The following is a 272,993-nucleotide window of genomic DNA, read 5'->3' as shown; positions in this document are numbered from 1 at the left end:
TTGCCACATTTTTTTTTTTTTTTAAGTTGACCTTGTGATGTTTTGGCTTGGACCAAATTATAGTTAAATACTTTGCACTTAGCACTCCCCATGTGCTATGATGACTCATTACTTCTCTTCAAGTTCTTTTTAATTTTCCTCTGTTGTTAAATGGGCGACATCAGCCTGCTTCTACTTCCTGTAATCGGACAGAAAGTCCAAACCATCCCAAAAGTGTTTTCATACTCCAAACAAACCAAACCATGGTTCAGTCTGATTGAGACCACCACTTTTCATCAGACCTAATTTTGGTACTTTGGTCCGGACTGTGGTCTGAGGCACCTTTCGCACCTGCTATTTTGGTTCGGACCAAACTGAAAAGTCCAAAGGCCTGGACATAACCGGATAGGTGTGAAAGCATCCTTTAATGCTCATAAAATTGCTGCTGCAGTTACCAACCATTTTAGAAATGTCCTCCTCGGCTCTCTGTTGCTACGTGAAAAGATGCTAAGATGTAAGAACAAGACTTGATAAGGTTCTCCTGTAGGTGAAAGATCGAAAGAGGATTTCTTTTTGACAGAAGTTCAATCCTTTTTTTCGAAGCTAGGACGTGAACTTGCACTTCAACTTTGCAGTCAAAAAGGAGATGTCTCAGCAGGGAGAGAGGCATCTGAACAACAATGAATTTCCAGAACAAGACAGCCATAAAATAAATAAAAAGAACGCTAAATGAAAGACAACTTCTGGTGAATATCAGCCGCTCCGATGCACACACTCAAACTTGCAAGCACACCAAGGGAGAGAGATGAAGAGACAAGGGGAGATGGACGGATGCAGAACCAGAAAAAAAGCTAAATAAGTGATGAAATGGTCTGCTCTCAGAGAAGAAATGAAATGGAAAATGTGTACAGCAGCAGACTACACAGAAATACTGTCCCTTTTCATTTACAACCAAATGTCATTGACAGCTAATGCAGTTAGGTTAGCATAGAAGGGGTCAAACTTTTTGAACATTTTAAATCTACACGCACAATTTTCATTTCAGGTTTTTATTGGTTAGAAGACTAATCCAAGTGCCGTCTTTAAGTGATGGATTTTGACATTTGCTCCTGACTATTTGTCAGGATCAACCTTTTCTGAGGACACAACAGACACTTGAATTGCTATAACTGAATTGGTTACTTTATAGTGTTGAGGAGAAAATAACTACTTGCCTATAGTTGACCGAACTTACATGACAATAATTATTGTCAACTTAGGTTACCCTCTTCTTTCTCCTTTCACGAGATGAATTATATTTTATTGTGTATTATCCAGAACACTGAATAACACTAGACCTGATGAATATAGCTGTTTCCAGCATATAGTAAATTATGAATCACGAGCAGGAAAACTCACAACATTGTGTGTAATGTCAATGCACCTGCTGAAAAGAATGGAAAAAATACAGACAATTGCTGAAGGTCATGATAATGACATCACTTTTATGCTGCAGAGTATCCTCTGTATGGTTATATAACACTTCTGCGTTTTGCCATTTTCCTTTTTGTTGGGGAATACAATTGGTGCCTCGCAATGATTTTATTGTATGAAGCCCTCCATTTATGTACGTCTATTGTTGATAAATGGTTAGGTTGAATGGTAATGGTAAGTATACATGGCATCTGTGGTTTGGCTTGGAAAGACCATATCCGGGGTTCATTTTTTTAAATAAATGTGTTCATACTTTTAACCTTTTTAATAGCAAAAGGTTATGGTCTTTCTCAAACCTTAAAGTTATGAATCTATATATTTTCATACAATTAAAAATATTTGGATAGTCTTTGGCCATTCCTGCATCGATTTCCACAAACACGCACGCACACACACACACACGTTTGTGCATCAATCTTAGTAAAGACATTTATTGACATAATGCATTCCCTAGCCCCTCACCCAAAACTTAACCACCACAATTATGTGCCTAACCTTCACCCTGAAACCATGTATTAATCCACAAAAAGCCCTTTGAAGGTGTGGAAAAGTGAGGACCAGCCAACATGTCCTCACTTTGTCAAAACGTCCTCACTTCAATAGTTGTACAAGTACACACACACACACACACACACACACACACACACACACACACACACACACAATTAAACACTTTGATTTTCGTTTACTGCAAAGCAGCCACAGAAAACACAATTTGTTTGTCAAGGAGGTTCAAGATGATAGAGATCCTTCATAAAAAAAAGCATCTACAAAAGAAGACAACACCGTTTTTTTCACGAGCAGATTATTATTTTAATCTTTACAAGAGTGTAAGCCTCAGCCTCAGTGAGCTGTAAGATGAAAAACTGCAGATGACAGGCTCCACACACCCAACTCCTCAGGAAGGTAAACAACTTTACTGGGCCATGCACAGCATTAAATCTGACTCTGGATCCAATTATTATTGACTGACTTCTTTATTAAAACAACATGAGTTTGATTGCCAGATCAAACGAGAATAGAAACCACATGAGCCAAAGTATTTGCTGGAGGAGGTTTGGCTGTAATTTGTAATCATACTTGCCGTTACCATCAGTGACCACAGGTGTCGCCACATCAACCAGGACTGCAACATACTTGAAGGTCTGTGGTTTGTAAGTTAAACCTTACTCCAGTGTCCCTGTTTGTACCTTCACACATCAGAGCCTTACTTTACTGTTACTGATCATTTCCAGCTGTATCAAGAGCTGTGTTAAATTACTGCTGAAGTAAACTGAATCCTCCCTGCTGTTGCCACTTTTTTCAAAGAATTAGCAGAGCTGCTCAAGTTAACATGCCGAAAAGGCCAAAGTAAGACGCCAAACCCCAAAGGCGAGTGCCTTGATGAGTGTGTGTGTGTATTGTGAGTGTTTCAGAATGGCAATAAAAAGAGTTGATCTACTTGTAGCAACAAAAGAATGATCATTGTAATGAAAGAAACAACATTGTCTGACCTTTACAACAAAGCAGGTTACTTGCCGCCTTCTAAAATGATCAATATCCCTTTTTTTTTTTCTTTTTTTTTTAAACTCCAGTGGTTAAAGTGTGATATTGTTTAGGCAACTAAAGCTACACAGAATGATTATGCTCATAGCTTAACCCTTTAAGCCCTAGTAAACTATTATTCAAATATGGACATATATACTGGTATTTACACATCTGAACAAATCTCACAAGTGTCCCCTTTATTATTAAAAATATATATATATTTTTTATAATTTTGTATTGTGGTTGCAGAGATATATCCTTTTTGCAATTTTTGAGCAGAAACCTAAAAGATAGGTTTGTTTTTAAAGGGTTAAATTGGCAAATCAACAAACCAATTTTGACTTTTGGTAAATGATAAAAGGTGATCCATGCAGCTCAATAAGGAGGATCTGTTCCCTCACATTTCATCTTCATTCCTCTGTGGGCGCGCTTTTCCTGCTGCTCTATTTTCTCTTGTTACTTCCACTTTCCCATGCTGTCAAATCCCTCATTCATCCTGTTGACACAATGCATGCCCATTGATCGTTCTACCCCTGCTTTTGAGCCAATCAGTTCATCATCCTTTACTTCTATCATTCTGCCTTTTAGACCTCCTGATGTGCAGCGTGCCTCCTCCTTATCACCACTTGATCCGTCTGGTTTTCCTGGGCGCCTTAACAGAAGTTTCCTTAAGTGTTTGCCAATCACCCTTCTCCCAATCGGCCGATGCAGATGACCGCCCGCCTCTGAGTCTGGTTTTGTCTGAGGCTTCTTCCTGTTAAAAGGGAGTTTCTCCTTCCAGCTATTGCTTATGGGAATTGTACATTTTTTAGGTTCCCGTCTTAGGTGCCCTGACATGTCTTTCATTGTTATTCAGTGCTACATAAAAATAAATAAATAAATAAGCTTATTCCACTCCACCACCTCCAGCGTCTAAGCTCTGGGGTGGGGTGGGGGGGGGGGGGGGTCCTGTTCTATCTCCTACATCTTTTTAGGGAATCACTCTGTGAAGTGGCCTCTCATCAGTGGAGTCTAACCGCCAAAATGTATGTAAGTCAAACTGTCATTTAATGAATTGTTTTTCACTCCTAATGATCTCTCTACTGAACCACCTTGACGTCCATAACTCGGAACACCTTCATGCAGCTGCGCCTCTGCTCTTTTCAGTGGACAGCTGTAACTGCCTCAACAATAAGAAGTCTCTATTTAGGAAGGGTAAAAATATGATATATCAAGTTTTTGGGGAAGAAAAAAAACTAAAAATGTTCTGCTATATTTCTGGTGGTCTCAGAGTTAAAAAAAAAAAAAAAGAGCAGGCGATGTTTTTCTGCCTAAATACGTCATGTAATTAATAATAATAAAAAAAAGCTTTTAGATTGTCACAAATGCACAGTAAGAAGCCCAACATGATCTTATTGGGAGCTGATCCTCCTTGGTCCTCTAAAATTCAATCTCTAATATGACATCAGTTACCTAATCATGCCAATGTAATTCCACAGTAAGAATCATACAAGACTTAAAAGAACTTTCTGAAAAAAGAATAATTGTGAAGTGTAAGGAAAGGCAGCCTCATTACAGTAAAATACCTCTCAGTATTTCTCATCTCCTTTTTTGCTAATGAAAATTCCGCTGGACATATCTGTGAGAAAGAATCTCCTCTATTAATTTCATCCTGGTCCCTCTTTATTGGTCCACCCACAGAACCCAAATGAAATAACCCTGTCAGGTCTAATTCTGGCAAGACATTGCTCATCCAGCACAAAGGACACACCCATATGTTACCGAGGTGAATCTTATGAATAACCAGTCGGGATTTGTGCCTGACATTTCTGCAAAGCTTCACAGAACGAACCATAATCTGTATGCTTAACCCTTTAAAAACACACCTATTGTTTAGGTTTCTGCTCGAAAATTGCAAAAAGAGTATATCTCTGCAGCCACAATAAAAAATAATTAAAAAAAAACATTTTTAATAATAAAGGGAACACTTGAGATTTTTTCAGATGTGTTGATATCAGTATATATGTCCATATTTTAATAATAGTTTAGTCCCCGGCCCCCAAAAGATCTAGGGCTTGATCTGTCTGAATCCAGGGAATTTTCTAAAATATTGATAGAGGTTTGTCATCAAAAGGATCAGCATGGCTCCTAATAAGTTTGTCATGTTTTATGTGTCAGTGTCCAAGAGCAACAGCCCAAACATGTACATTATGAGCTATGCATATACCAGTTTTCCAGTCTGGTTTCGAGATCAGGGTTATTGTTTGTTTGCAGAGGTTGTGTGTGTTTATGGATCCTCTGGGGAGCATATGGGAGCTACATCTTCTAATCCTCAGAAGAATAGTTTACCGCAGTCACAACTAAAGATGGTTATGACTTTTTGTTGTAGTCTATATATCCCTATATCTCTTTGTGCTTCAGTTATGCTCTGCTTGCACGTGGATCTCTCTGCACTATGATGTCATAGATGGAGGTATGCAGATGAGGGGTCAGCTTTACTGAAATATCATGACACGATTAAAGTCACAGTTATCGGATCATTGTAGCCAGTAATATCCTCGTCCTCTCTCTTCCTAAATTGTCAAATTGGAATGAGGGCAATACTCATTATTGCTATGAAAGTTCCTTTTGTAAAGCCCTGGGGTGGGTATACATCTCCTCTAGGCAGCTCTCGTGTGTCGATGTAGCAGGACAGACAGGACGTAGTGTGAAAAATTGGGTCAGATCAGTGAGTGGAATAATGTTAGTCGAAAGTCTTCTTCTTTATAATATAAGTTGGAGGCTATTTGCAACTCCTTAATCAAAGTTTATTTAGGTGGAACTTATTTTGTCATATGAATGAATGACAATTTATTTGTTATGATAATAAAGGTAATTTGTAGCACTAGTGTCAGCCTATTTCTTATTCTGCATCTCTGATAATTCACTTCATCAGAAATGTCTATACTCGAATGGTAACTTGTGCCAAACCTACTGAGAATCAACATCCACCGTCGCAGCTCTTTCAAGGATCTTAGCTGCTTTTAGCTCATTGTTTTGCTTCACTGGTTTATGCTCAGTGTATAGCTGCCTCCCCAAAGGATCCCACCAACCTCCTCATATAAAACTGTGGACAGCTGTTTCCAGCAAATAGACAAACCGACAGTATCTGTCGTGTTGCACTACCTGCCCAGCATAAAATGGCAGAGAACAACCTTAAATACGTGGCTGGGGAAGTCAACCATCGATAGTATAGCAAGGCAGAGAGTTGTGAGCAAACTACAATTAAGAACTGAGTGATTGTTACATGTATATCTGTCCATGTTGGAAGTGTAAGAACAACATTCATCCTGACACATATACAACTCCAGTAATATTTTTGGTGGCTTTAGTTTTGGCAAAGAGGTTAAACCAATGTTGCTGTAACAAACAATGGAGTCCATACCTACAGTATATTATTTTTTAACTTGCAGTGACTTATTTTTATTATTGCAGGTAAGAGACATATCAGTGATTAATTGACCACTTTGGTGTAAAGACTTTGTAAATTCAAATGTTTTGTCTTAAGTTAACAGCCATGCTTATAATAAATAACTGATTAGCTCACAGTGGATTATGTAACCAACAATACCCACAATGTTTTCCAAATTCTGACTACAGAAGTTTGATTTTCTTGGATTCATTTAGAGCAGCGTTTGAAATGTGACGGCCTACTGGACTTGTCAGAATGTATTTTATCTAGAATGCAGACATCATAAAATTGGGACACAGTGTCTCTGTGTTTTTAATGTTTCAGAACCGCAGTCTGTCTGGCTCTCTCCATGGTGCTGAAACAGTTTAAACCCATGTGTCCCAATTCTTTCATAATAATGGGCAGTCTATCCAGTAACATATACTAATCTTTGAAGTATACCTTTTTTCCAGTTAGTTTACATAAAGATCAACATACACAGCAGTTTTAATGAGGTTCCATTGCATTATTTCCTCTCTGTAAAACTGAAACATAATCCAAACTTTATTAGTTCAATTCAATTAAATTTGATTTAAATAGCACCACATTACAACACGGATTATTTCAAGGCACTTAACGCAGCAAAGTCCTTACAACAGAATGTTACAACATTATACAGAGGAACCCAAAAATTCCCGTGTAAGCCAAGAGGAAAAGACTCCCCTTTAAGAGAGAAAAACCTCTGACAGAGGGAAGGAAAAACTCCCTTTTAACAAGAAGAAACCTCAGACAGAACCAGGCTCAGAGGTGGGTGGCCATCTGTCTTGACCGGTTGGAGTTAAGAGAGAGCTGAGAGAGAATAGGACATCAGAGATCCAACACATGAACTGTCGGTGGGGGCAGCTCTTGCAGTCCGGAAACAAGCAGCTCCATAGCCAGGGACATCTGCACCTTAGTTAGTACCACCTCTGTGACGGTTGCAATTATATTCAGCCTGGAGAACCCTAAATTTCCCACGTGCTACCAAACACCCAAACTTGAGCTTATTTTGTTCAATTTGTTAAAAACAGTCCTGTGTCCAAATGAGCAAGAAGTGATAACTCCAAAATTATTTTATTTGTGGAATTTGGTTTTGTTCTTCAGCTCATCATAGTTAACATTGTCTTAGTCTTTTTCTTACTTTTTTACAAATGTTTTATTGGCTAAATGGAACCTGTAAATTATTGAGTAAGACTGTCTTTTTTTTTTTTTTTAAACATTTGAATAAATTCACAAGTCAAACTTCATTTGAGTGGCACAGGGGTTCTGTTTCCCCAAGATAAAAAGGGTTTGAAAATTGTTAACTGAAATGAAAACCTACTATTCCCGTTTTACTTTTAATGCGCTCACAGATGCATTTCACCAGAATGAAAATGTGGATAATTGTCTGATAACTGGGAGTTATTTGCGTTGCTTCATGTTGCCTCGCTAAGTTATTAGATATTGCATAAGCAAGTTGAAGTGTATTTTTTAATGAGGAGAGCCACATGATAAGCCCCCTGGCTTTTTCTTCTCCGTGAGCACCCGCATTTGATATAAAGCACTTTGAACATATGACATATCCACATAGTGAGTTGAAACATTAGCAGAATGATTCAGTTGATAATGGCAGACGTGTTGCCTCATTATGCAGAAAGCATCAACATCAAGAATGCTTAGAAGAGGCTTTAAAGACATTTGTCGAACATTGTTGCAAGTACAGTGACGTTTCATTTCTAACTTTTCTCGACATTAAACTGGCAGCCAACATGAACTATTGCTCTGATTCATATGGTAAAGGAAAATTCTGTAGGAATACTTGTTGTGTGTATTGTTTCATTAAGACACAATTGTTTGAATATATACAATCTTGTCAATCAACAGTTTGCCTAAAGTGCAGCTTCATATGAAACTACTTCAAAAGTACGTATCAAGGTTTGGCTTTGTAATTCTGGAAATGTTGTTCAAACCAGGTTGAACTGACAGAGGCAAAAATGACAACTCTGGTGTAGATACCTTTGCAGCTGGCTACATTGTGACTCCTGCTTTCTCATGCTGTAGGTAGCATCACATGCAGAATCATATTCCCCCCTTTACAAAGAAGCAGGTGACATTCCCAACACCCCAAATTGCTGCAGCCGCAGTCTTTTACTAAACCTGGATTCTTTGCATTCCGCTCATGAGCAAAGTCCAGCTGAACTGCCACTTGCAACTTGATAAATCATTCAGAAATCATTCAGCACAGACACCAGTAGAGCTGCCATGCCTGCTACTTAGAGCACCCTGTTGGAATTTCTTGCTGCGAGTCAGATCTGCTAAAAACCATCCTGCTATGGATTTGCTCTTCCGACCAGCCTGTAAGCCTGTTTTCTCAGTCTGCAATCTGTTGTTGCCCTCATCCCCCCCCCCCATCAGCTCATTCGAAATTTTGGCTGGTGAGTTCTCTTTTAGCTGCTGGAAAATGGAGACAAGTGTGCATTTACAACCACTCCCTGTAGCATAATCTCTACCTGTAACAGGGAGGTCCTGAGGGAACAAAAACAATTCATGACTGAAGTGGTATAAATTAATTACATTCATCAAAGCTCTGATGTCCATTTACTCAGGCCAAGTGAGACTTCTTGTGGTCTGTGTAGGATTCTTCCATTTCCCACCAGAATAACGAGTCATTTTGACCTTTTGAGCTGAAAGAAAATTCCCTCCTAAACTTGTGAGCTTCAAGCAACAGAGAAACTGCTAGCCCCAGCCATGTGCTTATTTCTTAACCCCAACCATGTGCTTTTGCAAAATGTTACATTTTCCTGTAAATCGCATGGCTCAAAACATGCAGTAGATTTTATTAAAGCCTGGAGGTTGTACGAGAGACGTGGACCGTAGGACCTAAATAATGCCCCACAATAGGTTTTCATTCCAGGTGTAACTAAAAGACCAGTACCAGAAGACCCCATGGGTTCTAAAAAGCTCATACAATACAAGCAAATCCAATGAAAATAAGGTGGACTGCGACAAGAGTTTTTAAAACCAATAAACAGATTTTAAAATTACTCCCTTTCTTATCGACTCCCACCTAAAAACACACACATCGTCTGTGACTTGATAAAAAAATAAACTAAACAATCTTCCTCATTGGTGCACACAAGTACATTTTGATATATTTCAATAGAGAAAACAATTAAATTCACGTGAATTATTTCAAAGCTTCATTTAACTCTCGCTCGGTTTCATGCTGGCATACACTGTTTGATCAATTTGTATCAAATGTTTAATAAACACAATTTGTCATTTGGTGACAGGCAATTCCATTATAGGAGCTGTGTCTGTGATGTCTTAGCCATAATTTACCGAATTATTGAGCAAAATTTACAACAGAGAACCAAATAAGTGAAAGAAAGAAAACAGAGTTTTACTTGCTGATATTTTCAATATTATTCACCTTCGTTTACACTGGTGCTTGTTTTGGATGACAGAGTTGTCTTGTTTTGGTCTTGCATGTGTGTGATTTGTTCTTTGGTCTCTCGCAAATAGATCTTGATCTCAATGAGACTTGCTGCATAAACAGAGCTGAACACACAAATGAACTTAAGTGAATATGGTTTTGTTGTATCAAAGTGCTTCATGTAGAACCGCAGACTTACTTTGCCTGCAGCGGTCTTATGCCCTTAAACCAAATACTAGGGGGGTGACACCAAAACAGGCTTCACTCAGCTGGAAATGAGACAATACAACAGACAGTGGAGCTGGTTGGAGTTTTCTGAAATGGAAAATAAGCACAATTCACAATAGTGTGTTATGCACTGGGTTAGTAAATTACGGAATACTTCAAAACAGTCCAAACTGTAATTTAGGACATTTTGGACTGGAAATTATGAAAGATCAATGGAACCAACAAAGTACAACACTTTAAAATCTACATTAAAGTGACGCTTTTGTAATTAAGATCTCAATCAGACACACAAAAGGGTAATTAAAAGAATTACACTTATCAGAGGAGATAGTAATTAGGCTGCACCATACATGGCAGTAGCTAAAAGGTGTGTGAAAGAACTTAATCCTTCCTCTGTATGAGGTTGGCTCAAGGTTGGTCTTTTACTGGTGGCTGTGTCGAGGTGATTCACCCTGTGTCAGAAGAACACAGTTAACATCAAACCTTAACAAGGGAACAACACTGTTTACGGTTGCTCGGGCAACTGCTGGTTGCCAAGGTCAATGTTCGTGATACCACTGTCTGTATGCCTTTAAGGTCAGCAATGATGGCAGACAGGCAGCAACTGTCACCTTCATGAACAAAATAAGCAAAAATCAGGAAAATCTCTTTGTCCTGTTCTCATTTTAATATGAAAGAGCTATTTCGTCTAAAATCTTGTCCATAGTTTTTTTTTTTTTTTTTTTTTAGAATTAAAATTGTCTCCTCTGTACCACTGAGGTTGATATTAATTTTGACATAAGGTGAGGTCGACATACGTCCTTTATCACCAAGTCTGTTCCTAAATCTTTTGTCTTTTTTAATTGAGAGGGGGAGTCAGTGGTCAGCTAAGTGTCCCTCCTCATAGGCCAATTTATCAGTCCGGAAAAAAAAAAAAGAGAAAAAAACTTCTCATATCCATATCAAAGACCCCTCAAAATAACTATGTGACATGCATCTTCCTACCACCGGTGGGTTTTCCCAGCATGAAGGACGATAGTCGGCTGAAGTCGGGTTTCCAAGGTGTTTATTCCACCACGAACATACGTTGCATTCATACACACTTTCTGTGCCCTTTGTCGGTCTCGCAGCCACCCAGCTACTCCGTGTCCTCTCTCGTGTCTGGTGTCCTGCTACTCCCTTTTATCCAGCCAGAGAGGGACAATCAGGGATCAGTTTCAGCTGAGGCCAATTAAGCCTCTCCCAGGCACCGTTCCCTGAGCCACTCCCCCAATCAGCCCCTCCTGCAGCTGAGCCAAACCACGCCCCGCCACCACAAACCACAACCGCTGTTTAAACCTCTTTTTGCAGGAGCATAAATATGCCTCTTGATTAAAAGGATGGAAATATGCAACCTGCACCTTTATCCCTTCGGCTCCTCCTACATCCCAACACAAAGCAAACAGTACAACTGGTCCAACAGCAGCATAGACTGCCATGAGATTTCAAAATCCAGGCCTTCGTTAGCATTTCCACTGTGCCCCCTGCAGGTAAACAAGTAATGTTTAGGTTTGCTTATTCTTCATTATGAATTGATTGATTTTCAACTTTCATGGCCTTGAATCACAGAGAACAGACTGTATAGGAGATGAAGTTTCAATCCTTGCTAATCTACGGCAAGATACTGTGTAGACCAAGGGTGTCAAACATACGGCCCGCAGGCCGGATCCGGCCCGCCAGGGGGTCCAGCTCGGCCCGCCGGATGACTTTGCTAAGTGTGAAAATTACAGAAAGACATAAATTGCATTTCTATGAGAATATGGAGGTTTATGAGTACAAACGTTTTGTAATTTTTTTAATCGATCCAGTAATTGCTTCAAAAACAGCGTAAATGCGACGTCTGCTCCGGAGGCAGCAGCGTTCGCTGCTAGGGAATCTGCAGAGGAGAGCCCAGGCAGATAAACAGTGGGCTGATGTCTTGAGTTTTTGGTCTTTATGTTTCTAGTTTATTCTAGAAAGACCTTAAAATAGGGTTTATCATCCAACAACCTTCACCAATGATTTAAACATAGAGAAATATTGTCGTTATGTATGCGTTATTATGCTATGGTTTTACTGGTCTGGCCCACTTGAGATGAAAGTGGGCAGTATGTGGCCCCTTAACTAAAATGAGTTTGACACCCCTGGTGTAGACAGATCATTTTCTGTGTGATTACCTCGTTAAAGTCTTGCAAGTGTCTTACACGCCTCTATTTTGCCCTACAGAGGTCTGGAGTTTAAAAACTAAAAAATGTTGCTTGTTACCACTAATTTATTGAAGTAAGTCTGCTAACAACCTGACATTTGTGAATGCAATGTTTTGGTTCTTCATGGTTTAGAATTTTGATGCATGTTGTGTCATCCAGATTGCAATTTGCACAGTAACAGCAAAGAACAAACCAAACTGAATTATGATGCAGACAGTCTGATCATCGTTGATAATGCACCTACAGTACAGCTAGGGCCTGAAGTGCTTTTTTTCTCTCTATTAATTCATGTTTTTGAAACATTAGTTGTCCACGGATATGTTCAGAATTTTTCCAAGTCAGTTGTAAAACCCTTGAGGACTTGGTTTCAAATAACCTTCAGCATTAATTACCCAAATATGATTATATTTGACAATGTGCTGGAAATATGTGAAAGCCACCGTACCACTCCAGTCACAGGTTCAGTCAAATGCTGCTTAACACAGATTAATGCACAGATGCACGTGACATCATATATTCTCATTTAAACCAGTGATGAAAGCAAGGATGGAAAAAAAAAGAAGAAATACACAGATTGTCCATATAAAACAACCAAAACTGAAAGTATGACTCCATTGATAAAGAAATGTATTTAGAAAATAGGGCCTGAGGGCATTTCTATATGACCACATAATACATACATTGTGTACCTTCAGAAGGATTTATTTGCTGCAGTCATTTCCATCTGCCCACAATAGCCTGTGATCAGTTCCTGGTGTGACTCCAACTGGGGGCCAGGATTCACAGTAGAAAATTCCCTCTTTGTGTTAAAATCCTCCCACTGCAGCTTAGCAAGGCAACACAATCCCAGGGACCATAAATTAAAGATTGTATATCTGGAACACAACAACTTCCTTCGTCAATTGGATGTTCCCGTGACTTCAGCAGTTACACAAACTCTACTCCTCCGACCATTTTTACTTTGAACGGGACTGTGAAAAACATCAATACTGATGAAAGGAATGTGGAAATATTCAGAAATTGGAGTGCAAAGAAAACCACGATAATGACGTTGCAGTCAAATCATGTCTACAGATATCCTTGGATTTTGTATCCTAAATGTTACTCCACTACTGCTTATTATAAAGAGCCCAACTCAAATAATCCTCTACCATCACCATTTCACTAAATTCTTGTAAACCACTTATCTGAGTTACCCCCTATTAGAATACCAGTTTTACAGGAACTATATTTGGTTAAATTTACCGAACATTCCTTTACTAAGCTGTGTAACTAGAATCAACTTTTCTTTTCCCCTCATATGAAGCAGTTTGTTGACAATTCACCCTCCATAATGTGAAATACCAAACTGCAACAGCTTTTGTCACCCGAGGTTATCACCAGAATAAAGAGACAGGTTTTGAAATCGGCGCACGGGCCATGAATGTGATAACGTGGAATGACAGGTCAGGGAGTTTATTTATGCACCTCAATGCTATCAGCCTGGTTGGTGGCAGAGCGGGAAAAAGAAGCATCCTCCACAGACTTCAGACTGTTTTGAATATCCTTTTATAGATCTGATGTTTCTTTTTTTCCCCCTACTATAATTGCATGGTTATATTGTGGTAATATGTTTTGTTTATGGGGTGCATGAACAAAATCCCCCTTCATTGCAATCAGGCATAGAAATAACAGCTCATAATCTAGAAGGGTGGAATAAATTAGACAAAGATAAAATAATTAATTAGTCCAGGAATGCGCTGCAGACATACAAAATAAATCGATTAAAGTAGAGGGATTTTCTACTCTAATTGCTTTAAATGACAGGAGACATTGTTTGTCTTTCATTACCATAATGACACAAACAATTTTAATCTTTGAACACAACATTCAAATCTTTGCGTGCGTGTGTGCTTCAAAGCGTGTGGGTGTGCTGTGTATTGGGGGTGGCGGTTGTTGAAACAGAATCAGTGAAAGTAGTGAAACAGACGTGTATTTTAATTACATGAAAATATCACACATTATAAAAAGCCTAATGCTTTAGGATCTTAAATCATCGGCACGGTGACATTAGTATGTCGTTGTTAAATAATGTTAACTTGCCAGCCTATCTTTGTCATAATATTATTATTTTTCACAACTTTCTGTCACAGATGAATAAAAAGTTAGGCCAAGAAAGTTTCTTGCGTGTACTGGGGAAAGAGCACATAATTAGCTTAAATACAAACTAACAGCTGAGAAAGTTATTTTATTTTATGCATCTTTCTTTAAAGTGCATCTCTGATAAAAAATAAATAAAAATAAGTCTGACAACGCAAATGGCAGACTTCCTTGACTCAAAGGTAACTTCATCATGTATCTTTCATCTGAGGAAAGTACCCATGCGAGCCAAGTTTGCCAACTCCTAAGCGCGGATGAAAGCGACACAACACAGAACGATTGGGGAGTGTTGGCGCAAGGGGAGGAAGTGGGAGCCTCCCCCATTCTGAGATGTGGAGTGTCAGACACTAATGCCTCTGGATAAAAGCTCTACTCTAGGGTATTAACTCAAACATGGACGACTAATGCCACGGGATAAAACGTTCAGCCTCACTTACAGGGGCACAGGCACTCCCACAGGATCATAAGGCCTGGGCGGCAAGCATTAAATTACCACAGACTTGGCTGTGGCTGTGCCAAGGGATAAAGAGGAGGCAGAGGGGCACAGCTCGAACCAGTATCTACAGCCGAGAGACTTTAGATTTTAAGATGTGGAGTACTGGCTAGTTGCCAATACAAATATATAACTGAGGAAGGAATATGTTGAGTTTGTTACGTTGGTGAGCTCTGCAGCTTAATGTTTACTCAAATACCCAAACTAATCACCACGTAGGCGACATGAACCTACTATGACCAAGCACGTTTGCACACTTTGCTGATCTGTTTTGATTGCTTGTAACAGTTTTACTGTCGAACAATTCACCGGTTTCCTTCTCTTGCTAAACACTTTATTAGCTGTAACCAAAGGCTGTAGATAAGAGTAGACAAAGCTTTCGGGTCTGAAAAATTAATCCGATGTGGGAGTGCCTTAAATTGCAATACCACCAAGTGCCGCTAGAGGTTGGCTCCAAAAAGCCTCTGGCTCCGTAGACTCTCATTAAACTTTTCTCAAATGCAAAGTCAATAATTCAAGTTATTAGGGTTTCGTTTGTTAAAGTCGCTCCTTAGTAGTTTTCTGTCAGTCCATTTGAGAATAATCCCGTCATTAATTTGAAATGAATCATAAAAAAGTTTTTCGGGGCGTATCGGTTTGATTGACAGGCTTGTCTAGCTTGTCAGGTTTCCGCTAGAGGTGGATGGGGCGTAGCGTCCTCTGGTTTCCAATCAAATCGAGTCACCACTCGCTTCTCCCCAGCTCATCCAAGTATGGTCACACCTGGCTCCAAACTGCCTAGCAAGATGATGACTGGCGAAAAACAAACTCATAGCCTCATTTCGGCAGTCCACAAACCAATGGGTGATGTCACTGTTGGTCGCCGCTTGGCTGTAATCTTGTTTAGTAATGCATTTATCCAATCAGCCAATCACGTGGCACCAGTCCAATGAATAAACTAACTAATTAACTTTTTTTCCTGTTAGGGATTACAAATAAAAAGTAAAAAAAAAAGCTAAACCATTAATATGATCATTCAAATACATTTGTTTATAATTGAGATTTAAACAATCTCTGAATATTAGGTTTTTCATGCCAAACGAGTCGTCCAGTCAGTTTTATTTATAAATCCAATTTATAAGGTGACCAAAGTGTTGTACAACTTCAAACTGAATCAAAACAATTAGATAGACATGAAAGATTTGAGCCATTAAGAACAAATTAAGCAATAACAAAAAGGGCAAAGAAAAACAACATTAAGCCTAGACAACACGCAAGGATAAATATGAACAGTAATTAATACTGAAAAAAATAAAAAGTGAAATTCGGTTTAATCTGGAATACTGACGACTTGATCTGGAAGGGGAGGCTGTTCCACAGTTTCGGACCTGCCACTGACAAAGTCTCATTGGAGTAATTTGGTTTTTAAAAAGACTCATCCATCAATTGAAGACTCCAATTCAAAGTTTCTGAAAAAAATAATAATTTCACCAATCATCTTCTGCTGCCTTGTGGTGTAGCAGCTATGCACAAAACTAATGGGAGATGCTTTCACATCATTTCATAATTACTCTTGACTTGAGCCACCGAGCATCCTTATTAATATGATCAAGCTGCTCTGCTTTGTGTCTTGTTAGATAAACTCCCACAGCCATATCATGAAATAATTCATGATTTGTCTGCGCAACTGGCTCTGATTATACCAAAATCTGATAATATTTTAATAGAAGGAGACTTTTAACAGAAATCCCTGCTGCCTGTCTTGCGGCAATTTGACTGATTTCAAAATCTGATTGAGCTTTTTTTTTTTATTAATTATTGTTTAAAGTGTACAGTATTCATAAACCTGACTGATGGTTGTATTGTCTGCTATTGCTTTCTACCTTTCTCCATCTTTCTGTCTAACAACTTCCAAATCTAACTTTTAGGAGTTTGTTGTTCATTTAACTATCGCTTTTGGAGCTCCACTCTGGAATCAAAACAATTATAATAAATCAAGAAACGCATCCTTCCCAAAGCCAGATGATCCCACATGGGCTGGCAATAGAGAATGTTAAAGAGCTGAAAATAAATGCAAGGCTGATAAACTCCAAGTGTCATCCAGTATTATGAATTCGTTATTGCAGAAATGTCAGAAAGAGATTAAGCATGTGAGAACGGCTTATTTCTGCAGCTTATTTTGAAGAAACATCGTCTGGCATCGTTCTGTTTTTTTTTCTTTTTCCGAGCCCTCATTGCACTTTAACATCTTAAAGGAGCGCTTCAGTATTTTTGTCAAACTTATCTCCATGTCTTTAATGCTAGTGCAATAATCAGTACATGATTCAAAGGAGACCGGCTGCCCTGGTGATACTGAAAATAAAATATTTGTTGCCACTATAAGGCTGACAGTCTGGGATTGTGCTAAATCCCCTTGTCAACAAGAAAGTGATGCTGTTGCTGGGGTCAGTTCATTAATGTGCAAATCAGATCTATGCTTGTCTGACAAATGTACAATATATTAAATCCTGACGCAGAGGTGGATGCCTTGAAGGTATATGCATCGTCATCTTTGCACATTCGTAGCACAAACTAGCTCTGTGCATCTTGTATCTACTCTTTAGATCTTTAAAAGCAGCTTTGACAGTACAGATGGGGCACTCACAGTACAAAAGTGAAGCAAAAAAAAAAACAGAATAATGGCACTGCCATCTTGTGCTGGTGACAATATTTAGACCCAAAGTCTGTCTAGTGGATAGGCCAGCGGTATTGAAGTCCTGCCCATACACCTGTGTCTCCACAACTATATCACTGAATAGCTGTCACTTTTTACATCACATTGTTTTTATATAGTATGAAATAACAATTTAAAATCAAGCTTATCAGAAAAAAATAACTCTTGAACAAACATTGTGTTAAGAAGTACTTAATATGACAGAAACTGATAAGGGAAAAGTTTTTTTGGATGTGAACTTTGAATTTTTTTTGTTTGGCCTACGTCATGGAGGGGTTTATGACCTATACTGCGACCAGCCGCCAGGGGGGGGGGGGCGATCAATTTAATTGGGACTGGCTATCATGTCGTCCATCTTTATATACAGTTTATGACCACTGGCATTACCTGATTCTGACCTGGAAAACCTGGTTTCGAGCAAGCATGCGTGTTCCTGCATTATTGGGTAAAGTTATGGTAGAAATAACAGGGTCATACTTCTGCCATCCTTCGAATAAGAAAAAACATGCCTAGAACAAATCAGGTTTCCGGAACGAATTGGGTCATGACAATGACATGCACAGCGGGAGGAAGCAGAAATACGTCATCCATCTTTAGATAAATTCTATGGGTTAGACATACATCTCACATGATGATACAGCATGTATCTCTACATTTTTTAAGTTTACACTTAAACACCTTTTAGAACCATAGACTCCTTCAGGTTTTTTCTTAATTCTTTTGTTATCACATGAAAAACATGACAAATGGGAGGGTGTTAAGGAGATAGGAGAGAGGCTGCTGAACTGATCCCCAATTAATGGTTTAATGTGAATAAGGGAAGGTTTTACTGCACATTATGTCTATATCTATTATATATATTGTTTAAGAAGTCTACCATACCACATATCATGAAGCTCCCAATATATCTATACCAAGAGATCATCAAAACAATAAGCGCATTGTCTTATTATGCACTTGTCTCTTCTTTTCAATGCATCCTTCCCCAGATATAATGACCTAAATTAACTATTTGTAGAATAAATAATTGTGCGCCTTTCTTTAAGCCAGTTAATAATGTTCGGTTTGTTTGATAGAAATGGTGGAAAACTGAGAGATCTTGGATAAAATGAAATAATTATCACAGCACAATATTCTGTTTCATGACAAAATTACAAAAGCCAAGAGAAAATACTAAAAAGTAACTAAAAAGAGGAAAAACAAATATTTCCTCAGGTTATTATTTCATTAGATTTAAATGTCTTTTTTTTTTTTTGACACAACGGAGAAGAGAACCTGTTTTCTCTTTTGTGTACTCGGTACAAAAAACAATCTGACAGTAATTTATCTGTCCAAAGTCCATTTTCTGATCTGGATCTCGTCTGGATTTCTCATCTCCGCCTACCATCTTTCTTATACCAGTCTGTTCACAGGTGCAGTTAGTTTCAAAAATACTGTCTGCTCTGCTCTAAGAAAGGATTGAAAAGTTGGATTTAAAGACAGTCACACAGTTATCTTAAAAGAAAAAAAAGTCCTCTGTCACCATTACTCCAGGGACCTTTACATTGAATCCTGCCTGAAAGGTTCGGTTTCAGACCTTTCTTTATTTCCAGTGTACATGCTTGAACTTGGACTTCCACTAACATGCTATACATTTTCATTATTATGCTGACAACATGGTTATGTGTGCCTTTAAAACCTCAAGGCTCCAGCAGGCTGAGGAACTGCACCTCAGTTCAAAAGTAATAGCTGTCACACAGTTTTGTAACTATATGAAACCAAATCCTTTTTTTTGTTTGGAGAACCACCAACCCTGTTTAATTGATTCAGCACATGTATCTGTCTGAAGAGATAAAGCCTGTATCAAATAATGTAAGTGTAATCTTTGATGTTGTCCCATAAGGTTTCTTCCAACAGTGAAATATTCCTCGACTTTGTCTTTTTTTTTTTTTTTTTATCCACGACATAATCTGGAAAAGGTCATTGAACTTTTCTTTCATATGACTATAATTCCTGTTGCTGTCCCGGGGAATAGTCATACATGCTGCAGAAGCAGAGCAAAGATAGATACAACATTTCTGTAATTTGAACAGTGTGTGTGCTTGCGCGCATGCGTATGTGCGTGCTGTTTGGAGCCGCATGTGACCGTATTTGGAGGAGCCGGCATTGGATCTGACTCAATCTGTTTGGAAACCTGACGATACTACGTCCCACATACGGATAGTGAGAATCTAACTGCAGCACAGGCCTGTCAATCAAACTGACACAACCACAAAAACATGTTTTTTTTTAATCTTATTTTCTGATTAATGATGGGATTATTTTCAGACAGACCACTAGAACAAAAACAATAAAGAGGAGTGACTTAGCTAGCAAAACTATGATAACTTTGATAAAATTGGCCTCATTTTTCATACCCAGAAACTATATCCACTTTAATATAGAGTCAATGACAGTTCCCTTCTGAGGGTTTAGACTTGGTTTATAGTTTTAAGGTCAATATTGGGTTTAGGTGAGGATTAGGGTGAGGAGTTAGGGAATGCATGATGTCAATAGAAGTCCGCAAGATAACCATAACCATACAGCTGTGTGTGTGTGTGTGTGTGTGTGTGTGTGTGTGTGTGTGTGTGTGTGTGTGTGTGTGTACTTGTACAACTATTGAAGTGAGGATGTTTTGACAAAGTGAGGACATGTTGGCTGGTCCTCACTTTTCCACACCTTCAAAGGGCTTTTTGTGGATTAAAACATGGTTTTAGGGTGAAGGTTAGGCACATAATTGTGGTGGTTAAGGGTGAGAAAATCGAAGTGTTTCATTTGCCTGTGTGTGTGTGTGTGTGTGTGTGTGTGTGTGTGTGTGTGTGTGTGTGTGTGTGTGTGTGTGTGTGTGTGTGTGTGTGTGTGACACAAATCGAATTTGGTGCTGGCATGACTATGAAAATCTGGATTTAATTTGATGGAAATATACAGAATTACAACTTTATGGTTTCAGAAAGATCAAGACATTGTACTTTTGAAAAAATATGAACATGTTTCTAAAAATGTGATATTTTCTCACCAAACCACAGCGGGCACTCCAACCTTAGTCCCGGGAATCCTGTGGTACACAAAGCATTCAACCTACCCTCTTATCTACAGTAGATGTACATAAATGGAGGGCTTCCTGCACTAGAATCAGTGCTAGTTGTTACCAATTATATTTCACAAAATAAAGGGAATTGGCAAAACTCAGTAGTGGTATATAACCATACAGAGGATACTCTGTAGCTTAAAAGTGCTGTAATTATGATGACCTTGAGCAATTGTTGGTATTTTTTCCAGTCTTTTCAATTTCACCAATTGCATTGACATTTTACACAGTGTGTATTTTGTGAGTTTTACTGCTAGTGATTCATAATGTACTATGTTGCTGACAACATAGCTATATTCATCATCTAGTGATATTCAGTGTGATGGATATTGTGAGGCCATTTCAAAGAGTACAAATAGAATTAATCTACTGAAAGAAAGAAGAAGATGGTAACCTTGGTTGACAATCATTAATGTTACTTAAGTTAGGTCAACTGGGTTGATAAACAGTAGGTCTTTTCTGTTTGATGCTATACATTTACTTGACTAGTGGTGCTATGCGGTAACCATGATCCTGTGTCTAAGCAGAAAACATTTTAGAAGCATTTTTGAGTCTTCCACTTGGCGCACATCTGATGGAACAATAGACAATTGACAATACAGCTGTGTAACAAAACCAGCTCAATGGCTTCTGTGTCACAAGTGCTATATGGGCATAGCCACATGTCTTTAGGCTTCAAGTCCATTTTTCTATGTTGTCCGCACGTAACAACAGTCAATGTGTATTGAGTGCAGATCACCTGTATTTTTGGAAATGCTCAGAGCCCAACAATGTACCTGAACGCCTCCAATGCAGACATAGAGCATTCACTGCTGTTGTACTACGTGCTGTTAGATTTCCACTGAGAGCACACATCAGAGTGTGAACATCAAAGCTTTGTGCTCTTGTAAAACACTTGCAGTTTAAATTAACCGGAGGTCAGGAGGTTATCAAAGGCAGGAAAGGGATGGATTTTCAGTTCGGCAGATGGCGTACAAGATGGTATCATCTGTGTAGAAATAAACATTGCACTATTCATTTGAAAAATGTTATTTATTTATAGAGTATAAATACATTTTTGATTTAAAAAAAATATGATTTGTACTCTCACCATCCATCCAACCCCCTCTCTAAACATAGTAGCCCTAACCTCACAGCAGCATAACAACAAAATGTTACAATCAATAGTATTAAAAGCCTTGAAGAGCTCTATACAGGGCAGCATAATGCTGTTTTTGACCAAACGAGTTAACAATGTTAACTGTCAGTAGTTTATGCAGTCATTGTCCTATGTCTAGGTCTAAAAGGAAGCCGGATGAGGCTGAATTAAAAAGTTGACGAGTGATTGGAGTGTTTTCAAACAAACAGGGCATTTTAGATATAAGCTGATAGTTGTTAAGGTCACAAGTGTCACTTGACACTACTCTCATGAAGTGTTTTCCCTTGAAAGACTTAAACAATTGATAAAACCTGAACCAAAATGTGCACACATGATGCTGCAATAACAAGAGTGCTGTGACAGACAAAAAGACAGACAGGCTCGCAGACGTTCTTGACAAGAATTAATTTTCATAATCATTATGCCCAACAGAAGGTAGTTGTTTTACAAATTGACATATCTCTCCTGTCCAGCACCCTCACTGACAAGCTGTTTAAGGGAGCGTAATGGTACATGGTTTTAGATTACCACCACAATTTTTCATGCATGCTGCATTCTCACCTGTCTCAGTTGGAATTAGAGCTGAGAGGTTCTGCTGTGGAAAGCCAAAGCTCAAGCTAAAGTGATGCAGCATTCAGGCTGTGCACTTCTCACAGTCTATATATATATATATATAGGTCACCGGTCTGCCTGTCCTGCTACGCCCCTGGTCTCTGGTTTTGTAGCAGTGGCTCATTTCCCTGATCACCTCCCCGGACTATATGGACCCTGCCCCTGCAGTCATCTAGTGTCGGTCCATACTGCTAGATAATGCCAGTCATTGCCAGTCACTGTCCGTCGGTTCTGGTTCCTGTTCCGGTACTGCTCCCGCTCCCAGTACCGGTACCCTATTTCTGCTTACAGTCCATGCAATCAGTCAGTGCTCCCAATCTCGGCTGATTGTCAAAGCTAAGCAGGGTTGGGCCTGGATAGTACTTGGATGGGAGACCACCTGAGAGTACCAGGTGCTGCAGAGCCACCAGTCAGAGCTGCCTGGTCACTCCAGTACCAGAGTCTCTTGTCACTTGCTGTGGAGGACCTCGGGATTCCCCCAGCACAGCCTGGCCCCCAGTGAGAGTTGGTGGAGTTTCCCTCCTGACTCGGAATCAGACATTGACTTTAGGTACCGCCCTGTGTTGAACAATAAAGACTGTTTTTGAACTATATCCTGCCTGTCACCTGAGTCTGTGTGCCTGCGTTTGTGTCCAGAAACACCTCACCTCATAACAGAAAGGGGAGAGGAGGACACAGAACACATGGGAAAACAATAACAAACAGACAGGGGAATGACAGAAAACATGAGGGGAGGCGATCGGGGACAAAACAGAGGGAAACACACTAGGAGCAGACAGGAATCCTGACATTATCATTATTACCAGAAAAATCACAATACAAGTCAATACTTACATTAAGCTTTGTATTTTAAGGTACCATGACATGTTTCTGGTGTTTTTATCACTGACTCAAATTAGAAACTGTCTGCTACATGAAAGGTTTGCTTACTTACTACACTCTTCACTCTTACTGAAAACACCCTGCAAAAGTATAAACACAAAAAAAGGTAGGGAGACTCCTTATTAACTACATCAACTGGGTTTCACACAGGCATTTTGTTGCATTATAAACATTCATTACAAAATGTAATTATTTCCTTTTTTCTCATTTCCTCTGGTACTTTCTTTGTGATCATAATTTAATTCAGAAGGCATAAGATCACCAGTATGAAAATATACTGCTTTATTATGAGCTACCTTATCTCTCACTCTGAGAGAAACCTGCTCAAAGGACGATCCTCTGTGAAATTTCCTGAACAATGTGCAGTATTTTAAATAATAGCGGCTCACATACATACAGACATGAATATATAATGCAATTAAAATAATGTTTGATCACAGAAGCTTTACTCTATCCTTCCCAGAATACCACCGCTAGGAGTTGAAATGGTTGTGGTGAATGTTTGTGGTTCCTCTCACAGCATTGTCATTAGTTTGTACATGTGCTTTGTAACACTCAGTCCAGCGAGAACAGTAGGTAAAAGCTCAGGCTACTGATGACGGCCATTTCAGACATCAGCCACAGGGTGAGGTGGAGAGGGGGTGAATAATAACAAGACAGCAAATGGAAAGGCTTGTCTAGTGGCATTAAAGTGTCACTTGCACAATGTGAATCACCACATCACAGAGAGGGTCTTGATACAAAACCGTTTCAGGAAAGTTCCTACATCCCCGTGATGGGGCTCGACACCACAACTGACAGGTTATTGTTTTCGAGTGAACCATCCTGTACCCCAACAACTCCTGTGAATCAAACAGCGTTGAAGGTAAAACAAAGAAAATGACACATAAACTGAATAAACAAACACAGCGCTGCTTCAAGGGGATTCAAACATTTGTACAAAATACATATGTTGATGGCTGTTGCAGATTTCAGTCAGAGAGCGCAGTGAAGTGGAAAGATAATAACGTGAGCGTGACACAATGTGTTTCTCAAGTAGCATTAAAGTGTCACTTTTAGAATGTCAATCATGGTCATATCGCTGAGGGTCTTCGAGAGGCAACATCAGGATGGTTACATCATGGATGGTTTAACGCCACAGTTGCCATGCTGAGTTTTCAACATCATCTAATGTGTTTGTTGTCTTTGTAATTTCTTTCACCTCACTTGACCACCATTCTGTTACAATTATTCTTCAGTTACTGTTTGATTTTTAGCGTTCGCCTGAGAAACATAAAATAAAAAATTGCATCATGAAGTAATGAATTCATTATTTTTACTATTCGCACTGATAGGAATGATTGGGAATTATCTTGAAGGAGTCACATAAAATTAACATTAATGTAAAAACATACTGGCACAATTAGCCCTTCAAGCAAACATAAATGGGTAAATATAAATTTCACACATTGATGTTCAAGGAGAGATAAAAAAGAAAGAGGTTGCAAATTTATCATGAATGCTAAATATCTATTTAAACATTATGACTTCTATAGACTGTGAATTTTACAATTTTACAAATGTAGCCAAACCACCAGATCAGCTCCTCTTGATGCTTGTGGTGGCAGAAATTGTGGAATTATCCCCTACTGTTGTTAAAAAAAACAAAAACAAAAAAACCTGGACTCCTGTCGTGTGAGTTTGGCAGCTTCCTGAAGAGCACAGTCCTTCACTGGTGAAACCCTGTGGTGCGCTTTGCAGGGTCACCTTGCACTAATACCCTCCTCCTCCTCTGTCAAGCCAACAATACCTGATTTCAAAATCATTGCCGTGTTTAACCGTCATTTCAAAAGGAGAACTTAAAGAAGATGAGATCATTTTAAATCTCATCTCTCCTCCTGCTTTGTTTGCAGCTTTGTAACCTGGCAACAGCCTAATTGGACAAACCATAGGACCATGCATGAGTCTGGGTGATGTGTGCTTTCCACAAGTGAAGGCACATTTTCTCAATTGAGTTACATTCAAGTGGTTTATTTTATTTAAAAAAAATGTATTTTACACTGACAGAATAATCTAGTTTTGATTAGTCATTACGTGATGTTAAAGAAGCAACGGGCAGCTGCTGCAAGGTGACGGGTTGTGTAGTCTTGCCCCAATGACTCTATTCTAAAGAATCACTTTTAAATGACATTAACAAAACAAACTGGCAGGAAACATATTCTTGATATTTGTCACTTTTGCATACAGTCAATAGAACAAACGCATGTCATCACAGAGTGCATGAGCTCACACAATAAAGGAGAAAGAGAGAGAGCGATACGGCTGCCTGTGTACTCCAGTTTTTGCGGCTGTTAAGTTTTGTTTTGCAATGAAAAGGTTTTCAGTATTAATCGTAAAATTATTTTTTTTCACGCTCATCACTCATGTTTGGGAATACAGAAAAAAACAAAAGCAGTTGCATTGATTTATTTCGGAAAGCACCCATTACTCTTCATAAGAGACAGCGGTACCAATCCCACAATGCACTTCCTAAAGGATCTCATCATCTACCTCAAATGGACTTAAAGGAAAACGATTTAGTGTTGGACTTCAAATGACACATTTTTTTTTTATGGTTATAACTGAAGCTGCAGGTTTTACACTTGTCACCACTACTATAGGTAAAGTTATCCTGCATTTCTGAAAATGCAAGTCGACAGCATCTTACTTTAGATGATGTATTATTGCTTTGAAGTCTCCGAGCCAAAGCCAAGATAACTGAGCCCCCCCCCCCCCCTCCCCCCCACACACACACACCTGCCCCCGCATGCTCGACAAAGCTCCTCCCAACCAACAGAAGACACTCATGGCTTCACAAGCTGTGGGTTAGGGGTTAAGGTTAGAGTTAGGGCAACTCTATAATATGTATATAACATAATAATATTACAGGTATACCTGTAGTTTAAAGTGGTTGAGGATGAAAACAAAATACAGTTCCAATGTCTCTTTTGGATTCTAGCTCTATGAGATGTTTTTTGTCGTGTCACTTCCTTTGCTTTTGACCATATGCACCAGACACAGTGACCCAAATGCAATATCCCCTGTATATTTCTGCATTGTTGTTTTTGACACAGTATATTGCCGTTCATATTACAAACAACCGTAATGTCCACTGAGATATACTGCAGAACCTGACGCTTGTATAGATTGGAATACTGAAGCGGAACTGTTCTAAACAACAATGTCACAGATAATCTCAAATGGGTTTGACATTTAAGATTGATCTTTTTATCCTCTTGGAGCCAGCATCAAGAGAGGGTTGGCGCGACCAGTGTGACACAAGGGGGTGTACACACTGGAAACACCCAGTGGAGAACAATCCCTGGCAATCTAATACAAGTCAACACCCTACCTTGTCATGCGGAGCATAGCTACAAGTGAGTCATGACACAGAGACAGGTTCTCTCTCTCTGAAGGCCCCGGCGTTTATTCTCTCCCTAGCATAGCCATTTGGGTTACTGCATAAATCACCTCTAAGTCGCCTTAAGTCCAAATCCTCATGAGCTTTGAATGGCGTCTAGCACTAGGACTGTGGGATTGCTGAAAATTGAATTTTAGTTCTGCAGATTTACTTATTGTTGGGGGGTAATCATTCATGGATTTGGTTTGGTCTCAGTTGCTTTTTTATTTGCTGTAGAGATAGAGGGATTTTATATATGCATTCCATTAGAGGGTTATAATGGGCCACTGAAGGCAGGTTTCGCAAATTGGATGCGACTTGTATTATGCTTCAGAAGCATTTGAATTCATGCAATAAGCAGTAATGATGATCGTCAATGGTGGCCATTTGATTTGAATAATTCCAAGGGTCATTTGTTTATTCAGTACATTTACGGAATGAACCTTGAAGAATCGGGACTATTAGCAGTTATGTTTTCTGAAATGTGGTGAAATATAACATTAAAACAGTGTTTGGAAGTCACCTGATGATCCATTTATAACATAAAATCCTGATTTATCATATCATCTACGCACCTACGCAACAAAGCGTGCGCTGATGGCCTGCCGTTGCCTGCCCTACAGAACAGTGTCCTGAAAACAAATCGCTATTAGCATAATTATTCAGTGAAGTGTCATTCAGGAGACGTGGGGTATGTGATGGCAGAGATCGGCGCATTGGCTAGTGTGTGCCCATTGAAGAAGGCTTTAAATTGACTGGGGCAGGGCAGCCATCAATAATTCAATGGGCGTGCCAGCGCAAAGGTAAACAATGGCCGTAATTAGGGGAGGTCTGCACTGTGGACAGGGAGATTAATGAAAGGGCAGTCATTTCCACTGGTGCCCAGAGACAAGAGGTCTTTCACAGTAACGAAGGCGCTGCCAAACTAAGCACAGCCATACTGAGTGCCTGTGTGTGTGCAAATGTGAGAGTGTGTTTGTTCATCGTACCTGCGTGTGTGTGTGTGTGTGTGTGTGTGTGTGTGTGTGTGTGTGTGTGTGTGTGTGTGTGTGTGTGTGCATGTGTTTGTGTGTGTGTGCGTGTGTGTGTGTGTGTGTGTGTGTGTGTGTGTGTGTGTGTGTGTGTGTGTGTGTGTGTGTGTGTGTGTATGCATGCATGTGTTCTTTTGCCTTGTTTGTGCTTGGATAACATTGAAAGAAAAGACATCAAGACCTACTGCAATGTGTGTGTGTGTGTGTGTGTGTGTGTGTGTGTGTGTGTGTGTGTGTGTGTGTGTGTGTGTGTGTGTGTGTGTGTGTGTAAAGCAGTCTACATGAATATTTCCATCAATCAGGAGTTTTAGGGGACGATGCACACAAAGGTTAAGCATTCATTTCCATAAGTACCAAGAAAAGAATAAGAAAAGCCGTGCAGCGGTTCCAAATTAGTGTGAGTCTTTCAAGCACTGCAATCTTAGGGAGCTTGAAGTCACACAGGTCTGTATCACTGCAGTCAGATTTTAGCATAAAGTAGATATTCTAAATTCATCCATTGTAACACACTGGCAGACTTTGTTTAGGGCATAACACAATGTAAAAAAGATTGTCATTTTTCTGTTGTTTACATCCTTTGTTAGTAAGTACTCAAACAAGAGGCAAGACACACAGTGAATTCAGAACCAAAGACAGCGATGTGTGAAGAGCCTCTTCCTCAGTCACTATCTTGAACATCAGGACTGATGAATTTTTTTTAATATATTTTGTTTAAAGAAAATAAGCAATCAGTTTACATTTTAAAAACGATTTCGTATTTGTATTTTTTATTGTATTTTGAATATTACATTTTTATTCACATGCAACGCTCCATAGTCCAATTTTTTTGTGAAGCCAGTTGCACAAATTACCCCACATCATATTGTTATTGTTGTACTGACTAAAGTTTTTGTGTTTGTTCATTTTGTTTGTTTTTTGGGGGGATTTTGATGCTTATATTTACAGCAGAACATAATATACATAGGAGGTGATGTAATAACCTTGTGCCATAACAGCTTCATTTTATTCAATCAGCCTATTAAATGTTTTAATGGGAGGATATCAGCTGTCAGCTGTAAATAGTATAACCGTATACAGATGTGACAAAGAAAGTACATCCCATGGAAACTGTAGTCTATTTGGACAAGCAAACGTTTGATTCTTTTTTTTAAATACTGCATACTGTTGCGCTATACTTGAACACAAGTGCCAACAGTTAAAGGCAAAATACTTGAACAACACCACAAATACAGTTATTTATTTTTATATCATTTATTCAACAAAAATATCAATAGATGTAACATTTTTCTGTGGAAAAAAGGAAGTAAGTCTTTGGCTTCAGAAACTAGTAGCCACTTTTATCATTGTATATAATTGCACCAGTCTTTGACATCAGTTTACTGGATTTTTTTTTTGACCACTCTTCCATGCAAAATTCTTTGGGTTGCAAAATGTTGAGGGTTTTTTCTTCCATGTACTGCCTATTTCAAATACCACCACAACTATTCAGAATCATCCATTTCTTTGTTTTGAGCCTTTCCTTGATGGATTTGCTTGTGCTTTGGGTTTCTATCCTATTGAATGTTCCACTTCTGGTTTAGCTTTCAGACAGAAGGCCTCACTTTATCTTAAAGCACCCTTTGATATGATGCATTGTGCATCACATGAAGACCCGGAAAAGACAAAGATTTAAGGTTTTAAAAGAAAAATCGACACTTTCCATACAGTAAAAGGTCCTGTAATGTATGGTTTTCCCATCACCATGTGACTATGTCAATGTCTCAGACAATTTAGTTTGACTGACTTCAGTTAAATCGCCTGAGCGTCTGTGATGTTAATGTTTTATTTTCTCCGCCAATTAAAGTTGATTGGTTGGTCAAAAAGTCATCTGACTGTTTTTGTGACTTTGATTGACTCATTTCACTCTGCAGGGATTCAATCTCCTGTTCCCATTCCCCTGTATAATTCAAGAGGTGCTGTGCTTAACTGTTAAACAATCTTCAGTGCTGATGAACACGCAGCAAAAAATACAAAAGTAAACAGAATGGTGGAAGTACCTACAAAAACAATGTTCACGGTTAAAAATCTGTAGCCATCTCAGCAACTTTGCCCTCATAAAAAAAAAAAAAGTTTAATTCAAAAAGCTGCTTGTTCTTGTTTGCCCGGCTGATTCAGTCAGGAAGAACATCCTCTATATGACCTTGTCTCTTTTCACTAAGACTTTTATCAAACTAAACATGCCTGACCGAGCAATCGCTTCCAGCCACTCAGCTCAGTCCAGCTGAAAAGTGTGTCTTTTGGGAGAAAAAAAGGCATGCAGTGATGGGAAACAGCATTAATCATGGAACCAACAGAAATATTAAAGATGTTAAGTAAAGGGTATATGGAAAACACAAAAATTTGATAAAAGAATGCAGACAAAATAATGCCAAAAAGAATTGGGAATTTCATGGTCCACATGAAATTCTTATCTGAATATATGTTTGATTAGTTTTTTATGAATTCAGCTTTTGAACATGTTGATTATGCAGCCAGTTAAAAAGGAACCACGCAGGCAAGAAAGAAAGTTAAAATCTGTATATCTCTGTGTGTAATGGATTAAATAACATTACACTTTCAATGAAAGAAATGGAGACATTTGTATACCAGCATATTTGTTCAGATAGATGGAGAGTGCCAACAGAAAGTTTTAATTCTGACACCATCCCCCTCCTGTTCTTTCTCTTGATTGTGTAAGGATGCCGTTGATGTGTAACATACTTATTGTAAGGATGACCACCTGGCACTTTCATTACAGGCCATTTTCCATATTTTTTATTTATTTATCAACGTGATATTGAATATAAATGTTATTTTTCTCCATTCGTCAGTTTTTCTTGAAATCAAATTTTTCTGGGTTGCCACTTATTGCTTTTGATGGTCTGTTTTTTATGTTTACATTGCAGTGCCTTAGTATGCTGTAGGTTGACACACTTGAATAGATTCAAGGTTTTCTACCTTGAAAGAAAGCTCCCACTTCCTAATAAAAAAAGATCATTAATTTGAAGACTGACATCACCCATATGAATTGTTGTTGGTGCATATAATAAAATTAAGCCGCTGTCTCTAAGCATACGTCAATCCATAACATGTTGTATAAAATGTAGCAAGTTAGAATCTGTATATTATGTTCAATTTCTATGAAATACATTACATAGCTTACAATCCTTTCAAGTCAAACAACTCAAGTACAATGGTTCCATCTACTTCAGCACCATGGGCGACAAAACTAAGGAGCACTTATCAGTCGAATGCGAGCAAGTGCTCCTGCTGAAAGTGCTGTTGTGGGAGACAAGGAGTTTGCATCAACACTCTTAGAATAATTTCCATTTAACTTGCCAGATGTGTTGCTTAGTGCAGCCAGTGATTTAAATCCCCACATGGGCATGTGAGTATTGACATTTGGTGGGTTCGCCCATAAAACAATGAAAACACACAACAGAGGAAAAAGCTGCCGTTTGAGTAAAGATTCTGTCCAGAAAACACAAACTTGACGACTGACTTGATTACTTTGTAAGTACCTTTATTTATTTATTTATTTTTTTTCATTGTTCCTCAAGTAAAAGAACGATTTTGTGCACAAACTTGACACATTTGTGTGTCTGTGTGTGTAGACAGACACGCAAATTTGTATTTCCCTGTGTTCGGTTTGAGGAAAATGTATTTACTGAGATACACTGACCTTCACATAAGAGATTAGGATCTATATCCATGTGGCTTCTACTGAAGTTTCACCAGCTCCATGCTAATCCCATCAAACTCAGCTAAGTCACTGTGAGCCATGTGTCTCAGTACAAGGGTGTGTGCTTATGCAGCTGTCTGTGAGTGTGTGTCTGTCCAATGGCACTGATTTAAGCAGGATTTAAAACGTCAAATCTTAGCCTCTACAAAAACAATGCTTTGTGAGCTGCCACCTGACAAACACAGGAGGGAGGGTCTCAAATCTGCCGCCGCTACTCGCAAAAGATCTAATGCTTGAGCTACCAGCTGCAGGGACTGGAGGACAAAAACAGAGAGAGACCCATTAACAAAGCCACATCCATGTATATCCCATGATTCCTTCATGTCAGACCTGCCCTGGCTGCATTTCTTGTGCTCTCCTGCTGGCGATCATTCATCACACCGTCAGATACAGAGTGAGGGGGGGAGCGCGGCTCATGTAGCTCTGCTGCACGGCAGCTTCCTGGAACAGGAACGGGGGCCACTGCATAATCAGCTGGTTCTTTTATGCCCAAAAATACCTCATCTGTATCAACTTCATCGCAGCTGATTTATCTTATCTCCGCTGAATTGATTTACTGTGAATCACCGGGACTGTACCACAGACATAATCAGATTCATGTTTACAAAATAAGCGAGAGGACACAATGCCTGAAGTGAAACATTCAGTGGATTGCAGGAGTAATTCAGCAGAGTTAATGGGTGAACAGTCTGCCCACTGGAAGCATTTGTTCAAAATATTGCTTTGCATATTCCATAATCTCATATGTAGGTCAACTGCATTAGGACCATTTACATTTGGATTTGTGGTGTAACCAGTAATGCCATTGAAATGTTACAAGAAACAAAGCAATCTAAAAAAAATACATAATCCCTTATTGTAATAGTGTGGGAGTATGTATTTTACATACATGAGTCACTGCAGGTGGAAGCAGGATGTTTAATGGAATCCGTAGGGTCTAATTTAAAAATAATAAAACTGACTTTCAAGCAGAATTTGTCTTTGCAGCTGAATATCATATGAGGACAGAGCTCGGCATATTTGTGAGACCAGCCCAAGATGGTTTTGGTTTGGACAGGGCTTGTTTGTTTTGTTAGAAGCCATGTAGTTATTTCCAGCAATGCTGATCTGCCTGCACAGCCCTGCAAGAAAAGACATGTCACCGACACCGCTTTGGATCTTTCTCCTTTTTGTCAGCCTTTATAGCTTTTGAGCCAATGCATATTTTCAGCACTTTTACGCTGATGTGCTACTTTAAGAATAGGTTTGAGATGTATTTATATTATCAGTCTATCCCTGTGGCACCTTTATGAGTTTGTTGTTATGTTTTCTTTCGTGCTATTTTTTCAAGCTGCACCTCTGTCTTAAAGCTGTTCCTGCTAACGCAATGTGTCAGGCCTTATCCCCACACCCAGCAGGTTGTTGTTCTTCCTGATAGCTCACCAACAGGCATATTACCAACCCCGGTTGTTATTGTCATTGATGTACAGCCCCAAGACATTGCCTTCCTCTGTTCACAGTTCCTCTGAGTGTTATGTGTCATGTAATAAGAGTGTACACCTTTTGTCCAAGCTGGGTCTGCAGGGACCTTGAGGGTAAGGAGGGGGGGGGTGTTGGTGACGTGAGATTGAGGCGGCACGTCTGGTCGCTGTCCCTGGGAGACAAATGGGCCATGGTCACCCTGCGACGTCCCCAGACATCCCCAGATGTTCCTGGACCTCATGCGGCCAGAGCAGTTGACAGGCCCGAGAGACGCAGAGTCACAGCATGATTAATCACTGCACACGCTGTAGCAAGCAGCTTGGCTCCCGCTGGCTCCCTGCCGAACAACTGCCCACTGCACGGCAAAACATCGACTCGGCAAGGAAAAATATTGAGGAATCAGGAGATACTTTGCTTTGATGTGTCCAACAAAAGACAATACACCAGTAGGATGATCGGAGGTTTCTCAGAACAGGCAGAAAAATCAGGTCAACTAAAACAACCTCTGACATTAAAAAGGTTTAGTAAGTATTATATAACATCCAATAATTACAATTAACAATGTGCCACACAGTCAACCTAAAACAATTGTTGCTGAGTTACACATGTTCATCAAGTTACTTAACCCCCCTAAGAAAAGAGTAATGTTACATGTACCCCATCACTAAGTCTTCAATAAACATCCTTATATTTTCACTCAGTTATGTATTATATATATTCTGCAAAAAGTAAAATATTATAATAAGTTTTGTGCAATGTCTTATATCTTATATTGTAATATTAATAGCAGTCAAATCAAGTTTATTGATATAGCACGTTTAAAATCGATGTGGACCAAAGTGCTGTGTAAATGATAGTTACACAACAATAGCAAGTGAAATAACATAGTAAAGGCACAAATTATGTAATGCTAATATAAAGCAACATACAGCATTACAGCAAATATATAACTGGGATCAATTATATTGGTGGCTGAAAGAAGGGAAACAAACTTGCACCAGAGACATTCTGCTGCTGTTTGACAAAGAACATCTGGCCTTTGGACAAAGTCAGGCTAGCTATCCCTCATGTTGCCATGAATTCTACGAAGCGAAGCAAACTTCCTTTTGGTTGTAGCTTCATACTGACAGAAAGATGAGAGGACCAATATCACTCTCATGTCCATCTCTTGGCAAGAAAGCCCATAGGTGGATTACAGCTGTTGTTTTGTTCCCTTTCGTTTAGCTTTTTGCCTTTTTTCTATTCACCCATCGTCTTTTAAGTGTGTTTACTGTGTCTGCTTATTATTTGGCTTTGTTAGTACGCAGTGTTGAACGTTGTCCTATCCTACGAGGTCACCAAAGCAAAATTCTCAATTTTTGTTCTCAGATGAATGTGGTTGAATATCTGAATCAACACAATGTAAAATGTGCCCTTGTCTACAACAACATCTTTGCTCATATTATGAGGGGATATCTTCACTGTTGAAAATGTTTCTAGTTGCTGTACATTAATACAAAGATTTGTTTGTCTTTTTGCTGCATTGTGGAAAACAAAAGAGTACGTAGAGCTCACATCAGAGAGAGGACCGGGAGGAATAGTACCTCCTCCTTCAAATGGAAACATTGTGAAGTCCTTCAATTATTATGTTTGGAACTGCACAGATGTATCAACCATACTCTGTGGCTTGTGCATTTGATAGAATGTGACAATGCCACACAGACTTCCACAGTATGCCTTTTTTCTATTCACTAGATGCTTTTAGCTTTTCCACATCTCCTTCAAACATGTGTGGGTGGTTTAAGCTGTCATGCCATTTCAAAGGGCAGTTTGAGGTCACGGAAAAGTGAGCAGAACAGGATAGAAGCTTCAAAAGTGTGAGCACTCATGGACTGTCTGATACCACTCGCCTACTCTGTTGGACTTCAATTAGAGCCTTGGTAAGCTAATGAGTTTCTTCTGGCACATTGCCCTTTGCTTGTCAGGGGTCCTGGCATTTGCCAGGGTCCACTTACAAGGGGCAGCTGAAGACAAAATCTGTTGAGATATGAAAGGAATGGTTTCACTTGATGTGTACAACTATTTTACTTATTTCTGAGACACAATTTGACATTACTCTGTGCACTGCAAAACATCCCCTCATTAAGTCAACTTGATTACACTGAATCCTTAAGACAAGTCAAGTCACCAGTGATTTCTGTGAAGACACTAATGTAAGAGGTTCTTGGGGAATGCAATAAAGGGGAATGCAACCCTTAAGTGCATGGGCTGTTTTTCAGACACTGTTACATACCTTGGGTTGTTTGCGGCCCATCACTTACATATGGCAGATATTAAATTCATTATTATAAGACACTCAAAGGTCACTCACAGAACACAGAGTTCCGCAAAGGCCAGCAGTCCACTCTCTTCAGATATGCAAATTTCCAACTACAACCACTTTGCCGCGTCTGTCTCTTTACTGGCCCTCACTGTGTGCCTGTCATTCAGGGTGTGCATGGAAGCATGCTGCGGGCAGTCCGGTCCCAGCGGATAAGGTTGAATGGCTTTCCCAGTACACCTCTGGTGATCCATAATGACTGCTTGCTGTATTAAGTTTGAGAAGGTACATGTGTATCCCAGAGGATAACAGATAAAAGTGAATGTGGATTAGGGTACAGAGCCATCGTATTTCTACAATGGCCTGTTTTGTCACGATTGACGCTGCTGCTGTTTACTGGATTTTAAGATATCTAGCATATGATAGGCCACATAATGTGTCAATTATTTGGATCTAGTCCAAAATGTAATGGGCTCTTCCTTTGCCCATGCGTTAACCTTCCATGAAAATTTAGCTGGTAGGTTTTCTGTAACCCTGCTTACAAACAACCCATGCCGAAAACACAACCTCCTTGGCGAAGGTACCCATAACACACGTCTCCTGTTCCAGTTCTACTTTGAAATGATCTTATTCCTTATTGACACACTAAACTGAGTCCTTATCATCACTAGCCAATAGGTCTAGTAAGACAGAGTTTTCTTCAGGCTCATTTTGGGAATGTTAAACACCAGGATGGCAATACTGATGCTGCAAATTCATCATACAACTGGGATAATTTTCATTCCATGGAAACATGTAGACATCGGGCACCAGCAGGTTTCACTCAATGTATCAAAAGTCTTTCTCCTCAGCTGGCTGTCGAAGGCAATGACCAGTTCCCTGTGGTGTGTTGTCTTCCAGGATGGTCCTCTTGGCTTTGTGCCTTTACCTCCATTATTTATCTTTCCACTTTAATTCAATTGGGCTATTTTTCTGCCTTTTGGTTTAAATTAATACTGCAAGTCAGTCATCAAAGAGAAGCGACCTGTAGGCATATTAGGCTAATTTGCCATTGCATTTGTTTTTCCAGCTTCCCGAGAAACGAGTGCAACCATGGCAATAGTCAGCTCACATAAACTAACTAGTGTCCCATAATGAATAAGCAAATTGGTTCAGTCACCTGGCCAGTGGTCTGGATCTTGATCCCAGCACAGTCAGCCAAAATGGCCATTTCTGCTGGCTACTTTCTGTAATTACTTTTGATCAGACTCAAACTGTTTAGTCATCGTCTTTTGTATATAACTATATTTATCTAGGATGTCATGTCCAGAGAAAAAAAATCAGAATATGTCTATAATAACTTATCATAGATACACCTTTAAATTTGTCTTGCTTCTGGAGCAACGTTCCTTTTTTTAGTTCAAGATGCAATGAGTAATTTCTACAAAACTCTTTAAACAAGTGATTTTTCAATTCAAACCTGTTTATAAAGTATATTCTCTGGTGGCTAACTTTTCATTTGTTTCAAGGAAATAAAGTTTTTCAGGCTTAAAATGACTTTTTTTTTTTTTTTTTTTCCCCCTCAGTGGGCATAAATGATAGACACAAAGAAAACAGAGACTTTAAAACTAAGCAACATAATGGTGTAAAGTACCACCTAAGCATCCTTGTACTTGCAATGTGGTTGCATTTGCTTCGGTGAGAAAAACCCCAGAGGCGGCAGATATAATAGTCGTTTCAGTCATTATTTACATAACCCCTATTTTTATCAGCCTTTCTGTACATACAGTATTATCTGGAGGATGTTGAATACCTATACAATAAGTATTGTGAGATAATGTGTCATCTGACAAAACAAACAAGCCACAAAGAACATAACTGTGCCTATAATTGACAGTTCAGGGATGGCTCATTATCTCTTTATTTTCGTTGCGCAAGTGATGCAGAGGAGAGGAGTTGTTCTCTACCGAGTATTTCCATGACCATTTGTTCCGCTTACTCGAATCAGACACATTCAAATACGAATGCTTTCTGACAGTGCTTTCAATCTAACACTACTCTTTTCATCTTTACAGGTTGATTCTTTGGTTGGTGGAAACCTGGACGACCAATTTAAATGAAAACAGGGAGTGCTTTACCTTTTTATTCTTTTAACTAAGCATACATTTAATATTTAGTGCATTCCACACCAGGATTAGTCATAGACCAAGACAAAGGAAATATAGCACTGTAGTGCAGCTTTATCAAGTATTACATCAACCCCCTAAACCTTTTTCTTTGTGAACTTCTAGCATCAAAGCTGGGCCTGAAAGGACAGGATAATGATGCTCACATATGCTTTGTGGTTTTCTGTATGACTCCTTCCCTCATGTTATGCTCTGGTCAAATTAGACCAATCTAGAAGTTTTTGTTTTGTTTTGTTATGTATTTTTTCTTTGAAAGATGAATTTAATCTGACTGTTACAGGCTTCCATAACTTTGTCCACAATCAACATCTGAACAGGCAAAATAAATGATGATACTGTTCATTCATTATTTTACACCTGTGGTGTTCCCAGTCATATCATTAGAAATCAATGAATGACAATAGAGTTTGTGCATAAAATGTGCTTCAGGAATATATTTATCGGATGGACACACTTCCTCTCCCAGAACCCCACATGCATGTGTGTTTAAGTAAACACACACACACACACACACACACACACACACACACACACACACACACACACACACACACACACACACACACATTCCCTTTCTTTGTTTCCATGAGTAGGATATTTTTTCCCTACTTGGGAACCACACATGTTGATAACTCTCACAAGGAATTGCATCATTGTTTCAACAATTTATATCAATAATATATAGGACACGCATAGTGCATACTGTGCTGGCATGCAACATGTATTGTATGTATGTGCATGACAGCACACAATGTAACCATCAGTGATTGAAAGATTGTAGGGGTTTTAATTTATTTTTATTGTTGGTGAATCGGTTATTTCACTATTACTGTTCTTGTTTTCAGACATTCATTTAGAAATTTGATAAAATGTCATTTGAGTGTTTGTTATATTCTAAAGAAAATACAAAAAATAATACATTAAACTTCATTTACTCAAAAACAACTTTTATGAGCTGAGGTAAATGAAGCCTGCAGGCTATGAATAGAAAATAATAAAAGTTACATAAATAAATAATACAAGTTCAAAACTTATGATGAAAATATCTAACCTAACATCTGGTGATGAAACATGTATTATATAAACAGCTATAATGGAGATGGTCATTTTGGAACAGGAACAAGAAATGAACACAACACGATGTTCACGTTTTCCAGTTGAAAAAAGGTAAATGTGGAGCAAAAATATTTTGCTTACATTATAAAAAATAAAAAAAAGGCTAGATGACAAAGTGTACTCTGTCCTGTCAGGTCCCCATAGATATATATGTTTGATAAAAGGTCAATATGACCCAGAAACCGCTTGGATGAGTGACTGGAAGAAGTGGAGGTCATATTCAGTGAAAAAGTAAATGTGTTGGCGTGAAAGAGAGATTTAGCAAGAGACAAGGACATAAAGGGAGTTCTGGTGTCTGCATTCAAACAGTCCCGCAGCGATTCAAGACCTCAGACCAGAGCCGATCAACTCTTTTCAGATTGTGATAGCAGATTGTGTGTAAAATAATTTCTCTTTTCAATTGAGTAATTTAGGACAATATATTTGAGGAAGCTGAGAGCAACTCTGACATGGTGGCAGGATAACACCCTCACATGTTTAAAATCAACCAGAGGGCCAGATTACTATCATTTCTGTTTCAAAGAGACAGATGTTATCTGCAGTCGGAATAACACCACTTAAAGAAAACTGTATAAACCTTGAATGCTGGAAAACAGTGCCCAATTTACTATTATTTGAACAAGTTTATGATTCTATCCTCCTATTTATTTGACCACTTGAAGAGTCCATCTTTTTGTGGTAAATAAAACAGCATAATAGTAGCATGCATTTTATCACTTAACCTAGAAAGAACAGTTGTTGATCTGATAAAAAAAAAAAAAAAAAAAAGCACCGTATTCTTTTCAGTACACAAAGCAGAGATTTCTTCATTTTAATTTTTGAAAAAGAAATGGATTGAAAATTGCTACTTTTTGTTCTACAATTTATTACAATTACATTGCTGCAGCTATGGGTGTTTCTGTTGCTGGCGCCAATAATGCCCTAAAACAACAAGGCCGTATACTATACACAAAGGCCACAGATGCAGAAGTTAAGGGTGGATTGACGGATCAACAAAAATGTATTTTTCACTGGTAATTTAAAACAGTTTTGCAGGGCGGTGGACAGTTATGTCGTCCTGCTAATAGGTGTGTCATCAGTTTCAACATATATTTGTTTTGGGGGACTTGGAACAACATGATAGCTCAGTAGGCTTGTTGAAATTGAGATGTCTGTGTAAGCTCTGTCGGAGTTATAGTGAATTTCAGCAGTGTACTGTAGCGGTGTGTCATATCTCATCGAAGCACAGAGCTTTCTTGGCCAATGCTGCAGTCTTTGGTCTTGTAAACATTCATGGCAGCAGTTGTAGTCATAGCTGTAGCAATGGAACTACCCCCATAGCCAGTAACAAGAGATGTTTCAGCAACCACCCCACAGCCAGATATAGCTGTTACAGTCAGAGTTCTGCTCCTGCAAAAGCTATTTCCTGTCTTGTTTGTGCACAACCAGTAAAGGAAAATGTTTACAACCTTCATGTTTTTTGTAATTAATGTTGTGACTTATTATCAGTAAAGATGCCAATGTGCTTCTGCCTTATTTTTCAAGAATATTTTTTTGTTGAAAGCAGTCCCGTGGGTAATTAGTGTCTCACTAACTGTTAAGCAAGGCTTGCACACTAAACGATTGCTCTATTGCATTGCACTATTGGATAGTTACCATTGTTATTTATTGATCATGATGCATTAGTAAATATGAAATCCCCTATGAAACTAAAAAAAATGACTTCATCTTTTTTGCCTATTTTATGTATTTTTATGAAGCTGCTGCAAGTCTGTAGTTACTGACAGTTTCACCACAAGGTTCCTTAAATGAGCTACTATATTTTATAACTTATATTTGACAACTTTATAATTCTATCAAACACATTGTCACAGGTTGTTTTTTTTGATGAGCCAAAATTCTCCATATATAAAAAGGAAATATGCAATGAATCCATGTTTGAAGTCATGAGAGAATGTGACAAGTTGATAGTTGAAAGTAGTGCAATAACTGAGTTGTGGCATGGAACTAATAACACACTGAACAAAAGAAGAAAAAAATGCATGGAAAAACATTGAGAAAAAAATAGCTACTCTGGACTCTAGTTACCAGAATGTGATAAATGACAAATGTCAAAGTTTTTTTCCCCCCCACAACCTCCAGGCATCTTCGTACAGCAGTTATCACCCCCTTCCTTTTGACATGTCACTCACACACACTATGACATCTTTTCAGGGAGCTTGATCAATTTCACGGTAGTCTGCAGAGTTCCCAGTGTGGAAGTTAGTTTGAGAGGCTGTGATAGCATCGGGCGTCCCCTTCCTCACCCACGCTTGGTTTGTCTAATCGGCCCTCCAGCTGCATCCAGCTAGATGAAGGGAACCCTGTTGACTCCTAATCTGTGTCGCCCGTGATCCGTTCCCCACCTCAGCAGCACATGCGTCACTGGGTGCAGGGGAGAGAGGCGGGGTGTATCCGTTTGTTTTCTTCTTGTCATCGTGGAGGTTAATGGAAGCAGAGGCATGAACCGCTTGAGGAAACAGAAGACAGAATGTTTGGTTTCACTTGGTGCTCGCTCTCTCTTCTTCTGTCATCTCCCCCACCCTCCATGTTCTCTACTGTATTTCCATTGTCTTTGTCTTTTTTTTTTTTCCCCACACCTTGTTTAATTCCTGGGTTTACATTTTGTATGTCTTTACCTTTGTTTCTTTCTCCCACTGACAATAAAAAAAAAAAAATATAGAAAAGAAGTAAACAATTCATTTTTATTTTATGATTGCACAATGCAATTTATTTTGCAGCACATACGTGATGAATGATAAAACAGCTCCTTTTTAATGAGCAGAACTTTTTCATGTTTTGTGCAGCTGTGTAGCGTTTGAACATTGGGCAGCTATGAGTGTGCATGGTGGAGGTAGTGACTGTTATTTGAGAAGATCATATTTTGATCAATATTTCATAATCAGTTCCACTTAGGTGCACTAATTGACATAGCATGTTTCCGATGTTCCACAGCTCCGTTATAAAACGCTTGCAAGGTTGAGCTGAATTTTCCAGATTAATGACTTAATCATAAATTAAGCATAAGTATGTAGCATGTAAGGCATTAAAACATTTTGTAGCTTGCTTCATTTGCTTGACGCTTCTTCATCTGCATTCGGTTAACTCGTTGCCTTTGCTTTCCCATGTTTATTTCCTCATTACGTGCATCATTTCTAATCCTGTATTCTATTCTGCATCTGACACGCATTTAAATCCCCTATGGCACCATTTTCCACACTGTATAACACTTAACAGAGTCATTCTGGTCATTGTATTATTTATTTGATGAGAAAGTGTTGTACTATTACAACAAATCATGCCTGGCTATTAAAAGTTTGCAGGAGGGAACTTTGCAGAATAAGCTTTACAAGAGCTTCTGCTGGAGTCTGAAATGGAACAAGTCTGAAAAAGGTACCTTAATCCCTCTATTTCAACCTTTACATACCCATCACACACTTATTATTCAAAAGATGATTGGGCTAATTGGCAACTATAAACATTTCAAACATGCCAAATAAACTCATTTGATTTAATCTCAGGACGACCTGAGCGAGAAAATGCAACACAAAAAAAGCATGTTTTAGTCATTAAGATTTGTTTTGCATTCCAACCTTACCTTCAAAATATACCACTGAGGGAATTGAAAAAAAAACTTGGAAAAAATCCAACTGATACAGCAGACTTACCTTATCAAAGCTTTCAGTAATGCTGCACTGTTAATTAATCTCTTATTTCTGTATGGGATGGACTGCTAATTAAATCACAAATAATACAAATCTCCCTCAGCCAGTTCCCTGCTTGCCTTTGCAGGAGCCTGAAACTTCCGGCGTCTACAAACTTATCCACATCTGAGATCATTAAAGGTTATGACGAGCTCAACCTCTCCATCTCTCTTAGTCCTCTCTTTACATCTCTATCTATGTTTGTCTCCCTATATCTCCCTGATATCCTCCTTTTCTTCTGTGTTCTTTAAGCTGATGGGAAAAATGTCCCATAACAATGTTTAACAAGGCCAAGGGGGGCAGAGTCCTGTAAGTACATTCTCAAACAAACTGAAAATAGAAAATGTATTGCAGACAAAAAGGGTACAGTCTGAGCCCATGCAGCTACATGTGCCATCAGAGGAGGTAGAACGCAGCAGGGCGCCTGGGTCTTTGGATGACAGCACAGCAGTCAGTAGCTCAAAGGCCTCCACATGTATTTACAGATACATTCGCTCGTTCTCCAAAATGTGAAAAGATGAAGTAACTGGAAAAAAAAAAAGTTTAGTCCCTATAACATGCCAAAAAAAAAAAAAAAAAAGTGCATCCAGAGGATACTTATTTTGTTTTCTGGAAAGAAATAGGACACTGCACTCTCTTTCGGGCATTTGTAAAATTCAGAGCCTCCTTTTCACAGTTTTTACTGAAAGTGAAATGACTGAATTATTTCCTCTAAATTATTCTTCAGCCGTTCACACAGCACAATGTCAGTAACTGACAGTGGCATAGAATTGGTGTGCCAGTTTTCTAGCATGAGAAATTTACGAAATGAAGATTCACAGCTTAACAACAAAGAAAAAAAGACGGCGCGGCACAATGCTATCCCTGTCTCTCCCTCACTTTCTTTGCCATTTAAGAGTCTATCAAAACAGCAGTGTGTTGCACGACATGATATTTTTTTTTTAGTTTATCTCAGTCCACAGCGCATCAGTCAATTTATGTTACTGTCAAAGCTATATGTCATTTATCTTTGATGATCTGAAATTGGTTTGTTTGCACGATATGCGGTCAAATGATCCACACTTTGTTTGCTTTTTTAAGCTAGTGGGGAGATTTTTGATCTTTTAGAGAAAGAGTCTGAAGTTTGAGAGTTTTGGATTCAGAAAAACGCGTCACTTGGTGAATTAATGAAATGGATTTAGACAATAACGAAAGATAATCGTCTCATCTAAATGGCTTGATACTGTATATATTATATCAATGTGGATTTTTTTTCATCTTTGTACATAAAGACACACCATCATGATACAGTTGAAGGCAATTCATCTTGTAGCAAATTAACACAAAGGATGGTGTTTTGCTGATGGAAAAGTAAACGTGAAGTGTTTAATGAAATTCAAACTTTCCACATAAGCATCATTTGAAAAGTAAAAGATAATAAAGTATAGCATTGGTATGGTACAAATGTGTCATCACAGACTCCCTCCTGTTCTTGCCTTACAGAAATAAACGTGAATTTCCCATGTTTTTGACATGGGACACATGATCACATATATGACACATATTTACCATGTGTTACAACTTATGATAACATGGGGAAAATATGAGGACAAGTTTTCATATGGGAATCTACAAGGACTTCACACATAACAACACCATGGAAATGTTGCAAAACTACATATTTCTAATGGGCAAAACACATTCAATTCATGTGTGTTTTTTCAGTACTGGCTTGCTCAAGGTTCTCATGAAACTAAGTGAGATGTTGCTTATTCTTTTTTATTTACTGGGAGGACAACGTTGAATAAAAAAATATCCCTGCAGTGACAAAAGCATGAAGCCTGATGGGATCGTGATAAATGCAAAGTCAAAAAAACTGTAAATAAAAGACTTATAATGAACTCCACTTCATGAGACAAACACAAGAGCAAGAAAATCTGATATGCACAATGCAACCTTTTTTTTTGGTCCTCAGTTACATCCATCTAGACTAAACCCAAATTAGTATGATTATCATCTCCATCTACTTAATGATGATGTTTAATTAAATATCATCTCAAACGTTTAATTTTGTTTTCTATGTACTATAGCTAAATGTAGCGAAGAGAAACAAACAACTGTCAGCAATCAGGAAGGCTTTATAATATGTTGAGTGTTAAACACTCTATTTTAACAGTGCAGCAATTATTAGCATTGAAGAGATTTCTCGCTCCTTTTCAGCCGTCATAATCAGCAGTTGATGCGGTGGGGACCGGAGTTCTGACTTTAACAAAGCCTCCACTGTGAACTTTTAAAATAAGACACAAAAAGAATTGGAAATGTCATCCTGGCTTGCCGAGCATGAGTGAAAAAGGGTTTTGGTACAATAACATTATGCATGGAACAAACAACAAACACATATAGCCTGCAGGCTAATTTGCAGGCTTGACTTTTTTTTTTTTTTTTTAATAAAATTAAACAATAGTTTAAACTGGGACTTTTTACTTGTTCCCTCTGAATGTTGGCATTTTTCTAATTCCATAGCATCTCTACACCTTGTCTGGGAAATATTGCAGGAACATAAATGTCCAAAGTCCACAGTGAGTTTTAATGCTTTTTATACTTTATAGCCTTTTATGAACTGTCAAGTTTAATGCAAGTGTCTGCAGTGGCCATTTGGATTGTTGGTTTATATTATTCCGCATTATGCTGTGCGTAGCATAATTAATCATGGGAGGAATTGGAATGACTAAATGAAGGTCTATCGCTTCAGGCTAGTTTTGTCTAGATAGTTGCAATCAACATTTGCACAGAGGCCGGTGGACAGAAAATCAAACCAGTATGTGTTCTGCTTTCTGTCAGCTGTCAGATTTGAAAGCTGTGGTTGTGGCCCATTATTTTCTCTACATTCGTGTCAACATTTAGACATTCAGAAAATGAAATGCTTCACACTACATATCTTTTAGGGTATTATCTGCCTCAGGGTAAAGGCAAGCTGAGAGGCATCTAATGAAGTGACTGTGACTACAACATTATGTGGGCTAATTATGGCTCATACATTTCTCTAAGTTACTGTGAAGTGTTTTTATAGCTAATGAGTAAAGTGTTTCAGCCAGGACAAAATCAAATGAAATCATAGTTTAAGCAAGGATACAGGTCAAAGGAGTTCAGACATTGGTATAACTTTGTATCAATATGAATAAAAAACATTAAAAAAGATGAGTCAGTAGATTAAAATACATACAGTGAAGAAGCTGTGATTTTTTTTTTGACAAGAATAGCAGAGCAGACCAGCAGCCACTGTAGGCCCACAGTTTTTAATTAAGAAGTGAGTGAGTGTGCAGTGATTGCCTTTGTGATATGGGTGTTCAGAAACATAATTTCCTTTGAGAAGCTCCTCAAAGACTCGGGTAACTCTTGACTGGATTTTTGGCAAGGCTCTTTTTCAATAACTTCCCTTTTCCGCCCTTTTCAGATGTACTAAAACTGCAGTGACAGTAGCTCCTGTAGGCAAACTACAGGGTGACTTTTGAAGTGGGCCACTCTCTAAAAACAGTATTATTTGGTCTTAATTTGTCGTGGAGTTTCGCCTCAGGGGTGTGCTATATAGAGTACAAAAAGGAAATGAATCCCGAAAGTCCGTGTTAGATATTCTGTGCAACACAGAAACACGAGAAAAGAAGATGGGTGGGGAGAAGGACAGCAAGGGACAAAATCCATTTGTTGAAAGAGAGCAGAGCAGGATATCTGGGCAGGGAATCAATAGGATAAGAGGTTATTAGCTGAGAAATGTCACTTGTAACATTGATCATCATATCCATCGACTGCAGGACATGTAGACACACAGGGTCAAAGCAGGTTATCAGTCAGCACTGATGGGAAACTATACAGTGAGGAAGAGATGAAGAAGATGCAAGGTTTACATAAACTCATAAAAGTGTCTATACATGAGCAAATAGCAATGTGAATTGGAGGGGTTTTATTTATCTACTGAAATGCAACCGATTGAAGCAACATCAGTCAATAAAGAGATGGTACAGCTGGTTTTGTGTTAACTGCTAAATGCACTGATACCATGGTGTACAAATAATTAGAAGTCTACAGTATGTCATGCATTTTCATAGTTATAGTATATTGTATTCTTATAGTATACCTCCTTATGCTATAACATGAAACAACTGCCATTCAATTATAACTAAATTATACATATAACCGCATTGACTATGAAGCAACTGGTAGCCTGGTGCTCCAACATCAGAAGGCATCATCACAGCAGGAGATTGAGATGCTCCAACAGAATGGAAATATTATTGAGCAACAACTGAACCCAATGCAGGAGAGCAGTATACTGTATACATACACTGCATTTGCAGATCGGTATTTGTTAGAGGATCTCACCCACCGTCCTTCCTGTTTTATTTGGTGACGTTTTACTATTAAGCCTTTTTTTTTTTTTATTTGCCTTTTTGTTTTTCATACAGTATTGACTTGTTTGCTGATAATCTCATTGTTCTTGTTATATTTATATTTCTTAATTTCAGTGGGATCATATTTCCTTTTCCTGTTGCAGTCGCTCCGTTTTCAATTGCTGGAATCACTTTAACACATGCAAACCCTGCATTTAAATACAGCAATATGCACCTGTGAGAAATAAATGTGCAAACTTTTGGAAAAAACACACAATTTAGTACCCTTTATTTGAGATCTTAGTAAATCAGGCCGTAAATCTTCTATTTGTACATGCAAATTGTACCAGCAGTAAGTTGTGTTGATATTCAAATTGTTTAATTACAAATTGGTGTTTTGCCAATTAGCATCAGCAGAGATGATGAGCACAACGAAATTTACAAATTGAAGGTCTCTCATTGCCCGAACATGTCTTCTGTCCACAGTCAATCAGTGTTGGAGTTTGTCTGTCACAGCTGACAACCAAAACTTGTATAAGGTACCTGAACCTCCTGGCAAAGCTGTACGTGGCAGCCTGTAATCAAATTTCTAACTTAGGTATGCTGTGAGTGGTCTGTCCACATCCCTGCCTCCACATATGGTGAGAGGAAATCTATAACTCATCCCATAAATGGAACTGGCATGTAAATACAGTGTTGTGCATGAGTTTAGCACCCTCCTCCGGGTGTCTAGCTCATCCATTCAATCACAAGTAGGGGGAAGTGTACGGACAGAAAAAAGAGAAGGAAAGACAATGAGAACATGATGGGAAGAAAATGTTACAGGCACATTTAATTTATACGTTACTTAAATGAAAGAGTGTATTAGATAAATGAAAGAAGCATGGGAGATAATGATAACAGGAGACAAGAGGGGAGAGTAGAAAGAGATCATTGGAGAGTAGAAAGTTTACAGGAATTAATTTGCATTAGGCATGAAGGGAGAGTCCCAGTCTTGATAAATCTTGCTGAGGAGTTACCAAGAGAACAACGGCTTTACAAGTGATGGCGGAAGATAGCCGAAACAAAACTTGTATTCTGCAGACAATTACAAGTTTGCGCTCTCTTTTTCCCACACTCACATACACTAAAACAGAAAAAGACACAGTAAACTCCAAGAGGTCCTTCTCCAAGGCCCGGTCAATCCATCAGAGGCAGAAGTGTGCCATGGGACGGGGCAGTGCCAGTCACCTTGGACACGGGGTGTAGGCCGGTTTCACGGCACACTGGACATTAATGCTCCTCCCTCGCTAGAGGTCAATAACTCGGCACACTCAATCACATGCATGGGCATGTGCGCATGCACGCACACACAGATGCTCTCTGCACTGCCATGATCACACTCACCTTTACATTCAGAGGCAGGAGCAAAGGAGTGATATGGATGGCTGGAGAGGAAAAATCACCTTTTAATGGGCAGTGGTGAGTTTCTGTATACAGTCCACAATTTAATCACACCCCTGTAGAGTTGCATCTCATTGTAATCATGTCTATGGGTGTTGTTTCGCATGCAGTGCAGTGGCTTAGCCTTCGCTGTTGCTAAATATTGTGACCCACATTACTGCAGTGTAATCCATTCTTAGATTATGATGTGCAAAGCCAGCCAAGCGAGGTGCTTTAATCAAAGCAAGTCATCCATTTCCTGCACCATCCATCTGACACGCCAGCAAATCATGCTTCATCAATTTCCCACCAAAAACCGGCCAAGAAATGGAAAATATGAGTAAACGGGGCATTGGAGGAGGAGTCAAAAACAAGCTAGCGAGGGCAATGTTTGTGGTTTACAACTCAGAACAGCTCTTAAAGTTTGGCTGTCAGTGTGAAGAAAGACTGAAGTTGGAGGAAAAACAATATTCTTTATAATGAATGTAATATGAACCTATACTGAGATCTTCTTTGGTGATAATCACAGTGCAAAAACCACAAGGCAGCCTCCAGGGCTGAATAATGAACACTCAAGTGCTAAAAACTGCAATTCCTAAAATGGCGACTTGGGGCTGGCTTAAGGGGCAACCTACTGTTACTTCATCTATTGGTTAATGAAGTGCCGTTTTTAAGCCTCTGTCATCATCTTGTTATTTTTATAGCCAGAAGTGACCATATTTGGATGGAGTGGGCAGGAGTGAGTAGCAAACCACATACATCCACACATATACCGTTACTTGAGGCCTAATATCAGATTAATTATTGAACTATTGTTGGATCAGAAGGCGGAAATGTAGCGCATGATACCATAATGATTTGTGGAAAAAAGTGTATTGACTTTGTATTTCATGAGAGAAGTTTGCCCTTTTGTTGTTTAAATGCACACTCATTGGGTGATAACTCTAGAAGACACATTGTCTGTGGCCCCTGATCCTTACCGCTCTATTTCCTGTGTTTTATTGAACATCCAAGAGTTAATATCTTACTGACAATACAGAGAAATACATAGTGATTCGATTTTTGTCTCTTTTTTTTTATCTAACTTGTTCATTTACAGACTGTGTGTCAGGTGTTGTGTGCATGCATTTGAATAGGTGCTGTACAGACAAAGCCCCATTTCCCTTTAACCCCTGATGGACCCTATGTGTGCTTATTCTCATGCCTTGAGAAAATGCACTCCACAAAAAAACATGTCACACAACTCAGTTTTATATTAATGTATCAGATTCAGATCAGAACAAGGTTTGAGTTCTCTCACGGCAGTATCGTCAGTGATTGATTTCATTTGGCAGTTTTCTCAATCCTAGGTACTCCCACATGTGCATTTTTGATCAGAGAAGGCCAGAGAGCATATAAACATGTCTTTACTCTCAGTGGTATCTAACTGTGCACATACAGTGCGTTAGGTGTTATATGTTGAGACTTTTACCCTTTGTTGCATTTGCAAGGCTGTATAAGCAGGATAAATGAAAATAGCTTCAGTGAAAATTCTTCACAACTAATTATGGACTACCCACAGTGACAAGGACATTGCTTTTGGAGAAAAAAAATGCTCCTGAGATTCTCAAGTGTCATTTTTCAATCATGTGAGCTCCACAAACCTAATCCACGTTACCTGAATGACAGGAGAAGCTTGAGGTTTCTGCTACTTTAGTACTGAGTAATGGGTGTTAATAATTTGACAATTACTTGACAAAAACTTGAGGTTTTGAGTAGCAAGTGTAATAGTTCAATAGCAAGTCTGCAGCCGTGGTCAACTCAACCTATCCAGGTGGAAGAGAGTGTACCTGGCCTACAACGAGCTGCATACCATACTACACTATACTATACCCTACCCTAATCGACTCTATTTTACTCTACTCTGACTAACCATACCCTACCCTAGCTCTACTCTACCTAACCATACCTTACCCTACTCTAACTCTACTCTCCCTAACCATACCCTACCCTACTCTAACGCTATGCTACCTAACCATACCCTACCCTAGCTCTACTCTACCTAACCATACCTTACCCTACTCTAACTCTACTCTACCTAACCATACCCTACCCTACTCTACCTAACCATACCTTACTCTAATTCTACTCTACCTAACCATACCATATCATACCAAACCATACCATACCGTACCATACCATACCATACCATACCATACCATACCCTAACCTACTAAACTTTGTGTTAATGTAAGTGAAACTAAGTAGTGAGCAGATACTGTATTGTATGAATCTAAGGAAAACTAAGTGAAACATGCTGTTGATGTCGAGAGATTGGAGTAGCTCAAGAAATTTGGTTGGATGAAGTATATTTTATTGATTGATTAATAGAAGACTATTCATCCATAACTCATTATTTTTGCTATCGTCCTTGATTTAGAGTAATTCAGGCAATAGACATATAACAGGTAATCGGTTGTCATGTAGATTCCTATTCTTTACTGAGTCTGAAAGCCCCTGCAAAAAAAAAAAAAAAGTCCTTATAATATGTTTCCTTATGCAATGGGTGAGCTGACGCTTTCCAACTTGCAGACTTGATGGCATAATTGCACTTACTCAATATGCACCCCATGATCCTTCCTCCATCCTGTATTCAAGCAGCTACAAATCACCCCCATGCTTAACACATGAATCTCTGTGTGCTGGCTGAAGCCTGTTGAGTGTTTCATCTATAGCAGCAATACGTGCTCCCATCCAGTTTTCCAATAGTGACAAAAGCCTGTCCTTATTCTGTTGTTCTCTCCAATAAAAGGCAGTAATCCATAAGCCTGGTTGGCTGGCTCCAAGAAAGGTGCCATACTGAGACAGATTACCGTATATGGCGCGAACAGGATTGGCAAAGTTTGATGAGACGAGGGGAAGAAAATAATAAAAGAAAGGAATCTGCTATTGATCTTACCCCTTTCAGTGTTTTGCATGCTTGATTGTGTAGCATTTATACAAGAGCACTGTGGATGTGTCTGTTTTTTTTCCAAAGCAACAAAAACTAGGGTTAATTCATTACTTTTATTTATCAATTGAATTGCATTCAATAGTTTTTTTTAGAAGATACTTATTGTGCTAATAAAATTCCATAAAATGTTAGCAAATCCTTTGAATAAAGAGCAATAAATGCTGTTCAAAAAAGAGGACACCCACTGTGAAACATTTCTGCAAGATGTATTCGTCAAAAATCACTACTTGACAAGCTGCAACATGTCTGGGTATCACGTACTGAAGGACTTGATTCCACAAAATCATTTTCACAGCCTGGCTCAAGGCTGGACAAAGGAAGGGACAACACCCATGAGTTGGGACAAAAAAATAGGTTATTTTGGAAAACTGATCAAATGAAATTAACCTAAGTGCAAACAAAACAAAACCAAAAAAAGCGGAAGCCATAGGAAAAAAATGGATTGGCTGCCACCCCATTAGTGGCACCACACCAGGTGAGCTGAATCTCCACATTTGGCCAGATGCCTGCTGGGACAGAAGAGTGTGAAATTTTGCTTGTTTTCCACATGCTTGTGTTTTGTTTAGTGTTCCTCCGTAGTACCCTCCTCCGAGCTCCGCCCACTCACGCACCCGTCTTCAGAGATCCAGCTGGAGGTCATTCCACTAATCACCTCCAGCTGGATACAAATACCCCGGTCTCCCATCTGTTCTCTTCAGTCTGTCCGTTTACCTGCATGGTAGCACGTTCCGTACGGCAGTCTGTCTCATCATTGAAAGTTTCCGGTTCTGACTCCCGTTTTGTTTCCTGCATACCTGCCGTTCACTAGAACGAAGACGATTTCAGATGCCAGATCGTTCCACGGAGATCATCTGCTGCAATCTTGGCAATCCTGTGTCGAGCTTCGAGCGTCACACAGTCGACCCTGCCTTTCAGTCCAGTGTCGAGCCACGGGTATCACCTGTAGGAAGAAACCTTCCAGTTCGTTCCTCGGAGATCACCTGTTGAAGGTTTGGCCATCCTGTGTAGAGTTGCGGACGTCACACAGTCAATCAGCTGAGCTAGTGGAGAACCGCAGGATTCCCACCAAGCCATGCCGCTCGCTGTGGAGAAGCCTCGGGATTCCCCAGCGAAGCTCCGCCCACCCAGCTACGTCAGCCTGTCACTTGCTGAGGAGAACCATGGAATTCCCTCAGCGAAGCGACGCCCCGCTGCTCCTGCCTGCCTGTCCGTCCGTCCGTCAGCCTGCCAGCTACGTTTGCGGAGGAGCCAACTTCCGGCTCGGTTTTGGACTCAGACTTTTGGTGTGTTTTCCTGTTTGCTCTCATTGCCTGGGAGAAATAAATACCTGGTTCCAAAGAGACTTTGCTGTGTGTCTGCATTTGGGTCTGTTCATCTACACACCCCATAACAGGCAGAGTTGCATTTTCCCATACTAGTTTCTCAGATGTTGAAAGTATAGCAACGATTCAGTTGAATCACCTGTCAAATGAGCAGAAATGTGATGTAACAAAATTACTCTTCCATTTCCCTTGTCTTTTCTGTAATTTTCCAGTCCTTCAACAGATATGGCTTTTAAAGGTGCCAGACCCATTAAACATCATCTTTATCATGTTAAAAAGGTACCAGTTAAAAGTGGAATTATGAAAAAAGAGCAGAGCATCTTTTGCAACATGGCTAAGCCTCAAAAAGACATGGAAAACACCCTGCGGCTGGAGTCTGTGTGGATAAATCTGATGGTTCATCTATTTCATAACTGACATTTCCCAACAGTTCCCAACTCTTATTTTTTTGCCAGAGATGGATGGTATTTGCACACAGCCAAATATACAAGCAAATTAGACCTACATAACGATTATTGGATATCTCCATGATCTGAATGCGCCTCCAAAATCTCTGACTTTGTCACCCCAGACCATTACTTTATGGCTTTTGGCATGCGAAACACTCCAACCACTTTTGAAAGATTGGTGAACACAGTTTTGGCCAGTCGGACTAACTGTAATGCATATTTACATGATCCTGGAGGAGCAGATAAAGAGCGTTAAGCAAGTATTCCCTCAGTTTGCTAAAATATTGCTCATTGTACTCGGTGAAGCATGGATTTGAAAAAGCCACCATCGACTACAGTGGTGCTTTAAAGTTTGTGAACCCTTTAGGAATTTCTATATTTCTGCATAAACTGAAACAAAACCTTGTCAGATTTTCATGTCATAAATAAGTCATAAGTCATAAAAGCAGATCGAAAATAATTATATTGGAACATCCATCCATCCATTATCTATACCCACTTTATCCTGAATAGAGCCTATCCAAGCCGACTTTTGGGCAAAGGTCGACGTACACCCTGCACAGGTCGCATTCACACTTACGGGAAATTTAGAATCACCAATTAACCTAACATGCATGCTTTTGGGTGGTGGGAGGAAACTGCAGTTCCCTGAGAGAACCCACGCAGGCATGAGGAGAAAAAGCAATCTCTACACAGAAAGGCCCATGTTCAAACCACGGCTCAAACCAAGCCCCAGCCGAGGCTCGAAACCTGAACTTTCTTGCTGTGACACGACAGTGCTTACCACTGCACCACCATGCTGTTCCTCAAGTAAACAAATTTAACAAAACTATACATGGTCAGGACACGGCAGCATATTTTATGCTGTCACATCCATAAACCAAAAGATACTATTTGTAGCTTGAGTGTTTTATTTTTATACCGTAGGCATAGAGTTCCTAAAGGCCTTACTAGAAAGTGTGTGCTCATTCCTGTTTCTATACCCATGATGGATACGTCTTAAATTAGAAATCACCTGTGTTTTATTTTTTACTGTTCTATCAGCAGAAGGCACAGATGTTGTGAAGATCCACACACTACAGCTGGCTTTCAGCCCAGGTTCACCATACTGCTACTGCCCGGCTCTCAGCTTGCCTTCTAAGTCCACCCAGCAGGCAAGTAGGGTTCTGGCTGAGATCAAAAGACCACCCTAAATGCCAGTGGAAGTGTAATCCTACCCCTTTCACTTTCTATCTTCCAGCATTTGTAGACGATACCAGTGAAGATTTAACAAATGCAGTTTAAATTCACCTCCACTATCCTGAATGTCTGGGTCACAGAGACTCACTGCCATGAGAGGGATATGTGGATTCCAAGCATCTCAGGTGTAGCCATTTTGAAGAAACCGCAACATGCAAACTAAGTTACTTACTGTCTGTAAGAGATCCACATTTTCTTCTGCATTTTTGATCCTTTAGTTTCTTTTGAAGACCAACTGATGTATTTTTTTTTTTACTTGAGAGAGGTTGTCAGCCAGTGTTGATGTAATATTCTACTAATACCTTTATCTTGATAATTTCATAAGCAATCAAGTTTGCATTAACCACTAAGCCACTGGCTAAGAACAGCAATTCTTTCATCCCTTTGGTTTTGGCAAACATCACTCTCTTATTGATGCATTACATAAACAAGTTGTCACTCAAATCAGCAGTCATTGCTAATTAGATTCTCACTGGCTTAATCTAATGTGTGGGACGTTTTATGGACACTTTCATTTAAATTCTCATCTGAATTCTTAGAGGTGGTAAACCTTGAGGGAAAAAACACATTTAAAACTGATTATTGTACACTTGGAGGACGACAATCAATGAGAATAAAAGGAGCCAGGGTAACCAGAGCTTTTTTATTTTTTTTTTAGCTCTCTCAAAGGAGTCATACTAAGCTAATGTACACCTGTGTGGGGCACTCAGCAATGTGGAAAGATAAAAGTCTACCTCTGAGTTTTGCAGGGATTACCAGCAAAAAGATTAGCTAGATAATTGCCATGGAAACCTGGAGTGAATCTCTTTTTACATTCTTGTGCAGAAACACTCCACCCTTCTTGTTTGAACTTTATACTTTTTCACTTTTACCTGCAGGCCACGCAGGAACCTGCTCCTCTGTGCACCCAGGACTCAGCCAACACCAGGAATCAGGCTTTTTTTTTCTGCCTGCTCTTCACCTTTGGTTTACACTGCAGGAGCAGCTGAAGATGTTTAGGTTTCTAAATAAAAAGGTTTATTTTTTCTTAATACTGGATTTTTTTTTTTTGTCCTATACATACTGTACATATTAGGGAATATGTGTATGTCAGTAAAGGTCAGTCTCTATAGGAGGAGACAGAAAACACAACCCTGTATTTAGCCCACTGAAGATCTCCTGGAGAAAAGTATCTGTCAAGCAATTTAGTAAAAGCAGCGTTTGATGCATTCGATTTTCCACAGGCATCACCTAAGTTTGAAGGCCTCATTTTTACCAACAGCTTCTTTATTTATTTTTGGCAGCGAGGGAAGTCAGGTCAAGGTGTTCCATTAAATGGTAGCAATTTAGAAAAGTGGATTGAGCCTGGCTTTCTGATGGCCCACGTGGCGGGAAAGAGCCACAGGGAAAGTGGTTCAGACTGAGATTCTTACTCTGCAGGGGTCACCTTCGCCTCCACCTCATTGTAAGGAATGAATCCTGCCAAAAAAAAAAAAAAATCTTCTCTCAAGGGAACCGAGTTGCTTCATGCTATAAAATCAGGAATGCTTTGTTAAATAAATCATAACTAAACTTCCTTTCTATAGATTCCTGTATGTAGGTTATGAAATGTGTTGCAGCAGCAGCAATGATAGAAGTCCCGTTTCTCATATTATACATTCCAAGTATTGATTTCGAGGAAGATTCTTTATCATCAGTATAAGTAAAAGTTGCTCATGATGGCATGTGTGTTACAGTTTCTGTATAATTTTACTTTGTAAGTATGACAGAGATATGAGCAATGTTTTACCCAAAGAAAATAATATCAACTTTGGTGGTTTATTTCAGCATATCAAAGTATATAGAAGGAACAGAAGCACAATTTAAAAGAGGGGTGCTGCCAAACTTCTGCTGCCCAGTTTTGAGAAAAAAAAGAAGGATTTTGGGAGATCAGACTCTTGACTCTTTGACTTGTTTTGAGTGTTTCCCCCTTTCTCCTTTTAGGTGCCTTCTTTGAAGCAATTTTATAGATTTTATTTTCAGCTTTTATCTTTTTGTGCATTCCTTTTTTTTTTAATTTTGCGCATGATTAAGCTGAAATTTACCCGAGGGAAAAGAAAATACACTTTCTAAAAAAACACATTTTCTAACATGAAGACAACAACACTTAAAGGACGGAGAATGCGGGGCACTTTTGATATTAAAACTTTCTGTCACTGTCCCATTTTGTAGGAGCTCAAGAAAAAAAAAATGATAAGAAAAAAAGGACAGCAATCAGCAACTCCTAAGCAGCGTCTGTCATGGGGGGGTCAATATATTTAGTTCCCCGTGAAACTCAGGCAATTTTAGTGTGAACCTTAACCTTAATGCAGACAAACCTTTATTGTGTGGCAGCTACAATATGGCTGATCCTACTGTCCCTGGACAATTTCCCCAGTGAAATATAATTAGAGCATTTGGTGTTGTCCAGGATGACCTTTAAGAACTTGTCAGGACAGAGCCTGTGATTGTTTTATATCGAACCTTGCACCCACAGGCCGACACTTTGATGTTATAAAAAAAAAAGAGGCTTGGTTTGGAAATTATATTGATAGTCTCAGCCAGACTATTTACTTTTGTGATTTTAAAAGGTCAGACCTCCCCCATCCATCAGTGTAATATCCTTGATCTACAGAAGGCTATTAATTACTTTTGTACAGTTGGAATCCAGTGCTTTGTCCAGTTAATTGAGACCTGTCAATAGAGACTCAGTTAATCAGTGCCGTTCTGCACCACTGGAAGAGTAAAGATAGCTTTAATTGTATAAGTGGGATTATGAAGGTCCAGGTAATATTAAAATCAATAAAAGGAAAAAAAAACAAAAATAAAACCACCAGTAAAGCAAAATAGTCTGATGTCCAGCTTCTACGGGCTCACATTGCTCCTAAGAAAATCCATTTAGGGACCCTGGGACACATAATAATTCAAAACTGGGGGGATTATTTCCTGCTGCTGTTCTGGCTGAGATATACAGTCCTGCGGCCACGCATAGGTCAACATCGTTTTTTTAACTACCATCTTGGGAGAGGACTGAGGCCGGTGCAAAGCTTACAAGGCAGTCGTTTTTACCCCGCCAAGAAACGTTGGTCCCATTTACTGATAGCAGCTGCCAGTTTGAGGATACAGGCAAGAAAATATGCCTGAAAACACAGCGGGCAAGATATAAAATCGTATTCATTGCAGATACATCTTGTTTTGTGCTAAAATGCCTGGGGTAAATGAATACGGAATAATCACAGATTGGCCGGTTGAGTAATATCTCCATCACTGTATGGGCAGTGGATGAAGTTGGGCAGTTTATTGCTAGACTTTATATGCTCACAGACGGCGGCATTTGTAGTTAATCACATCTCAGAATTAATGCGGAGGTAGAGGTTTATGATAAATAGGATAACCATGAGGCCTGCATGCATAAATGTGGTTTAAGTATGTATTGGGTCCCAGGATAAATTGCAGCAGAGTAAATTAGGAGAGGTGCTGTGTCATGCGGAGAGGTTGCAGGCATACAGCCGCAGTGAATCCTCCCTCACGTTGGAAACACACCTGCAATCTATTTGATTTAACAGAGCCTGACAAAGTAAGAGAAGATGGGGGTGGGGGGTGAGGGGGGTGGGGGTCTTGGAGTTGGGAGACACTGCATATGGAAAGAGTGAAGGGGGTTGGTAGATAGGCAGAAAGATAAAGGGAGATTGAGTGAAAGAGAGTCCTCTTGGAAGATGGCCGACAGCTTTCTTGTACAGGAGAGGGGAAGTCACTGAAGCGGAGGAGACATTGTCCCCTTTCCTTCTCCTCCTGGAGCTGACACCTCTCCTCACAGAAAGGTCATCCTCCTTTTCCTACTTTCCCAACTAACTGACTATCACTCAGATATCTTCTTTAACACTGCCTGTCTCTGCCGGACTGTTTCAATTTCTCACTTCCATAGGCGCTGACAAAGACACACTCTCTTCCCCCATGACTTTAATAACAAATATCAAACTATTCAGATCAATAATGAGGAAGACTTATTTCTACATGATCCTGTGTGAAAATAATTTTTCAGCTCATTGGCAAATAACTACACTGGCCAACAATGGTTTTAAAGTGAGATTGATATAAATGAATGATCGAATTGTATTGGAAAATAAAATAATAGTAATAAAAATAAAATATTAAATCAAAGGAAACGATGTGTTGATTAGACATGACAAGTAGAGGTGGATAATCCAGATTATTTTAAGGAGTGAGGAATACATATTTACCAATGCAATGTTACATTAATTTAAATTAGGTTAAATTAGTCTGTAATCAATTGCAGGAAAGCATGAGTAATTTAGATTTCTAATGATACCAAGTGATTCTATTGTTTGTTTTAATGACGGTCAGTGTTATCCATCCATAAAAGTTTGCCATGTGGGATATGTCTTGGAGCTTCATAAAACTCCCCCAACTGTCCTTTGTGTAATATATGTGTAATAATCAATGTAAAGCCACATTTTGAGTGACATACAATTTTATTTTATTTTTTGGAACTTTACGTGCCAATATATTTATTTTAAACTACTGCCTTTTTGTTCATAAATAGAAATGAATGGACATTTGTGTTATTAGCAAAAGGTAATGGCAGAGGGATTTGAAAAACCATCTACAATATTTAAAAAGAACAAAGGTCCCACAATAAATCCTTGAGGCACCCTAGATGGTGTGGAAGCAGTGTTAGACTTGTAGTTATGTAACATATTTCTGGAAATTATTAAAATCCTTAAAACGATTTCCACTGCGTCTCTTATTCAGAATGTTATGTATTCCAGAGGGGCAATTCCTGAGGCAAACATAAAAAAAAAAAAAAAAAAAAGACATATCAACAGGAGTTTATATATAGATAGAGTTGAAGACAATACAGGATGTGTAAAAAGGAGTGTAATTTCCTCAGAAAATACTGAAACCTTTGGCACCATTGAACTCATGGTTTCAAACGGCAGTTTGTAACATTGTCTAGGTATTTGGTGTAGAACTTCCACTGGTTCCCCATGAATTATGGTCACAGTTCTTCCCACTCCATGTTTGGTGAAGACCACAAACATCTTCTTGATCTTGGTGACATTCAGCTCCAAACAACAACTGTCACAACTCACTGATGATGTACCTGTGATCTTGGGCAGAGCCTGAGAGCTGGCAAAGGAGGACAGTGTCTTCCACAAATTTCACCAGGGGTGGTTTAGATGGAGGCCTCTGCATGCAAAACTACACAACTCTGGCAAAGAGGCACTTGGAAAACACATGTACACATCACTACTGCAGATCAAAATCAGGAGATAAATTAGTTGACTTTGGAAATCATGATAAAAACCATATCTGTCACACAATCCACTCGGTAGCAGACAGAGCATCCTTTTCAGGCAGTGTCTGTCTAGCACATTTTGAGTGACACAAAAGCCAAAACAAACCCACACCAGCTTGTGGATGTTACTTGTAATGACAATTCAAATGGTATGCTTTTTAGCAGCTATTATTTACCATGGTTACCTCAATAGTTCAGTTAGCAAACTAAAATGTATTTGCACTAAACACAAAGCATAGTTGAAGTTATAGGGATGAGTTTAAGTTTTTAAGATAAATTATCTAGACACTATTCTATCTGTACGACCAGATTTCTTGGCAATCCATTTATTTGTTGTTGAGAAGTTTCAGCTCTGGATCAGAGTGGTGGATGGATTAAGAGAAGGACATTGCCATTACCCACTACCGTGCCTAAAAACCCGCTGGAAAATACACTGTGTCAAATAGCACCACTTTCCCACTACATTATTTTTGAATATTTTGGAAGCTTGTTTTCAAGTGTTGTTGGCTGAAAGCAAGGACCATTTCATTAAAACTGTCATGCTTTGCTACATTTAAATTATATTTTGCTTGGGGATTAAACTATTGTGGCTGAGAGAGTCTGTTGGTATGAATACTGACCAAAACACATGTCTTAAGGTCTCCAATTAGTATGCTTTCCATTATATTCTGACATATTAGTACTTGAATCTCATTCCATATGCCAAATAGTTACCCCTCGTCCAGAGTGTACAAGTGTGTTGCATACTGTGTGTGGGGACAGTGGGAAGTAGGAGGATATTTAAATGCATCTAATTGCTTTTTTTTTATAACTTAACTTACAACCTTTGGCTGAGACCATTTGTCATCGTGTTGTCCACAGATACACCCACCAGCTCAGGCGGTCCAAATGTTGGATCAGGCATGAGCAATCTGTTCATTCACTCATAAAATGCCTGTCCTTGCAGTCAAATCACCTTGGAATCTGATATTAAATCTGTGAAATTTGTCATTTTGTTTATGGTTAGGCAAGGGTCCAGGGCACTTTTAATGATAGCTTAGTAGGTCCCAATTAAATAATAAGGTTGAAAACATTTTGCATTGCGATTTAGTGAAGCTTGTTTTCCCCCTTCTCCTTCTTATTTAATTTTGGATGTTGAACACTCTCTTTTATTCAGCTAAGAAAACACTAGAGTCACCTTAAGGGCAGATCAACTGTGTGCAGTTCTTTACAGTCAGGAAATTCTTTGTTCAACATAAAAACCTTTTAATGTAGTTAAATGAAAAGATTTCCCACAAGTCACGGAGGGTGACTGAGTTACTTGTCAAGAGTACAGATTGTACAGAGAGAAATCAGAAGAGTGTTTCAAGGTGCAACCCAGACAAAAATGAATGTAATTGCTGGAAACACATGATATGGTATGATCAAATGAATGTATTACCTAAAATAAAGTAAATTATTGACTGATGTTTTGGACCAACAAGGTCAATAAATCCTTTACAGCAAATTAAAAATAATCATACTGTTATTTCATACATCCCAAGCAGCTATCAGTGCCTATGTACATTATTTTACTACGTATAAAAGTCTATTTGCAGAGCTTTGAAACCTGCCAGAATAATTTTTCTCAGCTTGATTTCATTTTGTTTGTCAAAGTTAAATAATGCTTGGACGGTAGCAGTCACAGATGTGCTGTTTCGAAAACCTCTGATATTTCATATTTGGGGGCAAGCTGATGCAACTTTGTCTTCATTAAATTACGTTTGTATAGTTCTCATTTGTTCTGGCAAATATACATTTTGTAGAAACTAAGAAGTAAACTAGGTTTATACTACAAGAGCGCTTTTGTTAAGGTTAGGAACATATTGGGATTTCAGTTAAAAGTGAAGACACTGAACCGAAAAAAGTATATTGTACTGTGGATTTTGGAAGGAAACCAAATTTAAAAAAGATGAGTTCGGTATGAATATTTTGTGACCTTGTACATTCATTCAAAACACTTCCTTATTATGTTGCTAAATTCCATTAATCTCAAACATACTTTCTGTTGCAAAAAATACATCTCTAAATGTAACTTCAAGGTGACAGTGTTACAATCTAAATAATTTTTAGTACTGTGGATGTTGCAAATAGGATCATGTATGTTTGGTTTCTTTCAAGCGGCAACTAGCAGTGACGTCACCCATTGGTTAGTGAATGGCCGTTATGAAGAATTTGGCCAGCGCCATCTTGCTATTTCCGAACGGTTTGGAGCCGGTAGTGACCATATTTGGCCGGGCTAGGGATCTCACTCGATCTGATTGGAAACCCGATGATAATATTTCCCGCTCACTGATAGCCGCAACCTGACTGCACCACAGGCCTGTCAATCAAACAAACACGCCCCCAAAACCAAACTTTTTGAAGCTTATTTTCTCACCAATGACGGGATTATTTTCAGCGGGACAGCCAGAACACTAATTTGGAAGAGCGAATTTAGCAAATGACATAAAGAACATTTTATTGACTGAGAATTTTATGTGAAGTTGAATGGCAGTCTATGGAGCCGGAGGCTTTTTGGAAACCTGGTGGTATTACAGCTTAAGGCATTACATTACATTACATTACATTTCATTTAGCTGACGCTTTTATCCAAAGCGACTTACAATAATTGCATTTCAACCATGAGGGTACAAAACCCAGAACAACAGGAATCAAGAAAATACAATTTCTTCAAGAAAGCCAAACTACAAAGTGCTATCAGTAAGTGTCATTTTAAGTGCTACTAAAGTTATACTGTTCACATCGGCCTTATTTTTCGAACCCGGAAGCTACGTCCATTTTATATACAGTCTATGGTTTCTTTGCATGTTACTGCATTAACCCTTAGCAAGTACTTCATAGTGGGGGATTAGTCACCAGGGCCATGTGATTTTAACATTTTACATTATTGTCATCATGATAAGTAAACTATTGCTGTTGGCTATATAAATATCAATGGTGTTTTTAATTTTTGTTCTGAGGTTCCAGGTTAGGTAAAAGTATTGTGCTTTGTCAATTAAAAAAAATAAATATATAAGTATCATAGTTTTTCAGCAGACCCAAAAGAACAACTCCCAAAATGCAAGCTTAAGGTTAGAAAAGCCACGCTGACAAAGAGAACACGGAGAGCATGCAGATGTAGAATGTGGGAATACAAGGTCCAAAACACAATCAAGAAACTAATCAGGAACAAAGAACATGCTGGAAAAACAAATGCGCTTGACACAAAGACAATCAGGTAAATGAGTAGCGGTGGACCAGGGGGATAGACCAGGTGTGGTTGTGGGTGGAAGATATTAATATTGAAGAGTCGATCAGTGGCAAGGAATTAGTCCTGAAGAGGACCAGCAGGTCAGGTGACTCAACTGCTGGGAAAGAAAAGTGTGAGCTAAGGTCTTAAATTAGACTTTGCGTTCTAATACTCATAATACTATACTATTTAGTATGGCAGAAACAAATTTAGTATGTACCAATACATATGTAGCCCGGGTAAAAAACATGCATAAATCAGAGTTTAATGAATATATTGATTTAATAAATCAATATATGTAATATATAGGTATGGTTAAACTACATATTTCATTTGTGTGATAAAATGTAAAGCTCATGGATAAGAATGTTAAAAGTGCATTGATGTATTTTTTTGTTTTGTCTCTTGATAAAAGCAGTTCATTTGACTGAGTGATTTTTGTCGAGAGAGGTGTATGCACTTACACGATTGTGCCGACGTGTGTGGCCATGCGGAGAGGGGTGAGCGAGCGAAGAGGACAGAGGGGTTAATGAGCAAAGCGGTGTCTTGGCATAGTGTTGACAAAGTGGTCAGGAAAAGTTTAATATTTCCTTAATGCTTGAATTATCAGCAAAGTAGTATGCCTGTTTGAGAAGTAGGAGTGAACTTTCACACAAAGTCAGATATCTGCTCGTCAATTCAGCGAGTAGTTAATTAGTAACATGGACGGACTGTAGTCTGGCTTCGTCTGGACTGCTTGTGACGTAGAAAGGAGAGAGGACCACCAGATAGTGCTCTGAGCTACCCGGGAATGCTCAGAGTTCCTCTGGCAATGCTGGATAACCACCCCGCTCCGTGAATATACCCCCCTGCATCATCCTGCTGTGGACTGAGGCCTGTGGACCGGTAAACCTTTCTGAAGGACTGCATTACTTCAGGATAAGGTACCCCCATGTCTCATTTGTTTAGGTTCGGTTGAGTGAAGCGACTGTGAAGTTTTTGGTCTTCACGAGCCCGAGCATCGAACGAGGCCTGCAACATTTTTAAAACATTTTTTAACTAGTTCATTTGCTGGCTTAGTTAGGTATTAGTACTAGTGTGTGCATATGTATTTGTGTATCACAGTCAGAGTGAAAAGTGTGAGGAAAGCAATCTATTAGGTTTAAAGCTGCATATTGTAACAAAAAGTGAAGAACACACTTATTTCCTTTTCTTATATTTGATTCATTTTGCCTTAAATTAAAGTGGGAAAATATCACATCTAATTTTAAAATTGTTTCTGGGGGTGGGGGTGGGGAAGGGGGTGTGCATTATTTTTAAATGTTAAAGGGTTGTACGCGCATTTAGTAGCCACATTGTGATATCAGTCTGTTAAGTTATATCTGTGAGGTACCAGGTTTCTTTACTGATCCAAGACTAATAATACTGAGATAATTATTTGTCCAAACAAAATTAAATTAAGTAAAGAACTCAGGACCCTATCTACAGATTTGGATGGTAGACAGGCTAAACATAGTAAGTACAAGGATGTCCTACTGTATCCAGTCATATTTTGCAGTATGTAGGCCAGCAGGCTTCTATGGCTGTTCTGACCCAGAATTTCCTGCGCAGCAAAAGATACATCACATCGATTGAGCTGCAGAGAGAGGTGGTGGCGCTAAAACTCAGCCTGGTTGCAACTGGCAAAACAAAAAAGAGAAAGATGCATTAAAAAGAAGTGTAACGTCAAGTGAAGAGTTTATTCAAAATCCCATCCTTTTTTCTTTCGCTTCAAATGTTTCACTACGGATTCCGACGGATGTGACCAAGAGGGGCAACGTTCAACGACGGTATATTACAACAAGGTAGTTTGTCCCAATTGTTTGCATACTGCATTCAACAGTACATACTTTGTAAGGATAGCTGCAGTGCGTACTGAAAGGAAAAAGAAAAAGTTAGAGTAAGAACATGGAAACAGAAGACAATCGATCTAAAAAGGTTAAATGAATGAAAAACAAAAACAAAAAGAAACGTCAGTAAAATGTGTTTCCAAGATCATAAGTATTTTGTATTTACAGGCTGCTGAATTTATGTTCATTTGTGTATGTGTTCATGTTTGGTTTGTGTTCATGATTGGTTTGTGTTCATGATTGCAGCTTTAGTAGATACTTGCATGGATGTTGCTTGTAAAAACCGCTTCTGTGAACTGGCTGTGTTTTTATTGAGACTGTTAAGAAAAATAGGATTTTACTCAATTCTTTGGGAGCCGGAGGAATTGTATTAGATTGTATTATGTTGTTCTAGTGTTGCTGTTATTATGTCTAGCCCCTGTTTGTGTGCACAGATATGCAGCATGCATATGTATTTGTGAAAATGTGTTGATGTGTTTGCCATGAATGCAGAAGCTTTTTTGGCCTGTCAACCTACACCTTTCCTTCTCCCTGTCATCTCTTCAGGCGTGCAGGCACTGGAGCGTGAAGGCGAGCACTGCTTCCCTCCTCATTGAGGATGCCAGTCGTCCCCTCTGGTGTCCTGCAGGCACAGCGGCAGCCGACAGACGCCAAAGAGATGGGACAGAGGAAGACATTGAACTTATAACAACAACGCCGGCAACAAATTCGAGACGTGAGAAGCACATCGGCCCATCGGACTCGCTCCGTCACTTACTTTAACAATATTAAGGGAGGGAGTTGTGTGTTTCTTTCTGCATGATAGAGAAAGATAGAGACAAAGAGAAAATATCCGAGACAATGACAAAAAAGGAAGGTGGGGACGGGGGAGTTTGGAGTTAGTGCCAGGATCCACAGAGGGAAAAGGGTTTCAGTATTTCTGTTTTCCTTTTTATCATAGCTACTACTTTCCCTTTAGAGATCTAGAATAACTAATAGATCGATCTCAGGCTCGTCTATGTTCTGTGATGATCCAGAACGGAGAATTCCCGCTGCAGTATGCACTTTGATAAGGAATCCAAAAGGCATAATGAAAAGATCAAAATTACCCTTACAGGTAAGACACTTGTGTATGAGGCAGTCCTGGCTTCTTTTTTTTTTTTTTTTTTTTTTTTTTTTTTTTTAATGATCCTGTGTTTCAGAGCTAATATTTTTAATTAAAACACTAGACATCCATAGTCGTTCTGAGACTGCACAGTGAAGCGATTGCAAAGTCCAAAGAAATGTATTTCTTTGTTCTTGCAGGACTCTAATTGAAATGGGGAGTCCCCACTATTTAAGCTTGACCCCGTCTCGACATCAAAAGCCCCTCTGATTGTCAGCTGAATTGATAGATTTGGACAACAGCATTATAACGTGCCACAGGCAGATTCATTTATTGCAACATCTTGAGGGCATATGCTGTATGTGCAGGTGAAGCAGTGCCTTAGAAAACAGCATAAGGACAAGGCTCGAACGTGATTACGAATCCTTCTCTTTCATTTCTACTCTCCTTCCTCGTCTTCATTCACTTTGCTTCTTTGTCTTTTAGCCAATGAGATAAAGTCACTTCCCTTCCCACCAACGACAGCCAAAGGCTAATCAGATGCATATATTATTTGGAGACACAGTATGCTTTCACTCCACCCCTCGTAGTCGGCTTTATCTCAAGAACACACAAACCCAGACAAAGATAAAAGCAAGGAGGGATTACATTTATTTCCCTACTGCCAGATTTCCAAGAGATATTTCCCAGTAGTTCTACTCCACATCCCACTTCTCCTCTCTCAGCTCTTGGAGGGATCAGTGCAACATGCCGACACAATGTTTCTGCAGCGTCTTTTGTTTTCTCACTTCCTGCTCTCGCGTCTCAATCCAAGAAGGAGCTTAGTGCTGTGGAGGAGCTGGGTTGTGTACCTGGCGCAGGACTTTAATCACTACAAAACACATTCAGCAGAGTCCATTTGTCTGAATCTAGTTCAATCAGTCTAGCAGTCACACCTTGACAAGGAAAGAGTGAAGCAAATTAAAACAGCCATTAAATGCAAGCTAAATTCTAGGTTCAACCAGGAACATGTAAAAAGTTTAAATCAAAGTTTAATCCCCAAAAATGTTTGCACAAATTTTAAGACCAGAGAATCTAGGTTTATATTGCAGTATGAATTGTATCAACTTTGAATGCTATGTTGCGATATTAGTCCTCGACTGGCACTTGATTTGATTAAAATTGTGAAGATAATGTGTGCGTACATTGTAACCTTGGTTCTTTGAGTGAAGAGATAGTCTCGAGACAATAGAGAACAGCAGTTTAGCGATGAAAAGATGAATTCTTAGAGAAAATAGAGTTGGTCTCAACTGAGTGAAAAATGTGTTTGTGCATTGAACAAATGTTCACAAAAGCTTACATCAACAATTACAATAACAAAACACGTTGAATTGCTATCATTACATGAAAGCAGACCATAGCATCTAATAAACTTAGTTTAGTTGTAGATCATCTAAAAAGTAATCTGGCATCTTTACATTTTTACTTCCCAATCTAAAATATATTTGACTTTATTTAATAACTATAGAGGAGTCTCACACCATTGTAGAACGGTAAACCAGAGTCAAAAACTAAAGCATCCAAGGCAGTTATGATGCTGAATAATACCACATTATACAATCACAAAAAAAATTCTGATTAATGCATGCCTTGGTGACAAAACCCTGCTATGTGTAATAGAAATGAATATCCATCATCTAATCCCCCTGCAGTTCAAAAGCACCCAGCACATGTTGTGTGCACGTCATCCTACATGAGGTGTGATGGGATCACAACTGTTTGAAAATGGTTGCTTTGTTTCAGATTATTGTGGTTTTTACTTTTTGTTTAAAAAACAAACAAAACAAAAAAAACCCACCTCATGCTAATTCTGTTGCTTTCTGTCTACTTAAGCAAGATCCAGCACAGTAAGGCCCTGTGGCTAAGTGTTTAACATTTTAATCATTTTAATATCCATCTGCCCTCACCTTCTGTTGTTTGGATATTTATAATATTCTCAGCCATACATCAGATATATACAGTATCCAACAAAATGTGCATCTTAAAGGTTCTCCCTCAATTAGTAGATAAATACGGGGGAAGGAGAGGGTTGTATCGTACGGTATTAGCATTCTGCATATAGTGTCACCCCTTGTACATCTGCTTGCTTCCCTCCTACTCTCTGTGCTCACGTGTACTCTGCTTTAATATAGCTGAATTCCCAATAAAGCTGCTCTCGTATTTATCTGTTTCTGTTGTCAGACAACAGGGCAAGTATGATATGGTGACTGAAACGCGGCCCATTAAGATGACATGTTAACAGGTGATCACATCCAAGCTTGTCATTGTCTGACAAAATCACCACGCTCATCATTTAAAGATATCATTTGACTAGTTTTAAGTGCAAAATGATCACTCAGAGAGAAAGTTTGAAGTTATGAGTTATCCTCTCACAACCAACCCTATCAACTGCCTGCCCACATACACAGCAGCTGCACACCACTGTTTGAATTCAGGTGGCTATGACATTTAGGTTGAAATTGTATATAGTCTGTAGATTGTGCATTTTTATTGCGTATCACAGACAATCTGGCAACTTAACTGGCATCAGATTCATTCATTCAAAAGCAGAAACAAAAAAATGCAGAAGGGCACCGGGAGATGGACTTAAAATGTCGGAAAAAACGGGAGAGTTGGCAGGTTTGAGTTTGACATCAGTCTGTAGCAGCTGACTAACCTGTAATACAAGTGTGAACCAATAAGTTCTAAGACTGCTCTTATTATGCGTGAACGAAGCACAGCACCGTATCATTCATGGATCAGGAGGAAAGTATTTCCCTAATAAGTAAGTGTTCAAAATTCCGTTGCCTGATCAAAATCAGTGCCCGAGTTATGCACGGTTTTGTGAGAGCTGGTCACTGTCCACAACTGAAAAACAGATGGGTGCAGACCACTGCTCACAAAAACATGTCCAACTCAGGTGCTGATTTTGATCAAGTGACGGAATTTGTAACACCTCCTCATTAGGGTTGTATTTAAGAACTTGTACCTCTTTTTGAAGAGATTTAAATTGCAACTGTCAAAACAAAAAGAAACTGTCTGTTTAGAAAGTTACACTGGGCATTATTATCTTGATTCAGTTTGGCTGCAGTCATCACAGGTTAGTCCTTAAGCGACCTTCAACACGTGCATTCTCTCTTCCCAGTGAATGTGTGGCCAGAGCACCAGTCTGTGTATATGTACTTTACCATGTTTGTCTTTCTATGAATGTATGTTTAGCATTTTTTCCCTTTTTTGTTTTGTTTTTCTGAGTTTTGCTCACAGGATTGCTCCCTGGGTGATTAATATTAATATTTACATTGGTGATGAAAGGATTGTTGTCCATGTAATTTCCATCTGCCCTTCAGGCGAGACAGCAAGCAGCCAACACGCTGGTTAATCCTCCCATCTCTCTGCTGAGTCCTGCTTGTTCAGGTGATGGCATTATTTCGGCCAGCTGACATGGCTTAAACTGTCTTCTTCCAAACACTACATAATAACCAGGTCATTCCAAGGTGAGCGGTGTGATTGTGGATCCTCTGGGGGGAGGATGCCACTGACCTCTGTGGCCCCATGCTGTCACTCAGAGCTCTACAGGCTCTATGCAGGGGGCGTGCTCTTATTTCTCGTCAAATCTCGAATGTGGTCAGCTGAAGTCACTTATTCACAATGTGCTTCATCAAGATTGACTTAATTGACAATGCCTGCTACCTAGATAAAGCTAATCTACACTGCAAAGCAAGACACAGTTTGAGATATATGACAAGCCTACCTAGGCCTGTAACATCAGACTCTTATTTTGTAAGTGTAAGGTCTGAGGATTGTTCTGGTTATGAGGCCAAATTGTGATTTTTGTCCGAACGGAAACCGACAGTGACGTCGCTCATTGGTTTGTGAACGGATGTTATGAAGCCTCACCTTCCAATTTTTTGCCGGCGCCGTCTTGCTCGTCCCGAGCAGTTTGGAGCCGGAAGTGACCATATTGGGACAAGCTGGGGAGGAGCAAGCAGTGGACCTGTCTCGAAACCCGGCGATGCTATATCCCGCCAACCGATAACCATAACCTGAATGCACCACAGGCCTGTCAATCAAAACGATAAGCCCTCAAAAACCCAGCATTTTCAGGCTTATTTTCTATTTCATGTAATCAATTTTTTGGTCAAGTAAATGTATTATATCCAGTTTCACAAATGTCTTTTTTCAGTCCGTTATCACTTCCTGTTTTATTTTGAATAAAAGGATGGATAGACATGCAATACATCGTCACAACCTGCAAAGACGATGGACCACACAAGCGTACAAAAAGCAAAAGTCAAGCTCACCACTCAAATGTCTAGGAGAGAAACAAACACAGAGTGAGACAAAAGTTGAAGACACAGATCAAAAGCATCTGGAGTAAGATACTGGCAGCCAGAGGAGAGATTTGTCACTAAACGGCCAATGAGCTTAGTTTAAATGCTAAACAAAGTTATTTTTACAAAGTGAATTATGGAGGTAGTTTTATGTCTTTTTAACGCAAGTATAAAAGACTAGATTTTCTGCACTGAAATCGAAGATCAAGTTTGTACACAAAATAAATACCCCTTACTATGTTGTTGGTTTTTGACTTCAGAATCATGCTCACAAAACCAACTTCTTTACTGTGTCACAAAAAGTTTTAATTGGGAAATCAGACCTCTTTGGTTGAGAGTCAAAAACTTTTCCTTGCAAGTTGAGTTGGACGTAATGACATGACATTGACCTGGCGGAAACATGCGTTTCTGGGTTTGACTTGGATCCACATCATAGCTATACACACTATTATACACTACACTGTGTTGAGTTACGTGGAGGTCAGTTGACATTATATTGCTCTGTTCTATTGAAACACTTTTTAATGTAGCAGCACTTTGGTTATATTTCATGCTGTCAATGTCATCATCATTTTGATCCCTTCAGCAGTATATAGTGGTATCTGTATGCTGTTCGTATTTCCTATGGTACATATAGTTCCCTATTGTTTCTGCCGCTGGATGAAGAGTGGCATGTCCGTATGTTGGTATGTCATTGTCAACTTCAACTACCTCGTTTGCAGAAAAGTCGTCTCATAGGATTTCTTTTACATAGTCATGTCTCTGGCAAAGTGTGTGTAATGTCAACCCACAGAGAGTGCTTAATGTCAAGATGAAAAGCCCTCTAGGTCATTCTTTAAAAAAAGAAATACACTTCATGACATTGACAACATGAAATATGAATAAGAGAAACCATTACATAATGAAAATCATGCTGCTACATTTAAAAGTATTTCAACAGAGAAGAGCAATAGAATGTCAACTGCCCTCCCTGAAGCTCAACACACAGTCCTCTCCTGTCGAGTGATTGCAGTGGGAGTGAAGTGTACAGTGTGTGGATCCAAGTCAAACCCACCAACAGAAACTCCTGTCTCCTCCACCACCGTATGCCTCAGCCATTACGTTCAACTCGCAAGCAAAAGTTTTTGACCTGCAACCAAGTGGCAACCAACCGTGAGTGGGGATTTTGGCTAGCGCCATTTTTCTATTCCCGAGCGGTTTGGAGCCGGAAGTGACCATATTTGAACAAGCTGGGGAGGATTTGACTTGATCTGATTAAAAACCTGTCGATACTACGTCCCGCCAGAGAATAGCCGTAACCTGACTGCACCACACACTTGTCAATCAAACAAACCCCCAAAACACGGCTTTTTGAAGCTGATTTTTTAATTAATGACGGGATTACTATTAGATGGACCACCAGAAAACTCATAAGGAGGAGCGACTTTAGCTAACAACACAGAGATAACTGATGGGGACATTTTATTGACTTAGCATTTTATGAGACCAGTTGAGTGGGAGTGTATGGAGCTGGAAGCTTTTTGGAGCCAACATCTAGTGGCGCTCGGTGGTATAACAGCTTAAGGCACTTCTGCATCAGCCTCATTTTTCATGAAACTACGTCCATTTTTATACACAGCCAATGCTTGCAACCAAAAGGAAAGTTTTGAAGTTGTGTGACACAAAATAATAATTAATTTCTCATGAGATAGGTGTTGGGATAAACAGCGTAATGAGCAGTGGCCTGGACAATGAAAATGAGTTAAGAAAACAGATGAGACAGTGAAGGGGGAAAAAACAAAAAAAAACAACATGATGCAGCAGTGAGATAAGACTTACAGGCCAGCACTGCACCTGGATCCACTGCCAGGTACAAACATTGTATTGGAATGGCATCTGAGAGGGGCGGAAAGACAAATACTGAGCCACACACAGTCATGTTGTCCGACACAGAGCCACATACATACAGTACACACAGTGTAAATGCTGATTTCCACTGGGTTCCCAAATGCTGGATATCAATTTAATTTTGTTTTTCTTTCCCAGGTCAGAACTATAACCACACTATGATTCTAGATATTTCTGGAAGGAAACCTATTTTCACTGTCCATTCTTGGTCCCCTCCCCATTTATTTCCTCTCTCCAAATGTTTTAACGTGGTCATGTGGGCGTCGGGGCTTTTGTTGCGCTCTGCTGACTGTTCAGATTATTGCTATCCATCATTTGTTTATATTCTCATTTAGGAAAGGAGGGCAATTCCATTATTGCATTATAATTTCCTGCAGAGGTTACAGAAGGCCGGAGCCAACTTAAGTTTTGCCCCCTCCACTCCCTCCCACCCTGCGCTGCAAGCTTCAACTCCCTCGCTCACGTGGCGTTGGCTGAAAGTCCTCCATGGAAGAAGAAGCTGCTATCTGTGAGCATTTCTTATTTCTTGCTCTGTAATGTCCACACCACTTAAAGCCTCACCTTTTAGACAAATACAAAGGATTCACGTTCTGATTAACTCCTTTTGAGTGATGCATGTGTTTACCTGTGTTTTCTTAACATTAATGATGCCATCTGTGAATTGTTTGACATGCAGCTGCTGCACAATACAATCTAGGTTAAACACCTCACACTGTATGTGCACTGCAGTATCCCAGAAGATAAGCACTTAACTCACACTAGCTCCTGGCCTTTCAGAGAGGCAAGTATTTTGCCAACTCATGACCCTGAGGAGTACTGTTGCAGAATCATGATGCTCCGCGTAGCCCAGATACTGAACAATAACATCATACACCTGTCACAACGTATTCCAGAGGTGGCTATATATGTCTTGTCAAGTTAACAGCACAACAAATGTGATGCTAAGAGGCCAGTTTCTTCTCAGATAAGCCGTGTGTCCTCGGGAATTCTGGCTTTGCTGTGCAGTCATCTTGTGTTAAGTCACCCTAACTGCAGCTTCAGGGGCTAACATGTTGGATAAACGACAAGGCCAGCCGGCCGGGAGGCAGAGCGGGGTCGTGACATTGTCTGAAGAGACCCCGTGGCCACATTAACACATTCACTGCAGGCGCTTCTCTTGTGTTCTCGAAACAGTGGGCTTTCAGGTGCTTCGACTCCTCTTCCCTTTTCACCGTCCTCTCACTAAGCAGCCTCTGGGGACAGGCTTCTGGGCAGCTCTTCTCTGGCCTGCAATAATAATGTTGATCCTGTAGGCTTTCAGCCAAAACCAGGGGAACTTTCTATACTTAGAAAGACCATCATAAGCATATCTGCAATAACATTATCAACGCAGCAGTAGAAAATAAGGCTGGGCAAAGATTTTAGGGGTTATTCAAGCTTAGTGGAGTAGTTAGCATCTGCTGTCTGATCTGTCTTAGGGCAATATCATATCAGAATAATGAGGACAGATATATTCCAGCTTTGGAGACTCTGCAAAGCTATTTTAGCATATCGTTGCCTTTAATTTATTCAGTGGCCACTGAGGACAATCCCATATCTCTATATCATAGTATGCCAAAGAGGAATTACTCATGTAAAAAGGGTATACAGGACCGTTATATAATGGACAACTACTTGAAGTAAATCTGTGCAAATAATTTTGAGACTAAGGGCCTGAAAGGAAATTTCAATAAATTAGTTTCAGAACATGTCATTTGTTAGAATGTGCAAGCAGTGATGGTATAGAGAAGATAAGCTGCACTTAAACAAAAAAAAAAAAGCAGGAAATAAAGGTGTAGAAATGAGAATGAAAGAAGTATTGAGAACCATCTGCAATTTAATCAAAGAATATTCCATAACCTTTAATAAAATATATATTTTTTATGGTTCTTTGCAAAGGCCATTCACAACATTTTACTCCAAAGGAATGGAACAGTGAGAAAAAATGCATTATCTTTGTAATTCAAGAAAAGGCAATTTGGCTCTTCTGGCAGAAATCTGCTGAGGAGAGAACAGCAATGCCAAGAAGGCTTTTCTCATAGCAGATCTGCTAAACAGACAAATACACAAGACTGTAAATTAAGAGAATAACATGGACAACCTGTAGTGATCCTATTATTATTTCATGATTATTCTGTTTTATTTTGCTTTTAATATTGAATATAAATAAAGACTAAAACAGACTGTTATGCTATGCCATTTCTGTTTCTCCTGAGGTCGCTATTTTGTCACCATTTCTTCCAGAAGAATAACAAAAATGCCTCTAACTGGCAAAATGGATTGGGATTAATCTATTTATGTATGCTGATATTTCATCTAAATGTCTATGGAAATTGTCAGTGTAACAGGTTGTCATTTGTCGTATTGATTGGTTGACAAACATCAAGAAGAAAGGTTTTATGTAATGAGCCTATCAGAGGGTAAACACAGAAGGGAAGAGAGCAGAATAGGAGGAATGCAATGGATGCAGAAACGCTGGCATGATGCAGATAAAGAGGGACTCTACTGCTGAGTCTGGGTAATGACTGATAACTCATCCCTTTAGTATTTTGGTGTAATTTCCCACTTGTTTTACGGTCAAAGCTGGACAAAGGAGAACATGAGCTGTAACTAAAAATTAAGTTTATTTTACTAAAACAGAACTTATAAACAAAACAAAACCAAACAGAGAGAGGACTGACTGATTGCCATTACTTACCTATTATATAGTGGAGCCAGACCAGGTGGCTGAATCACTATGATGGCCCCACTGCCTGCACCAGACTCTTGCATTGATAGGCCGGTCAAGAGGGTATTTACATTATACACCATGTTAATCCAAATGGATTTATTGCAACACCAAGCAAAGTGCATGCTTTGAGACTGTGAAAGAAAGGTGATACCACTGAGACCAGTCAACCTCACACCAGTTCAGTCTGATTAGCAGCCTTTTTTATGAAAGGTTAGGGTTGATCAATTTCCCAAAACTCAACAATTTGTCCCTTTGAAGGATATAACAGAACTCATGACATACCCCCAGTCAGATAACTGACCAGCAGTTAAGTTTCAGAGAGTTTAAAGGTAGCCAAACCTGTCCAGATAGCTATCATCTCTAACGAAAATAATTGCCACCCTAGCACTGGAATTCCACACACAGTGCACAAAGTCAGCATTGTATATTTGTTGGAACAGCACTGTTTTGGTCTCCCAGACAGTAACACAAGTAAGAGCAATGTGAACTGCATTATTTTTTATCTTATTTTTATGTTGCATTAATTTGCAACTAACTAACTAACTAACTAACTTAATTTCACTAAGGAAATAACACAAAGACAACAAGAGCAGTCAATACAAGTTGACAAGTTGTGTTAGGTGTTGTGTGAGTTGATGTTAATATGCTGTTGTTGTAGCCTTGTGTGTGTGTGTGTGTGTGTGTGTGTGTGTGTGTGTGTGTGTGTGTGTGTGTGTGTGTGTGTGTGTGTGTGTGTGTGATTGTTTACTAAGCAGCCAGTCTAAGTTCAAATTTACTGTGTAGATCTGAATACCAGTGTGAGTGTGCTTAAATTATGATTGTGGATAGGCAAAGAAAACAAAAGTAAAATAGCAGGATAGATGAGATCAAGTTTGTGCGAAATTAATGAGAGATGACCAAACCGAGTTAGGTTCTGTTGCAGAATTTTTGATAGAGGAGGATAGGTTTTCCATAGAGAAGTAATCTATTAGAAGGTTTTTCCAGTGTGTAATGTGTTGTGGTGTACTTTCATTTCCAGTTCATGAGGATAGTTTTATTGGCGATATTTAAGGATGCACATCATTATTTACATACATGGTATTTACATACAGTACCAGGGTGGATAGAAACCTGTATCTGTTGATATTATTATATAAGCTGCTATTTATGATGCCAGAAAAGCCTTAGACACAAAAATCATGTCACAAATATATCTGTCCTGACTGTCTTAACTTGACAAGTAGCAGTAGTATTTTTTTTTCTTTCCCAGAGTCCATACTTTATGTAGCCTAAGCTACAGATTTAAATCACAATAATTAAGGGAAAGGGCATTTTACATCTGACTGTACTTACTTAGTAGTTCACACAACTGTAAATCTACCACAATAAGTAGCTAAGAATAAGCAGAACATTTTCATTAGGTTTCATTAGAAGGTAGATAAAGATATTCATAAGACGTGCAGGTACTGCAGACACTGAAACACAAACTACCACTGAGGGAGTCTTCAGGCGTTTAGAACTGCACAGTACCCAACAGTGGGGACTGTATCAGTGCAGGGCAGCTCTCAGTGAGCTGTGTGTAACTGTATGAATTTTAAGCATGGCATTGTTGAAAGCGAGCCTGCGTGCTCAGCAAACCTCTCCTGAATAAATAAAGCTTAAAATAGAGGGAGGAAGACATGTGATGAAGGTCATGAGACAGATTCCATGATCTTGCAAGTTCACATTAGGCACCTACGCCTGCTGAGACACCAAGACAGCCCATTAAATAGAATTGAATATAAAGAAAGAAACAGTATTTCAGGGGCATAAGCCAAGGCTTTGGCAGGAGGGAACCGCATTTCACAGAGTGCTGTGCAACTTTGTCAGGTAAACGTGACTGTTAGGGACAAGCGAAGATTGATGGAATCTTTTTTCCCCTTGGCTCAGCAGTCTTTGATTTCCACAGCACAAGGGAGGAAGAAGGGGAGAGGGAATGGAGGAGGAATGATAGATAGGAATTTGTGTCATTTATATCCCTAGGTCAGTCAATCACACAACTGACTGAGAGAGAAAGAAAGCCACTGAGAAAGAAAGATGGTGAGACACGGTTAGTCTTAACATATATAAAATATCTGTGTGTGCAGCAGCCCCCTCTGAGGATTTTGCAGTAACAAGTGTATGGGTTCAAACATTTCTGTGAGCATGAGTGCAGTGATTCATACTGTCTCAATTAGCATCTGTGTGCTTTTGTCTGATGGAATGAAATAACTCTGTTCCAGTCCTTGAAGCATGACTGTGTAGTGTTTTTCAATTTCCACCTATTGCTGCCTTTGCCATCTAACATTTACTGGGAGGCAATGCATGAAGATGATTTGGGTTTACAACAGAAGTGCTTCTCCTTATAATTGCTTCTGCAGAGACATTGATTGATAAAAGCCTTCAAAGTCTCCAGGCCAGATTGAAGGACAGGGATACAGTGGCCATTGGAAACGTCCGTACTTTTCTGTTGGCTTTTAGGATGAGCTGGTGACCACTTTTTTGCTCTTGTGTACACTGTGTATGTAACCAACCAACTGATTAATTAAAGCTTTTGTGGTCATATGCTGGGCTTTCGGTCAGGTCATGAACTCCCACTACTGTCAGCCTTCCCTTTTGTCACACACACTATAGTATGATCTCATACCTGTTATTTTTTCACATCTAGAAACAAAAGCATTGATTGTTATCAGAATATTAAATTGCAGTTTGTGGAGAAAAATCAAAATTCAGCTTTATAACTCAAACAATAATGAATAATTATACTTTTTTGTAAAATGCAACAAATTAATATTGTGACATTTTACGTCTCATCCAGGACGGTGATGAGTCTGCATACAGACGGGAGGTTGAACAGCTGGTTCTCTGGTGCAGTCAAAACAACCTGGAGCTGAACCCGCTCAAGACTGTGGAGATGACAACGGACTTCAGGAAGAGGCCCCCAACACTGCCTCCCATCACCATCCTCAACAACACCATGTCTGCTGTGGAAACCTTTAGGTTTCTGGGATCCAAAATCTCCCAGGACCTGAAGTGGGAGTCCAACATCAACTCCATCAACAGGAAGGCCCAGCAGCATATGTACTTCCTGCGGCAGCTCAGGAAGCTCAACCAGCCCCAGGAGCTGCTGGTCCACTTCTACTCAGCCATAATCCAATCTGTTCTCTGCACCTCCATCACCGTCTGGTTTGGATCGGTCACCAAACAGGACCGGAACAAACTACAACGGACAGTCAGGACTGCAGAGAAAATCATCGGTTGGCGACCTGCCCTCCATTCAGGACTTATCCACATCCAGAGTCAGGAAACCGGCCGGTGGCATCTCTGCAGATCCATCCCACCCTGGACACCCTCTGTTCAGCTCCTCCCCTCTGGTAGGCGCTACAGAGCACTGTGTGCCAAGACCACCAGAAACAAGAACAGTTTTTATCCGCAGGCCGTCACTCTGCTCAACACTTAATATGTTAAATATCACTGGACTTTTTGCACTGCACCCAACCGCATCAGCACCATTTGCACGAGGTGCAATTGCACCATTGTTTAGGTGTATATATGCATATATATCTTTATATATTTCTTTCTTTGCTGTTTATATGTCTATTTATGTTGATATGTCTGTTTTTATTTTTTTTTCACACTCAGAGAGCAAGTTACAACCGGAGTCAAATTCCTTGTATGTGTAAACTTACCTGGCCAATAAAACTGATTCTGATTATCTAAGATACTGTTTTGGAAAAAACTAAATATTGAGATTTTGACTCTTTCCTTACAAAAAGAACATGAGTTTCCCATGTTTTCTACATGCATGACACATGTTCACCACATGTTACAACATGTGTGTGTGTGGGGGGGGTGGGAGGGTGGGGGTCATGTGGAAAGGTTTTCACATTGGAATCAACATGGGCTTCACACATTACACCATACAAATGTTTCTATCACATGGGTTTTTGCAGATGTCAAATTTATGTTATTTTCTGGAAGAGTTGTTTAATTAAGGAGTCATTAATTCAAAAAGGGTGATTATAACATGTTCCCATGTTTATTTAACTTCAACATGGCCTTTGATCTCTAGTCCTTGAAGCAAATACTGTGTATATATACGTAAATTGTAAAAAAAAAAAAAAAAACTATCTGCAGAAATCATGTGCTTCTATAGTTTTTTGTAATATCTTTTAATTAATTACAAAAAAAGCGAGTGTCTCAGTAATTAGCTAGAAAATGGTGCAGTCAGATTTTCTTTTTTTAAATCGTTTTGTTCTTTTTTCCATTTAGACCTCTTTTTTTATTTCCTGTTGCTGATGCTGCACTGTAGTCTTGGCAACCATTCTGAGTCTCTGCATCCCCCCCGACGCCTTTCCTCCCACAGTATTTCCCCCGCCATTTCAATTAACGTTTTCCTTCAAAATGATTTTCCCCATATTAACTCTCGAAGCGCCTTTAGCCCAAAATCAATTTGAGAAGAGTATCACTCAAATGTATTTTTAATCTCTCCTCTAGCCTTATTCTCTACCTCTTATCTTTAGCTCTGTCTCTCCCTCTCTGTGTTTATAAACCTGCCTGGCTGTCTCTGTTGAGTGACATGCCTTTCAATTTCTGATAGATTTGCTGTGCCTTCTGTCTCTTTTTTTCGCCTCTCTCCTCCCACACGCACAAATTTTGTGTTGTAAAAGCTGCAATTGTACATCTTACCACAGCGAGACATTCCTTCCACACTGTTACCCATCCAGCTCATTCACTGTGCAAACACAGGATATGTCTGCCACTCATTCAAGTAATCGTCCATTTCCTCTGTGGTTTGTTCACACAGATTTACAGTTGAAAAGGAGAACACTCCGGTTCATATTTATACAGGCAAACAATTACCACATCGCTCCACAACATTACACCTGTCATTTGTGTCTGCACAGCCAAATTCTATAGTTCCAAAGCCAGGCTAATTCAATGTAAGCCCATCAATTGGATCCTACCGAGGAGAAAAACCCACGAGCTATTCCTGCACGTGCTCATCCACAAGACACATTACTCATCTGAGTGTTCATCCATAGCATGTTGGCATCAAGCATTCCCCACAAGTGAGGAGTTTGTTCATATGCAAATGTGCCTCTTCTAATCCTCTATTATTCTGTATTTGCATGCTGTTCTGAAAATGCCTCAACCCCCCCACCTGCCTTTCATCATACAAAACAAAGGTGTTTACACGATTCAGTGCAGCAACTGCTGCAAGATATTTGAAGCACTGCAGAGATGCAAATTAGACACCAGTAAAAATTCTGTAGCCACTAATCCATTTTCTATGCATATTCACACTGCGCCATCTCTTTCATAAATCAGAATAAAATGTCAAGACATGATAAGGCCTTGGCAAGCTCATAGGATTGCCTTAAGTAGGACAAATGTCCATGACAAAAACATCAAGCCGTTAAATTAGCAAGTATGACAATAATGTTAGGACATGACATGAGCAAACACACACGTAATTTATTTTTAGAGTCACAATTCATTAGCTTTCACTCATCAGCATATTTATACATTTTAGGGTTTCATTCTTTAGTGACAGGCAGCTCTTCATATCTGTTTAAGTTCACCAAAACATCTGCAGCTTTTCTGCAAATTAAAGATACCCTGTTGAGTTTTTGATCAATACTCACACTATGGGGTGATGTTTTGATGAGGCTGTCCCTATTTTGTTTCTATCTGACACTCTCCTTGTACCGATATAAACATAACTGTGTTTACAATAAAACTCCTATTGATAAACCACATGCATTTCACGTGCAAAAACTCGGGATTACATATGACCATGTGATTGTGTTTTTGAAACATCTTCATGATGTGAAAACTCCTGCCACAAATTGTTCCCATGTTATCATATGTTGCAACATGTGGTAAACATGTGTCATACATGTGATCACATATGTCCCATGTGGAAAACTCGTCTTTTTTTCTGCAAGAGTACGCCACCGTGCACTTTCAAAGGTCCCATATCTACACTGCTCAAAAAAATAAAAGGAACACTTAAACAACACATCCTAGATCTCAATGAATGAAATATTCCAGTTGAAAATCTTTATTCATTACATAGTGGAATGTGTTGAGAACAAAATAACATAATAATGATCAATGGAAATCAAAATCATTATCTCATGGAGGTCTGGATTCAGAATCATACTGAAAATAAAAGTGGAAAAATCAGATCACAGGCTGATCCAACTTCTGTGGAAATTCCTCAAGACAAGTCAAAATGAGGCTCAGTAGTGTGTGTGGCCTCCACGTGCCTGTATGCACTCCCTACAACACCTGGGCATGCTCCTGATGAGACGACGGATGTTCTCCTGAGGGATCTCCTCCCAGACCTGGATCAAAGCATCAGTCCACTCCTGGACAGTCTGTGGTGCGACGTGGCGTCGGTGGATGGAACGAGACATGATGTCCCAGATGTGCTGGATTGGATTCAGGTCTGGGGAACGGGCAGGCCGGTCCGTAGCATCAATGCCTTCATCATGCAGGAACTGCTGACACACTCCAGCCACATGAGGCCGAGCATTGTCATGCATCAGAAGGAACCCAGGGCCCACTGCACCAGCATATGGTCTTACAATGGGTCTGAGGATCTCATCCCGGTACCTAATGGCAGTCAGGGTACCTCTGGCTAGCACATGGAGGGCTGTGCGGCCCTCCGAAGAAATGCCTCCCCAGACCGTCGCTGACCCACCGCCAAACCGGTCACGCTGGAGGATGTTGCAGGCAGCAGAACGTTCTCCACGGCGTCTCCAGACTCTGTCACGTCTGTCACATGTGCTCAGTGTGAACCTGCTCTCATCCGTGAAGAGCACAGGGCACCGATGGCGAAGCTGCCAATCTTGGTGTTCTCTGGCAAATGCCGATCGCCCCGCACGGTGTTGGGCTGTAAGCACAGGTCCCACTTGTGGACGTCGGGCCCTCGTACCACCCTCATGGAGTCTGTTTCTGACAGTTTGAGCAGAAACATGCACATCAGTGGCCTGCTGGAGGTGATTTTGTAGGGCTCTGGCAGCGCTCCTCCTGTTCCTCCTTGCACAAAGGAGCAGATAGCGGTCCTGCTGCTGGGTTGTTGTCCTCCTACGGCCCCCTCCACGTCTCCTGGTGGACCGGCCTGTCTCCTGGTATCTCCTCCGTGCTCTTGACACTGTGCTGACAGACACAGCAAACCTTCTTGCCACAGCGTGCATTGATGTGCCATCCTGGATGAGCTGCACTACCTGAGCAACTTCTGTGGGTTGTAGACACCTCATGCTACACCTCTAGTGGTGAGGGCACTGGCAACATGCAAAAGTGACCAAAAATCAGCCAGAAAGGACGAGGACAGAGAAATGGTCTGTGGTCACCACCTGCAGAACCGTTCCTTTATAGGGTTGTCTTGATAATTGCCTCATTTCCACCTGTTGTCTGTTCCATTTGCACAACAGCAGGTGAAATTGATTCACAATCAGTGTTGCTTCCTAACTGGACAGGCTGATTTCCCAGAAGTGTGATTGACTTGGAGTTACATTGTGTTCTTTAAGTGTTCCCTTTATTTTACAAATAAAAGGTTAGATAGTGAGCCATGCTAAGGGCGGCTATAAGCCTGAACTTGTGACATCGCAAACTCACAAACGTTGTTTACAGACACAGTTGCAGAATACTGCTTGTCTGTACTTATCTGTGGACTGAGAGTTTTGATACTTTAATAGTGCATGACACCTAGACCTACTTTACAATCAGAAAAGATACAGAAATTTGAATTCATACTGCGGACCTTTAAGTTATGTCAGGTTAAAGCAACGTGTCATTTTTTGTGAATTAAGCATTTTTAAACTACTTTCTTTAAACAACTGACTTCAACAGGAGTAATATAATTAAATATTATGTATCAACTACATTATTTGTTTCGGTGCTGCATTCATTGTGCTGTCCTTTATCACCAACCATGAATCGCAGAACTCCTAACATGGTAAAATATAATCATAATGAAATAAATTAATTCAACATAATTTGTCGTGCTGGAACCAGTCCATTTCTCCATTCATTTCAGTATCTGAGAAACTGAGGTGTCACCTGCATTGCAAATCTCACAAACAGCTGCACATCCTGTATTTCATCTCTGATGAAAATTGTGCGCATATGTGCAGCCTCAGATGGCTGGGCACACGAATCCATTCCTAATTAGCATAATGTGGTGATTGATTGGCCTACATTACTTCTCAATTCTACTGCTGACACATTTAATTTGATGATGCACTTAATGGTCCTCAATAACAGAGTAGTAACAGTTGTCCCAGTTATTACCACTGAATTGTCTTCTCTCTTATCACTGAAATAATAACTGTGACGAGAACCAGTGATTTTGCCCACAAGGACAAAAAACTGTTGCTATGTTTCTATTCTCCTCGTGTTCTTTTCAGCAGGTGCTGCTTTGCGTTCGGAGCAACAGCTTTCCATCAGACAGCTGAAAGGAGAATACTTGACAGAGAGAAAATATTCACTCCGTCGATTTGTCATCCCTCTTGTTCCACTCATCTGACTGGGAAGAGGAAAGGAAGGGGGTAACAAGGGGGATATCTTTGGAATATCTGTTTAACATCCTAATTGGAAATGACAAGCACAGTGGCGCGTTCAGCCCTGCAGGGGAGATCAAAGAGCTGGAGCTCCATGAGACACAGCAGTATGGATCGGAACCAAACCGATCCCGTCTCGCCTCGACTAATTAACACCTGGCTGCCACTAATTAGTTAAATCCACCAGTATTCCAGGAACAGCCACAACCACTGTATAAGATTTACAACCCGGCGTTGGCCCTCAGTCATATCCCTGGAGTCCCTACCTGTCTGTAGGAGCAAATGTAGGAACAGGTGTTCTCCTCCCGCTGCTTTACCACACAGAGCGGCAAGTAAAACTGAAGTTAGGTGTTTGGGATTGTCAGTCAAGTGTTTTGTATTGCTAATACGGTCCCTTAAGTGGTCCCAGTGGTGTTTTACTCAGCACATGACGTGTATGACAGCTCTAGTCAAAGATAATTGCTCTATTCTCCACATCTCCTCTTGTGAACAATAACTCCATCAAAACTGTGAACATATTCAACTTAAAGCCTCTAAAATGTACGTAGCACATGTGAACTATGAATTTGATATTTCGCACAAATGTAAACAACAAGAATCTATATTTTTGCCACTATGTTCAACATGATGTCACGCCAAAGCATGTAATAAACCCGTCAGTCAAGTAGAGGATGACTTGTTAAGAGGTTAGGTGTTGGAAAAGATCATGGTTTGGGTTAAAAGGGGCATGGACGCAATTTGGTTAAGATTAGGCATCAAAACTACTTGTTTTGAATAAGTCATTATACATAAGGTCAATGAGGGAGAGATCATAAGTAGTGAGTAACAATTTATTGAAGAAATGGTAGGTAAAGTAATTAATTTTGGCAATTACACTCATCAAAATGAGAGACAATGAGAAACCATTTCAGAGAGCGATGTCCCAAATAGACAGGAGATAAGACAGGACCGCCTGTATGCGGATTGCAATTATTGTATTTATGCAGCAACAAATCACAACAGAACACTTAAGAGAGGCCTCAACAATTTAACAATCTCCACATGAGCAAAGGTTGGAAGGAAAAGCCCACTTTTAACAGGAAAAAACCTTAGACAGAACCCAACTCAGAGGAGGATGGTCATTCGCCTCAACCAGTTGAGGTGAGGGAAGAGTGGAGTTGACTCATGGAAACTTCAGTTAAGGCTCCCAGAAAAAACAGACCAATGGGGTGGTGCTGGGGAGGGGAAGGTTTGTGCATCAGGTCTAAAGGCAGAATGACAGAATTACAAGGGTATATCAAGAACAGGGACTAGGCACTTATCGGCTCAAAAACGTGGGCAGAGAAATTAAGGGATATATCTTTCTTGTTAAACTTGCACATATGCTTTATTAACATAACTTAATGTATGTTAGGTAAGTTACCCTTGCTGGTCCAGGAAATCCAACCTACCCAATGGACCCAAGCCCACTTCTGAACCTCCAGGCCACAGCTCCCTCGTTCAGCCTCCGCAGTTGATTTGTGTCTATTGTCACTTTAATAAACCAGAAAGTTTCTTACCACAGTCTGCATTCAAAAAGATTTTCCCTTCTGTTAAGTTTGCACTGTTTATCCAATACAGCGTGATAAAAATGTTCAAGGACATATAGGCGGAATGAAGACTGCTGCAACAGAACAGCATGTTTGTTTTGATGCCTTGGCAACAGGAAAAACATATTATATTAGAAGGCCACTCAGAAATAATCATTCTGCCACTAAGTTCTTCGATACAGAAATAAACAAATTATAATTCAACATATACAGAAGAAGAGTGCTTCATCTGCTATGATGACCCACACATTACCCTACTTGAACTCAGGTAAAAAAAAAAAAAATACATATATACGTGTGTATGCAGCTATATCTGATTAGACTAGCAGTAGTTTTTTGCAAAAAGGAAACAGATTTCACCTGCCAAAAAAAACCCATCATATTACATCCAATGACCACAAATACATTTTGTCAGTTTCAACTTTGCCAGCTGGCTCCTCTCACCTTTTCCCATTTCAACACGCAATGATGTTTAAAGTTAGAGCCACTGTTTACCCAAGGGATGTAAACTGACTTGGCTTTCATTTTGCACATCCACAGAGGAAGACACTGTGAAAGGACTATTGTAAAACTGACGCTTCAGGTAATGAGCGAAAGGACAGTCATTCTGCTGTCTGATTGCAGACAGTAATTAAGACACTGATCCTGTAACTAAGCAGCGGAAGGTATCATGTGCTTGGAATACATCATATTTTCCTATCCCAGCAGTCTGTTTTCCCTTTTTTTTATTTCTCATGAGGGAGACATTTATACCAATATTGGAATGAAACACTTACCACAGGTTATCAGCTTTGAAAACAACTCTCTTTCCCCTGTGTCAAGGCAAGATTATGAATTTTGTCTGAGTCACTCTTTCAGTTCGTACATTTCATCAGTCCCTCCATCCCCAGTCAATCTGTTGAGCTGTTTGTTTCTCTATGTCTATCTTGTCAGACCCATCCTGCCGCTAATCCTCGTATTTCTTCCTCTGCCTTGTCTTCCTCCTCACTTTCTCGCTTCACTGCAGTGTCCAAGAAAACCTGGCCTGACCTTAGGGGCTACTTGCAGAGGCTCTTCTTCAACCGCAGTTCTGCATTGTAGTAAAGAGCTAATTTTCAACCAGTCCAATGTTTTTCATAGTTTCCCTGTCACCACTGCAGGGACAGAACTTCATGCATCAGGAATCAACTTAGTTGAGCATATTATACTATGATGTGATTCAACACAGTCATCTGTGGCAGCTGAAGGTGTCCAAGGGTTCAAACGAAGCAAAACGTATGGTTAATGATGACCAGAACTGAGTTGGAGATTCTGTTGAAGTGACAGCTAATCATATGTTTAATCTTGTTTGTTCATGGCATTATATTGTTTTCCTTTAAACTTTTGGATATAAAATGTCTTCACTGCATCTTTTTTATCCGAATAGATATTTGTGTGAATTTTGTCTGATTCATTTTTAAAATTATAAACACAAACATTTAGCCCCTAAAATTATGAGTACACTTGAATATTTGGGCCAAATTTAAAGAAATTCTGTCAAGATGTTCCTGAAATATCATATTCACGAGAAAGGGTAGACATGAGGTCACAGTGACCATTGACTCAGAAAATAAAATCATTTCATCTTTGGGACCAAGAGAATATTTGTGCCAAGGCTTAAGAAATTCCCTCAAGGCATTCCTGAGATATCATGTTCACAAGAATGGGTCAACATGAGGTCACAGTGACCTTTGACTTGAAATTCAAATCATGTTATCCTTGGGACCAAGACAGACCAAGAAGTGAACCTCTCCAGACAGAGATATCGCAATTACTAGAATGGGACGAGCATACAACCCCCAAAAATGTTGCCCAGCTACGCTTGTCGCTTGTACATAAAAGGATAATATTATTTACCTTGATAGTGGAAGATAATTCTTGTCAGAATCATGAATACCAATAGACTTTTGTCATCAATAAATAATTAACTGTTATGGTTGACACACAGCTGCATGGTGTTATTGCTTCAACAGGACTGGTGGTGTGTAGTAGCTCATTGTGAGATACTCTCAGCTCTGAATACTACTCCAAAGTGGCATTAAATTGAAACGGCATGCATTAAATGTGGGTTAAATGCTCTGAGTTCTGGCATCTGTCCAGAGATGGGGTACACTGCTTGCATGCAAGCAGTGCATGAATATGCATAGACACAAGGGCTTTCACGCTAAAAAATGTAAAGACCCCAAGCTGAAGCTGTATGATATCATCAGGGTTATTTGGCAGACTTTTGAAATCTCCCTCCACAGCTACAGTAAACACTGCAGGCTAAATTGATTTTCACAGGTTCAATAGTGCTTTTACGATGATTCAGCAGAACCCAATGTGCACAATTGTGGTGGGCTCCTTTAAAGTACAACGTTGGTATGAAAAATGAAGTCGTTTGAAAACTACTATCAAAAATTAAGCCAACCTTCTCATTAATATGTTATTATTGGAAGTTGATTATCTTATTTATTTGATGGGATACAGTAAAGCTCGACATATAGCCAGCAGAGCGAAGTAACACCATTGTATTATTAATGAGTGGACAACTTCAAACAGACTATCAAGTCAGAGACAGCAGGGGGTTGTATAATAATACAAATCAAGAGAATTCCAGAACAGTAGGTTATGCCAACAACAGAGCCTTCCATAAAAGGGTATTTTTATATTGTGGTTGTGGCAGCCACGAGAGGATATTATGGATGTGAATGTTTTGTGCTTCTGGTTTCAAGAGTCATCTCAGTAAATGTAGTGATACACGAATGGATACTCCATCTAAAGGCGAGAAATGGTAGTATCTACTCTTTCGTTGAGCTCTGTACACCCTTCAGTTAAAGTAATTGGAAAATCAAATACATTTGCAGTTCACTGCCACAACAAAAGCTTATTAATCAAGTCAGTCTCCCGGGAGTGTGATATATTAAGATATTATTTGCCTTGACTTCTGAAAACTTGTGTGCAAAACTTGGATGCCTTTTTTTTTTTAAATACATCACAGATCCAGAGCACTTTGTAAGTTAAGCTGTCCAAAAAAGAGTGTCTTTCTGTTTGATGATGGTGTTCAGTTTGAGCTTTGCAACTGCTTAAATGGTAAAGTGATGAATTCTACTTGTTACTCTCCAGAGGCATGATTCAGTTCTTTAGAAGTTAGCAGCCTTGATGCAAACAAGAGCTTTACCAAAAATAACATGCCACAAACTTTCAAAGATTTAGTTTTTCTGTGTGTTTTTCGATTGAAGTGAAGTCAAGTTAAGTCTATTTCCTGCACTGAGCTCATGCATTTTTAGAGAACCAAGATTTTTGATAGCTAGAAATAAGAGACGTGCACTCTAGAGCTTTGTTAGCATAGACAGATTCAGGACGATAGGGGAATTTGAATTTGTTTGTGCCCTTGAGGGTGACCACAAATAAGTAAGAGACTGAAAGGAGTGATCCGATGCACTCTATTGCTTTAGCTTTGACTTGTTTTTTTTTTTATATAATTTTTAACCACATGTCGATTTGTGAGGCCTAAGTATCAGAGGGAAAGATTTTAAACTAACAGCCTCAAAAGGGCCAGTGATCTGTTGGAGGGAAATATAGTTATAAAGATACTTATATTAAGAGCAAATCTAAATCCACCAATTCTCTCCGTTCAGAGCCGTGTACTAAACACAGTCATTGTACAAAGCTGATCCTCTGTATGCAGCAAGTTTTTGCGGTATAAGTGAATATGTGAACTCTGTCCGAGCTCTGCAAGAGGCTAAAGGTCAGGGGCTATGCAGCTTCCTTATGGTCTACTTTGATGATTTTCTCCCATCTGGCCATTAGACTCCCGCTAGCACAGTCTGTGCCCTGCAGAGTCCAATGCGCCTTGATAAATTTTACCCATTATGCAGATAAATTAGTGTCCTGTTACAGCTCTACACTCCACTATTTGGCTGAGGAAGATGTCTGTCATTACCCTGCATAAATGGCATTTTATAAGCCTATCTTCTCTTAACATGGGTAAAAAAAACAAACAAGTGTAGATGGAAATGAAATAGAACCAAGTAAATTAGTTTGACCCAAAGGATTGCATGTAGCAGAACACGACTTTAGATGTGACTACATGCACAGAGGAAATTAGTCTCAAAAGATTTTCTTATTGTACGTGTTCATTATCAGGCTCCTTTGCAGTACTGGAGTTCAGAGTTTCAGCTTCATTACTACTTCATTCAGGACTGCTGCGCTGTGTGTGACATGCATTCATTCATCTTCATAGTTTGCTTTTACCAAGCACATCTTTATTGCCCCGTTGAGAAAATTACGATTGTGTGATAGTTTCTATAGTGCTTGATAGAAATGAAACATACAGTAAACAGAGCATAAATAAAGATTTCCTGGTTTTAGTGGGGTGTTTTGCTGCTATTCAATATTCAGTATTTATCACATTATGTTTGTGAATTGCTCACACAGGGCTACAGTACACATTATTCCAATAGATATTATTCCTCCAGGAATGAGAAAACTATCAACAAATAAGCATGCTGGGCTGTTGCAGAAGCAAAACTGCATCCATAATGCTATTTCTTTTTGTCAGGCACAACACCACAGCTTTGCACTTGTGAATGTTTGCTAATTTTGTGGCTGCAAATCAATCTGCTTGGGAGAGCAGAGTGGCGTAGCTCAGGTTGTATTTATGCAGATGAATGGGGGCTTGATATCCATTCTGGCATGAAACTGCAAACACAAGGGAATGGAGCAGGTTTTTGTAGCTACCCCTAACCCCTAGCTAAGAGTAATATCTCATTCTAATGGGAGCTAAATTACACTGTCCTCCCGAGAACAACGACAAACACTGTCATTTCAGCAAGTACTCAAAAACAGCATATGTTTTGGTTGAAATAACAAAGCTCTCTTTTGGCTATATGATGGGAGCAAAGGACAAACATAAGTGTCATTGTTAAAGAATGACAGTGTCCATGTAGGGAAGAGGTCAGGGTGAATAGAAGGGTCAAAAAACCACTGGAATTTAATACGGGCATCTGTTTGTGGCTAACCCTAACCCCTAGCAAAACATAACGGCTCAAACTGCTAGAAAAATGACACCCTGAGAGAAAAAAAACAAAAGTCATTTCAGCAAGTATTAAAAAATAGCTCTCTTGAGTGCATAGTAATCATGACCGGAGCAAACCAGGTGGTGTTATAATAGAATGACAGTGTCCATATATGGAAGAGGTCAGGATGGATGGATAGGTCAACAAAATATTGGACTTTAAGACGAGAGATTTTGGTCTTTTCAACAGTTAACTTTTTATAACCTTTTATAACCTGACCCACATGTTTATTATTGAACAACTATGCTGTCAAAGGGCATTGTTTGTGCCTAATAATGCCATTAGGCATTATTTGTGCTAATAATACACTCATCAGCCCACTAGTGGGTACAATGTCAGTGCCACGTTTTGCCTCGCCTTGGCATGAAAACTAAGGTGCTTTAGGTTCAGACACTAAAACTACTTGTTTGCATTTAGGAAATGATCATGGTTAAATTGGGTTAAAAATGTGTCAAAATTTAGTTAGACCAAAACTCCTTTGTTAGCGTTAGGAAAAGATCCTGGTTTGGGTTTCAATAAGTAACGTATGTCACTGGGCACTTAACGTAAGTTTCCTAAGTTAATTATGTTATGTTATACAAGTAACGTACTTATGCTACTTAAAAGAAATCCATTTTGACTTGAACACAAGACTCCCAGGTGATATTTTTTCTGTCCAACCAGCTTTAACCTCCTGCCTACTTCAATCTTTGTACTTCATCACTAGGCCTCCTTAATGGGCAAGTCATACTTGCATACACTTTTCACACCTAAACAAGGCACAATGTGACACTGACACTGCATCCTAAAGTGGACTGATGGATGTAAAACATGCTTTGGCATGTTACTGGGCTGGCATAATCATGTGTCATACATGCAGACAATTCAACTCTCTTTCATTCAGATCTACCTGTAGACCACTTGGCTAAACTTGCAAATACTGATTCAGGTATATGCCTCTACAGTGTAGTTCTGGAAAAGGTCAAACCACACATCTTGGTGCAAAAGAGACACACAATGCCATGAATAAAAAAACATGTTTTTAATACAAGCACTAGATAGGTCTCATTAAATTCTCACAGTGAGGACCCAACTAAACTCTGAATAGTAACTTTAAAATATTCATCTGTCTCTTGGGGCTTCAGAGAATTCCGTCTTACACCAAGGTCAAACATTTATCAAAAACGCACATCTTACTCTATCATGTCGGGATTATGTCAGTTCCTCTCCTTTCCTATCCTCTTATATTCTGTGCCTCCAACCTTTATCGTTTTATTATCTGTAATGCAAGTCAAGTACCCTAAAGATAGCTTTCAACAAATAGATTGATTTTAAAGTGCTTTATAAAAACAGGAGATAAACAACAGTAGCACACATACTGCCAATGGATTTGTGTACTGGGCACTCAACCAATTCAAATGACTCTGACCCCTCTTGCCATTAGTTCTCTCATTTCTTCCTTCTTCTTCTTCTTCTCAGCAATGCTGCCTTTCCTCTTCCTTGACCCCTAACCAGCAGTCCATCTGAACACACTGATCTCTGAAAGATTAGACAGTTAAAGAAAGTGGACCCACAGTCCGAAACTGTACTTTGTTTCACAAAGAATTACATTATACGCCAGTAGTATCAATTGGACACACTGTTTCCATCTCCTCAGATGGTTAAGTCAAGGGGAGTTGAAAATGGATGAATGTGCTGAACAGCATGGTTCCAAATGGGATAAATTAACTGTTAATTATTTTTCTTGTCTGTAATGTACCTTTAATGTTCTGAACTGAGCATGAAGACTTTTATGTCTGCTGTTATGATTCAGATGTTACCATCTCTATTGTTATGTTTATGTAAATGTAAATGCATGGTTTTGCTATGGAACACTGATTCCACAGATGGGCTCAGTTAGTTAAAGGCACTTTGTGGCAACATGGAAAGATGAGACTAAATGTATCACCTGGGGACTTTTGTCATTTTTCACTATTCTTCTTTTTATGTTATCAAATAAAAAGGCTTTTGACAAATGTCCATCCTTCACTGAGAGATATTTTTACACTGAAAGACTGATGGTTTCTTTTTGCTGTGAATTAAAACTATATAGAGTCAATATAAAATAGACATAGACTCTGGCTCTGAAAAGTGAAGTCAATGCGGAAGTACAATACCACTGAGGGCCACTAGTGGCTGTCTTTGTAAAACTGTGTGTAATTATAGAGCGGAGGTGATGGGTGTGTGCCAGGACCACATCATCTGCAAACAGCAGAGAGGCGATCCTGTGACGCCCAAACAGGATCAGTGATAAAGGACAGCCCTGGTGGAGGCCAACACCCACTGGGAACATGTCTGACTTATTGCCGAGAATACAAACATAGCTCCTACTGCAGTGGTATAGAGACCAGATGGCCCGTTGGAACGGCTTTGGCACCCCATACTCCCATAGCACCCCCCTCAAAAGCCCCCAAGGGACCCGGTCGGAAACCTTCTCCAAATCCACAAAGCACATGTAGACTGGATGGGCAAACTCCCAGGACCCCTCCAGTAGTCTTGCGAGGTTGCCAGTACAGGTGGGCGTGCATAGTGTCTTCTGGTCCTCTGTCAGATGTACCTCAAACTCCTCCCCAAATATGGTCACCTCCAGTTCCAAAACAACAAGGTAGCGATGGCCAAAATGCCAGATTCCAGGCCTCAAAACAGCAGTTCACAAAACAGATGGGTGATGAAACAATACGCTGCCACTTGCTTACCATATATACATTTAATGCGCCTATTAAAAGACCCTTACCCAATTTATCATTGCACTGTCAGACTCACGGCAATAGTTATGTTCTTATTCCAAGCATTCTTCTTCCTTCCTTTTACCTACAATAACCTGCAGTGGAACATGACCTGCAACATTTCCATCTGAGATTTGGGGGGATGTTACGCTGGTAGCAGCTAATGTAGCCTCAAGCTGCTAGTCTACAGCTACAGTTCGCTGCCTTCTTTCTGACCTTACACCTCGAGATTGTTTTTGTTTTTTAAACTTGCAGTCTTCTTCTCCAACTGACACAGATTTAAGCGACATAACTTGAGGCAATTTATCAAATTTCACACAGCTCTTCACATATGAAGTTGTAGTCCTCAAGACCTGTAAACAGTAAACAACTTGGATTATATTTTATTTTTTTTAACTTCTACCTGAAGCTAAGTGAATATTGTCTCAAGACAAATACTAACACCTGTGCCTGTTTTTGGTTTTGTGTTCTTCATGTTACATTTGTGACATAATGATAGGCACAAACTCTGTTGGGGACCAACGTGATATAAATAAATATAAAAAAATTTATTAAGAAAGTAGTACCAACTAGACATGTAATTTAACCTTAGTCAGACATTTAATATGGCAACTACAACATATTATTGAGATTGGTATAAGGTTGAACAGTCATGTATCGTAAATTAAAAAAAAGGGTATTGCAGTTAAAGCCAAGGTCATCCATTCATCACTCCAATACTGACTACAAATTCATCCTGTATCACAATAAATTACAGTCATGATATACCAGGTTTATTACCAGGATGTGTTGTTTGTGAAGTATGTGTTCCCATTGTAATAATCAAAATTTCCTTCTGTTTTTTAGCTCCTGTAAAATTGCTCACTCCATGATTTATGGTATTTATCTACCATACATGACCCACACTGTTCTTTGATCTGCTTCACTTTGCTTTGTTATGGCGTATTGAAGACCGCGCTTCCCTTTCAATATTCCTACTAGTTGGAGGGTTATAGTACAGCCCTTCACTACATTTTCAAATAATGCAATAATGCATTGGTTATGTTTGTGTGTTCTGCCGTGGGAGGCTCTGCTTCCAGAAGAAGCACCGATTTAGACATACGGTGCATCCGGAAAGTATTCACAGCGCTGGAAGATGAGCCATCGCCCCAGTCTGAGGTCCAGAGCGCTCTGGAGCAGGTTTTCATCAAGGATGTCTCTGTACATTGCTGCATTCATCTTTCCCTCCATCCTGACTAGTCTCCCAGTTCCTGCCACTGAAAAACATCCCCACAGCATGATGCTGCCACCACCATGCTTCACTGTAAGGATGGTATTGGCCAGGTGATGAGCGGTGCCTGGTTTCCTCCAGACATGACGCTTGTCATTCAGGCCAAAGAGTTCAATCTTTGTTTCATCAGACCAGAGAATTTTGTTTCTCATGGTCTGACAGTCCTTCAGGTGCCTTTTGGTAAACTCCAGGTGGGCTGTCATGTGCCTTTTACTGAGGAGTGTCTTCCATCTGGCCACTCTAACATACAGGCTGCTTGGTGGAGTGCTGCAGAGATGGTTGTCCTTCTGGAAGGTTCTCCTCTCTTCACAGAGCAACGCTGGGACTCTGTCAGATTGACCATCTGGTTCTTGGTCACCTCCCTGACGAAGGCCCTTCTCCCCCGATCGCTCAGTTTGGCCGGGCGGCCAACTCTAGCAAGAGTCCTGATGGTTCCAAACTTCTTCCATTTACGGATGATGGAGGCCACTGTGGTCATTGGGACCTTCAATGCTGCAGAATTTTTTCTGTACCCTTCCCCAGATCTGTGCCTCGATACAATCCTGTCTCGGAGGTCTACAGACAATTCTTTGGACTTCATGGCTTGGTTTGTGCTCTGACATGCACTGTCAACTGTGGGACCTTATATAGACGGTGTGTGTCTTTCCAAATCATGTCCAATCAATTGAATTTACCACAGATGGACTCCAATCAAGTTGTAGAAACATCTCAAGGATGATCAGTGGAAACAGGATGCACCTGAGCTCAATTTTGAGTGTCCTGGCAAAGGCTGTAAATACTTATGTACATGTGATTTCTTTCGGGTTTTTTTTTTTAATTTTTAATAGATTTGCAAAAATGTAAAAAAAAAACAAAAACGTTTTTTATGTTATCATTATGGGGTATTGTGTGTACAATTTTGAGGAAAAAAATTGAATTGAATCCATTTTGGAATAAGGCTGTAACATAACAAAATGTGGAAAAAGCGAAGTGCTGTGAATACTTTTCGGATGCACTGTATATGAAAGTATGGCCAAGCACAGGTGATCAAATAACATGGTCCCTGTAAAATGCAGGCAATACTGAAAATCAAAAATGAAGAGAAATCTGTATTGTTTCTGTCTAGTTTATACTTTACAGTAAAAAAAAAAAAAAAAAAAAAAACAGGAAGAGGATAACACCACAAGTTGATTGAACAGATGATAACTCTTACTCCTCCAACACATATTAAAGGTAATAAACAATGTTTCCAGTGTCCATCCTGTCATACAGACAGTACATTAGAAAACACACCAAAACTGTGGGTTTTGATTACAAATTTTCCCATTTCACAGTGTGCCCCAAGCAGAGACAAACAGATGCTCACCAAGTGTGATTCCATTGTTATTATCTCAGTTTTTTGGGGATTTTCTTTTCTCACATTTCAGCACAAAGCACTGTGTGCACATCTATGAATCACACCTATTTCATGGCACTTCAAGAAGCCAGGTTGTCAAGCTCAATGTTGGCTTTGAAATCATCATCTCTTCTTTGCACATCTTCATTCATGAGCAAACCGTGCACAGCATCAACACCCTCTTCCGAAGAGCTGCCTCTACTGTCTTCCCTCCTAATATGTGACTCTGTAGCACAGGTGGGAGGCTGCTGATTAAGCTTGAGCTCATCACTCTGCCTTAAGGGTGCTACATTGCATCCCTACTTTGCTTGCATTACACTTGCTGTTCCAGGTGTCTGGTAGAAATAAACATCTGTCAGGTGAGAGCTTTAAGATTTTGTCCAGGAAACCTTGGTGACCTTGAATGTGCATCTTCAAATCTGTCTGTGTCTGAGGCCCAGCAGCCAGGCTTTGCTCAGCTCTGTCACAGGGAGGATGGACTATGCCTCTACTGAATCGTTTAACAGTGGTGGTAAAACCTTGCTTTAAGCTTCCCTGCTGACATCTAATAGTCAGCTGTTGCCCTCTGTGTTTCTATGAAAAGAAGAGCTACTAGAGTTTCAGTTACAAAATCTAGATGAGTCGTTATCTTAACATTTACCTTTGTGGGAGCTACAACATTTTTTAACATGTTATGTATTATTTTGTATATTAATATTAATCTACACTGACTTCAATTGCACTCCAAGGTTTGTCATATTAAACCTTCAGAAGCTGAGATGCTCATTAAATGTAGGATCATTTTAATTGTCTTTGCGTTGCATTTCATTAACTATTGAATGTGTTTGCTCTCTGACTATCCCTACGTTTTTGCTATGTTTAATAAATTCAAAACAGCAAGTGTTCACAGAACATCTGAATACATCTTTTCAGAACTACATCTATACTGGGAAACACCAAAAGGAAGACTGGATAAAGGTACAAGATCTAAAAGAAAGAGCAAGTGGAGCAAAATGTACAATCCATTTTTAAATGTTGATTGCTCACTTCAGGTCAAGGGGAAGACATGGTACAGTGTGTAAAAAGAAAATGCCAAAGGGAAGAAGGAAAGGGCTCTCTTTGGCCATCCACCACAGAGGGCAACAATTGCGGATGAATTTTACTCAAGCTGGATTCAAACAATGACAGGATACAGAGAAAGTCAGTGTAGGTTGTATGAGGACAAGCCCTTTAACATCCCCGAGGAGCACCGTTACTTACCGTGGATATAGGGCTAACAGTGCCATAGAAATCCTTGCCTGGTTTTAAGAGGGAGAGACAGCGAGAGAGTGAACGAACGGTTGCAAAAACCCAGAGAAACAACCTCTGACTATCTCAAACCAATGAATTCTCCACTCTCCTCCACCAGAGAGTTTTCAGCCCTATACCGCCCCCATCACGCCACTTTAAAGGTCACTGAGAATCAGACACTGCATACTTATCAAGCCTCCTGACCTGGCCAATCAACCACCAGCCACTGGCTTTTTCACACAGACTTAGATGAGGTGGGCTGTGTGCAATCAGCTGAAAGAGACTGACCCCTCAGCCATGTCAGACCTTTTTTTTTTTAACCTCCAGATAAGGTGTGCTTTTGCTAAGGAAAAACTGGTACCCTTCCAAAGCGTAGCAAATTGGTGTATTTTGATATGATGCTGATCACAGCATTTCAGTGTATATCCACCATGGTACAGTGTAATGCATTAGAAATTTGAAAATTTTCTTTATGCTTCAATTGTATTAATAACCAATGTTGAATTATAATTGTGTTAATAACTAGTGTTGCATTATAAATGAACAATCTATTCATTTATTTTCGAAACCAATGACTAACATGTATAATTAGCAATTAACATGGCTTATGTCATTAGCATTTAGCAAAAGTTTAGTTTTATGTCCAGTGTGTCACTTACCTGATGGTCACCTGACTACAGGCTTCAATGTTTGATGATTAAATACTGGATAATCTCCTGACGTTTGTGTTGATGTTACTCCAGAGGGTCTGTGATCACTGGAGGAGAAAAGTAAAAGATAGCAAGACCTGCATGTCCTGAAAACCGCTGTGATCTGGACTGTGAGCATGGCTGTCATGTTCCTCCAAGGCGGTGATGGCATGATGTGCGCATCTGAAGTGACAGCAAGCTGAAGCAAACAGATCTCCCATCTCTGTGGCACTGTGACGGTACTCCTTTGCCGTGGGTATTCAGTTCACCCCGAACAAGTCAGCTGCATTCGTCAAGTTTACTTCCTGATTGTTTGTGTGCCAGCGCTGTCTCTCCAAAGTTTGTAAAATCCACAGAAACTCTAAAATGCAGGTTGTCTGGCCACTGTCTCTGCATTTTCTAAGGTTTTACTCCACGCCTGTTCAGGATTCTGGTGACTCACTGCACGCCTCAGTTGAAGGATAGGCATAGTTGCAGGAATGTCACTGTCAATACAGGTACTGCAATTTTAAAGTCAATATTGACTGTGCTTTGTGCCGTCAAGCATCTTTCTGTCTTTGTGTCTCTGTGGTCCTAAGTGTGCTCCACTGCACCTAACGTACAACTTTACATCACTGCAAAAAAAAGGGGAAAAGTTAAAGGGATAGTTCAAATTGAAAGAGGTGGGGTTGTGTGAGGTGTATTACCTGCAGTAGATGGAGGTAGGCACATCCGTAGTTTGGTGATGCAGGCAGCTGAACTGGGACGGAAACTCAGTCATGAACTGCCTCTGGACAGGGTCAGGCAGAAAATATATTTTAGCCCCTAAATTAATCAGTATCAGTCTATTTAGTATATTTTTGCTGCTTCACCTTGCTGCCAGACTGTTCTTTCCAATAGAGTCATGAAGTCGTTAAATCACTCTTAAAATCCAAAAACTTTGACAAAAATGTTTTACACAATTTTACAACACAGAACATAGGAGCTGGTCTACCATTATGTTCTCATCCCAAGGCATCAAATACTGGTATTTTGCATTGGCATCTCATGTCAGTTGCCTAGGTGTAGACACCAAAACAACGTGGCTAGGTTTAGGAAATGATAATGGTTTGGATTCAACTATCTATGTAGACAAATTACACTACGTCGTATAAGTTACATTCATTTTGTAAATTCACTCACGAAGCACAAAATTGGCCCATGGAGACTTTTGCTTTCTCACAGACTCGGGCATCGTTCTCCTGACTTGCTTCTTCAGATCGGTTGGTTGTGGCACCGATGCCAAAGAGCACCTTGTGGTTTTTCTCTGCAATGGCAGCTGCTCTCAGAGAGCCCCAGTATTTGACACCTTAAGAATGAGAATGGGTTGGGTCAGTTTGGTGATGTAGGCAGCTGTATTGGGATGGAGGCTAGGCAATGCACTGCTTTGGATGTTGTGAACAAAAATAATGAAATAATCTGTATTAGTTTAAATAAACAATATGTATGGCATATTTTGGATGCTTTACCTTGCCTTCAGGCTGCTCTTTCTGACAGGGTTCTCAAGCCATTATGTCGTCCTCAGTCAAAGACTTTAACAAAAACCTTTTTACAATTTTACCATGCAGAACAGGAGAATTGCTGGTCTACCAACCTGGTCTCATCCCAGGGCATTAAATACTACCATTTTGTCAAAGCCTTGACTTGCTTCTTTCAATTGGTTGGTCATGGCACTGATGCCAAAGAGCACCTTGTGGTTATCTTTGCGACACTAGCTGCTTTGTGAAAATGCCAGTATTTAACACTCCAAGAATGAAAACGGGTTTGGTCTATCGCCACTTCAATGAATTAATTTGTTTGTCCAGCTTTAACATTTAGGCATCTTTAACACATTTTGTGAAACAAATGTCTTCTCTAACTAAAGTGTCTGTTTCACTCTCGTGTGCGTTCCTCACTGAGCTTAAGCATCATTGCCTCGACAGCTCAGATTATGTTTTGGTAAGTAGACCACAGATGAGCCTGCAGTACTTTCTCAGCTTGTTGGCAGGTTTCAAAAACACCAGTATATTGCACACAGGGGATGACAATCTGCTCACACATCATGAGGGTATTGTAACAACGTGATCACAGATCACAGTGTTTCTCACATCGTGGTTTCTTGTTCTTATGGTGATCGTTGTGGGTTGTGTTACTATTTTGAGGAAGCCCCAGTCAGTCTAACCACAGGCTGTCAAACCATGCTGGGTGATTTCGTCCCCTCTCTTTGGATGCTGTGATTGCAGTCCTTCAGGTGGTGAGAAGTCCATATTACACTCATCACTGTGAATTTTGTTTCAAATTTGAATGAGTGTTTAATGTAACTTGTCGGTTAAGTGCAGCCCAGAAGAAATTATATATTTTCTGGACATCTTACCATGACTGAAATGAATCTCCCCGGACACAATTCTGGCACAATGGGCTCAATAAATCCTTAAATTACAGCAAGGAATAGCGAAGAGAATGCTACCTGGCTAAATAAATAACTGAATCAACTGTAAGATGTTTAAAACCATTCTGAACTGCCAGAGCTGGAGTCTCTAAAAATCTCAGAGCTTGTAAAATCCTGCTGAAGTCACAGAAACAAGTGCAAAATGAAGTGATGAGACCATTTATTTTACCATCAGTGTTTACAGCGCCAGCTTTTATTGTAAGCTGTTACCCTTAAAAGTACCCTCGTCCTAGAGGTATTTGATTCACTTTCTGTCTGTGCTTATTTGCGAACCTAGAAACAAACATAGAGCACACTGCACAATTAACAATAAAAGAACATAACACCGGCTCCTACCACTCAGGATTTCCAGTCTTGCTCCTCCAGAAAGCAGATTAGGGACTCCTCAGGAAACATTGAATTGTACTATTATAACCGTGTTTACAGATTTAGTGCTGCTCATAACTATTAAACAAGTGTTAACATGTAAAATGTTAACACCTAACTGTCGGCTCAAATGCAAAATGTCAAGATAAACCAACCACCACAACTTCCATCTTTAGATGTTTTATTTCTGATATCATCATCAAAATTTTTACAAAACATTTTCTGACAATAATATACTCAAAGAAGAGCCATATTTTTGCGCTTGGACCAGGTCTCCACAAAAATGCTTTAGGTCTGAATACAGTAAAAAGAACAAAAATTCCAAATAAGAAAAAAACTAAAATTAACAACAAACCAACTACCAAAGAAAACAATGCAGCGCATATTTACACCCTACAGAAATCAATGCTCTCTGTAGGAAATGGATGAGAAGGAGACAGCGGGGATCCCGTGGTCTATGTGGAAAGCATTTAAGAGGCAGCAAAAAAACACAAAAACAAAAAATCGGGGAAGTGCTTGAGCCTGCAAGGAAACAAAGACTAATTTTGATATTGCTTTCTGTCAGGTTCCCTATGCTCGCTGCACTCTCAAGCCAACCGCAGGAGAAGAATGCAGCCATTTAAATAAAAACCTTCCTTTTTTTCGGTGCTCTCATTAAATCCAATTAGAGCCGTAAACGGGCTTTGTCAGACAAACGAAAATGTGTGTTTCCCCGACAGAGGTTAATGATTATGCCTTCCCTTTCTGTGTCCCCTCTGACATGAGCAATGGCAGAAAAACAGAGTCAGGACAATGCGGATCAGAGGTTAAAAACTTCCTGCTAATGTAAAACAGCATGGAACAATAACAATCAATGGGGACCGGGCTGGCCTGAACATCAGTAATGGTGACGTTGGTTCAGAGGAGGTAGAGGAGTAGGTGCTGCTATAGATACACACACACTCACACACACTCACACACACACACACACACAGGCCATCTGGGCACATGCAGGGTAGCTAACTCACTGGCATCGCTTCCATTCTTTTTGTTTTGCATGACAAAGTTATTAATTTTAACCATTTTTCAGTCTGTAAACATACACTAATGACACACTAACAACAACAAAAACTCAAATGAGAAAGTGGCAAATGAAGAGCATTAGCTTTTTTTTTTTTTTTTTTTTTCCTGCTTCGCCCACCTATCCATATGTGTATACGTGCTGACTGCAAAGAGTCACGACTGTGCGCTGTATAGGCATGCCCCAGCACTGCCTGCTGCCAAGACACAGATGTATGGCAGATGAAGAAAAGCTGCAAATCCACGTCTGGCTTGGAATTAATTCTTGAAATCTATTTATCAGGTAATGGATTAGAACCTACTGAACCGTCACAGATGGCCTTGGGTGAACTGGAATGGATAGGAGCGTCACAACCAGCAGTACTTTAATATCATTTATCAAGGCATGTGTGTCGCTTGTTTTTTTTTTTCTTCTTTTCTTTACTTTTCTATTTTATATGCATACATTTATGCGTGATTGTTTCTATTGTTAAAGACTGACAAGTCAAAGTGGGTTCTTGGTAATAGTGTAAATTATAATTGCTTTTCAAATAAAGTGTATCTTTTATATGAAAGCATGCATAATACATACAGTTCAGACAATGCAAGTATGCCTTTTGTTTCATCTGTGTGCCATATGGGACTCTACAGCATACTTATGTGTGTGATTTGTGTTGGGAGCTTGGCCAAAGCGGTTTGTGTCATTTCTTACAGTGGAAATAAAGCTGCCTGGGACATTCAGAAATATCTCAAAGATGTCATGGTAACAGAATATAATGTCCTCTCGCTTACCCATTTGGTCCTCTACATCCTTCCTATTATACAACATCTCTGTCTTCCCCCTTCTGGCCTCCTCGACTTTCCCTCTCCCCTTAGAGATGTGCGTTTAGCTCTTCCTCTGTGCATAAATACTGAAATATTCAAGTTTTTACTGCAATTCTTCAGACCTTTATTCACCCTACCCAAAGCTAAAAAAGAAAAAGAGGAGAATAAAAAAAAAAAAAGTAAGAAATGTTCCCAGTGGGGACTTGAGCCCAAATTCTAAGAGTGAATGGGGGGAGGGGGGGGAGCTTGGGGTGTACAAAACCATAAACAAATAAAGCAGCAGAGAAAATAAAGCCTGTTGGCGTTGCGGGGCGAGCGCAGACGGTCCTGGAGTTCAGCTCAAACATGCATCATTAGCATGCAGCGCTTGTGCTTCCAGCTCTCTGATGGCAAAAAAGAAACGGACAAAAGACGAAATAATTACTAGCAGCAGGATTCGAACATTCCGCTGAACACATCTGATTTTATCAGGGAGGTAGTCATGATTAATCAATCGTTTATTAGTAGCTGATTTAATTGTGAACATACAAAGATTTTATTAGCATTTTTCTAATTACACATGAAGGGCAAAGTAGCTTTGATCTTTGTGTTCGGACTGAATTGAACCATTATCACTGCTCTGAAACCTGACGTAATTACTACATTTGGAGTACTGGGCTTCAGCAGGGGACGATTAAAGGGAAAGTCTGTCCCTGGAGTGAGTGGAGCGCCCGACACAAGCCTCTTTCTCTCTCTCTGTTTAACAGCCTATAGTGCCGGGGAATTCTACTTTAGGTGAGACAAGGGCAGGGATGGATCAGCAAACAAGTTGCTTAAAAAAACAAACAATGTCCATGACACGTGCTGCTGGTTCTAGGGCACTCCAGACAGCAGATTTCTCCCGTTCTGTTTGTCTTCGGTTCAGCGCTCCCCCCTAACCGGGCATAGTTTCCCAAAATATCAGCATGCGGACAGAAATAGAACATCATTAAACAGGTTCACCCGAGTCACCAAGCGGCAGACGTGAAATTCAGGCCAAGGAGTTATCAGGGGTGATATAGAGCAAGGCAAGACAATACATGGATAGAATTGAGAGAGCTCCCATTATAAAGACATTGGTACAGCTGCTATTACAAAGTAAACTCCACCAGCACTATTAAGCAACCGTACTGAGCGAAACAACTGCTTTTTTATGCAATGTCCTGTACATGAAGGGGATTTTACCCTTCTTCGTCTTGATACCATGAAGACTTTTTGGGTCACTTGTTTTGGGTCTGGTTTTTGGTAAAACATTTAACAAAATAATGGCACATTAAAAAAGAACATCCTTCACAAGTTAAACTCTTGGTATAAAGAATAGCACACTTCTTCTCCCCGAGTAGACCTTGAAATGGTAGATAGTGTTGAAATTCTCAAACAAGAGGAGCAGATTGGGATGTAACTAACAATAAATCATGCGACCACCACCTGCGAGATGAGCTCCTAAAACATGTCAGAACAGAAAATATTGATCTCTGTGAGGTTCGGCGCTTGAAGTACATCGTGGTAACAGGGCTCCCAATCTTCCCCTCTTCATGTGATCAAGTAAAATTATTGGATTTGAGAGATGATCTCAGTAACATAATTGGTGTTTAATGATAGAATGGCAGAATAGTGACGGGAGCAGATAGAAAAATATTTATCACTGAAACACCAAGAGCGTAACAGTAGGAACCTCCTCACCGACTCGTCTTGGTAATATATTCCCACTGGAAAGTGAATAAGGCTCCTCTTCTGTTCACAAGCAGTTTGTGTTTCAGAAGAAGTGAAGTTCATACTTTTTTTTTTTTTTCCTCTTTAAAGACTCATTATTTACACGATAAATAAGTTCTATTTGATTTTGTCCTTTGATTAGTCCTATAGAATTTCTTGACATCATCTGTGAACACCTCAAAAACTGTCTCTTTTGTTTTCAAGCCAAAAAGACAAAATAAAACAAAAAACAAAAAAATAATTCCCTATTTATTCTCCTATTTTGAGGATACACCCACTTTCATGGGAAATTTTGGCCCCTCGCAGTTTCATCTGTGGATCAATCGGTTGCTCTGTGGGAGGACCCAGCATCTCCCTGGGGGATGACCACTGACATGTAGAAAACGACACCCGTTGCACTGCTTGGATTAAGCCGGAGATGATATTTGACAGGCTATCACAGCCTTATCTGAAGTCCTCAACAGCTCCATAAGTCAATGAGTAGCCGTGCTTGACACGGTGGCTGAAGGGTTACCGAGTGCAATAAAGTCCAGTACTGCAGGCACGCTTTCTGGAACAAAAAAAGGATATGTCAGGCAATATTCCCAGTACAGTCCGTGGGTTCATATGCAGGTCAAAGAGAAGTCAATGCGCTGGTTCAACATGCCCCCACTAGGCAGCGTCGCTCTCTGCGGTGGAGGGGAGGCAGGAGTACATGGCCTGAGCTTTGCCAACCCAGCAAGATGGTGCTCTTCAAATAGTCCAGTGTGATGAAAGTCAAACATCGACTCAACAATGTTTCAAATGACTGTTTGGGGCAGTGAGAGTGGTTTGACCTTCAGTAAAGTGGACCTCTTCAATAATATGTACAATGCTTTTCGTTCAGATGTACTTATTTTCACATAAATTCCCCATGATTGCCTTTTTAAAGCATAGTGAAGCATTTAGCTGGGATATGCTCATATACAGTGACTCGCTATTCTGCTGTGTAAAGGGCTCTGTATGTCTAATAAATCTATAACATACAATTTATGCTGCTGTGGTTGATGTTGTTAGCATCACTATAAGATCATGGATAACGACTGACCTAACAATGGGAGGATCGGGTGAGATACATCATTATGATCAATATCTCCTTAAAATTTCAGTTACACTAACTTGTATGTAATGCTTGATTACTTTGCGAATCTGTGAGGATAATCCAAGTTCATCTGACATCACCAGAGGATCTGGTGGGAATTGTGAGTGTAAACTGGCAGAGGCTAGTTTAGTAGAACAACTGACATTTAAAAAAAATCCTCTTCGCTAAAGTAGCTTATGTGCATTAAAGAAAAAAAACTATTAGTAAACTCTTTGGTTTAACATGCACATTTATGGAATTCAGAACGAGATACAACATCCAAAGAAACAAAAGAAACAGAATCGTTATGTAACTGTTTGTCTTCATGAAATAAGGATTAAAAAGTTGTGAGTAGAAATTGTAATAATAATCACAGTAAGAAGCCTCCTGCTCTTCACATGACGTCTACCTCCAACTCTTATATTTTTTTCTGTTCCTGCTCCCACTTCTTGTGATCGAGAACTCGTGTTTATTGCACTTTCCCTTTCACTCCTGACTCAGCGCACGCTGACTGCTCTTGCTGTGAACAGGTGCCCTATGATGCTGACATGTGATATGGCAAAGACCAGATTTGGAAACAAAGAAATACTTTTTTTTTTTTTTTTTTTTTCTGTCATATGCTGAATTGCCTCCCATGAGTCAGCAGTAAGGGGTTTTCTGAGGTGCTTTGGAAATAAAATCAAAATGATCAGCGAGGATGGCTCACCCTACTGTGTGCGAGACTGTGTGTATCAGATGCCAAATCCCTCCAGACGTAATTTGAAAATGTTGTCCTCTAGTTCATACTCATGTTTTAAAAACAAGGCCCGACTGAATAACCAGCTCGCCTGCCCCTTCATTTTAAAGTCGCTGTGAATCAGAGGCCCTCGCCCCACTTCGAACAACCAGGCCTGCTAGCGTCCAAATTTGAGTGTGCCCGTGCGCTCCAAAGTAGGAAACGGACCGCTGCTGGGACCCTCAGTTGGGGGTCTGAGGGGTGGCGGAGGAGAGCGAGGCCCTGGCACAGGGGCACCTATGCTGGCAGCGGAGGGCACGGCAGGCAGTGCCACTGTCTGTATAGTGCCCCTATCGCATGGTCCCAGATCCTCCAGGCCCTCCAGGCCCTGCGGGGGTCCCTCATAGCCCATGTTGAGCCGCAGGGGTTGATGGGCCTGGCAGTAGTCTACAATAGGCTGCTCATAGCGGTAGAAGGTCAGGGCACCCATCTGGTGGGGGACCTGTTTGGGTAGACAGAGAGCAAAGAGGAGCAGACAGACAGGGTGACGGAAGGGGGGGAAAGACACATGGGGAGGGTTGTACAAGGGTGGAAGAGACACAGGAAGGAGAAGAGGGAACAAAAGGAGAGAGATAAAATACATTAGACATATAGGTTTACAGCAAACTGCAGATATATCACAGTCCTTAAAGAAAAAACATAGACATTTCACATGTGCTGAAACTCATGTGATCACGTGTTTGTGCACATGTAAAATATGTATTTTTTTCCCAAGGGAAATGTGATGTTGGAAAATTGTAACGGTGTAATGTGTAAAGCCCATGTAGATTCCCATGTGAAAACTTTTGGATATATTTTCTCCACGTTACTATATGTGGTAACATGTGGTAAACGTGTCATACAACATGTGGCCAGTGTGGAAAACACAGGAACTCATTTGGTTTTTTTTGTGTGAGGGAGAACAGATTCTTTAAGAAACATTTATATCCTCACACATGAAAAAAGTGTTTTTTCCTGCTCATATGAGTAGAGTTAAGAAGTTTCTCTTGCAGTGAGTAAATGTACGAAATGATTGTGCAGCAAAATGTTGTCAAAAGTTAGGGAACAGTTAAGCTACCCCAATATTTTGCGTAGGAGATTTCTCCCGACAAATTTTCAATATTTAATGCAAATGTGCTAATAAATCGGTTTTACTGACCATTTTAGATGTTTTTGTTTTTATGGTATCAAATTTCAGGATATTAAAAAAATTACATTTGAAAAGCAGAGTTACAACATGTCTATCCAGAAAGAATGTCCTGATAGCCAGTACTAATACAACTTGCTAAGAGCTCTCCTTGGGACTATTTCGCTCCAATTGTTGTTGTTGTTGTTCACCAAGGTCCCTAAAAAAAAACAAGAGCAACAAACTAGCCCTCTGTATACTCCAGCTAGAACAGCCACAGCTGTTTTCTGAAACATTAATATGAATATTCATTACATACTTTCAAATGATGTTTCATTTTCCCATTGCAGTTAATTTTGTCATACCACATTTCATTGTGCCTTTGTGATTCCAAAGCTTACAGCTCAGTTAGTTTGGCAGCTCATTGCTGGTTCTGTAATCATCCTCACATGGTGACCACCTGAGCCTCCACTTACCCCAAAAAAAATGTAATAAAAAAAAAAAGAAGTCTGCTTGCAAAGATCCTTCGAAATGTGTGCTGCGAAGAACATATTGTTGAAGCTGGCTTCAACGGAGGATGTTTCTCACATCTGTAAAAAAGCACAGCACTTCTCCTGCCCATGACTTGTACTGTAAAGAAGGAGTGCATCTGCATGTATGGATGGGCGGGTGTGTTTGTACGAATGACACACAAACCGCAGATGCTTGACGTGCACAACCTTTGGTGCAAGTGTTGGAGCACATAAGCTGGCGCTCTCTCCGGCGCCATGTCACTTGTGTCAACAGCCAGGAGCACTCATCACATCTGGCCATGTGTCTGGTCTCGTGTTTCCTCCGCAGACATCCACACCGTGCCAAACAAACAGATGAGACTACCACGACACTCTGTCTCCCTAACTTTAAATCACACACTTATTCGCCAATTAAGTGATTCCTAACAGGCCTTGAAAACAGCACGGTGAAGACGGCAGCTGACCTGGATTAAACACCGCAGCCTGGCAGAGAGACAGATAATCAGATCCGCAAACGCAGGCGACAAGAGGCACACAACAACTGCAGGAGCGCACCGATATGACACCAACACGGAAAACATGAATAATACAACCCCTGACTCCTGAGGAGGCGTTGGAAGCGGAGCAAGTGTCACAACCGTACCGGCTTTCCTTGCACATCCTTGATGTGCTATTTTTAACGTTAGTCAGTGATCGGGACCAGATCTTGAGAATGAGATCTTAACCAGTGCTTGACAAAAATGTCATTTAGAGGAGAGACACTCTAAAATTTGAACCTTACTCCTCGTGAAATGTAGCCATGCATGCAGTATTGCTTTTAAGCACTAATACATGTATAGCTCTACTTCTAAAGGGTGTGATATCAGTCCCATCCGATGCATATGGATTCTATTTCATTTGTTCTTCTCGAAAGCAAACTCAAAACATCCGACTGGAAATGGTCTGGTGACCACATACATAGTAGGCAGACATTTCACACAAAAAAAAAATAGTCCCAAAGAGAATGCTTGGCAACAGACATTTCAGATGCAGGTACCTCGAAACAACTGGCACCTAAAATCAAAACCAACTGCTCGGTTATGCCAGATGACAGTGAGCTAATTTGGGCATACTGACCCTTTAACTGGAAGTGGAAGGGAAACAGGTATAAACAGAAAGCAACTGACAGTCTAATGGTCGTTCCAAAAAAACAAAGTCAATTTCACAATAAGAAGGTCATTTGTACAATCAGTTAAAAAACTGCGTCTCTCATATAATTGTGGCTAATTTTATTAAACTTGTCATATAAAGAAATTTTGATAACAGAAATCATATTTGAGGTAACAGAATTCAGGACAGGATGTTTTAAAAGACGACCGACTGTGTCAATGAAATGCAGATATATGCTGGAAGAGAAGGGGGAATAAAGTGTGTGTGTGTGTGTGTGTGTGTGTGTGTGTGTGTGTGTGTGTGTGTGTGTGTGTGTGTGTGTGTGTGTGTGTGTGTGTGTGTGTGTGTGTAAGCATATATTTCAAAGTCAAATGGAAACAGTCTGGGCGAATGCAACTTGGCAGTTCAGGAATTACCCTGAACTATGGGGCTAAGATAAAGCCACTCTGCGAGCATTAACACCAGCTCTGTTTTTTTTTTTTTTTTAAGTTTTATTTGTAGCCTTGAGCTGTACTGTAACACGTTTTTATGATGCAGCTTTAGATTTCAGCCACTGCACAAAGTTGTAGCTGTGGATTCACATTAGAAAAGTGTCGGAGTGCATGTTCATCTGGTCTGGAGATAATGTAGCATGGTATATTTTCACTAAACACCTTTCAGTCCCACACCCAGCCTTTCTTTCAACCACTTCTGTGCACCTACAGAAGCACCACCCTGCCAACTTTCTATAACTCCTTCTTCCTCAAATGTACTCCATTAAGCGAGGCTGACTCATTACATTATAGGCACTCAGTGGATTACTCCCCTCATTCCCCTTTCAGTTTAAACCCTTCACCAACCCCGTTACACCACCACCACCACCACCACCACCACCTCATCTCCCGTCACACACCTCAGTCCACCTCAGCTCTGCTTACTGCTCCCTGCCCATGGCCAATGAATTAATTAAGCAATATTAACTCCTAACCGTTTCAGTGGATTCTATCAAATTTTTAGGGCATAAATCTGGTCTTGTGCAGAATATGTGTGAGTGTGTGTGCGTATTTGTACATGGATGCCTGTCTGTGAGAATATTCAACAGAAAAAAGAGAAGCTAAAAAGACTAAATCAGTCAGACGTAGAGAGAAAAAGGCAACAGATGCAGTTAATATACAAGTTCGATGACAGACACAGAGCATGTTTCTACCTAAAGACAGCACTGGATTTGAAACATTCTTAAATATCAAACAGCCTCACTCTTGTTAAAGTCAAAGTCATTGCCCTACAATGCTCCTCACACCAGCCTCTGTAAACAAAAGGTGCTATTTCATTTCGCCGGCCATAGTTGTGAGATTTATCTCGCTCATTAGGAATGCTATCAGCTTTTCTTTGTGCCTCTCAGCATTAGGAAATTAGTAATTCCTCACACTCAGTCTGTTGACAGCCAAATATGTAAATGAATAACATCTGGTCAGACTTAGAAAAATACAAAGTAGACACTTCAGTTTACTTTCTAAATGTTCTCCAAATATGTGCTTTGGGTGGGACTAAATAGTGTAAAGATAAGGCTTAATCACCACCACTGTGGATAAGTTCAAGCTCTTTTTTTTTTCACAATTTGAAAACATCACAAAACCAATTCTTTGTGATACATCCTAATCATTTAACTTCTGATCCGGGCTCGTTTGACCCTTTATCCAATGTTGACATCCTTTTCTGCCTGATAGGTAAACAGCTATCATATGTTTTTGTATAAAGTTAAAAAAAAAAAACAGTTAGAGCCCTGTATGAAAACAAATCACATTAAATTACAACTGGAAAATGACAATTTATTAAATAATGAATTCGTCATTTCACTGTTGGTCCAAAATTTCTACAGAAATGGTACTTTTAATCTAAATTACATGCAGCAAAACATGAGTTTGTCAGGATAAATTATTAGTAGTTGGTGTTTTGTGTTGTGCCATATTAACCTGAAAAGCTTCTCACTCGTATGCCAGCTCATTCTATTCAGATTTCAGCATCTTAACGGTACACAACTGGGAAGTACAGCTTTTCTGAGAACAACAGTCGTGTATGCAGTTGGCAGTTTTGATACGTATCTTTTTTTTTTTGTTTGTTTTTGTACTAAATTGCTGTAAACCATGTTGTAGTTTCATGGTTTGATAAAAGGAAGCAGACTGCCTCACTCACTAGTCAGTAGCTTCTCGGCTTGTTGAGACCTAAGCACATAATTTAAATGTTCAACTCTGAATGGGTGCCCAATTATGTTCCTACTGAAGGGGCATAAAGACAGAGTAGATAAAGTATAACAATTTATGATGCTTAACAAATGTTTTTTTTTCTTTACTTTGCTACATATACTGCAGTATTACTTAAACAGAAAATAGCTATATTGGATATGGGACTGGTCCTGATCCCAGATTCTGGCTTTCCACACATGAACTGTGGTGCATTTGCAGCATGTTTCTGTATTTAGTTGTTTTCTACATTTGCAGCATGGTCCTGTATTTTACTGTGTTTTCAGTCTTTGCGTGTATTTGTGATGTATTTCAATGTGTTTTGTCATCATGTAGCATTTTATTTCTAAATTCTATTCTGCTTTCCATGTTTTTTCAGTTTGCCTATTTTGTTGATTTGCATGTGTTTTTTTTTAACTGCAGGGCCACCGTACAGCAAAGACACAGCGTGTAGGACAGGTCGCATCACCATGTGTCTGGTATAGCACAAAAGTACCAGGACATTTAAAAGGCAAAACAATCAGCCCGGCATTTATGAATAATGTATTTCAATTTAAGACAGAACCAGGCACTGGCAATTATCTTACTTATGAGAAGACATAGAAGGATGATGAAGGGTTTTGGTGCACAAAACATTTTTCATAATTTCTGTCCATCTATGGTGACATTTGGGTTACATCATGGACAGCTGGCATCCCATTGAACGGTCACGGTGAAATTGGAAATTATTTGAAGTTGCTTTGAAACCGCAATACACCATAGACCACTGCTACGAGGTTTGATGTCTCCATAGAAGGGGGGCAGATACTCTATGCTGAGATACTTAGTTGGTGGAGGTGCCCCCTTCATTGTATATTGTAGTCTGCAGCTTCTACCTGTCAGAAGGTATTGGCATAAAGAAAAAAAAACAAAAAAAAAACGTTCTCAATTCCCCATGGTGCACTGCTGGATGGATTTTTGCAACTTTGGATCTCCGCCACCATTACCTGCATGCGTTTCCACTGACAATGACTGGCACCCTGCCTCTCAGTAGATCTTTATCTCTGTAAGCCTAAGCCCACTGTAGGTTTCTATGTTACTTTTTCACAACAGCTCTAATTTGCTAGAGGAGTCATCAGTGAATTTAAAAAACAAAACAAAAAAAAGCCTCCAAATCCCATAAATTCATTTTTACAGCATTCCAGTGCCTCTTAGAAGTCTTGTTTCTTTTTGCATTCATGCTTTTATGAGCAGCTAAGGAGGCAGTAACAGTGCCACAGGCACACAATGCTAATGCCTCCCCGGGCTTTAGGAGCATTACAGTTCAAAAGTCTGCCGCTTTCCCAGTCAAACACTTTGATCCTCTCAAGTCACTGTATTGTGGCTCACAGAAGTATAACAAAGTGAAGAGGAGGTGCAAAAGACTCCCACTAAAATGTTTGCTTTGGCTTTACTTTTCTTATACCCTTTTATGTTTTTCATTTTTGTAAATCAATGAATTATTTTGGGAGTTGTTAGTTTTTGTGTCAATTTGAGTGAGGAATTATTTTTTTGTCCTCCTTTATGAATATTGCACAATATTCCCTGTAATGCTTTGTATTGTTGTTGCTTGTTTTTCTTGTTTTCATGTGTGCATCTGTCTCTATTTTGTTATTAAGTAAAAAGAAACAAGGCTCACAGTTTATTTTGGGGAATTACTGAAACAAACCACGGCCAAGTTACTGGAAATAGCAGTTTAACTACTCTTTTCTTTGTCTATTCCTTATCCCTCTTGTCCTCTTTGTAGAAGTCTAGAGATGTACTGTATTACCATGATTAATTTTGGTCCATTTATTTTAAAGCTGGCTGGGATGCATATTTGATGTAGAAGTTAAGTGTTTATACTGGAGCTGTTTCAGTGTAACCATGTCCTACAGTTCTGTTTTATTGCAGATGAGAATAATATTACATTTCCCCCATAACAACTGCTAAATGACTATGTGATCACAGAGTCATTGTTGTACATTGTTCACATGGTGAAGATTGGAATAATGAGTCAGTACAGTTATCATGTTTTACTACTCTCACCACATTGGCTCCAATCCAATTCTACTCTTACTGTTGGATGGCTGGCAGTAGTGGTAGTAGGGGCTATAGTTGCAATAGTAGTAGTGGTATGTATTAACATGAAAACAATATAACCCCCCCAAAAATAAAAACACTATTGTTCTGTGGCTTTGTCAGCACCTTATTCTCAGATTTCCACAGTTAAGCGGGGAAAAAAATTGTCAATTAACATTCTGAAAAACTGCAGCTTGCAAAATGTCATCGTGTTAATATGCAAGGTGTGTAAATCTGTGCATACAGCATGTGTGCATATGCATTAGCAGGTCTGCAGGTTCAGCTGTTTATTATGTTTTGAACAAAGTGACTGAAACAATAACCCAGCAGATTAACCCTAAAAGCCCTCTATTAATTTAAACAATAAACCATTATCACGTCACCTTGCAAGTGCAAGACCATGTGCGCTTGTGGCTGTGACTATGTGTCGCTGTGTGGGTGAGTGTTGCCTTTCAAATGTATGCTGCTCTTGCATGCGGGGGTAGTCGGCACAGATGTTGCTAGGCGGGCGTCAATGACATGGAGCCCACCAGTCAGGTTTTCAGCGGAGCAGTGTGCATGGACGTGTCTGAGGAGGTGTGAAGCTAAACACCATCAGTTTGTTTTCAGACAGCACATCCCGAGAGGAAGACTTCCCAGCTGCATGTGTAAGTATGTGTGTGTCTGCCTTTGTGTATAAGTGCAATATACTCCTGTGCACTGAGTAGTGCATATTAGTAGCGTTAACATCTGTGGTAATTAACTTAATGGAAGGACGCATGAAAAAAAAACCTCAATTATTTATTTATTATTTTTATATATATATATACACTTCTTTCTTACTTATGATAAACTATAGTTTGCTTAAACAGGATTGAATTAAGCTGCACGATGTAGGTAAGCAACGAGCACATCCTGTTGGTGATTTGTTGTTACATCATTTGTAAGTTGGCTTTTTACAGTTACATTCACTGTTCCAACACCCATACTACCATACTATTTAGTATGCCCGAAAAATATTTAGTATGTCCAAATACATAGTATGTGAAATGAAGTATGCCAAAAATACCAGGATTTTCTAAAACATCTGGTCGTATTTTGCAGGGGAGCATTCTTCTCTGTCTGTTCAGACCCATAATTCGTCGCAGCAAATGATTTGTCACATCGACTGAGGCGCCGAGACAGTTGGTGGCGCTAATGCTCTGTCCAATTTCAATTTTCGTAAGGAAGTAGGAGAAAAGGCAAAGGAAGTGTCCTCATTCCAAATTGCATTTTTTTTCCCTTTTACTTTAAATGTCGTGCTACAGATTGCAGATTCAAGTTGCATTTTTATGATGCAGTATGTCCCAATTGCAAGCACAGTGCATACAACAGCACATACTTTGAAAGGGTGACTGCAGTCCGTACTGAAAGTAAAGAGAAAAAAAAATTGAAAAGCAGCATGTCAAAAATACCAGGATGTCGGACTACACCTGGTCATACTTTGGCTGTTCTGACCTACAATCAGCAGCAGAAGATATATCACATCTACTGAGCAGTCGAAAGAGCTGGTGGCGCGAGTGCTCTGCCAGGTTGCAATTTGCAAAAGAAAGAAGATTAAGAAGATGCATTAAGAAGAAGTGTAACATTAAGTGTAGCACTCGTTCCAAATTGCATCCTCTTTGTTTTTACCTCAAATATCACGCTAAGGATCACAACGGCTATGACCAAGAGGATAAAAGTTCAAGGCGCATTTTCTATGAAATAAGTAACATTACTGGAGCTAGAAATGCTTTAACTGCTGTTCTACTGTCTATACGATCAACACCCATTGCCTGGGACTAAAGAGGCCCCCCAATACCATATATTAGCTTTAGAGTCATAAAGGGTCAGTGGACTTCAGAGGGAGAATATACAACCTTGACATTCCCTCGTGGAGCTGTGTGAGAAAATGAGCCCACATGTCCACATTTTAAACTAATTGATTCTCTAAACAAGCCGTTAGCCTCCTACTAATTCCTTAATGACTGGAGGTCTCTTTATGAGCAGTGACTCTTGATTACAGGTCTCCGACACCATACACACACACAGAGATAGACACGCTGACAAAAACATGCACAGCACCAATCAGAAAGCTGGTTTAGAGGGAGAAAAGTGAGGGAGAAAACTGGGAGAAAAACAGCAAAGGAGAGAGCGGGATTGCGGGCCCCTTCACGCACCGATGAGTGCCCACTGTCGGCTCATCACAGCCTCCTCCCACTCTACGGTATGTACAGTAACGGGGCTTCTGCAGACCACAGCAAATGGGCCATGAAATGTTACTTAATGCTCAACACGTTCCTCAGCCTGGTTTGCTTTCACCGACACACACACGCACACATCGAGCACAATACGCAATTTACAACAACTAATGAAGGCGGAGGGCTGAGTATCTCTGGAACAATGGAAATGAGACAGAAATATTGCATTGTACAGTCTGTGCTCACTTGTTATTTGTTTCAGTCTCACTCCTCTCAGCACAGCTTAGGGCTGCAACTACCGATTATCATCATTGTTAATCATTTTCTCGAATGTTCCTTTACCTTTTAAGATGACAAAAAAAATGGTTACAGCCTAGTGTGACTTGGTGACTTCAATAATAGCTGGTTTTGTTTGACCAACAGTAAAACACCCAAAGATATTTAATTTACAATCATATTAGAAAGATAATTATGTTTAAATGTTGTGACTATTCTCCAAAAAAATAAATACAGAAAAAAATCAATCACCAATCACACATAAGGAAGTGCTGGATGAAGATTGTTGTATTTAAAATGTAAATACATTATTGTCTACAAAGTATTTAGTATCTATACAAATAAATAATACATTAAATAGAGTTGATCGTTTGTTTGTTTGTTTCATTTAAATCATTGCTTCATTCTCATCACATCTGGAACCAAACGTATGCCCTTGGTTTTATCTTTAGCACAGATTGAGCATTATAATGAGTAGAGATTAAACATAGTAATGACTAGTGATCATCATTTTGATATGTATTTGTTGCCATCACTCAAGTGATTCAGTCATTAAATGCTTCAGTTCTAACTGAGTCTCAATATATGACCTATCCCTGACATTACATCTGGGTGGTAGAATATAATGTAACATATAGCAGGAACCTTGTGCAGCTGAACTGTTAGGATTTCTGTCTGACCCTAGTGTGTTTTACCTCTGTTTCCCCCGATCACCTCTCCTCATGTGTTTTGTCTTTCCCCTGTCTGTTATTGTTGTGCCCTGTCTTCCTGCAGTACCCGCCTCCGTTTTCCTTCCTCTGCCACGCACCTCTATGTAGGTGCGGCTGATCCGCAATTCAGTGATCACCACCACCTGGTATATATTCTCTGGCCATTCTCTCCTCCGTTGTCAGTCCGTGCGTTTACCTGCCTGGTATCTCGTCCTCGTAAGTCTGTTTGTTCATTCAGTGAGAAGTTCCGGTTCTGACTCCCTGTCTGTCTCCCACTTACCTGCCGTCCAGTGTCGAGCCTTGGGTTTCACCTGCATAAAGGAGACGTCCAGTATCGTTCCTCGGTGTTCATCTGCTGATATCTTAGAAATCCTGTGTCGGTCCTCAGGTTACCACACAGTCGACCCTGCCTCGCTATCCTGTGTCGGACTTCAGGATTTCCACACAGCGACCCAGCCTGCCCCCTTGTGTTGGACCTCGGGAATCCACACAAGTTGTTCCAGTCTGCTGTTCTTGTGTTGGACCTCGGGAATCCACACAAGTTATTCCAGTCTGCTGTTCTTGTGTCGGGCCTTGGGGAACCACACAGCGGATCTGCTCCTACTACATAAGACCTCTGTCTGTCTGTCTGCCTGCCTGGTGGCCGCGTTCACGGCCTTCCCTGATCCTGCCCGGACCAGAGCGGAGCGCGGGATGCGCCTCCGGCTCACGTGGCCGCACCAGCCGGCTTTCCTCCCGGTGAGAGTTCGGTCGAGTTTTCCCTCATCTCAGGAGGAGAGAGAAAGACTATCAAAGACTATTGGCGCCTCGCCACCTGTGAACTCGAACATTCTGTGTTGTATTCATTCATTGTCTCGATTCTGGGAGAATAAAGGTTCCTGGTTGGAGTATTCTGCTGTTGTGTATGCGTTTGGATCCGTTTATAATCACCAACTCGTAACAGAAACAATCTATGGCCTTTTATTTTTATGTTATCCATATACATGCAAATGATCAAAGTCAGGGCACACTGATGTTATTTCATGGCCTACAAACGGCCCTCGATTGCTTCCAGCTCCATTTATGCAGTAAATTTCCTGCATCCATTGAAGAGTGCCCAAATGCAAATTAAGAAGGCAGAATGACAGGTTGTGTCAAAGGAGAACAATTTGTAGTTTCATTTCTGCTGTCCTTAACCGAATTCAAAGTTCCCAAATCTCTTGGCTTGTGATGTCTTCCATTACGTGCTCCTTCCAGTCGCCGCGGCACTGGCAGCGAGTCTGAGTAATGAGCATGACCCAACATAAACGCTGTGTGGCCAACTTGGCTCTACACTGGGAGCGTCCGTCGCACTTTAATCAGGGATATTGGGGAGGAGTGTGCCTGGGAAGGCAGGCCGAGGCTTTTAAAGACCTGACTAATAAGACATGTCAAAGGGAGCTGGGCAGTAGCCAGAACTGATATGCAGACCTTCCCTCTCTGCCTCCCATGCTGCTCCACCACGCACAGCCTCCATAGCACTCGGACACAGATGGCCTTTTAACAAAGTTGGATAATCACTGACGCAAACAAACAACGCAAAGCATCTCAAAGCAGCATGTGGCCTTCATGGTTAATCATTTCCTCCCTTCCTTTCTTGGCTCTCCTCAGATTTTTTTACCCTTGTCTGGCTGTTTTAAAAGTTAAAATAAGGTCAAAAACTTGTTTTTTTCCCTTTAATTTTCTGAATAGTTCAACACACTTCGAGCTTTTCTAATCCACACATTCTGTTTCCGAATGAAACGTGTGAAGTTGGTTTTAATTATTGCTTGGCAAAATGCTCCCTCTCACTCACTCATCAGTCTCTGGACGATTGAATGAGTAAGAAGGCCTTGCAATGAGGCAGCTGCTTTGATTGAGTGGTATTTGATTAGAGAGAAAGATGGAAAGAAAATGAGAGAAAGCGACAGAGAGAGAAGAGGTATTAGGAAATGCACTGCATGCACACTTCTGACTGTTCTGTCATATAATACATATATCCCCCGTTTAAACACAAATGGTGTTAAATCATAATGCTATACATTGATGTAAGCTGGAGTATACTTGTAAAATGATTGACAGATGTGATTAGACTGTCAGATGCAGCACACACTGTAATGATACCTTGTATGCAGCTGCTAGAAACTGGAGAAAAGGTATTCATGCCCTGCACTTACAGCCTTTAAAGTATTATATTATATCATCTCCTTGAATTGTATTCTACATAACATTTCTTTGTAATATATATATATGAGCCAGAGCTAAATGTCTACATTTTAATTTCTTTAGCACATACATGGTTCTGAGGCAAAATCACAGCCATTAACTTAAATTAAAGCGATAACAATAACTTATTTGGTAGTAATTATGATAGATTGCTGAGGGTTGAATTAATGAGGAGGCGTATGTTTTCATCTGAAAAGGTAATTAGCCGTAGGTCTAAAGTAATCGTAGGAAAATCCAGGTCGTTACAGGCAGTCCCTGAGGGGACAGTTTTGCATACACTCGCGGCAGAGCAAATCTCTCAAGGGAAAACCTTTTTGGCGGAGAAACTTTGACCTGACAGTTCCTTTGAGGCTATTACATCTCCAGTCTGAATTTTAATGAGAAGCTGTGCAAACGGAACCGAGACACAGTCATTTGAAATTCTGAGAATTTGTGGCAAATGGCCTCTTTGATCACCTTCCCATTGTTTGATGAGAAGTGCAGTCTGGTGGCTGTTTCACCCCGCTTCATTTACTGTGATACAGGAAATGCCGTTCCATATCTAAGACTATTAATACGTCTATCTATATTTGTCACTATTTATCTACCGTATAGGCTTAATTGAAGTGTTATCATTAGAATAGAACGACACGGCTCGTATTGTGACCCATCAATCATTTCCCAGCGCGCCTTACATCTTCACTTCCCACCGTCTTCGTTTTCTTTTCTCCAACCTGACCTTCAGCAGTCAGTCTTACTCTGTGTTGTTGCTGCCTTGTACTTTTCTGTCAGTATATTGTAACTCTCGTTCTGTATTCCTGCTTTCTTGTAGCTGCTGTAACGGTTATATGTGACAATTATAGTTCCCTGCACTGTAATTCTACCGCTGGTACTTCTGCCCACACTGTAAAAGTGAGACCTGACACATGCCTGTCTGCCGAGGAGAAAGAGGAAGTGTGTTTTTAATTTTTTGTTTTGTTTTTCCTTATCTGAATTGGAGGTCCAAGAATAAATGGAGTCAGATGTATAAAGGCTTTAGAAGACATGACTTGGACCTGTTGCACTGTGACTCATCACCAAGCTTTTGGCTGAGAAGTCAGTCTGATGGTTTAACGAGAAAAAGACAAATACAAATATTCCTTTGTTAGTTCATTCAACTTTGTAATGCGCACTGGAAACAGAGCAAAATATGTTGCTGTGCTCAAGAGACAAGCAAATATAGAACGACAGAACCGGTGGCACCATAGTAAAAGCTTTAAAGCTGCCTGTTTAGAAAATGGTAATTAAAACCACCTGAATCCTCAAATCCCTGATAAATATTTCATTAGGTGGCTCTTGGTGATTGCTATTATAATGGTGCAACAATATTAAAATTGCCTATAGTGAAATTACTGCACCACACCCCATCCTCACTGCACCCCACCTGCTCAACCACTCAACTTCCCACGCACACAAACACATACAAAAACAAACAAACAGATGATCTCTGATCGCAGCATCATGTTTGGCACTATCTATTAACACAATCCTGCATGTACATACATGTACTAAACAGACATATACACACACCTACAGTGAGTAATGGTGCTTGTCACACTACTTGAACACAAACATCCATTCACATGAAGCTTCTGGTCGCTGTTACAAAATTAAACAATCACACTTTTTAGCACCATTTTGGTAATATTTCAATTTGAGTTCACGGATATTTACATGCACCTACAAACAAATATAAATAACAATGGACTAAAGAGGCACACACATACATGCTTTAAAGGCAAATACATGCGACATGTATGTTTTGGATGACTGAAGTTAGAAGTGAGGTATAAGAAACACCCAGGTTATGTGAAAACATTAAAAACATGTCCGAATCCATGCAGGACAAGCTCCTCAATAGAGTGCATTGGAAATGATGGGATCAATGTCGCACTAATGTACAATCTGTCAGTTTAAATTAAGAAAAGTCACATTTCTTGCTGTGTTCATCCTTAACCTCACATCACTTTTTTTAATATTAGAGTTCCCCTCTAAGTTCTAAACCATGAAATGAGTCTTGTACCACCGGAGGAGTTTTATGCAGGAGCACTGCAGGGTCTCAGAGCAACAGAGTTAACAGATGAGGTTACACAACTAGAATAGGGTGATCTGGGAGAGGAGAGAGGAGGTGGGGGGTGGGGGGAGGGATTCAAACCTGACAGAGTTTTTCAACAGCAAAATACCCCAGTCTGGTGCACTTTGGCCAGCAGTCTGTCCAAGCCTACAGCGATATGTTTCCATGCACCATCAGGCTTTCTGTCACTGTGTCTTGCCCTGCTCCTTTTCCTCTGAGTTCTTCTCTTACGTTTTTGTTTTGACTATTTCCCTCCTCTGGATCTGTCTACCTGCTTTTTCTCCTTTTTATTGGTCTTTCAGGGTGCACAAGTGAACCACACAGCTACAGTAAAATCCAGGAAAAGATTATGCAAAGCTTTAATGAGGAAGTAACCACTTCATTTGTATCTATTCTATTTGAAAGGAAAACTGATTGAAACCAAACCAAATGAGTTATTCTGAAAATATTATCTCTCTGTCAATGCTTTGATTTGCACATTAGAAATGGAAATCTAATAGTATTTTTAATCTATTATAGAAATCAAAAGACTTCTCATGTCATTTGTGGCATCACATCCATGTGCCACATGATCTCTTCTCCAATGCCTTTGAGTGCTAAAAATAAATGAATGAACTTAGTAAAGCTATCATGGCAATCAAAAAGATCTTCTGCTGGTGGACTATTAGTGGAGTTTCCCTGTTCTGTTAATGCTAATATCAAGCTCCCTGTAGCTGCTTCACGGAGCAACCTCATTTTCTTTTTTACACCACTATTTTTGATCAAATGTTTTAAGTACGGGTGTTATGAGAAGATTTACCGCCGCTTATTAGAGGTGAACCTCAACCTTCCAAGGCAGATATTAAAAAGCACGCTTTTAAGCAAACCAAAATTTGAAGTCGACAGCACTGTGTATTTTTTTTCATTAGGAGGTAAATGCTCGTCATGATTAAATTTTTTCGACTCAATTGACTAGCTGACTAATGAGCTGGTAGACTGCAGACACAACAGACATATTACTAAGAAACATCAGATACAAAAGTGGCTCCGTAGTGAGCAAACTTTGTCATATCTTTTGTGCTGGAAACAATGAGTGGTTGAGCTGCTGTTTGTGGGCATTTTACCACAATCCTAGCAGAGTAAAGTGTCAGTCCATTTTGCCGATGGTACCAAGTTTGTCAATACACAATCAGTCACTCATTTCAAAACAGATTCATATACTGTAGAGTCTGTTTTGGTACATTTCTGGCTTTACATTTCCTCCTCTGACCAACCATGACCCATAACCTTTCCTTAGTTCTACTCAAAATGACATTTCAATGACTGGCAGATCCTCCAAAGAAACAGAAACAAACCAAAGCAGGCGAGCTCGATTTTCATCCTGGCATGTACCTCAACAGAATTTGAAGCTGATGGATGTAAAATAAGTGGCTTGCTCTGCCCTGGTTACTAAACATTCTCCACATCTGTTTGTGCCTTTGAATCTGTGGGAACAGCATTTGCAACAGAGCAAGTGACAGAAATCTCTGACTGTAAAGAGTTTGTGGGTTCCCCCTGTCCTTCCTGGAGTCAGTTATCGTTCCGCCATGGCATCACAGATAAAGTCTTATCTTTATGGATGTTAGAAAAGTATAGAAATTCATTAATACAGCCAGATCTGTCTGATAGGGCGTGATCATGCTGTACTCAAATACTAATGCCCAGCTTCATACCCTATTGAAACTCATAATTCCAATTGAGTGGATTTGGGTGTCCTTGTCAGAACAGTTCGTTATCTCCCCCAATGAAAAATACATACAAATAAAAAAACAGTTTTCCAGTGTTTTCCATTTTTGTGTTGGAGCAGGGGTTGGTGCCTATTTCAGGGTAATTTGGTTTTTAGTTTCAAGCTCATTATTGTTCCTGTCCTAGTTTCAATTCTAGGGCTAGTTAACACAGAAGAAAAAAAAAAAATCTTTGTACAGGTAATTACAAAAACACCAAATTAGACTAAAATGCTGGATTATGATCGATGTCATTATTGCTATATCTTTTCCTTGCCCAATTTTCACTCATTTTATCTTACAATCTAATAGCACAACATGTCTTACTATATCTTTGTAAAGCTGAATGTGGCTACTTAAAATTATCTCATGTAAGTGGTACCATACTGTTTGTGTTCTGTATAATGACTGCATGCAAAAGAGGAGTCATTATATATTACTTTACATTGCTGTTGTTGTAAAGGGAGTTAACACGCTAAACATGGTAGCAGTTTTTGAGCTTTCTCCCTTAAGAGGTAGGTAATGGACAGAGTTGAGAGGACAGTGACGACATCACCAAAATTAACAATGACATCATGAATTAAAACGTGTAATTATAAGATTGGGCATCAGAAAATATGACCCCATATGAAATTGATGTAATTTGGATATTTAGGTACAAACATTTTTGATAAAGGAAATTCTGAAATAAGAAAAATAAATCTGTTTTTACGATAACAAATTATTAAATCAGCCAGTTCCTGTGTGCTGTATTTACAAGATGACAAAAAAAACGAACAATACTTTTGATACCGAAGGGTGTTTTTGTCTAATTATTGAGAGAATATAAGGACATTTTGTTTCCATTAAACATAAACACCATCCAAGACTGGTACGAGTAAGTTCTCCTGATTTGAGCAGTGTGCGAATGATGTGTTTCAGTTTGAACTGAGAAGTGTAATTTTGAACAGATAACTCATCAGTCTGGTGCTAAGAATGAATGCCACAGTGTATCTTGCGGTGGTAGCTTGCCAACATGGATTAAACACTGATCTACAGTAAATACAGCTTGACGTGAAACACAGGTCTACAGTGAGACGTTACAAAGGTCCATTGTGTGATGTGAAAGCTCCAAAGACAAATATGCTACAAAATATATCATCAGCTGTACATAATGTGTCAGACGCATCTCTGTGTTTGAATCAGCTCCTTATCAAATGCCAGATACTGGCTGTATTTGATGTGTAGCACGCTGGTGTACATGACATGTAGTCTACTGATGATGGTAAAAGAGTCCCATCATAGTTAAAAGCCTCAAAATGCTGCACATTGTGCTATATGGAGAAAACAAAAAAGAAACAAAGGATTGAGGACACTTCCTTCAGCTCTCTGATGCATGTTAGTGAAGACATGAAAGCAGCCTGACGGCTTTTGCCTTTTTACTGCGTTTTTTCCCGGGTAATTGTAGTTTCTTCCTTACTTTTAAAGCCCTGCCAGTCTGGCGGAGCTAAATGACAGCCTAGTGGTAACTGAATTACAGGGAGGAGAGGGAGCCAAGAATCACCTTCCTCTGACTTGCCTGCTAAGTGGTCTTATTGCGTGGTCATGTCCCAGGCATTAAGACAACCGTTTCCATGGCAATTTCTCCAGGGACACATCAAAAAGTTCTTGCAAGTGTTTGATGCAAACTTAACTCAATTAATGCTCCGTGTTTTAGTTTCCTGCCATCACAGAAGCCATGGATTATTTCACAGAAATCACCGCAGTGTTATACAATTCATGGAAACATGGGATACTTAATTATATCTTTCTTCTTCTTTTTTTACGTTTATCTTAATGGCAGGGAAACTGGAAAAAAAAAATAATATTCTAATACAATAAATGACAAAAACATTACCTTCATTTGAATGTCTTGGACAAATTGGTAAGAGGGATTTTACTGCCATCTTACTGTAATGATATCTGCCATTTGTGGCTGCAAAATGCTGTTTGAAATCAGAGCGTGGCACCCTGGAGTAGCTGTCATTATCACACTGTTATAGCATTGCAAGTGATGTAAATGCTCAGATTTCACTGTGCTTCTACAGTCAGGATTTGCTGCATTTAGTATGACGTATCAGGTCTTCATATTAGAATATCAGAATGCTAAATCATTCTCCTAACAGAGACAGTATAATTAAGTGTTAAAATAAAAGGCCAAACAATAAAATTCAATCAGTTGGATCATGGTTCGACAATGTTCATTTAGACTGGTTACTAAATATAAAGGAGTGGGATTGCATCGTACTGTAGTTATTGAACAAGATAAATCATAGCTTGTAACAAGTAGAAATATACCTATATAAATTCATAGGATTTCGTTCTTCAAAAGTAATGAATGTGCTTTGCAGAAAATGCTACGTTGCCATGTGATAACACGGCAAAAAGTCTGTTTTGACAAAAAAAAAGTGTATGAAACAGCATACATAATACAGATGAATTATTTAAGGGAATACATTGACATTCTAAATCCTTCTTTTATATGTTATTGCATTATTTTTCTCCACATTCTCAGATGTGGTAAGTATCTCCATATATATCGATCATATCAGCAGTGGACCAGTATTTAGTATCCTATATTTAATAAATGAAAACAACATCAGTCAAAAACACTGGCACCGCCAATTCCACCATTGGTTCGAGCAGGTTTTGGCTGCCGCTCTGTCTCCTTATACTCTTCCCTGGATGTTAAAATTTTCCCCCTAAAAACTGTGACAAAAAACTAGCAACATAGCCAGCCACAGAATACTGGCAAGTGTGTGATGGAAAACATTGACCAGCAAGTTCATCAAGCACACTTGGTTTATATTGTTGAGTCTGCTGTATTCATTTCTGTTTTCATTAATAACGTGTTCTGTCAGGTGGTTACAGAGTGAATTTAACCCTCCCGTTGTCCTAGGGTCAAAATGACCTGCAGCTGTGTTCAACCAAGTTCTATTTTATTTTTATATTTTTTGGGATCATTGGTGACAAGGAGGCTGTGAGGGTTTCTTTAAAGAAACCCTCACAGCCTCCTATACAAATAAAAATAAAACATATAAAAATAAAATAAAATAAATTAGTACTTGGTTGAACACAGCTTCGGGTCATTTTGACCTTAGGACAACGGGAGGGTTAAGTGTTGATCGAGGGCTGACCAAGTGAGGCTAACTATAATTGTAACTTGGTGTTAAAAGCCCTTTATTTTAATTAAGCTGATGAGAAATTGACATATCAAGTGTAAAAAACATTTAAAAACTAAAAGACAAAACTCAAACAGTAGGAATGAACCACAGCTACGACAGAGAGTAAAGCCAAGTATATAAAGAAAAACAAAACTGAAAACAAAGAATTAACTTCACCATAATTTATCTACACGACATCTTAGAGATGTCAAACTGCTGCTGGTGCTCGAAGAAAACTCAGGGGATTGCCAAAGTCATTATGGGTCATCATCTGGAGGCCATGTACAGTATGTATTAAGAAAATTTCCAATCAAATTCATCTAATAGTTGTTGAGATATTTCAGTGTGCACCAAAGCTTTGCATCAGCTGATAAAATGATATTGCCAGCCATAAAGCCATGCAGCCAACGTGGTTGAAAAGTGTGACAATAATGATTCACTTGGGAGCAAGGAAGAAGCATGTGCATAATTTATATTATACATCCAATGTATATACCAATCACAACATAAGAAGTTGCTGTTTGGGATCAACATATTATTATCACCCAGTGATGTGTTCCTTTTTTTGTGCCATCACTTGGGAGTTGTAAAGCTCAGATAAATGACGATAAATATATCAGTAACAGTTCCGCAATGCATCAAGGCTGCCTCAATGATAACTGTATTTTGAAACCACGCATAAGGTCGACTGATGACAGGGATCTGCATGCTTCTAAGTTTTAATTGGAGTACGGGGTTTGTTGCCATTCAATAACCTCCATTAAAATTCTGATATGAAGTCGAGGTTGGGGGGCTTCCCCCTGCTGACTGGTGCATAATTGATGACCTGATTGTAATAATGCTCCTCTCTCTCAAATGTCTCATAAGTTGATCTCCAATCATGGCGGGTTTAAGTTGAAAGGTTACACAGAGTCTATTTCTCATGAGGAAGATTGAAGATGAAACCGTCACAGCGATAGTGCCGTTTTTCTTCTTTGTTCTTTTGTTTGTGTGGCAAACTGTTCAATAAATGTGATGCAACTGAGCATGTGTTCCTGCCGTAAAATATGTTAAAATTATATAGCACAATGAAGAATATATTGCAGAAAATTTAAGTGAAACCACCTCCGTGTGGTCATATGAGGATGCAGAAGAAGAAGAAATCACGATTATGTGTTTTCCTTCCATCTCTTTGACAGACAGCTACTATAACATACAGTATCACTGAGCTTTGATGTGTCCTCAAGAAACCCTGTGCTGTACTTTTGTGCCACTCTGTCAGGCCACCCATTGGTCCCCGATGCTGTGACATGTCAACAATCACATTTGTCACATTTGTCTGTCATTTGGTTAGTGTTTATGTAAAACAGTTTGAGAGCAAAATGCACCTTAAAATGGCATGTTGTTTTAATTTGTGTTTGATTATGCAGCACGCATTTCACAAGGCTGAAGAAAATCAGGCAACATTATATTAGGAAAGTGAGAAAATTGCAGATTAGACAAGCATGCCAAAAGCAACCACTTTAAATTCAAACTAAAATGGATCATTTTCCCTTTTGCTTTCAGGTATCCTTGGTAATTTCCTCTATTTTGCTTGTGTTTAACCACTTACTGTAGGTGATAGCTGAAGAAGCATCTAAACATAAGTTCAATCATTTGTTTTTTAATTGGGAGCTTTATTGCATTTGCCCTTAAAGACCAACATTGTGACTAAAAATGGAAATGTGAGCAGTCCAGGAAAGCCCTTCCAAAACCAGTACCTGTGTTTTGAGATAAAGTAAAACCCCACTTGCTTTTCTGCTTCATTTAGCATGTAAAGGCATCCGAAAATATGAATAAAAATTAGGACAAACAGATGTGCGTGGGAGGAGGAGGAGATTGATATGCAGAGGAATACGTATAAATGAGAATGGAGATGGAGAGAAATAAAGGAGAGGGAAGGAGACAGGGGGGAGATAAATTGGGGAAAGGTAAAAAAGAGCAAAAGTGGGAGAAATCCGGGGAGAAGATGGGGAGGTGGGGGGGGAGAGGGGCACATGAGAATACAGTCATGCGCCTACTGAGCCGTGGCGCTCATGGCTGGGCTGTGGCACTCATTATTGATGTAGTAGAAAATTTGCGCTGACAGGAAACGAAGCTGCCAGCTGTACCCCCCCCCCCCCCCCCCCACACACACACACACACACACACACACACACCGCCATTATGACATTATCTCAGAAGTATGGCCGACAGTGGCAGTGTATCCGATCACCCCAGCTGCCCCCTGGCATGTCGAGAGGAGAGCTCTGTCCCACAGTGGACATGCACGCTTACACATGTATACACACACGGAGGCTATGAAACGGAAAATCATATAAACATTCATTCGCAGGCAGACACGTACAGTCACACACATCACACACAAATACACTGGATAAAACTCAGTCTAAACTGTACGAACAACGTACCAACAACAAGAGCATGTCACCGCCGAGCAAACAATATACTGAATTAGAAGAAATTGCCCCTGTAATACAGGGTGTGACATGAAGCTAAGTGTAATACTATTATTAAAATAGGGAGCTGAGGAAAGCAGAACTGGACATGCGGCGCAGAGCAAATTTGCTATGTCTAATGTGCTTAGTCTATAATGTTCCTCCAGTGTTCAATGGATATTGACTGTGGATTCCATGGTTGCAGCATTGTGTGAATACAGAGGAGAATAAGCCTGGGAATAGGACCCATAAAACCCGATGTGTCTGAGGACACGGCGCTCCATATACTTTGGTTATAACCTGCATATTCCACTGAAGACGTGTCCATCACGTGGCGTGTGCGCCGGAGATTTTGTTCCGTCCTCTGAACGGCTTCATATTCCACTGGCACAGACGCAGAGTGTTTTATCTGCTTGTTTTATCTTACTTCCTGATTTGGACATGCTTCTTTGATTTCTGTGCTTTTATCACGGGTAAACATTGTTAAACAGCTTCTTTTTTGTCAGTTTTGTCATTTCCTACATTGTGCTGGAGCCTAATAATTAATACAGCTTGCTGTGTTTTCATTGAAAACATGAATCCTCCTATTTTTGGAGTAAACTATTTCACATGCCATGTCTGTAGCAGGAGGAGAATGCATTTATTTTCCAAATTGAAAGGCCACGAGGGTAGACGGTGATGCAGTGATGTGTTTTATGATCTTGAGTTTGCTCATGGGTGTTTTATTTTGAAAATTGACTGGAATTTTATTTTAATTTCTCTGCACATTTCCTGCAGAGCTGATCTGTTCGGTTGAGATTGTTGTGGTCTCTGAGCGGCTTCCGTTAAAAAAAAAAAAAAAAAAAAAAAAAAATAGACTTTAAAATAATAGACCTCGCTTAGACACCAGTAGCCGCAACTTTTTTAATCTCTTGTAATTTCGGTCTCGTATAACCAGTCAACAGTCGTTTGACCATGTCCCTGATCTCTCCCCTACAGGTCTTAAACTGCTCAAATGAGTCACTTCTGTAACCGTCCAATGGGTCATATTAGAAGCCGCTGACAAATAACCCATATTGACATTAAGGTATTTCGAAAAAGAAGACCTTAACATGAAGTAGGCAGTGCATTTGCTCCATTGAACGCTTTTAGTCGCTTTCTGTCAATGATGACAGTGAATTCCATGGTAACAGCGTTGTGGAAACATGAAAGTGAAAAGGGGGAAAGGTAAGAAAGAATGAGCCTGTCATCCTGGCATACTGTGTGAGCATCCAAACAACCCCTGGCTCACTGTCAACATGCTGCCATGGTCTTTAACAGATAAAGCACACAAAAAAAAAAAAAAATCTATAAGCAATTTCACATGGATAGTCTTAGAAGGTGAGAGTGACTGACAAAAAGTAGGTTTATATACAGTACATTTTAATACTATATACTATATTGTCCGAGCAAGGAATGATATGCACATAATAACACCACCTTGGATCGAGGGACAGCATACCATTTGTACACCTTATGTTTTATGCACATACTAATGAGCTTTCTCATGCCGAGATAGTGGAGGTGATGTGTCTGTTTATGGGCCGGTCTCATTAAAACAGAAGGGGAAAGGACTTTTCTGGTATCTTGTGTTACAATCCCGGTACATCTTACAGGTACATCTGACATCCCGCTGAGGAGGAGCCACCCCAAAAATATTGCGCCACAACAGACAGAAATAGATTTGGACTCTGCCCGGCAACCAGCCGGCACTGCAGATCTTTGCACCAAGTGTACACCACGCTAGTGGGCAAATTCCTCTCAGGGGGGACAGACGGAGCAGGATGGACGTGAGTAAGACCTCCTCCGCACCAGCTTTCCACTTGAACTCTGAGCCACAGTGCCACACAGGTGAAAGATATTTTTCTGGATTATTCTTGACTTTTCTCAGGCTCATATCCAGTTTTCAATGGAACAACTAAAACAACAACAGTAATTGAAAAAAAAAAAGGTTTCCCTGCTTCTTGTAAATAAATTGGGGACAACAGCTTTCACCTCCCACTGCATTCCTTTTTTGTGGCTTTGAGTGCCACTGAGTCATCACCTAGGGAGATGAGGAAGCATTTTTCTCATTAAAATTTCTCACTACAGCTACATAGTCTTGTAGTGACTTGTCAAAATATCTTCAGTGCACTGCCCGGTGAGACCTGAGAGTTGTGCTTTTAAGTGCAAAATCTCGTCATCGCTGAACAAGTAAAAGTAGTCGCTGACCTCTGTAGTGTGAACCCCTGCGGTACGATACAAGGCTGTCAGCCTTGTGGCTTACACCATAGGAAACACAGAGACACGGACTGAAACACCCCCCATGCACGCACACACACATACACACAAATACACTTATGCGTCCCAATCATAAAAATGGCTGCAGGCTGTTAGAGGAAAGTTTACACACGTTTAGGATTTGTTGAAACTTTCATGAGCTTCCGTGTGTTTCTGAGTACAAAGTCCCACTTTTACATCATTTTTTTTTACTTTTATTGATGAAACTTGCATTAACATCGGCTGCCTACTTGACATGTTTACTCTTATTGTACCGGTTAATGGCTCTCTGGTGTTCTTTTATTCTGTGATAAATGCTATTTAAATCTGCACAGGTCCAAGTCTGTAATTAGAGACACTTACGTAACTGAGGAAAAGTTTAGCCACGGTCTAATGAGGTATTGTGGTTAATTTTTTAATGGTTGCTATCATTATAATCAGTTATGGCATTAATGCTGTGGAAAGCACACGTCTGTATGTTTATATTGAATAATTATTGTTAGAGATAAGAGCTACATCATTTATCACTGCCAACTTTTGTTTTTACAAGTTTTTTTTATTGATGCTATAGCACACCTCTATATGTTAACTACTGAAATACCTCAACAACTGATTTGCCACTAAATGTTGTCCATTCATGGTTCCTAGAGGACAAATCCTTATATCTGGTGATCTTCATTCTGTAGCATCACAAAAAGATCGACGTTTCACTTGTAAAATATCTGTCTGGATGGGCACATTTATATAGTGCCTAATTAAGCCTTATGACTTCTGATCATGAGGTTGGCATTTATGGTTTTCAGTTACACGTTTTGACACCTATTGAATGGATGAATTTAAGTTTGTTCACTTTGGTTTATGAGTCACATCAGCCTCGGCTGCACTTATGTGTTAAGTGCTATCTACCAAATGTTAGCATGCTGATGAGTGAAGTAATTTGGTGAACGTGGCAAACATGCTAAACATTGGCATGTTCGTATTTTCAGTGTGTGCATGCTCACGTGTAGCTCAAATCTCTATCGTACTTAAATGCTGCCACACAGAGCTGCTAGCATGGCTGTACACTCTTCTTCTTGCTCCAAAGTACTTTTCTGGAGAAAGTGTGCTGTAACCTCTAGTGGGGTTTTTCTCTAACTGGTATTTATATGAATCCAAACTCCATTTCTGCAAACTCTTCTTGTCCTCTTTCACTCTGTACATTTCATGTGCAGGATCAAACATGTACTGAATCCTAAAATCTTTTTTTTGTTGTTCTTAAGAGCAAAGACATGGGAAAGGCAGTTATATCCGCATAAACCAAATATGTGTTTTACCACAGGAAACCAATTGGCTTTATGTTTATGTATTTTTTTTTCAGTTTACCAGGATCATATTGATGAAGGCTTCATAGGGAAAACAAAAAAAAAACGTTGTCTAATTTCTAGTGCTGCATGGCTTTGGAATTACTTCTTAGTGTGCTTGCTCGAGGTAAATGTCACGTTACATGTACTTTTTTTTACGTGTAATGGAAAAAAAAAATAAGTGTGCGGATGGTCACATGTTTGTTCAGCAACTAGGTAATGCAACGTGCTCTCTCTCAGCCACGAGCATGAGTATTTACAGCGTGCCTGTAATGGGATCCAGCTTCAAAAAAAGGAGTCTACTGATCGGCGGGGCTCTGAGCTCTCTGGCATAAAGAAACATTTCTCACTTTTTCACCCTGCTGCCAAGGGATTTTCACATGGACTGGTTTTGACTCTCTCTCACCCCCACGTTGCACAAGAGTGCGTTCTGGAGGTCCAATGAATAAAAATGCCATGTCAACGAGGAAAGAAGAAAGAAAATCTCCACTCAGAGCTGTCAGTGATTTTCCTTTCTCGCCTTTACTATGGAAAGCCAGTAAAAAGTTCACCTTCCTTACATAAATTGGCTGGGAGATTTATTTCTCCCCTGACATTCTCTCTAGAGATGCCACCGGGAACCTGGGCATCTGCTCTTTGGAGAGGGATGACAGGGCTATTGTTGGGGGCGGCAGTAGGCGAGAGCTATTCTCTTGCCTCCGCCCTGTCGCTCCTTTTTTCTATTTCTCTTTCTGTCTCGTTCTATTTCGTTCTCCTTATGAAACCTGTCAAAAAGCGATGACAGCCACTTAAAAGGCAAAGGCCAAGGCTCACATCTGTGCATTTCACCTTATTAATTTCAATATCATTCCGCTTTATCAAATTCAAAAATCCCGTGAGACAATCCAGTTGAGTCATTGGTGTCAGGTAATAATGTGTATTATGACAGATGGCAAGTGTGGCACTCCCTCGGGTTTAAAGCTAATCTGAATAGTAATTCTCTCGCTCTATGTATCACCAGCTTCTTTATCTCTGGTCACCAAGATAAATTATATAAATATAAATCAAATACGAGAGGAAGGACCAAGAATATGTAGCAATGCTTCTATTAATGCTGCTGTTTCGGAATGCAGAGATAAGTGCCAGGCATTCACTGCCTCAGCGGCTATTGTATTTGGGAATCCAGCTGACCGGGTCAAACTGAGATTGTTACTCCTCCGGGGCAGCAGAGGCCTCTGGGAAGACGGCGAGGGCGTCAAGGCATCTGGGACCTGCGGCTAGACGTCATAGCGGCCAGATTAGGGGACTATGACAGGGCAGACCCCTAATCCATCATCTGGGAGATTACAGGAACATGACACAGCGCACCACCAAATCCCTTTAATCATCCACATGTTCCATTCTCAGCCAATGGTGCTGTTGGAAGAACAATAAGGGCTCAGGGGAGAGGAGCTGTCGCAGAATATTTCCTACCCGGGCCTTGCTGGCTTGCCTCATGACACTCACAAGCAGCTTAGGTTTCAGTAATATGGAAGAGCTACTCTGGATGGGGCCAAGTCAATTAAAACAGACCAGTGTTTTTATATGAGGGGATGTTAAAGAGACTGAGGATATAGGGATGAGCAGACGATGCTTGTGTTTGATGTCCCGTGGGCTCTCACAAATCCCTCTGTTGTGAGAAAGGGCAATTAGTCTGATGAAGCGGATATGTCATCTGAGTCAATCTTATTACATTCTGAGAAAACAGACTGTCTCAATCATTTTTCTTCAAGAAAATAAGATACGGTTTGTGTGTTACTTCAAAGCAGGGAAGTGTGTTCCCCGTGATGGAAAGGGAAACAGGAAAGCACATAGACAGAGGCGAGGAGAAAGATTAAATAAAACACGTTTTCAAACATGAATGAAACAATATTGTAGATACTTTAGGAAGCTAACGGAAAGTTTAAATACCTACAAGCTGTGATAACTGTCTCTCACAATCTTTGTTTATTGCAAAATGTGTAATTGTTGTGTGGATTCTGTTCCGTGGCAACAACGTTTGTTTACTGCACAGACTTTAGGCAGGTGGCCAATGTGGATGACGGTTCCACATTATGAAGAATACAACTTGAGTCTCATAAGTCTCGTAAATATGACAGAAGTTTGCATCCAGAGTCTTGGATGGATGGTGTCAGGATCTCCACCTGTCTCTGTTTGTCGTTCCCTCTGTTTTCCCCAATCACCCTTTTCCTCAAGGATAAGAGTCTCCGCCCCTGCATAGATTACAAAGGATCAAACCAGATCACCATTAAAAACAAATATCCGCTGCCCCTCATCAGCTCCGCCCTTTGAGACACTATATTTACCAAGTTGGACCTCCGTAATGCCTACTTCCTCGTCCGGATTCGTGAAGGGGACGAATGGAAGACCGGCTTTGACTACCTTGTCATGCCATTCGGATTAACCAATGCTCCTGCAGTGTTCCGGGCCCTGGTTAATGACATCCTCAGCAACTTCCTCAACCGATTTGTCTTAGTCTACCTCGACGATATCCTGATATACTCGTCTGGCTTCCAGGAACACCGCCACCATGTCTGTCAAGTCTTGCAACGCTTCCTGGAGAACCAACTGTTCGTAAAGGCTGAGAAGTGAAAATTCCACGTCTCGTCAGTTTATAGTAAGACGGCTGCCCCCCTCACCAGACTCACCTCCTCAAAGATAGCTTTCACATCGACTCCAGAAGCTGACCAGGCGTTCCGTTCCCTTAAGGAATGTTTTGCTTGGGACCAATTCTCATCCAACCCGACGACAGCCATCAGTTCATTGTGGAGGTGGACATCTCGGACATGGGGGTGGGGGGGGCGGAGCCGTCTCAATGCTCTAGTTCGGGCTTTAAGCTTCATCCCTGCGCTTTTCTCTCCTGCCGACTGTCGCCAGCTGAGAGGAACTATGATGTGGGAAACCGAGCGCTGCTGGCAATCAAACTAGCCTTGGAGGAGTGGAGACACTGGTTCGAGGGGTCGGTGCACCCTTTTGTCGTCTGGACAGACCACAAGAACCTGGAATACATTCACAGAGCCAAACGCCTCAACTCCGGCCGAGCCTGTTGGGTGTTGTTTTTCACCCGTTTCAATTACACCATCACCTACCGCCCTGGTCATAAGAACACTAAACCTGACGCCCTCTCGTCAGCTTGCTCCAGACGACGAAGACTCGTGCCCGATACCATAATCCCGCCCTACTGTGTGCTAGGGGCCCTCACCTGGAAGGTGGAATCCACTGTATGGGACACCGTGCGCATCCACCCGTCCGCTCCCTGGTGCTGCAGTGGGCCCAGTAGACGGGGAAAATCCGGTGATAAAGTCCAGAGCAATGTGGGACCATGGGCGATGGGGAACCGGTAGAGGTTGCAGGAGTCCAGCTGACCTGTGTCGGTCCACGGAGATCACGAGGTATCCAGCCCCCTGCTCAGCGTCGGTCCTCGGAGACCACCTGTCTGCTGGACTGCCGCCGCTGCGGTTCCGCCCGAACCCACGCTGCCCGGTGTGGAGAGCGGGGACGCGCCCTCAAGCCCACTTCGACTCGCCTGTCTCGGCCCCTGTGAGAATTACGGGGGACACCCTCACCTACCTACACGAGTCTCGTTGACTCTCTCCCTTTCCGGACTAGTTTGAGTACCTGCCCGGACTCAAGGAGGATCCCAAGTCGGGGGAGAGACAATTATTGGCTTCCAGCCATTCTGGACTATTTCTGTGTTTATGCACGTTTAGTTTTATTTCCCCCCTGCTGTTTTGGAAAATAAAACTTCCTGTTTTCAAGTTACCTGCTGTGTGTTTGCATTTGGGTCCGTTTACCAACACCACCCCATAACAGATGGTTTGAAACAACAATAAAACAATACCTGTGAACAGGAGATGTCGTTTCCAGTTTCCAACCACAAATCAAAACAGATTTTAAAACCACATTTACTGTTGCCAAGACGACAAAGGTTGCGTAACTTTAAGAAAAGTTTAACATGCAACATGGTTCAAGTAATCAACTTAATACAAACCATTAGCTTTCAATAACCCAAGCAGTTTTTGTGCATAAACATAAACAGTTGTGCTAACTTTAGCACCTCCGTTTAGGAGGGTAGGAAAAATGACCTAACCCTCACCTGGGTTGGAGGATATTTCTATCATTTGTGCTTTCCACTTTTCTTCAGAATTAAATTAAGAGCTGCTGAGCGTCTAAACATAGCCATACAAATCTTTCATAATGCTTTAGTTGTTGTAAACAGAAAATAATTGAAACACTTTGCTTTGTAAACAACATTCTCCCATTTTGTTGATAAAATCAACATAATACAGTGCATCTGGACAGTATTCACAGCGCTTTGCTTTTTCCACATTTTGTTGTTACAGCCTTATTCCAAAATGGATTAAATTCATGTTTGTACTCAAAATTCTACACACAATACCCCATAATAATGACATGAAAAAAGTTTTTTTTTTTTACATTTTTGCAAATCTATTAAATATAAAAGATAAAAATCACATGTACATAAGTATTCACAGCCTTTGCCATGACACTCAAAATTGAGCTCAGGTGCATCCTGTTTCCACTGATCATGCTTGAGATGTTTCTACAACTTTATTGGAGTCCATCTGTGGTGAATTCAGTTGATTGGACATTATTTGGAAAGACACACACTGTCTATATAAGGTCCCACAGTTGACAGTGCATGTCAGAGCACAAAGCCATGAAGTCCAAAGAATTGTCTGTAGACCTCCGAGACAGGATTGTATCGAGGCACAGATCTGGGGAAGGGTACAGAAAGATTTCTGCAGCATTGAAGGTCCCAATGAGCACAGTGGCCTCCATCATCCGTAAATGGAAGAAGTTTGGAACCACCAGGACTCTTCCTAGTGGGGATGTTTTTCAGCAGCAGGAACTGGGAGACTAGTCAGGATGGAGGGAAAGATGAATGCAGCAATGTACAGAGACATCCTTGATGAAAACCTGCTCCAGAGCGCTCTGGACCTCAGACTGGGGCAAAGGTTCATCTTCCAACAGGACAACGACCCTAAGCACACAGCCAAGATAACAAAGGAGTGGCTTCGGGACAACTCTGTGAATGTCCTTGAGTGGCCCAGCCAGAGCCCAGACTTGAACCCGATTGAACATCTCTGGAGAGATCTGAAAATGGCTGTGCACCGACGCTCCCCATCCAACTTGATGGAGCTTGAGAGGTCCTGCAAAGAAGAATGGGAGAAACTGCCCAGAAATAGGTGTGCCAAGCTTGTAGCATCATACTCAAAAAGACTTGAGGCTGTAATTGTTGCTAAAGGTGCTTCAACAAAGTATTGAGCAAAGGCTGTGGATACTTATGTACGTGTTATATTTTCATTCTTTACTTTTAATAGATTTGCAAAAATTTGAAACAAACTTTTTTCACTTTGTCATTATGGGATATTGTGTGTAGAATTTTGAGGGGGAAAACATATTTCATCCATTTTGGAATAAGGCTGTAACAAAAAAATGTGATTCTTTTTTTATATATGTTTCTGCCGGGCAAAACAAAAACAAATGAACGGGTCCCATTACCATTGCTGGAGGGAGTGTGGCTCAGCACTGAGCCATGACAACCTACCCTGTGCCTTGTCCATACATCCTGCCAGTCTATTTCATTGCAAAGACATTGAGTTGGAACTGGTTTAATGTCACTTTTCAGAAATTGGTGGCTACAGAGAAGTCCTCAAACAATGATAATTTTCATAGCCATGATCTATATTGGATACTTTGAATAACAAAGAGTACGCTGCGGCTACAAACCAAAAAAAGTAATACATACTGAATGAAAGTGAATTCTAATAAGTCCCATGGAAACCTTAAAGATCAATTTTTTGTTTTGTTTTCAATCATTAGTCATTCTTTTTAGTCTATGCAATTTTATTCATGTGTTACTTCAATTATATGTCTTCATACTCCTGAATACAAGCTAAGATAATAGAGGCAGGTATCTGTAGCTTGTCTTACTGATGCTTTTGTGCTATTTCTGAATGCGTACCTTGACCAGTAACGAACCCCACGCACAAACTTTCATATTTCTAGCTTATCTCTAATTCCACACTCCCACGATCCACTCGGGTCTGCTGCGAATTATATAAATAATTCATATGTGATGTTGTGAGGTATTAAACTGACATGTTCAGTGCAAGTTTAGCCAAATTAACAGTGAATATTTTAATAGCATTACTTGTACAGATGGGGTGATCGGAAAGGAGGCTCTTATCAGTGATTTTTATTTTTACCTTTACTAGGGAAAGAAAATAAATAAGTATTTTTTTTTTGTTGTATTAATTAAATTTGAATCAAAATTGTTTATTTCTGATACTAGTCTCAACATCCAGCATTACACAGCACATATGCTGATCATGAGAAAACGAAACACAAACTAGCTTTAAAGTTTTATACATGGTGTAACATGTCTTTGGAAACTCTAGGAACATTTGTTCTGGTATAAAACTTCTGCATATTTTGTGTTTGTGTTAAAAACACAAGTCATGCTTCTTTTTATTTCCTAGATTAAATACAAGTTTATGCAAACTGTGTGCTCTTGTGCTATTCATGCACAGAAAAAATGTTTTTTTTATCTTGTCTGAAAAAAATACAAGCAACATCACAATACAAAGGCTAGAGCATCAGTCAGCGAGCAGTCAGCTACACACACACACACACACACACACACACACACACACACACGCATTGTTCAATCAGACAAGTTTGAACCGGCTTCAAAGAGAATGCCTGTTTATGAATGGCCAAACACTTCTTTGAAGCTATGTTGCAGGAAAATAGCATGTTGACCTTTTACTGCTTTTTCTGAGTAATGGAAGGGAATCCTGTTTGAAGTAAATGCTCGATGTAATATCTACAAGGAGAAAGGAGAAACAGCACCGACAGAGTGCGGACCTGTTAGTGTTTTCATGTTGTGAGAATGACTGATGAGTTAAAAGATGTATTTTTTTTTCAACTAAATGTGGTTTTCATCAACCAGTGAAATCCATTGCTTGTCAAAATGTCATCAGACATGCTTAAAATATAAAATCAAAAGATTTATTCTTGGAAATATGACACCAACGTCCTGTTTTGAGAATAAATATGAGCTGTAACACAAAATTACAAAACTGATTACCAATTTCCAACATGAATCTTTTTGTTTTTGAAATTCTAATTGATAGATCTTGTGACGTCCCATTAACATAACATTTGCCAGAGGGAAATTTCCGTCTGTACTGGAGACGAACCATGTTTCTGTTGTCAACCTGTATACAAACCCATCAACCTCAAAATAAAATAGTTCTCAGAACTGTACAGCCACCGCTTTGAACTTTTCCATTCTTGACTCCCTGGCTGAGTCACTTGCTTATGATGGGTGAAATTTCCTGCTTCGAAAATCAGCTTGACACGGCAAATTACTTCAAACACATTCTAAAATGCAATAGTCTTGCATACATCTTTAATTAAGATGTTAGAAGAAAATCAAAGGAAGAAATGAAGTATCTATGTTCCTGGAGAATACTTCAGAGCTGACCTTTTGCTCTTTTTATGCTCGTGCCATGCAGACAAATTTGTGTCGCAATACATTCTTATGCTGCACTCCATTGCTTCTGATAATTTTATTGTTGTGAGATACAATTAAAACCATTCCAGCCAACTAATATCATATCCATGTACAATGGTTTGGCAGTTATTGTTTTTTTCACATTAGGTTTAGATATTTTTTTCAGCTGTGAAGCCAGAAGCACACTGTTAGAGTCTTTCAAAAAAAAAAAAAAAAAAACAACACAGCAAGTGTTTTGGTGTCCAGCAGCAAGTCAAACTGCCTTGATGTGTTTTCTTCGAACTGTCAATAGAAACCAAGACGTTGTTGCTGCTTTCATCAGCTGCAGACCAAAAAGGAGAAACCTACACTCTGCCTTACACCTCATACAGATGGATGATATTCTCTCAGCCATATAATTACCCAAATGACACATCAATGTTATGATGCATTATTGTTTCTCCAAGGTTTTGAGTCATATGGTACGATATGTGATATACTTATATCCGGTGGCAGCCAGTCAGATCAGCTGGAGGTGGTTTTCTTGTTTTATTTGAACTTCTATGACAAGTAATGGGCTTCATACAAAACAAAAATATACAGATAAGATTGAAGTGAAATGTCTATGCTTTGCCCCTTAAATTTCTCACTTCTCCCATGGAGTGTGCAAGAAAAAAAAAAAAAACTAAAACTACTAGTACTCCTACAGAATTTAAAATCTGTTCAGTCAGTTATGATAATACTGTGGTCACAAAATTAACTGTTGAGATCTTATAAAAAAAATGTGTCTATCATGGTGTGAAGGAAACAATGGCCAGAACTAATAAAATATGACTCAAGTTGTGATAGACTGGAACAACTCTTTAAAACCTGCTTGAAATGAAAGAATGAAATAAGCTATTTTGCTCCAATGTGGAGCCAACCACTACAAATTAAACGAAATTTCATTGGGTTGGGTTTCAGTCTGAGTAGATCAGAACAGAGTAGAAGTGAAATCAGATTGAATTTGGCTTGGTCATGGAGCACAAATGTTGCCACGGTTAGTGGGGGAGAGCAAAATCAGTGGCAGTGAAGCACCCTGACCTGCAGATAGAGCCATGCATGCGCGTCTGTGATAACAGCTGGGTCCGTCTGCCTCGTTCGGGGCAGCTGGAGTGACTCCGGCAGGCTTTGAAACACCAAAGCGTGACCCGATCACGACTCATCACCATTCACCACCACTATCCCCCGCTGCGTTTGTTCGAGACAGCGTGGTTGTATAGGTACGTGTAGGAGCGTGGATGTGTGAGAGTGAGACAGAGATGAGATACAGACTGAAGGAGAGAGAAAAGGAAAGTTAAGGAAGGATCAAAGATGTGCATGCATTGTCCTGATGGTAGGATCTTTTTGAGGCCACATGGTATATCCGGCCAAGACGATCTACTGCAGGAGAAGAATGTCAACGTACACATGAATACGGTTTGTATGCTGTATGTCATGGCCTGATGGTGGGTTAATAATAGGAGAATGGCGCATATGACCCCCACAGTGCCATGTGACAGGGGACAATCTGCACACCTGTGCTCTCATCTGCTCCACCGTGGGAGGACTAATATTAAGTCATTACTGCAGACGCTGCCAGCACATTCCGATATCACGCACATGGTTGCCAGGCTGAGTGCGCTGCCATTGGATCATGCCGGCTGGCGCTTTCATCAGTGCGGCCTCCTGAGCACACAATAAAGAAAAACAAAAGTGCTGTCGTGGGCACTTACAAAATGCACAGGCCCTTTAGGTAATGGAATAGCCACAGAACAGTTTAAGATGCTAAATCATTCCTTTAAGTTTTAGTCCCGTTTTTATACCACGAACAGTCGGGAGCCATGTAAGATGGATACATTTTCAAAAATACACCAGCAATGTCTCAAAGAAAAATACACAAGCAGCAGCTTATTACAGTCACTTGATTTTGACTGACTGACTCAACTTGCAACCGGATGCAATCAGGCTCTAACCGGATTTTTAAGACTGTTGCGAACCTGGGATCATTATGTGGTGAGCTATTAGAATAGCCCATGTCATCAACCATAGCTGTGAAGCCAATATCACCTACTTAGTGTAAATTAGGGGGGGAAATACTGCTATCAAGCAATGTGTTGTATGTTAGTGTACAAAACACTGCCCTGGAAGGCACACTCCACAAATGAAAAGAAGAAAAAAAAAAAAAAAATTCTGGAACACAGCGAGTACTATGTGTTGCCCCAAGGCTAACAATTTCAAGAGTCATGATGACACCATGATGCCATACCCCTTCTCTAGCACAGACTTCTCTACCGTAAGACAATCACATAAGGGTTTTTTAATGTTTCACTGGAGGAATTTTGTAACGCTGAAATGTTTTGAAAGGAAACAGTGAGACAGTTTTGTAAGCAATGAGAGATGAATAACATTTACAATGTAGTAAGTTAGTAAGGATACAGAGAAAAATCCATGCACGCACCCCTGAGATAAAATGATTCTGCTATTGCCCCCTTACCCCCTTCAGAGAGGTGTACCTTGAGTGTGCAATAATTGTGTTTCCTGTTTCCAAGAGTCAACCTCCAGCCATTCTGTTGGTTTATTCATGAGACGGACGGGGGGGTTGGAGGCAAGATGAAAGAGAGAACATGAGACACGAGATAGAGGAAGAATTCCTAATAGATTTGATAAAAAAAAAAAAAAAAAAGAAGTAAACACAATCTCCTGCAATTTCACTATCAATCAGGCCAGCATGTCTGTGGGAGAGGGGGCCTAATTACAGCCCAAATGAACATTGACTGTTTTCTAATGGAATTATTCAGACAGCCTGTGTTTGTATATGCCAGTCCCTCATTTGCTATTCCCATTCATTAAGACTGCACAAGGTGGTCTTTGGCAAATTATATATTTTTTTTTGCTCAGTTCAGAAGCCAGATCGTCCTAAAAGAGGACCCCCCCTGTCACCGCCCTCGTTTTCTGCCCCGATCTCTTGGCTGCCTTGGCAGGAGTAACTATTAGCAGCCTGATGAGTTAGGCAGAGGATTATGTCTCTGCGGCCGGCTGGTAACCATGCCGAAAGAAAAAGGAAACATTGCTAGATGAAGGGTTTTCATGATGCGGTACTCAAACAGGGCTGGGCTAACTGAGGGTAATGTGAGACAGTGGGGCATATTATTGAGGCTTATTTCCTCATTTTTGACGGGATTATTTTCAGATGGACAGCCAGAAAACTATTAAGAAGGAGCGACTTTAGTTAGCAAAACTGAGATAACTTGTGGAGAAATTTTATTGTCTGAGGATTTTATGAGACTAGTTGAATGGGACTCTGTGGAGCTGAATGCTTTTTGGAGCCAACCTCTAGTGACACTCGTTGGTATTGCACCTGAAGGCAGTTCCACATCAGCCTAATTTTTCAGAGCCGGAAGCTACGTCCACTTTTATATACAGTCTATGGTCTGAACGTCAACTACAATCTGAGGGCTTCTGTCACAGTCACTGTAAATTGTTCTAAGACACGAACCATTAGCAGAGAAGTAGAAATAGAGAGGAGATGGCATGCTGCGCACGTGGGCACAAATGAGACAAGGGCAAGACTGAAACACACACTCCTCAGGCCACTGATGCCGAGTACATGTATTGTGCATACAGTAACTTCACTCTACGAAATGACCTCCATTTGAGTTATTTGAGGAGCAGTGGTATAGTTCAAGGTGGCTCGAGGCCATGCTCCAGTAAGTCTTTTGGGAGCTGTGCTCTTCGAGCTGCAGCTCTGGGTCCTGAACGGTGCACACTCGGGCTGGAGAGACTTCGCGCAGCAGGGCGACACGGTATCCTCGTTTGGATTCGACGGGGCTTTGTGAAGCTTGATGAAAGTCATCATTAAAGTTGCATAATGCCTCTTGACTGCCAACGACAATAACTTATGACATCTGTCTTGGCGTTTCATGTTGGCTGTCACAAGCAGTTAAGAGCCAGTTCTTGCAGTAATCACTGCAAAGATGGATTGCCGGGGATTTTTGGAAGCCACACCTACATTGTTTGCTGTCATATGGCAGTACGATTTAAATATTATGAATAGAAAGGTTACAATGTCAGTTTAGCAAGACACTATTGATGGCAGAGTGTGCATGTATCAGTACAGGATTCTTTTTTTTTTTTTAATTTTCGGTGCATGCATACACATTTTTTTTCTGTATCTGGTTTGTTTATGTTTCTTTCTAATGAAATAAAGGGAAATAGTCAATTGAAAAGAAAGATAAAACAACATTGAAGACTTCACTACGTAATGGTGTAGAAATATAAATGGAACCAAACTTAACGGCAACATTGAGACGGTACAGACTGTTATTAACGTGACACCTTGAATCAATCCGTCTCCTCGGTTTAGTCTCAAATTAGGGAAGAAAGAGGCAGATAGTGAAGGATCAAAGGCTTGATTGTGGAGGGAAAACATATGCAAAAAGGACTTTGCTATGGGGAAAGGTAAATCTATTTATGGCGGCAATGTCTTGGGAAATAGGAGGAGAAGAGATTGTGGAGGAAAAAATGAAAAGGGGGAGACTTCAGGAAAGATTTCACCAATGTACAAGGCAAACAAACAAAACAAAGAACACAGAATGAAGTGAGAAACAAAGCTTCAAAGCTCACAGGTTGATTTTCAAAACAAATTTCATTAGCATACGGTGGACTGAAGGACATCGTAAAAAAATAAAAAACAGTAAAGTGGACCACGTGATGAAGCCAATTAGAGCAATAGCAGCGGTGGTAATACAATTACTTTATACTGTAATGAAAATGATAATTAAACAGAAGCCAGAGAATCATATAGCTATCAGTGAGAATATGCTGGGTTTAAAAGTATAGTTAACAGAATTCATATGCAGATAAAGCACACGAGAGGCACTTAGTTAAATCATTGACACGAGATGAAGAAAAGGCCTGTAGCTCATTGACTGAAATACAAATCATTCAGCCTCCCCTGGATATAATTAAGGACTGTCACATCCACGAAGACAAATGGTACATAGTGATGCTGTCAGGGTTATGGCCCAAGACGGTGGCATCTCAGAATCTGCAGCTTCTCGAGTCCCTTCGCTCTCCGTGTATTGGCTGTACAAGCCCTTATGTTGCATTTTAGTACCTTTCAGATGTGTCGCTTGTGTGTTGTTGTGGATATAGTAGAGCTGTCCTTCTCTGTTGGTTGCACATCCTCTTAACCCACATGGCTTGGTAAATTAGAGGGGTGTGTGAGAAGGTAAGTATGTCTGTATGCAATTTCACTATGTTGCACAGATAAGAAGCGGAACAATTGCAACTTTAGCATTTCCAATCTTGGAATCGAATGGCTCTTCTGTGAAGCACCTATGCGAGAAGTGACTCTCCAAGCATTTTGGCAGATGTCTTATTCAGAATCTATCAGCGAGTAATATCCCAGAGCAACTACTGTATATCTGATAACTGACGGTGCACAACCCCTCACTTCCTCCTCCATTTCCTGAGAGGAAACCTTCAGAGGGAGCCTTGCAGTGCTGATAAAACTCACACAGCCCTTTATTTGCCCAGTAAAAGATTGCCAGAGCAAAGAAGCATTGTACGAGCTGATGGCTTCTCTGGTACTGGAGCAGATGTAGGATTTATTTTGCTCACCTGCACAGCAGACTGGACACTGTTTTCACAAGCCAGGGTGAAAATAATGGGATCGGCTCCATCCCTGTGCCATATTTTCATAGTCAGCAACTCATGTTTTACACACCTCAGAGTGCCACAGCCAAGTGTAAAAAAAATGCAGAGGCACTCGCTGCAAAAACTAGTTACAGGAACATCTTTTGTGCGCCATGTTTCCGAACACGTGAAGCAGGGCGGACATTAAGAGATTCAATATGCATCCACTTGAATCGTCATCGCTGCCTGCTGCTGGTAACCATTCTTTGAGAGATAGGGTAAGGTCTCCTGCAGAATAGATGGCGAGCTGTCCGTGTGCACAGTGCACAGGAACCAATTTTAGATGAAAACCCACACAGGGCAAGGAGTTTTCTTCTTCTGTGCGCTACATTTCCCTTTGACATCTTAAAAGCCATTAGTTCAGCAATGCACACCAATGCTTTACACAATAGGACTTGGAACGCTGCCTTTCAGACGTTATATGGCGACAAACAGCAGAGCACTTGCATAGAGGGATGCAAAGAAAAAAAGAAAAAGCTGAAATACAGTAATTCTTAGTGGAGCAATTGAGGCAGGGTGGTGCAAGAGCGAAAAGAGCAGAGGTAAAAGAGAGAATCTTTAGAAACACAAAAGCCTTCGAGATCTGCCCAAGCCGGCCGAATCCATTAAGTTTTCATAAAAAAAGACTATAGCCAGGGCAATAAACTTCATGGAGTCAGTAAACCTTGACATGCCTCACTTTTTTTTTATGGTTTAACAAAGTATGTTTAACTACCCTCTAGATAATCTGTGGATTGGAACCTAAATAAAATATTATAAAACATCTTGAATGTATACACCTTTTTTTTCTACTTCCTGACCACATTAGACATTGTGAAAATCCTCTGCCATGCGTCACGATATACATCCGTAAGGATATACAGGTCGATGTTGATCTTTTTTTCTTGTTTTTTTAAATTGATTCCATATAAATTAACATTTATATAAAGGATTTCAGACCTTCGTCAACATTATCTCACCATATCTACCATTAAGGTCAGTCAAATGTTATGGGTTCCTTTGTCTGATCTCGAAAGGAGACACCTTATGAGTCACTCTGAAGTATCCTGCGTCATACTTAAAAACCCCTTCCCTTTTGAGGTTCTGTTCTTTCTGTTCCCAGATTTTGAGATTAATAATTTTCAGTTATCTCCCTCTCTTTCTTCTCTTTGTCTTTCTCCCTGTCTCTTTTTTGTCTGTATGTAAATGAGTGCCCCAGATTTGTTGTTCCATCTACTGATATCGGGTAAGTCATCACAACACATAGAAAACTAGACAATAAGCTTCTCTGCTAAGGTTTTCATTTGGTAAGCAGTGATGAAATACCCACTTTTTTTCATGACAGAACATACCAGAGCAGATTTAAACTGTTAGTTTCAGCCACCTGGACAGAAAAACGACATTAATTTCACGTGAAAAAACTCGTGACCACATGACACATGATTGTGCGCATGTGTAATTTGCTCATGGGACATGTGGTTTTGGAACATTTTCATGGTATCAAACATTTTTTCACATGTTTCCCCATGTGATCATATGTTGCAACACGTGTCAAACATGTAATCACATGTGGAAACATCAGAAACACGTGGGTTTTTTTTTTCTCTTTCTGTCAGGGTCTGAACCAGTTCATTATAACAATATTGACATCATTTATGAAGATGTTCTAAATCAATATAAGAATTTGTCTTTGACATTTTAAGTTCATTTTGAGACTAAAGAAACAATGACGATCATAAAAGTATACCTTTTTTGTTTGTTCCCTTAATTGTTCTTCATTTATTACAGACAATATCAATTTACCAATAGAAACACCATAAACGGGCCCAATTAGCCAGGAAGGCTCCATTTGGTTTTGTTAGCAGGGACCCAAAAACTAAATTAAAGTAAGTAAAATGGTTACGAGGTGAACATATTTAAAGATGCAGAGCAATAGCCTGTATGCAAAGGTAAAGGGCAGAATATAGAGCACAGACAAATAAAATAAAGATGCTGTGATTGTTGGTTACAAAACGTATTTAAATTCAAGGCACGCACAAATCAGCATTCTGCAACGTTTACCAGCATTGACCAGGCGGCATCGTTTGATCAGCACTTAATGACACTTAACGCAATCGCTTCAAGACAGCCCTGCTTATTAAGAGTGGAACAGATGTTTTACCAAAGTGATCTTGCAGTTTTAATTAGCCATTGATACTAAATGCATTAGCGCAAGCAAACAGTGCTGTGTGAAATATAGCCACGTGCCGCAGGAGCCGAACCCTGTGGAAAATGTGAGGAGGAGGCAGTGAATTAAAGTGTGGGGATGAGTAAAGGAAACCCATCAATGGTGGTTGTTAGGAGAGCAGAAATTGTGGGTTGCTGTCACAAACAGTGATTTGACCATATACTCGTTCTGTCATCCATGGGTTGAGTCGCCGTTAAGAAGATTCACGGCTAAATCTACGACGCAGAAACATCTGCTGGTTTATCTATGGAGTGGGCCCCATGCTGCGAGGCGGCGAACACTCCAGGAAGGAAACAATCACCATTTCTTTCCCCCACATGACGCTCCTTAATAGCACGATATTGCGCCGGCTGTTATTCATTCAAACAGGTGCGCTCATGAGCCCAGTTTGAAACTCAAGAGTACATATGGCTGCGGTAGGAAGAATAAAATACAGGTATCATTAACCGCGGGATCGCAGACCTATAGCTCAATAAAAAAAAACTATTTCAGAAGCCCGTGACACAGTGAGGTGCAATACACTCAAAACTATCAATTTGCAATAGAGAATTATTGACCGGTCTTATGCTTGACAGTGAGACTTTCTAACCACAACACATTCTGAGGGGATTTTCCCAATAGATGTCTGCTGAGGCTGTAACACTAGTCCATCTACAGCAGCACAGTCCAGCTCCCCTGAAAGCAATTCTCAATGCCATACACAATCCCATTCTCTGACTGATCCCCTTTTTCACCAGTACATGAGTGTGTTCATCACACACACACACACACACACACACACACACACACACACACACACACACACACACACACACACAACAAAGGGGGCACAGGGCTGATTGCCTTCTGTCCACCCCTGAAAGGCCGGCCACCTGGATCCTGCTCACCTTCAATGGGGTTCATTATGAGTGCCTGTGCACCCATCCAGCTGCTGCTTAACACCAAAGACATGGATCTGTCTTTCGGCCTCCACTTGCTGCCTCTCTTGTCCTCGCGCAGCACCTTAACATTTCACCTCGTGTTGGGCCTGTCATGCCACAAAAAGCCTCCCAGTGTTTTTTTTTTTTTTTTTTTTTCAGGCACTAACAGGCCTCTTGCCTCTTGTCTCTATTTCTGCTACCCTAGGCCACATCTTCAAGTAGCATCAATTCCTCCTCCTCTAAATATCTCGATCGTGGTGTCTGTAAATTATATATGGCTGAGCCGTTTTCCCCTTTAACTGTGACACAAATGAATCCCCTGTTAGAGATTACTGTGGCATGTAACAGCCCTTGAGAGGCCTGGTTTAGAGGGTTTAACAATGTTAAATGAGTGTGCCGGGATGGTTAGGAGATGCAGGGGGTCGATGGGAGGGGAAGAGGGACGTGCGTCCGGTCTGAGTTCTCGCGTTTGAATTTATGAAAGCGTGATGATGCATCATGAGCCTTTATAAACTCATAACCCCCCCGCCAAACACACACACACACACACACACACACACACACACACACACACACACACACACACACACACACACACACACACACACACACACACATCCCGGCTTGCACCACAGGCAGTAAAGGCAGAGCGACAGGGGGACGACAGTAAATGCAGCACAAACAGGCTCCTGGGCCAGTGGCTGTTGTCCATGTAAAAGCAGACATAATAGAAAGCTTTTAATAGGAAATGTCCCCACTTAAACTTTAATCCACCCAGGCATCGTATTAACCAGACCTGGTAATGACTGACACGGAGTAATGGAATGAAATCGCAGCATGAAACGGACAAAGGCCGCAAAGCCTCATCCCGTGAGTTCACTCAGTGGCTGATGCATCGGTCATTGTTGCTTAGTATCTTTTTTTTTTTCTTTTTTTCTCCCTCCCCTGCTTACAGGGATTTATAAATCTAAAACTTAACTGACAGAAGAGAAATGCAGATTTGAATTTGCATTTTCTCGTGGTGTAAACAGGCATACCTCTGCTCTCCTGCACAGTGGTACTCTTTTATTTATGTTATATTTTTATCGGTGTCTCTTGTTTTTATGCACACACACACACACACACACACACACACACACACACACACACACACACACACACACACACACACACACACACACACACACTCAAAGTGAGAGAGAAAGAGAGTCTTTTTCATAGTTTCTTTAAACAAATCCCTGGGACACCCTAAAATATTAAGGGTGTTTTCGCAGTCCTTTCTAAGAAAACCACACTCATTCACAGACTTCCCTACAGGAGGATAAGGCTGAAATAAATTAGCTTCCCACTGTAGTCACACTGTCACTTCCTTTAAAATAATACTAATCTTATTATTCATGAGTACACATTTATTTTTGTATCTTATTTAAGCTGAAGCCTCAAATGTGTCCAAACTGAAAAAAAAAAATGAAAAAAGAAGTCATACTTGATATCAAGTTCAATGGCTTACAAAAATAAAAGCAGCATGATCTAAAGAGTATGGGTCTGGAGACATGTAGCTTTTCACTTTTTTTTTTTATTGCCTAAACAGCTGGGGTGGATGCCGTGTAAAGCCCAAGTACAAGCCGGAATAATGGCAGGGAAAAACATTGCTGGAGTCTCGGTGTGTGTGCATGTATGAGTGTTTATCTCCACCAGAGTGGAGCTAAATGGAGACTGAAGCTTTGTGTGTGTGTGTGTGTGTGTGTGTGTGTGTGTGTGTGTGTGTATGTGTGAGAGTGTGTGTGTGCAGATGTGTGTGTTTGATGGGGACTGTGATTGTATTTTCCTTTCTCCTGTCCCCTCAGGAGGTGACATGGTTGGTATTGTAATTCCACTCTCATTTCCTACGTTGCAGCGGCAACTGCAGACTTGTCACTCAGGAGGAGCAGAGAATAGGCCTGTCAATCAGTCAAGGACCCATTACCCGAGCAGTGCCTGAAAAGGCTGCATTTGCCCTGCTCCTTGTTAGCATAACTAAATTTGAACACTTTGTCCATCCGAGCACCAAATGATTAGCGGGACAGGCTACTGCGAGGAAATAATTGGGACAAAAAAAGACGGTAGTACAGAGAGCCTAATGGGGAAAACATTGTAAAAAAAAAGGGTGCTATTAGATTACATTGTTTCTGTTGAAAGGCAACAGTGCAGAAAGAGGAATGTTAAACTATAGAGAAGTTTTAGAAAATGTAAAAACTCCATAAACACAAGACAGCACAGGTTTCCTGGAGGAGATTGTTACTACAATATATTACCTAGTGCTAAAATAATGGCAAAATGCAAATATGGAGAAGTGTAAAGTATAAGACGATAATGGATTGTCTGCAGCAGGCAGATACACAGCGGAAAGACAAATAATGCCAGAAGAGAGTGAAAAGCCAAAAAAAAAAAAAAAAAAAATGGATGGAAAGCCAGAGCGAGGTCGCTTTAAAAAAAAAAAAAAAAAAAAAGGAGAAGCAGGAAGAGAAATTCTAAGTAATCCAGGGTGACGTGAGCAGGGTGCGGTGCGTGACAGGTAGAGTGGGAGGTGGCAGGGTGCTCCTGCCCCACTGTGCGCCTTAAACAGAGCAGAGCTCTAACCAGAATCCCATCCATCACGCAGTCAGTCACAAGTGTGACATGACAGGCGAAACCGTTCCCTGTCAAGGCAGAAAAATATGAAAAGAGAGCATGGGGTGGGGAAGAGCCCAAAAACTAAAATAATAGAATAGGAGAAGAGAGAAATTATGATTGAAAGGAGTGGAGATGCTCAGAACAGGCAAAGATACAGGCAATCATTTCAGACTGGACAGAAATGTTTTGCACTGATTTAAGATGGGAATAGAGGAATATTAAACGTGATTTATTGCTTTAGAAGCAACCTGGATATTCCCGCAGTCCGCATACATAATAAAATACATAATTCTTCACTGTGTGTCATAAAATGAAAGATTAAAGCTCCCCTGATTTATATATAATATAAGCCACAGATTGTTTTTGAGCACTTTAGCTCATTGTTTCTGTTCCAATGGCACATTGTATGAATGGTTATACCCCATTGTACTCATCAACCATGTTTTTAGCAAATGAGCTCTAAAAAAATCTTTGCAAGCTACTTGACCTGCAAAAGCGAATTTAGCGACCAGCTGGGTTAAATTTCAGATATCAAAAGAACTAGATGTTTTTTTGGTTTTGTTATTGTTGTTTTTTGTTGGATACAGTATGGTGATCTCCAACAGTGTTGCTATTAACACAATTTATCCACCTCCACCTTTAAATATTGAAATGAATAGACGGAGCTGTTCTGAAATAAGATATGCATTTGTGGGATGAAGGCATAGCTGGCGAGCAAACGATAAGCCGGAGCAGGTTTGGTAACTCGCCATCAAGCCATGCTTACCGGAAAAATCCTGAGCAGAATAACGATGACAATTGGTATCACTCAACAATTCAGTAGTTCACGGTCTGTTTTCAGTAATTCTTCTCGAACATTTATTTTGTGTTTAGGCAAATATGTGAATTTCCATTACACAGACTTTAATCTGTTTGTGTTGCCTCCAAAATCTGCATTCTGCCTGAGCACCCATTATGTCCTGATTTAGTCACATATACCACTAAACCATAGAACAACGGCGGGTGTTTAGAATCCCTGACATAAACCCTTGTGGACCCTGGACAGAGCGATTCTTCAGCCTGGTGAGATGGTTTGAATTTCATCTTGTGTAAATCTTTTCCAGGCCAACAGTTTTCTTTAATCTCTCTCTTATGCAAAACAAAAACAAATCTCACTTTTTTTTTTTTGTCTTTCATCACTGCTAGACTGCATGTTGGAACAAAAGCACACCAGTGGAAAGTGTTTATTGCTCAAAAGGCCCCAGCAATTATGATTTCAGCTCTGCGATGAAGCACAAGACAAATGTTGCCTCTATGTGCGTTGGACTGAATGAGGCCACATGTGTTATAAAGTCCCAGTTTGTTTGTAGTGCTGTAAAGTACAAACAAGCCGCTGTTGAAAAGGGAGAGAGAAAAAAAAAAAAGCAGGAATCCAGTGTATATCTCTCAGGATTTTGGGGGGCTATAGTGCAAACTAGCCTTCTTGAGAAGAAGCCTCAGGAGCCATTACGGTGTAGAACTGCAAAACACTTAACCCTTTCATCGGCCGGATCTCATTCATCGCCTCCATCTGTTTTTGTATTCAGCTCCATCCCTGCTTCACTCCCTTCACATCATCTCTCTCTCTCTCGGGTTAGTCCCTCCTCTTTTTTCTCCTTTTGTATGCTCTTTTTCTGCTGTCTCTCCCTCTTTCATATTTTTCTTTCTTGCTCTCTTTGTCGTTGTGTCTCCGTCTTTCCATCTCTCCTTCTCCACTGTTCCTGGCGCTCAGAGCAGAGGGCTCCACCGGGGACCAGTTATCGATTGAACTGAGTCAGCTATGTCCACTTTAATTCATTAAACTCCCACTGTCAATGCCCATTGGGTAATTCCGATAATGTAAAGGGACGAGCCAGAGCCTAAACATGTTGGGGTTATGCATAGGTGTATATATAAGGACTAGACAGGGCCAATAATAGCATGTGTGTAAAAAAAAAAAAAAAAAAAAAAAAAAAAAAAAAAAAAAAAAAAAAAAAAAAAAAAAAAGCAAAGACACTCATTTTGTTTGATAAAATATTAAAATGTATAAATCAAAGCATAGTAGGGAGATCCAATAATATGTCCCTCTAACTTGAGGGGATAACAATAATTGGACTGAAGTTACATAATGTGCTAATATCCAATGTCTTATTTATGACTCCATATGCATGCATGACAATTCACACTTTTCTGTGAAAAGATGGAAATAAATGCTTCTTTTGCGTTTGAAGAGCACAACAAAATGCGGATTAGTTGAAAATGTGTAAATCATAATGCATAATTAATTAGGTATTTTTTGATGGACTTTGCACTTCAGCAAAGGCATCCAAAAATGTTTTTGAAGACGACACGTAGAAGGAGAAACAACAGCATAAGGAGCACAGCAAAGCTAATCAAGGCAGATTTATCTTCGGTCGGGACGTTGCTCTGTTTCATCTCTCCTTTGCTTTAAAGGGCGTGTGCTATCACAACCACTCCCGTCCCTCTCACGGGCTGCACTCCGCGCCGTGCGAAAAATAATCTCAAGCAAATAGAAACAGAGCTGCATGCATGCAATCACATTACACACTTGTCAGCTCAAAAGGTCAACATATTAGTTTAGAGCAACTTGAAAACTACATTTTAGTCAAGTCATATTACAATCGAACCGCCCATGTTCTTCCCCTGTTCAAAAACAACAAAAAAATAAATGACATAGAAATCTTTTTCTTTTTCTAGATGACATTTAATATATGTCCCGTTGGCTCTCATGCAGGGATGCTTCCCATACATTTTGACACAGGGACGCACGCTGCAGAGGGTGTGACAGCAGCAATCCAATGAGTACATCACAGCAAGCCAGCATCTCCACCACCACTTCCAGCCTTCCGATCGATAAGCAGAAGCATGCGCAGCGTGTGTGAACACCGTGTATGACTCTTGCTTCCATCTGCATTGGTCAATATAAGGCAGCATTCATCTGTCTGCATTACTCTCCACAGATGAGTTCCCCCTTGCCTGGAGTGCCACCTCTGGATGCAACACATTATGCTCCAGTCGATGGCTGATAGACAGTGAACACTAATATAAACCCGGCGCTGTGTTTCGCCGCCGCTCCCAAACCCTCGCTGTCGCTCGAAGCTTGACGTGCGAGAATGTGAAAGCTCTCTTGTATTCACATGGCCCACCCTCGCTGCACTTGTGTGGACAGTAATGGCATTACAATGTGGGCAAGGAGTTCACTGGTGGCTATCTCTGCCAGACACTTAATTTACCATTTATAGATTTACTTTTGAAGTAATTTAATATCTCAAACACATTCACTCGTGGGCCTTCATATCTTTATGAAATGTGGATGGTTTTTATATACCCAGCATCGCACTGTGTACACTAACATCCACACACACCTACAAATGATTTGTGCCTCTAGCTCCCTCCCTCTCTCTCTGTACTTTGTCCGCATGTGGCCGAAGATGTGTGAATGTGTGTGTTCGGCAGCCCTGGGGATGAAGCAGTGGTATTCAGCAACCCTTATTAAAATGCCAGTCTGGCCTAACAGAGTTAGGGAAGGCGCAGGCGGGCTGTCCTTGATTTTTCTCATCACTCTTCAGCACAAACACAAACACACACACACACACACACACACACACACACACACACACACACACACACACACACACACACACACACACACAGACACACACACACACTGCTCCCCCAATGTTCACGTCACAGGAGGCTGAGACCTGATGAACTCTGTTGTTTTCTCTGTCTGCCCCACTCCATCTCGCTCTTGCTCTCTTTGTCATTGTCTCTGTCTCGGCACAAAATAAGAAAGTGAAAAGCATAGCCCAGATTGGATGCAGTATATTTGTGATAGTCTGCTATGATTCTAACATACAATTTATATGATGAGTAATGCATTGAATATCAATCTACCATTTGCAGTGGTGTATGCAAATTATTACAGGTGCATTCAAACAACAGCTACAAACTTACATAAAGACAGTGGGGATTCACATTAACAGAGAGTATTCATATTTAGCGACTGGTTCCAAGAACAAATTACTGCTTTACTGCATTCTGATTAAATGGAACTCTTTAATTGTTAATTATTAATTTCCTCTGGAGTTTTAGTTCCAGCAAAGCACAATGATATTTTTGTACTTAAATATTGTTTATAAGTGTCAATAATGAAGGAGAAGGTTGAGATACAGCTGGCTAGAATCCCCAAAAAATGCATTCCTTCTCTCGTCCAGACAATGTACGAGTATCTGGGTAATATGCTTAGATCTGACACGCAATTTTCATTTAAGAAGATCAATAGAGGGTATCTAAAATATTTACTTCTGATTTAAATGTTGATTTTGTAAAAAGTGATCAAAACCAGAGACATGTAATAGCATAATGCAACATTCAATTAAATGTTACATTTAATAATGTTTTTTGCAATCGGGATCGAACTCTATCGTCCTCCACTGATGTAAAAACCTTTAAAAAAAAAAATCTATCCAATCTATTTTAATCTTAATTCAGTGTAAATCTTATGATGTATTATGAAGTGACCCAATTTTGTTCTGCAAATGCCTTGATGCTCTCAATGAGGCCAAAGAAGCAAACCAGAAAGGACAAACACAGAGATAGCGAGTAATAGTGCATGGGCAAACCCTGCACAGAGTCACCACACTCAAATCAGTCAAGTATTATGTAATCAGTGCCCGTACAAATAGTATTATATCAAGAAAATTGGATTCTGATCGAAACCAATTTAGTGATCTATTGGTGTTTTGAAGATTCTAAAAATAAAAGACTGAAGAGTTTAAACAATTTTCCAAGTTTATGTATGTTTGAGGAACAGTAGTGGGATGGTAGAACTATTAGACTGACATGTGACCAGTTTCTGAATGCATACATGAGTTAAATTGACATGAGACAGCACTCGATAGCGGCACTCTACCGAAACAGGAGTCATGTTTTCTTATGGAAAAGGTTTTCACAGTCTTGTATTTTGGTTCCCCCTGTGGACACAATGACTATTTGCTGGTGGGCCATCTCTGTGAGGAAGTCAGGGTTACTAACATTGTTTATTCTGTATATGAATCCTCAACAGCTGCCAAGATCAACTCATTTATTAGCATGTCCACAACTCAAACGTATTACTGAACTGTCTGTTGTCATCTAAAAAAAAAACCTGAACAGCCTCATTTGCATCTCATGAGGATTATATGTGCAATATGTACAACAGCCAGTGCAGTAAATGGAAATGGATGACTCACTTTTTCATAGGCAAACACAACATGGACACAATTGTACAAGTGCAGTCTACTTAATGATACACCGAATTAAGTACAAAATATTTTAACAAGTACAAAGCCTCAGTCAGCTCTTTCACACTTGTTCTGGATTCACTTCTGACACTCTATCTCTATCCGTCATTCACTTACACCGAGGAAGACAAGTACCTTTAAAGCACCAGATCCTCTCACCGGGAGCTCACCTTCATAGCCTAATGAACATCTTGAAATTCAATGAATTTTAATTTGCCGTTATATTAGGACAAGGGATAAAAGCGGGAGAATTTATTAGGAGGGAGATTGAAAAGAAAGAGGCCCCACTTCTTGATTTCCTGCATGTTCTACATGGAAAGAAAAAGAAAGAAAGAAAGGAAGAAAAAAAACAATTAGCTTTGAAGCTCTAATCTCTATCTTAATGGATGGAGAGGTACTTAAATGGGAGTCTTAGCTTATCTTCCTCACTCAGTTCTTCTCATGCCCTCTAATAAGTCCCTGTTTGCCAAGATATATGGTTCACATAAAACAAAGAGGGGAAAAAAAGAGAGAAAAACAATTGAAAAGTGAAAGGTTTTGGTGGTGCTAACGTTAGTTTTTATTTATTTTTTCCCTGCAGGATTATCTTCGAGAGGATGAATTGTAAGGAAAAAAACAAGGTCACGATATCTACCAAATACTGAATCTGACAGGCAGACGTTTGCTGTTACTTTGTTAAATTTCCCATACAAAACACAACTGTAATTAACATATCTTTTGATGATTTTGGCTCACTTGGGTATCTGTTTGCAAGAAATGCCACAGATGTTTGTGTTAATGTTAATGATATAGCTCCTGGAAAACCTAATTAATATAGAGGTTTTTTTTGTTTTTTTTTAAAGATTCTGTTTAAACCCAGACTTGTGGTGCACATGCACAACCACACACATCCCCCCTCGACTTTAAACACTCAGGGTGCAAGCACAGAGGTGCCCCAATGTGCACTTGTGCAGTGCTGCGTAGTTATAATTAACAGCTGCCCTAGTAATTTTACCCTGTAACGGTGCCCACCAGGCAGACTGCTCCAAAAGAGATGGAATCAAACCATGGGCTTGCTCAGGCCGGGTAGAATATATTATTAGAAAACACCCCATTTTACCTCTGTAGTGTGGCACATCTCAATGGATTCCTGCAAAGAATCGGTGGCATGTGGCACACGTGATTTTTACACAGAAGAGGAAATCAAGCCTCGTCTACAGAGAGGCCGGACGAGGTGGTCGTCTGACGACCGCTATAAAGCATGGCTTTGTCATTGGGAGTGTCAGCATGAATTGTCACCTGTGAGCTGCATCCTTCACCAGGAACTATCAGCCAGTAGATGTGAAACTGTTATCTGACCAACCCATTATCATGCTTTTGGTCAAAGTAATTTCTGTGTCATGTAAACACACAAGGTGCATTATGTTTGGGCACCAAAACCACTTGGTTAGGGTTTAGTAGTAAAACTTCATAACGTTACATATACCACGTAGGTTTCTTAGTGTACATTATGTAAGTTAAATATGTTAGGTTACTTAAAATAAATTCACGTTGACTTGTGCTTTGTTATGGACTTGCTCAATCAGACTATTGCTCAAAGCTTCACTTTTCTTAACTGTGATTATAGTCTGGAAACCCTGTTCACATTAATGTTCGCTCAGCCACTCTGAAGGACGAACCAATCAGTGGCCAGTGTTGGTGGTTAAGTACGATGACAAATAAGTTGAGCGTTCTTTTCTAAATGTAGTTGCAGCAGTGGTAGAGTAACGACACATACCAATTGGTTAAAGCTGCTTCGATCGTTTCAAATGTGACCTGAGGTCTACACCCAGTAGGACGCAACGGCCGCAAATGATTCCCTATGGAGCCTACCCAGACCCATATAAACTTAGTGAATTTGGGTCTGATAACACCAGGCTACTCGAACACCTGTTTCATAGGTAAAAGTCCTCGGTTTGTCCCATCCAACTACCCTCAACCTCCTCCTTACACAGATTTTACCCCTATTTGTACTTTGTCACATGACCTTGCTCAACTCTGATCGTCATGGTGCATAAGACAAGATGCACCACTTTTGTTTCTCTCTGATAGCTTTGACATTATTTGATGGGAATGAGAATGAGCTCTGCTGACATGTTCGCCATAAAAGCTTTATTTGGCAATCGTATATCAAATTTATGTTTGTTGAAGCTTTAAGTACACTAAACAACCAATGGGGCAGTAGTATATTGTGTTGGTCTGTAAAGTTGGCACATTAATCTGCATTCTGATATGCATTCTCTATAATCAGAATAATATTGTGAAAGAGCCGAAGCAATCACATAAATATGTGCCAAATACTAGCCTTTCCTTACACCTAATGGCAAAGGGATTTAAAAAAATAATAATAATAATATATATATATATATGTATTTGATGTAGTGTAGCCGCAGTTCAGTTCTCTGTACCTACCATGTTGTCAAAGTAAAAAATTCTGAAAAAGCTTAAAGCATGGATACTTTGGGACTTAAAGCAGGTGCACCTATTCGGATGCAAGTGCAATAAATTAAAACTTGAGTGGAATGTGAAGCCACAGCTGCACATGCACAGCTTCTTAGCATTCTTCATACTTTAGCTCTTAAAAAGTAAAAATGATTATTTTACAGAGAGTGAATTAAATGTGGACACTTTGATAGCATCTGCAGGTTCTATTAACTTCCATTATACTCAAAATTATCACTGGAGAATAACATTTTGGTGCATTTGTGGGAAAATAGCAGTGATGCTGGTTTTTGACACAGCGACAATTAGCTATAATTTCGTTCAGGGCTTGTCAGCTGATATCCCTGATACTGTTATTTTATTGTCGTACATTGTCAGTTATATGTGCTGCATATCAGTGAATGAACCCCACCAATACATCAAATTGAACTACTTCCACAGCAAAGTAAAGGAAGTAAATTGAACAAATAGTCAAATTGCACCAGGAGCTCTGGTATAAGTTAATCCTCAGGTTGTTTATAATATTCAAAATGTCAGAGAGATGGAAGAAGAAGAGAGAGGTTGGAAAAGAAAAAAAACTTGATATGGGGAGGGGATTATTTAGAAATGGGGTAATACGATTTATAGAGGCGGCTCTTTTACTTATTATCGAGGGTTAATTATACAGAAATAAAGTGGATATTTTTAAGTTGAAAGCAGGGGAGTATAAATCACATGAAACTATTTCATCACATGACATGGCATTTTACATTGCAATGAAGAAATGAATTGTAAATAACTGATAACTACTTATTGTATAATGGGATATGGAGAAACAATGCTCGGAACAATTAATGGCCCCTCGTGCTTTTAAAAACAATTATTTCTTTGAGCTGTCAGGTTTTTTTTGTTTTTTTCCAGCAGTAGAAATCCAGCACTGTTTCTGTGGCAACTCGATTTCAAAGCAGCAGCGCTGAATGCCAGACATCACTGGGTAAATGAAGGTTATGTAAGTCTGATGCCCAGAAATTATAGCAAATTGAAGACCAGTTGGCAGGAAACAGAAGAAAACGTTTGAAGCTGGTGAAAAAGCAAACGAGTCCAACGACAGAGAGCAAAAAAAACAAAGACGATGTGGCCCATTTAAATGTAGACGTTTTCAAATATGCATAAAGAAAAACACACTATTCGAACTAACTCTGCACCCAAATTTTATATATCTCAGTGGGGGTTGTGCCTAGATGACATCAAACTCCACTTATATCTCATCCTCCTCCTACACCTCATCCTGCTTCTCCTCCTCCCTCCTTCGGTAGGTGTGAGCTAGCCCTCCCACACATCACCCTTCCCCCCACACCCTCCCTCCCCCTCTTCCTTGCCCTTTTTTGCTCCTCACCCACGGGTAAACATTTCATCACTCCTCAAGGAGAGCCATAAAACCCTACTCCCCTACTCAGCGGATGATGCGGCAGGAATCCACCTGCATATACTTTTTTTTGCCTTTAAAGGGAAAGTCTGCATAAATTGGCACACATTTATGGGATGAATAAATATTTGTGAGCCTTCCATGTTTTTAAACCGGTTGTTCCCTGGAGCAAAAAAAAGAAAAGGAGTTAACAAAAGAGAAGGAAAGAGAGAGAAAAGGGAAATATTATGTGGTGTTCTTGTTGCCTAGATACAGGAAAAAAAAGATGGTCATCTCATCTTACTGTTATCTAATGCTTATATTGAAATGCATTTCACTGCAGACTACCCGCATGCAAACATTATACTGATCTGCTTTAGCTCTGTGATTATCTCCAGCCGTGATGGCTGAGAGCCGCCATTAAAGATGATATGACACTACATTTCTAAAAATATGGCTACAGTATATTTCTGTACCATTTTATCGAGATATTCATTGCTCATCAAAATGGAGTGTAAGATGTTTGTGCGGATTAACTCAACTTCCCCAAACAAATAATCCAATCCCCCCCGTCTCTCAATGGTGCACATTTAGAGTGTGAGTATTCTTGCACGCCGCTCTCACTCGTGTGTGAAGTCCTGATTTCTTGCTGCTGAGCCCAGAGGAGAAAGGAGCTCATTACGAACTCTGAAAGATTCACGAGCTATTACAGAACGACTCCAACTGTTCATTTACTTAGATGTGCTTTTATTTGTTTACTTCTGTATTAAAGCACGGATTAAGTGATTAAAACTAAACATAATGAAGGTTGTTGTTCCTCTCGGTTGGGGGAAGAGGACTGCTGTGTACCTCTGTATCGCGGCTTGTAAGGGAGTGGGATGTGAAGCCAGCACGACAGCTTTATGGCGGGAGTAAAGCTTTACTGAGAAAGGGAAATCATGTGCTAAACCGTTAAATTAGCATCTAAAGTGGCCGCTCTTAATTTCTCACTGTCAGACGCAAATGTCAACAGTGATGAGGCACGTTGAATCTCTCTGGAATTGACTTCTTACCTTGCTTACTTTTAATTTTAGATCATTTCTTTGAGTTCCTGTTAAACTGATCACAAGCATCTGTTGTGCAAGCGGGGACAAAATTACATTGTAATTTGCAAGTATAAAATTTGAGTTTTGATAAACTGCTTTTTGAGTGTCTGGAGGGATGTCCATTTTCATTTGCTGTAATTTCTTTTCAGTCATGTGTAAAGAAACCAACTTCTAGCAGGACTTGAGGGACACCTGATGAAGGACTCAGGCTGATTGGACACATACTGTCTGCTTGTATAAGTTATGAGGTTCAAACCACTGAGGAGAGATTTAGTTGTGAGGAAAATTGGAAAATCTTATAGAGTTTCTAACTATTTGCTTTGGGGCATATCTGTTTATTTTCATACCTTACTATCTTCATATTTTACAATTCACTGGGGTCGACAGTATGACATGTTAATGAAATAATAATGACAATAGAACGTTTCAGGAGAAGTAATTGTTGCACGTGTATGACATTGTAGTAGCCTTCTTTACTGCCTAATACAAGTCTTCCTGTGATTAAATAATTGTCTCATATTACATTGTAGAGCTGAGTCAAATCTTATTGACAGTGCAAAATAACCAGAAACCATTTAATAATTTATATCTCCAGTCTCAACCTATAAGCATAAAACAGCTAACATGCAAGTAGTGTTAAGTAATGTAGTGCATAAAGGTTTTTGGCCAAGATAAACTGACTAATTGAATCAAGCTTTGGTGAGGAATACTGCAAGGTGACTGCTTCTTTGCGGTGCTGACTATTTGTTCAGATGCTACACTTGTTTGTTAGCTCACCTGGATCCGAACCCAACCCATTCGAAGTTCTCATTAGATTGGTGTTAGGATTTCGAGCATAGCACACAACCAACTGATGCTGAGCAAATAAAAGCTAAATAAAGGGGGAAGGGGATTAAGGTGTCAATTTTGAGTCAGATTATTTATATATGATCACATATTTATTCATAGCACTTAAAAACAAATAATACAATTCTAAAATTAAATTTAGACACAGTAGGCAGCATGTCTAATGGAAAGAGTTGGACCAAAAATGGAGCCTGGAGGTACCCCGCAGGTCAGAGGGGCTGACTGAGAGGAGAGTAGTCACACATGCTGACAGAAAGGGACCATCAGATAGGATATACACAAACACAAACAAAGAAGACCCACAGATACAGATGCTGTACTCAACACGTAGATACAAATCTTGCTGATGCCTTTTTACTCATGAAAGACTGCAGTTGCTGAAAGACAACTTTCTTTAGTGCCTTGGACAAAAAAAGGCAAGGTGGAGATTGGTCTAAAATTTGATGGATCTTCAGGGTTCAAATTCGTCGTCTTTATAAGAAGATGCACTTTTGTATGTTTACGATACTCTGGAGCCAAACCACTAACCGGACAACTTTTTATTATATTTAAGATAGATGACCTTTGAGGTGGCCTGATCTGAGTTGCACTTTGTGGTTTTCAACTGACCTACCATTTTACCTTAGGGTGAAAGAGCGAACGGCTCATCCTGATCCAGAATAACCAAGAAAGTGGGCCAAATGAATGAGTCACAATTACAAGTTGTATGTGATATAACACGTTTTAACTTGAGTGTTCTTACCCTAATAATACTACAGATAGTGTACACAGTGCAGAAGGCATATTTGAACATATCGGGGCAGGGAGATTAATGACAGAATTAATAGCATTGAAAAGGACTCTTAGCCCATGGCAATTATTTCCAATTTAGTGTCAAAATAGTATTTGTTCCTTGCAGCTTTAAAAGTGTTCTGATATTGGGTTCAACATTCTGTTAAGTTGCATGGGACACGTGATGTCTGTCTTTAACTAGAGGTAAAATTGAAGTTTGAATGATGTTTAAAATAATTTCAAAGCACAACTGTCTGTGCCAATAACTAACATATGTAGGTACATACTGTAGGTCAAAGTCAAAACAGGGAGTCTGTAAACTGTGTCAAATCATTGTATAAAGTATTTATATATGATTTTCCTGCCAGGTTAGATGTCTTTCGACAACTTTGTGTTTACAGTACTACTAGTAGGAATAACGGCCATTCCTGCAAAACTCAGACAGAAGTTGTAATAAACAAAAATGGTATGGTGGATGTTGGAGTAAACAAAATCAGATTGGAAAAAGAAAGATGGAGAGGTTGGAAGATGGGTGGTGGGCAGAAGATGGAACGAGAGAGGAGGAAGAGTGGGTAGAGAGAAATGTTATAACTCAGACCCGCTCTCTGGGGTAAGGTCTCTAAATTACATTGAGATGTGGACAGCTTGTCAATGCTGAGGCCTGAGCCAGAACTCCACACACACTACACTATTTTTATAAGACTGTCAGCCCATCTATCCATCTATCCGTCCGCCCGTCCTTCTGTCCACCCGCCCGCCCGTCTGTCTGTCCATCCACCCGTCCGCCCGTTCATTCATGTATCTATCCATCCATCTTTTCCATCCATCCATCCATCCATGAATCAATCAATCAATCCATCCATCCATCCATCCATCCATCCATCCATCCATCCATCCATCCATCCATCCATAAAGCATGTGTGTGCTACCACAAAAAGCCTAACAGTCCATACATACAGCTAACACCCACAGACATCTACTGAAGCAGAAAATTGGATGGTCCATCCAAATTCCACACTGGCCATTTTCCCCTTTTTTTTTGAACTAAGTGTTCTTGCTGCATTAGCAAATGTCCTCCTGCCTCTCAACCTGCTAGTTACAATGACAAGTGGCTTGCATAAGAGTTGACAATGACATGTGTATGGTTCATCAAGCCGTCCCCTTAACAATTGATCATTTATAGTCATAGTCAAATCAAATGTATCAATTTGTCTTTAGGATTCCAGCTGGACTGTACAGAAACATTACAAAGACTGTATCTACTTGCAAAAATCGATTTCAAATGCAGCCCCCAGTGTATGGGTTCAATGAATGCCATTTTTCCCATTCAGGCAGCTTACATTAAATCAATAGGATGACCTCAGTGCAGACATTGTGTATCCACTGCAAATTAAAATTGATATTAGGTTTGGATCAGATATTGTTTATCAGCATTACTCAAGAGGATATTTAAAATGTATTGAAATGGCGTGGCTGCTATTATCCCCTGGCTCAATAAGTTTGTTTTGAAGTTGTGCATAAATAATAGAAAGGAGACAGTCCTGATGCTAGATCAGAAAATAAATTACTTATAAAAATAGTAAAATTATTACTGCAACTTCTTTTTTTTCTGTTCTTTTATCTCGTACCAAAAATTATCTTGAATTACCTGCGCAAATATGGACAGTAGCAGAAGAAAACATGTATAATCTGTTATTCGTGGTTGTAATTACTTTCATAATGTTGTTATAAATCAGATTAAATGGCGATCTGCTTTATGTAAAATGATGGATACATAATAATGCATACTTTTCCATTTGGAAACTAATTTCATGTGTTTTTTTTTTTTTATGTAACCTGCATCATAGTGTACACCTACAGCAGACAACTGTGTTTTCTGCCCTTTTGGTCTCTCTAAGGCTTCTGTCTTCACTTCCAGAGTATGTGAAATATCCATTATTCACTAATCATAGTTCTGGCGGAAAAAAAAGAAAAAAAAATCCTCCAAGTCAAATGTAGTAAGCTGAAGCAAATAATTGGAACACATAATTTAATACATGGATGATTCTGGTGCTGTGTTCAAAAAGACCACCAGGCCCTGCTGTTTTGCTGCAGGTATACATCTCTATTTGTTCAATAATTCAACCACCGAAATGCTTTATTTAGTAGACCCCCTGAGCTCCATCTAATTCTAATGTATGCCTTTGGAGCATGGAGACAGTATTTATAACGGCTAGAAAACTCCCCACATCCAGGATAGTGGTGGTGTTGGTGGATGGTGACTCACAACATCCACAAACCGATGTTTATGGAAAAGACAAAGTGAGAATTGATTAGCCGAGTTCACACATCTCTGCCAAAACACGCCAGCGGTATTCATCATTTCAAGCCTTAGTAGAGAAAAACGGTAGTGGGCTGCAGCCCTGCCGTTTCTTCCGAATCCAGCCATCAACCAGCTGAAAGACAGTCAATTAGCCTGGCACCCCCCCCTCTCAGCAGGCTCCTCGTTCCCTCAGTGTCCATCAATGAAGATAGCTGTCACTCACTGAGAGTGTCAATGAAGAAAAAAATCCCGAAGAATCCCATAATACCCCCGCTGTGGCTCAAGGCAGTGTGAATGATTGGAGATGTTGAATCAGAGCATCTGGTCTGAGGCCTGTTGGCTCTTTGCCTCACCCAGACGCCGCCGTTCCATTCCCGCCTGTCTGCTCCCGTGCTCATTTACAGTCAGCTTGTGTTGTTTTTATGTGATCCATTTTCTCCAGCCCTGCCACAGGCTTCCGCACGTCTATCTGCCTGGCGTCCAGCTCCCTCCGAGAGAAGGAATTGGAGACGGATACCTGCTGAGTTGAGCAAAGCTGTTCCATCAATGGCCTGATGCACCATAAAGGACCACAAAGGACATCCTGAACCTATAGCAGCCTCTCTGGGATCAGACCGTGTTGTTTTGACTAACAAGAATAGAAGGATAGAACATTTCAAAGTCTGAAAAGTTGGAAAGTGTCTTGCTTTGCACGGCTTTTCTTTGAAGAAGTTTTGAGCTTCAGGAGAACGTATGCAGCAGATGAGAAGCGTTTGATCCCTGCAAGGTGCAAACTAGGTTTAGTCATGTTCGACACTAATGGAAAAGAGTTTTGAAAGACTCTTTTAACTAACCTGAAAAATTAGAAATGTCTGTGCCTTTATAGAGGCACACTGGCAAAAAATAACAGACAGTAAGCAATGGCAGCTGAATGGACATGCTTGTTCTTTTCTAACAGTACCACTTCACAGCTATGAAGTATATCGTTGAACCTTCCTACCTCCGTGCTGCCCAGTTTAACCACTGTCTTCTATTTCTGGTAACTGAACTGCTCTAAAAGTGGCAATACTTTCTGAGTAAGTGACTTGGTCAGGAGGACACACACTAAGTAGTGTAGCTTCCTGGATTGGTGAGACTGTTTTTCATTCACTTCTGCCACCTACAGTTTCCCTGAACAGAAACAGTGTGTTGAATTGTATTGTGTTTGGAGTAAAACATCTCCAAATGATCTCAAACCTGGAATCTAAATTGTGTTCTATAACATAGAATTATTATATTTATATATAATCTAGCACAAGCATTGTATAAATATTGCACATATAGTAAATCTGAACACTATTTTTGTTTGTTTGTTGTTTCTGTTGCTGCTGAGCATTCATACATATATACTGTATATTTAGCCCCATTCAGTCTAATGAGTCAGTGTACACAGTTCTATGCCTATATTCTCCTAATATCTACCTTATGTATGTAATAGACTTAGCCCATCTTTTGAAAGATGCCCACATAAATGCTCAGATTGCTGAAAAGCTGAATAAGAGGAGTACACCGGAATGCGTTACAGTCTGTGCCCTTGCTTTGGACTTGTAACATCTCACTTTCTGGCCAGGTCTGTCCCAGACTTATTAATATTACATCGGCTCACCCAGTATTTGACAGGAAACAGAGCGGTGTTCACAGTGTAAGGTGGCCTCCCAATTTGTGTGAGTTATACTCTCATTGAAGTCATGTGACCACGCAAAGTGTCAGCAGTAGAAACACAATTCAATTCTGGCACTGTTGCAGAATATTTCAACAGGTAGACCGAGAGACTTAGAAAAAAAAAGTGATTTTTATGCACGTATGGAATGTTAGTATGCCAATACGCCGTTAGATCCAATTATAGCACTGTTCCCCTCTTCTCCCTCAACAACTCTTTTTAAAAGAAATAAAACCCAATTTTCTCAGCCCGACTTCCATCAAGCAATTTTCTGGAAAATACGCGGGGATTTGTTCAGCTTAGCCCCGACTGAACATGGTGGGTATTTTCAACAAGCACAGAGAGGAGGAGGGAGAAGAGGAGAAGGGAGGAATGTGGGACATGTCACTAATGATGGAGGGGGCAGCAACACACACACACACACACACACACACACACACACACACACACACACACACACACACACACACACACACACACACACACACACACACACACACACATATTCACCAGAACTCCTCCAAGTATTCGAGCCCCCATTCCCCAGGAGAGGGGCTTAGAACCTCCCGTACAGCTACACCGAAGACACCTGGGGAATAAGAGTCCATAACTGAGGTGAGGGGCATACTGACGCACTCCGTGCCCAGCAGATGATACTAACGGGGAGGGAAGGAGGAAGGAGAAGGAGGGTCATTCAAGATGTCTAAAATTTAAGGAGCCAGTTGGAAAAGAAAAGCTAGAAGGAAAGCATATTGCTGTTGTTCTGTAGGTTCCCCAGAGTAGAGTTTATTTATATTTCTCTGCCGAATCCAGAATTTATTTTAAAAAAACTGCATTATTCTTGAGTTTTTTTTGTATCGTTCACCATCTTTGAAAAAATGCTACTAAATTAGAATCCTCTTGGACTTTTTATTTAAAAAAAAAAAAGGGCATTTTGTTACATGGTACATGTCATTTACTCAATGGAAATAGGTGTAAATTGTATTTCTTTACAGCGAGGAGGAAAAACTTGAAATTTCTCACATGCTAACAGCAGCACCAAATTGACACAAGAATGCCCTGAAGTATGTGACGTACTTCGAAATTTGTAAGTGATGGATTACTGTGTAGCCGGTAGAAGTGCTTATCCCGCTGAAATCTCTCTCAAATTCAAATTTTTTTTAGACACTCGACTATGGTGACAAACTCAGTTTGTAATTCTAAGCCAGATGATCAGTTTGCAAATAAAGTCTGGATGTTTCAGGTTAGTAAATGATGCCAGCGTGTGGAATCTGCGAGCAGTGACCGTGTTGTTTCCTCCGGCAGGTGAAGAAAGGAGAGGCGCTCTTTCCACGAGCTCAATTTACCAGGAGGCTCGTTAGACGCACATCAAGTTTGAGCCTGTCATACCTGAGTGGTGTATACCTCTGCGGCGCTAGGGGCCCGGGGCCTACGCTGTTCATCTCACACCTTGCTAAGGGCCATGTGTGGTCATTATAGCCCACCAATGAGTCATACCCACGCTCCTGAATACAGGCTCAGCTGCCCTGGGTATCTCCATAACAACACTACAGCCGCCGCCACTGTTGTTGTTACTGGTATTATTCTCGTATTCTACCCCCCCTTCAAACACACCATACTGACTGACCAGTAAGCCTGCAGTAATGGTTGTTTATCTGGCAGCAAGATGGGTGAGATACACACATTCACATACCAAATATGGACTCTCTAATGGAAGATCCTCTCACGCTGTTTCTCCTCAGAGACTATATCTTTTTCATTCTGGTTCAATCCCATGCTCTCACTCCACATCTATTCTGTTCAGCTCCTCCAATCTCTCTCTGTCTCTCTGCCCTCTCTCTAGTATATCAGCTGGCGTCTGGGCCCCGGCTGGATTAGATCACCGTGGGTAAACCCATAGTGGTGTTCCATCAGGCCTGAGAATGGTGGGGCATTTCATCAAAAAACTCATTCCTCATATGAGAACTAATGCACTGCAGGCAAAGTCGTCATTGTGCCACTGCCAGGATATGTGGATTCAGCCGCTACTGGCCTCAGATAAAACCCCAGCAGCAAAATAAAAAGCACAACCCCATAAAGGAGGATATGTGTGTGGAGGGTCGGGGCCGTGGGGTGGGGTGGGGGTGGGGGAGTGTTATCGTCCTGCAGCCCCGGACCAATGGCGACTTTATCTGTTAGTGTGCAGGGGGCGGACAGCTACATTTCCACAATGTGTGTCGACATGCCCTGCTGTGTGAGGATGCATTTATATGAGTGTTTGTCAGTGTGCATGGCTGATAATGTCCAGGCATGTGTCCATATCAGCGCGTGTACATGCATTTTGTTGGTATTTTTGTCGGCTGCTGGTTGATGAGGTTACAGAACAGTGGCGTGTATTTCTCTACCTGCCCACTAGTCGGCAGCACCCAGCGGGCTCGCTCCACAAACTCAAAAACTCCAGCCACCTCCCTGTGGCTCTAATAATTACACTACCCATCAGGACGAAGAGGGAAGAGGAATACCAATGATTGAAGGGAGTGAGGACGACAAAGCCACCACAACAGCATGAACTCTCATTTAGCTGTGCGTGAACGAACCCTTGTCATGAGCAAGGAGCCGACTCCAAAGGATGAAACATCTCATAGCCAATGGAATGTAACAGCTCGTCCATACAAATACAATTACACACTATTCAGCTATGGGAGGTGGGCAAGGCAAAAGACCCCATGAAGAGAAAACTGGATGTCAAATTAAATTTGACAGACAGGACTATTTTTTTTTTAATCTCATTTACTCTGAACAGATTCCTCGTCCAAGCTCCTAAATTGACAATTGTGGCATGTCGCCAATTTTTGGCAGTCATAGATATGAACAGACATTGTACGCCGGGGCGACTGCGAGGATATATCCTGTCAGTCATTGCAGTTCAGACGGGAACTATTTTCTGTTTCAGGAGGGAAGAGCAGAGGAAACCAGAGGGGAACGATGAGGCAGCAATCATACAGAACGTCCATCTGCCTCTGCCAACTTCAAGCGCCAAGGTCTGCTGGGAGAGTGAAAGACTCAGCTGAAGTCTTCTTCGACAGGCCATTATCTGGACCAGATTCCCTAACCTTCAGGGCAGCCCATGCAGTGATAGCTCCATCCCGAGGGGAGATGGGGAGATAGACAGAAACTGAGACGTATAAAACTCAGAGAGAAATGAGAAATCTACATCCCCTCCTTGGCAGAGGCTATATAGAGTACAAGTCCTGTGTTTTCATTGATAAATGGCTGAGCAGAGAGTGAGTGGGCATTGTGCCTCACTCTATCATCCAAACAACAGTATCTCTCTTAGGGAGTCCTTCCGTTTCCAAACCACCCCTACTGGCTGTGGCTTTGGACAGATCTGCCAAGCCTTCTCGCCTGTAGCCGCCAAACACAGAATTATCCATTGCTTGCTTGCCCTCACCCTCATTTCCTTCCCTTCTTCCCCTTTCCTATATCTCTCCGTCCGTGGAATGAAGCCACTGACAGGCAGATGGGCAGATGGGGATCGACAGTGCTCCCCGGGCCGAAAGCTAATTGGGAGAGACTGGGAAAGGATTTGGAACCGCTGAATGGTCCTGACATGATGAGAAAATCAATGCACAGTTCCAGTGTATTTGCATCATGCTGAACTCAGAGACAACAGTCTAATGGTGTCTCTGCTGGGAGTCATTAAGAGTTTTGTTTCAACTCTGACCCCTTCGATGTGACAACCCAGCTCGAGACTGATTGAGTCGAGCGTGGCTGGCTATGTGGGACACAGAGAGGTGATACACCCAGTGTTTCTTATGACAGCCAAGTGCCTGCACTCACTACACTTTACAGTAAATTGACTAATTAGGCATCACTCCATCCCAACCATCACCAAAAAGAACATGAATATCACTAATGAATCAGTTGGACCATATGCACATGAAGCATGAACCACAGCCTCTTCTTCCTCTTCCACCCTCTTTTAATGCCTGTGTCACATTTAGAGATGTTAGGAGTTTATTCATGAATGTTCATTCATGTAGTTGAGTCAATACTATAAGTACATATAATATTTGCACTGTTCAACTATTTCAGTATTTTACCAGCAGTTTAGACAATCCCATTTAATCCGATCAGTTGACTCATATCACAGAGAAACAGGAAGTGATGAGGAGTTATTGTTATGAACAGTAAAATATGCTTAAAACACATCCATCTCCACCCAGCTTGTTCTTACAAGGGTGATACAGCAACAATATTGCAACAGTACTAAAGCTAGCACATGGTTGAACATAATGTTATACAGCACTGTCATTCTGAGCACAAGCAAACAGCTGTTCTTAAACTTATTTGCGTTGTTCCCATGTGGTTTAATCTTGCTTATACACTTTAGGGACAGCATGATGAACTGAAATGGCTGACTCGGCAGACATAGTAAAGTCCATATGAATGCAGAGGGCCGCAAGTCACTTAATTGGCATCAAGCGTTCATGTTTTCAATAATGTTTGCACAGTTTGAGTTAAAAGTGAGTGCATGTAAAATAATAATGAGTAAAAGAATGAGTATGGACAATTAAAGTCAATTTAATCAATGAAGTGATGTTCCTTCAAGTATAAATCCATATATGTTTTGATTTAAATAGAAACTGATCAACAAAGTTGCAACAGCGAAAGGACCACAATTGATTGATTTTGGAAATGGTAATGATTTGGCCTAATTTAACCCACGCTTGATTGTTGTGGGAAAGTATAATATGTAAAGTTTATTGGCGAATAATATCAGCGATTTCTGTATAAAAACAACTTGAATAACTATAAAATCGCACTTTTTCAAAATGTCCAGCCCAGCATTACGGAAAAACATGTACTACACCCACCAGTTCACTAGAGGGTAGTCTGTGTAACACCTGATGTCGCTTTTGTGTGAGAACGATACACACATCACCAGAGACAGATCATATGACGGAGGTCATCTAACGAACGTCATGCAACGGAGGTCATGACACAAAGTATGAGGTGGCAGTCAAGTCACAAGTTGTGTTACAAATGGCTAACACTCAATTCAGTGCGTTGACACCGCCAAGTACAGAAACATGCAGTGTACCACAAGTACCCGGATGAAGCACTCAATATGGTCGCCATCTTGGGTACATAGCAGAAAGGGAGAGACCACCGATGTAAAGAATTACGAGTCCTAACATGTAAGAGTACTCTGTCTAAGTGTGCTGAGGGAAGTACGCCATTTGAAACACAGCCATAGACTTTCATGCAGGAGGCTAAGATTTGTGTCTGGGAGAAGGCAACAGGTTTTCTTTAAAGCAATATAATTTGAATGCATAACCAAGTTTCTTTTTTTTTCCAAGCCCTCACCAAGTTTGCTTATTTGCACAATGTGTTCTTGTTGTCCTAAACTACATCGTTTTTGACATATCATGAGGCAAAGCCATGATGCTGTCCTCTAGTGGACCGGGAGGTGTATTACACAGTTTGGCGTGATACCACATTGGAATGTTAATGAAACTCTGCAGTCACAATAATAATATCTGGCTCATATGGGGATTAGTGTGCAGCTCATGAGCCTGATTTGTTCCGACCATCTTGTTTTCCACAATGACTCCACTTATAACTAGCTATGAGATGTCATTCATATCTGGGTTCATACCATTAACTTCACCATTATTCAATTGCCTCACATTTTGAAATGCTATTTACTATTGGAAATAAATAAATATATATGTTATCCAGAAAATGACTCTTGAAACCAAAATGCAATATATCAACATAGCACACGCTTCACTGACAGTGAAATTGACCTCTATCACAATAGATGCCCAAAAGTAAATACATCTTGAAAACAATGCAGGCTCCTGCAGGTCTGTTCGCGCCTTGGGAAGGAGGGCCAGAGGAGAATGGAGAGGTTGAATCTCTGCCCCGGACAAAAAAAAGGCCACCTGCAGCTTCTAAAATGAGAAATGGCGGAACATAACGTAAATGCAATGTCTCAGAATCTGTAAGCCTACAGGGGACTGTCTCTCCCTGCGTGGAACAAATTGGCCTCATCATTTTCCAACTGCGTGACAATAGAAAAGTAGCCTCTGATTTTGCTAGAAACTCCTTTTCTTCTTTCTACATCAGGTTCTGATTGTGCACAATCTAAAAACATCTCAACAATACGAGCCACAATACACCTTGTGTGGTGTTTAATGGGAGATCATAGCCAAATCAGTGTCATGACTTTGAGATTCTTCCCAATAGAAATGCCTCCCGGAAATGCTGACCTTACTTAGTACTGGTTGATGCAAATCACAAAAAGGGACCATATTTTCTTATTTACCTCAAGTGTTTGCTTGGATTACAGTTTGAAGATGTTGGGCTTATCTCCAGAGGTTCTTTTGAGATCTGCTTCTGAGATTTTGGTCACAACACAATCATAGTGGAAGTATATACTTTTTTTCTTCATTTGTTTTTACTGCACTGAAAAAATTACATTAGAAAAAACTGAATTTAACCTGTGTGCACATTAACAATGTCTAGTTTTCTCTGACTTATCAAAGAAACTCACTGTGAGGCATTTTCACTGGGACTACTTACTAAGAAGTCCCTCTGAAAATTAATGATAAGATGGAGTCTTTGTGGATTAAACAGATTTGTTAAATGCATTTTCTTAGAGCTTTGAGCTCCACAAAGACGCCTGAGTCCTCTCTATTGTATTCAGGTGCGGACATAAAACTCAGAGATGGATATCGCAAAAGCTAAGGATATAAAGGCACTGCAGTCTGCATGGTTAGATACCACTAAAGGTGAATGAGAAAACATGTTGTGATTTGGGTAAACCGACCCTTTACAGACACACTAAGTAATGATAACTTTGAGCACAGGATGTAGGGTGTTCCTTTTTTTTCCTGCAACACTTATTGAACCACTCAGATGGACTGAACCACTTCTGTGTGCCAGTATGCAGCAGCTTCTTATATCGGATCATGGCGCTGATATATTTCATCCTGGGGATTTCATGGGTAGCGCAGGAAACGTCCTAAACATGATGGGATGTTGTTATCTTTATAGATAGCCTTTGGATGTCAACCTGTGCACTCTTTGTTCTGTTGGACAGAGTGGGATCTCAAGAGTCTCTTTTTTCCAGCACTTAACAAACACTCTTGGCAAAACCCAGAGTGTCTGAGAATGTGAGAATGACAACTTGATTGTTTTGACTTTAGCCAAGATGTTAAACACAGATGTAAGACATTAGGGGTGCCGCGGTACAACAGACTATAAATTTACTCACTGCCAGTGTTTTATGTAGAACAAGCAGAGTGACGATCAAAAGGCGCAGCTTGATATGAGCAGAATTAAACAGCAGCGCAGAGGAAGAGATGAAAGATACAACATTGTTCCTGCAGCATGGACAGAACAAGCGTGCATCTCATTTATGTTCCGTGTAAGGCGGACACGTCCCTGTTTAAAGACCTTATCCTGTGCAACAGCTCAATGCATAGCAGGGTTTGGGGGTGGGGGGGATTCCTAGTTGTCATGGAAACATCCACTGTCCTGGTGACATTGCCCTCATTGTGACAGGTACTTCTTTTTTCAACGACTGGTGGAAATGAAAAACAGCCAATTGTCATTCTCTACCAGTCAGGCATTATATATGAACCCGAGCTCTCCCCTTCTGTATCCCTCCTCCATTCCCCTGCTTTTATTTGTTGCTCCCATCTTAGGAAGACAAACCTCCACGTCTATCCCCTGTTTGCTCAAAGAAACCCCAACACAAACTTGGAGAAGTTGTTTATAGTGCACAGTCAGCTTCCTCCTGGGGTTCTGGTGTCCCAGAAAGCCTTGCAAATGCAGTGGAAGATTAGCTTTCTGAGATGTCTTTTTCTCCATCTTTTTTTTTTTTTTCCTCTCTCCCCAAAATACTGAAGAAGTGCACGGAAATGTGTGAATGTTGCAATCAAGTTATGCATTTGACACTTCCACATGGATTGTTTTCCACCTCTGCAGGGAACATTTAAGGAGAAATACCCAAGTGCCCTGGAGGTATATGGAGACTAGCACTCAGGCTGACACACTATATTATGTGTTTTTATATTTACTTTTGTTGTGTATGAACTATTATTGAATGAATATGGAATTAGAAACAGAGCTATCCTGTAAATCATAAGATACCGTCATATTCTGAGTATGTTTTAAGGAATTCTAACTACATAATCAGCAAAAGTGAAAACAAATCATGGATTTGCAAGCAGGAACACAGATTCCTCTCAAGTGAAAGAGGCACAGCTGTCTGTTGTTGAAAAGACTCAGCTGTTACACATCTGAAACTCAATTTGAACAGGGCTGTGACAGGTGTGATCACAGACTGGATGGGAGCGACTGTTCCGAGAGTTTCAGGGACCTTAACTCACTTCGAACATTGTTCTCCTCTGGTGAAAAACTGAGAATCAATACCCTCAATTAGCAGGAGATGCCTCACGGAGGGTTCTTTTCCCCTTTAAAGGATAGAGTATTTTGGTAAAACTTACATTGTGTCAGTCATGTACCGATATTATTTAGTCGTTATCTCTGAAGGAATTATTGCATTAAAAAAAAGGCAGGTTTCCATTATTTCCTGATAAGATCACAAAGATTTAGAGTTGTTACTCTTTGCATCTTCGTAGTGCCAAGGGTTATTCACTAAAATTAGCAGCACTAGAAGTAATATAAGTGTGTGCATACAAATTATATGTTACTGCTCAAAACACCTGACATATAAGTGTCTCACTTTTGGAAAGAAGTGAATTAAATTGACTGTGCATAAGTGTGCATTTCCTTGGTCCACTTCCTGAAAGGGAAGTGTCGTCTTGGATGGTAAAAACAGGCATAAGAGTTAAGTGGATCAGTTCATTCTGGAAAGCCCACATGGCAAGGGAAGTGTTTACTGCTCAAGTGTCTACTTGTGGGTATTAACCAAACCCCATCCAGTAAGTAGGCCATGCAAATGATGCCGAGTAGGGCCTGGAAAAGAGCGAGCTATAGAAGGAAAGACACACACACAGAGAGCCAAAAACCCACACAAAAAAATGGGCCACAATGAATAGGTCATAAAAAAACATTTACGCCAAAGATAATATTCTGCTATCCTCAAAGAGGAGATGCAAAGCCAGTGAATCACAGCTTCAAGGAACAAGAAATGTGGGAGAGAGAAGCTGCAAAGTGGAGCAGACTGAACAGATTTATGCTAGCTGCACAAGGATTGTGATGGTTAAGTCTACAGACTGCGGTTTAGTGGTGAGTCACTATACACCAGTTAAGAGTGCAGAACCTTGGAAGCTCCTGGATCACAGGCCCACACAGCCTTGGAGTAGCCTGGGATTACAGGCAGGGGTAAGGAGTTAGAGGCCGACTCACCAAGCTGTCAAACAGAAACAGCACAAGAAGCTAACTACTACGGCTTGTGTTTTTGGCCGCATTCTCCCAATCCATGGGTTTCCCAATGCTGGAGCTCTAACTTCGACAAAGATAGACCACACTCCTGGAAATATTCATTTCTCAATCGTAAACCTTTACATTTCCTCTCACAACCTAAATAAATAACTGAAGGATTTTTTTTTTTTTTTAATCTCATCTCAAAGTAAGTTCATTGCAAAATGCCAGCCAGAGCCTCATCAAATATGGCGAAGGCAATCATGACTAAGGCTTGACATTTGAAGCATTATTACAGAGGAGGGCATGGAGGAAAAGGGATTTGTAGCTTCTGGAGTGTAAAAGACAACTTCACTTCAACCTTCGCAGTCTCTATTTCAAACTGTGTCCTCCCCTCAAAGGAAATAAGTGTTCAGAAATGAAAAAAAAAAATACGTAGAGATTTAGGCTATAGCGATAGAGGAGGGTGACGATGAAAGGAAGGAGAAGAAAAAACTGGCAAGAGTTCTGTGGAAGTGTAGCAGGGATGTGAGATGACCTTGATACACAAATAGCCTGTCTTTAAAGGCAAAAAAAAAAGGAGGAAAAGATGAAAAATCATCCCTTAAGATATTTATCACATTATGGTCCACTGGCAGTACGACAAATCTGTTTCAGGTAATTATCACCTTTTAATCTGTCATTTTTTATCTGATTTTTTTATGTACCTGATGGAGTAAACATAGAGAAGGAAGAAACTGTTAGGATGCATGTGCATAATTAAATCCTATCAAAGATTACTTCATTAACTTTTGACTGATATGCTGTCTTACAAATTAATCTTGTTTTTTTTTTTTATAATTTCAATAAAAACATATTGGAGACTAAAACTTAGTTGAGAAGATTGATGCCTCCCTTGTGTCTATATGCTAAATGTTTTGTGCTTGGTGATTTGTATACGGTTGGTTTATTACATTTTTTAGCTGAACATTTTTCAATGAAAATAAATGCTTAGCTAAAAGAGGCTAAAAGGACATTGTTAGTACACTAGTTTGTTTAATTAATGCTACTTTTAGAATTTAATTCAATCCTCATTGGCCTTGAAAGAAATGGACTCTGTGGTCTAGCCTCTGTGTGCTTACACACAACACAATAATACTTACAGGAGAGATATTTACTGCACATGCGAACAGATTTATTTATATAGACATATTTGAAACAACAGGTCAAATGGTTTCTATGGATTTTCTTTAAGTTGAGAAAAGATGCGAGTGTGCACGGGGTGCTAAAATAAATACTATCTTACCTTATATAGGTCGGTGGTTATAAGAAGTGTATGCATGCATGCTTGTCTGTGTACATATTGCTTGAATGTATATTTGACAGTGACAAGTGACTGACTGAAAGGGTCATTGGGTCGATGCCGAGAGGGAAAAACATTTTCTTGTTTCTGGTAGCTTTGGTATATAGTGCTCTATAGCACCTGCCGGAGGGGGGAAGTTGGATCAGGTTATGTCCAGGGAGTGAGGGGTCTGCAGTGATTCTCCCCGACAGTTTCCTGACTCTGGACATGCACAAGTCATGGTTGGTGGGCAGGTTGGCACCAGTAATCCTTTCTGCAGACCTGACTGTCCGCTGCAGTTTGTTCAAGTCCTGGTTGGTGGCCGATCCAAACCAGACCGTGATGGATGTGAGGAGAACAGACTCGATGACTACTTTGTAGAACTAGATCAGCAGCTCTTGAGCAGGTTTGACTTCTTGAGCTGTCGGAGGAAGTGCATCCTCTGCTCAACCTTTTTGATTAGTGTTGTTTCTCCCATTTCAGGCCCTGGGAGATTGTTTACTGTGGGATTTTTCAGGTTTCTGGGATCTACAGATGCTATTGAGAATAATGAGGGTGGGCTGTGCTGTGGGTCTCCTTATAAAGTCCACTATCATCTCCACCGCTTTGGGTGTGTTCAGCTCCGGTTTGTTGTGCTCGTACCACAGTGCCAGCTGTTCAACCTCTCGTCTGCATGCAGATTCATCATCGTCTCTCATGAGGCCGATGACTGTGGTTTCATCTGCAAATTTCAGGAGTTGAACAGACGGGTCTCCTGAGGTGCAGTCATTGGTGCCGAGGGAGAAGAGGGCTGTTTGGGAGTTGAGGTGTTGCAAGATGTAGTGCAATCCCATGTTACCCTGCATCATCCATTATCAACAAACTGGGGCCTGTGATGTGCTTCAGGTTGGTCAACACCAGTCTCTCAAAAGACTTCATTACCACAGACGTTAGGGCAATGAGCCTGTAGTCATTCAGTCCTGTCATTAAAGTGTTTTTTTTGGGGACCGGGAGGATTGTAGAACATTTGAAGGAAGAGGGTACATGACATATACATTCTCAGTATAGTTGCTTAGGGTTCGGCCTCAAAAAGCCTCCAGTCAATGCAGGCAAAGCAGGACTGTAGCTCTGGCTTTGACTCGTCAGCCCATCTTCTCAGTATTAAGCACAAGCTTTGCCGATTTTAGTTTCTGTCTGTAAGTTCAGAAAAGATGAATCAGTCAGTGATCACAGAGTCCCACCGCTGCAGGAGGAACAGAAGGATATGCATCCCTTAATGCGGTACAGCAGCGGTCCAGTGTCTTTTTGTTCCTGGTGGAACACTTGATATGCCGTCTGTAGCAAACTACCATAGAGTGCAACACTGAGTTAGTCATCCGCAGTGGCATCTTGAAGTGGTAAGAAACCAATAATAGATGACTCAATGTTTTCACAGCAAATAAATGACTTAAATATGTTTTAGCTATTAAAATATTTCAATGACTAAATTTTGTATTGCTGCCAATCTCCACATTTGAAGTGAAGTATATTATCTTTAATGCCAGAAAGACAAACAAACCCTGATGAGTTAATCACGCAGCTCATTATAAAACCAGTATGCTGCATGAAAATGTCAACAGTTAGTCTTGATCAGTATTCAAAGTACAGTAATTTTGAATGGTCATGGCCACTGGTGGAATAAGTGCCTCATTATTCTGGGCACAGAGAGTGAGGGCTGGGACCCATCGCCCAGCGTCATTAAAGTCAGCATCTTTGAGCATAGCAGGCTTGGCCCTAGTTACAGTTCCTGCCACGGTCTGTTATCCAACAATGCTGGAGGGATGCATCCAGTGATTTCTTGTGCCAGTGTTTGCAGATTACGACAGTAATCTGCAAACAGGAGCTGCAGCGCCCGGGGCATCACCATCCAGCCACACAGTGACCACCTGCATTGTGAGACGCGATATATCTCTAAAGACAATACGGTGCAGACGGTCTCTGCCGCATACAGCTGGGCTTTTGTCCGGTCCTCTAGTGGCAACGCAGGCAACAGCAGAGACAACCACAGCTTTGCCTAAGCTGCCCTCTGCAGCAGCATGTGCTTGTTTATCACCTCGGAACATATTGTCACCATTCGGTCAAGCCCGGAAAGATGGCAAAGCAGACAGAGGGCAGGAGAGAATCACAGGAAGGGGCAGAGAAATATAGATGGAGGAAAAAAGAACAGAGAGCGTATGAGGAAGACTGGGAAAGCAGAGGAGGGAGAGGGAGCATCAGAAGATTGGTGAGTGCATCATGGATAGGAGAGGGACTAATTAAGGAAGGCTGGATTAATTAGGCTTCCAGTCTGCCTGCCTCTCATACTCCCACTGAGCTTCATGCCAGCACAGGCCCCAAACCATCTCCCAAAAGCCAGCCCTCCTTTTGTTGCACAGATTTTCCATCCATTCATTGGAATGTGTGTTTTCACTATCAATGCGGGCCACCACGGGGTTTAAAGCTACACTGCATATGTGGTAAATTACAGTAAACACCTAAAAAAAAGAAATTAATCGAGATTGCGCTTGTGCATGAAATGTGCTGCAAGCTACATTTGGTTACCGGTGCTTAAATTTCCAACAAGGTTACATATTGTCTAGTTGAGGGACATGACCTTTACTTTGTAACACAGTGCTCATGATGTTACCTACTTACATTGTAAAGTGCACTGCAGCACTATGCTTTTCAAGTTATTTATGTCAGTTATTCAACTGTTAAAAAGCTATTTTTACAAAACAACAAAATCTGCCAATGCAGTTAAAGAAAAATGTTTCCAAAGTAAATGATTTAAAAATGCTAGGAAGGGTGTGTCTAACTTAAAACAAAAACAGATTAGGCTAGTTACTGTATTATAATTCATAAGAATGTACTCTGGTCTTTGAGAATGTTTCAAATAAATTGATTAGAAACAGTTATAAATATCCTTTTTTTTTTATTAAAAAAGAAAAAACTAAATTCTTGATTATCGACAAAAAAATAACTTTTCTGTGTTGCAGAACTTCTAATACATTCATATTCATATTTGGAATGGAAGTGTAATTTCAAAACTGTAAATTGGTTTCACAGTAACATTTAGGAGCTAAGTATTGCTGGCTGGATTAGATTCAGAGGAGCTTTCTGGGTGATTAAGGCACCACATTTATGAAGTGAGTCAGCAGGAGGGGGTTGAGGTGGATGGTGGGTGTACAAAGCTCTTGACTCTCACACCAGACACCAGCGTTCATGTGCAAAATTCTGTCTTTTGGCAGTAAAACTTTGGCTGAGGTCAGAAAAGATTTTAGTTTTAGTTCAATTTAAGTAAACATCATGTGCATCAAATCACTGTGAAATTTAAGCCAAAGTGTGTAATACACTGGTCAGTCAACTGGTGGATACCCTGTCAGTGTCACGTTTTGCCTCGCCTCTCGTGAAAAGTACACACATTCACAGGGGTGCAAAGAGGGATCAAATCAATGTGGGGATGATGTGGGGGTGGTTGGATGGAACCAACACTTTTCTGTAATAAAGCAGGCCGTGATCCTTCCATAACCTTAACAAGTTCTGCCTGAACACAACTGTAAAAAAAAATAATTATGTTTTGATATATTTGGTTAAAGAAAATGTGTTCCTTATTACAAATATATTTTTGAAGCAACGTCATCACCTCTGTTCCTCTGACAACTCGCCTTTTTTTGTCCTGAGTAAAGTAATTCAGTACCAGTTCATCATGGTGAAGAGTAGGTGAAAGAGGGCTCCTTGTATAGATTTAGAGCTTTAGAACCATATTCAATGCATTGCTTGCCATTCTTTTTTCTGACTTGTGCGTGATCAAGATGGAGTGGAAAAGCTTAATGGAGGATGAGAGATCAGTGTCTTCATTTCAATCTCTATGAAAACTGCCAAAGAGATGAGCGTCTCCTTTACAAAGAGTTCAAATGAAGCAGGGAGCGCAAAAGAGACCCTCTGAAATCAGTACAGGACTTGTATGGTTGGGTGTAGTTGTAAAATTATTCTTTGCATTAACACCAATACGTTCATTCATACAACCCAAACATTCCCACTCCTTTATCCTTTCGCTCTCCTTAACCTTATATCTTCAGCTCCTTCTAGGGTGGAATATGTATTGTAGGTCCAAGCTCTGAAGGGCTGCATGGGAAGGCTGGGGAAAAACAAAGTGGGAAAAAGCTGGTGTCGCCATTTCTGGTCTGATTGACGCTCCAGCTTGCAGCAAGTAATTCATTCTGAGAGGGAGGCACAAGTGCCCCGCTCCTTCTCCCAGCGCAAGTTTATGATAATCCTAATAAATTATGATGCGCTGCACAGACATTAAAAACTCTGATTGGCACTAAATCAAACAGGCTGCACCTCTCAGGTCAGAGGGAGCTGAGAGAGTGGCTGTGTATGTGCCCTGCTCTCCCTTCCAACTATCAATTTCCCTCCATCCTTATATCCTACATCACTCCTGGTCCACCTACCCATTTCTCCATTCTCTGTCCTTTTGTCTACTCCTATGTCTTGGCTCAACTTGTAATTTTCCATTGCTCTCTGGTGCCCTTTCTGTAGCGCACCTTTCTTTGCAGCTGACTTGATACATTTAGGTGACAGTGTAAAATGTTCCACTGGAAAACAAAAAGTCAGACAAATAGAGTAAGGCCCCTCAGTACCCCGGGAGTGTGTGTTATTGTACCTTTCCAGTATTAGTCATGATTCCCTGCATTGCCCTGTATGTACTTTTATGCTTTGGGCAGGTGATTTAATTCAGGGTTGAATGGATAACCAGATTGACACCCACTGCTTTAATCTTGCTCAAGCACTCATGTGCACTGTGCAGATTATTCTACCTTCATCAACTATAGCGGTCATAGGTCCAAAACATCAATTTGTTGACGCAAATCTGGGTAGCCTGATGTTGATTGCTGCCCTGCACTGGCCTTTATTATAAGGAAATTAGGAAATTAAAAAAAATTAAAAAATAAATCCACCTGCCTTGATTAAAAAGAGTGGACAAAAAAAAAAAAATCTGCTTAACTGTTTAATTTGTGGGTAGTTAATCACTTTAGAAAAAAATATGAGAATTCAGAATTTCATTATCATGGGTCAAGTACACAAGTACTCCAGTAATGGTTCTCTGTTCTGAAAATAGCACATTGGTAAAGGTTGGAATCATTCTTTAGATACCTCCAGGCTTGGTCATGTCACAGGGGAGAAACTGATCAGACACGTATTTACTGAAGAAGTGAATAGTTCAATAGATCAGAACTGAGATGAAGGAGTGAGACTGATGTGATTAAAACTTTCTATTTGCATTGATTGTGATGTGCTTTGGAATACATTCCAATTTAAACATCAACAGCACAAAGAGCATAATCCTCACACTTGGTTAGAGTACCACGAGAATCGTATTCAATGATAAATGCAGTGAAGCTGAGGGCACTGACCTCATCTGTTCACAGACTCCTTGTTAATGGTTATAAACTGTGTTGAAATAGCAGTAAGGATCATATCTCAAATCAGGTAAAATGAATAGCTGGAATGAAAAAGGCCTTCTTTTGATGGTTTCCCCTCCCGAATACATGTGATGAAAGACAGACAGGCTATAGAACAGTTTGAGTTTGGAAAATTCAAAAATGGTTGCAATTAAGGAAGCAAAGACTATTTTCAGTAGAGATTAATCAGTTTTTTATTTTTTTTATTTTCCAAGTGACAGTTCAAAACCAAAAATGTTTAGATGTTTTAGATACGGTTATTTTGAGAACTATGGCAGATCCTCACATTTCATTAATTGAGCTGGAACATTATGCTCAGTGTGAGTGATTATTTTTTTTTCTAATTCATGAACGATGGCCAGTCAAAGACCATCGGTTATGTGGCACAAATAAGACTTCTAACTGCCCTTGAGCACACAGAGTGCCCCCGGTCTTCCACCATGCTATTCATTGACGGTAATAGGTGGCAACATCGGGTCCAATATCCATTTTGAAAAGTAACATATCTATCCATTGTACGTACACTAAACGGACTAATCCTCTCGGATGGTTATTACATGAACTCAGGCATCTTATTGACTGGGACTTCAAAGAAGCATCCTTATAGGAAAAATATATCGACCAAATATCTGATATACCAAAACCTTCCAGGGAAAAAAATGAACAATTCCTCCAACCCACACAACAATTAAAGTTGTTTGTGCCTTCCTTCAAATACAACCCACGAGTGTTTTCTGGATTCACACCTCTGGTTAGGTTTAGACCCAGAAACCATAAGGTGAGGGAAAGATAATGGTTTTGGTTAAAATTATGACTTGAGTTGTGTTTAACATTAAAGTTACTACTTCCTTAAAGTTATGCAACTTTTGTCATCATGGCAACAGCAAATGGACTTTTAAAAAACTGCTGTTTGCTTCTTGTCTCCAACCAACAAGTTGGGACAGTCTCCTGCACTTAAGTCATCTGTTGTATCGGACGATCCACCCAACCCGCCTCATTGGCTATTGTATCAAACCCTCTAACCAACACGCTTCATCCTAACGAGGAAAATATACTTACATTGTACAGACGTAATGTGTGTCACCGCTCCAAGACACCAGATTATTGTCACCAGTTTAACTTTAAAACATAGCTGTGGGTCATAATAAGATGCTTGCACGAAAGATCTGTGAAGTCAATTTTTGGAGAGGGCGTGTCTCAAAACAAGAGACGTGCCTCGGGGACCCAGACCCATAACTACCAAGGTTCATTTGAAAAAAAAATACCAAAATAGATGTAACTCTACCAGAGATACCATAATGTCTCTCCATTCATTCTTCTTGCTGCCTACGTTACCCACAATGTATTGTATATTGACTCCTGACAATCTTGTCAGATATCGAGGGAGTGGCGCTGTGTGTGATACTGGAAATTAATATAGTCACGAGTTACTACTGACCTAGCCCTGATACCCCACTCTCGTATGATGGCAGATACGATTATTCTTTAAAGAGCAACAGTATACAAAGTCAAAGCACAGACCTTATCAGGAGCAAAGGGTCATGAAGCACCCAAAGCTTATTTTTGCCTGTATCCTTACAAATAAATCATTATAAAAAATAATGCTGACTTTGACAGCAATTTGCAGCTATTGAATTATGTGAACATGGTGATTCCCAAAGCATTACGGTCTATTACAATGGTATTTATTTTAAAAGATGTCTAAGGATTTAAAAATTCTAAGTAACAGATGCTATTATCTATAACAGATACAAGGCTCAGTTGGGTTTCGCACCCCTCTTCATCTCATCATTTTATGATCATCATTACCTGAGATCATTTTCACATTTCAGGGGACAGTCAATGAATACCGCGCAGAGTCCTGGTCCCTAAGTAGCCTCACTAGCTTTATGGCACAATCAATCCCCAACGTATCCATTGTCAGTTTTGTCAATACGGGGCTTTTATTACCTTGCTAATCCAATCGATAAGAGGGATCATTATATTTTACTGTTAAAGATGGCTTCAAATTATATGACATTTGTTACATGGACCGTGTTGCATCCAAAAGCAGATATTGCTTGAGCTTGTGCATTGGGAAATAATAATACTAGAGCCACTTGTCCTTCCTGTCTTCTCCTCTTCTCACAAATGTCTTAAGATGTCACTTTGTTTGTGTTGGAACACCAAGAAAAAGTGACTTATTCTTTGAAAATGTATTTATATTATGTTATTTGCAGCTTGGACATGTGAGGCCAGAATACAAGAGTGAAGCTATGGGAGAACATAATTCATCAATCATAAGAGGTGTACGTTCTCCTGCAGAATAAGACAACGTGCATCGGGGATGATGCAGTGAAGCCAGGGTGTGGGATGCTGGAGGTTGACACAGACAGGTAATTAACTAAAAATAATATGTGCTTCACAGAGCACAGGAAAAGGGCTTTAAAAGGAACAGGAGACGCAACGGATTGAAACCTCTGAGAATAGGCGAGCAGAGGAGATGAAGGTTACTTTGTATGCCGGCATGAGTGGATACAGCACATGCAGGCAGCCTGCTCCGACACCTACATTCTGGAGAGGGATCAAACTTGAAAGGCATGGGAAATTTCATTAGATTTCCACATCAATATATTTCACTCAACCACATCCCTTCATAGGATTTTTTTTTTTTTTAATTTCATATATACAGCATAAAAGACCAACAGCAACCCGCAGCTGCATCGGAAGTTTGATCCCTGATTGCCCTTGCTAACGTTACGATTTTTTGTGGTCTGGTGTAACATGCAGAAATGTATTCACACCTACATGTGCACTTGCCCTTTGATTTAAATAATGCATGTAACATGATTTGAGTGATGTGAAACTGAAACAAGCAAAATCATGTGGGCTAATTAGACTTTCTTTTACTTTTCTGAAACTTAAAACAAGCATCAGTATAGAATGTATAATTGCACTTTGGGACTATGAAGCTGGGATATCCTGATTTATAGATCTCAAACAGTTATTTTTTTTGGTCAGTAGATTTACAGTGTTTGCCTAGTAGTTTTCAATATCAATGCAATAAATATGTCAAGAAGCTGCTTGATTGAAAATTGGTTTATAATTCCTATTCTGCATGCCAGAAACTGTCAGTATGCAATATATTCAAGAGAACCAACAGTGCCAAAACCAAAGATATTTAACAACACTTATATGAATTATTGTTGACTATTATTAATTACTTTCTATCTATCAACTTCACTCAATCAATCAATATTTCAATATAAATAAAAGCAATACGTTTATTGGGCATTGCAGTGAGGATTCTGTCATATGGCAACGTCAGTGTTATTTACTGGCTCTTTAGTTAATTCAATTGCACGTTTGTGTTTTCACTTCAGAAGTTATTATTCAGTCCAAGTCGTTTAATTAACCAAACAACTTTTGGATCAAATACACCCTTTAATTGTGAGGGCAAGGCTCTGTCCTCAGTCATATACTGTAGGTTTGTGATCTCCACTGAGGAAAACATGCCAATCTACTCGGTTGTGCATCGAACTTATTATCTTCTTTCAAAAATAAAAAAATAAAAAAAAGCTTTGAGCCATCACTGAGAGGATGGACAGCTGTCCGTGGACAAAGGCCTGTGTGTCTTTTCGGACGGACGCCTGCCAATCTAGCTGTCGAGTCTGGATGACTGCCTGATTTCGCTGGCTTTCTAACTGCTTCTCCTGTCTGCCTGTCGAGCGCTCCATCATGTCGAACGTGCTCCTCTGCCAGGTTCACTTGCCCACCTGTCTTACTACACTTCAACTCCGAGTGCAGGCCCCATCCTCCCTGCCTGTTGAATTTGTTGGACAGGATGACTTGAATAGTGTCAATACCAATAAAAGCACAAACAGCTCCTCGGCTTTGGGGGAAGAGGGGCTATTTGCTTGGTGTTAATACAATTACAAAATGTATTGAAAATTAATCCAATTTGAACACAGCCCATTCCTAAAATCACCTCAAATTATGGTAAACTGAATTTACTGTTAAGTCATTGGGTTCATTCTAACTAATGCATTAACCTTTGTGTGAAGTGAACTCTGCTAATACAAAACACTGATGCTCTACATTCAAGATGGTGAAATATATTATTCTAACAATCTTCCCCAATCTGCACTTTGCTGTGTTGAACAATGTTACCGCTGTTGCATCTTACCAGTAACATTTAATCACTTTTCATTGTATAGGAGGATAGTGACCTTTCATATAAGGGTGACAATAAATGGTCCATGAGTTGAAATGACAAAGAGGTACATTTTCACATCCTAACAGGTGCAAGAAATCCACCAGCAGACTGTCAATCAAAAATGCCGTGCACACCCCCACGCAGTGCTGACAAGAGCTCCAATCAGTTAAGTGGGAATAGGGGATGTGCCAAGGATACACTGGAGTGCTGACCCCTACAAGAGGTCCTGAGATGATTCAAAAAATGAATTTCGAACATATAAAATCAAGTCGATTAGTGAAATGGTGGAGAATTTCATAGAAGCGATACTGAATAACGCCCAAATATTGTCACTTAGTGAGAAGTAGATCAAAGGGAGGCAGAAATCCTATGAAGGCACAGATCTGTGTGATCTTTTTGACTCTTAATACTCTGTCCACCCACATTGAACTGCAAAGACAAAGCCTCGACTCTCTCTTTTTGGAGAGAATTCCTTTTAATTACAGCAGTTAGTTAATTAGGACTATAGAATCCCATAAAAACTCCCTTTAGAAGTAATGAATTGAGACTCGAGTTCCTTGAAAGATGCCGTCTTTAATTCTAAGTAAGATTCTTGACACTGGGCCCCATGAAACCTATTAAAACAAAATATAAAATTGACTTTGGAAAGCTAAAATATTTCCTTCTGACAGCAGCGTTATGCAAGGATGACGGGCTAATTATACTTGACTCATTGTCAATTCATTAAATAGCACATAATTTTCTGTTGAGAGTGAACAAGTCCGCAGAACTTCAACAGAAGTGCTTCATTCAATGGTGAGTGTTCGTATGATTAAAAAAAAATGCCCATCATAGGGACAGCTTGGTTGCCTTTTACTTCTTCATTTTATAGCACTTTAGTCCTGAGCTGACGTACGACTGCGGGTCCTTTGCAATGTACTTAGATACAGGTCCTAAATGACTCATCTTCATTCTCCCTCATACCCTCATACTAATTCACAACTACTGGAATGTTGTGACTAATGGGCAAGGTGGTGGTGAGGCTGTTCAACCTTACTGAAAATGATCATATAGTTAATGAGGAAAAATGAGAGCTTCATTAGGTAATTTGCAAGCTGAAGTCTTGTAAAATCTCCACCCACTTGCTTTGATTATAGTGATACAAGACAATGTATTCATTTTAAAACGCAGATTCAAATCTAAAAATATGTATCCTGACACATAAAAAATGGTTATCAGAATTATTTTTTGTTTTTTTTAATTGAGTTGTTTATTGAACATTTAAATAAAATAAATGGTTAGAGGATATGATGTTTCATTTTTTTGGGGGGTTAAGTTTTGGCAGTTTGTCTATTTCAATGGTATTATTACTATAAATAAAAATATATACCTATTTTTCATTATTTTCTATCACACATGCATATTTTATTATTTTCTGCGCCCATTTTGGCAGATAAGGTTATAAAGTCTAAGAATTGCCAGAATTAAACTTTAACTGCCGTATAGAGATGACAGTGTATTCTTTAATTTATTTAATTTAAAAATGAAAGCCATGTACGACTGTGTGAAATGTAATCATAAAATGTGCAATGATAATATTTTAGGGATTTACAGAAATATCAACTCTTATACCGGTTGAAGATTATTTGATGCACTCATTTTCATCATAATATTATGGAAAGATAAAGTATAGATATTTTTGGTAATTGTTCTGCTTGTTTTAATCTTCAAAGATCAGTAGAAACACATTTATTTGAATCACACATTTCTCAATGAGGCTGTTATGTGCTCTCCTTTGAGTTATTCTGTGTCTCCTCAGGAGTTTCTGGTCTGTGATTAGTGGATGGTGCTGTCCACTTTAGCCTGTTTAAGGTTGGAATAGAAGGCACTCTCACTCCAATGCCCTCTGACTATTTGCCTTTATTTGAGGATGGCGGCCCGGTTGTCCAGTTTTGGGGTTTTAGATCCGTTAGATTAGTTCATTTATCTTGGTTAGTTTAGGGAGTCTGATACTCCTGGTCCTACAGCTCATTGCATGGCTAACCCAGACTCGCCCTCATCATTTTCTTCTTATTGACCATGCGGCTTCTCGACTCCGACAGTTTCCGGTTAAGGATTTAATGCTGTTTGTAAATTAAATGACTTTTGCCTTACTGGTCCTTGGCTATGGTGAATTTGTCTCCCTTTATCTATCTGCAGTTATAAGTTTGAGCCAAATGTGTTGTTGTGGCTGTATAAAATGGCAAATTAATAGTTTAGTAAATCATCTGTTGGAATGCTGAAGTGGCTATCTTGAATATTTTTTTTTGTTTTTAAAGAAGGGGTGGGTTGTGTGTGTGTGTGTGGGGGGGGGGGGGAGGAGGAGGGGAGGAGGGGGAGGGGGAGGGGGGCAATACTTTCTGTATTGCAATAATGGACCACTAGAGGGCAGTTCAGATAATGACTGATCTTAAGGATGCTTTAACTGCTGTATGATGGTAAAAAGCAAATTTTAAAAGGTTATGCAAAAATGTGATTTTAGTACTCAGTCAACTTTATAATCAATTTGATTTTGTTATATTATGCGCTTGCCACACCTCTGCTACAGTTTCTCTAATAGGGATAGTTTTCACTGGAACACGCTGTAAATGCTGTTTCATTGAATAATCACTGTGGGATAGACACTAGTTTAGAATTTAAAGAGCTTCTTTTTTTCGGTTGCTGCTGCTGGAAATACAGCGCCAAAAATGAGTAGACAGCCAAGCACAAATCACTCTTGGATGTGCCTCTAATAATATATTACCCTTTGGCATTTGTTCTCTGTCAGTAATTTTTGTCTTTGTCCACTTACAACAGTTATAATAAGTCATTCTATGTTCATCATCAATATGGGGGGCTCAATAGAAGTAGCTGTTTAGAGCAGCAGTATTTCATCAGTAGATAGTGAAGCAAGTACAATGTAGTAAAACAGGCAAGAGACCTATGTAAAACAAATGAGCACAGCTTTGAAAAATGGCTTTGAAAGAGAAGAGACCAGTAGGGGGGAAATAATAATAATTGCCGAGCAAGTCGGTACAAAGCAAGTACACCAGGTTCAAAGTGTAAAAGATTTTAAGATGAGTATCACCGAAGAGAAAGAGAGATAACAGAGGCAGTGCATCGGGAAGCTTAGCATTAATGATGCACTTGGGTTGCTTTGTAAAAACGGGGAGAAAAAGAAAGGAGTCTTTTTTTTCTTTTCTAGGTAATGTAATTGCTATTGGTGATCTAACACCATCATTAAGCATGGATCAAACAGCAGTGCAGAAAGCAGCGGCATGGAACCAGAGTGTGAAACAGACAGGATTAGCGGATGAGAGAGATGTTCTCTCACGTGCAGTGCATGTTTGAAGTCTCCCACATGGCTAATTGTGGACTGAAGACACTAGCATCGAGAAGTTCAGCCTCCCCACTGAATTACAGATAGCTTATGCCCTTGGCTAGCCTCCCAGTGTTTGTGTTGATTCTTTTTCTGAGCAATTAACAATCTGACACCATGACCTTGGACTGCAGAGAGAGGGAGAGAGGGAATCTGCCTGATGCATTTAAGATATATCTACTGCTGTTCAGAGGTATAGGATAAAATAGTGCAGTAACAATATAATTTACCTCATGAATTTTGACATTTTACAAAAAGAGTGACGCAAGTCTGAAATTCCAGAAGTGACACAAGCAATAAAGAAATAAATAATAAAAAAAACGCTACAAAATTATTTCTCAAATGAATACATCTACGACAAAATGCACAAAAAAAATCTGAAACAGGCCAGGATGGCTGAAGAAAAAATAAATCAAATTGTTGTAATAGGTATTCACACTGTGGATACTGCAAATTCAGCAAACCGATATGAACGCCAAATTCTCTTCATGAATGTGTGAATATGGCCACGCTCAATTGAGTATTGTATTGTAATGGGCGTAGACCTCGGGTCAATTTTAAAACTATAGGAGGAGCCTTTAACCGGTCGGCAACAACCGCCAAATTATGTTGAGTACCGAAATTGGTAGTTGGAACTATAAGTTATTTAAAGACATTGCACTTAGCCACAACACCAACCTCCAGATCGTAGTCTGGGCTTCCAGACTACGATCACAGCCAAGATTGATGCTGTCACCAGTAGTTGGGCGGAGCCACACTCAGAAAGCAAGCCTTCAACCCTCATCTCCAGACTGTCCACACCAGAAAAACATCAACATTAGTTGGTCATTCAACTGCTTAAAACTACCGATATTCACATTTTCCAAATGAGTCACGCAGTGACTTTTTACCCTACATCTAGTGAAAAGCCTTCAGGAAGAGGTTGGGATGGTTGTGACTCTTGCCCTAAAGCCACCAAACGTGTTGCTGGTTTCTTTTAACTACATCAATGTTTACTTTGTTTCTCATTTTCAGTATGTTTGCTTGGAAAAGGCACAAGGAAAAAATATGCTAGCTATAGTATCAGTTATATTGTAAAAATATTCAAGCATTCATTACAGATAATTAGCATAGAGCCATTATTGGATATATCATTTTATTTAATTAACTATTTCATCTGTACATTTTTAGATAGTTATGAAAAATGGACATCAAATTTCTTCAGCTGCCAAGGGGACATCTCCAGGTGGCCTTTCTGTCAAAACCATTGAATTTAGGAAGCTAAAACTGTTGGTAAAACAGGTCTTGTCGAGCATTTTGTATTGTTTTTTTTTCCTTTATAATGACTTATTGATACATTTTCTGTCAGTCAACATTTGATACTTTTTTTGGTGACATTCCTGGGAGAATGATATTGAAGTGAGCGCAAGACCACAGGTCAGCAAAGAACAATTACATTTCAGTATTTTTTTAATGCCAGCATTCAGTTCTGTTTTTGATATATTGTAATGACAGCAAAGAGAACAACCACGGAATCCTGCTCTTTAAAAACTTGGTTGAGGATACGTTCAAAAGAGATAGGTGCCATACACTTTTGCGGTTCTTTGCATCAGGCGAGTCGAGGTTTCTTAAAAATAGCAGCGGTTCTTTGCATCAGGCGAGTCGAGGTTTCTTAAAAATAGCAGCAACATTAATTAATTCAAAGGCAGCCATACACAGTGTGACATTATAGTGAGTGGACGCTTGTAGTTTGGAAAAGGTCAGCAACGGTATCAGAAGAAGGGATGAGGAGTTGGAGTCAAAAGGGCATGTAGCGAGCCTGCTGGAAGAAATGAGTTTCAGAACTTGCTATGAAAAGGAAGGCATAAAGTAAGCTGATATAGTCGGCATGGCATGCAGTCAAAATCCTTTTGAAGAAGAACATCTGAGGCACTTTGTGTCCCCTGCAAAAAGCAACGTCTGTGTACCTCACTCGGTTTTAGGCTGCTGAGGGGCAGCATCGAACAAATATGCAGACATATGTGGTAGAAGTTAAATGATGATGACGAGAGGGTTGCAAGACATATGGGAAACTTACAAAGTGAAGAGAGTTGAGAGGAGAGCAATGGGTCAGAGAAAATGGCAAGGAGCAAGAAATGATCTTCAGATACATTAAATCAGAAATCAGAAAGATTGAGTGAAGTCCTCTGCCCACCGTGGGAGTACAGCGAAAATGGAAGAGATCATAAGAAGATCAAAATGAAATGACAGAAAGAATCCTTTCAGTTGAATGGTTGAAGTGACATAGAAAAATTAGGATTGCATCATCTTCAAGCAATTCACTAAAATGGTTGCCCATTCATGTCAAGTGGACCTGGGAGATGATAGGGGACAATCACGTGAAGAGACTCAGGGTTGCTATATAGTGATAATAGCACAGGATTCAAATGAAAGAAATGGTAAGAGTGACATATGAGGAAGCAATTCACACTCAGGAGGGATGAACAAACCTGAGCGGCTATGTCCTCAAGCCTGAGCAGAGGAAGTGAGGCAGTGAGGTGGGCAGAGTGCAGCAGGTGCCGCCGAGTGATTTATGTCTGTGCGCAGGCAACAAAATGTAGAAACAAGATCGGCGCACATTCTGAGATGAACTCGGGACTTTGTGGACCGCTGACTGATAGTTCCTGTCTCCACTCAGCTATGTTTTAAGATGAGACGGAAGGACAGATAAGGCCAGAGATAATTAAGTTTCAAGGATATCTCAAACAAACAAAACAAACCGGAAGGCAGTCGGGAAATAAAGGAAAGCTTGGTCAAAGAAAAGTGCTAATATGAGAAGAATTATCAGAATTTTGGGCCTTCACTGCTTTTTTTGCCTTATGTTTGCAGAAATAGTTTAATTGCAATATATAACATGTCTGCAGTTATACAGGCTGTGCTGTACAAAAACTGTGACCAAAATGTCATACTTTATAAAATAATAATCCCTTACAGAAATGCAGGAATCAGGGGAAGGAGGAACAGAGTAAGCCGTGATGGGGGTGAGCAAAAAAGAAACCTATGAACATAACAGAACATAACAGAAGGTGCACAACTACTGCTACTTCTAACGTTTATTAAATATGAATTAAAATGGATTATATGTCTGTTTCTATTTAAATATAAGATGTTCTACTTTAATACTCCAAATGAAGTATTCTCTTCTTACAAATTTGTGGAATAGAAAAAAAAAAGGTGAGGATGTGGACATCCAGATATCTTTTAGAGAACATGCTGTAAGACTCCTAATAAAATTGTATAAGACCTTATGTAATAGAATACTGTTATTCCATTAAAAATAAGCATTGACTAGCTTTATTCACATGTATTTTGATATTCTAGCTTTATAGGAATATACCACCCCTTTTGAAGATTAACATGTATTTAGTTTATAGCCTGAATCCATACTATTATATATTGGCTCACTTCACTCCCTGCTTATCACCCTCCTTTATTTACTAGATTTACTACTGTTTTGCCACAAATCATAAAATAACTAAAAGTCTTTGCTTCCTCCTGATTCAATTGTTGACATTTCCTTCATATGCTTGCTGTTGAATCACAATTTATTTTTCTCCAAGTTGTCACACTGTGCTGGCTCTCTGATGTTGATTTGGCCTCTGTCCTTCTTAGTATGGGTTAATTCCTGCTTTATTTTGCTAACAGGATAAAAGAGTCAGCTTAATTGCCAAGTTCTGTCAAGTCAAGATAAAAGGCTAATGATAGATGCAATGGTTTCGGTGGTAAAATGCGAGACTGGCTTCTAGCTTACACTGATGGAGAGCCTGTGAGCTATTTTGCGTGGGGTCCCGTAAGAGTGGAGGTGGAAGGCACCTTTTTATAGATACCACCTCTTACAGGGCCTTCCCAGACCGTGGAACATACGTCTCATATCCAACTGGCGTGGGGTATCAGGGATGAAAGTGAGTGTCGGAAATTAAATTCTGCCATTTTGTCCCCTATGATGTGACATACTGGAATGCAACCAATGGCTTTTTTGTTTGTCTTCACCGACTGTGACAATATCACCTCCTCCCCAGTGTTGTTAATTCCTTCCGATCCTCAGTGCAAAAAGCTTTCCAATGTTTGCATCATATGACAGTATATTACTGCCGACATTAACAATTTCCTAATAAACACTGGTATATGGTATTATGTTCTCCGATTTAAAATGCCCATGTGAATATGCACAACACATGCAGGCGTAAACTAATTGTAATACCCTGGAGACAAAAACGTAATTGCAAGCTATATGGTTTAAAAGAAGTGACTTGAACACCAAAATGAACACAATGTTTTACTGACCAAGCTAAGAGTCAATACTGAAAACATGCCTGCTATTTTGAAAATGAATCTTCACTTTAAGTGTCAGTACATCATTTTCATGTTGATACGATGTCTGTGGGCAGCTGTCTGCTGTGTACTTTGCAAATCAACTAGCTAATAATTTAAAGTATAGGGGGCAGCAACAAGTGTATGAACACCTTTACAGGTTTATGAAATTCAAAGCAACCTAATGACTGATATTAACTCTGTGAAACGAATTTCAAATTGATCAAAGTCAACACATTTCTACAGTATTTTTTAAGACATCTTTGGAAGGTTCTTTTACTGGATAATCTTGTGTTTAACACATGTTCTTTTAATCATATTCAGACTCTGTAAATGGTAAATGGACTGCATTTTAAAAGCCAGATCATGCTGTATTCATGGCCTTGGTCTGATTTAAAAATAAGTTGTTATTGCACACATTTTTATAACATGTTTTTGCACACAGCGTAGCAAGTTAGTTTGAAGCCATACAGTGGTGAATCACAATGAAAACCTCATAATTTAAATGGAAGGTCGCCTGGCATTGTACAGATAGAAATACATTTTCTGAAAATCGTTAACTACAGTGGTGTGTATTTTTTTCAATCAGAACAACCCTAACAATCAAGTACTACATTTAAACAAAATCACACCTAAAACAGAACTTTAGGCTGAAAGAAGCCACTCAAAATCTTGATGGGGGAAGGCAGGGCAAACAACAACAACAAAATGGCAGCTGTGATTCGTGCTCTCTTTTTTAGAATCAAACCAGGGAGAGCTATACCTGCAAGTATTACATATTACCAAGAGACTTGCCTCCAGGGAAGCCAGATGGCCAGTCAGAGAAATGGAAAAGAATGTGGATGATCGAGTTCTTGCTGTTGAAACCTCTGCATTTTACAGTCATTCCTCCAGAGAGATTCCGCTAGAAATTCATTCCATGTAAAAGCTGAAAAATCTAGAAACTAGAGTGTGTATGAGTGGGCTGGTAATGTGAAAATATATAGAGAGGTGAGCCAAAATATGCTTTATACCTGTTGGGTTACAGCTTTGGACTGTGGGCTACCTGATCTTCCTTAGCCCCCTGTTACAAATGGGCTAGTTAACCACCAATCCAAAATACATTTCTATAGAAGCCTCACTTAGCTTGAAAAACCTTGGGAAACTCTGCAGTAGAATAAAAGGTTTAACTAAGAACAGTACAGCATGTCAGGTACACAAGAGTGTAGCAGCTGACAGCCAGAGGAGAAAAGTGGTATTCCCATACTGTTGTAGTCTGTAAATACTGCTTTGAAGAAATTCACTTGCCTGTGTACAAAACATATCAAAGGATTCCCACTCCTTTTGGGACTATCAAAGAGTGTTTCTGTCTGTGTGTCAGAAAATGTGTATTTTCTTCCAATCCATGTTTGGATTGAAGCGTGAATGGCCAGTGAAAGTATGCATTTTGGTTTATGTGTGACTAATCAATTAAGTGAGTGAGTAAACAAATGAGTAACTGCAGCAAGTTGGTATCAAAATGATGGACAAAATGCAGAAAGGAAGTGCTGTTGGGGGACTATATGAGATTAAATATTTTCCATCTATCTTGAGTCATAGCTATGTCAAGGAAAGGGTGAAGTCATCAGCTCAGGGGAAGCTCTTTTCAGTAACAAGAGTCTGTATTAGCATTCACATCCAGAGTCCAGAAGTGAATTTCCCCATCATTCAGCTATTCTCCACAATACTGCTCATCAAAAACTGAAAAGAAGTCGAGCAAAGATACAAAGCAGAAAACGTGTGATATGCAAGCAAAAAAAAAGCAAACAACTACCTGAACAAGAACAAATGTCTTATCAGAAACAGCATAGCTTGATCTCAAGATTATGCAGAAAAGGATGTGCAATCAGTCTTATTTATCTATCTTTCTGCACAATGCTGCTGCCAGACAAACATTTGCATCTCAGCGAAGATTAGGGTTTAAGCGAATACACAAACACCCATCTGACAACAAGTGATGTCTTGTTATACACAAAGTGATGCCAAACCAACTCTGCTTCATTCAGTAATAATCCGTGGGTACATAGATTCTACCTAACCTGCTTTTAAGGGCTAAGTAATCAAGAAGCAGACTTATTTTCCACCAAAGCAGTATAAATAATTACCTCTGGTTGCCTTGCTGTGGGCAGATTTTTGTTTAGGAGGAGTGGCGGTGGTGTGGGTCATACCTCGCATTCTCGGGAGCCTGAGATAGTATAGGTGCAGGGTCCGGTCCCATTGACAAGCACATCCATGGCCTCAGAGTTGGTGGGCTTGTAGTCCACATAGTACTCCTGCAGGGGGGAGCTCAGGGTGCGCTCCGTCTCTCTAGCTTTCTTGCGACGTTTGCGGGAAGCTGCAGAATGCTCCTGCAGCTGCTTGACACTGCTCGGGTAGCGCTTCCAAGACACGTAGATCACCAACAGGATCATTGCAACAGAGAGAAAAAGGGCAACGCTGCCGGCCACGATCTTATGGAAGGACACGGGTTCCAAGTCTTGCTCTGGGGGAAGTGCCACAGGTGGGGTAACCACTGAAGACGTGGAGCCCCTAAGAGATCCCTCACCTCGCTTTCCAGAGCCAGTAGGTGAAGCCAGAATGGCCGGGCGATGCTCAGTCTGAACAGGGACATTGGATGGGTTTGGAGGAATACTCACTGTGAGCGTTGTTGCTGGGTTTGATTGACAAACACCAAAAGCTTCAACAGCATCCATCACTTTTTCACCCTGGGCTTTCTTGGGGGAGGCGCAAATCATGGTGGTCTCCTTTGCCCCTCTAAAGTTTCTCAGCCAGGCCACCAGAGGACAGATGGCAGGGCCACAGTCCCATACATTCCCAGCTAAGCTAATCATAGTCAAAGAGATCCAGGCATCAACCACCTCCTGAGAAACATTGGTCAGCTTGTTGGAGTCCAGGTTGAGGGTCTGCAGGTTGGGTAGGCATTGGTAAACCACAGCATCTACCTCAGTCAGATCATTCCCCGACAGATCCAGTTTCTGGATGGAGGCCCAGGTCCAGGTCAAGCCCTGGCTCATCGAGCGGATGCGATTCCACTGCAGGTAAAGAGCCCGCAGGTTGTAGAGGCGAGGAAAGTGAGAGAAATTAATCTTTGAGAACTGGTTATGCTCCAGATGCAGCTCAGTGAGTTTGACGAGGCCTGAAAATGCATTCCGAGTGATACTGCGCAGACGGTTGTAACCCAGATCGAGGAACTCAAGATTTCTGCAATCTTGGAACAGACGTACTGGGATAATTTTTAGAGAGTTTGAACGTATGTGAAGGCTGAGGAGCTTCCGGAGGCCCTGGAACTGCCCAGGCTGCAAGGCTTGCAGTTTATTGTATGACAAGTCCAGATTACGCAAATTAGGGACAGGGTGGAATGTGGTGTTGTGGAGCGATGTGATCTTGTTGGAACTCAGGATCAGCTCTTTTAGCCTTCGGACCCCCTGGAAGGCCATTCCATCCACAGAGGCAATGTAATTATGGTCCAAGTAAAGCCAGATGAGGTGGTTGAGGCCTACAAACTGGCCTGCACGAAGACTAACAAGGCTGTTGTACCTTAAAGACAGGCCCTCACAGCCTCCCGAGAGATTCTTGGGGACATCACGAAAGGCGCTTGACTCACAGTAGACAATTTTTCCATCACAGCGACAACTCTTGGGGCATGGGCGCTCACTTAGAGATGGATTTGCCGCCAGCCATACCTGCATCAAGAGTTGGACCACTAGCCAGCGACGCCGCAGAGCAGAGCCTAGAGTTCGGGGAAGGGAGAGAAGCAAAAGAAAATGGAGAAAAATGTTAAGTAAATAAGCTTATTACAAACTCAATACATCTGAATTAATATTCTACTATTTTAATTTTGAAAACAAATACATTCTACACTCTGAGTGGTTTACTGTTCTTGTTCAATATTGGAAATGATGGAGTCCAACAACATTTCTTCTTCAGATAAAATGGATAGAGAAGATAGAATATATATTTATACACACTCAGATATGATTTATTGCCAAAGAAAAGATGAGGCCCAACAATCTTGGCAGTTTTGCTTACAACTTCTGTAGAGGTGTCCCGAGGCAAACAGCAAGTATTTTCTACATTTGGATTGTTTTCTTTCTATTGTCAAGTAAAAATACTGAAACAAAAAGTGAACCACTTCATTTACATATTCAATATGATGATTAACGTGTGTGCATCTAAATGGAAATTACATTAATTCCTTTAATAAATTAATCTAAAAAAGCTTCAAATCAAAGCCACTGAGATATGAAAGTCAAGAAAATCACAATCAACTGCTGCCATATCCTGAATTGATGTCTTTAAAACCCTTTTCTTCAGGATTTTTGGTTCGTTTGTGTGTTTACAACCTGAAATAGTTGGATTTCCTTTCACCTCCTTTAAAATGGTGTTACTGCCTCCAAGATGTGTTGCAATTAAATGGCTAGTTTTTCTTCCATTAGGAGTGGGTATCATAATGTGTAATGAAACGTTGTTTTTCTTAAAATGGACATTATATGATTCCTATCGAAAAAAAAAAAAAAAGTATTGTTTAGGTAGCTGGTATCAAAGTCAAGGTATCGGTGCTGGTAACAAAAAAGTTTGAACAATACCCAGCCCTACTTAACCTGGTATTACCAGACCCAAATTCACTGTATGTATATATGAATCTGGCTATGCTCCATTGAGGATTGTTTATAGTAGTTTTATCCTAATGGGCGTGGATCTCAGGTTAATTTTTAATTGACCATCACTGACCACCATATGACACATCTTGTGCACCAAAACACTAACACTGGCACCATTGTTGGAAAGACATTAACGTCATCACACTTAGGCAGACCAATCATCAACCAGTGTGGGTGGCTTTCAGAGCGGCTGAGCAAACCTTAACGCGAACAGGGTTTATAATTACAGTAAGGACTGTAGCAGTGTGAAATAGTCAGGTGGAGACCAATCTAACATCACAGAATTTTCAACTCATATTCAATGTTCAGGGGTTAGGTCTTTCCTATACTTCCATTGCTTAAACATAGACACAGATACCTTCCGTTTGTTTATATCTGAGGCTGTCAAATTCATTCATCAAGTCGCCAGAAATAGCATGGCGCTCCAATTCCAAAATGTCCAGGTTCCTCCCTCCTCTTAATTGTAACAGCAATGGTGTCATGCATTCCTTTAATTTTCAGGCTACAAAGTTAACACGTCCACTGTCAACATTTCCCCCTCACAACTGCCCGTGTTCACCATTCCTACTGTACACCTATTAACACATATAGTTTTATTACACGGCACATTTGCAAGATAGTGCGCTTGACAGTAATTCATCAAGCCACCATCCAGCCTACAGTATCTGCAGATAGAGATTCATTCACTAAGCACCTTATTAGGAACACATGTACACCTGCTTATTCTTACAATCATCCAATCAGCCACTCGTGGGAGCAGTGCAATGCACAAAAACACATAGGTTCTGGTCAGAAGTTTCAGCAAATGTTCACATTAATCATTAGAAAGGGAACATTTTTTAATTATCTCAGTCATCATGGCACGATCACTAGTGGCAGATGAGCTGGTTTGAGTACATCTGAAATGGCGTATCTCCTGGGATTTTCAAGCAAAAACGTCAATACAGTTTACTCAGAATGCTGCGAAAAATTAAAAACATCCAGTGAGTGGCAAGTCTGGATAAAAAAAACCTTGTTGATGAGCGAGGTCAAAGGAAAATGCCCAGACTGTTTCAAGCTGATAGAAAGGCTACGTTAACTAAAATAACCACTCTTTACAACTATGCTGAGCAGAAAAGCATATCTGAATGCACACGTCTGACCTTGAGGTGGAAGGGCTATAAAAGCAAAGGAGCACATCGATTTGCACTCCTGTCAGCTCTACCTGACAGTAGGTAGGGCTGAGGCTGCAGTGGGCACTGGCTCCCTGAAAGCGGACAGTGGAAGACTGAAAAACATAGCCTGGTCTTTAAGGCATGCTCAAAGCAAAAGCCATATCAGACTGGTTTCATGAAAGTGACAGTGAGTTAAGTGGCCTCCCCGGTCACCAGATTTTAATCCAGTGGAGCATCACTGAGATGTGGCAGAATGGGGAATCACAGCATGAAAGTGCAGCTGACAAATCATCAGAAATGATATGATGCAATCTTGTCACTACGGTCCGGGATCTCAAAGGACTGGTTAATCTTGTTAAATCTATGCCTCAAAGAATTGAGGCTGTTTTGAGAGAAAAAGGAGGCCTTACTCAGTATTGGTATGCTGTGCCATAATCAAGTGAGTGTGTGTCTACAGTACATGAGTGTGACTTCTATGTAGGTTGTAGTAAAGCAATTGCCCAAAAACGATTTAAGATTCCTTAAGCTTCTGTGAGGGAGAGACTCATCTGCATTAACAGGTCACGATCTGAGTTTTTACTGTTGGATTCAAGTCTGACAACATGTAGACAACAGCTGCTGACTGTGAATGACTTAACTCTTCTAATCCTAGTGAACTATTTCATCTATAGATTAAGAAGTCAAAGAAAGCGGGATTCTAGAACTGCGCCATGTATTTTTCCCTTGTGTGGACTCCTTACCCCAAATTACACAATCTTACACTGTGTGGTTTGATGTCATTTGCGGTGCAAGGCTACATTGAATACACACAGACAAACAATGCTGAAGAAAAAAAAAAAAAAGAAAACACACAATTTACTCAATCATATCTGTAACTGTATTTATATTCAGTCCTCCCATAAGCAATCATTGCACCAATTGCAGGGGCAGATAAGTTATGAGAGGAAGCCCATACAGAACAAATTAACATTCAAGAGCTGATGGTTGTGTATACAATCCTGGAGGCGTTTCAATTTCATCTCCAGCCATTTCATGTTTAACCAAACCAAATGCACTACAGATTCAGTGTGAATCATCGCATCGGATTTCCAAATAGGTCCATATATATATATATATATATATATGTAACCCTGACCTTATGGAATTACACAACTTACCTCTGCTGCAGAAAACAACTACTTGAATGCCAAATGTGTCTGTGGAGAATGGTTCTACGTGCTGTAGAATTCTTACTTTTTTTTTTTAGAAGGGGGGTGGAGTTTAATGTGTTTTAAATACTATTTTGAAAGTGAAGAAAAGTGGTCTGTGGCTTCCTGCGATATCATTCCTTGTTCTGAGGTGAGACAGAGTTGTTTCCATTAAAATCGTTCCCCTTTACAGAGCCCCTAATGATCTGTCATTAAGATACATTGATTTCCCCTTGAGGAGGTAGTGTGAAGGGAATCACTTCTTACGTGTGTGTTTCTCGTGGCAATATCATCAAGTATGGACTTTAGTACCTTCATCACAGTGAGATAAGACTGATATGTCTGGGGAGAAAGTAGCCCATACTTTAATTAGCCAACAAAATGCATAATGTGTTGGCAGATGCCATGCTAAATTCACCAACTCATTAAAATGAATGTGTCATATGGATATGTGTTCCACTGATGATTAAGTTCAGCCTTCAAACATGGAAGCTGCAGACTTTTGGGATACTCTAGGTGCAGTCGAGGCCCTTAAGCGTGACTTCAGTTTTGTAGTATTTTCCGTAATCTTTGCAGGATTTGTCAGAAATAAGTGCCTGACACAGAGTGGCTGAGAGGCATCATACAGCATATGGTATCTAACATAGCCATTTCACTCCTTGCCAAGCATCTGCTGATCCCATATGGGTATTATATGTGTGTTTGTCTGCATCTCGGAGTGTGATGGAGAGAGACACGCTTACTGTTTGTTTTCTTAGGAATCTTTCATCATTCCTTGCAGATGGAGGGAACCGTGGAACTGTGCAGATAAGTTGTGCTGGCTATTGATTATACCAGCAGATACATCAATCATGTTTCTCCATCTTGAATCCAACATATGCAATACTTTAACATAAATATTGCAGAGACAGAAAGGTGATCACAAGATGCAGAATTTCTGAGTGCTCCCCATTTGTTGCTTGCTCTCAGGTTTCTGGATGTACCTTTAACTAATTAGTCAACATCTCCAAGGCTCAAAGGCTTATACGACGAAAACAAAACACAGGTAGAGACAACAGAAGTTTACTGATGGAGAAGAATGCCTGTGTGTAAAGTTCCATGTGCATTTTGATTGGGAAACAAAATGTGTGGGCTGCTGAACATGAATGCATGTTTTCAAAATTTTGTGTTTGACTCGTATCCCGGGAGGCTTGTAGAAACAACCCCCCAATTGCTTTTATTTCCCTTGTGCATAGAAGGCATGCATCATGAGATGTGGCTCCACCATCTCTTAGAGATTGAGGCTGCTTCACAAGACACCTCTCTCCCGTTACTGACACTGTATGTGGTTTAATGAGTGTTCCGTGCGCTAATGCCTTTGTAAGCCATCTCCTTCCCCACCACTCTTCTAATCTTATTCACAAAGGAACACGAGTCACCCTCCGAGGTGTCACTCACAGGGTTTGCGTCTCTATTAGCGCTTACCTTATGCACCTCTGCGCATTACTGCTCCTCTGCCGTAACTACAAAGATGAACATTTTCTCCTTCGTGCTCCCTCACGTTGAAACAATGCTAGTTTTGCTTGCCCTTGAACCCTGCAGCCATCAGGCTGTTTTTATAATATGCAGTCTATTTATATGTATGTGGTCGACCATCTCTGCTGCCCTTTTACTCCCCTTGTTGATTTCCATTTTCACTCCCCATCTGGCTTTCTTTTTCCATCCTTCTTGCTTTCAGATCCACCTTTTTATGATCAACATTCATCTTGCTTACTTTTTACTGTTCGGTATGACAACATATAAATCGGTGCTTATCATGTTTTCCTTGTCACACAATGCCTATAGACAAGTCAAAGCTAAAGTTTGTCCAAAGGCATATGTGTCATGTTTAGTTATGTAGCAGGCAGCCCTGCTGTCCTCAGCACGAGAAGATGGCTATTTCTGCCTCTCAACCCTAACACATAGAGAGAGTGAGTGCACTTTACTGCTGACCTAAAATAAAACCAAATGTAGCTTAATAACTTGGCAAATGGACTCGCTAACTGGTGCACTTTGAGTGCACACAAGTGGCTCATTGCTATTTGCTGCCTGTCATTGACAAAACTGCAACCTTCCTCAGTCTTGACTGCAGAGAGGCTGGACAGCAGCCTAACACATAAGGAAGGACGTCCCCCAAATCAGCCTAAGCCATCCTATTAGTCTCCAATTATCTTTTGGATGATAGCAAGGCCTGCCAAGTCAGACCCATTTCAACAGCGGTTGGAAAGCAGTGGGTTCTGGTATGCCTGTTGTATATTTGTTACACTGATTAGGTGGAAAAGCACCATGGGGAGTACGTTTTATGAATGTTATGCACAAACAAACACACATACAGTACATACGGATATACTGTAAATACTCCCCCTCTACATACATAAAGAGAGAGCAAGATTGAGAGAGGGAGACTGTTTTCTTTTTACTCCTTGTCTGATTGCTGATTTCCCTCGGTGGCAACAGTTCCATGAAGGCGAATAGAGAATAAATAATCAGCTCTCTCACTTCAGTCTATTATAAAAACTAAGCTCTGAACTCACTAAAGTACTTTTGCACTAAACACAATATATTGCTGGAATGGAAAATCTGTTTAGGCTCAATACAAACAGGGTTGTAGCCTTATTTATATATATATATATATATATATCACGTTAAAAGCTGTGTTTTGTTTCATCTACCATGTCATCCTGTTATCTCTTAGATACCCCGAAAAAAACAAGCATTCTGGTCAAGTTGACCCATTAAATCCAAAGTGATGAAACACATCCCTGGAAAGAAAAAAAAAAAAAAGGTGCAGAAACACTAAAAACACCTGTTTCTCCTTAAAGGAGAATAAATTCACATTGTGCGTGTGCGGACGTGTGTTTCATTAAGTGGGGACATTTTTGGAACGTAAATATATTGTTTCTGCTCCACACTACTTCAGATGGTTACTTTGGGATTTAAACTGGGTTTTAGGATTTACTTTTAGACTTAGTTTAAGGTCAGAATCAGGGTTAGTTGTGGTGGTAAAGCTTCAGGTTAGAGACTAAGTAATTCAAAATGTCAGTGGGGGTCTGTAGCACTGCTGACTGGCTCTCTACCATCAGCTGACACTTTGAGTGCCATCTTCCCGACCTGTCAGACTGAACTACATGTGGTCTGTACTTCAATCCAGTTTTAATTGTGTCATGTGAAACAATAAAAATGATCATCCTCTGACCAGGGTTATAATCAGACAATTCTAAACATGACATGTTTTTAGTCAGCATTAATAGTTGGCAGTGTTACTAACTATTACAGGCTGTACTGCAATAATGGATGCCACATCCAAATTCCTTCACAAGCTGTTGATGTTTTTATACTTTTAAAATAGGAAAATGTTCATAAAAAAAAACAAAAAAAAAAAACACAGATATTGCCCTTAAAGAGCCCTTTAATCTCCTCTGTTCACCTGTTTCACCTGACATTTAAAAAAAAAAAAAAAACTGCCTGTTGGATGCTGCTGGGCCAGCAGAAACCCATCTGTTGCCTATATTGAGCTACTCTTAACACACAGACAAGACATGGAAATATAAGTCTGAGTTTAACATTCACACCATGTTAGTTCCTATTTTTGAAGACAGCTGGTCATTCTTTTCCTCCCCCAGCAAATTTCTTTTTTTTTTTTCAGATGCAGAGACGATGTGCGAAATGCCATTTGCACTCTAAATTTATCCTAAAGTTCTGTAACTGCATCTCCAGCTGTAGCTTTTTACCGTCCTTACCCCACTGTTCCCTTCCTGAGCAGCAGATCTCTAATGATATGGTCCGTGAAACATAAGTGCATTGCATGCTGTTAATGAAGAGCATCGCACTCAGCTACACTGGTGGACAACTGAGACTGCATCCCCGTGTAATCAGCAAATTGTGAGCAAAAGCACGACGCTATGTGGTTTAGAGAAGTTAAAAAAAAAAAAAAAAAATGTATGGGGGGAGGGCAGGGGGGGTTGTGCACCTGGTTTGAAGGCATGACTGCAGTTCAGGTATTAAATTCATTTCCAAAGACAGTGGAGTAATAAGTACAGTATTTTACATTTAAATCATACTTAAATGTAATGTTTTCAATAGACATCACATAAGCCAACCTTATATTTATTTGTTTTAACCACATCCTTTAATATGTTTAAAACCTATTATTAGGTAACAGTCACTGACACAAATGCCATTATTAAATTCAGAAATAAGAAACTAAATCTGACTCTTTTTGCAGTGCACCTGAAATGCATCTGAGCTCCCACAGTGTGTGCTGTATGGCTTTGTGTGCCGTTGTAGCTTATATTGATGTGGTGCAGTAACCTGCTGTGGGTCGATATATCATGCGGTCTCACAATTAATGGCACAGCACCACCAGTGAACTTGGCCATCTGTATACTAGTTAAGGATGGCTGAGAAGATTAGGCTACCTAACACACTAATATTGGAGCAACAGAACAAGCATTGGACAATTAGAAAAATATGTGGAAAAGAGGGTGACAAAATACAAAACACAATACAGTTAAGGAAAGGGGGCAAAGTGAAAGGGGGGCTGATGAGGTGGTTGGTGGGGGTTACGAGTGGATGACTGCGCACGCGTACGGGAGACAGAACGGGGGGGGGAATGGCAAATTTTAATTAGAAGTGAGAACAAGATGGGATAAAACGTGCATGCGCGCAGACACAGATATATGATCATGCGTTATTGAAGGAGAGGCGCGCACTCACACACAACCACACACTCACGCACGCAGAGTATCGATACATTAACGGACAGTTCAATGCTCGGTTCGGAGAGTGCCTCTTGATAGCAGGTGCAGAATACGACGGGTTTCCTGAATGGGAATTAGTCTGCTGAGCAAAACCTGCACAGAAGAGTTTTTTGGGGAGGCGTTAGCACCGCGCTGCAACTGGACAATAGGCTTCGTGCGTACGGATAGGAGACAAATGATTATGCAGGACCACGCTTTATAAAGTTGACTGGCTTCCAACATTTACCGTGATTAGCATTCTTGTCCATGTCAATGAGCCAGCCACTCTAACTAGTCAAGAAAACAGCGGATAGTCCCCACTCAGACAAACAGGCTGATTTCCTTTGCTCGTGATTTCCAGATCGAATATTTTAACCTCACAATGTTGAAAAAAAAAAAGACTAAACAAGTATCCTCAGTCTCTAATAAGCCATACCGCCAGGGAATGGAGGAAAAACACATTGCAGGTCTGCGACTAACAGGCAACAGCACAGGTTTCAGCCACATTCTACAAGCTCCTCGAACCACTTAATACAAGACACCAACCAACGCGCTGATGTTCCAACAGCGCGTTTTAAAAAAAGACGGATCATTTCTATGCATACATGCGATTCAAAGCAGGTTGTGCGCGGAAGAAACACTGTATTTTGTGGTGTGTTATGAGAAGGGAGGACAGCTGTAGTAGATTTCGCAACAGCCTACGCTATTAAAAAGATGGAAACAGAAGCAAACTTACCCATATCCGCTTATCTGTTAGCTCCAGCCTACAGGTTTTAATGGCTTCTAGTGCGCGACATCCGAGTCCGCATGACGCGCTTTCCACAGACAGGTATCGTCCTAATCCACTAGCCCGGTCTCTCCGCGCAGCCGCCGACTCCAAAGCGCACCTGCCCTTTACACTCCCGGACCTGGATGTGCTATCCGGTTTAGTTCTGCATCTATAACCGTGCAAGCGAACCGGGGCGAATGTCATTTACTTCCAACTCCAGATTGAAATAGTAGAAATCCGGCTTCAAAACTCACCATCCATGTCTTCGCAGCAAAGGATCATTCTCTTTTTTTTTTTTTTTTTTTTTTTTTTTCAAGTAACAGCCAAAAAGAGTACTGCAGTAGGCGCAGACAATAACGAAGCCACATCCAAGTAAGTCATGTCAGTCTCACATGCGCATCGATATTCCTCAAAAATCCGGTCACAAAACTTCACAAATGCGGTGGCATGATGCATAAAAAGAAGCAGGACGTAATTTTCCAGTGAAGTCGAGCCGCCGTTGGATTCCTAGTAAACCTCTGCGTCTCTATTCTAAAGGATGCTCAGTCCCGATCCGCGCATGGCGCACAGAGGAAAGTATCGTTAGGTTACCCCCTCACTGTGGAACGCTGTCAACGAGTGTCACAGGAGAGTCAAATATCCAAATATCCACCTTTTTTTTTAATTTTTATCCCAATGTTCCTTTCATTCTCGCTGTTGCTCGCTTTGAAATACAGCATGACGCTGTTGTTAATCACGTCTACATGTCAAAGCAACTTTGTCAGGCAGAATCGGAATGCCCTCTTCTGGTGAGACTACGATCCAGGAGCTCGTCCAAGGGTGCATCACGAGTTAAATGTTATCGTGGCACGGTTTTGAAGGAAGGTTGCCGCAGAAAAAAAAGAAGGGAATTTATCATCACAGTGAATCCTAAACCAAGTATTACAAGAGACTCTTAATTTAACACCGTCGTTATAGGCTTGAATTTAAGGATATACATATGATTTTAGAAATATTTTCCCAATTCAGCATTAAAGAAAGTGAAAGCAACATATACGTTTGTAGATGATCAGGAATTATTTTTGGCGTTGTTGTTTGTGTATGTATATACGTGTGCGTGCATATTTGTGAGCACCGCAAATTAAGAGTTAGACCTTCAGGATGAGGGTCATTTTGGAAAGTGGCGGCATCTTGGACGATATAAAGGAACGTTTGAGGATTAAGTCTGTTTTAGTTTTACGTTTAGAATTACAGTTTGGGTTTGCTTATGATTGTTTGTGGCTGGAAACACGTATACACGGACGTATGTGAGACAGCGGGCCCTATTGCAAAGCCACATACTGTGAACCAATACAAACTTCTGCCGGGTGCTGTCCATGGTGCTGAAATTGCACATCTGCGTGGATGAAATCAAGCCTGCTGATTCTTGGTACTGTCCAGTGCTGAATCCTTTTTTCTGTATTATGAAAACCGCCTCAATAACAATTCTACTTAACATTCTGCACCAACTTGTATTGGGGGAAAAAAAATGCAGTGTTATCTTAATCGACAGTGGTGTCCCTCTTCGTCACCCCAGGTGCCTTTCAAAGCTTCAATGTATTTAAGGAAGAAATAGGAAGCTGAATTTGTAAATGTGCAATGCATCTGCACTGGGTTACTAATCTATGTTGCCCCTGTCTTTGAATATAGGTGGCTATAATAATGCACTGCCATCTACAGCTGTTTTAGATAGTAGACATATTACTGTGTTGCAGATTTAATTATTTGTTCTTTTTTAATCAAAAATCTAAATCTCTCATTTACAAAAACATTAAGACCCTTTCTTATGGCACTCCAAACTGTTTATTCATTCAACCTATATTTAAATCTCATACCCTCATTTTCAGTGGTGCCAAGATTGCAATGAGCAGCAAATTACACTAATACATTAAAGCTTAATAAAACTTGACAATAAAACAAAGTGTGCAAATTTGAATCAATAAAAAATAGAAAATATAGACTTAAATATGTTAGTTAAAACAAACACAGTGGGCATGATACAAAAAATACTAATATACAGACAAAGCACCAATATAAACAGTTAAGACAGTTAGAAGTTGGTCTGGGAGGTTTGTGATCATGGAGTTAAATTGGCCATATGGTCGCAGGGAATTGATTTTTAAAATGTAGTTAGGTTCATCCTGTTTCCTTCAGTTATTATTGAGATATTTCCAGAACTTATCTGGAGTCTATCTGTGGTAAATTGAATAAAAGGGGCACAGTTTGCAAACACCTGTGTATACAAAGGTCCCACAATTTGCACTGCATCTCAGGACAAACATCAAGCCATGAAGTCCAAGGAACTCTTTGTAGACCTCTGGATACATTTTGGTGAGGCTCAGACCAGGGCATAAAGTGTATACAACAATTTCCCAACCTTTGAGCAGGTGCACAGTGGCCTCAATAATTGGGAAATGGAAGAAGTTTGAGACCACAAGGACTCTTCCCAGAGTTATCCGTCCAGCCAAATTGAGAAATTACGCAAGGAGGTCCTTGTTCAGGAAGGTTACCAGGGACTCAACCGTCACTAACAGAGCTACAGAAGACCATTTCAGCAGCTCACTTTCAATCAGGCACTTTACGGTAAAGCAGCTAGACAAAAGCCACTTTGAGTAAAAGTCAAATAACAGCCAAACTGGAGCCATATAAAACTGTATTTAGGGAGTCTGAGGAAAAACATTGTCTGATTTGTTTTCAAAAAAATGTCCTCTATAGGCCGAACCCCAAGCACTGTGTCTGGTGAACTCCAGGCACTGCTCATTACTTGCTAATACTATCTCTATAGTGAAGTGTGGTGGTTGCAGCATCATGCTGTGGTGGTGACTCTCAGTAGCAGGGACATGGAGAGCTTGAACAAAACCTACTCCAGAATGCAGTGACCAGAGACCTGTGGCTCACCTTTTAGCATGACAGTGAACTAAACCGAATAGCTAGGGCAATACTCAAGTGGCCTCAGGACACATCTCTGACAGTCTTTGAGCGGCAAAGGCAGAGTCCAGACTGAAACCTCAGGGAACATCTATGAAGAGACCTAAAGATGGCAGTTCACATATGTTTCCCAGATTGTCAGGATATGCCAGGAAGAATAGGATAAAACCCTGGTGTGAGAAGGTTGTTGAGACTTACAGCACCAAAGAAGACTCAAAGCTGTAATTGCTTCCAAAAGGAGCTCTACAAAATACAAAGAGTTTAGAGTCAGAAGGCTTTCGTAAGTTAATCATTGAATTTTTAGATGTTTCATACATTTTCTTCTAAAACTTCGAAAAAATAATGTTTTCACTTTGTAGTTATAGATCGTTAAGTGTTGATTGATGGGCAAAAAAAAAAAATACAAATTGTATCTATTCAAAATGACGTTTGTGTCAGTGACTGTAACCTAAGAATAGGTTTTGAACATATGAAATGATGTGGTTAAAACAAATAAATATAAAGTTGGCTTATTTTATGTCTATTGAAAACATCATACTTAAGTATGATTTAAATATAAAATGCTGTACTTATTTCTTTGGAAATACAAAAAAAAAAAATAGAAATAGAATTACCGCCTCAGGGTATGTCTTGCCCAACCAGTCAAGTTATAGTTTACGTCCATATCTGTCTGGACTCATACAATATGTAGTGAAGACTTTGAAAGCATTGTTTTATGTGTTCACACACTTGGCCAATGAAGTTCAATAGATAATGCTTCGAATTTGGATGTTGCTGGAAAGAAGCAACCCTTTTTAAAACGTGAGTGCTTCACACACATCTTCAAACCAACAGCAACGGAAATCCTTACTGTCAACACCCAAGTTTAGTGTCACCAATTCAGTATCTGACCAAATGTAAAATATGGTCACAGTCTCCCTCTCTGTCCCTGATTTATGGTGTTGAATAATAGCCCGAAAAGTGCTTTTGCAGAACATTAAGATGCTACAAATGTGTTGACCTTTGACCTATTGGATATAAAACATTATTATTTCACCATGTTATCCAATGATAAGGATGGAAGGCTGAGCAAATTCCCTCCAGGCATTCCTGAGATATGGCATTCACAAGAATGGGACGGATGGACTGACAACCTGAAAACCTATGCATGTTACTGTTTCTATGTGTGTGTATATATATATATTAGAATAAAAACATACACACTACTATTTAAACTCTGAGACAGTAAGTCGAGGTCAACCGTAGGACCACTTGAGTCAGCAACAAAATTAAAATGCTGCATAATTAAATATCGTCTTACAATAAATGTTTTTGATCGTTATTTTTGATAAACAATAAATAATATTGCTAAATATGTCAAATAATCCTTCCTTTTAAGTGGGTTTCAGAATAATACTGTAGAAATCTGTCTCAATTGCTTTTTCATCTAGTACAGGATATTATTTATTTATGTATACTCATGCACAGCTAATTACTTATATGTGACTCCAACCAAATACCACTCTCCACTGATCTGATTGTATATTGTATTCAAAAGCCGTGACTACTTTATAGAGCCGGGTTGGTAAGAGTGGCTGTGATATAAATGTCAATTAGGACTGCACCAGTGAAGACTGTTTTCATAATTTTACAGTAATCCTGTCCTGATAATTAGAAATGTGCCTTGAAACCTACCTACTGAGTATTTATTGTACCACACATTCATCTGATATGTGTTGGTTACCAGATTTCAGAGCACCACTAAAAGACGCCAGATATTCTTCAACACCATCTTACAATTCAGCAACCTGCTCTGTGGCTCAGCCTCTGTATCTGCTCCCATGCAATTTGGCTGATGACTTTACTTTTGGATTCAGTTCAACAAGTAGAGGCCATTCTGCTGACGGCGCTGAAACAATTAATACCCTGTGAAGTTATGGAGATACAGAGAGCCAGCCCACAGGCTACAGGGAGACAGGGATTTTTCTTCTCAAGAAATATAACTGCATAGTTTACCTTCACCTTTTTACCTCTCCCATGAATCGCTTGTTGAGTTAAGTGTCTATGGAGGAGGTAGTATTTAACACTTACAGAGGAAAAAAGGCTTGGACAAAAAAAATCCCTTATGTCGTGTTCTCATGTAAAATAGATTTTTTTTTTTTTTTTTTTTTTTTTTTTTTTTTTTTACAATATACAACCAACAGTAGCCGGTCACTCTCATGACTACTTTTGTCGCAGTAGAGAAAATAGAGTTTTGAAGGTAATATGTGCGAAAACACTCTTCCCCCGGCTAAAACTGCGTTTGTTGCCCAGCAACGTTCACATGTTGAACAATCTCTCTGGTTGCAGATGTTGAGGCCTTCAGTGATTTCAATGGCATTGTTGTTTAGCTCTCTCACAGCCTATTAATAGGATCAACTGAAACAGACATACTGCACATGCTTACATACACATTATGTTCATTATATTATTTTTCTTCTTTTTTTTTAAGACGTGCAATGTGCACATTGAATTATACATGTTCTGTGATATTCATCGCAAGAAATGGCTTGCGTTATATGTCTAATAAATGTCCGAATGCATGAAATAGAGTCTCAAAATAGAGATAGTCTTTATAGGCTCAATGTGTATGATTAAAGGACTGTAGATCTGCTGGGAACCAAACAGAAATATGTGTACTGGCCTATTGATGCTGCTTCTTTTAACTGTCAAGGCACTATTATGATACTTAAATATTTGATAATAAATGCTTTTACAAATTAATTTCTGGGGTTTTAAGAGGGTGAAAGAGCTAAAAAAAATGCATATATAAATACAAGATAGATACAAATATGTAACGGCTGTGGATGGTTGGATGACCCACCTGTATGTGTAAATGAATAGTGTTCTGTCTCAGCAAATCTGACAACAGAGGATATATTCAGGTTATCTCCAGGGTGAGAGACAGCTCTGCTCTGTCCTTCCCGTGTTCACATTAGACTGGGACTTGTTCTCTCTAGTGTTCTTTTCTTTTTCCATTTCCTCTGATCTTAAGCCTGGCAGAATCTTAACCTGCCTCAAGGCAATTTTCAACCTGAAACCGAGTTTTCGCGAGTTCACCTATGAATGTGAATCACCGAGCAAATATCCAGGGACAGCTTATGTGGTGTACATTGAGTCGTGCGAAAATAAAACTTTTTTCTCGTAACCCCCCACATTTTTTTCGTCTATGTTTAAATATGTTTTTAGTGCAAATAATGTTATGATGCCACGGTTGCCGCAGCAGATGTGGTAGTTGTAAATCTCTGTTTTTCACGTTGCTTCCATTAACCTTTACCCCAAGCTGGCTTCCAATCTGGAGTGCTGTTTCACACACTGCAGCTCAGGTTGGGGCTGAGGTGTTTGGGCTTGGATGTACATGATACCGGTAAAGTGCTCGAAGCATGTTAAACAAGCAGGATAAAGGACTTCTATTTGTATTAATCTCACACGGAGGGAGCAGGATTATTTCTTTATGGTTTTTAAAGACTGTAATGCAGGTTTTGCAACTAAATTTATCATACTCTATATCCTGCCAAAAAACATTTACCAAACCATGGCAGAGTGTTTTAGAAATGTGTGTATTTTGTCCTTAATTTCAGTGAATTTTAATTCAGAGTTTTATTTTCTATTTCTCTATTGCAAATCCATAAGCAGGACATCTAAATAATATGGCACCTATTGAATTTGTATAAACAGAATAAATATATTCTTGCACACAAGAAAAAAATGATGTTGCTCTGCCAGACAATACTGAAGATATGATATTATGCTGATTCGACACTATATTTTTGTAGCGTGCCTTTCTTACTTCAGAGTCTCTCCCCAGATTCTGTTCCCCTGACCACCTGATTCCATGCCTGCGTCATGTGTTTTGTCTTGGCAAAGATGTGAGAGATAAGAGGTGGGCATCTGTGTATGGCAGTGCCTTACCATCTGTCAACTGCCCATGGGGTCTCTGTGGACATAAACTCACATGGGTAGAACACGGGAAGGCAAAGAGAGAGTCTCCAGTTCAACACAAATGTCGAGAATAAAATAATAGAAATTACCAAAAAAAACAAGAGAAAGCAAAAAATAAAAGGTGCTCAAGTTTTGTTTTCTTGAAGAAATGGAGGTGACAAACTTCCATAGCTGCGCTGTGATTTCCTACTGGCAATACCAGGTGGAAATGATACTCAGAATGAGCACAGTCTCACATTATGACTTCTGTGACCATTATTCCCTGTGTACAAAGAGCATTTTACAACCATATGGGGTCAAAAGTAAAGATGCATGGGATGTCTGGTAATGCTCTTGCGAGAGGGAAGAATTTACATAATGTGAGATGATAAGGATCTATAAACCCAGCAGATCAATGAGGTCCAATTACAGGCCACTGGAGTTTCTTATCTGCTTCAGTTTAACTTTGTGCTGCCTGTGGTCCTCTACTTTCATTAAATCCCCAATGTGATTAGGGCCGGCTGATTGACACAAGCTGAAGATTATCGCAGAATGCAATCGCTGTTTGCCTGCTTACTTTTGTGTTCAAAGACACAAGAAAAGTATCCTCAAGGACACAATTTATGTTAACGGAAAACAGTATTGTGTTACAGGAGAGGTGATATTATTTAACCATTATCATATTGTATCTTATTGCTCCCTATAATTCTTGCTGTGTTAATGACTTTTTTACTCGTGACCTTTTTAAATGAACACATGCTATAAATGTTTAAAAAAAAAGAGAAGGTTATTGTTGCGTTTTTGGTTTCTCCCCATCTTGCAGTTTTCAGGGGCCGTTGAGAGGGCAGTGAGCTGTGGGGGCTACACCTTTGTTAAAGTGCATTCACCTGTAAAAGAGTCAGTGCCATCCAAGGTTATAGCCAGGAGGCAGAGAAGAGTGAGAAAACAGGCTGTTTTTTTTCTTCTGGTCATCATGTACACATATCACAGGCCTACACACACACACACACACACACACACACACACACACACACACACACACACACACACACACACACACACAACCCCCCTCCCTCCGCCCACACACACACACACACACACACACACACCCTCACAGATTTCCTGAAAAGTCCCGAACACAATTTTGTTTTTGTACTGTTAAATAATTTGTTTGTTTGATGATTCCCTTTTCCGACTTCCATCTGAGCTGAATGAACAGTATTTGACAGTTGGAGAAAAAAATAAATAAAATAAAGGCTTTTCATTCTTTCCACCAACTTTATTGTTGACTTGTGGATTACAGACAGTGCGAGTGTCTCTTTCTAGTGTTAAAGAAGAAGTGGAGAGTGTTTCCTGCGCATAGTGTTTATCGTGTCATGGTGACACGCTGGAGGCGCACAGATTAGCAAAGCTCACACGAGAGCGTTTCCATGTGACTCAGCATGTTTGGCCAATTACTCAGTATGCTACCTGCTCCCTTTCCCCCCGACACGCCCACTCCGTGCCACGTCCCGACAGCAGTGGCGGTAGCTTGTACGACTCCGTCCCCTCATCCCGCTCTCTCCCCTCATTCCTCTATTTTTGGCATCAGACATTCTGGGCACGTAGGCCTCAGCACAATGTAAATTATTCAGCCTGGCTTGCCAGAGGCTGGGAGCGAATCATAAATCGCAGATGGTCTCAGGCTATTTCATACGGGTGACTGTGGTTAAACACCAATGCACAGAATCATTTTCAAACTCACACAAATATAAGGTTTCATTACTTGTAGCTCAGTGAGAGGGTATTTGATTTTAAACTCACTTTATATGGCCTTTTTTGTTGTTGTTGTTGTTGTTTTCAAATTTGCACTGTTTGCTTTGTAGCATGTGCAGCATTGCCAATTCCTGGCCGGGCTTCAAAGAAGATTTCTGCAGAGGTTAATTAACTATCGATGAATGCAGAACATCTCAGGTTTTTTCTAAATGCCTTTGTTACTGTTTTCCCTTTAAGCATGAAAGCTTCTGAACAAAGATCCATGCCAGGATTTCCTCACACGCCGTTTCCCAACATTAAAGAAAATACAATGGTACTGTCAAACAGTCAACAAAAAACATATTTGTAGTGGTAGAAATATGAATAGAAATAGAAAGTATATTCCCAACTCTTGGACTCAATTGCCTTTAAAAAGCTTTTTGAAAACTGTTAATAACTTCAGCTCCAGCGGGCAAAATATACCAATAAAACCTTTACTTTGCTCGGCCTCTCTCATAGTTCGACACACCATTCATACTTAAATGTTCTATATGGAAGGTTTTTAACTCAAAACATTAAATAATTTACTTAAAGTATCTAGAGAGTGTGAAGAAACGGCAGTTGTGGAATTATGCCAAAGATGTCTGTTGTTTTGCACAGATGTCTGCAGAAGTTAGTGTGCTGACTAGCTAGCTTTGTCCTGCTCTGTCTAATAACACCACCTCGCTGTCACTCACTATCACCTCTTAACGTATACTGTGGTAGTACAAATCAGGGTTTAATGTGCATTCAAGCAGCTGAAAATTGGGAAGGTTTTTTTTAAGGAGGAATATCCCAAATCCTAGTTTAGAGCATTCATAAACAGGCAACATGGCTGCCCCAGAAAATGTACTCTATTTCTGCTGTCAGAAGTCAGAAAATTGACAGATCATCCAACACAGGAGAAAAAAAAAATGGAAAGTAGGAGGTTAATATTATTTGTACACTATATTTCTACACATTTTCATGCTCTGTTGTTTTTCGAATTGAACCCAGCGACTAAACTGAGCATGCTCGGCTAACACACACACAGTTGTCTGTTGTAACCTGTACATTTCTTTCCATCACCACAAGCGATGCCGTGTTAAGTGACTTAAAACCTACTTCTCAGGGCTCCGGAAAATCTTCCACTTTCTTATTGTCAGTTTGATGAGCGTTCAGGTATAATTTCCCACTTCACAAAAATTCACATGAATGCACTATCACATCTTACATATTGCACCTTTACATTTGTAGGCTACACAAATCTGAATTGTGTGTATTCTCCAGTATGATTTTAAGATATCAACTGCATGTTGGCAATTTGGCTTAGATAATATAAGGTTTTTTATTCTACCTTTACCTTAGGAGAACTGAGAGAAAGGCCACTTCCTCTTTCTGCACTCTTTCAGTGCTGTTGTTTTTGGCATTTCATGACATTTTTATTCATAATAAATACATAAACCCCCTCTTCAAAGTGTGCTCTTTGCTGCTATCTAATAACTGGCACCTCTTTGTTCTGGCAGATGCAGTGGAATGAGACTCTTTGAGATGTGTTACTTCAGGTGAAACAAACTTTTCTTTGTGTGCTCCAGAGTTCTTGACTTATAACCTGTCAGGCTGTTGGCACAGAGCAGCTCGTCTCCCCCTGTTTGCTTGTTGACTTCTTTGACAGTGTGAATAGTGCCATGAAAAATGGGCGAAGGAGGCCAGTCTGATGTCAGGCACAGATGCCAGAGCGAGGAGGCGCTCAGTAGGGCAGCGCCGTGTTTAGTGAGGCAGTTTGCTGTTTAATTACACACTGTGGGAGTCACCTTGCTCAGACCTCGGAGTTCACACGCTTAGGCCAAGGGCACAAAACACAAGCTCTCTCTGACCTAGATTTGGACGTCATGGGAGTAAACAACGCAGATGCACAAGGACACAAGCATACAAAACAGTTTAGCCTAATTAGTGAGCAATTTTGTTGACTTAAATTATTTCCCTGGAGGCCACTTTAACCTCTACCAGTGCCTAAACCTAAGCTTTACCTTAAACCTGCACCTTCTTTCAAACAAACTATGCCATCACCCGAACTTGCTGCAAACATGCTTATTTACTTACTCAGAGAAGCAACGTTCGCCTTCATTTTAAGTCGTGTTACCTGGTGAACATGTCCATCATTCACTCTCTTTAGCTCACACTTGCTCACCACCACCTTTTGCAAGTTAATTGCTAACCTTTTCTGTCTGCCGTCTGCTGCTGGGCAACACATCTGAGCCTTCATTTTGCCAAAAACAATAACAACTTCCTGCTGTGTCAGGAAACAACACCGATGAAAGTGGTTAGTGTGAGTCAAAGTAAGTTGTGGGATGAAAAGGAAGACAAAGATGTTAAAATGCCCGGGGGAGCTGAAAGGAGTTGCCAAGTTGGGTGACAATTATCTCTTTATTACTACAACTGTCTGATTTTGAATAATACAGATGTTAAGAAAAACAACATGGTCTATAACTGCTCTATTTACATTTTAAAGAAAAGCAAATACTTTTTATCAGATGGATGAATCTCTATACAAACTCCTGTGAATTGCTGTGAGGTAATGTTAGTGAACCTTGGATGTGTACTACGGTCTTACTGACTGAGGTTGTAAAGCAGGTCAGATGATGATTTAACTTAATACGATGAGAAGAAAACACTTAAGAGTTAAGGCCTTTAGACAGTGGAGGCGTTTTTATTTTGTTTTGAATAAAACTACATTTTACATTTTTACCGAAGGAGGTCAATTTTTCTCAGCTCTTGCACTGTGAATAAAGGCATCAACCAATCACATTATGCATTTCAGGTGACATCCCGATTGTTCGTTGTGGAAAATATTCATTCAGATGCTGCACTTGAAGTTGTTGTCCCACACTCTAAAGGCACCTCCAGGCATAGTGGGCACTGTCAAACACTGAAAAACACTTTCCAAACATAACCTGAACCTTTACGTTCAATTAAAATACAAAATTCTAAGTTTCATATATGCTCTTCATGTGTGCTGGTAGTCAGCCCATTCAACTAGAAGCAGTACTCTGACATATGCTCTATGTTTTATATATACTTCCTCTGGATGTTTTACAAATGTTGTAGCATAATCTCCTGGAGTCAAAGTCTCAATACATCCATCCATGTATGCAGTGTCCACAACCCAACACGCGTAGAAGTCGGAAAACTTGAAATCCACAGTAACATGAAACGTTCAATTGTGAAATATTAGGTCAGTGTAGGAAGGCAAGAAACTTCCTTCAAGTGGAAAGTGAAATCAGTATGCTGCCGTAGACAGAAGCACAAACACACACACACACACACACACACACACACACACACACACACACACACACAGAGAGAGATGCAAAACAATAGATTGTGTGTATCAGTGAAATGTTTCCATCCATACTCAACGCCTGCCTTGCCCTTTGCCTCTCGTGGTCACGCGCGGCTCGTTTGTTATGCAGAGTGACCGTGTACTTTGCGAGCGCTTCTCACTTTCACATTTTTCTTCACACAGCACCCGCACCCACTCTGTGCTAATTTCCACAAATGATTAGTCAAGGATAAAGAAGCGATGGGGCTTTTCACACGTTGCTAACAAGTCGAAGGCTCTCACCCCACAAAGATTAAGGACAAGCTCTTTTGTGCACTGTGGAGCGAAGCTCAATAAATCCTCATTGATGCTCTAGGAGTGTAATTATCACAGGACCCAGAGGCAGAGATCAAATCACTGTGTGCCATTGACAGTGGAGCCTGATACAAACAGGTATGTTAGATCAGGCCACTGGAGGAGCCACTGCAGGGTTTATCACTTTGACTTATCAGTCCTTGATAGCTTTAACATCTCACACCTCCATTTTATCTGTCTGTGTAGGGGTTTTGGCATATCCACTGTGGCCAATTGAAACATATGATTTCTAAATGTGGAAGGGATATGTTGCTTACAGTAATCCACAACAGGCATACGTAGGTGAGAATAAAAGAATGGTGGCAATCCAAATTAATTTACAGTAAGTGATGTGTCGTGCTGTGTTCAGGCAGCTGGGAAAGTTCCCATTTGACAGTGCTCACGACATGTTTGATCAGTTACCTGTTTGTATTCTGTCTGTATGTCAGTTGCAACAAAGTAACATTAGCTAAGCAACAACACATTTTTAAATTGCAAAGTATCGTTTAATGTCAAAATGCCCACCTCTAATTAATGTTACCTAAATTAACCACAAAGTGACTTATTCTTTCGCTGAGAAAGTATGAGGGTAGATCAGTAAGTTACGAAACATGCTGCCTTTGCGTGCACACAGTGCTGCACAACGTGACGTGAACATAGCAAGAGGAAGGCATAACCCTAATGTGTAAGTGTTACAAATTGTGTTGCTTGATCAGCTTCAGTTACACACATTTTTGCGAGCACTGGTCTGAGGCCGCAACTACAATCTCATGTCAAACTCTGGAAATCGACTAAGGGGACCCTTAAAATGTTTCAGGAAACCTACGGCAATTAAGCAATGAGCCAGGCGAAGTGTTTTGAGAGACAGTTGCATTTCTAACAGGCGGAACTTTACTGTCCAAAACCGAAAAAGGCACATCGGGTCGGGCCTGCAACCGGGTGGGTTTTCTTTGACATGTGGTGGCTGTGTACTGTGAATTCATCCCCAATGGTCAGACTGTCAACACCGAGTTCGACTGTGATGTTCTGGGGCATCTGAGCAAAAACATGACCGGAACTGTGTCACGATTGCACTTTGGTTCTATCATGACAACGGGCCCGCTCGCAACGTGTTGAAAACACAGTTGTCGCTCCACACCACGTCTACGCAACTGATTTGTCTCCCTGGTGCTTCTTTCTGTTCCCCTATAATTTGTCACAAACTTTGATGTGCGCTCTCTGCTCACACAACAGCAGCAGTCTGTGAACTTATTGATCCACCCTCGTATCTCTTCCTTTCACTACAAACGTTGTCATGTCGAGTGACGTCAAACCTACTTCTCTGAGCTCAAAAAAACCTCTGACATTCCATGTCAGATATTTCCAGTTCGACAGGCGTTCAGGTGTATTTTCCCACTCGGAGGTCGGAACATTCCCACTTCCCATTTGCTAATAAACACACCATAGGCAGGAACAGGTGAAAAATATATATTTAAACAAAAATAATTTACCCATTAAACTAAATCATGTCAGTCCTTGTGACTGACATGATTTTGTTTAATCAGTACAAGCCATAGTTTGACAGGAAAATGGACTGCTTGTGATGCAAGAATCTTGCAACACTAAACTCTCCCTTCATGGTTTGAATGTTATTTTATTTTAATTTTTTTCTGTATGCTTTACTACTGCCATGCAATATGCAACATAATCTCATCTATTTTCCTTTAATGCAATAGATTATTTATAAAAAATAATACAAAAAAAAAAAAAACAGCTGAAAGGTTTTGAATGACTGCTTTCCACACAAATCCCAGCTTTATGGAGTTTGCTGCTGTGGAAGAAGAGGAAAACAAGATAATCTCTGAATGGCATGAAGTATTGAGGGTTGAAAGAGGGACGGGAAGATAAACAGCTAGAGAAAAGAGAAAGAGAGGCCGAGAGAAACGGAGAGAGGGATTCAATTCTTCCCTCAGCTCATTCTTGCAGTGTGCGGCGTGTCTGCTCTGTATGCATTTCCGTGCCTCCAGAAGGACCGCTGTTTGTGTACACACTGATGATTTTGACAGCCAGGCTGTATCAGCAAAAACAAGGCCTATAAATTGCAATGGTTTCAGATGCTCCATGCAAGTATTGACTGCCAATATCTTGCCTGGGCCTCAATGGAATAGCACAAGAAAAAAACAGACATATAGAAATATTTGTTATTTCTGAAAGACACTGTAATTCTACAGGAGACAGAAGGTGGAACATGCATACATACATACATACTAATGCACACAAGCCTGCTTACCTTTACATCTCATGGATGCAACACTGTTTTCTATGTACAGTATATGTTCATACATATATATACCCTACGCTCTGGTTCTTGCATCTACTTTATGTGAATGAAAGGCTTGATGCTGCTGAATGTGACATTTCTCTCTGCGCTTTTACTACACTTTACTAATTATTCACCAAAGCCTCTCTAAATCTGCAAAACAGGAAAACCCTGGGGAACGCTTAATAGCAGACCTGTTTGGTAGATCGGTTAAGCCATTTATGCAGTGTTTTAAATGAATGCACAACACAAAAATCAATCATAATTAGAAGAGCAACACAGCACCTGTTTAGGTAAAAATTTCGGAGAGCGATAACCCGAAGGTTATGAAATGTGATCTGTGCGACATGTTTGTCATCGTTCCTGAAGAAGATTTTACTACTAGTGCTTTTATCTGCTCCAAATGTACCAAGATCAACCACTTACAAGACCTCCTTATCGAACTGAAAGGCCACATCAAGCTGCTAACCCGGCAAAATGCCATTTTAAAGGAGCAATCCAAATTACAGGACAATTTCAACAGCACTGTTTTAGTCGGTTCTCCTGGGCTCGGACCTCTTCATTCTGCTCTGTTTGCTGCTACCTTGCCACTTCTGGACCCTTCTGCCATCACTACCACACACACCGTTCCTCATGACCCTCCTGCTGCCATCCCCACCAGCACCACCTCTCACGCTGCTCTACAGGGTCCTCCTGCCATCATCTCCCTTGTTCACCTACCCCGACTGGTCCCACAAATTCCACCCCCCGGCCCCCCTCCTGGAAGATGGTACCCTGGCGCCACGGAACAAGTTCACAAGGACAACATTCGTCACGTCACCCTTCTCTCCAGCCCTCAAACCGGTTCAAAGTACTGACCTCAGATGAGGGCCGGTGCTCTCTGTCCCACTCACCTCACCCTGCTCCTGGCCCCCGTGCATCCAGATAGGCCTGGACCCTCCAGACCCCACCCCACCCCCTCTCACCCATCTCAGTCCCCTCGGCCCAGACTGTCTGACCCAGATGGCCGTCTTCCACCCTGTGTGGATTCTACCACCTCCACCCTGGTCATCGGCAGCTCCATGGTTCGCGACACTTGCCTCCACCCCTCTGCTGCCCATCTCAGACTCTTGTCAAAGATTTTATGGATACTTTGGAATCTTTTAACCTCACTCAGGCAATACAGCAACCCACACATTAAAATGGTCACATCCTTGACCTCGTCCTGTATAATGATCTCAGCCCTGAAAACTTAAAAATGAAGAATATCTGTGTGTCTGATCACAAAGCAGTTTTATTTAATGTGGTGTTATCCCAACCTCCCACAAATCTCAGTTCACCTGCCCGTTGCCGGGTTTTTAACTTCATGTCTGGTGGCAAATTCTCAGAGCGTTTTACTGCTGCTTCTTTAACTGCTTTCAATCCACATTCTGATACAGAGGAGCTGGTCTCCCTTTTTAATCACACCTGTCAGACTGTCCTGGACTCTGTTGCCCCCTACAAGGTCAAAAAGTCAAATAGGACACCACAGCCCTGGCTAAATGAATCCACCCAAGAACTCAAGAGAGACTGTAGGAGAAAGGAAAGAAAATGGAAAAAAAAAACTGGCCTACATGTATTTTATGAGATCTGGAAAGATGCAATGAAGAATTATCAAAAGGCAGTTAAAGAAGCAAGAGCTTCCTTCTTCTCCAGTTTAATCTTAGATAATCACTCGAACCCCAGAGTTTTATTCAAGGTCATAGACTCGGTCATAAACCCCTCCCCCTGTCATTTTACTGATGCCTCACAAGAGATGTGTGAGAAGTTTTTTAATTATTTTATTAATAAAGTAAAGGATATAAGACAACAAATTACCCCCCCTCCCCAACCCGTGTTTTACATGCCAGTATAGTTCAAAGCTATTTTAGTAATTTTGAACCTGTATCACAGAGTGTGCATGGTGAGTCTCACCCCACATACAGATACAGTCACACATTTGTAACTGAAAACATGCAGTCAAAACATAGAAGAGGGAGATCTACCGTTAGAATATGTTGTTTCCCTCTTCACTAGACACAGCTAAGCAAGCTTCTCACACAAATATAATGTGCTTCAGGTCTGCTGGAAAGTTACAGAGAATCGTTGTAGCACACAGGTTATTACATATTATATATATATATATATATATATTAATTTTGCTGTTACAGTAAACAGCTACAATTCTAATAATCATCAAAAACAATGTTGTCCGGAAGACAAGAAGCAGCTTGTTCAGCTTAAATAAACGCCACACATTGTAGGACACTTATCTACTAACCAAAACAGTAACAGCCTTTGTGCAACTTAGTATCAGCTGTGTACATGGGACCTGTCAACGCTGAAGGCAATACAGTGTCACAGGGAGTAAGTAAAAGGTTTGTACCTTTAAATCCGGTAAGACCTAATCTTTGCGACTGAGTCAGGCTAAGAGGCTGCAGATCCAATCCATGTTGTGGGGATCACGGCATTCCAAGACATCCATTAATACTCATTAATGGGATTCTCACAGGCTTAAGGCTGAGGATGATCTCCTCTAGTGGGTGTAGCTTTCTCTGAGCAGCCAGCTGGGCCGACCAATGAGTGGATGATGAAGCAAAAATACTGCCAAGGTAGTTCATCAGCGGCTTGGCCAGCATCTCAAATTTGTTATTATTAGACAGAAATACATCCCAGACTTTGGTTCATCAAGTAAATTTGGGGTATTACCGCAAGGTGGTTTGATTTACTTCCGATCTTTTATGCATAGGCACACATTGGCACAGTCCATGAACACACTGGGAAGATTTTGTAAACCCTGTAGCGCCACCACTATCTGTATCAATCTATCAACCTTCATCCTGAGGTTGGTTTTCTGAATATGGGAGCTTTAAAGCAGGGGGAAATACAGTTGCTGCCCTATTTGTGCGCATGGCGTCCTGAAGCCGGCCATTAATTTTCATTAAGTGCTGTCAGTAAGGACCATTAACCAGGCGAGAGAATAATCACCTCCCCAGAGTGGTGACCCGTTTAAGGCACAGGTAAGGGTTAACAGAAACAGCCCACCTTAGATGTATCAACACAACACTCACAGCACACAGCCCTCTGTAATGAACCAGTTTGTATCAATAATACAGAAGTGGTCAAATACTTCTTCGAAAAGAGTAAAACAAGAGAAGATTAAGTGCATGGACCCTTGAACATACGGTGAGGTTTAGAAGTTCAGAGGTTAATTGTTCCTTCCAGACAAACACAAGGCTCACAGACTTAAGTTGCACAACAGTTTTTATGTTGGTTATTTTTCGGTAACATTGTTTGCATTGGGTAAATGTGTTACTATTGGAATATCCACTTTAGCGTGTTGGTACATTCTAACGCCTATTAATCTGACCTCAATCTACTGGATAAGAGCATTATCACCTGTACTTCACACTACAGCTGTGATCACTGGGATTACAGTGAACATTTATATCAAATAAATCCTTTAAGATAGTATGTGTGTGCAAGGGTGGTATAGCTGGATGATTTTTTTATTTTTTTTTATCAGCAATATTTTGTTAAGGTTGGCCAAATCCTCTTGAATATTAGAGCAACAGCGATGTGATTTTTTTTTTTTTTCTTTGTCTCTATGAAGTCATGGAGAAGTTCAGACTGTAATGAGATCCTAAAAATTCTGAGTGATAATGTCTGGAGACCTGACATTCTACAAGCCATGGAATGACTGGTGGGATTTCTTTTTTTTCAGGTTTAAATGCAAGCATGCGATTATTAAGGTCAGTCCAACTGTTAAAATAAGATAGAATTCAACTTCAACCTGCAGTTTACATCCATATCTGTCCAGACTCATGAAATATTTGTGGCGAAGGTTTTAAAGGAAAAACGTATGTGTTCACATGCTTGGCCTATAAAGCTGATTTTGATAGAACACAAAGTTTGTAGCCATGACAGTAGAAATTTCTTCAATTATGAATGTTGCTGCAAAGAAGTTACACGTTCTAAAACATGTTCTTGAGATATTGAAATCATAATGATGGGATGATGACAGGTTGCTGTGACCTTTAAATTTTGACCCAAAAAGCCTATCGGACAAAATAAACATTTATGCCAAATTTGAGAGAATTCCATGAAGATGTTCTTTAGACCTGTTAACTAACAAGGGAGAGAGGAAGGTAGGAACGAATAGACAAAAAAAAGAAAGATGTCTCCGTCCACGGCTATGGCAGTTCAAAACGTAAGGCTATTTCCCAACACAGCCACCGGAGCTGATCGCCGCCGTTCAAGTCAAGTGTGCAGAATCTATTTTTGATAAAAACATTTGGCCGGAGATCGCAACAAGCTGAAGTCAGACAGAGAAAAACAAAGAGTCGGTCAATTGTCTAAATAGAACATCTTGTGAAGCCTCCTAATCGTACATCAGAACACTATGTCAATGTCAAAACAGGTGGCACCCAGCCAGAAGTCAATCGGTCAGAAAAGCTTTTCAAAAATCGGGGGAAGAAAATGACCAAATCAGCTCAGACCAAAACACTCTGCGAATGCCTCTTTGACACTTCCCATCGGGATGTGAAGCCACGAGAAGGACAGAACAATATAGCATCACACACGCGGCATCATTGACACGCACTGTATGTGGAATATAAGGGTTACAGTTTAGGAAGTGTGACTAAAGAAAGAAGTCCTCCAAATAAATAAAAAAAAATACATGAAACAAATTGTTTTTTCCCCAAGTTAAAGTCTGCTGTTTGGTTGATCCATTTAAATACCTCTGACACTTTCAGCACTTGCTGAAATGACTGATACTGTCTTGCCTCTTCTTCTTTACCATCTCCTTCTATTAACAGAATACAACACCGATTTATCTTGCAACTTTGATCCTCAATCTTTTGGAAAAAAAATCTGTCGTACAACCCTGGTTGCAGCCTCTCTGTATGGCTGTGGTGACAGTGGAAGTCGTGGTGGTGGGGTGTGGTTTAGCTCAGCTGCAGGGGGGATAAAGTGGGGGAGTGGTTCAGGGAACGGTGCCGGGAAAAGGTGTAATTAGCCCAACTGAGCTGGATTTGTACTGATTGTCTCTCTCCTATGAAGTGAGCAGTGAGACACTGGAGCGCGGCGGTACAAGGAGGCTCCTCAGGTGTGGAGACAAAGAGATGTGACCAGCGTTCGGAGGCACGGCAGGAGAGCGCGGGCACGGTGGCAGGTGGCTCTACGGTTAAAATAAACTCCTTGAACTGAGATCGGTGCCTGGAGTGTGATTTGTGTCCGAGGAACCCACGATGGTAACACAAACTTGTTGGAGAAATATTTTTCTTGTGGGTTTGAAACCTCAGTAATCTCCAGCTGGGTAATAGAAAACTCAGAGGAGAGACAGGCTGGGAGAATAAAAGGTCAGGTCTTGGTGAGAAAAGAAAGTGACATTTCCCGGTCTGAGCCTTTGAGAAAAAAAAACAAAACTGTGAAAGTGAATTGAGAACTTCCACCTTTCAACATCTCAAGAGTCATCTTTGAACCAATAAAGCAGAAACTGAGAATAAAGATCACCTCTGAAGATCGTGATTTGAAAAGGTGAACTGCACCTTTCCAGAGAAACACAATTTAGATTCTGTGTTTTTAATATATTTTTCAATTGTTTGTTTATCAGTATTGCACACATAATGCCCATTGAGGGTGTAACTGTGGGTACAGGCTCTAAAAATAGCATTTTTAATAATATGTTTCTGAGTGAAAACATGCTGGGAAGATATGGATTAAAGGATTTAATGCTACGTGTCTTTGTGCCATACAAAACCTACCAATAAATCCTCAGGCTGTGACACAAATAATACACTTCTTCCTGTGTCGGTATAGATTACTGGACATTTAAACCATCTACTATAGATGTGCAAATCGCCTCTAAGACTGCACACTGTAGGAGCATTTTCCTTTCAGTTGTTAGTGTGGCACTGCATTGAAAGCCTGGGTGCATCAGTAATTATACGCTTTTTAAATTCCCTCCAAATCTGACAGCCTGCAGTGTGAGAAAAATTTAGTGGATGTTCATAAATACAATTTATATTTTAAAAGTGTTTCATAACAGACTTCCCCATATGATAGATTTTTTTTTTTATTGACTGTAAAAGGCTCGTTGGACTTCAGAGATAAGTTTTCAGCAGCAACTGCGAGGCTCATAATAATGGCACTAAGGATCCACTGTGTATAAAGAATATATTGCAGAATGAAATACACTGCCGGCTGAATTGTAAGTAGCAGTGCCACTCATCTATCAATACAGGTGGGGATTATTCTGCACCTTCCCCTTCTTCAGTTTGCATTATGCACAATTGACCATTTTCACAATGGGGCTGAACTGCAACAAGCTTCTTTAGAAAGAACAAAAAAAAAGAGGGAGAGGGAGCGAGAGAGAGAGAGAGAGAGAGAGAGAGAGAGAGAGAGAGAGAGAGAGAGAGAGAAAGAGATAGAGAAAGAGAGAGAGCAAGGAAAACCCAAGAAGCCAGTGGGAGCGAGCTACAGATGTTTCACACCCAAGAGGGTAAACAGCATTTGTAGGGCATGAAATTGATTCAAAGCTTTTTGATGGGGAAAGAGAGGAAACGAAGAGGAAAGAAACATCTCGGTAAAATAGAATCAAATAAGTTAATTTCAGGCGAATTGAAAAGAAAATGGGGAAAAAAAATAAGAGAGACGTTTATATCTTTATTCATATTAGAGAAGGAGGATTTTTTTTCTTTTTCTCTGAAGAGGAAAATCACTGAGGCTGGCGAGTGCAGTGTTGTAAGGTGATCTCAGCAGGCATCTCACCTTTCAGGCTGAAGACCCAAGGCGAGCTGTGAGACACACATATTGTTCTGTTTTTTCGCATAGCACCTCTGGTTTGAGGGGAGGTGACATCTCCTTAAAGTACAGTGAGCTGTCAAGCCTGAGGCTGTGTATGAGAATAGGTGCTACATCTGTTTTAATGCTTTTCTCCCCATAATCCTTGAAATGGGTTTGAAACATAGGAGCATTTATTTCAGTGAAAATGCCTTCTTTTTTTTTCTACATTTCGAATGTAATGCTGATTATCGAAAGAGATAATAAAAAAGTTTTAAAAAAATGCTAAATTAAAATAAATAAATAAATAAATAAAACATTAATATTAAACCAGGCAAGCGGTATTAAACAGTTTTCAGATTATTACTTTTTTACACTTGGACCATTTTTCTGTCTTTTCGGTAGGTTCAGCAGCACCATTGACTTCAGAGGCCTGGGCCACCCCAGGCTGCACCATGAACTCTCCCAGGTCAATCACTTAGTTCTCTCTTCAGCAGACACAGTGTAATCCCAGATCAAAGGTCTCTGAAAATCAGGACAGATTCTCTTGGGTGACAGCCACACGACTGACATGAAGCTGCATTTATTATTATTATTATTATTATTATTATTATTATCATCATTGTATATATATCTTGCTATCTTAATTTTTCTTCTTTAACTATTTTGTTGATCCCAAGCTGTTTTCAGTGTATCGATGAATCAAATCATTGCTATAGCAACTATGTACAAATCTGTTATCTGCCTTTACTGTTAAAAGTACAAACTACAGCTGGTTGATGAGGATATCATTAGTTCTGCAGGCATTTACTTAGTTTGGAATTTTTCTTTTTAAAGGCCTGATGATTGAAGGGGATAAAAAGTTAAGGAATCACCAACATTACACAGTTTATTCTAAAGAGAAGATGAATGTCTGTAACGAATCAAGTTACTTTATTCAACACCACTTCTACGTCCTGGTGATGTGAGAGGAAAATCTGGGAACATCCATGTCAGTAGGCAAGAAATCAGACCATGGAATTACTTTTTGGAAATTAAGTGAATTTGTAGCCATCAGTGTTATTAGAGTGTACGATAGAAGGATCCAAAAATAGCCAAACATTTAAGTAATGTGACGTCCTGCGCAAATGTTAAAGCTCAGTTGCATATTTTTGCCTGTGAACCCCTAAAACAAAGCACCATGCACTATATATTGACCTATTATCAAAGATGGTCTATGTCTGGATTGTGAACATGGTGTCTGTAAAAAGTAAACCATGTCGTAAAAATATAGTTTTCTGCTTTATTATCATTTTCATCATCATTAGAGCCCTCAGATCTATTTTGTGACTCTCTGGGATGCTTTAAACCCACTGGTTAGGAATGACAGTATTAGATTACAGATGACTTTAACGGTACCACTCCATTGTCTGTGTAATCCTAAAGCTGTAACACATCAAATTCATTTGAGAGTTGATCCGCCAACTATAATGCAACTTTCTTTTGGATTCACCATCAGTGTTTGGAGTGGATCAGAAGGTAAAAACACTGAGTAGTTTGTCAAAACTTGAAAGTTGGAAATCTGTGAGTGGGCGGCGAGCGGTGGCTGAACCGACAGCTTCGTTTTGGTTTCTCGCCGGGCCCTTCTGTGCCTCTGAGCAGATGTGCCGAGCAGGAGCTGTATTTCTTAACTCGGGAAAAGTAATGCGACGTCCTGCGCAGGAACATCCTGAGCTTGCCAAACACACAAACACGCACCGAGCGACCACAACGCGCGCACACACATAGCACCAACCGACCACCATCACTTGTTGTGTTGTAAATCATTGCCCTCTCTCTGGTCTATTAAGATATGGAAAGCTCCACATGGGATTTATACAGTCAATCTATTTTACTAGTCTTTGGTCTCAGTGCTGCCGTCGGGTTCGTTCCTTAAGTGCCTTATCAGTTAAATGCAGCTGTGATAGAGCGTGTGTTCAGCTGCAAATGTGAAAGTGACTTTAGTATGAATGGAAATATATTGTACATATATTTAATGCATATATGTGTGCACAGGTATAATATTCATGTGCCGACTTCATATATAACGTCCTAAGTATTTGTGTAAAAATACATTTTGGTTTACATATATTAACAGTTAAGTGGCACTACGGACAGAATTATGACAGATCAAACTCACTTCTGTCTAACATCACACCACCTGTGGCGACATAATCTCCCACTTCATCGTCAGTGTCGTATCAGCATGTTATTAAATTATATATCGGAGAAAATTAGTTCTAGTCTTTGTATCAGATTGCAGAATTTAAGCACATTCATATTTGCACATATTTTGTACTGTACTGAGGCTGGGCTGCGTGAAGTATTGTGATTTATGAGGTCACTAAGAACAAGAACAACTGTCATAGATGCAAGCATTTCCATGCAAATGATGTGTAATACAATGCTGCCCTCTCTGACACCAAAATAGTTTTAGTTTTTGGACAAATTTGATGTTCAGGGTGTCTAATATAAAAATGTTAAATGGAACACAATGATTTCATGTCTCTTATTCTGTTGGAAAGCTGCTATTTTCCATGCTGCATCACACTGTAGCTGCAGTAATAAAGATTATGTCATGGCCTGGGCAAGAAGCCAATTAAATTATGCTGTGCATTAGTGAAAGGCACAATAAAAGTGAAGAAAAAAAAAAGGTACCAAAACTAAATCTCATTTCTTGAAAGGTTGTTACACCACTGGATTGGGTATTTGTTGCTGCGGTATGTTCCCACATTAACAGAGTAAATCTAATAGAGCCAAAGTAAAGCTTCAAGATCAGTTAGAATTGAAGATAACTTTAAAAATATTTTAACACCTGGGCATAAATATGACAACAGAGTTAATGCAGCTGACTTCACAAGATGAGCCTTCATGTCTTTAAATATAAACTGAATGAGTAAAGAGACACATGTCAGTTCTAATTTCACTCATTGGAGGAATCAATATACTAAAAATGTTCAGAGGCGGAACTCAGTGTCCTTGGGAAACAGGCAGTTCCACTTTTTGCAGCTGCTGGCTCTTTACTTTAAAAAAACATGACATTTGTTTATTATTTGGACTGAATTTGAAATGAGCATGCAGTTACAAACCACCCTGAAGGTTTTTTTTAAAGGCATGGTTCAGTACATTCTGAAGGGGAGCGCTTCACAAGATCTCGCAGACATCACTGATTTAACAAATAATTTCACCAGCTCTGCCTTTCTTTTCTCGTCCTTCTGCTGAGTGTTTCGGCCACGGCAGCTTTACTGAAGCATGACATTACAGTCGGCGAGTATCCACTCTGCCCCACTCACACCAGCTCTGGGATTGTTCGCTGCGCTTTTGACATCGCTTTTTCATTTTTTAACACATTTTTAACACATTTTGTAGCAGGCAGCTGATGTGCATTGAAGATATTCAGTCTCTCACCTTTTTTTTTTCCTTCATTTCAAGTGCACAAATGTTGCAAGAAGAAACTAAGCACTTACCAGTATTATATATCTTGTGGAACTAAATGTCCCTCAAAGGCTTACATAAACTCATTAAAACAAAGATTCAGTGAGGATGTGACGAGTGAGGGGATACATAACAATGACATTAACCTTTTACCACCTGTTGTTTTGCCACTTCCAGCTTAGAGACCTTTTACAGAATGCTACTAACTGTGCTGTGAAAATGCACATGTAGTTTGTGATTCACAGAGTATTTGGTTTGGTTTGGGTGTTTCAAACAGAAGTAGTTGCTTTCAATATAAGAGAACCCATTAAAATTGATGTTGTATTCAGAAGGAAATTAAGTAAATATATGCATACATTCGACACAATCAAGTAGTCCTGAATGGCACGCTGGGCCAGACATGACCAGTTGTCTGATTATCTGGCTCTGGCTTTTATAGTGCAGTCCAACTGTTAAATATCTAGAGCCCAGCAGAAATATTTTTCATGTGTTTGCTCTGCAATAAATCAAAAGCCTGTGTCACTTCAAGCTCGTATTGAAATGTCACGCTGCAGGGCGATGCTGTTGATCAGTGTAGGGCACATGGACGAAAAGGACGTGCAGCAGATCAAATACGGGACACAAGAAAGAAGCAGAGGGTAGGGGTCGTGTTGGTTTAACACAGCAGGTAGGATGGAGAAAACATGGGAGTAAGGAGTAGTGGCATTAAGTAAGATTTAAGAAAATGTACGAAAATGGCACAAAGCTTTAGACACGCTATTAAAATAAGTCTTGCTGGCTAATAAGTTCTGAAACTTACATATTAGCATTACTAGCAATGTTATGTTAGCAGTTAAAGTTGCACTATGGCCACAACAAAAAAAAACCACAAACATTAGTTCAGTCAGTAGCAGAATCGAGTTAAGAGTTTGGCGTCTACAGTCCGGCCTCACTGCTCCCCGCAGATGGAATAACATTGAGATATTGAAGAGTAATGAATATATATCTTGCAGGTGGATGCTGGAGTGGTGGGGCTAAACCATCGACTGTATATAAAAGTGGACACAGCTTCCGGGTCTGAAAAATGAGACCAGTGATTTAAAGTATCGAGGGCCACTAGAGGTTGACTCGAGGGCCGCCAGAAAAGATTCTGGCTCCATAGACTCCCATTCAATTTTTTTACAATGCTCGCTGATGTTAAATTTAAGTTTCGGGGGACATTTTTTGTGTTTATATGACAGTTAGATGCAAAAGCATAACAACAGGGAAGACAGCAGCGTTGTTTCCCTATTTTCATATGAATATGAACATATCACATAGCACAACAATAACACCGTTGCACTGTTAGTTGTTTGTTGGTTTGTTTAAATATTTGCACTATTGTTTAATTAGTTTATTTTTTATTTTTATTGTCTATATTGTGCATTTTTACATTTTTATATTTAATATTTTTCTGTTATTTTTATTGCTTTACTCTGCATCTATAAATGCTGCTGTTTACCCTTGCGGGGTTAATAAAGTAACTATCTATCTATCTATCTATCTATCTATCTATCTATCTATCTATCTATCTATCTGTCTATCTGTCTGTCTGTCTGTCTGTCTATCTATCTATCTATCTATCTATCTATCTATCTATCTATCTATCTATCTATCTATCTATCTATCTATCTATCTATCTGGAGCAAACATGTACTTTTGCTTTTGCAAACTGAGCTGGTGGAATGGGCATTTTGCCTCTGCATTTAAAGGTGGGCAGTACAAATAATAGGTGGATGTACTGTATGTTAGCAGAGATTGGTTATGTAGTCCACTGGATTTAATAAAGCTTCTATAACTGGTATTTATATATTAGCATTTGACTATAATATTTAAATATAGGTTTAAATATAATTTGTCCAATGTTTCTAAAAAACTAAATCGTGCGTCATTATTAGAGAAAATGACTGATTACTAAAGAGCGAATAAAATGCACTCCTCTCTATTTTAACTGCGAGTACTGCAAGTAACTCTATTACCATCAGCAATATCAACACTATTGACCTCCACCTGATCCTGATCCTGTCTGAGCTGCTGAATCAGTTGCTTCACCCTTCTCTCAAAGTCAGCCTAGATCTCAGTCTGTATGTAACCCCAAACTATCAATCATCAGTGACAAACTTCCCATGACCTGATGACAAACCCAAACTATATGTGTAAGCACATGAAAAAAACATCAGGATGAAACATATGTTTGATTGTTGGGGAACTGAGGGAAAATAAGTATATTTAGAAAGAGTGAATCAAAAGAGAAGAGTGAAATTCAAATCACAACTATGTAACAAGCATCCTTCTGAAAACAGCATGTCATGTTGGAGCCATTGATCATACTCCCCCATGCTATGAAGTCAAACTTGTGCAAGTTCCCGTTCCTGTTTTCTCCTTAGATGATAAACTGAGCCGAGGACGAACAGAATGGAGCCTGAATCAATACCTCCATTTACAACATGAAAATTACCTGTGGAGAGAGAGGGAGAGGAAAAACAAACCGATAATCTTCCAACTGTCATTCCCCTTGTGCAAGGGGAAATCAATCACTGGTTGAATTTCATACAATGTGCACCTTGGAAATCACAATCATTCATCACAATAGGTACATCCACGAGTGGAGCATGATGGTAAACATACAAACAACAACAGCAGACACACTGACTTTTTTTTTTTTGCCTTGTTGCTCATCCAGGATTCTCTGAAATGTTCTTTTTTTTTGTTCTTTTAAAAGCACAGAGACAAAGCCAACAAACATGTGTCCATCCTTTTCTGTGAAGCATTTACAAAAAAAAATTGCTCAAAAGTAAGCCCACAAAGGACAAACCAAACACGGGCCCTATAAAGGGCCTTTCATATTTTTCACCAGTGTCACGGCCTCCGAAGATTCTCTTGACACCACAAACATTAATACTTTGTTGCATAACTATACTAAGTGGGTATTTGACTTCCAAAACACAGCTGACCCAGCTCAGTACTGCACCTGAGCAGCTCTTTTTGTCGACATACATGGAACGCCTGAGCTGCTGTTGCTGCTTTACTAAAGTGCTGCTTATGCTATGCCTTCTTCGTAGACACAGTGCTGGAATGCATAGATCATAACTTCAAGGCTTGTATTCTATTATCCTCAACTCCCACACCAGAGCTTTATATATATATTTGAGCCTATATGCTACACAGTATTGGCCTTGGAATTCTAGTTCACTATGAAACCATTTGAATGACGCCATTTACTTGCTGCATGATGGGTGCTTGAAACAAGTGTGTGTGTTTTATGTGACTGTGTGTGGAGTAGTGAGAAAGTACAGATCTTATCTTACTGTGGCCCTCTGCCCCATGACTCAGAGATGTCCAGTATCAAGACTTAGGCTTCGGGGCCTAATGTCAACTGCAAAGCCAAAAGAATAGAAGTGGCACGCCAGCATCACAGACCTCCCACTCATCATGCTTCACTGCTATCTCATCCTAACTTCCCTACGGATAATGACCATGTTCCTGTCTGCTCCACGTATGTATGTACATGTTTACGTGCCAATACACACAAAGAGAAAGGGATAGAAAAGATAGTGTGCAGGAAGTCTTTAAGAGATGATCAGATTTAGAAAAAAAGCTACAGAAAAAATGGATGGGTCCACCCAAAATTGTAAACAGGAAGCTGTTATTTTCCCTTTTTCAGACTGTCATTTATTGATTTTAAACATGACTCAAATCATTATATAATCTTTGTTTGGGTCATTTAAGCCCTCACCAAATGGTTTCTTATATCCAACCAAGCTGTTTGTTTGGCCAGATGTAACCGATCTGTATATGTATGTGTCTTTTCCAGACTTTTCCCGATCCACATACTGTCTCCCTTACAAAAACATACATGATGGGTTTTGCTGGAAAAAGCTCAGCTGCCCTGACAGAAAGCCTTTCTGTGGCCTCCCTTCTACTTTGTGTGTAATAAGGCAAGTTTGAGATATCCACTCCTACTGCGCTCAGAAAGCGGGGCAGAGAAAACAGTTCACAGTGGCTGAGGACGATAAGATGACGTGCGGGCTAGCTGACAAAAAAAGATGACAAGATAGCATGTGGGGTGATGGGGGAATAAATAATTACATACAAAGAGATGTCAGAGCCTTGGCAAGAAATGGTTTGGTTGCCAGTGTCCATCATGTTCTATTGTATATATACACACATTATATGTATATATATATATATATATATATATATATATATATATATATATATATATATATTGTTTTTGTATTTTTTTGTTTTTTATTTTTGTTTTGTTTCTCAACAGCACTGCACAATGCTGCAAATTTGCAATTGATCATTTTGACCTGACATTTAAATTGCCATTTAGATATTGGGATGCAATTATACAATATACAGGTTACATTGCAATATTTACAGTTACAAGCAGCAGAAAATAAAAGTTGAGCTATTTAGTATTTCATATTGGACATATATATTCATGTTTGTTAATTCCGGATTCTGGTTAAAGGGATGCTCCACTTAAAAGCTAAGTCTGTAGTGCTTCCTCAAGGAGGACCGACTCTTGGCTTGGTTACAATGGGTGGTCCTAATAGCTTTCAACTGTGTTTCAACCAGCATCAATGTGTCCATCAAAAAAAAATCCTGTATTAAAATCCACTTTTCAGTTGTTTACTTTTATATAGAGATATATAGAATGGTCAGTTCTTCCTGAATCATACCAGTGCGGCTACAGCACATCACTCGCTCGTTGCTTGTTGCTAGTTAGTTTGTTTATTTCTGGTGCTCATGACCAATAAGAGTGTTGTCGTTGGCAATGGATTCTCAAAAAAACTGGCTATATTTGCATTTTATGTTGTTGTTTTTTATATGGAATATTATTCTAATTTGTATTCTTTTCTCTTCCAGGAAGTGGGTTCCATTGGGTGGTGATTGATTTCATCTAGACGTGGGGGGATTTTGTGCAGACTCAAAATCAACGCTGTAGAACAATTAAACCAAAAAAACATAAATTATCTCACAGTTTTAGCCCACAGTTTATAGTTTGAGCTGTGCATGCCATGAATACTATCCAGGCCTATCATACCTGTTTGTTTTTCATAGTTTTTCTTCTACAGTCAGTCCATGCTTCCGTTTCTTATTTTTTTCTGCTGTCGTTCATACAATTCACTATTTCAGAGAGACGATATTGTAACTATATTCTTTTGCAAGAATTTGCATACTCATAACCTCTGCGGCAGGCGGTGAACTTCCCGCTCTTGCACAGTTCATGTTTCACCCACTTACATCCCCATTAAGCATATTCCACCTGGTGCTTTGTATCGAGCTGACTTCAAATGTCAAACAAGGTAAACGCTCGTTTGGGAAGGAGGAGAACTTCCTTGACAGTGACAATGCAGAAAGCTTTTCCTATAAACTGAGGGAAGCTAAATGTCATGATGAATATATAAATATGGTCTGACTGCCTTCATCACTCCATCAATCTTCTGTTCGTCTGACTTGCATCAAACAGCTCTTGTCAAAATAATAATATTTTTCTTTATTTTCCTCATATGCAGCTTGCCATATTAACAACTAATAATATCTTGTTCACTTTGTTTCATTGTTTATGCAGATATGTGTACAATTGGCAAATGTAAAAAAAAAAAAAAAAAAAAAAAAAGGTTTACACAGCAGGAGAGTTATTCATACAGAGCTTTCTTGCATTCATCAGCATAGTTTAACAATTTTAGTAACATTAACTTGTAATGTTGCGTGCAATTTTCTCACTTTTTCATATGTTGATTGCCATGCTTGTAGTTGCAATGTTTTATAATTTGATAATTAGCTAAAAGGCAGCATTGATTGTTCCCAGAATGGAGTACTGTATTTTTTCTTTTGATCAAATAGTGTTCAACTTACACCCTGCCTATTACCTCACTGGCGTCCGCAGTGTTGGACAGTAGACATGGTGAGAGCTGAAACAAATCAACTTTACACTTTCCTGTAACTCATATTTTGCAGCGTGCCAGGTAGTGGCTTAAGAGATGCTCTCTGCAATACACTGAAATTTGAATTACAAATACGCTTACTTGCACTTAAACCTCAATTTATAATGTCATATTCAGCCAAACTACTTCCCCCGCTGTTGTACTTAGACCATCTGTAGACTTTTAAAGCTCTAAATAGAGAGGGATGGGAGACTTGATCATGTTTATTAAGTCTGCTTGGCTTCATGTTCAGAATCGTGCTCTGCAGCAGCCTACAGGAATGGTGTGGCGTGAAGCTGAGTAGATGTGAAATGTGGGCACAAGCTGTGGGCGAGATCCACTTCCTCTGTCTCCATAGAGATGACAGGGAGACAGGAAGGCCCTCTGCACACTAGGCCGTCACTAATTCAAGATGGCAGCCACAGTCAGAAGAGCTGGCATCTAATGATAATGTGTCTGAGGAGGTCATTGCTGGTGACAACAGTGCAAAACATCTGTTTGTAGCTACGATGTGAAATACCTTGTATCATTTTCTGCTTGATAGAACTTTGTCCTCTGCCATCTGCCCATAATGTAACATTTATCAGTGACACAGAATTAGAAAAAAATGGACCATCTGGTTATGAGAGAAGGTCATTTGCCTTTATTTACAATTGTGTCTCACTGCAGTAGTCTCTACGGACACTGTCCTTCTTCCTTAAAATAAGAACTGTGAACACTTTGCAGTGTATTTCTGCTGAAAATCACTGTGTAGTGCTGTCTTAAAGGAAAAAAAAAAAATCAAATGTAATTAGGCTGGTATCACACCAAAGTGTGCATCTGGGGTCAGTCCACTAGAGAGTCCATGTCAGTGTCATGTTTTGCCTTGACTAGGTGTGCAAAGTACACGCATGTCTGACCAGGAAGGTCATCTCACAGTGGTAATGTGACAAAGTACAATGACTGAGTCCTGACCACGAAGAGGTTGGGGGTGGTCGCACGGAACAAACACACGATTTTCACCTGCATGACTGACATTCGAGTCCATGAGAAAGAAATAGTCGACATGGATTTATTTTACGTTACATACATATTTATCTATGTAGCGTACCCTAAGTAACTTATGTGATGTATGTAATGTTAATTAAGTGAAATTGCTTATTTTTTTTCCAAACCATTATCTTTTCCTAACGTTAATCACATAGTTTTGGTTTCCTAAACCTAACCAAATTGCAATTGTGTCATATTTAACACAAACCGTGATATTTTCCCGAAGCTAATCACATGGTTCTTGGTGCCTAAACCTAAAGGACCTTACTTTTCATGCCAAAGTGCTGCAATATATGACACTGATATGTGGATTGAGGGGTACATTACACACTTTGGTGTGATATCAGATTGAAATAATCACAGGAGGTAGAGTCTTCATAAGGCGCAAGATCTTCAAGCTGCATCTGAGGGTATTTGCCTCCACACCGTTTCCAGTGTTTATACTGAAGTAATGGCATTGAGCAGTTCTCGTAACTTTTCAAAATCACCGATTATTCCAGCTTTACACAGCTACTGATTGAGAGCATGAAGGTACAGGCAGAATTTAAACATCTCTGTCAAGCGTTCTATTGTATTTTTCTACTACTATGACTCTGACTGTCACTTTCTGTGTTCAAAATTGAGTGAAATCTTATGAATGCCTTTTAGGAGAGACTGTGCAAAGGTATTTGCCTTTAACCTTATTTGAACAATTTTGTATTGTGCCTGCAAAGACAGTGGGCATAGAGAGCGACAGTCTGATGCAGCTGGAGGAGGCAATGATGGTCGGCTTTTTGCCCGCCTTGCGTGACTATTTGGGACAGGTCTAAATGCATTTGCCTTCTGGTTTGATCTGTTGAGCATACTGACTGCTTTAGACGATCGCAACAAGTCTCAAGAAGGAGGTCTGGGTGGGTAGATGGATGTTCAACTGTCTTTTGTGTCCTCACTGTTTTAACTGTCAATATTGCTCTTTAAATGGCTTGCTAGTTCTGGAATAAGCTTCCGAGAGTTCAGCTCATTAGAGAGGTTTTTGTTTGATAAAGCCAGTTGGGTTGAGAAGGTAGGTGCTGAGTTGATTGAGTATGGTCCGAGGTCTACCTCAGATCTGAGGTCAGAAACAGAATAACGTGACATTACCAATTGTTTAAGAAAGAAACTCAGGCAAAGTACAACCACCAATAAGAGCCTAAACGTTTTAATGGGAAACTCCACCAATTTTACAAATCAAAGCCTTGGCGAAGTCTTGGGGGACTACTGCTTGATGTATATTTTTTTGTTTTGTTTTTTAAAGCCTTTTGTAGCTCCAGAGGGAGTGATGTCACTTGGGGCTGAAGACTACAAATTTGTTAAAAAAAAAAAAAAAAGCAAAAAAAATATCTGAGGATGCGGATTTGTTAAGAATCGAGCTTGCCAGAACCCTGTAGCCTGCTCCTCATCTCTGTTTGAGGCTTGATGCTTTAGCAACCCCTACCATAACACACCCATATTGCAGCTGTTGAACTGCATTGTGGATGATAAAGGGATCATGTACTGGATGAAGATTTCTTCCTTTCTGTTTCTGCTGCATCATTTTGTTTACCTGTCCATCTTGAGTCTGACAATAATGCAATTGAACTGCAATTAAAGTTTGTGCACATCATGCAGATACAGGCGAGAACTTGAACTAATGAAAGAAATGTGAATGCAAGATTCAATCACACACCAGCTGTAGGACACAGATGCAAAGTGCAACGTTCAGAGTGGGACACCCTGCAGTGAACCTGGCTCATCGTGGACTTGTGTTCAATGATAGGTTGTCTACTTTTATAAATGGGCTTTTGCACTCTTACTTGCGCACTGCCAACTGTTCTCCCTGCGCTCAACTCGTCTTTGTCTCCTGACATCAAAAGGCTACAGTTTTCTCAGTAAGACAAGATCAGTCAGTGAATGAGTTGCTTTGATCTTTATGTGATTCCAGAAGGGAATAAAGCCTGGCTCTCACACTGCCTATCAGCATGTCAGAGAGGTGTATATTTATGTGCTTGACCTTAATAGCTGTGATTGGCTAACCTCCATTTAGCCCTCTTCCAGCATCCTGTCAATAAGTCAAGAGTAAAAAGATAATGGTTTGACTGTTCCCGTCCAAAGAGACCCACCGGCGGGAATAGAGGAATGGAAATGCTCTGTGAGTGACAAATCTTTTACAAATCCTTTTAGTCGAAAAGCGCTTTAACGTGAGTCATCAGAGTGCGTGACGGGCTCAGTCGATATTGAGCCAACATCATTCACCTATAACTGGTGGGACCCTGTTTTGCGATGCTACACGTGCTATTAGGCCCGAAGAAATAAATAGAGGAGGAAAGAGATCACGAGAGGCAAACCACTGGAAAGATGAACAGAGGAGAAAAAGAGAGAAAAATGGAAAAGAAAAGTGAATCGAGAAGCAAAAGCCAAGAAGCAGCCGATGATGATGATGATGTTTTATTTTTTTCATTTTTATTTTCTGGTTTTGAGGTGTGAATGACAGGTTCACCAACTAGCTTCTCACTGATATTTTTCATATCCATTCATGCTCTCTGAGCTTCTGCCCATACTTCAGACCCCCAAAAATCGACCTTTTACAGTAGCTGAAGGTGAGTTTCTTTTTTCAGACAGCAGGCTCCTCCAGACTGTTCATGCTTTGAAAGCTTCTTTGACCCAGTCATACACTTTATATATCTAAGTGTTCTGTTACCTTTATGCCTGGGTTAAGACGGCTTAGCAATTTCATAACTTGAATGTCTTTTTATGACTGGTTTTATGTATTGTATGTACTGCATTGCATATTGTCTAACAGTCATCAACGTTTGGACTTTGTAATTTATTTTAAACTTAAGGTAAAGAGAGCTGCATCTCATATCATTTGAAATTCAATGGAAAATCTACAATAACACACTTGTAAACATAGATTGTAAATAAAAATGAACCTACGACAGACTCCCCTTCTAAAAGTGTCATGAAAGACAAATCAGTGGGTCACGTCATGGTGGGTTGCCACTTGTAACAGAGGTTTTAATTCTCATGAAATTTTTACAACAGACAGAAGTTAGATATGATAGTGTTAGACAATATTTTGGGAGGTTGCATTTCATAATCTTGAAGGTATAAAGCTGTAGTTCACTGGTTAATTAAGCACAAAATCTCCCTGTCTGAAACATGAATCAAAGTGTAGAGAAACAGAAAGGGGGTAATTATTTTAAGCTATGCTGAATTAAATGTTTCAAAGATGGCGAGACCATGATTAAAGAACTCCTACCAAAGCGTTTTTTGTAAAGTGAGTGAAAATGACTGCTCATGTTGAGACGTGCAAATTCCTGAGTGCACCCACAGAAATACATGGTTTGCTGTCATTCGATTTTATTGGAGCATGCTTTGACCAGCATTTGTTGAAAATATTGCTCAAGAAAATTGGAAATTAAACTTAATGTCAGGACCCAGAATCACAGATAATTTAATGTTCATGAGCAACAGGAGCAGCAAGTGAGCGAGACAGAGACAGAGCGAGCGCGTCCCGCAAGGATAGCATTTCTGTTCTCTCTTCCTTTGTCTTTGTCTTTTTAATCCTGCACTCTCACTCTTTCTCTCAAAATGCAGTCCTTTGCTTCACGGAGAAGAACAAAAAGAGCAAGGCGCAGGGAGGAGGCCACACAGCGACATTTTTGTCTGTGTTGTGCTGACTCAGCCGCACTCTCCCTCCGAGAGGCTGATGAGGAGGAATGGCCTTGTGGAGGAACCAACCGGGTGCATCCGTAGCTGTCATCATCATGTGAATCCAGGACTGCTGAATCCACAGCTTTGGCCCCCTGCATGGATGGGAAATGACCTGTCTGAGCTTGGCTGACACCCCCTCCGTCTACAGAGAAACCCCTCTTCCTCCATTTACAACAACACAGCCCAGTTCAAACTTGTCAGCTTGGGTCTGTGAGTTCTTTTTGAATGTGAGGATTGATGTAGGTCGTGCCTTAAAACTGCAACTTCATTTTTCATCTTTGCTTGTGCCTGTGACAGAGCATCATATTCCTAATGGAGGAAGGGGCTTCTTCGGAGAGAAAAAGTAGCCAGAATGCTAAAAGCCAAAGAAAAATGCTGGTAATCTATGTTGTCCAAAACACCATAACCACTTTGGCACCACTCGTACTGATGGAAAAAAAACCTTTTCCATTGTTAGGGACCTTCTTATACAGAGCCAAGCATTGTTGCCTTTGCCTTTCTAAATTAAAAAAAACAACAACAACCTGTAACCACCTTAGAAATCCAATCTTTCAAAGTCCAGCCTGCAAGCATAATGATCCCAAAAAACGTCAGCATCCAGCACATTAAAACACAGCAGGCATCGAAAGAACCGTCACAATTTATAGCTACGAAATAGTAGTTTCCTCTATGGGCTTGGGACAGAGCTGGTCGAACATGTCCATGTAACCCAAACTTCTATCCCTATGCTATTAGCTGTTATGCTTGCCATATTAGCAAATATTGAGCAAATTATGTTTCGATACCTCTCTTGAAAGAAGATTCAGTATAAAAAGATACAGTAATTAACTTCTCTCGATCTCTTGGCCTTATTTCTTCAAAATATGTATACATTATGAGATTTTGAGCTTGTGTTGCCAGCAGAGTCTCGCAGACTGCTCCATAGTTAAACCTCAGTGCATTATATGGAGAGTTTTGGAAAAGCTTGCTGGGCAGACTGCAGCGGATAGTTAGATCTGCCTTGTCAGCTACCAGCAGCGTTAGCTGCCACCGTCTTGGGAAGAAGTGATGTAGCGTCAGGCCAGCCTGGACACAACACAGACCCTCCCAGTCTACAGATCTGTGCTGGTCATAATTACAGTACTTCACCAATAATACTGTTTCTAGAAACTCAGATCAACCCCAGTCTGCAGAATCAGAAAATAAAATAGATCATGGGAAAAGTGTTCCTTTAAAAATAGTTTGTGCACAAATAAGTGTAATGCAGCAATGCAATTTAGTTGTTAGCAAAATAAATTAAATAATAAATGCTGAATTTGTATGTACTTGTACATCTGTTAAGTAATTCAGGTGAATCCTATGGAAGATTTTAAAACAATTAAAAATAAAGAGAACGACTAATTAATCATTTTTTAATATATATATATGCAGCGGGTAAAATAAGTATTGAACACGTCACCATTTTTCTCAGTAAATATATTTCCAAAAGGTGCGATTGACATGACACAAGGAAAACGTATTGAACACGCTTACTGATATTTATTTAATACTTTGTACAAAAGCCTTTGTTGGTAATGACAGCTTCAAGACGCCTCCTGTATGGAGAAACTAGTCGTATGCATTGCTCAGGTGTGATTTTGGCCGATTCTTCCACACAAACAGTCTTCAAATCTTGAAGATTTATTGGGCCTCTTCTATGAACTCTGATCTTCAGTTCTTTCCATAGATTTTCAATTGGCTTCAAGTGAAGTGATTGGCTGGACCATTCTAGCAGCTTTATTTTCTCGCTCTGAAACCACTTGAGTTTCCTTGGCTGTGTGTTTGGGATCATTGTCTTGCTGAAATGTCCACCCTCGTTTCATCTTCATCATCCTGGTAGATGGCAGCAGATTTTTTTATCAAGAATGCTCGGTACATTTTTCCATTCATCCTCCCTTCAATTATGTGAAGTTTGCCAGTACCGTATGCTGAAAAGCAGATCCACACCATGTGTTCCCACCTCCAGACTTCACTGTTGGTATGGTGTTTTTAGGGTGATGTGCAGTCCCATCTGTCCTCCAAACATGATGTGTATCATGGCATCAAAAGAGTTAAATTTTGCTCTCATCTGACCAGACTATATTCTCCCAGTATTTTACAGGCTTGTCCAAATGTTGCGCAGGAAACTTTAAATGAGCTTCAACATGCTTTTTCTTCAGCATTGGAGTCTTGCATGGTGAGCGTGCATACAGGCCATGGCGGTTGAGTGCATTACTTATTGTTTTCTTTGAAACAATTGTACCTGCTAATTGCAAGTCTTTCTGAAGCTCATCACAAGTGGTCCTTGGCTCTTGGACAACTCTTCTGATAATTGTTTTCATTCCTCTGTCAGAAACCTGGTCGTGGCCAGTTTATGGTGAAATGATGTTCTTTCCACTTCCGGATTATGGCCCCAACAGTGCTCACTGGAACATTCAGAAGTTTAGAAATGCATCTGTAACCATGCCATCAGTGTGTCTTGCAACAATAAGGTTGCAAAGGTCTTGAGAAAGCTCTTTGGTTTTACCCATCATGAGATGTTTCTTGTGTGACACCTTGGTAATGAGACAACTTTTTATAGGCCATCAGTTGGGACTGAACCAGCTCATATTAATTTGCACTGACAAGAGGCCAGATTGCTTTCTAATTACTGATAGATTTCAGCTGTTGTCTTGGCTTTCCATGCCTTTTTGCACCTCCCTTTCTTCATGCATTCAATACTTTTTCCCTGTGTCATTTCACATTATTACACGTAACTTAATTTCTGAATGTATTTGTTCTGGTTTCTTTGTATGTATGGATTACTTGGGTTATTACCAACATCTGGTGAAAATGTCATGTCAATAGCACCTTTGGAAATATATTTACTGAGATAAATGGTGACGTGTTCAATACTTATTTTGCCCGCTGTGTCACAAAGAGGGTAAAATAAGTATTGAACAGTAAGTCAGTAAGGTCAGTGCATTATGCTTACATTTATGTAAAAAATAAAAATAAAAATAAAAATATATATATATATATATATATATATATATATATATATATATATATATATATATATATATATATATATATATATATATATATATATATATATATATATATATATATATATATTTTTATTTTTATTTTTATTTTTTTTTATTTTTTTGGGGGGGGGGGGGGGTAAGTATTATGCATACATAAATGTAAGCATAATGCACTGACCTTACTGATGAACAAAGCCCACAATGTGATATGAGGATATGTTATGGGCTGAGTGTGTGGTCATTACTACAAACACTTGTTGTCTATCTGATCTAACTGTGGTACATGTTCAACATGCTGCAGCGCCTACAGCTCAGGTACATGCTGTGTGTGAAGCTTTGTGCTTTCTTACACTTATCATTCAGAAGTTTAGCACGCAGCTTGACAGCTCTGAACCTTCCTCACTCCGCTGCTGCAAAGCTCCCAGCGTACAGACAGTTGAATTCATTGTTTTCTCCTTTTTACTCATGCATGTTTTATAGACATGTTCAAGGATCATTCCCTTGTTTTTGCAATGCTTTGTCTTGTTTACTATGGTTGATTTGAAATGTATGCTGCACGCTGTGACTGTGTTCCTGACATTGCTGCAGTGCTGCAGCACTTTCATTTGGTGAAAAAGCATTCATTAGGATTTGAGAGTTGACTGCTGAAAGACAATGGAGGATGTGTTTCTTTGTCATAATTGTTCTATAAAGTTTTGCTTATCTGAGTCCCCCAACGCTGCCCCCCATCACCATGCTCAACAACATTGTGTCTGCTGTGGAAACCTTCAGGTTTCTGGGATCCAAAATCTCCCAGGACCTGAAGTGGGAGTCCAACATCAACTCCATCATCAAGAAGGCCCAGCAACGGATGCACTTCCTGCGGCAGCTCAGGAAGCTCAACCAGCCCCAGGAGCTGCTGATCCACTTCTACTCAGCCATAATCCAATCTGTTCTCTGCACCTCCATCACCATCTGGTTTGGATCGGCCACCAAACAGGACAGGAACAAACTACAACAGACAGTCAGGACTGCAGAGAAAATCATCGGTTGGCGACCTGCCCTCCATTCAGGACTTATCCACATCCAGAGTCAGGAAACCGGCCGGTGGCATCTCTGCAGATCCATCCCACCCTGGACACCCTCTGTTCAGCTCCTCCCCTCTGGTAGGCGCTACAGAGCACTGTGTGCCAAGACCATCAGAAACAAGAACAGTTTTTATCCACAGGCTGTCACTCTGCTCAACACAAAACGTGCAATATCACTGGACCCAACCGCATCAGCACCATTTGCACTCGGTGCAATTTTACCGTTGTTTAGGTGATATATGTTTCTTAGCTGTATATATGTCTAGTTCTGTTTTATATGTCTATTTATGTCTGTCTGTTTTAGTTTTTTGCATGTTGAGAGAAAAGTTACAACCGTAGTCAAATTACTTGTATGTGTAAACATACCTGGTCAATAAAGCTGATTCTGATAACTGTTTTCCAAGCTGACACTCTTGAATGCCCAAAAACAATCCAAGTTAATTGGGCCTTAAATTTGGGTATAGATCTATCTCTTAGTATAGCCTACAATTACATTACATCAGTATACAATATGTATTATTTATTACTTGTTGTATCATGTGATTCAATGGTCTCTCATTACAAAGTTATGCTATGTTTCCAAACCTTACTGACACCCTTAAAGATTCCAAAATACAAGTGTGTCAGAAGAAATATGCAATAAAACTTATGTAAAAAGAGAAATGGCTACAATAGCCCCTCACTGAAAAAACACAGAAATTCCAAATGTGCGAAACCTCATGTGATTACATGTGACCATATACACATGTGATTGTGAACATGTGAAACATGTATTTTTCCCATGGGCAACTTGGAACATTTTCATGGTATAATGTGTGAAGCCCATGTAGATTTCCATGTTAAAACTTTTCCACATATTTTGCCCATGTTATCATATGTTGCAACATGTGGTATGTCATAGATATGATCACATGCGTCCCGAAAACATGAGAAACTCATGTATTTTTTTCTGTAAGGGTTTCCAATTCATGGCACGTTTGAGAAAAACACACATTCCATTTTTTTTGACATTACATTTCATTTAGCTGACGCTTTTATCCAAAGCGACTTACAATAAGTGCATTTCAACCATGAGGGTACAAAACCCAGAACAACAGGAATCAAGAAAATACAGTTTCTTCAAGAAAGCCAAACTACAAAGTTCTATCAGCAAGTGCCATTTTAAGCGCTACTAAAGTTCTACTATTCAAGGTAAAGTCGGAAGAGGTGTGTTTTTAGTTTGCGGTGGAAGATGTACAGACTTTCTGCTGTCCTGATGTCGTTGGGGAGCTCATTCCACCATTTAGGAGCCAGGACAGCAAACAGTCGTGATTTAGTAGAGTGTTTAGCTCGCAGTGAGGGAGCCACAAGCCGATTGGTAGAAGCAGAGCAGAGTGAACGGGCTGGGATGTAAGGTTGGACCATGTCCTGGATGTAGACTGGACCCGATCTGTTTGCAGCGCGGGAAGCAAGTACCAATGTTTTGAAATGGATGCGGACAGCTACTGGTAACCAGTGAAGGGAATGGAGGAGCGGAGTGGTGTGAGTGAATTCCGGGAGGTTAAAGACCAGTCGAGCTGCAGAGGTCGGATGGCACTAACAGGTAGACCTGCCAGGAGGGAGTTACAGTAGTCCAGACGTGAGATGACCAGAACCTGGACCAAAACATGCGCCACCTTCTGAGTGGGAAGAGCACATATTCTCCTGATGTTGTGCAGCATGTATCTACAGGAACGTGTCGTTGCAGTGATGTTGGCAGTAAGAGAGAGTTGAAGTTAAAGAACACAAGTTTAGGTTTGAATCAATAGAAGGAGAAAATGGGTGATTTAAAACATAAAGCAGTTATCAAAGGGAAAAAAAGGTGTCTCTCCATTAAAACTAATGTCACGGTGAATTTTTCAGTGCAGTGTGTAATTTAATGAAGACTCGGAAAAAGCTCATACTGCCAAACTGAGGAAGATTATTGAAGATGAAGACAAATTTCAAACTACTTGGGGAGAAAGAAAAAGCGAAAACTGAATGTTAGAGTTAAAATATTATATTTTCTTTGTCTGCTTTTGCACATGTATTTGAAGACTTTTGCTTTTGATCCATGGTGCTTTGATAAACCCAGTTGGACTGAGCCTGTGGAAGCCTCAGCTTCCATCTGCTGTTGACCGCCGAGCTGGCTGTTACCTGAGATCTGTAGGGAAGCGGGAGGTAGAGGAGACAGGTGGCTGCTTACTCACCTTTATAAATGTGTGTGTGCAGTCAAGAGAGCATGTGCTGGTGTTTATAGAGGTGTGTCTTTCTGTATCATTCATGCGCCTTCGACTGTTTGTTTGGATGATGACATAACAGCTTATTCTAAGACAAATGGAAAGCGTTGATGTCAAGTTGAGACACTTGGGAAAGTTAAACTAGTTCAAATACCCAGAGAAGTGCCCATGAAGAGAATGTGTAGACTTGGTTGCTTGGCCTATTTAGCGTACATATTGTTTGCCAAAGAAAACATGTTCTTTTTAAACTGTAGATGAAAAGTCAGAGAAGAAGCACATTTCAGTTGGGCCCTGTCTGAGAAATGTAATACAAAAGCCATGATAAGTCTCACAAATATACACAGTGTATATGTATTGACAATAGCAAAATAAAAATCTATGATTTGTGAATCTTTTAATTGCAGTTTGAGCGGCCCATCGATATTTATGGATAACTGTCAGCACTCCTTCTCTTCAGTATTTTCTCCACATTTTATTCAACTGTGCGTCAATGATTGCAGATATTCTAAATATGAAACAGGAGATGTGCACATCGACAACTACCCAAATATAATCTCAGAAAAAGAACATAGTCGTTAACTCCAGCACCTTAACCCTTTTAAGAAAAAAGGTGGTACATTCATGTTATTTTTTTGTTTGCATTTCTTTGTTCATTTGGTCTGTATTTGTTTGTTTTTTTAACAGTTCCTACCATGTTAAATTATGAGCCCTGAAATGGAATGGCAAATTGTTGCATAAATCAATCCTTTGGTTGTTTGTGAAAGCAACTTATTATGACCCTTTGTTTAACATTTCATTGTTAAAGTGCCCCTTGTGGAGGAAGAGCGTAGGAGGAAGTGCGGTGACATACTGTAGTTGCAGAGAAAAAACATCGGACTTAACATGGTAAATTGCTGTTTACCTATTTCAAACTGTCTCTTTGTACAGTTACCTTCCCAAGGCCTTGATTGCCTGTTTAGTATTGTAAGCATGATAATGGAGAAACTTTTGCGTTTCCTTTTGTTCCTTTTGTTCCTTTTGTTCCATTAACCATGACCAGCATCTGTGCTACTGTATGCGTCCTGCTGCCAGTGGGGCCAGCAATTCAAAAACACTTATGGACACCTTACAATAAAGGCAAACCATTACAAAACAAATCATTTTACAGAAAAGTTCAAATTCAAGTGGATATGATCGAGTGGATTACAGTTGAGCTGTAGCTGTTGAGCTACATTTACCTGGAGAACACCAACTTTGGGTGCCCACTTTGACGGCGCTGGCTGGTGGCTGCTGTGTCACCATCCCATCCAGGCGGGTGGCAGCTTTTCTCAATAATTTTGAGATGCTTTTCTGTGAATAAAAAAATAGTTTGTATTAGGAAATAAAAGTCCCCTGTAGTAAATAAATGGTCTTTTTTTTAAAATTAAAAACAATGTGATATTGAACTATATTAACATTTACACCTATGTATGTATTGCTTTATTTATTATATATATATTTTTCAGAGCTCAAATCTAGCTCTACCAAACAGTTGAGAAGACCATAACATGTTATTAAAGCACCAAGCCCACCATTTTATGAGTTTGGAATGACAAGTGTGGCAGAAATAATAAGGAGCAGGGACAAATTGGAAAATAAAAACACCAGAGAAGAAGAGCAACTTAACGCTCTGTGCCTCTCTTTTATCATATATTTTTATAAAACATGTTAGCACTTATCCAGATAAGCTCTCTTGATCCAAGCTGCATTTTAATCATGTTTGTAAATGAGGTCTGGAACCCCATTCACAGCTGGTACACACAACCAATTTTGCTTTAGCATTACACATTACAAAACTATCAGTTTTACCGAAATAGGGCGCTACAAGTCAATAGTGCCTATTTTCTTAATTTTCTTCTGGGTATAAAAGGCAATAATATTTTGAATATTGAATAGAGCTGGAAGCTGTCTGTATATGTTTCACATGAGAGGACACCAATCATAAACAAACAGGACTCTGTAACTGATTAACCAAGAAATTGAGAGTTTCCCAAACACAAAATAACCAAGGATTTCCTGTCATCACCATATTTTATTCCTATCCCTTATGCGAGATCAATTTACAATTAAGATAAATAATTCAGAGCTCTACCTTAAGGAATAATTGCAGTGCTGTAAATGAGCTGAAATGATATTGATCTCCGACTCCTCCATTAATCCTTATCAATCCCTTCAATTACTCAGCAAATTCTTTCAAAACCAGCTGGAACAGACCCTCGGCCATTATGTGCAAAGTACAGTTTGAGTTTGGAAGATGAGGTTTCATGCAAACTGCAATTTTTACAGGCTTTGCCAGAACGCTGAAGTTCAATACATTATGAAGTATTCATAAAGTTTGAGAATTACAGTTCTGTATTATTAAAAGGCAGGGTGTTGGGGATATGGGGACTAACCATTGCCTTTACTACTTTTAAGATCCTTGTGATATTTCCCACAAACCTAGTCCCCAACAGGCTCTATTGTTTACACTATCAGGCAAAGTGTTTCCACCAGGAACAAAATGACAATCTTTTGAGTCACTAAGTCTGCACTTTTAAAGTTTTTTTCTGTTTCATTTTCTTCACAGTCATCATCAAAGCACCGGCCTCAGAATTTCATTTCAATCTTTTGTGAAAGTGGCTTTGAAGACATTTGTAACAGAATCAGATACAAAGAACAGAGCCTCTGCCTCACATTCCTCCAGCATGATATATAGGCTTTGTCATTGTTTGTGTTACATTCATACACAGAAATGCCACCGCGCATCTGCCACTACAATTTCAAGGAAGTATGAACCTATTGGTCCTGACAAAACATATATATAAGTGAGGGCCGAGCAGCGCTGCAATGCTGGGGAGGCATCACCTTAGATGTATGATGAAAAATAAAAAGCATGACAGCCTAGCCTAGGAGAACCCAGCGTAGGAGCACAGCCCAACAAGTCCTCATCAGTTTCTATTATTGTAGAGTGCTTGCCGCGTGTTGTCGTCTGTGTTTGAATCCAGCTGCAGGGTAATTAATGGCCTGGGTCAGACTAGAGCAGATGAAGGCCAGCCACATGAATAAAGGTGAGGGATTGGCTCTCTGACTCTGCAAGATCGAACTGGCTTAAACGGTTATCAGCCCACAGATATTGATATATTTCACCTGGGCACAACAGACGTGAGATGCTTCAATGAGATCTGCACCCACGGGAGGTACACAATGCTTGTATGTCACAGTGGCTTCATGCACCACAAAACTAAAGATCATAGAAGATTAGCATTACCTACAGTATGTGGCTCTAAAACGTTAGAGTAAACCGTTTTTTTTTTTTCAGTATACGTGTCATGTTTTAACACATAATAAAGTGGCATCAGCACTGTTTACAAGGTCAACCTTTTTGACTGAGTACATTTAGTCTTGGATGAGTCAGAATGTGATTACAAAAATTACATTTTTAACGAATCCAGTTTTCTTGTTAAATACCATTTATGAAATAAGTCTAATTGTGTTATCCCTAATCTCTGTAGCTATCAGGGTCTTTGTCACACATAATTATAAGGGTTAACTTGTAGGCTCAATTTGTTCTCTCTTTGTGCAAAGATGACTCACGCTACTGTGTTCGTAAACAAGAGATTGCCAAAGCTATTGTGAATGATGCCGCGTCGGGTAGAGTTGACAGAATACCATCAACACGTGGTCACATGGTTGCTGTTTGATGATAAATGACAGTGATACTATGTACAACCCATCTCTCTGGACTCATCTTTCACTTGTTAGACTGTCTAGCCTATTCTCCCAGACTGAACAGCCTATCAGGCAGCTGCATGATAGAAGTGATGTCCATGGAAGGAGTTACTCCATCAAATGACTCACTTCAGAGGTTAGAAAAAAAAAGATGTTACTTGTCACAAATGTCTGTTAGAAGTTTAGAGTGTTCTCCTCCAAACAATGATCCCATAAGTCTTTTGTAAGTCGTATGACCAACAGCTAAAACTGTCTTTACTATGCTCTTGACGACTAAGGTTGCATAACTTTAAGGAAATGGTAACTTTAATGCACAACATGGATCAAGTCATCGTTTTATCTCAAACTAAGTGTTTTTCGTGTCTTAATCTAACAAGGGGTGCTCATTTGGAAACACTCCTGTGGGTTGTATTTGAGAGTCAGAGCAAACAACCTACGTGGTCGTTTAGGTTGGAGGATTTGTGTTCAGATTACTTTATTGCCACCAAGTAGCTGTTTCTGTAAAACTTTAGTTGAGTCTTTGACTGAATGTTTTAAGAAAAACATTATTTCAGTGCGCTAATTTGAGAAATTATAAAATTTGAGAAATCAACAAAAAAAATTGTTGCTTCAGAAATGAAGCAACGAGAAACGAGGTGTTTTAAGTGATATCTGTCACCATTCAAGACTGAAAAAGAAGCGTCAGGTCAATACTACAACCAAGAAGAGTTATGGGATTTTCTTTAACATTTCCAGGGTTGTGCACTGTGAATTCCCAATAGTTAGACTTTCAACACAGAGTTCTAATGTGACATTCTGAGGCGTCTGAAGAAAAACACTTGGGGAAAAACGACCTAAACTGCTGCGCGATGGTAATTGAGCTCCAACATGACAACCCACCTGCTCACAGTGAGTTTAAAACATTTGTCGAACACAGCAACACACTTGTCCCGCTTTCTGTTTCCCAAAATGAAGTTGAAACTGAATGCTCGGTGTTTTGACTATGCATAAGAGGTCCAGCATGAATCACAGATGGTGCCTGCCGAACGGGGCTACCGGGGAGCCTGAGCGCTCGGAGCAGTGTATCACTGCACAAGAGGGCTAATTCGAAGGGAGTGGTGGCCAGATTTAAATCAGGTATGCTTTTCCTTTGTCGTAGGCACAGTCTCTGAACTTTTAATTTGCATATCAAATGAACAGAATGAATGATTACACAAACAACAGATGATTCAATGTAAATATGGGCACATGACCACAGACTTTGAGGGAATTGGTGATCAAAATGTTAAACCCTGATAGCTGCTGGAATCCCTCTAGAAACTATTAAAGTCCAAGTGTTTAAATAAAAAGGCCGGTCTTCCTGACATTGACTGTATTTCACTTGAATGTACTCACTGGTTGAAAATGAACAATATGATTAATTAATGAATACTGGCTATTAGGCAGACAGCCCCTTTTGTCAACTTTGCTCTCCTTTTCCCTGGTGTTTGAAGCGATAAAAACAGAAAAAGATGTGTCTGAGCGAGAGAGAGAAAGTGTGTTAGATGGGCTGCGATTCTAATGAAAAAAAAAAGTTGACAATGACAGTTGCAGAAAGTAAGATAAGTCATATTTTATCCTTTTTGTGTGGACAAAACTCACTTTTTTGACCATAAATACTGTTCTCCCTCCTGTTTAACGTGGGGGTGGGAGTCTAGCAGGGGTGGCCGTAGCCTACAGTGTTGAAGCAGACAAGCTGAGCAGATGGTGAAGAATTCTCAGGGTTTATTTCAGAAGAGTTCAGCCTTTATGGCTCATATACCGACTTAATTATGAGACAGAGGGGAGAATGAACCCCCGAAAGAAGGATATAAAGAGGCAGGAAAATCTTCATTAAGTCCACAAGGAAAGAGTACCATTCATTCAAATGACTTTGCCATCTCATCAACGCCACTATAGAGAGCAAACAGTAGTAGTAGTAGTAGTAGTAGTAGTAGTAGTAGTAGTAGTAGTAGTAGTAGTAGTACTCACACTGAGCGGAGTTATATATTATATTCATGAATACCAAAACTGGCTGCAAAAAAGCCAAAATTATAATGATGCAGGCCCTTCATTTTGCTCTGTATCACTACAGAAAATTGTAGTAATTGTAGATTGTACATTGCAATCTGGATTTATTACTGTTTTGCATCCAAACAATAACAGAAAAAAACTGTATAATCTGAAAAAGCATTAGAGACTAGTGGCAAATCAAAGTCAACCCTTGATCTGGGTAGTGATTAAATAAACTTTAAAGGCTGGATTGTCAGCTCTGTCTTGTTCCGACCATCAGAACTGATTGCTGCCATTCAAGACGACGCTTGTGTTTCCACCAGAAGTGTCATCAGCATCCCAGAAGTGGCTCTTTGCTACGCTTTGCTAAAAATATGGGCCTAGTCTATTTTTGATGGAAGCCAGACAGATGGCAAGCTGAGACCCAACGGCCTTTCAAGAAGGGGAAGAAACTAGTTCCCCTCATAGAAATAAGCACTGTATGTGGAATAGGTAGGAAATAACTCTCAGAATGAAAGGAGTGCAGAGGACGGAACAAAATATCATCCCACCTGTATCAAACTATATGCCATGTCCGGTGGAATCCACGGGTCATGAAGCTTAAACAATATTCAGGAATATAAAGCAGAAATATAGCAAAATATGTTCCCTTAAACAATCTGTTGTCTTCTTCTACTTCCCTTATCTACAAGACGACCTCACCAAACTCTTCCAGTGCACTGAATACTGGACACAACAACCCAGTCCAGGAGCTGCAGGAACCCAGATTTAAGTTTGAGGCAAAGAAGAGGCAACTAAGTGACAACAGTCAACAGAGGATTAGTAGACTGCATTTCCATCCATAAGAAATGAAAGTTAGATATGGAAAGCAGAGGAATTGTATTGAGATGCTAAAAGGAACTTTCACTATAACAGGTCAGTCCTATCTGATGTTTCACCAGACATTTGAGGCGAGATGCAGTGAAGGCTGCTACACCCTTTTATCTGGTGGAGATTTTCTGGCTTTAAGAGATGAATCTCAGTCTGTTCAGGTTGAGGAAATGATGAAATCGCAGAGAGTACGGGAGAAAACACGAGTCCAGGGATCCAGATGCTGGAGGCTGCCCAAACTTTGTGCTCTCTTAAGCCTCTCAAATGTAATTATCACCTCAGATGGCCAATATGATTATGATCCTCCTGTTGTTCTCATGATAACAGCTCATCCTTTATCGTCTCCCCTGATGAAGATACCGGTCCGTTACGTCAGGATAGAGGAAGTAAACAAGCAGCATCTCTTCGCAGCCAGCATCTGCGATTTGTGCCTTTTATACTACCCAGTAAACGCAGCCTCGATGCAGCTTCTTGCCCCAACAAAGCTCTGCAGCAAAGGTTTGGAAACACTGACATCGCATGTTGACAGACATGTTGTCAGACATGTTAGCATTTAAGACTGGCTCAGATGAAGAACATTAACTTCCTGACAAGAAAGACAACCGGGAAACTAAATAGAAGTGATAGAATTATAAAATGGAATGCATGTATTTGGGCCAAGTGGGAACCAACCAGGACATCTGGGAAGTATGAAATTTTGGCCATTGCCATCTTTCTATTTTGGAGCCAGAAGTCACCATATTTGGATTGGATGGGGAGGAGCGAGCAGTGAAACTGACTTGATCTGACTGAGAACCCAAGGACACTATGCGACACTATGCCCGCCCACCTAGAGAGAAAACCTGACTGCACCACAGGCCTGTCAACCAAACTGACACAACCCCAAACATACCACTTTTTGAAGCCTAATATCCAAATAATCACAGAATTATTTTCAGCTGAGCCACCATAAAAGTAATTTTGTTATTAGTTTTGTGACTTTAGCAAATGACACCATTATGACTAAAGGATAAAATGTATTGAATCTGTATTTCATGAGAGAAGTTGACAGTTTATGGAGCCAACCCCTAGTGGCTTTGAGTGGTATTGCAGCTTAAGGCACTTGGGCTTTGGCCTCACTTGTCAGACCCAGAAGTTCTGTCCACTTTTATAAATAGACTATGATTTGGACACCAATGCATAAAACTGCCCTCAACATTGAAGCAACAAAGTAACGACAATGAGGAAGAATATACAAAAAAAAAAAAAAATGAAGAACATTTAAATAATATATCATTTATGGTATTAATACAAAAAAAAAAAAAAAAAATCCAGATGTGAATTATTGTACTTTATGGTTAATAAGCTCATGGGTACTTGTTGCAAACTACACAAGGACAAAGTGGAGAAACAACCTTGTGCATGAGCGCACGGTGCATTCAAGTGTAGCTGCTGACTCTGCTACAAATAAGGAAAAATTATTCCAATCAGCCCAGTCTTTAACTAAAGCGAGCAATTTCAGATTTAACCATATCCTGTTGAAGAAGAAGCTTGAGATGACATGCACAATATGCAGCATTTAGGGTCTGTTTTCAAGACTGTCATTGCAGCATATTGCTTGTAGAGATTTATTCATGATTCGAGTTTAGCATGAAACATAACTGGCTGACGAATAAAAGAGACACTGGCATGTCAATTGGGTTATGTAATGTATTTATCTGAATAAGTTAAGGTAACTGGATACATTTAAAACATACTATAGGAAGTCAGATTTGGAAAGTTATCTAAGTGCTGCAGCTCAGACATAAATGGTAATATTTCATCACAGAAAAATAAAGACATTTCAAAATAATCACCTATAGAAAAATAAAATGGAATCAAATCATAATGTGCATAATATACTCTTACTCATTACAGTTATCAAGGTCTTTGTTGAGAGAACATATTATTGAGAAAAATAGGTGCAATTAGTTTATTGTGCTAACACAGGTCTTAAGGACATCAGGTAATTAATGTATAAGCTACAAGACATTTCAACATTCAAGGGCTGCCCAGATGAATAGGTCATGGTGGCTGTTATTATCTTATCCTTATTCCCAATTCTGCACGGCTGCCAAATGCAAAAGTGTCAGCAGGTCTCTTGGTTACGCAAACACTTTGCAGATTCAAGAAAGTTTGGGTCAAGGGCCGAGGGACGAGGAGAAGCCAAATATTGACGTTAGCAAATGGCAGACTGGGAGCAGGTGCAGGCACTGGGGGAGGCAAGGGAGCATGCATATGTTGAATACTTTTTTGGAGCTGCTGGGTTTGGTTACTCAGTAGAAGGACAACTGTGCTCTGACCTTTATTATACTAAGGATAAAATGGTGGTAAACATTAGTAGCTTCATGACGACTGATGCATGGAGCTGACAAAAAACTATGCCACTCCTTAACCTCGGCACTCTGCTCTGTACCTTACTTAAAACTTCGGAATTGCTTCTGTGATGGGGCTATAAGTGATGTTAAAGAGCTGCTGGACAGTTGTCTGAACTGTTCCATCCTTGCCCTGCAGCTCTTCAATTTGTCCTCTAATGTCACTCTAATTGTTGATAATCCCACCACACGGGAGTTGTATTACTCTAAGAACTCACCAATGGATTTAGCCTGAAATTTAAAGGGCAGAAACCTGGCCAGTCTCTGCTGAGTCCAAAGTGAAACTTGGATCTGAGAACAAAGACACCACAGAGACAGGCAGTTAAAAAAAATGATGGAATGAAAACCACACAGCAGCGTACAGAAGAAAAACAACAAGCACTACTGCCAAGGAAAGACTAACAACACTAATTATGGCTCTGCGGAACTGTCACACATGTAAGAACAGAACAACAAACCAAACACTGACCTAACTAAAAATACCCGAACAATTACCACACACACGATCAGACTTTGCATCTCTTTCAATAGGTTCCAACACAGCAATCTACAAACTGAGCACACATTAAATAAAAGGAAATATGGTGCCAACTAGGGCTATCACAATCATTAAATTTTAGTTGACAATTAATTGTCATACAAATAATTGTGATTGACAATTGGGGTGTTTTAGTCTGTTAATTTAATGCCACTATTAGATTACACACATATAATAAAATATATAAGAAAAGTAATTGATTGGCAGTGGTGTTTGGCTTTGCAACTAAATCCATAATGTTCATGTCAATAGATGATCATTGACATGTTATTGGTTGAAATTTCGAAGTTAAGTGCCTCGAGGGAAACAGGTGTTGGTGCTAATCCTCTAGTCATATGCCTTTAAAGCATACCAGAATAAGGAGGTGAGATGAGACATTATTAAAAGACTGCAAGTCAAACCTCATACCTCGGAAATGACGTGGAATTATTGATTGAAATATGACATCTCTGTTAGTTTCATTCAGCTATTTTTATAGACATGAATAGAAACAGTTCTATTACACAACATAATGATGATTATGCTTAAACAAATGCGAGCAGGTGATTATGTAATAATTGTGACAGGCCTAGTGCCATCATCAGCTGGTGGCATGCCCCAATAAATAACACACTCAACAAGAATGTCCTTGGTGTTGAGGACTTTGGTAAACTAGAGGTACCTTCTTTCACTAGTAGCAAAACAAAATCATTAAGTCAACAAATGCATTATTTATTTGTTCAATAGCAATTAAAATGGGTGTTATGTAGCTTTGTATGTTTGTTGTATGTATTATGATAAGTAATTACATTGAACTGAATTTAAACTATTGTAATGGCTAGCCAATATTCTGACGTGGTCAAAGAGGGAATAGATTCAGCTGGATTCGGCTCAGTGCCGTTTAATAATGTACAAAGCTGATTAATACATACATTGATGCTTTATTTATGTGAATGTAGTTGTAGTGGAACCACACTGAGACTGTGTTGGTTTGGATGCTGTGAGGCTTTGTTTGTTGCTTGAGCTGTACATTAAATATTTATTTGCTCACGTGTCAAGGTGGTCTTGCTTGAAGCTGTACATGATTTGAAACAAAAAAGATAGAGGTCATAAAAATTAAGGTTTTGTTGTATTTTGAAGCAAAGCAAAACTCGGGTATTGCATAATATTGAGGTGCACTTAATAAAGCTTATGTACGCTCCAGCTATATCTAAGCGACCTCATCTCCTGATAATCACAATTTGGTTACCCAAGCCGGTGTATTGGCAGTAAACGCTTGTGCACCATTTGAAACTCCTCTCTCGTCCATCACATCCAACTCAATTCACAAACAAAGGTTTTTGCTTCGCAACTAAAAGTTTGAGTCCCAAACAAAGAGGTTTGATTTACAGCCAAACGTTTTTGTGACACAAGCAAAATTCTCAAGTTTGCGACAAAAAAACAACAGAACTGTTAGGGAGAATTTGTCTGCAATCCAAGACATTTTATTATCAGGTCATATAATTTTACTTAGAAATTTAATTATTGATTTCAGTGAGAACTTTGCTCTCAAAAATGTTTTGTGCTTGCATAAGAAAGACATAAGAAAGTACCTTCACAATTATTGTTAATAAAAATGAAATACTAATTAGACCCGAAAATATTTTTTTTGATAACTAAAATTAAATTTTAAATGCAGCATTACAACAATTAAGGTTTGTTTAAAAAAAAAATTATATTCAGTCTGTAGTTTTATATCCAGTCTGTAGTTTTATATCCAGTCTGTGGTTTATATCCAGTCTGTAGTTTTAAAAAAAAATATGGAGCAAACTTTTTTTGGAGGGGATATGAATTTGTGTCAGACAGTTTTACACCAGCTGTTGGTGCATTCATGCAAGCAAGCAACATTTACTTTGAGGTGTCCCTGTTCTTGACTCTGTATTTGTTTTATTTCTCCGAATCCCGGACTTACAACTAATGTTGATATGAGAAATTGCCATTTTGTTTGCCAGCGGGTACGATCAGTGATGGCACACAGACAATCCCTAAATTCTACCCTCCCCCACTCAAACTGAAGTGCACATAGCCTCCAGTCTTTCTTCCATCTTTAGTCTACATCGGATAGCTCCCAAAAAGTGCTGAGCTGGACTGCCTGAGACAATTACTGCAAATTAACAATGAAAAGAAATGGCTGCCGAAAGAAAATGCAGATGATGTGCTGAAGGACAGAAGAAAATAAAGCCTACAGAGGAGAGGAGAGCTCCTGACTGAAAGATAAGATGGAACTTAATAGATAGAAGACATAATCTTGAACTCATGGAATACTTTAACTCTGAAGTAACAAAAAGATCAAACTAATGAAAACAAGAACAGTAATCATGGAACTATCTGCACTTTCGACATATACCGTGTACATAGGAAAAAGGGGGCTAACAAATAAATGCAGCATGCCAAATCTTTTGTGTCGCTTGTGAGGTTATATGCATGAACAGAGTGGAGTACAGTAATGCATTGGAGCAGGGGGAAGCAATACATTAAATGTGTGCATTTGCAGTTTCACCATGGATCTGAAAAGAGAATGCACCTTACAGTTTGTGCCAAACTTGGGAAATCAATGATAGAGACCCTTGAAATGCTTCAGAAAGCCTACAGCAATGAAGCAGTGAGCCGGGTGAAGTGTTTTGAATGGTATTCATATTTCAAGGGTCCAGGCCGTCACTGTCAAAAACCAAAGAAGTTGCAGCAAAACCAAGTAGGTTTTCTTTGACATTTGTGCACAGTGCATTCTTCCCACAGGGTCAGACAGTCAACACAAAGTTCTACTGTGACAATCTGAGGCGTCTGAGGGAAAAGATTCAGTGCAAACGACCTGAACTATGACGCAAAGGATATTGTGTTCTCCAACATGATAACACGGCTGCAATTTTCTCATCTGCAGCAACACAATCATCATTTAAAAAGCCCTCGTGTATCATTCATATTTTAGCAGACACAGGTTGAAGGAAAACGGGAACTTCTCAGTTGTGCAGCAGCTTTAAGAAACAACATTCAACAGACATGCATTAATTAAAGTAACATACAAATACAGCTTTTCACAGCAATCTACTGCATGACTCACTTATGTCTAGATAAGGATGGTAGTTTTGTGAAACAAAAATTATCACCATTTCTTCATCTGTTTGCTCATCTGAACTCCTTTTCCTACTTTTCCAACATATTACATTCTAAATATCACGGGTCGACAGAAGAGGCAAGTCGGGGGTTTTGTGGCTGGCTCACATATTTCTGTAATAAAGGCGGGAAAGGGAGAGGCAAGCACTTAAGAAGTTTTTAAGCAGTAAAATTTAATAGAGTGGAAAACATTACTTTAGAAAGAGCGTCGGTGAGTGTAATAAAAATGGAAAATACCAAGTTACAATGTCATAACTAAATGGAGACAACTTTGTTCAGATCATGAAGGTTTTAATTTATTATAGCAATGGATGGTGATTTGTCTTACCTGTTGTTAACAGTTAGCAACCATATTTAATAGGTTGAAAATTACGGATTAAATCAATTGCACAGATACATTATATCAGTCAAATATATAATCAGCTGTCAGCTACTTTTTGTCAGCTTTCAGGAGTTTGTCCTGTTTCTCACCTCCCAGATTTACAAAAAACAAAACAACAACAACAAAAAACGTAAGCCTTTGTACTTTCAGTGTTTCACTGTGTGGTTAGTTTCGTCTTGAGGGAGATGTGAGTTGTGTTTAATGATGTTGAGACAAATGCTCATCTCTGTAATTGTATTTTTTTTAAGTCTAATGACAAAACAGTAAGCACAATCAATTCTCAAACTGGCTAATTAAAAGTGGGCACTTGGAAGCTATGTATGGCCCAGACATACAATGAGATGATTAACAGTCTCGTGTAACATGTAGAGATGCTGTGTGACGTGCCTGATATAGAACATATTTGATAACTGATAACTGCACACGGTAGGCTATGCTCACTCTTAGTCCAGAAAGAGTGAAGCAGTGTCAGAGACTTTAAAAGATACGACGTTACTAAAAGTATTAATGTTTGTTAAGATACTTAATGTGCCATTAAGACCAGTTGAAATAGTTATATGTGACCAGCTCCATTAGCTTGTCATCTACCTATCTAGAAAGTTAAGGGAATTGAATGTCACATGTTACAATCTTACAATCTTAGGTTACAATCATTAGTTATCAACAGCAGGATAAAAATTGGTTGTTGAAGTTTTGTCAGTTTTGTCAGACTGAGGGCAGACTGCCTGGAAACTACAGTGACTCTCTGATGTACAAAGTGGAAGTAAAAAAAAAAACAGGACCTAAATCATACATAGTGCAGCTTCAAAGGAATGGACATAGATATATCAAAGTAGAAACACATGGACAATTATAGAAATTGCATTAACTTTAATAACAAAATTATGACCTTTAAAGTAATTTTAGCCCTCAAAAAATGAAATATTTGTTTTTAGTTTTGTGGTTGATATTTCTATTTGTACAACAGAAAATATTGGTTTTGTATTATATTTAGCGTAAATGATTACATAATCTTCAAGTTCATTCAAGTCACAGATGAATGCAGTCTTTAAACGTGCTATTTCATTTGAATGATTCACTCTGATATTGATAATTTATTTCTAATACGAATTATCATAATTATTCATTTGAACATGTTTTTTATTGTTCAATATGTCAGGATTGCAGGTGGCGGGTTTGTTTGGCTGATTTAGCAGGTGGTGAAAAAATTACAGAGTAAATCAATTTCAAAGACACAATTATATCTGTAAAATAAAAAGTCAGCCACCATAAAGCATTTCCTGCTATTCCCACGCATGCATTCAGTTGAAAAGTATAATTACACAGCAGCACAATCAAGATTGATACTTAAACTGCATTTCCATCAGTCAGCATTAGCTCAACTGAAGTTGATTATGTGCCTCTGTATTACAGAGATCCAAAATGAAATTTAATTATGCTATAGATCATTTTTAATTCCTTAATTAACCTAAAATATACAAGTCCCCACACGGTGTTTCCAGCTTTCCAAACACTAAATGTCCTGACCGTCATTTGGCTTCCTTGATCAGTGTGTAAAATAAGTTAGAATTCAATTTAAATCTGTTTTTGGAATAAAATCTTAATGTTTTCTTGAATATCTGTCTTTCAGTTTGTTTTGCGACCTGGCTATGCAGCAAAGCAAGGCAAATTCATCTAAGACTCTTCCCTAGCAACTGATGTATAACCAGATAGCCCTTATGAGCACATTATACATAATTCTACTGTGAATGGATGGGGGGTGCCTTTGTAAGTCACAGGTAGGTCTCTATTCATCTTTAGTTATTTTACAGTGGAGGTCAGTTGAGAAATCATCCAAAATAAACACACTGAGAGTGTCTTCTTACAAACAGCAGTGGTAGAGGGGGACCATTTGTTTCCTCAAGAATTGGACTCAAATAAAATGTATTATGTGAAGCAGAAATTCCACACTGTTCTGAATTCCATCTATCTTAGGAATTCAGCAAGATGTATGGGGGAAGTGCATGTAGTAGAAAAGAACTAGAGCCACTTTAAAACATTTGATATTATCCAAGAACCCTTTTTTCCGCCCCTCACAGTACACCATAGATAATCGCAACTCTGAGATTTTCACCTTCAAATGGATTGATGCCTATGTGTAGTTCTATGCAACAGTCAATAATTAAAAGACAGAAGCTTATGTACTGTATATTCTGATGTAACTGTGTTGTGCTAATAACTGTCTCTGCTACCTGTCAAAGAAACCTTTAATTTAATAAGTTTAACAATGAAAAATGCAATAGATGTAATGTATTGATCTAACAAAAAGGTCATCTCAGAGACACTGAGGATCCACAAAGGCAGCAGTGCTACAAGAGACTGCGAGAGAAAGATAGTGAGAGCAAGTTCACTGCCTTTCTCTGTAGGAGTTCAAATTCTGCTCCATTATTTATCATGCTCAGCAGCACTCAGTTACTCACCATAATATGTCAGGTCAGTGTTCTCTTTAACTTCAGACCTAATGCTCTTCAACATGGCTCACTCTTTGCCAGGACTTGAGTGGACAGTTGCTGCACTGGATCATTTCTATCCTCCTCTTTGCTCATCACTTGTCTTGGCGCTCTTTTCTGTTCACTCATTTTGTTTGTAACCATGGTACACTACACATTGTGGTTTTCTCTGTTATACCTGGAATTCGAGCAGTAGCTGTGTTGACCTTCAGTATCAAAGCATGGGAACAGTGGCAAATGTCATCATTAATAGGCAAAATATGTAGGTTCACATTTTCTCTGCAATGAATGCTTACTCTCTGATGGTTGCATTGATTTCACAAGATCATTTTTCAACAGAATTGTCCAGTGTTTTATCCGGTACAGATGCAATCAAGGGTAGAGCCTCACATCTTACTCGACCTCGTGGAGAAGCCTGAGGATAATAATGCTGGTCTGTCATTTTGGTACAAAAAAACACAGAGGACCTTAGCTAATACTTATATTACTATTACTATACTATTGTATGGTTCTATATCATATAGAATTTGACCTCTAAAAGCTGTTGTTATTGGGTGATCTGCATACTAAGTGTAATACACCTGTGTGGCCTGAGTTCTGCGTCCTTTGAAGAAGTTTAAATAAAAAAACCAAAGAAATTCAGCTTTCGGCCTCTGCCCATCCTTCCAGGCCAGCTACATTATTGATTGTGACCTCCACGCCCTCTGCGAGAGCTGCCATGGTCCAGAACATGCTAGCTTTGCTCTCACCTCTCGGGCCTCATGCCAATACTGTGCACGACTGCCTGAGGAGGAGAGACAGAGTTGAGCAGACACTTTTACAGCGTTGGCGTAGGCATGTGATAAGGAGTAGAGACGCTAGGCTTGAACTTCCACAGTCACAGAGGAAGAGGTACTGGACATCCTGGATCTGATCAGTCCAGAGAATGAACACAGTGCAGGACAGGAGTCCTCTGACTTTGCTTCTTCTATTGCTAGCTGTCCTCTGGGCTCAAGTCTCTTCTCAATGGGAGACCTGATGATTGAAGACGAGGAGAGGGTCCCGCCTTCTCAGCAGCTGCCCCCTTTTCCTCCAGTTATTCTCAGTCTTTATACTGGGATTTGCTAGAGATCACCGAGAGACCAGAGTGCCATAAAAACATCCCGCTGCCTACATTCTGGCTACAATTCCCTCCTTCCACTCTTTTTAGCTCAGAGGCAGCAAAGAGTCCTGGAAAACTCAGGGCTCCAGTGGCTTGTTAGAACAATCCACCCAGTTGCAGGGTCTCACTGAACATAGTTTCCCTGCTGTCCTGCCACTGGAGCCAGCTTTGCCACCAGCGTCGTTGCTATCCACAAGCCAAAATTAACTTTTTTTTTTTGCAGACACCGCCCCATCCCGCCCTCACCTCTGGACCAAGTGACAGTCAGGATGTTTTGACATGTCCCATCAGTGTTTATCCCAGGTCCAAGCTAGGGTAAACAACTCGGCAGTCTCTGGAAAACTGGCTGTGAGGCTATTATTTCTAATTATACACTAGAAGTATGAAAATCTGAAGTTCTTTTGGGAGTGCAAATTCATATTTCCCAGAGAGGGCACTTTTTCGATAAACACATCATAAACCTTGCTTTTAATAACCTCTCTCTGCCTGACCATTGCTCACAGCTTCAAACTTGCTGTGATTGTAATCCGCAAACCCTGTTCGCATTAAGGTTTGGTCAGCCACTCTGGAGGGTGGACCAATCAGCGACCAGTGGGGGTGTTCAGTGACCAGTGCAATGACGTCAAAGTAGTTCCAGCAGTAGCAACAGTGGACACAACATGAGGTATATAGTGGTCAATGCTGATTACCTAATGCCTGCTCCAATAGTTTTAAAATTAATCCAAGGTTTACACCCATCAGGATGCAACATTGGAAGCAATCCTCAATAATGCATGGCCAGGCCCATATATTCAAGCAGTAAATGTAGGTATGGTGATACTAGGCTATGCTTTTAAAGAAAGAAAACATAAAAGATGACGCACACAACAGTTAGGTTGTCACAATATTCAACACATACTACCAAAAGCATATCAGCCTTGTAACATGTTATCTGTTGCCATTAGAACTAACTTTTCATTTTAAGGCCCACAAGTGGAAACTTTATGAATTGCGGAAATCTTATATTGCAGAGTTCGATGACCACTGCAGCCCACAAGAGCCCTTAGTTTGGCATTTCATTGAAATGTATTCAGAATTTAGTTACTCACAATACATTCTCATATCCTATTAGGGAAGACACACTTTCAGAGTGCCATTTGAATAACAGTGCTTACACTTGATGATGTTAATATTCTATGGAAAAGGATGGAAATATACTGTGAGGAAAACCTAAAACGATTTGTACCAGAGTTATCTCTAAAAAGTGACAAATCATTTTGACCTTAGTTCACCTGAAACAAGAAGAAAGTGTTTACCTTGACAATACTTTATCTGATGGCCTGCTATCAGTTATCTTCGACAAAATGCTGCCCCATAGAAAAAAGTGTGTGTGTGTGTGTGTGTGTGTGTGTGTGTGTGCGTGCGTGTGTGTGTGTGTGTGTGTGTGTGTGTGTGTGTGTGTGTGTGTGTGTGTGTGTGTAAATGATAGAGGGGGTCAAACAGAAAATGATGATTTTCACAACGGTTTATCCTAACATTAATTTAATATATTTCAAATATGAAATGCTTTGTCTACTAACTAGTGCACTTGTTTGGCTGGTATTTAGACTTCAAATCACTTCCACAGTGATTTATTACCCCTCACTTGATATGGACTGTGTATGCTGGGTCATTAGGTAACGAAAAAGTCATGAAGCAAAATTAGTTGGCTGCTGTAAATAAAACAGGGCAACTTTCACGTGCAATACATATGCCACATAATGGCTTCACGTACTGTATGTTTGGCTGCACATGCACCTCTAGAATGCCATCAAACATGTACATATGAGGTTATTTTAATATTTTTGTCAAGATGTGTGTGACCATATAAAGATCAATGTTTCTTCTATTTGTGTGTACATTGGTGGGATGGGAAATTACCACTTTAATTGTCATCCTGATAAGGCACTGAGGAGAACTTTGTAATTCAACAGTAGATGTATCAACACAATTAACAAAAAGACATAGATGGTTAAGATGCACTTCCCATTAAAGGCGACTGTGCAGACTGTTTAGTAATGCATGCTTTTAACTCAAGTCATTTGAACACCTCTTATTGCCAGAGTGCTATACTTATTACCCAGGTAGTTACTGTTCAAGCATAAAGCGCCTATCTAAGTGAACTTGATTTGCACTTAGTGGGGATAATCAAGTTTACTCTGTACAACAGCACTGACAAATGCATGTCAACTGCTTGTTGAACTGGAAAAATATGGATGAAATGGAAAAATATTTTTCTTTCATGAAATATAATTTGTCTCATGCTTTAAAATGTACCGTTTTGTTTTGGCCCACATTGGTGGCATGCAACATCACAACACAATTTTTTGTCATGGAGCAATATCCAAGCCAGAAATTAAGCATCTAACCGTAACCTTGCTGGACCTAAAACAGTGAACATTTGAGTCTTTCACCATGATGAGAGAGTGCCGTCTCTCGAGTGATACCAGTTATATTTCTCCATGATTGAGTTGTACATGTTCAAATTTAACTTGAAACATCAGGTCAGATTACTGAATTATCTCGCCTGGATTATTGCTGGTCCCTTGCTAAAAGCTTTGCCATTCAAAATTTACTACAATGCAAGTGTTTGATGTTAAGTGGAGGATGTTGTGCTTCTATTTCTGAGTGCATAGAGGGCCCTGGTTTGTAGGAATTTGTGAACTTAAGTTTTTTTTTTTTTTTTTTTTTCAATACATACAGTAAACAATATCAGCACATCATACTTTTAATAATGCCTAGCCATGGCGTCGTTGCCTCAATTCTATAAACCCAGATATAATACAATTGTACCTGTAATTTCTGTGCAGTCTCTCCTTTCATCACTAACATACAGACTGATGTCAGGATATCAGATTTAAACAATACAAGACCACGAAGCATGGCTGGAAAAAATTTGATGTGATGGCATTTACTGACATTTTGTGGCCCCACTCATCATGTCCCTTTGATATGCTCTGTCCTTTATTTTGTTTTCATTTGACATTAACTTGAGGCAAGACAATTTTATGTTTTGCTGAGTCGCTGTGTTTTAGGTGGGTGTTGTCCGACCATTAACATGCAAGTCAGGTACAGCACCATAAAAGACGCAACACTGTTAGCAATAGTCTCCGAGTTGTGTCATGATGTGCATGAATACATTATTCAACTAATTAGTTGTTCTTGTAATCCTTGTATAATTGCACAGATCACCAACAGTGCTGAACAGCCATAAGCTTTACATTCATTTTTTTTCTTTTTAAACATAAGTATCAGAAGTGAAATGTAACTAAGTCTATTTATTCATGTACTCTACCAAAGTACAAATTCAAGGTACTTGCACTATACTTGAGTATTTCCCTCTCATGCAACTTTTTGTCTGACAGCTTTAGTTGCTTTCAGAAGTAAATTTTGACACCCTTCCTGTCCACTACAAACCATGTATTCCAAACTCCGGTGATTTTAAATTGGACTTTTTCTGATAAACCAAATGATTCATGCTCCAGGTTTTCAATACGCTCTTGTAATCAGCCTTTAGAATGCCGTTATGTACAGAGCATTCATTGCATTGACAGTGTTAAATCAATCCTTCCTGTATATTCACCTATGGTTAATAACAGCTGGTCTCCCAAGTACCATAGACACAAACAAGACCATGTAACGTTGCCATAGTAACCATCAGTTTCACTCTAATGTCTCTTTGTTATAATGCACAGGGACGGGGAATAGAACTAGAGTGACTCCAGGCAGGCATGACTGCTTTTGTTCAGGTCTCATCACATTATACACAAAGGGTGCCATCTTCGTTAGTTTTAACCTTGTAGGCATTCTATGACAAATATCATAAAGGAGCAGACTGTGACACCAACCTGGCAGTTTTCAGCATGATTTAGTATTTAGTAACTGATCATGCAGTGAAAATATGGCAGCATGATACATTATTTCACCATTAAAATTTCGCTCTGGACACTCCCTACGATGAATTCTCAGTCAAACACTCAATAATTAAGTTTCACGGCTAATGGTGATGTAATGTGAATAGTATTAGACTGAAAATTCACTTTTTTCTCTCTATAAGTCGTGTCAACAAGGCGTAAGCAGAATGAAGCTACCGCATTGATGTTGCACAATATAATTTCTACAGTGTTTAAACAGAATAATTTCCTCTTAACCTTCCTGTACAAAAATCTCGATGTTATGAAATACTGTAGCAAATTAATAGATTATCTATGTCGGATGAAATTCTTGAAATGTTGCTTCATAAACGCAGCTTCATGTTTTAAAGAGCTGCACTGCTTCCATTTCAAAAGCAGTTGTTTTCATAATGTACAGGTTCAATTCTCATCAATTTATAGTAGTTTAATTACCTCTAATGGCATTGACAAAAACTGGTGTTGGTGGTGACGTGATCTAAATATTGACAGCAAACTCAGGAGAGATGAAGAGGGTCAGGATCATGCTCTTTGGGAATCAAGCTGTGGCACACTTTCCCACTTGACCTACTCTACACACAGAATGCTGATAGATTTAGATTTAAATTAGATTTTTGACTTTATTGATCCCACAGTGGGGGAATTGGGTCATCACTGCAGCATAGAAAGAACAAAAAGGTGCACACAAAATGAAAACGATCAATGAATAAATACACACACACAGACTATACACACAAAAGTAAATAAATAAATACAGTTTGGGATGAATGGAAAAAGTGACCACTTTTTTTTTTTTTTGTTCCTGGTGTTGCACTGTACGTACTGGGTGAAGGTGGGGAGAGTGGAGGACAGGGAACCATGGTTGAAGTCCCCGGAGATGAGGACGAGGGACTGTGGGTGCGACGTCTGCAGCTGTGATACGACAGAGTGCAGGAGCTCACAGGCAGCTGCAGCATCGGCCGACGGGGGGATGTACACCGTGATCGCAATGACGTGCGAAAACTCCCGCGGGAGGTAAAACGGCCGAATACTGACTGCTAGTAGCTTAATATCCCTGGTGCAACGTTGTTCTTTCAAACAAACGTGCCCAGGGTTGCACCATCTATCTTTCACAAACATCGCGATTGCTCCACCCTTCCTCTTACCACTCTCCTTCGCTTTCCTGTCCGCTCTCACCAGTTGAAAACCGTTTAATGAAACCAGTGAGTCCAGGGTGAGTTTGAGGTACTCTGCAAAACCGTTCATTCGGATCAATGGCAAAGATTTCAGTGTTACTGCATGTGTTTGTTACTCTTAGCCTGGCATACAGGAGCATGTGTAGTTAATGACAATACAACAACAGCTTAGGGTGCAATACAAGTTCATTGTAATGACAGGTACAGTTCAACAGTTGTTTTTTGTGATGTTTTCAAATCAATCCTGTAGATTAGTGCAGCGTAATTTGGGGCCTGCAGGCCAAAACAAAGAAGGCTCGTCAGTTGAAAAGCTTAAACGTATTCTCTTTATGCTAAGTGCTGTAAAATTATAACCATAATGACTACAAACCATACATTTTGTACATCTAAAAAGTACATCATATTTTAGTTTTAGGCAATGTACAGAGAAGTAATGTTATGCTTCCCTATTAAATTGCAGTTATGTTATTCTCTTTCCTGCTAATGATTGTGTGCTGTTAGTGTTTCCCACACCACTGACTTTGGGCAGCCAGTCAAGATGAGAGCACAAGGCAATGTCTCACTGACAAGAGAAAACGTAGAAAAAAAATTGGCAAAATGACTGTTTTTGACCATACATTCTGCGAAATAACAAAATGACTATTACGCAGAAATCTTGAGTCTTGGAGAACTTTCTAATATAAACTTTTTTTTTTTTTTTTTTTTTTTTTTAAACATAGACGTGTTCTTCAGGGTCCTTTCTTGAGGCAAATAATTTCTTACATTCAGAAACTGACGACCAGAAAATACACCTTTTGTGGTGTCAAACGGTGCTAACTGGAGGGGGAGCATTCATACATAATTTGACACTTACGGAACCAGACAGACTCATAGTTCAACAAAATGTAAAGGTTCATGTTGGGTCTGTTTTTGTGACAGTGTGAAGACGGAGCTGGCTGATGGCTCTCAATCTCATCCTTCACTGGGAGGTGTGTGACAGAAGACGGGGGGGGGGAGGCAGACAGCCCTGTGAGGCAGATCTCTCTGCGGTGTTCTTCCAGAAAGGTCACTTGTGCTTTCAGATAAATAAAACAACACCTGGCTCTTAGAAAAGCTGCCGGCTCCGCGCCAATTCCTACTGAGAGACAGGGGTCCCAGGTGCCAAGCACAGCAACCACTTTGAGCTGCCTGAGGCTGAACATTACACCCTTCATCCTTACGCTGGGCTCGTAGTGCATATACCTGACAGCTTTTTGTATTTCTACTAAGTGAAAACATGCAGCAAACAAAAACAACAACAACAACAACAAAAAGATGTTGGTGTATGCCATTCAAATTATGCAAGCAGAACGCTTTCATCAATACAGAAAATGAAAAAAAGATGCGCAGCTCAACATCAACAATGAGACTCAGTGGATTTAACAGCTTCTTCATGATTGCTGAACATCTATAAATCTATATTGCATGCAAATGCCAGTTAAGTTCATAAGGAATCCAGCCTTGATCCAACTCCAGGGTGAAAAACAGGGGCAGACAATCATTGGATGTATGAACACAGAGATACATTTCACACATGTATTCTACTAAACATGATGGCGACCTCCTGAGACCAAATGTCTTTCTGACAGCAGTTATATTTGGCTGACTGACATGAAAGGAGTTGGAAAAAGAAAGCACAAAGCTTCGTATGGTTCAATGTTCAATATGAATGAGGACTATAAACATTTTCTACTTTGAACAATTCCCCAGACGTTATTTTTCTTTGAGTCGGAGGCGTCTTGGCAAACATATTCTTGAATATCAAGATTTTAAATCCTCTAAATGTTTTTGATATATATTATTGACGCTTTGAGGAACGTTCTTTGCTTTGATAAAAGTGTAGTGCTACAAAATATATAGATGCTGTAAAAGAATTTCAAAATTACTTGTGAATGCGTGCACAGATACAGGTTAACTAGTTAGAAACTGTATACGACAGCTGTTTTGTTTAAAATGTTACTGACCGTATTTTATTTGCAGCGGTTATCGTAAAACAAATTCTGCTGGTATGAGGTGTTACAAAATCTACCAAAAAGGGAAGAAGAGGGAAAAAGTCAAGAGTGAAAGAGAGAGAAGGAGAGCCGCTGATAGAAAGTGATCAGACACGTGAATTCAATTCAGGTGGTCCGTCAACCCTGTCATTGGAGCCGCCATGCATGTAGAGGCATCACTCCTTTGTGCGCAGTCATTATTCTGGACAAGGCAAAAAGCATTCGGGTAAAAGAAAAAAGAAAATCAACAATGTGCAAGGCAATGAATGGATAACAAGAAACAAAAACCAATAATGGCAAGCGGAGGGTGACCCAGCATACGCAAAGGAGGACAGCATCAGTGTGTGTGTGTGTGTGTGTGTGTGTGTGTGTGTGTGTGTGTGTGTGTTTGTAAGGGATTTTAGTGTGTGCTTGTATATAATGAAACTGCACATTATGATTTGGATGTAAATACGTTTCATCATTTATATGATGGGTTGGGTATTATTAAAAAGCTGGAGGTATTTGCAATTCATTTGATGGTAGGTCTTTAAAGGTCCACTGAGATCAAATGCATGTTTTTCCCCTTCCATGTGCAGATATTTTGTATTTAATTCAAAGTAATTCAATAATTTATACACAACCCTACCATACGTGTATGATTTTGGAACTACGTTTAGCCACTATAGACACACACACACACAAATAGTGGAGTACATTATGGGGTAGCTGTCATACGCATACCCAAGCAGGTCGACGTGCTCTAACTGACATAGTGAAGGTGGCCAAGGCTGAAGAGGAAAATATTTTTTGTATGTACGGTATGCTTGACTCTTTGGTTGGGTAGAGAGCGGCCCTGATGTTGAC

At 40.0% G+C, this 272,993-nt stretch overlaps 1 protein-coding gene across 2 annotated transcripts; it reads right to left on the bottom strand.

Moving 5' to 3' along the window:
* Window positions 1–100,139: 100,139 nt before the first annotated feature.
* On the bottom strand, window positions 100,140–207,276 carry LOC138205798 (leucine-rich repeat transmembrane neuronal protein 4). Of its 2 annotated transcripts, none has more exons than XM_069162060.1 (3): window positions 206,449–207,275; window positions 196,122–197,683; window positions 100,140–105,885 (listed from the first exon to the last, which is right to left on the bottom strand). In XM_069162060.1, the coding sequence occupies exons 1-3, from the start codon at window positions 206,450–206,452 to the stop codon at window positions 105,562–105,564; spliced, it is 1,890 nt and encodes a 629-aa protein (XP_069018161.1). In that variant the 5' UTR covers window positions 206,453–207,275; the 3' UTR covers window positions 100,140–105,561. The 2 variants fall into 2 exon arrangements, 1 of the variants encoding a protein (XP_069018161.1); XR_011178905.1 differs by having other exon boundaries at window positions 105,796–105,885; window positions 196,059–197,683; window positions 206,449–207,276.
* Window positions 207,277–272,993: the final 65,717 nt, after the last annotated feature.

Source organism: Embiotoca jacksoni, unplaced genomic scaffold (assembly GCF_022577435.1).
Source record: "Embiotoca jacksoni isolate LCO1_2020_lvr unplaced genomic scaffold, fEmbJac1.0.p SCAF_10, whole genome shotgun sequence".
Taxonomy (NCBI): domain Eukaryota; kingdom Metazoa; phylum Chordata; class Actinopteri; family Embiotocidae; genus Embiotoca; species Embiotoca jacksoni.
The sequence above is the reverse complement of the archived record's forward strand: the minus strand, read 5'-3'. Positions and strand labels throughout refer to the sequence as shown.

Coding starts and splice junctions, on each gene's coding strand:
- LOC138205798 (XM_069162060.1), bottom strand. Junction 105,886..196,121: donor CAGGCTCCCGAGAATGCGAG/GTATGACCCACA, acceptor CTACCCAAACAG/GTCCCCCACCAGATGGGTGC.